General features: G+C 44.4%; 1 protein-coding gene and 1 pseudogene across 3 annotated transcripts; one reads left to right on the top strand and one right to left on the bottom strand.

Annotated features, from left to right (window-relative positions):
• The first annotated feature begins 15,741 nt into the window (after window positions 1-15,741).
• LOC308421109 (AP-1 complex subunit sigma-3-like) lies at window positions 15,742-16,199 on the top strand (annotated as a pseudogene). Its single transcript has one exon. The product of its transcript is annotated as an AP-1 complex subunit sigma-3-like (transcript).
• A 25,659-nt stretch (window positions 16,200-41,858) lies between these two features.
• Window positions 41,859-194,427, bottom strand: MBNL2 (muscleblind like splicing regulator 2). 2 transcript variants are annotated; one of them, XM_080917209.1, is made up of 8 exons: window positions 194,242-194,427; window positions 146,370-146,978; window positions 94,565-94,729; window positions 85,448-85,648; window positions 81,672-81,935; window positions 74,287-74,440; window positions 66,207-66,301; window positions 41,859-44,657 (listed from the first exon to the last, which is right to left on the bottom strand). In XM_080917209.1, exons 2-8 carry the CDS (start codon window positions 146,541-146,543, stop codon window positions 44,643-44,645), a joined length of 1,068 nt encoding a protein of 355 aa, XP_080773335.1. In that variant the 5' UTR covers window positions 146,544-146,978; window positions 194,242-194,427; the 3' UTR covers window positions 41,859-44,642. The 2 variants fall into 2 exon arrangements, with proteins under 2 accessions (XP_080773335.1, XP_080773334.1); XM_080917208.1 differs by lacking the exon at window positions 66,207-66,301.
• Between the last annotated feature and the right edge of the window lie 59,865 nt (window positions 194,428-254,292).

The following is a 254,292-nucleotide window of genomic DNA, read 5'->3' as shown; positions in this document are numbered from 1 at the left end:
TGTGGTTCAGTTCCCACAGCAGAGGGCGGCCATTGCTGCCAGCACTCGCACCCTTTCCCTCTATCATGGCTGGAGAAGCTGGGCTGAATCACACTGCCCGTGGTAATCCAGAACTGGATAACGTGGTCTTCTTCTCATGCTGATGGCGTCTCGGATTCAGGTCCAAGCTCGCAGACTCCTCATGTTTGACCCCGAAGAATGATGCTTAGAAAGCAGCAAGTACCTGAGGACATTTTCATCCTGTAAACATACTCAGTGCAGCGCAAAGGCATTACATTCATAGGAAATTTGCTCTGCTTTCTGCATCCTAGGGATACAGTAGTAAACAGTTGTCCAAAAGAGCTTTATTCTAGCCAGAGAGATAAATATACTATTGATTGCCTCTAGAGTAACTTTAATTAATGCAGATAAGACAACATCAGATTTAAAAGGGTGTGTAATACAATATAAGCGATGAAATATCATACAATATATAAAGAATTAAAAATACAGAAATAGTTTCCCAGAACCTGATAATGTTATGTATAATCCATACAAACATGTATAGAGGTCAAGAAGAACAGAGACCCTGGAGAGGGTTAGGCAGAGGTTATCTAAGGTGAGCTAGCATAAAGCCCAGTTCTGAAGGAAGTGGCCAAAGGACTGCTTTGCTGGGTGGAAGCAGAGGAGAAAGGGGGGTCTAATTGTTTATCTTTATCAATAAGTAAAGCACACTAAAGCAATTGTTCCTTAAAATTGCCAGTTTGCTCCAGATTATATGATCGAGGACAGTTTCCCATATGCTTCCTTCCTCTGTTATGTCCCATGTCTAATCCTAGGATTTCCAATGCAAAAATGGTCAAAATTTCAGGCTTGCCTAGTGTGTCACAGGGGATGGGCTTTGGGGTTCAGATGTAGAATGTTCATCAACCTTTCCAGCACTGAGTCTGCCTGCACACTGCCATGATGATAATGGATCATGAACTAAACCTCTGGACTGTAAGCTAAATGCTTTCTTTTATAAGAGTTACCATGGTCATGGTGTCTCTTCACAGCAACAGGGACCCTAAGAGATGTTCAATCCCCAGTACAAGAATGAAATAAAGTTGAAGATTCTGGTGAAATATTCGTGTCTGTGTGTATGTACGCCCTGTTCCAACAGTGATTCCAAAAGCTTATGTTTCTTTCATGTGTTTATGGGGAAGACAAAAGAAAACATGGTAAGAAATTCAGTTTTTCCTCAGACATGTACACCATAGGACAGTGGAGACCTATCACTGAACACTGTCACCACCAGCACCTTTTCAGAAGTGTGTTGCTGGGAGAAAGGGGGGAAAGGAAAAGCTAAACTCTCTTCTCCCCACTGGATCTGAAGGGAGATCTCTCACCTATATCCCGATATCCTCAACTGTCACACGTGTTGCTTTAAGAAGTTGTAGGAATACACAGGCATAGGTCTAAAGCCCAGCCTCACCTCCAGGCTTGTGATGAGAGATTCATTTTTTTATGGGTCTTACCTGGTTCTTTTGTTGAATGTAGAAATTACCTTCTTCAGATGTTCTATAGGGAAAAGTCAGAGACCAGAAGTCTCAAAGCAAGATTTGGAAATCTATAGAACACATATGAGAAAAGCGTACACACAAAAGGACTTTGAGCCCTGAAATCCATGCAAAAGTGCCAGGGACTATTACACACTCTTGAACCCAGTTCTGGAGAGGCAGAACTCCCTAGCCCCAGAGCCTGTGCCACTTGATGACTTCTAGTCTAGGGAACAATTCTGCCAGGAAAAATAAGTGGGAGAAAGGTGAAACTGACGAACATCATTCAATGTTGTCCTGTGGCCTCCACAGGCTTTCACGTGCACATGAACTTTCAGACACATGCGCCCACATGCAAACATGCACATGCAAACACAAATATACACAGAATGCAAAGCAAAGTGCAGGGCTGCATTTGAGACGAAGGCAGTGCTCAGGAGGAGTGATGTGTGCCGTGGGCATCATGAAAGAATCCCCATGATGAATGTAGGGGCATCGAAAAGAGAGAACTCAAGACTTTTACAAAATAGGAATGGAAGAGTAGACCAGCTGGCGACAGGCAAGGAAAGGTTTCTATGTAGTTATTATTCCAAGTAGCTGTCCTGACACGCATTATGTAAAACCGAAAGGCCTTTGATTGAGAAGAAGCACTTCAATAAACTAGGGAATATAAAGATAATCTCTTTTCATAAATAATGTCGTTTAAAATGATTCCTTCTGAATGCCTCTTAGTACCATGTTATAGAAAAAAAATTTCTTCAACAGAAATGAAACAAAACTGTAAGGAATGGCACGTTGTAAATAAATGAGGTGTTTTATGAAAAAGAAGCTGATACAATCAAATTGTGTAATAAGAACCACAGCTTTGTTTCCTGTTGTGTATTATCTGTTAAACGAGGTTGTAATGACTTTTCTAATGTTATTTTCTATACCTAACAAGAGTACTTTAAAATCTAAGCTACAGTGGACATATGAACACATCCTTTATCATCAGAGGTACAATTTCCTATCACCTTTTGTGACCCCAAGAGTAACCTTGAAGTGGTTCCTTCTTTGCAGCAGTTGTGTGTGGGAACCGCATATGCACCAGGCTCTGTTCCATACTCGTCCCACATCTACATCAACACTTGTTGCCCAAGACATTGTGGAAATTCAGAAAGAGTCAATAAATGAATGATTAAGTGGACTATAATTTTGCTTTTTTAAAGTCTAGGACTTTTGTATTTAAAAAAAAAGGATGAAAAGAAAGAAAAAATGGTGATTTAGAAATCAAGGATGTGGGCAAGTGGCTAAGTCTGTGTGTCTGTCCTCTACTAGGAGCTCCTTCTCTCGGGGCAGCTGAGAGCTGGTAAAGGCAGGATAGGGCAGCTCAGAGGAAGGAAGCAAGGCAAGGGGACTGCAGCAGGAAGAGCCAGATGATGGGGGGGAGGGGGGCACAGGATGCAGCCTCCATGTGAGTCCACAGTGGCTGCCTGGCTGGGGCTCCCGGCATGATCCTCATAGATTATACAATGTGATCTGCCTCAGTACAGAAGTTTTTAGAGGCACAGTTGAGCGTGCTAAAATGGCATTTCTACCTACTCAGAACATGATGCTTCTGCGTGCCCATATGCCCAAGTTATTTTCAAATGTATTTGGGAAAAAGTAGGGGGGAAAAAGATTCTTGGTACTGGAGCCCTGGAGTAAAATGCACACGATCACTCATCTCTCTTTCTGGCACACTTAGATGTATTTTTATAATGGGCTTCAGAGAACCCATGTCTGTAACTCATGGATTTCTTGGTACAGAGAATGTCATGGTCCATCTTCCCAAGCTCATGGGACAGCTGCCTGGCATGTTTGCTTTTAGCAGCCGTAGAACTGGATATTTGAACTAGGGAATGGAGAAGTCTTTCTGGGGGAAGCCTTTTGGACTTGAGTGCAGATACATCTTTAGAGATGATAATGCAGAGAAATGTCAGAGACATCGATTCTCAAGCAAAGCAGGGGGTGGGGGTGGGGCTCACCTAGCCACAGAGGTGGCATTTCTCTTCTGGAGAGCTTTCCTCATAGGGGGATCCCTCCCCCAGGCCAGCCTTATACTAGATGTCAATACCAGAGGCCCTTGTGTCATCTGACAGGAACGGTTATTCTGTTCTGCTGCCCTGCTCTCCCAGCTTTCTGTAGTGGTCTCATTAGAAATAAATGACTCCCTACTGTTATATGGTCGGCACTAATTATATATAAGGACCAACTATCACTCAGAATCTAGATGCATCTGATGACAATGGCTTTTGGCATCTTCACAAGTCAGTGTTCAAGGTCCTGCCAGATGCCCAAGGGAGAGAGTGTCAGTTCTGAGATAATGGAATACATTCTCACTTGCAGGTTCAATATCCAAGCTTGGACAGCAGCTGCAGGCAACAGCCGGGTCATGCAAAGCAAGGCCCAGGCTTCAGCTTATCTCCAGCTCCGCCTGGTGCTAGCCCTCCGGGAGGTGTGAGTATTTCCTGCAGCTATTCCACAAATACAAAAGGAGCATCTTGTTAGACTCCAGAATGTACTGCTGTCCCTATGCAGCATTCACTTCCTGACTGTCTTCAAGATCAAAAGCAAAATGAACCCGTCTGGTCCCACCTTCAGTCAATATCTAGCTTGCCCGGAAAACAGGTGGCCTTCCCCTGTGACTATGGGAGTTCCATACTGTCAAAACCCACAATGAAGAGGCTCGGGGATTTTCAAATGGAAACCTATGGCACATTAGGAAACTTGTCTCCAAAATAGCTTTATATTTATAATCAGTTTGAAAATAAAACTCTTAAGCCATATGATTAATAATGCAAAATTGGACAGCTCTGAAGGCAAACCATGATGCTATTAAGTTAGCCTGTGATGACAATCATCGAAACAGACTTGGGCTAGCTGCGGCCCTACTGCTGGTTTCAGTTATGGACAGTTTTATGCACCTTGATTGAGATGCCAAGTGTGGCTTCAGGCATGGCCTGGGACTCACACTGGGGTCCTGTGGCCCAGAGGCCAGCCTCCACCCTGATTCCTCCTTTGTATTTCAGGTCTGAGTTTCTTCTGTTTCTATATGCAGGTATTTTTCTTTCTGGTTTCCATTCTTTACTCTCATTTTATGTGTGTGTGTGTGTGTGTGTGTGTGTGTGTGTGTGCACGCACGCGTGTTTGTGCACATGCCAGTGCATGCACATGCCACAGTGATAGAAAACAACTTGAGAGAGTCAATTCTCCCTTCCCACCGTGTGGTTCTTGAGAGTTGAGTAAGCTTGGCAGCCAGCCTCTGAGCCGTCTTGCCAGCCCTGACTTTGCTTATAATTATATTTGATATAGCTAACATTTTGAAAGTGTTTGGAATAGGACCAAGGGTTTTTTTTTTTTTTTTTTTTTCTCTTCATAAGTTTAGACTCCAGAATTCAGCAAAATAAAGATTTAGCTTCTGATGGGTCCTGTGACACAGCGGCTAATGTCTGTCGGGAGCAGAATGGACACAAGGAAATGGGAGGCAGTACTAAAACTCCAGGCACCCAGAGGTTCATTTGGGACAACGGAAAAGCAGTCTCGCTCTGAAATATCTATGTCCCGAATTCAATCTGAGGCTATGGTGATTGTGAGATCTCAAGCTCTACACTCAGGGAAGGAGCTAGAGTTGTAACTTTACCATATCTGTGAGCTTTCTGTCACTGTGCAGAACACCAGAGGTGGCTAACTGGAAAAGAAGAAACGTCTGCTCTACTTCACAGCCACCATTAGCTGGCTCTCTTTTGTTCATGCTGAGGCAGAGCAGAACATCTTGCCGCAGGATTCATAGTGGGACAGGGCTGCTGTCTGCACGGTGGCCAGGAAGCAGTAGGAGGGGGACTCCCCCTCCCAATCCCTCTCAAGTATACACCCGAGGACCCAACTTCCTCCCAGCAGGCCCACCTCCTGAAGATTCTTTCCCTTCCTGTGGAGTCCCAGACTACAGACCAGGCCTTCAGCTTATTGCCTTTGGGGTCATGTAAGAGTCAAATCACAATTCTGGAACTATCCACAGAGGTGGGCTGTTGTTTATGATGTCTCCCCCCCCCATTAGTAGAAATGTGGAAGTCTTATTGGATCAGCTCAACATTCCTGCATCATAGAACATGTCAGGATGTGTGTTGCATGCTTGCCCCTGTCATGTCAGAGTTCCCATCACCAAATGCACTATTCCAAAACCCTGAGACTCCACAGTCTCATAATCTCAGTGAAGGACTTGATGCCCTAACAACGTCTTCTACCAATACGCACAGCAGTGGTAGAAACCCCATCATAGTCGCCTGCAGGGTTCAGGTTTTTATTTGCTTACAGGTTCGGTTGGCTGGTTCTCTGAGGCTCAGTGACAGTCCTGACAGTCCACACAGGCTGCACTCTGGCGAGGACTGATGAGACCTGGGGAGCAGGGACACACACAGTCTCTCAATGTTGCTTTCTCTTTCCTTTTGTCACTTAAAATAGCAGATTGTGCTGTGGATAGACCCATGCTAGGTTATTGAATTTCCTAGGTACCAGCCTGCCAGCCTTATGGAATGCCTGTTTCTGGCAACCTAAAGGAAAAGGAGCTTCAGGTGTGCCACACGCCAGGACCAAGGTTTCCATGTCCAGCAGCCATTAGTAGATCTAAGACAGGAGTAGAGAAGCAAACCAAGGTAAGACATCCATGTGCCCACTCCATATCTCACACACTCACACTCATTATCTCACAAGCCCACTCCATATCACATACATATGCACTCCATATGACACACACACTTCATGTCTCACATGCACACCCCATATCACTCACATACACATGCACTCCAAATATAGATCCTACACATACTCCATATCTCTCACACACACATATTCCATGTGTCACATGCACAATCCATATCACATACACATGCACTCCATATCTCTCTCTCTCTCTCTCTCTCTCTCTCTCTCTCTCTCTCTCTCTCTCTCTCACACACACACACACACACACACACACACACACACACACTCCATATCTCTCACACACATTCCATGGCTCACATGCACACTTCATATTTCTCACACACATTCCATGGCTCACATGCACACTTCATATCTCTCATACACACACACTCCATATCACATACACATGCACACATACTCCATATCTCACACACAGACTACATATATCTCACTCACACAGCATGTCTCACGTGCACACTGCATATCTTACACACACACTCCCCCCTCACCATACTTGCATTACTACCCCGTGAAAAGACAAGTTAGGAAAAAATCCAAATGCCCAAGGGCTGGGAACCAAATATCCAGAATGTGTACTGTATCTGTACACCCGTGTAAAGTGAATATTATCCAACCACTGAGAAGAGGGAGGTTCTCATGTTTGCTGTGATGAGTATATTGATAGAGAAGAGGAAAACATTGAGTGGCCTTCCTTTCAGGCCCCAATGACAGACCCCAGTGCCATTCCAACAGAGTTTCTTGTGGGAAACCAAAACAGTTATTGGGCATATTTACAGATCGTGAATGGGGGACTGCTTACAGAATTGTAGGGGAATTCCCCAAAGCAGATGCACCAGAAAGTCTTTATCCAACATGATGTCTTTCCCATTGCTGCACAGGGATTGCCCCCACCCCCATAAACCTTTCCAGCCCAAATCCTAGTGCCTCCAAGGTCCCAAGGCCATGAACAAGTAGAGCAGAGTTGTATACAGATGATAAAGGGAAGCCCATGGCCCTTCCTGGCACCTCCATGCTTGTGGAGGCATCAACATGCCTGTAACCAGGCACAGCAGAAAGGATGACGGGTGTAACTGATCAACAGGTGAACCTTGAAGACATTGTGTAAAGTACAATTAGCCAATCACAGACACGGAAGTGCACAAGTCCAAGAAACACCTATAAGACCATGTAGGCTAGGGGCTGGGGAGGAGAGAGTGAAAATGAGCGTTCTCTCCGGGCTACGGAAGGAGTCCTGGGGATGCTGGGGATGGAGCATTGTGCATGTGCTCAGCCAGGAAACGTTCACATGTAGGTTTATACAAATAGAAATGTATATAATCCGTACTTACCAAGAGCAGTAAGGAAGAAAACACAGGAGCACTGCCATCCTGGGGAAATTACAGAGATACACTTTCCTTGTGACTCTAAACTCTGGTTGTGGTCCATGAAATGCAATTCAAAGACTGACACAGTGGAGATTTACCTGGGGTTTCTCTTTCATAATATTTTCCAGGGTGGTTCCTGGACATTTTGTCAGTTTTAGAAACACAGATCTTTCTGGGAAAGAAAAAAAGAGGAAAGGAAGGAGGGGGAGGAAGGAAAAGAAAGAGAAGGGTACTGAGGAGCAATGGAAGGTTGACAGGATAGGAAAGACAGATGAATAGAAGAAGCAAGCAGGCAGTCAGGCCCCCATAAAGTACCAGACACTGAAGATGCAGGATTCAGATAAGATGGGAGAAGGGGGATTCTGGAGGTACAATGGGGTGACTCCACAGGTCTCTTGATACAAGAGCCTTACACCAAATTTTGGGGGTCTCAGACCTGCTTGCATGGACTCAAAGGTATCCAGCAACCCTGTGGGTTGATGTTAAGGTGATACATGATTGGACAGTGGAGAGGTAGGCGGGGAAAAGGCTAGGAAAATGGAAGAGGAGCATAGAGAGGGAGATTCAAGATGGAGCTGGAGGAGGATCTAGATCCGGGTGGTCTTCATTGGTGATAGGTAGATATGAATATTTTAAGGGTTTCTATACATCCTTTTAATCTGGTATAGAAGGGCAGTTTGTATCTTTTCCATTGGATGTAAGCTTATTGTGTAGAGGGTTTGTGGATTGAGAATTTAATACATAAACCTGTTGGATAAACTACTGAGCTTTGGAGTCGTGTTTGTACTGGGCAGTAGAGAAAGGAAGACGATGGGGTAGTTGTATCCACCCGGGACAGAAACAACAGGGCAGGTGGAATGAATCCCCTGGGAAAGGAACCATGTGGAGAGGGCAGCTTGTGGACTGTGTGACAGAGTCAGTGGGCTCAGCTCTGCACTAGAGCAGCGTCCACAGAGTGAGACCACAGGGGCTGATAAAAAGTTAAGATATCCTTTTAATATTTACTGCAACACAACCTCATCAAAAGGCCCCTATACAACGTCATTGTTTTGGTCTAAATGTTATTTATTCATCCCCAACCTCAAGACACTTGTCATGCTGACCTGGTTCTGGATTTGATGGTGGTGTCTTAGGTCATGTGGCTCGTAGCCTGGAAATCTCCTGCTATCAGACAAGTCACTGTTTCCATATTTGATGTCTGGAAGTATTGCTGTTCCAACACTTTAACAAAGAGCAGGGGCACAGTCATCATCCCTGATAAAGAGAAGTTAACCTTTAATTCTCTAAGAACAAACAGCACCAAAGAGAGCCCAAGTGTTAGGTCTATGTTTTGTTATACATGGCGGGATAAGGAGAGTGCTGGGGGCTCTAGGCTGTATCAAGAGTCTCCTTGACTGTAAAACAGAAACTGTGGTGATGATTGTTATCTAATGATAAAAAACTATTTACAACTGCCATGAGGCATAAATCTTGTAAAGCATCTTTAGAACATTCCAGAAAAACCTAGCTTGCCTCCATACAGATACTGAGGCAGAACATAACTGACCAAAGCATTGTGCTCCCCTCTGAGAGCTCAGTACTGATAATCAAGTATGCAAGTACCCCGTGAGCTCTCAGGGTCATAGGCGATCCTATCTTTGTGGGTCTGCATCAGAGGTCTGTACCACTTGGCCGTGGGGGTCTATTCCTAATTAGAAATTCATTTCTCTCTCATCCATAACCAGGGCGATAGGTGAGGTCTTCGCCGGGAACTCTGAGAAGCATTTACTCTGCCTCCTGTCTTCACTCTCAGTTGTACCCTGGCTTTGCCTGGTCTAAACAAGACGCCTGGCTGGAGGGGAAGTGGCTGAGATCCACTCAGTAGGAAATGGAAATCTTTCACCCGGGGCCTTCAGCCTCATCCCCTCCTTAATTTAATTATAGAGGGACTTTAAACTCCTAAACTAAAGATCACTTTCATTTTGTGTATCAAAAGCATAGGCATTGCTTTTTTTAGGGGACTGGATGTTTGTTTAGTTTTTTGATATTTTATTTTTTTAAGATTCTAGGGTCTGGGTAGAAGGTGAACTGCACACCTTACAAGCATTAGAACATACATCCAATCCCCTAGAATTGGGAATAAATGAGGTATTATGAGTCACAATGGTAATTCCAGTACCGCCGGTAGGGAGACAAGAAGATCTCTGGAGCTTGCTGGCCAGACAGTCCACCTGAATTACTGCACTTCAACCTTAATGACAAACCCTGTCTCAAAACACTAGGTGAACAGTAACCAGAGGCAACATCAGATGTCAGTTTTTAAGCATCCATAGGCATGCATACACATGTGTACATGATCTGTGCGTGCATACACATGTATACACACACATACAAACACACATGTACAACATGTACATACACACAGACACACACGTACATACACACGGACACACACACACCTCCCAAGTATCTAGTTAAAATCAGATAGTCTTCTTAACGAATACCACACTCTCGGGTTATAATTAGAAATGCACTAACAGGATTCCCTAAGTCAAGAATTCGCCAAGTTTGTCATTTATTCCACAGATTTTACTCCCGGGTGTCTGTGCTTGCTTATTTGCATGAATTATTTATCTCATGTCTGGAATTTAATATATGTCCCAGAGCTACAGATTACATGATCCATCTTAAGTTCTGTGCTTTGCTGTCTCAAGGGATAATCAATCTCAGCCATCCATTTTATTTATTAAGCCCAGCTTGAGAAGGAACATTTTGGCCCTTCTTACATTATGCCAAAAATATAGATGTGGTTTGTCCAGAATGTCGGAGGCAGTGCAGATGAAGGAAAACCAATCTGAGTAATAAAGGTGAGTTAATAGGTTCTGTGCCGGTCCTGCCCCACGGATGATGGAGGTGGGCAGGTATTTCTTGGGATGACTGTGTGGCCGCTGCCGAGGCAGAAACCAGAACACACTGGCAAGTAGGCAAGAACAGAATTCAACAGTTCCAAACTCACTCTGAGCTACACACTGACTTTGTAACTTTTTAAAAATTAGTTGTCTAATGCACAAAACGTGCCAGGACCCTCTTTTTTAATTTTTCTTTTGAAATATTTGTGCGTGTGTGTGTGTGTGTGTGTGTGTGTTTGTGTGTGTGTGTTTGTGTGTGTGTGTTTGTGTGTGTGTATGTGTGTGTGTGTGTGTGTGTGTGTTTTGCCTGAATGTATGTCTATGCACCTTGTATATGCCTGGGGCTGCTGAGCCAGGGAGTACTGGATCCTTTGAGACTTTCGTAGTGAACAACTGTGAGCCGGCCTGTGGGAGCTGGGAACTGAATGCTGGTCCTTTGAAAGAGCAGCCGGTGTTCTGAATCACTGAGCCATCTTCTTCCCACCTCAGGTCCTTAAAACAGTCCTGACTTTCAAGCTTTCCGAACAGCTAAACAGACCTTATGAACTTAAATGTTGCATGGACGCTCAGGACCCAGGCCAGTGGACAACATTGCAGATAAAGAGGGTGGTATACCGAGGTCACAGTGATGAGCATTTCAAGCTCTCCCTGTCATCTTCCCCTGTCACTGATGTTTCAGATAGTGTCCTGCTATAGGACTGCATAAGACTGTGCGTCCTTGCCTTGCTTTCCTCATAGCTAGGCAAGACTGAGGAGATGCTGCAAGGGGGAAATGTGGGCTGTGAGGGCTATGTGCCACAACTATTTGTGGCCTTTACTCCAACTGTTAAAGAGTCAAAGCCATCTTTACCCTCCAGCAGCCTCAACTACCCACCTAGGAGAGAGACTGCTCCTTGCTGTGTGCACTCACAAATGCAGTCCCCTCATGCTTTCCCTGTCTGTCTGTCTCTCCCCCTCTCCTCCCGCTCTCTCCCCTCTTCCTCTCCCTCTCTTTGCTTCCTGTTTCATTTTCTCTGCCTCAAAAATCTAACATATGGTACTGAAACCCAAGAAGCGACGACCCAAGCCCTCCTCCACAAGGATCATCTCCTTGACCCTTGTCTGCTCCCTGGGCCCAGGCCTGATTTGGTCTGGCAGGTCTGTCCATCTCTCTCAGAAAGATATCTTTCTCTCTGTGTCTCCATCCTCCTCTCCATTCATTTTTCTCTGTCTCTCTGACACAATCTGACCTCCAGACAGGAGGCCATGCTCAGACAAAACCATGCAACAGAGCCAAACATCTGGATAAGGTAACCCACAGGACCTAACTCAGAGGCACCTAGTGAGGTCTCGGAGGCTTATAGGAGCCCCCCCCCCATTCATCTTGTCTTTAGACTTCCCCTGTTGAAGGTTCCAGGTTCATTGGCTAAGAGAATTACTTGGTCCAGAGTTTTGGAAATTCTTTACTGGTTGACAGGACTAAATCTGCTGAAAGTTCTGACAGCCTTCCATTATCCCTGTCTCTTGACCCTGGAACAGAAACCTCCCCCGCCCCCGGAGCTGTAGGATTTGGGGGAAGGCCTTCCCTACTTTCCAGGCTTAACTAATTAACCTGAAATCCAAGGAAAGCCTCTGGGTGGCTGGACTTGACCCCTGTTTTTACCTTGGTCCTGACCCCACTGTGCATTCCAAAGTGTCCTCCAAGGGGAGACCTCAGACTGGATTCACTTGTTCAGCCAAACTCTATGAAGCTGTCTAAGTCAGTTTAGATATTAAAGTCAAAGTTCCAAATTTGGGCCAGCAGTGGCCAGTTTCCAATGTATATTGATTCCAGACTTGGACCCAGGGGTCTACACATAAGCAGCTTGTGTCAGCAGATGACTGTGGGCTGTACTGGGTGTAGCTTGAGTGTATGAGACCTCAAAGCCCTGCCTCCACAGTGACACACTTCATCCAAGGCCACACCCCCACAAGCCACTCCTCCAACAAGGCCACACCCCCACAAGGCCACTCCTCCAACAAGGCCACACCCCCACAAGGCCACTCCTCCAACAAGGCCACACCCCCACAAGCCACTCCTCCAACAAGGCCACACCCCACAAGGCCACTCCTCCAACAAGGCCACACCCCCACAAGGCAACTCCTCCAACAAGGCCACACCTCCAACAAGGCCATTACCCCAAGAAGGCCACGCCTCCTAATAGTGCCCCTGCTTATGAAGCATTCACACACTTGAGACTAGGGGGCTACTGGTTTTCAAAACAGCACAGACAGTATCGAAAAGCTGCCTCTGGAGGTGGGATTTGTCCTGTCTACTTTAGATACAAGCAAGTTTGTCTGGAAAGTTTCCTCCAAAGCCTCTGTCATGATTCTGTGACAGGGAAAAGGAGAACAACAGAAGAGCTCAGGAGCAGGATGTATTCAAGAAGAGCTAAGAGTAAACTATTTCCATTCAGGTTACTGCCATTTAATCTCTTGGTATTTAAGGGTTTTACTCAAGAGAAATGCATATAAATTAAAATGGCTCACAGAGTCACAGACACTTAGCTCTCCGAGTGCCTGCCCCCTCTTCTTATGTTTACTTACTAAACATTTCCCCCTTCAAGGTCATGGATATTTTTGAAGCTTTAGCTGAAACCTAAGCTTTATTTCAGGATCTGTATGACCACCAGGGTATGGTTTTTAAAGGCTGTAAAATCCCAAGCAGAAAAGGAATAACTCAGAACTTGTAACCAGAAACGGAGTAATAGTTCACACTCTATGTATAAATAATCTTAATTTGCTACAGCACCTCACACATGTAACTTGGATTTGACTCTTGTTTGGGGGAAATCAATGTTTTTACAACCTATGAAAAGGTTGTTCTGACTGAAGAAGCTGAAAGGGTCTGCAACCCCATGGGAAGAACAAAATGATCAACTAACCAAACCCACCACAGCTCCCAGGGACTAAAACACCAACCAATGAGTTTGCATGAAGAGACCCATGGCCTCAGGTGCATATGCAGCGGAGGATAGCATTCTCTGGCATCAATGGGAGGAGAGGCCTTTGGTCCAGTGTAGGGGAATGCCAAGGAGCTGAGGTGAGAGAGGGTGGTTGGGAGAGGGTGGTTGGGAGAGGGTGGTTGGGAGAGGTAGCACCTTAATGGAGATAATGGGAGGGGGAGGGGAATGGGATTGGGGAAAGGGGATAACATTTGGAATGTAAATACAGAGAATATCCAATAAAAATAAAAGAAAAGAGCAAAGGTTGTTCCTGGTAGGTTCACTGTATCAGGAAGCTGGGCTTCCCATGAACAAATAGCAACCATATGGCTTGCCACCATCTTGGCTAATGACTTCATCAGGGTGGAAGCAGCCGTGTAACTTGGCTGCCATCTTTGCTGATGTTATAAAGGCAGCCAATGCCATGTGGCTTCACCACTGCCATCTTGGTTAGTGTAACCACACAGCATAAACCAGCTAGGCAGCACCCATAAACACTCTAGCCCTATTGAGCCCTCTGCTTAGAATCACCTGTTTTTATTAGACAAACGTGGATGGAAGGGAAAGTGGAAGGGGCTGCCCAGATAAAACATAGAGCAGAAGGTGTTGAGCTAGGAGTACTACAGGGAAAGGTATGCTATCCAGGGGAGGATTAGGACTGCCCAGCCTTTGAGCTAGGCAAGGCATATTAAAATTAGCTGGAGAGAGAGAGAGAGAGAGAGAGAGAGAGAGAGAGAGAGGGAGGGAGGGAGGGAGGGAGGGAGGGAGGGAGGGAGGGAGGGAGGGAGGGAGGGAATCCAGAGGGCTGTTTCAGGTGGCTTATGGCGGGTGGCTGGGAGCACGACCTTCCAGGAACACAAATTGGTTTAGCTAAACTCGCTGCTATAGAATCTGATGTAACAAAGAGCTAATTACAGTTACGTTTTCATTCTACGGAAATCTGGCATATGGTCTGGCCAGTTGTACAACTGCATTTAACCTTATTTTAACCTTATATTGACTTACAGAAATATTGACATAAAAATTTGTTCTTTATCGACTTTAATATTCCCCATAAAGCTATACTTTCTGGCTTATGTCTGGATATTTGCCATCCATTAAGTTTTTATCAGGGCCCCATTGGGTCCTGAGGCTCTCTGTCTACTGCCCCATGCACGGACTGAATCTTGAGGCCCTCTGTCTGCTGACCCTTCTATATTTCCACTTTTATCATTTAAAGAAGTTACAAAGAGATCTTTGTGTCCCTATCTCCCCAATTTACATACCCCTTTTGGATTTAGAAGATAGTATCCTACTAAAAGACTACAATTCCCATCTTCCCTTATACCCAGGCAAACCTACAGACAACATGGGCTATATGCTGTAAATGGCTGTAGCCATCTTTTTCATCTGGCAGGCTCAACCATGTGTAGGACAGAGGCTGCTACTCTGTGTGTGCAAACACCGTCCTATACTGAGAGGGCAAGTCTTGTCTCTTACTGCCTCCTGTCACCTATAAGCTGCCTCAGAAATCTAACAATTTCCACAAGGGTACCTTTGATAACTGGAAAATCCACGTCTGTCCCTGGAACTACATTACTGACTATCTCTCTCAAAGGAAAGTAAGCACCTGAGGTCAGGGGCCAGGCCTGCATTCCTGAGCATCCTCTATCCATCAGCCCAGCATCTGGAGTTCAGCAAGGCACCCATCAATGTTTGCCAAATGTTTAGCTGAAAAACAAGGGCGTTTCTGGATTTGGTGAGGAAAGGAAACCATTCTGGGGCTGGCATTCCTAAGAGTTAAAGACAAGTATTGCAAGCCAAGCACTGACTGAATGTTTGGTAACCTCCCCCTGAGATCTGGCTAAGCTGGACTCCTGTAGCCATGCTGTGAACGGCCGACTCACTATTGAACAAAGCAAACCACCGCTGGCTTTCATATAGAGGCGTTAGCAAAAAAAAAAAAAAAAAAAAAAAAAAAAAAAATGACAGTTTGTACCTTTCAGTTGGAAGAGAGGAAACTTAAGGCTGAACGTTACACTACACAATCTTAATTTCTACACTATTTCAGCACCTCCCAAGACCTGTTTTATTTTCTATTTTCATTTTAAAATGATTTATTTAGTGTGTGTGTGTGTGTGTGTGTGTGTGTGTGTGTATACAATTGTGGGAAGTAGCCATGGTCTGAGGCTAGCACCTCACCTGTCACCCGCTTGGGCTGCTACAGTCTCTTCTGGCCCTCGAGTCCCGGGCCATCGTTGCTGTCGGGACCCGGGCAGCTGTGGCCACCATGATACATTTCATCTTGCTCTTCAGTTGAAGCTGTGGCTGCAGAAATGGTACACCACGCTCCTTGACAAAGAGAGAAAGAAGATCACTGGGGAGATCACCAGACCATCCTGTCTCGTGGGCACAGGATCAGCAGCTTCACTGACTGGAAGGAGCTGAAACGCGTCTATAAGAGGTACACCAGTTTATATGTTTGCTGTGCAATAGAAAATCAAGACAATGAGCTCTTGACACTAGAGATTGTTCATCATTATGTGGAGTTGCTGGATAAATACTTTGGAAATGTCTGTGAGCTGGATATTAACTTCAGTTTTGAAAAGGCATATTTTGTCCTTGATGAGTTTTATAATAGGTGGAGAAATTCAGGAAACATCCAAGAAGACGGCAGTCAAGGCCACTGAAGACTCTGATATGTTACAAGAGACAATGGAAGAATACATAAACAAGCCCACGCTTTAAGTGTACAGTCTGCTTGAAGATTCTGAGGGCTCCATGCTGTGAACCAACAAACAAGCAAGTCCTTGCAGTCAGCCTCCACACGGCTTCTGGCACCACACCAAAAATGACGTAGTTCATATAATGTTATTTGTATGTATGGTTTTAGAGCTGACCATTCAGTATCCAGTTGGTGTGCTCCTCCCCGGGGAGGACTCTGTCTGCTCCTCTCAGCATTCCTCGGTTGCCTTTTGCTCTTTGACGATGTTGCCACACCAGCATAATATCTAACTACATTCTAGATGTTTATCCTTATGCCCACAGATAAGTATGGTTCTCAATTCTCATCGAGAAAACCTTGCAGGAAACAGCAAATGATCAAACGCAGAGTTGTGGAGCCAAGTCTTAGCTGACGTCTCTGCAACACAACTCTGTACCTACAGCTCAGGGTGCATTGCAAAAGGGAGCCCAGAAAGAACACAGCAACAGGGACTTTCCTGTGAGACTGTGTTTCCTAGCTACAGGAGGCTAAGACTCATGTCTAAGGATAGACCCACGAAGTCTCACCAACATGGCTGCCTAAAGAAGTCCCAAGTAAAGGCAATACCAGTAGACATGTCAACATGGAAGGGGAAGCTCAGAAGGCTCTGACCCTAGACCAAGAACCGTAGGCAGTTGTGGTAGGCAGACTTTCCCTGGGCCACTCTGAAGAGCTATAGGCAGAGTAATTGGTCCCTTAATGGGACACTGTGCTTTCTGTTCACAGAATTCCTGCCCCGTTGTATAGATGTATAGAGTCCCTACAAGCCACCTCGGGGGTTGTTACAGGGTTTGCCAGATCCACCCACCCTTTTCACTCAGAAAGGTGCATGTTGTTTTTCCTTTGTGTCTCTTGCATCTTTCTTTAATATTCTAATATCCTTTCCCTGATGTTTTGCACCTCCTTTCTATTTCTCTGAAGCTCTCTCCTTCCCATGTTGCTACCTACTCCAAAGTGGCTACCCTCCTACCAGTTTAACTCAAAAAGAATGTCTTCTTTCTCCTTTCACCCCTACATGACCCCTAGTGATCTGTTGAGATTTACAGCTTTCTTTATATCTGATAAAATTGCTCTCACATCTCTGAGTCTTTTTAAGAAATTCTTTATTAATGAGACTAAGAAGTTGTGCCTCTCCCTTTCCTTCCCTCTCCCTGTCCCTCTCTCCATCTCTCTCTCCTTCTCTCCCTCCTTCTCCCTCTCTCCCCTTTCTCTGTGTCCCCACAAGCAGATGTCTGATTTCCTTTGTATCATATGCCACCTAGGAAGAGATTTCCCTACACCCCCAGTAACAATGTTTGGTGGTAAACCTTTACTAGGTGAGCCATAGTCCATGCCATGTTTTACGGCTTTAACTTAATAGATCAGCCCCTACACCTACTCTTGGATATTAGGAAATAGGATTTCCTCTTTTCTCCCTTGACCCCACCCTTGTGGATTTAGTTCCTCTTTCAGGATGATGTCATTTACAACTTTCCTCTTCAGCTACAAAAAGGAAACTCAAAATTTAATTATTTTTCTACCTAAGGCTTGGCTTAGTGACAAAACCTAGTTATTGTTTTAAAGATCAATGTAAAATGGAAAGGTAAAAATTAGAGTCTGAGGGAGATAAAGTGTAGTTATTTACACACAGTTTCTTAGACAAATGTTGGTTGTACCTTTGATATAGAAGACATTGTGCTTTGCTTTAGATCATAAAATATAGACAGACATAAACTGTAGGTAGCAATGTGAGACAGAAGATTTTAATTATAAGACAGCAATTATAAAACTTCTTGATCCTAACCAACTGTGTTTATTATTGAAATCTCCTTTTAGACTTAACTGTGTTTATTATTAAATCTTTCTTTAGACTAAGAAAGCAGCACAACTTTTATTTCAAATTAATATGGCCTTTTATATGATAAAAATTCAAAGTTATATTTCTACAGCATGATATGTATACAATTCAGCTGTGGTTTATATGATGATAAAATTTCAGAATCATAGTGGGTCTCTTCACACTAACAAAAGCTAATTTAAAACATGTGTTTAATCATCTGTCTCTTTGTTAGCACATAGTCAATGCATGCTTGTATAAATAAATGCTGTTATCTCAGACATTATTTAAATATGTATAAACTTAAAAATTATTTCATGTTTTTCTATTGCTATTTCATGGTATTTTAAAATATGTTATAATCTTCAACTCAAAATCATAATTTTAAGGCTTAGACCTAACAGGTTTTAGTCTCAAACGTCATTATAACAGTTCTACACTCATCAAAGCTACTATAATTAAAAGTAAAAGCAGGCAGTCAGTATCTTATAAATAATCATATCCTCTAATGTGTTCAGAAATATATTGAAAGCCATGCTTAGAACTGATGCAGCTAATCACAATAGGAAAAGATATGGCCTTTGATAGCTGTCTTCGTTAGAGTTTCCATTGCTGTGAAGAGATACCATGACCAAGGTAACTCTTATAAAGAACAAACATTTAATCTGTCTTTCCTCCAGATGGATAGAATCAGACACCAAACAGGACAAGACACAGGAAGGGCACCTGAATCTAGGCTAACATTCCAGTTAACATTTCCCAACCTCACCAGAACAGAATTCCAGGTTGGCTTACAGTTTCTGAGGTTCAGTCCATTATCATCATGGTAGGTAGCATGTCAGTGTCCAGGCAGACATGGTGCTGGAGAAGAAGCTGAGATTTCTGTATCTTATTCAGAAGGTAATCAGAAGACTGTCTTCCAGACAGCTAGGAGGAGGATCTCAAAGGCCACCCCAAAGTGACACACTCCCTCCAACAAGGTCATAACTCCTAGTAGTGCCGTTCCCTAAGCCACACATATTCAAACCACCACATTATACTATAGGCTTGTTCAAACACATGAGTCTATGGGGGCCACAACTAGACATAGTATAATAAAAAAAATACATTAAGTCCAACTTCAAAAGTTCCCAAAAGTCTATAGCAGTCTCAAAATGTTAAAGGTTTAGAATCTCTTTTGAAAACACTTAACTGTAACCCCCTATAAAAACCAATAATAATAATAATAATAATAATGATGATGATGATGATGATGATGATGATAAACAAATCACATACCTAAAACATCACAGGATACACATTACCATTTCAAAATGTCACATTGAGAAAATACTGAACCAAAGCAAGACCAAAAGCCAGCTGGATAAATTCCAAACTCTGCCTCTGCATGTCTGATATCAAAGTGGTCTTCAGATCTCCAACAAACTTTTTTCTCTTGGTGTGGTTCTGCTCCCCAGTAGCAGCTTTTCTTACCAAGTATCCCACAGCTCTGATATCTCTAACATTTTAGGGTATATAGAACAACTTAAAATTTAGAGCTTCTTTTTTTTTTTTTAAACTTTATTTTAAAAAACAAAGATAAAAGAAAAAAATTTTAAACATTTTTGCATAAATGTATACAAATGCAATTGTGTCAGTGCTTGGCTTTTTTTTTTTTTCTTCTTTTTTTTAAGGTTTGATACTCTGCATTAAGGTCTTACTATTTACAATGAGCAAAAAGTACATGTAAAACAGGGTGTAACCCAGAATTAGTCAACATGTTCTTGGTGTGTAAGGATTGAGCATGACGGGGTTCTTTTTCTTTTTTTTTTTTTCTTTTTTTCTTGAACTTCACATAGTCTGTGAGTTGTTTCTGCGGCAGTCCGAGCCTCTGGGGTTAGCATCCCACTATCAGTGACTGCATATTATGTTTGTTCTTTTGTGACTGGGTTATCTCACTCAGGATGATATTCTCTAGATGCAGCCATTTTCTTAAGAATTTCGTTAAGTCATTGTTTCTGATAGCTGAGTAGTACTCCTTTGTGTAAATGTACCACAATTTTTGTATCCATTCATCTACTGAAGGACATTCTGGGATCCTCTAAAGGGTGTGGGTTACTTCTCCAGCACTGCTCTCTGTAGCACTCTAGGCTCTGGTTGACTTCACACTACTGCTGCTGCTGTTCTTGGTGATCATCCCATGGTACAGGCATCTGCAATACACTGGGGCCTTTTGCTGCAACTAGGCTTCACCAATAGCCTCTCATAGACTCTCTTCATGGTGCCAAACCTCAACTCCTTTGCATGACCCCATCAGTCCTAAGATATCAACTGCAACTGAGGCTGCACCTTCACCAATAGCCTTTTTGGGCCTCTCACAGTGCCAAGTTTCAGTTACTATTTGTGACCCCTTCATGCCCTCAAAATTAGTACCACCTGGGTGACTTACACATTACCAAGACCAGTTGCAGTACAAGGTGAGGCCTTGGCTCTCTCTGCAACACAGCTTCTTTGTGCCCTCAGAAAATACCTCCTTGAAGATTTCCTCTCAGTGATGCTGGTCTCTTCCTAATCACTGCCAATTTCTTAGCTCCAGCTAATCAGCATCAATTATCTCAGTGGTCCCTTTTATCCTTGATTCTAAAGCCAGAGCCACATGGCTGAAGCTTTTAAGTTCTGTTCCTTGCTGGGACTGGAACATTTCCCCTTGTCTATTATATCATCACCAGCTTTCCCCTTCGCCCCCAACTGTTTCTCTGCCTAAGCTTGGGTATCCTGGGACTTGCTCTGTATACTGATCTTGAACTCGAGATCTGCATGCCTCTGTCTCCTGCATGTTGGGATTGAAGGTATTTACCATCACTCCTGGACCTAAGCTGTTCTTTACCTGGAACTTGCTCTATACCTGGCTGGCCTTGAACTCAGAGATATTTCTCCATCTGTCTCCTGGAATTAAAGGCATGTACCTGGACCTAAGCTTTTCATGGCCACTATTTCTCAAGATCTGGATCAAAAGCCTGTGTCTTCCAGCAACAAGATCTGGATCACAGGTGTGCTCTTAATTTCTGGACTATGGTTCATTTCAGACTAAAATTCCAAATGAAAACAATAACCAGGCAATAATGCCTAACGTGATATAACTATCCCTTGTTCAACTGCAAACACAAACAATAAGTTTAGCTGGGTGGGATCTTGTCCTGAGACAACCACTCCATTAATTCCATTTAATATCCTTGAACACAGGATTTAGCTCCATTGCTCTTCCTGGTGCCCCCTTAATACTTGAACCATATTTTGTATTTTTTATTTCTAAGCTCACTACACTTGGTCAAAATGTTTTTCATGAGAGTAAACCAGAGGAAAAAATCTATGCTGGGCTTTCCTCAGGCTTCCTTTGTCAATGCAATTAATTGAAATCTTTTTACCTTAGCCTCATGTAAACTCTCAGAAGAGGAAAAAAAGCAGCCACATTCTTCACCAAAATATTACACGATGTTTTTAGGCCACATACTAAAAGTCCTCTATGAACCCTCTTGAGCTAAGTCCTCACAGTTCAAAACACACTTAGGAACACTGTCTTCCATGATTCTACCAGTATCGCCGATTTGGTGATGCTTAAAGCTTTACAAAGTCCCCAAATCCCTATTCCTCCAGACACATGGTCAGGCCTATCATAGCAATACCCAACTCCTGGTACCAACTTCTGTCTTAGGTTTTCTATTGTTGTGAAGAGATACCATGACCAAGGCAACTCTTATATAGGACAACACTTAACTGGAGCTGACTTACAGATTCTGAGGTTCAGTCCATTATCATCATGGCAGGAAACATGGCAGTGTTCAGCCAGACATGGCTCTGGAGGAGCTGAGAGTTCTACATCTTCATCCAAAGGCAGACAGGACAAGACTGGTTTCCAGGCAGCTAGGAAGAGGGCCTTAAAGCCCATACCCATATTGACACACTTCTTCCAACAAGGCCGCACCTACTTCAACAAGGTCATATGACCTAATAATGCCACTCCCTGGGCTAATCATGTTCAAACCACTACAGAAGCCTACTTGGGTTTGAGTAAAGTCTGCAATTCTCATATCTGGTGAATACCTAGGAGCCAGCAAAGCAGCTCAGGAAATCTGTTCATGGACTAAGAAGGTAGGGCAGTGGTAAACCACTTGCCCAGTATGCTGGAAGCTCTCTGGTTCAATCCCCAGCACTGCCTCCACAGGGGCAGGACGTCCTGAAAACACCACTTACTTGCCTCATAAAGGAGTAGCAATTGCTCCATGTGGATGAGACTTGGGAAGAATCTCTGGGATGCAGAAGACAAAGCTGTAGCTGTTATGGGCCACTCAGAAGAAAGGACCCCCTAAGTGCTTGTTGGCTTATTGGCAGGAGAGACACTTTAGGCTAAGAAAGGGGTCCCATAGAGACCTGCCTAAAACTTATGAGGCCCAGAGTCCAATATATAATAATATACAGTCCACTGTATAAACTGAATGTGGTGGCCCATGCCCTCAATGCAAACAGAATACATGGTGAGTTCAAGACATCCTGGGCAACATACAACCGGGTCTCAAAAGTCAAATAAAATGCAGCCATGCATAAAGTGCCTAAAATGCTCCTGAGACTAAGAGAAAGGGCAGGGTTTCTACTTCTACGCGTTGACATTGGGAGGGAGAAGGACACACAGATTTAAACACAGCCAAAAGCAGAGGTTATTTTGGTTTTTTTGTTTTGTTTTGTTTTTAAACAAACGATAAAGTCCTCAAGATGGGAATGAGTAAATGATAGAAAGGGTGCCAGGAGAAGGAGATCGGCAAAGGGGAAACTGGATTGGGGAGTGATAAGGAGTGTGTTGCAGAGACAAAGAGACAGGAAATGTGAAGGAACGGAAGTGACTTGAGGGCCCGTGGGAGTTCCAGGAGGAAGGAGCGGGTCAGGGGGAAAAACAGACTAATAGGGAATTACAATATGTTTTTAGAGTTAAAAATAAATCTTAAAATTGAAAGGGCAGGGGCCTGGAGAGATGGCTCAGTGGTTAAGAGCACTGACTGCTCTTCCAGTGGTCCTGAGTACAATTACCAGCAACCACATGGTGGCTCACAACCATCTGTAATGGGATCCGATGCCCTCTTCTGATGTGTCTGAAGATAGCTAGTGTACTCATATGCATAAAATAAACAAATAATTCTTTAAAGAAATTGAAAAGGCATACAGAAACCCAAGCAACATAGACACATTTGTACTTAGGAACTTTATATTAAACTCACACCATCAAAGATAAACATGGAAAACTATAAAATTTCAGGAGATAAGATCATGAATAAAGGGAGACTTGACTTTTGCCTCCTGGCTGACTTTTCAAGAATGCAGCTGACTGCAGAGCTCAGAAGGCAATAAATTACCTTCTAAATGTTGAAGGGAGTGAATTGCACGTTTGCTTCATTATTAGTCAAAACAGGCATGCATTTTCCCACACTTGTAAGGAAGATCGCTATTCACTTTTTTTTCCCCAGCCATGACCACTAAGGGGTCCATTTTAATGGAAAGAAACGTACTTATTCCAGAAGGAGAGAACCAGAAGCCACACATTACATATAGAAAATTGATTTGTGTCTGTGTAGGTGGGCAGACCTGTGGGAGAAAGATACACTATTCAATAAATAGTGACAGGCATTTCTGTGCCCTCAAGGGAAAAGCAAAATGAAATTGGCTTCCTGCTTCACTCTCCACATAAAGACAAATTCTCAGTGGGCTTACTTGAAAGGTAGAATTACCAGAGATGAAAATATAGGAAGATTTCTCTATGACCTTAGGGTAAGGAAGAACTTATTAAACTATAAAGAAAAAGCTTGATTAATTTGACAAGTGTTCAGAGTGAAGAAAAGAGAAACCTAGAGGAGAAGAGAAGAAAGGAGAGGAGAAAGTACCAAAGAGTGAAAGAAAAAGAAGAGAGTTCCCAAATGGGTAGGAATTAGAAAGATGGGTTTAACAACTGAGCAAAGAATTAAGTTACAAACTTGGAAGAATGTGAACATCTCACGTGTTCAGGTAAAACTGACACCTGTAAGCAGATTGAGTGCTGGCCGTGTTCCACCTAGTGAAGGCAATCTACTGTTGCACAGAAGGGAATTAAGACGAGAGAAAGTACTCACAGATTCATATGTACTCTTTAATCTCTTTTGAAGGAATCAGTTGCGTACATATAGATGGGGATCGGGAAGATGGCTCTGTGAATGAAGACATTTGTCACCACACTTGGCCACAGGAGTTTGATGATCCCCAGGACGGACAGAGAAAAAGAAAACTACTCCCACAGCTTGTCCTCTGATCACAACAGAAGTGGTGTTCTGTATCCTCTCCTGTCTCTCTCCCTCTCTCGCACACAAATGAGTAAAGGAATAAATGAATATAAAGTCCTGTTAAAAATGGAAACTACTGAGTCATGGAAATGTATTTATGAGGAAAGTTTAAATATTAAAGTTGATAATTGATGACAGGGCAATGTCTTAAATTTCATCATAGACCAGTATAGATGCTGAGGTCAAATGCTTTCATTATCTTCAGTTTTACACATCCGACACACACACACACACACACACACACACACACACAAACAATACACACACAAACACATGCACACACATATACACATGCACACACACACAAATACACACAGAGCATGGACCCACACACACACACACAAGTCCACTCACACAAAGACCCACTCATACACACACTCACACACACAAATACACAATGCAGTACAGACACATACAAACACATGCACTTACATGCATGCAGGCATACACACACACATGTACTCGCACATCCCATTTTTTAATGATCTCTTTTCATCAAAGCTCACAAATGACCCTTGCTCTTTAATGATGTGATGTAGATACTTTAAATGGGCTCAGCACTTATATACTTTCATTATTATAAACATTGATAAAATTATATCAATCATTTTCTGTTTGGTGTACAGTGCGTACTGTTCCAGAGGGCAAAAGCCCTTCTTAGAACCAAAGTGCTGCTGAACAGTTCTGCCAAAGACCTTATTTCACTAGAGACAGAAACCTGAGAGTGTGTTACTAGCAATTAGCTTTTAAAATAGCAGTGACTTCATTTTTTCATTTATACTTGGAAGCTGCACACAGGATTTATAAAATTTCTTTTCTAACTTAGGTGAAATTGTTAAGAACACTGTTGTATTTACACAAAATCTCAAATGTTTGATTTTACCAACAAAGACTCAGGAGCCAGATGCTGTGGTAAAAGCCCGATAGCTCAGAGAGGCAGAAAAAGCACCCAGCCGACCTTCCTCCTCAGCGGATGTGATGTCCCAAAAGGAAGTTCTTCTCCACTCCATCTCAAAAATCATTCAAACTGGATGTCCCTCCCTTCTACTTCCTGTGCATCTCTCTATCTGTCCTCCTGACTTCCTCTTGTTTTCTGTTTTCCCCCCTTTGATCACTCCCTATCAACTGTTTGCTTGCTCTCCCTCTTGACCTATGGTTGACTTGATTTAATCCTGTTGACAATAAACAAAAGCTCTTAGATTAAAGATGTGTGCTAGGGCTGAGCCACAACAATACTAGAAACAGGTTTTTCCAATAAACAACAAATCTCAGGGTTCACATTGTGATCAATATCTGTGATCAACAATATCCTGCAACAGAACACACCATGTTCTAGCCAAGAAAAGTAGATATGCCAAGTCTGGCCTTCCCCTGGGACAATCCTGAGAGAACAGTTGGGAAGGTTTGTACATGCTTTGCCCAGGAAGTGGCACTATTAGAAGGTGTGGCCATGTTGGAGTAGGTGTGGCCTTGTTGGAGTAGGCATGTCACTATGAGCATGGCCATATTATTCCTAGCTGTCTGCCAGTCTTTCATTAGCAGCCTTCAGATAAAGATATAGAACTTTCAGCTCCTCCTGCACCATGCCTGCCTAGATGCTGCCATGTTCCTGACTCTATAATGGACTGAACTTCTGAAACTGTAAGCCAACCCCATTTAAATGGTGTTCTTTATAAGACTTGCATTGGTCATGGTGTCTGTTCACAGCAATAAAACCCTAACTAAAACCAAAGTTGGTACCAGAGACTGGGGTGTTGCTGTGATAGGCCTGACCATGTTTTTGTTTGGAAGAATGTGGATTTGGGGACTTTGGATTTGGAAAGCCATGGAAAGCTTTAAATGCAGCTTTAAATGAGCTATCTTAGTAGGAATATAGAAGACTTTGTTGCTGTATGTGATTTGAACTGTGCAGATCTGGCCCAAGAGGTTTCATTAGAAAAGAACTTCAGTATGTGGCTAAGAGACTTTTTTTGTAGTATTTTGGTAAAGAACATAGCTGCTTTTTGCCCTTGTCTGAAGAGTCTGCCTGAGGCTAAGGAGAAGAGGATCAGATTAATTGCACTGACAAAGGAAATATCAGAAATGCTCATCATAGATTTTGTGCTCTGGTTAAGTTTCATGAAGAATATTTTAAACAAGCATAGCAAGCTAAGGAAGAAAAAAAAATAAAACATATGGTTGGTGTATTAAAGGAACTTCAGAAAGTGAAATGGAGCTGAATCCTGTATTCAAAGATATTACATTGAATTAAGGAAATGATGACCTTGGGGGCAAGGTCTCATCCAGCAAAATTTAGGTCTAGGTTTGGCAGAACAAACCTTTAATCCCAGGAGGCAAAGGCAAGCAGATCTCTAAATCCAAAGCCAGCCTTGAACAGAGCAGGTTCTAGGTGAAGAAAAGCTTAAGTCCTTGTATGGTGGTCAACACCTTTAATCTAGGAGACAGAGCCATGCAGATCTCTGAGTTCAAAGTCAGTTGACAGAACAAGTTCCAGGACAGCCAAGCTTAGGCAGTGAAGGAGTTGGACAACAGAAAGCTGGTGATAATGTAATAGAACAAGGGGGCCATGTTCCAGCCTCAACATGAACTTGGCAGCTTCAACCATGTGGCTCTGGCTTTAGAGTCAAGAGGAGAAGAAGACACTGGACAGTTGATGCTGGTTAGCCGGAGCTAAAAAATTAGCAGTGATTAGGACGAGACCAGCATCACTGAGAGAAAATCTTCTGGGAAGTATTTCCTGAGAGCACAAAGAAGCTGTGTTCCAGAGATACTCAAAGCTGTACCTTATGCTGCAGATGAACTTGGTAACATGTAAGAATCACCCCAGGTGGTACTGATTTTGAAAGCATGAAGGGGTCATGAACAGGCTTGGCACTATGAGAGGCCATGGAAGGCCATTGGTGAAGGAGGAGCCTCAGTTGCAGTTGACTGCCCAGAACTGAAGAGGTCATGCAAAGGTGTTGAGGCTTGGCACCATGAAGAGAGCCTATGAGAGGCTATTGGTGAAGCCAAGTTGCAGCAGAATACCTCAGTGTATTGGAGATGCCAGTACCCTGGGATGATTACCAAGAATACCAGTAGCAGTTGAGTGGATCAACCTGAGCTTACAGTGCTACAGAGAGAAGAGCTTGAGGAGTGAAGCCAGCCCCAACTGAATGTCCTCCTTATAAGACTTGCCAGTCATGATGTCTGTTCACAGTGGTAAAACCTTAACTAAGACATCTGTAAAAGCAGATCATATGTGAATTCTCAGTATGCTGAGACCATTCCAGGTTGGGCCACTCTGGCCTGCCTTTGTTTTCATCACTACTACTATTTGCATTGAATTAATAACCATAAAGACAATGACATTCACTAAATAATTATCCTCACAGTTCCCATTTATTGGTGAAATGGAGACCCTGAGAGGTTGCCTTGTGCAGGAATGACAGTTACTAAGTGACCAGAGACAGGATTGGAGCCCAGAAAATTTGATTTCCAAGCCAGTTGTCCACCCACCCTACATCCCTCCATGTCCAATGATGTCAGTGACTTCTAGTGACTACAAGTGGCTCCGTTGTGTGCTTATTAATCTTGGCCATTGGTAGTACTTGTTAAGTTGGGCTTAGTTTTCGACCCCAGGCCTTTACTATCACACATACTCTGCATTACTAGATAATGCCTCAATGTTTTTTAAAGTAGCAGTAGCAACTTAAACTCCCACATTACTGATGGTCTGATTAATCTGAACTGGTGCTCAGGCCGAAACTAGTACCTTGTACATGTTAGACAGTGCAGCACTGGGTGGGGGGACACCCCCAGTCTCTGCTTGAGTGACTAACTGGTTAGTATTTTTTGAGACAGGGTATTGCTATGTAGCTCAGGCTGCCCCGGAGTTCACTATGGAGCCCAGGCTAGTTTCAAGTTCCCACTCTCACTGCTTGTGCCTCCTGAGTGCTGGAATGATACGTGAGAATCATTGTTCACAATGGTAATCACACCAGCTGACTATGATTCTAATGTGAGTTTCTCCAGCTATTAATGAAGTGGCGATTTTTGGTTTTGTTTTGTTTTTTTACTTTTTTTTTTTCTCTTCTAGGTATGCCTATTCAACTCTTCACTCATTTTTATATTGCATTATCTCTCTTCTTACACCGATGAACAGGTATCCTTCACATTTGCACATGCTAGGGTTTTATCTCTAGTAAATAAAGTGTCTTTTTTTTTTTTGGCTTGTGGTGTCTCACGTCCTTTGGTACCTCTGAACAAATGGAAGGTCTCAATTTTGTAAATTTTTATTTCATATAATATTTGTGTGTGAGAGAGGGAGAGAGGGAGAGGGGAGGGAGAGGGGAGGGAGGAGAGAGGGAGGAAGAAAGAGAGAGGTTCATGTACATGTGTCCCATGGTACATGTGTGTATGGAGGTCAGAGGACAACATACAGCAGTCAGTTCAACTTCTCTGTCTTCCGTGGGACTCAGGGTTTCAGGCAAGTGCCCTCACCCACTGAGACACCTCCCTGGGACTCCGAAAGTCTTACTTCTAAAGGAATTGAATTTGCCAGTCTTCATTCTTAATAGTCTGAGTTTCACTTTAAGTATTTAAAACAGTGTTTTTCACCCTGTGAGTTGAGATCTCTTTGGGGGAGGCCAACAACCCTTTCACAGGGGTTTTCTAGCACCACTAGAAAACACTAATCTTTACATTAGTATTTATAACAGTAGCAAAATTACAGTTATGAGGTAATGATGGGTGTGGCCCATGATCCTTACACAGGTGTGGTCCACGTGATTGACTTCCGAGGAGCAGGTACAATGTGATCTCTTGGCTGTTTACCCCCCTGGGCTCCAGCTAAAGCCCCCTGCTTTCTGTTTCTGCTGTGCTGTGAGATGCTCATGCCCAGACATGTTTGGAAGTCACATGCTATGCAAGGGGCATCTCTTGGCACTTGAGTTCCCAGGAGCCTGTGAGGACCAGGGCCCCTCTTGTACTTGCTCTCTGTTAGTCAGCCTTATCCTGTGAGAAAATAATTCTCCTTTCATGAAGCCACTGAGATGTGTATACGGTAACGGAGGGGGTTAACTTGGTTAGTTTCTGTTGATTTGAATCCTGCCTATTTGAGCTGCATAAACATCTAAATACCTGTTGATTCTTTGTCAACCGTCTAAAACAATGAGCTTTGCCCTTTTTTTTTCCATTTTTACACATTTCACTTCTTATATCTCATTATAGCCAAGAGTTCCTGTACAGTGTGAAACAAGTCAGCTATAGTCCGAAGTTGCCTTGCTCCAGACTGTAAAGGGAACTTTTTGATCGCAGATTACTCATTGTTCTGCTTGGTGTAGGGCTTTTGTTCAAATAAATCCCTTTGAGGGGGCTCTAGTTTATCAGGAGACTTTTTTTTATAAACAGATGCCATCTTATCCAGTGATGCAATTGTATCCTGGAGAAGTTAACGTAGTTTTCTTCATTGCACCGATAATGTATGTCTTCTCCCATTAATAAATATATCCACCTATGGCTTTACTGTCTTTGAGTTGTAAATCAAATGGGTAGTACTGGCTTATCTTTGTTTTCAAACGTATGGCTTTGCATAGAACTTAGTTGTGTCTATGTTTGTGTCTGTATGTGTCCCTGTTCATGTAGGCAAGGGTGAATGCATGCATGTGTGTGTGTGTGTGTGTATGTGTGTGTGCATATGCAAGTGGGTCCAAAGGTCAACCAGAAGTGTAATGTAATTGCATAAACATCTAAGTAGCTGCAGACTCTTCAGTGTTTTCTCTATTACACTCCACAGTCTGTAGTAACAAGCTTTGCCTCGTTTCTTCACTATTTTTCCCCACATTTCACTTTCTGTATCTGATTACTAACCACAAGTTTCTGTACAGTGTGGAGATAAAGCAACTATGTAATGACACCTTAGGGGCTGTCCACCTTGTTTTTTTTTTTTAAAAAAACATAGTCTCTCAACGTCTCAAGACTCCATGATTAGATTAGGCTGGCTCCCCACTTCTGGGATTGCAATCATGCACCCCGACATCAGGCATATGAGTTTTGGGGACTAAACCCAGGTCCCTATGCTTACAAGGCAGGCACTAAGCTAAGAGAGCTATCTCTTCAGCACCAATAATTTAGATTTTTAAAAACCATCTTCTTAAAGTTATTTTTTGATTCTTAGGGGGTTTGGCTCTCCCTTAAATTTGGGGCTGAGGCTAGTGACCACTGGGCCAGCCCTCAGATTACCCACTAGTTCTTCTGTCAGCCCCTCTGCCCAAAACAATCAGGGTCTTCCAGGTGAGCCAGTATTTTAGGAGCTAGAGATTTATCCCCTGTTCTTCCTTCCTTCAGAACTCCCGGATACTTAAAGAGTTGGTGTCTGTATTTTATCTGGTCATCTCTGCTATTCTCCAGGGACTCATCTGGTGTGTTCATTCCATTATGCCCAAGAAATGGTGTTCTGAAATGTCCATTACACTAAAATATAAGTCGCCGAGTGTCTGCCTAGCTAAACCAGCGGCTGATAATTGGCCCCTGGTTTACTAACTAATTCCTTTGCAAGGGAATTCCACGGAGTATCCATCCTGGTGAACCTCCCCAAGCAGGGCTGAGAGCCCTGTTTGCCTCTGGGGCAACACCCACAGAGAACCTCACTGTAAGCAGTAGACACTAATCATTGGAGATGTTTATCAAGGATGATTTTATTCTTTTTTAAATTATTCCAGCTGCAGTCCTGAGGCAGTCGCCCAAATCTGTCTGACTTAATTCTCATAGCCATCTCATGAGATCAAACCTCCTCACGGAGCAGGGAGTCACACAGGTAGAAAGTGGATAGCCAGGCCTTGAGCTCCGCTTGCCTGCCAGGACAAAGCTCGGTGCCCTTCTGCAGTGTGGAGTGAGGTTGGTAAACGCCAGTCTGAACCAACGATCAACAGAGGGCACTCTTGCTCACCATCGGCCTGGGCTCCTGCAGTGGCTGCCATGGGTGGAATATGGAAGAGTTATTTATATCCCCAGCTAGTCGTTGGGTATGCTCTAAGTGTGTTGATTGATCTATGTAAAGATTCTGACCAGAGCACAACAACCTAATATGTGGTTTGCATTCAAAGCACACTGATGCCTCTTTGAGTACTTGGAAAAATCTACACATTGACCAGGTGGTCATGTTGTTTTTTTAATAACCCCTTGCTGTCTTAATGGAAGTTGTTATCAATAGTGCATTATTGCCAGACCTGTTGATTCCCAAGGGATACCCATTTAAACTGGCAAACCGTACGTAACAACGTAGAGAAAACTCCTCTGTTAGCTTTAAAATGACTTTGGTGGGGTATGTGAATGACATTCTGGAGTTCCAGAAAACTTATTTTTTTCTACCTTAGATTTGACAAATGTTAACAGTATATTTTGTTTGAACTTTATACAAAGACACTTGGCTTTTTATAAGAACTAATTTGATTGTTTGTTTTTGGTTTTTTTTTGTTTTTTGTTTTGTTTTGTTTTTGTTTTTGTTTTTGTTTTCTTTTAAAGGACATATTGATACAGGGATTAGTGATGTAAACCACTGTGGCTAAAAATTAAGACTTTAAAAAAGTTGGATTTCCTCTTAAGATATGTGGAAATTTGCCATATTTTCCCCCACCATTCTCCCTTTTGTGCTGGAGTGAACTTAGCACCATCTTTGGCAACACATTTACCGTCAATTTCCTTTGTTTAAAAAATATTTAAATATATTTTTCCTTTCCGTTTACAATGATATCAAGTGCTTGGGTAATGTGGTTTGAAAATGATTGATTACTACTCAGACTCCTGGGAGGCAGAAGACCATCATGCACAGAATTGATTAAGGAACTCTGAGGACCAGGCCGTGAGGAGGCGAAGGGAGGAAGCATTGTTGGATGGAGGCTGTGAAGCAGAGTCAAGCGGGCTCTGCTTGTCAAGAGGTCCGGGGATAACTACAGAATTGTTCCAGCTGGGGCAAGGCTTCAGTTTTATATTCATCTCTCATCCACTTGGACAAGGGCCATACTGAAGGAGTGGGGAGACTTTGCACATTTCTCTTCAGTTTATATGATTCTAAAGGAAGGCTGAGAGCCGCAGCCTGGCTGCTGTAGTGCTCTTGGATCTCAGGGAGGCAATGCTTCACCACCATACCCATGATAAAGTCTTTGTGGCAGATGAACTTGCTTTTATGATAATCTTGCTTTTACGGTAGTCTGTCTTATAAAAGCTGACATTAGTTCCTATTTGTTTCGGCCTTGTTGAGATAAAGTCTCATGTATTACAGGTTGGCTGGCCTTGAACTCTTGGTTCTCCTGCCTCTGTGTGCCAAGCAATGGGCTGACAGGCACCAGCCACCAATAGGTGGCTCCTTCCAAGATTTGGAGTACCCTTCATTTCTTTGCATGGAGAAACCTCTCAATCCATTCTATCTATCTATCTATCTATCTATCTATCTATCTATCTATCTATCTATCTTATCTATCTATCTATCTATCTACCCACCTATCTAATCTATCTATCCAATCTTTCTAATCTCTCGATCAATTTATGTGTGTGTGTGTGCATGTGTGTGCGTGTGGTTCTAGTGTCACAGTGCATGTATGCATCAGAGGACAGCACTGTGGAGCTGATCCTTTTTGATCGTTTCCCAGTATTGGACTCAAGTCCTCCTGCTCGTGTGGCAGGTGCTTTATACTGGCTCTCCCTCAACCATCCTACCCACTCATGCCTACATTGTTATCCCTGTTATTGCTTGTGTAACAGAAGTTCTCGCCTAGTCAGACACTATTCCCTGCTCCTGCGGTCCCTTCTCTAGCACAAGCTGCCTGCGACATTTCCAGCTCTCACTACTTGTGGTGCCTGTGTGGTGATTTGGAAAGCATTAGGGAACACCTACAGTGTACAGCTTGTATTTTGTTGGCATCTACATCTTCTTCCCTAAATGGATTGTAACTAGATTATGGATGCCTCAGGCTGTTTCATAGTGTAATAAGGAAGTAAAGTGTGTGTGTGTGTGTGTGTGTGTGTGTGTTTTCTGACATTTTGGAACACATAAATTAAAGGCTCAAAATTTATTATTAAGAGATTAGTTTTGTAGTTAGCTCCGTAGATAGGAATGTGATTTGTTGTTGGCAAAGATAATTGTTATTTCCTGTTTTAGATTTATTTTTGTCTCTTCCAATACCACCAATGATTCATTGATCAGACATTTATTGAATTCCACTATGTTCCAGACCTCCTCTGAAACCCCTCCCTTTCTCCACTTCTTTCTTCTTTTGACAGGGTCTTATACTATAGCCCAGAATGGCGTGGAACTCATGGTGCTTCACCCAAGCAAGCCTACTGAATCCTAGGACCATAGGCTTGTGCCATCAGATTCAGAGCTGGGTACCATTTTAAGCAAGGAAGATACTGGTGGTAAACCCCATCGTCTCGTCCCATGTGAGAGATGACTCCTGCATCTGCAGCAGAATGGGGAAATGTCAGATAGATACTGTGGTTGTTGCTATGTGGGCAATGTATAGAGATGTCAGGAAGAAGCCACTTAGAGCCAGGGAGGGGTGATATTGTCTTTAGAAGAAACTGGCTCAGCACGATGTGGAAAAAGAACAAAGAGGTAGAACGTGAGCCTTAAAAGTGGATGCCAGAGGGATTGAACCATAGTTGTTTGCTTGGGATGGGGGCTTTGGTGATTTGAATGAGAATGGCTCATATAGGCTTATCTATTTGCATGCTTTGTCTCCAGATGGTAGGTGTCTGGGAAGGATTAGGTGGTGTGCCACTAAAAATGTGCTTTGAGATTCCAAAGCCCACACAGGTTCATGGTCTCTCTCTGCCTTCTACTTACAGATCAGGATGTAAAGCTCTCGGCCACTGCTCTATCACTGAGGCTGCCTTGCTTCTCACCAGCAGGTTAAGGGACTAATCTTCTGAGACTGGAAGCCAGTTCCCAAAGGCTTTCTTGATGCCTCCTTGGAGGCTCTGCCAGAGTCATGCAAATACAGCTGGGCATGAGTACAACCAACCATCGGACTGAACACTCGGACCCCAATGAAGGAGTTGGAGAAAGAACTGAAGGAGCTGAAAGGGTTGCAACCCCATGGGAAGAACAACATTATCAACTAACCAAACCCACCACAGCTCCCAAGGACTAAAACACCAACCAATGAGTTCACATGGAGAGACCCATGGCTCCAGTTGCATATGCAGCAGAGGATAGCATTTGCTGGCAACAGTGGGAGGAGAGGCCTTTGGTCCAGTGAAGGTGCATTCGTCCAGTGTAGGGGAATGCCAAGGCACTGAGGTGGAGAGGGTGGTTGGGAGAGGGAGCATCTTCATGAAGCAAGTGGGGGGTATGGGGGGAAATGGGGCTAACATTTGAAATATTAATACAGAGAATATCCAATAAAAACAAACACAGAAGAAAAGCCCCCTGGTAATGGTGTTTCTTTGCTGTAATAGAACAATGGCTAAAACAGGCATAAAGAGCAGGATTCGGATGCTGAGGCTGCTCGTGACCGAAACGAGTCTCAGGAAACCAGGAGACGGTGAAAACTTGCTGTCGTCATTTGCTGGTTTGTTTAAAACAGAATAACAGCAGACTTGCCTTGCTAGATTGTGAATAGCCTAATGTCTAGTTAAGATCTAGTTGGGAAACCTAAGAGGACCTTCCCACTTGCTTTCTTCCTTTAAAGATGTCGGGGGAGCTCCAGAAGTTCATTTGGCTGGGGTGAGGCTTGGGATGCCACCTCCCCAGCAAGGCCACAGGACCCTGTGATGGTCTGATATGTTCACTTGGAACATCAAGTTGGAAAGTCCTGGATATCACTAGCCAGGCTGCATGGGTTTGAATTCTCAATTGTAGACCAGTGGTTCTCAACTTTCCCAATACTATGACACTTGAATGCATATCCTCATATTGTGGTGACCCCCAACCATAAAATTATTTTGTTGCAACTTTATAAATATAATTTCTTTTCTTTCATGAGAATGTAAACATCTGATATGCCGGATGTCTGATGTACAACTCCCAAAAGGGTCACTACCTAAGGTTGGGAACTATTGGTGTAGACTTTTGTGATTTTTGGCTAAGTTGTTTAATGCATTATCCCCAATCTTTCATCTATTGATGAGGGTACTCATAAAGGATTCAATGAGGCATGCTGGGTTAAGAAGTTATTGTAGAGCGCAGCCAGAAATATGTTAATGTTTGTTCTTGTTGCAAGCATAAAGACAAGTTGACTTTCTACGTCAAGGTCCTAGACAACTTGTCAATGACTACTGGGACGTATCATGTGCATTAAAAGGGAAAAATAAAGGGCTTCCCCATGACATGGACTGAATAAACTAGGTCCTGTCAAGGAAAATTTATAAAGAATTAAATGTATTTATGAATAAAAACTGCCAGGCAAAGTGACTGTCAAATCATTTCAAGAACGTGCTAGATGCTGAGCAGTCAGAAACTTGCCAGCAGAGGGGAGTTGTAGATCCTATAGCGTAATCACTCTGCCATATAGACAAAGGAAAAATACACAAAGGCTTACCCAGAAGGCCTTCCCAGGATTGTGCCTTTGGCCTCCATATTGAATGTGTGGCTGTCTCCTGGCAGACAAAAGCTGCAGAAAGTTTTGGCACTGACATGATGTCACCACCTCCACATGTGTTGGATTACATTCATAGCTATTCTGGAACACATGAGGCCCAGGACACACTCGCCTTTTCACAAAGCCATACCTGCTGTTTGTATTCAAGATCCCTTATTACTTGTTATCAAACTGTGCTTCCCAAAATTCCACGTGTAATTTCTGACCCCTAGGAATACGTCCTTATGGGGAAATAGAGCCCCCCATAGGTTATCAAGTTGATGTGATGTCGTCAGGGTGGGCTGGCGTCTTCATAAGATGACGTGAAGCTGATAACATGCCCAGTGAAGGCCAGCTCACAGCAGTGGCAGAGACTGAAAGTGGTGGCCCTGCAAGCTGAGGAGGCATGGATTGGTAGTGCCCATCAGAAGCTGAAAGAGTTCAAGAAGGCTTCTGGCCAGAGTCTAGAGAAGAGCACGGTCCTGCAGACACCTTCAGAACTGTTAGAGAATAAATGACAGCCATCAGAGTCTGTGGGCTCTCGTCATGGCCACCCTCGGGGTGGAACATGAGTCTTTTCATCTCTGTGGTATAGTTGAGAAGGCCCCTCCCCTTTCTCCTCCTACTGTGTTATTTATTTTCCTTGATGCTGTGACTGAGGACCTGGCAGCATGAGGGGTTTATTTCTGCTTTCAGCTTAAGGGGACACCATGAGAGAAGGCAAGTTGACAGCTGGTCACATGGCATCTGCAGTCGTGGAGCAGGGCCGTGCTAGGAAACACCAAGGCCTTGCGAGCCATGCCCTTCATCCAGCCCTCACGTCAAGGCACACTTCTGGCTGAAAAACTGTTTAAACCTGAGAGCCTTTGGGGAATATTCTACCTTTGGACCGTGAAAGGCACCCTGGTTCCTGGTTGAGCTAAAAGGCACCCTGGTTCCCGGTTGAGCTAAGTCTTGAAACGCCGGTGACCCTGAAGGAACAGTAGGTGTTTTGTCTGATTCCCAGGTCCCCGCCACTAGCTACAGCCTTCCATAGATTTGTAGCTATCAGTCACATAAGAACAATGCCCCAAGCCCCTCCACAGGTAGAGGACATGACCACAGGTCACACAGGCTCAAGACAGTTCTCCATTTTAATGAGGCACCTAAAGGTCTAGCCAATTGCCTTTCTTCCTAGACACTCCTCCCTGTAAAAGGTATTTAATCTCAGGCCCACCCTGAGAAGCAGAGTAGGGTTTACTCATCCATTTTCCTCTATGACAATAAATGCCTTAAGACCATGGACGTCTATTCTCCAGTAGAAGGTCTCTCTGCATTCTCAGATGTGGGCCACCGCCACCACAAAGATATCCCTGTGGGACCTCTTTTCCCCCTTGGCCCCGGGCTAGATCCAGCCTATGGGACCTCAATCCGTTCTCAGCTTTTCCACATCATCAGCGACACCTGGGTGCTTGAGAGCCTAAGAACAAGATGGCCCTGCCATTGCAGGACCAGGGTCCCCAGAGCCAGCCCCTTCTGTCCCGTACCTTAGACAGAGCTTCACCACCCCCGGAACAGCCAAGCTCAAGGCTTCCCTACAGCCCAACACTGCCCACCCAGCTCACCTCCTGCCTCCCGGAGCTGCCAAGCCCTGTGGTGGAGCAGATGTGAGACCCTACACCCACATACACTTGATCAGGGTCAAAATGTATTCTCCCAAAATGCACCTTGAAATCCTCACTCCCTTGACTACACCTATACTTGAAAACAGCCTTGCAGGTGTCACCAAGTTAATATGAGGTCCTTGGTATGGTCCTTCATTCAGTGAAGCTTAGGGATAGCAGAAATTGGGACTTGGCTTATGCCCCTTGTCCCTTGAACTGCTAAGACATGCTGAGTCTGGCTTGATGAATATTTGTTGAATTGAAGTAATTGGAGGATTCCACATAAAGAATGAGACTCATTATTGTCCTTATAAATCTATAATTTGCCCGTCGGCTTCTGGCATTAATCGTCATTGAGGAAGTGGAAGAGGCATCATTGTCAATAGATGTTTAGCTAGAGCCAGGAGACAGGCAGTCACCGTGTGACCCAAGCACTCACTGGATACCATCTTAGGGGTATCTTAGGATACCATCTTAGGCCTAAGAAAGCAGTTGTTCAGCATCAAGACCTTAGGGTCAGTGCACAGCCTCATCTTTAGATCTTGTGTCTCTGAAATCGACTGAATTGTGAGGTTCAGATTATGGATGAAGAAAGCTGACGATGCTCAGAAGCCATTCAAACGAAGACTTGAGAGTTAAACTTGGGTAGGATTTCAGCTCTCGGCCACTAAACTGCCGTGACAGGCACACACCGAGTTTCCCTTTCTGTGGATTCAAAGAGCTTATTGTTACAGATGGTTAATGTTTAGATCGTACTCCATATAAATATGTCAGAGTCCTATATAAGCATTTATTAGGTGCTTCGTTTGGTACATCTGCATAAACCTAATCAATTTATCCAGACTCGGCTAGAGCTCCTGGGCCAGTGTTCTTTAAACTGGCAAGCGACTTTGGATACATTGTCTACCCGTGTGAGAGTCCATGCACCTCATTTGAGGGTTCAGTGGAGGCCAGCGAAGGGAAAGAAAGCCCTGGCAAGCCCAGCACTTGGCTGGTGTGCTTGTAAGAGTTTTCCTTTACTTACAAAAGCTCTTCTAGAAGAAGAGGAGGACTGACCCCATTTAGATTGTTTTGGTGTGCAGACAACTGAACTGAGTGGTTTTTTTTTTTTGCTTACATAAGCCAAAGTCCTGGGAAGACCCACAGTGAAGTCAGAACACAGAGGCAAACGGGAGACATCCAACTTTTTCAGCCTCTCTGGACAGAACTGGATTTTAGTGGAATGCCTTCCATGTGTGACCTTTTGTGACCTCTATACAGAAATTCATTCTCTCTGGCTATTTTTCCCAGACTTTCAAATTCTTCTCAGGGACCATATATGAGTCCGGCTACTCGATGACTTCATGAAACATCATTATTGGGCTAAATTCAATGAATTCCATTCTGTTTTATTTTAGCAGAACCATATGGAACTTGACAAAAGCTAAACAAAACTGGGATACCCTGGAGAGAAGGCACTTCTGGTCCTAATAAAAAGTTATGCTCTGTCCCGAGTCTCTAATAGTACTTTGTAGCCTATAACTACAAAGTGTTTCTTACAGGGTATTATTATGACAGGGAAGAAAACCCATTTATTTGAAGTAATTTTTAAATTAACATTTCACTTTGAAACTACATAAATTTTGACTTAGAATAAGAGAGTGTAGCTTGAAGAATGGCACGAAGCAAGTTCCTTCCAACATGGCTGTGGAGTTGAGATGAGCCAAGACTTGAAGTTCCAATTCATAAAAGGGTTGCCTGACTTTTATGAGGTTTTACTTTCCCCCTACAGGTAAGCACCAGGGATCCTTCATGAAGCTAGAGACAGCGTAAAATGTATGTGACCCAAACCAGTCACCTTTCTACCCTATTTCATGAAGGAGTTGAGAGTGAGGGGTTATCTGAAATGACCTTAAGCCAACCAACACACGTGAAAGTCACGTGGAACATCCCGAGAAGACACCCCAGTGGGCAGGCGATCAGTTCTTAAAAGAACTAAAACAGAAGAAGACATGGAAATTGTGTGCCAGCCATGTAAGATGTGCCAGGCAAAGGTGCTGGGTGGAGCTAGGAATGTCCTTACCTGGAAGGGCAGACGCGGGGACGCACCGAACAGCGCGTGTCTGCAGAGCTCTGAGAGAGGGCTCTGCAGCAGCGGGAATCGCTTACTCTCTCCATCGACGCAGAGTGGACTCGTTGGAAATTCACAGACTATTTAACAGGAACTTTGGGGCTGGACCTCCTGCCCTACCTCCCTGCCACCTCCACCAAGGAACAGAGGGAATCCATTACTGATTCACTCTCTCTCGGTGAATCATACTTGTCTGCAATGACTCAGTTATTTTTATGGAGTGGGAAGGGCTCAACAGCAACAGTGACTCAATTTCTCAGACATTTGGATACTTGAAGTGGGGCGATTATTCTTTAGGGAGTCAGCGTATTGAATATTTCTGACATTTTAAAAAACATCGGTATGTTGAATATTATTTCAGTTTTTATGGCTGTCTCTAATTCTATAGTGTTGAAAAAACTTGAATTAAAGGACAAAGAACGCGTTACTGGATCTAAAATATCATTTTGAGATTACATTGACAGAGAACTATGTAAGACAGTTGATACTGTATACCTAAGTCACTTTGTACTAAGAGGAATTAAAGCTGGCTGTTTTCATATCCTCTTGCGTTTGAGGTGCAAGGTGTTTTTTTTTTTTTTTTTTTTTTTTTTTTTTTTTTTCCCTTAACCTTAATTTTTATTATTGATATGTCTGGGTGATTTACTTACATGTATTTTCTGTACACCATAAGCACGCAGTGCATGTGGTGGCCAGAAGAGGGTGTCAGACACCCCAGAACTGAATTTACAAAGTTGTGAATGGCCTTGTAGGACCTGAGCCACCATATAGGGCCTGGGAATTGAACCCTGGCCTCCAAGCAGCCAGTTTAACTGCAGAGCCAACTCTCCAGCCCTTGAGATGCAGTCTTAAGAGCACACTCTTGCAAAGAGTTACAAATTCCCTTCCAACCTGTCCTGTTCTAGGTCTAGACAGCCAGGCCTTTCGCATACAACAGATTCACTGTTCTGTCCCCCTCAGCAGCTACACATCACACTGACCACTTAAGCTCTGTACTGGCTGTTCTTTTGTATCAACTTGACACAAGCTGGAGAAAGGAACCTCAGTTGAGGAAATGCCTCCATGAGATCTAGCTGTAAGGCATTTTCTCAACTAGTGATCAAGGGGGGAGGGCCCAGCACATTGTGGGTGGTACCATCCCTGGGCTGGTAGACCTGGGTTCTATAAGAAAGCAGGCTGAGCAAGCCAGGGGAAGCAAGCCAGTAAGTGACATTCCTCCATGGCCTCTGCTTCATCTCCTGCTTCCTGACCTGCTTGAGTTCCAGTCCTGACTTCCTTTGGTGATGAACAGCAGTGTGGAAGTGTAAGCTGAATAAACCCTTTCCTCCCTAACTTGCTTCTTGGTCATGATGTTTGTGCAGGAATAGAAACCTTTACTGAGACAAGCTCCTTCTAGAAAGAAGTCTATGTCAAAGGCTAATGCCCCCTCCCTTTCTTTTCATTCATTCATACATGAAACACTCTTGACGATGGCCCCCACTTGCTCACTGACTTGCATGCTTCCCCATGATTTGTCAGAATCACAGCAAATGGACCTGGATGGTGGGATGCACTGTTGCGAATTTTAAAGAATGCTGAACGCATTTGCCAAGTGGTCACTCTAAATTATCATTTCTGCTAGTTAAAGCCAAAGCCTGGGGCTGGAAAGATGGCTCCGTGGATGCACATGCTTGTTGCCAAACCTGATGACATGGGTTCAATCCCTAGGGCCTATATGCTAGGATAGAATCAAGTCTCTCAAGCTGTTCTTCTGCCTCCAAATGTAAGCAGTAACATGTGCCACACCCGAACAATGATGTAAAAGAAACAGCCAAATCCAAAGCTAAATCAAATCAAGTCAGTCAGTCTGTCTGTCTATCTATTTATCTGTCATCTATCCACCCACCATCCATCTATTAATCTATCATCTTTCTACTCATCCACCAATATATCATCTATCTATCATCCATCACTATCTATCCATCTATCTATCTATCTATCTGCCTGTCTGTCTGTCTGTCTGTCTGCCTGTCTGTCTGTCTGTCTGTCTATCTATCTACCTTTGCATCTCTCTGTCCCATTTGAAGGCCACTGTTTGTTCTTTGATGTCACTGAGTGGCATCTCTACCAAGATTAAAAACATTTCTGTCCGGCTAATTATCTGTCTAAACAAGAAGGGAGAGTACAACACAAGCCTTTTAAATGCTTCTTTTATTTCATTGGTTGTACATTGGGTGAGTGAACTGAATATTACAACCAAAACATAGAATTGATACAAATTAGAGTCCTGTTTACACCGTGAGATAGCGAATGAGGGAATTCTTTAAGAAGTGTTACAGAAAGATTTAGTAGAAATGTGACCAGTGGCATATGGTTGAAAGAATATTTTTGTGAAGTGCTGTTATATCCTGAAAACCAAGAATGAAATGGAGTTCCCGTACAAGTGGAGTTAGTTTCCTAACCACAGTAGCTGTTGAACTGGTGTCTTCCTGTCTTGAATATTGGTGATTTTGTTTTTTGTAATTAAACAAAGCATTTAAGATTTATCCATCATAGTCAGACTTCTGAATATAAACAAACTTTTGGCAAATAATATTTATACAGAAAAATAGTTTTAGATCCTCTCAAATCCCAGAATTATTCTATAAAATTACATTATAAATAAATAAAAAGCAAAATCTGTTGTACATATATTTGTACATCTATGCATTTGCCTTGCCTCCTCCTTATTGTAAATGGCATATTTGACTCTGCATATTATAATCACAATTCTGGAAAATGGATATCATAGTAAAAAATACAGTCATCTATATTTGCTGGGGAATACAGGTAATGTTTTGATGCTCAATTATTAAAGGGCTGAAAATAGCTATGTGCTAGTAATTTTTAAAATAAAAAAATCATGAAATGAAAGAAAAAAGACAGTTACAACAATTAGTCTACAAAAATATTTCAGTGATCCCCATAATTTACCTTTTAGTCTACTATCTTCTCAATGAATTTAAATGAGTAAGTAAAGAAAAAAAAAAGTATGAGTGATTTAGGCAAGTTGTAGCATAACTACATTGTTCTAGCTGAGAAAGTTACAAGTTTCAATAATACATGAAGATGAGTGCTATCGAGGTGATGCAAGTTAGATACAATACCTTCCCACAAATTAAAACAAACACGATACAAGCACTACTAAAGATTACACTCAGAATGGGATTTCTCTTTTTGATACAGTTATCAGATCTATGATGTAAGATAAATAGATAGTAATTAGACTTTGACCAACATGAATTAAATGCAGATTTTTTTCTCAATCAAAAAAAAAAAAATGATATGGTTGGATGCCTCTAGTTTTCAGAACAGGCGATGATACCAAAAATTTAAAATATTTTACATTCAATCTCAAAAGTCAAAATACTTCAATCACTAAAATGTTCACAAAGAAAATGGATGTTTTAAACAATTACACATAATATCCATTTATAACAGCTGTTTCATTTCTTAAACAATAATTTAAAAACTATGTAGGTACTGTGTAGGCTATGTGCAACATATAAAATGTGAAATATGAAATATTTGGTACGATAGTGCTTAAAATAAACTTTAAAACAAACTTTCTGAACAAAATTTAATTGTATCGCTATTACCTTGAAGATCAACCAAGTATTTAAAAAAAGTAAACAACATTAAAATATGTTTCATCCATATATAGTATATATATGTATGTGTATATATAATATGTATGTACTTGTATTAAAGTTTTTTTATACTTTTGAGACATAAAATATGCTTTAAGGTGAAAGAATTAAAAGAACTATTTTTTTCCATGCTGTAGTTAGTTACAACCCTTTAATCCAACTTTTAAAATGCAAAAACAGTAATGGATTTTTTTAAAAAGTGAAACTATCTACTTCTGTTTTTTTTTTTTTGTTTGTTTGTTTACATAGTAATTTAGATTAAAGTCACAGTTTGCATCTGTAGTGACTAAACTCAGACATACTTAAACTGGAATATTATACAGACCTCCTCCCCTACAGCTTCCCTGTTTGACTAGGTTTTAGTTTAGAAGAGTTACTCTCTCGGTAACAGGCAACCGGAGGGCGAGTTGGAAAGACCAATCCCTTAGATTCGACTGTCGGCATGAGCCTTTCATTCTTGTCAAGCTGGGTGAAGTCTGGCAAAATCTAGGCACTTCTACAAAGTCTCTCTTATAAAACAACTTTAAAAATATACTTGTAAAATAATACCTTCAAGACTTTGTTGGGTTGGGTATGAAGCTCATACCGTGCAAAGTTTTTTTTTTTTTTTTTCGATCTATGCAATGTTATTCTAGAATCCCATGATTCAGTGCGGCATCTCCTGGCAAAGCGAACCCCACACTCTGATGTGTCCCCGGGCAACTGTGCTTGAACTGCCACTCAGATTTTAGACCTGCGAGGCAGGTGCGTCTTTTACTTCACTTCTTGTCTCTGCTGCGAGTGTCCGTCTCCTCAAGAAGTGAATCGTATACCCTTTGATCCAGTCAGGAAATGAAATGGCGGTGATTGAAGTTAGGATCGAACCTGCCCTTGGAATAGGTACTTAAAGTAAAGCTAACTGTTTATTGCTAAATTTGAAATATTCTGAGTCGAAATGAGTATACTGGGCTGGGCTGTCTGCATTAGCTTATGTTATGGATATAAGACAATATTTCTGGGGTGGAGACTACGCTCAGAACCCTGTGAAAGAAAACTTCATCCTGTATGTCTTTGAACATTGCAGTTGGTCTCAGGTAGTTAACTATCTTAGGCTGGAATATACTAAGCATACCATATTTAATACTCATATATGACATAGCAGAACTAGCCTTAGGGTTGTGGTCTGTCCGGAAGAACTAAATTTAGCATGCAGTTTGTGACAATTCTATTGAGGAGGAAACGGGATAGTATGTACAGTAACAATGTTTAGTTATTCTCAATGCAGATTCTTGGCATTCCATTCCATTTCTGTTGATTATTTCAGAATTATCTGTCAAAGAAAAAGACAAGTGTGATTTAGACCTTCTGCAGGGACAACAAAGTTCAAGTCTTATTCTTTTGCCGACAGATATTTGAAAGCAGTATGCTCTCCAATGTCTCATAATTCTGATGCAATCATTAACTTTGTAACACCTGTACCCTTCATGCTGAGGATTTTCGCACTGAGCAATTTCTTCTGTGAGGCACACAGTTTTCTGTGAGACCACGACAGCACGTACGTGGGTAGGCAGTCTGTCCCAACCTCAATCTCTTTAAGTGATCTTACTTTATATTTCTTTGGTCTGTGCTCATATCACTCTCAAACTGACATTTGATCCACTGACCAGAAAAATCTAATCAGAGAATTTATCTTCAAAAGTTGTTTATGACCTTAACTATAAATCAACTAAGAGTTAATCAGACAGGTAGTTTAACTGTGCACTTATAACTCAAAGATGCAGTTCCCAAGTTAGAACGGCAACCAGTTTCAAATCCAGGAAACACCTAAATGCCACGCTGAGAGGGGAGAGCCATCTAATTAAGCTGTTAAAAATATTTGGAATAAACACAGAAGCTCAGATAAAGCTCAAGCAAGGCTACAGCTAAATCCAAGCTGTGGCTCCTCAGATTAACCATCAAGTTCCCCGCTCTACTTCTGCGTCGCTGGACTGTGACTCCCTAGGCCAGCACCCTGCCGTTGAGCTAAATCCCGGCCCAATGGTGTCCCTATCCAGTCCAATGCTCTTGGGCCTATGTGCTCTAGACCATTAGACATCTGGCCTCAATATAAAGTTTTATCAAAAGTATTTGTCCTTTGCAACACTTTGATTCACCCCTGTGTAACTAATGGACAAGACTTGTTAAATAGCCAAAAAAGAAATAAGAAGTAACTGGTGGAACCCCTTATGGTGAATATTAGCTAACACTGGTATGCATCAGGCTTCAATTCCCAGTAAAAGGGTTATTTCTACAAATGTAATTTATTATCCTATTATATCAGAGTTTCTGCATATAGATGTTTTTCTCTGATCACTCCAATAGTTCATATGTAATGTTTGAGTTTGTTCAAATAACAAGCATGTCCATCCTTTACTTCACTGGGCACACAGAGATATAAAACTGGCAAAAAAAAAAAAAAAAAAAAAAATGGAGGTGACTTACAGAAATATTTACGTGAAATGAAGGTTTGAAACTTCAGACGCTGCGGCTATTCATTTAAGATTTATTTACACATCTTTACCTATATGGTTGCATGAGTGTCTGGGAGTGAGGATGCTACACTGGGGTGGGTGCCTAGAAGGGAGTGTTCAGAGTTCTGAGCAGCTCAGTGTGAGTGCTGAGAACCAAACGTTGGTCCTACAGCGCCTCCAGTTACCCACTGAACTGTCGCTCTAGCCATGACCCCATTTCTTGTTCTTAGAACAGTTCCTTGGGATTTGAAGCTAATCTGGAAGATGTGTTCCTTGTTTCATATGCTGGTAGATGTGGGTAAGAGCAACACATAGTTTTTATATGTAGATACTGTCTCAGGATTTAGTGTTTGACTGCATTTACCGTATTGTCTCTGAATGACATGACAGTGAGGTAACACCTAGAATCTCCAAATAGCCAGTTGATGCTTTTAGATTTAGATAGTCAACTATTCAATAAGGCTTTCTTGTATTTTGTTCCCAAACTTTCAGGCCACCCAGACAACAGAACTGCTTGCTAATAATGTCTTCATCGAATCATGCTCCATTTATTTTTTAGCAACAGACCCTGAAAGATACAGGGGATACCACTGGTTCCTCAGACAAACATAATGATGTGCATTTTGGAACATACACAATCCTGCTTATTGGATGAAGTTAAGGAGCTAAAAACACCTGATGGGCGCCCTACAGAAAACCTAATAATGAAAATGGTGGTGGTGGAGGAGGGGGTGGGAGTGTTGAATTATGGGAACTTACAAGGATGCTTTTAACTTGCGCCTGACAGAGAGAGACTACTGGAAAATAGCTGGCCTGGAACTCATGCAGCCAGCCTTTCCCTCTGCTGATACATGGAGTCAAACAGGTAAAGGTGGTTTCTGGTGTTGTCAAACAAAGTCACGACAAATCTAGATTAGAAAGCTGTTTGTCTGTCTGTGACGTGACACGTGTGTGTAGGATAAAAAACACGGGGCACACTCGTAGCAGCTGTGGGCTTCACGAAGTTCTGGGATTTGACCTTAGGGCTGAGTATAGCCTTCAGTTTTTCTCCTTAGAAGTCCCATTTGTGGACGGTAACGGTTTCCCTGAAAGCATTGTTTATTGGTTCTGTTTTTTTGTTGTTTTTCCCTGAGAACACCCACTAAGACTATCTGAATGAAGTACACTCTTGGGTGAAGTGTTCCTTGGAGACAGAGCATAAAGACAATGAACAGCAGCCAACCAATGCCCCCCATTTCAAACATGTCCTTTTGATCTCCGTTCTCACGTTAGGGGGCATGAGACACTCAGATCTGTGCGGCCCCCAGGGGGGCGTGCTGGACGAGCTAAGTAGGAGGAAGAGAGGCCCGTGTGTGTTTGAGGGAGATGACATTGGGAGCTTCACTTTGGGCTTTGACCTCCTGCCCTTTAGTCGGATTATCTTTAACCAGTGCTAAAGCTATATGACGTAAAGAACAAACAGGAACATTCTGCACGCTCCTCTACAGGCTTGCTGCAGAGACCTTTCTCTGCACCCTCTCCATATCTCTCAGCACACCTCTTCACCTCTTTTTTTTTTTTTTTTTTTTTTTTTTTTTTTTTTTTTTTTTTCTTTTTGAGCTGAGACCCAACCCCAGGGCCTTGTGCTTGCTGGGCAGGTGCTCTACCACTGAGCTAAATCCCCAACCCCCTGCCTCTACCATTCCTTTTGACAGGTTTTTCTATGCACATGGACTGAGTGTTTCAGAAGGTGACTGAACATTAAATGTCGGCAGAAATCGTATTATGAAAATGTTAGGCTTATAGTTGTTATAGGTGATGTGGTAATGCACTACACATCTGACGGATGTTGAAAAAAGCCTAATTAAAATATCAGAGCTGAAGGGATGGCTCAGAGGTGAACAGTGCTTACAGCTCTCTAGTTCAGGTCTCGGCACCCGTGGCTTACATCCTGCTTGGACCTCCTGCTCCACGAGACTTGATGCGCTGGCGTCAGCTCTATAAGTACTTATTTTCGAGCATGCACACACCGACACACACACACACACACACACACACACCACAGCAAACATATTAATAAAAAAAAACTTTGAAAACCGTACATCAAAATAAGCACAGCAGGCTAACCACCAGTGCTTTTTTTTCTGTCTTGCCTTTAGTCAAAACTGAAGCGGCTACCCAACGTTCCTTTCCCAAGGTACCATAGCCCACACATCCTTGGAGGAGATAACCAAAAACTTTCGTTAGGTCTGCAAAAGTCTGCATGTAAGTTAAATGGCGAGCTAATTTATCAAGTCTCTTAAGGGCCTCTATTTTTGCTTGACTTCTGGTACCTACTCTCTTGACTCGGGCTCTGAGTGAGTCTGTCACACACAAGCCTAGTGTGTGCTGTAGGTATGTTCTGCAGACATGGATGCCTTCGGAGCGTTAGCTGGCTTGCATTGGTAGATACGTATGTGCTCACTTGGATCCTGAAAATTCTCTTCAGGGAATGAAATTGGTGGCTCTTCTTGGGACCATGCCAGGGACTAGGGGAAGCTGAGGCTCTAAAGCCTTTTCTATACCTCTTACCACACTAGCTGAGCAGGATGCCCTTGAACCTATGAATCCCAGAAAAGGATGCTATAGGACTGGTCTGAAGGAACCAGCCTGATGCTTGAAGTGGGAGACAGTGTTAGAAGACCTTTCCCATGCTCTGGGGGAGCTAGTGCCCCAGCTTGTCGCTGAATCCCAGTGAATGTACCCTACCCCTGCCAGAGAGGTCAGTTACAGTCACCCCAGCCCACCAAGAGTGTCACTGTTTCAGCTTCTGAGAAACCTCTGGAAGCTACAATAGGAATGAAATCAAATATTGTAAAGGAGATACATTCCCCTGTATCTCCCTTAAGTAAGTAATATCTACTAGGAGAGAGCGGTGATTGGAGAATTCTTAAGGACTATTATGGTCTGCCCTGTACGGTTACTCAAAACGTTGAACTGAAACTACTGTTTCCAAATCCCTTTCCCACCTAAAAGAGAACACACAGGAATGAAGACAGCTGATACCCACCAAGTCTACAATTCTAGATAGAAAGCACAGACACGCTTGGTCTCCTAGCAAGACTGCCTTCACCAATCAGGTGTGGCCTTTCTAGTTATAGCAATATGTGATACAAAAAAAAAAGTTGGATGGCTGCAATAGAATCTACTTATTAATAAGGAAAGAAAATCATATGAGTTAAGTAAACTGTAACCCTTAAATTGCTGTACTTAAGTCTGATGTATCTCCTCAGTGTGTAGGTACCCCTGTGTGAACATGGTCTGTAAGTGGTGTGATATATTTTTTGAGGACAGAGCATGAATGACTCACAAGGACATCAAATAGGTCTTCCCATCATGCACTCGGCAACCGCTGACTGTATCTGCTGAGGTGTGAGGTGACAAGTGGCAAGAGATGTTATGAAGAAGTGCTCTTGGCTAGGTTCGTTTAAGGACATCCTAAGCCCTTTAGCAGAAAATTCTGTGACTGATCCACACTGCAGAAAAGGATCTTGTGTGGCCCTGATCCATCTCTGAGCTGGATTCAGCCACAGACTGTTGGTTTGCGCATGCGTAAAACTCACTTCCCTAGGGGAGAGACCCAACTAAGTCTAGACCGCTGCTTCCGGAGTTGAGCAATGGTTGTAGCAAGTCAGGGCAGACAGTGGCAGGGTAGTTGGTGGGACTGGGAGAAAATGTGCACTGGGGAATTAATCCTGCAACTTCCAGACATCTCGTGCTCACTTCCAGGATTAGGCCACTAGACCAGAAGAAGTGGGATCACTAAAAAAAAAAAAAAAAAAAAAAAAAAAAAAATCCGGCCATCCTGCTCCTGACTCAATCACCCACTATGAAATATTCATGTTTCCTTAATGACGATGGATTTAAGATGAGCTATCTATCCATCACTTGGAAGAGGTCTGACCAGGATGAGAAATGCACTTGGTTGAAATCAAAACCGTTTGTGCAGAAACGGAACCACTGAATTTGAACTCATCAGCGCCAGGATGTCAACCACTGACTCAGCCAGTTTTCCTGCAGGAGGGTGCAAAGAATCATGGGATTGCTTTCGTGTTTCAAAGACCAATGCTTCTGAGTTTACTACTGTGGGTGATCTTTAGGAACTGAATGTATACTCTCAAAGGGGTTAGTTTATGTGGCTTCTAGAAAAATGTATGCTCCCTACATAGAACACCTAATGCCAAGATTCAAAAATGTATCTCCGGAGATGGTTGCTCTCGCATATTATACTCATTCAAAACAGTGTTGCTTAGTTGATGTGGAAGACATCTCAGTGGATAAATTCATGGACCCGAACCCCACAACAACGTAGGAAGAGCAAGGGATGGCTCTCTTAAATTCCCCTCGTGACTAGCTATCAAATGCTGTCTTTATATTGTTGACTTTGGAGAGGTAGATAAAATATAACTTATAAGATGTTTGTGTGTCCCTGGTGTCTAGGATGAGGGCTGGGTACACAGGGATCCCCAGAATCTGGTTGAGTGGATGGATACAGAGGAAGTAACAGAAGACAGTGCCCCCATTCACAGATGACCATCAGCTGAATTAGGGACAACAGGAGAGGCAGGCAAGAGGAGAGACCCTAAGACTGCAAAAGACACTGTAGCCTTTTGTAACGTGAAATATCGTGGAAAAATACAATATTGCTCCAAACTGTAGTCTTATCATATATAGATAAAATATCTATGTTATACACATATATATCATATATAGATAAAAAGACAGTTCTCCAGGCTGGGGCCAGAACCACACAGAAAATATGGACAGCAAACCAAGATTCCACCAGAGGAAAATGTCTAAACATGACAAATATATTAGGAGACCTTTCCCATGGTCACATGGCTCCAGGGCATTTCCCTATTTTCTGAAACAAAACTCACTATTTCCTTTAAAGTATAATATCTACCTTTCTGATATTTATTTACTTGTTTCTGGGATAGGGACTGAACCCATGTTCTTGCACATGCTAAAATGTGCTCTGTTGATGAGGTATTTCCCAATCCCTCTCTTCTCCGTGTTCTTTTTACTACGCCCTGTTCACACCTACCACTGTTCATTTTCTCCTCTGCACTATATCCATGCACCTCCAGAACATGGCTGCCATACTGGTGCCAAAAATGGTGTTCATTTCTGATGCTGCCAGAGAGGCAGAACCCATAGAGCATTCTGATTGCAGCACGTGGAATGATATGTAACTTCTTTGCCTTCACTCATGCTGATTTCTGGTGGCTCGTTTTTAAAAAACGCCCCCACCCCATTCTGTTGTTAATAAATGGAAGCCTTTGGGGATATGTTTTAATATTTTAAAAAAAACTGTCATGTAAAATATTAGTAACTGGGTTCTGTATATAAAAAATGTTAACACCACCCTCATTAAAGATTATGGACCAAGGTGGAAGCTCCTGACTTGGGATCAAGCATTCACGTGTCATATAAAACATGTTTCCTGTGTGGAAACGTCTAGGCTCCCAGGTGTATTGCAGTGTGACTTTGATCATGGCCTCTGAGATCCAGGGCCTCTGAAGCTTAGCTCTGGTGTGTTATCACACCAAGGCAGGACTGGTTCTTACATGTGTGTTCTGAAACACTAAGGATGTCCCAGGGTGACAGTTTCAGCTACAAAGTGTCTTTCCAAGCCACGTATCACAAACTCATCACGAACAACTCCTCAATTTTCCAAAATGCCATATAAATAAAATCACTAGATGGCTTAAAATAACAGTGTCCACAACTACAGTGTGGCTGGAATATAATAATATAATTAATATGTAATATAGGTAAGTAAGGGGCGTAGGTATACTTGATATTGCTAACCTATTGTCACTTTCCCTTACAGATGGCTCACCACCTATGTGTGCTCTGTCCTTAGAGGAGTGAGCTTTCCTGTCACTGTGAGTCCCTCTAACAGGATTGGAATTCTATTCCCACACCATGCAGGGCTAGCCTGTCCACTGGCGTAAGAATCCAGAAGTGGGGCTTTCTTCATGCACCTTATCTTTGCCAGGCTATTCCCAGTTTCTGTGTTCCACCTGTGAGGGAATCCCAAGGGTCATTTCTTCCATTTACTCTGAGATAGAAGGGCTATCCTCAGCTCACCTTCCACTAACATATCACACTCTGTTGTAGTTGGAAAGAATATGAAATTCTAAAGTATGTCCCCTAAAGATGACTGGCTCTTACATACATTGAGGAGGAAGGTAAAAAAGAATGGCAGGTTCCTCCCACCCCATTTCTTTTCTTCATCTTTTCCCCTGCTATTATCAAAAATATTGATAAAGCTCCACCTTAGACTGGACGGTCAAGTGAGAGCCATGAAGAAAGCAATCAGGCAGGGCAAACCCTTGCTGCCCAGAAACTAGTCTACGTGTGTGTGTGTGTGTGTGTGTGTGTGTGTGTGTGTGTGTGTGTGAATGCATGAGTGTGCACTCATGTGTAAGTGTATGTGTGTGATTATGTGTATGCATGTGTGTGTACATGCAAGCACATGTATGTGTGTGTATACATGTGTCTGTGTATGCTATGAATAAAAGCATGTATGTGTGCATGAATGTAGTGTGAATGCATTTGTGTGTGCATGCATGCATGTGTATGTGGTGTGAATGCATGTGTGTGCATACTTGCATGTGTCTGATGTGCGTGTGTGCACACATGCTCATTAGTGTGAAGGCTAGAGGTTCAATACAGGCAGGGTTTTTCCTCGATTGCTCATCACCATACTTGGGGGACAGGGTCTCTCACTGATTAAGCTAGCCTGGCTGGCCTTTGGGTCCAGAATCTCCATCAGGTTCCCCCGCACTGGGCTCATAGATCCACACCCCTATGCGCAGCTTTATTTGTGGATGTTGCAAATTCAGGCTACTGTCTTCAAACTCACATGACAAGCTCTTTACTGACTGAGCCATCTCTCCACACCCTAGGCTTGCACCACACTGCCCTTCCCAATATTCCACAGGCTCTCCCAAGCCATGAGCTTGAACAAAACTTTAAAGGGCACGGGGTGGGGGTGGGGGGACTACTGTGGTTAAGGGTTCTGCAGAAAGCACTTTGAGGACTGAACTCACCTAAGGAGGCTGTTGGTCCAAAAAAAAAACCACGGAGAACCTGCCTTTGAAAGATCATGTCTTATCCACGGGAAGCTCCCTTTTCAAAGCATCTCTGGGTTAACACGGAGCCATAACCACCAGGGCCACCGCTGTTTCTGTAGGAAAACCATGTACCCCAGTCGCTGGCCAAAGAACTTTAAAAATATACTTTACAAATGCAGACTGTATATGTTAAAGATGGCTATATTTTCCTGTTGTATCAAAATATATAAAACTGGGGCCATATTACTAAAAGCAAATATTCTAAAATATTTAGGATATTTACAATGTTATGTGTAGGAAGTGAGGCTGAGGTTAAGTAGGCAGTCCACTCCTGAGTGGTTTCACTAATGCTGACCTCTAGGTGCAGATGCTGAATCTAAGAAAACAATTTACCTGTAAAAGCTAATGTAGGTAACATTAAGATTTTCTTTGTTATATAAATGGACAACAATCAATATGTCTATATTTTTTATTTAATTTTGACATCAGATTTATCTTAATACTTTCACAGGTCACAAGTTAACAACTCAAGAGAGAAAAATGCATAAAAATATGTCAGAGTCCAAAAGAAAAAAAATTAAAAAGGACCCGAACTATTTTATTTTTTAAACGGTTAATTAGCTTGTACGACATTTGCAAAGAAATTTCAGAAAGATTTGCTCCTGCAACCTAGAATCTATTTTTTTTCTTTTTTATAGTTGAATGATTTTCCTCACAGTAATAAAGACCCAGGGGGAGGGGAAGAGGGAGGAGGAGGGGTAGGAGGAGGAAAAAAAAATCCGTAAAAGTGAGTTCCTGTTGTACTTAGTACAAGTCCCCAACTCTGCTCCCTACCCTGCTTCTGTGTTAACTACTGCAGTGTCAGGCCTGGGAGCCAGGCACATTCTGGCTGCAGTATCTGTACACAGGAGGGCGGAATGTGTAACTTGGACCGTTAGGAACTGGCTTTTAAAGCACCAAGGGCAGAAACACCACCAAATTCAGCGGGACAGTCGGTCAACAGCTTCCGGTCAACAGCTTCCTCTGGCACAGTGAAGATCCCGAAACCCCCTTTTAGCTCTTTGCCTGTGGGGAGTGTGTGTGTGTGTGTGTGTATGTGTGTGTATGTGTGTGTATATGTGTGTGCATATGTGTGTATGTATGTGTGTGTATGTGTGTATGTGTGTGTATGTATGTGTGTGTATGTGTGTATGTATGTGTATATGTGTGTATGTGTATGTGTATGTGTGTATGTGTGTGTGTGTGTGTGTGTATGTGTGTGTCTGAAAGAGTTTAATTTAGCCACTCAGTTGTGTATAAACCTCGAGTATAAAGGAAAACAAATCAGAGTGTAGATGTGAGAGAGACCCGGAGTCTCTGCACCCCCAGCTGCGCTTGTGAGCTGTCTGAGCTTCTGTGCTCACTGTGCTTGCTTGCGGCAGGCACACTATTACCTCCGCAGTGTGGTGGACATTTAGACAAGGTCACAACCAGCTCTTCCAACAACTCCCCAGGAAGTCCAGAAACACTCTTCTGTAAGCCATGGCAAGATGAAGCCAGAGGAGGGTGCTTTATCAAGGACAGCAGTCACACCTCTTGGTTTCCTTATTACTAAACGTCCCCACCAATGGTCGGTTCTCTCTGAGGTGATCTGCATCCCATAATTACTTTGACTATAATTACTTGCACACTTCTGCGTTGCCTGTACCCTTTATTATGTAAGGCCCCCGAGAAGACAGGCTGTTTTTCCACTGCCTCATTCCCAGGGCCCCAGCTGTATCCAGCTAATACACTGCTGAGAGGAAGCAAAAAGATGAACTGTCACTGAATAAATAGTGAACATTTTAATAATGTCGCTGTCCCAGAATAAACCTCACTTGACAAGATTCAGTCCACTGAGGAAAAACCCCACAGCCACACATAGTCACTGTCCTTGTGAAACAGAACTCTTAAAGCGGGGGAATGGGGACAAGGAATTTTTATCAGGAGAAGCATCACCTTACAATATAAGATTAACAGCAGCCAAACTCTGGCATCTTTCTTAATTCCCGCCCCCTCCCACCCTTTGTTAGGAGAAGTGTTCAGGTAGACCTGTCTAAAAACATGCAGTAAAGTACACATAAAACAAATTCTACGTTAAGCATTTCTGATGAGTAGCTCACTGCAACTCTCGGCACAGCCCTATCTCCAGAACTTTTCTTCTTAATTGAAACCCGAACCAGTTAGACACCACCCCTGGATTCTTCTTCCTTGACCCACATGTTTCCAGGGGTCTGTGCACACACAACAGGAGCAGTCTTTAGCCCTGAGCTACACTGCCAGCCCTGGTTTTATTAAGACGGTCTCACTCAGCACACAGTGGCTTCTGACCCGAGACCCTTGCTGTGGGATTTTTTTCCACACTGTGTCCACAGACAGTGAGTTTCACATTGTGTCTGGCTCTGGCTCTGTGAACCCTGTCCACCTCCCACTCTTCCCGAGCTTTCACCCTGGTTCTGCACCCGACCTGCCCCATCCACTCAGCTGACGTTCTTAGTTTATTTAGGAATGAATGAAACCTGCAGGCTGCCCAGAGCATCCTTTCTTAACTAGCAACACTCAGTCTACCTGAGGTTGTGGACAAGAAAGTACTATAAAGACAATAGACATGCATTTGGGGCAAAGGGTGACCTGCTTAACTCTATTCTCCTGAGTATGACTGGCAAAGTTTCCTAGTAGCCAATCCCTACACTGACAGCAAGCCCCAGCCCCTCCCACTGTGGTTTGCAGAACACCATGCCTGGGGTGTGAACATGTCTAGCCGCTTACTTGCTTGAGTGGTGAGCCATTTATTCTGTGTGATTTGTTCTCATCTAGAAAATGCTTGAAGTACTTCACAGAGCAATGGAGTATTAAATAAGAATGATTCGTATAAGGAGTCTGATAGAGGTTTTGATAAAAGGTGGGTTTCTAAATCAAATTTGGTTTCAGTTCCTATTTAAATAGTTATTTAAATAATCCCATTGCACATTTAAATATAGGTTTGGATGGTTCCTCACTTGTTGGAAATATGCTTGGGTTTTTTTTTTAAATGAGATTAAGATATTTTAGAATATCAAATGCATTTGCTCCCCTTTCTACAACACATGCTGACTGTCACTGAATGCAGCCAGATTGGATTTCTCTAGTTTTTTTCCATCGAAGTTTTGCCTGTCAGCTCATAACAATCATTTTTGCAAAATGAAACCTTGCAGTGTAAGAATGCAGTGCTTATGGACCAGTGATATGTGAACAGTATTCACCATCATGGGGATCTGACATCCCTCAATGGAAGGCAGGTTTGGTCGACGCCCACTATGAGCAAGACATCCATCCTCTTTGGTTCTTAGTACTCCTCCTCTCTTTGATGGAGATCCAAAGTTATTCCACTCCTAGGACAGTATTATATGACAACGCCAAACTATCTTTTTATTCTTGAACCTAGGACCCCAAACATGTGAGGCAAGTGTTCTTCCACTGAGCCACAGCCCGGGCCTTTGATACTATTTTAATTTCCCAGTCAAAGCCACAAAATGCAAATATTTCCACAAGCTTTGTTATTCATTAATTGCTCCTAGATTCCTCTGCTTAGAGAAAAGGGGCTATTTGTGGATACTTCTGGTGAATCAATCTTGTTTAACAAATAAATGTCTGCAGCTCAACTTTGAGGACACTTCTCACGTGGCTCCTGAAAATGTTTCAGAAGCAGGAACTTTCTAGATCATACTTAACAAACTGAGATAAACTTTCAACAAGCGACTCAAAATTCCCCGTCTAGGGGCAGGGCACATAATGGACTTCTTCTATGCCTTCTTAGGTCTCCCTTTCCAAACCTCTGTCCCATGTTTCAGAAGAGCCCAGAAAAGCACACAAGTAATAGAGATTTCTTCAAGTAACACCCCCTGTCCTGAACCCACGGAACTAAGCTGTTTTGGTGGGACTGATGGAACAGGCATGGCCTAACACCAGAAGAACACGTGTAGGAAAACAAAAGGTCAAGTTCAACTTCTCGGGTATCTTTTCTTACTCACAAACCCTCCCGAGCTCCCAGGAGGAAGCAAAGTTCCATATTTCAAAGCAGCTTATAGCTAGCAACTCGGTGCAAACCATGTTTGCTGGAGCAAATGAGGCCTAACTAAATGCAGTGTTAGGAGACTGAGTTCCTCATTCATGTATAACCGGTGCAAGTCAGTCCAATACTCCTGGGTTTTATTATAAAATGGAGGTTTAGAAGTTTAGAGAAGTTTGAAATCTGGCTTTGCCTCTTAGCAGTATAACCTTGGGCATGTTCCCCAACATCTCTAATGGTCTCTCCACGGATGTTTCTGTTTTCAGAGAGATAATTCACATCAAACGCTGTGCATGATGTTTGGCACACGAGAAGTGCTTCAAGCTGGTGGGTGGCTTGAGCGAGATCTGTGCTGTCCCTGTGCTCTATCATCCTCGGGGTCCTTCCGAGGTCGTTAAATGCACTTTCTCGGGGAAGGCAGCTGGCAAAATGGAGAAAAGACCACTCTGATCAGGATCTAGGCTTGCATACTTGGCTAATTTATGGGAGCAGGCAGGGCAAGGTGCTAAGCTGAGAGGTTCCAGCTCCTGTTACAATTTATGATTTAACTTGTATCACACAAATATGCTATTCTAGAGTTGGGGAGAGAGCTCAGTGGGAAAAGTGCTTGCCGCATGAACAAGGGGACTCCAGTTTGGATTCCAGCATGCATGTAAAAGAACCGGCTTTGATTACAGCCCCAGTGCTGGGAAGGGGAGGGTAAGGACGAGGGGGGTAAGGAGGACTCCTGGTGCTTGCTGACCAGCCAGTCTAATTAAAAGTGAGCTCCGGGTTCAATGGCAGGCATAGTATTTAAAAAAAGAATAAAGTTTAGAAGAGTGATTTGGATAGGTATATATCCAGGTTTGACCTCTGGCCTAAACATGCATGTGTACCTATATACACACATACAGACATGAACACGAGAGTGCGTGCGCATGCCTCCCCCCACCCTTTGTTTTCTACAGGCGTGGCACGATTGTGGTAATTTGCTCTTTGGACTTACTGACTTACATCTGAATGATTTAACTGTAACTGTTCTTCACCTGACGCACCAATGAGTGGAGGGTACCGAGTGACATCCTACAGTGATAAATTTAATGATACCGCTTTTAGAAATACCCCAAGGAGAGCAGGGGCGAGCAGCCATACTTGATACAGCCATCTTACCCACATGCGCTCTGCAGGTCCGAGTACTACGGAGCGAAGACTAACAGACCGGGAGTCACAGAGCATCGGACACGATGCTTAAGCGTGACGGGTGCAACGGCTGCGGCAGCTTCTAGTTCTTCATAAACCCTTGTCAGAAAATACCAGTCATCTAATGTGCTCTATCGCAATTCAAAGTAAAAGTGCGAAGGTGGACACCGGGGCAGACGGCCTCTCGAATCCTGTCGGTAATTACTCATCACCCGGGCCCAGGGTTTCTTCTTCCCCTCAGTCCTTATCCTAGGGCCTTACTGATAGAGACACCACGTGATGGCTCAGCCCCTCGCGGCTCCCATGTAATCTCCATGGACACAGTTTCCTGCTTCCTGGGACTTCAGTATTCCACTTCCTTTTCCATGAGTGACCACAGCATTTCCTGTTTCATGCTTCTACCCTGTCACCCAACAGGACCAAACCAAGCTTTTTAAAGCTTACCTGAGATAAACTGTTGTTACCCTATTTAGACCTGTAACTGTAGCATCTTTTAAACAGTGTATTCCGTGTGTGCGCGTGTGCGTGTGTGGTGTGTGCGCACGCGCACGTGTGCATGTCTCTCTCTGTGTGCGTGTGCGCGTGCATGTGTGTTTGTGTGTGTGTGTCTCTCTGTGTCTCTGGGTGTGTGTGTGTGTGTATGTGAATACACATGTGGGGCCCAAATGTTGCTATCTGGTGTCTTTCTTAACCATTCTCCGCCTTATTTCTCTGAGGTAAACTCTCACAGGGCTTGGAGTTCAAAGGTTCTATTAGACCAGAGAAGCAGTGAGATCCAAGATTACACCTGTCTCTGTGGGGGTTCCAGATCTGTGCTGCCACACCCAGCTTTTTACACAGGATGCTGGAAATCTAAAGCCAGGTTTTAGTATTTGTGTAACAAGCAGTTTCTTGAGTGAGCCCGTCCGTAGTCCCTTCACCCTGGGCTTTGAGTTGTTGCCTCGCTAAGGTTGGAGCTTGCTTGAGTATCTGACTAGCCCAGCTGACAGTGAGTCCCTGAGATCTCCCTGCCCCCGCCTGTCCAGGGCTGGGACTACAGAGTTCTGCATCTACCTTTTCCCTGAGCTCTGGAAGAAGGAGTTCAGGTGCTTGGACAGCAAATGTCCTGTTGACGAAGCCACCTCCGGAGCCCCTTGCCTTAACCCTTTGCATATTTTCCAGGTTGACCTGCACCTTGCCATCTCCCAGCCCCCCACCTCCACCCCCCATCCTCCGATCCTGCAGAGATATGTCCCCGGCTACTTTAGGTCTAGAATCTTACCTTGGACCTTATTTCCCATGCAGTGATATTTACATGGGGGGGGGGATCGTGTTCTTAGGATGTGTTCTGATGATTTCATATCTCCTAACTGAGCCACTGACCCCTAATTACCTCTAGCCTCCCTCCCACCTGTAACTGGAATAGACTGAAACTTATGTGATCCTGGAAGTTACTGCCTCTTCTATTTTGAGAAAAAGCAGCTGCAGTTTCTTGGGACCAGCTCCTCCCACAGCGCACACGCACTGGCTACTTCTCCAGCACTCGGTCCAAGAAGGCATCCAGATTTGGGTGCAGAAAGGAGTATAAACATTTACTCTGTTTGGAGTAGCTGCTATGAAGCCCTTCCCATCACTGAGCCCCTGGCTGAGTTCAGGCATGGCGGCTAGTCTGCCCTGCCTCGAAAACCTCTGGGTGGGAATAACACACAAGATGAACTACACACCCATGCAACTCCGAGCCAGCAGCCTGGAATTAGAGCGGCGGAGATCGGCTTTACTAACACCTACGAAAGCTAAAGTACTCTGGGGAATACGACTTTTTCAATTCAGAAACAATCCCCACCCAAAGTCTTGTCTATACTCAAGAGTGTGTGGGATTTGAAGCTCTAAGTAGGACAGTGTACCAGGCACCTCAGGACTCTCCTCACAGGCTAGCTGCTCAGAACCAGACCTGCTAGGTGCTATGAACAAAAAGTGAGTCCAAGACTCTCATTATGAGGTGTGAATTATCTGAGAAAAATGAAACTTAACTGGATCACAGTGCTTACATAACTTACTTCCCCTAAAGAGTCTGTAGGTACTCCCGTTAATCAAGTCTTGCTTCGCTGCAGGTGCCCTGACAGCAGCTACCTCTGGGGCCAGGGAAGGAAAGGCCTGTTCTCTCTGGATTTTCTGAGAGATCTCTTATGCATACATGCGTGTGTGTGTACAGGCGTACAATGTGCATGTGTTAATGCTAGCGTGTGTATGTCCTGATGCACGTATGTGGCAATCACGACTTTTGGGAATCAATCCTCCCCTTCCCTGAGTTCTGGGATTCAGACTCAGGTATTCAGGCTTGGGTAGCAAATGATGTCGACCTGTTGAGTCATCTCACCAGCTGATTTCCTGATCTCTTAAAGAAAAAAAAAAAAAAAAAAAAAACAAAACAAACACATACACACAAACTAACAAACCGACCAATCACAATTCGGTCCGTCTCCCTGGCTCCTCGTTCATCCAATTCAACCTAAGCCCCGCAGTTTACGTTCACCCTTGAAAACATTTCCCTAGACTCCTCCACTCTGGCAGTGAGATTCGGTCACCAAGGGCCTCAAACTAAGTGTACAAGCAAAATACTTAGTAGCTTAACCAGTGAAAGCTGGAAACGGGGGTGGGGTGGGAGGTGTGTGGGGAGCTCTACCCAGAATGCACTGGGTACTGATGATTCTGTACCCAGCATGCAATGCAATGGTTTGTGGTCTTAGCCTTTTTTTTTTTTTTTTTTTTTTTTTTTGGAGAACATTACTCTGGGACCCAGAGCTTTTTTGTCCTCAGCTCTCAGGGATGGGCGAAAGAACTGTTGTTTGGCAGTTTGCCCCTCTGCATGGGGGCTGGTCACTCTGCTGCGTAATTCAGGAGTGAGAACGGACAAAAGACTACCCCTCCCACGCCGGGCCCTGCAGAACCGAGCTTCTTTCTTGTGAGACAAACACCGGCCCTAAAATGGGTCAAGTGATACATAGTGGAAATACTGAAGGCCTCCTACATTTGTCTGAATATAGTCCCAGCAGATGGCACTGAATCATAGAAATGCTTCAAGGCTGCGCTGTGATAGGGGTGGAGCAAACACCCTTCCCTCGGTGGCTTTGGGTTATGTCCACAGTGGCAACGGCCGTGAGTAAGGTGAGATGGGGTTTCCTTAAAAGTAGCTCTCAGAGAGGCCGGATAAAACACAATAGGTGATTCTGGTTATAGGCAATTATTGCTGTTTTTCTGGTAGGATATTACTAAGGTTCAGAATGTCAGATGTTGATGCACCTATATCTGGCGTGTCTGAAAAATGAAATTCTCTAGCTTATCAGATATTTCAATAAAAAAGATGGGGGTGGTGAGATGGTTTGGAGGGTAAAGGCACTGGGTGCAGAGACTGATGTCCTGGGTTCAACCCCTAGATCCTAGATAGTAGAAGGAGAGAACCAACTCCTGCAATTTGTCTTTTGGGCTCCACATACATGCTCATGGGAATGCTCACATGCCCTAAATAAATACATGTAACCAGAAAATATAATATATACATGACATACATATTATCAACTAATTTTCAGCAAACTTTTCTTAAGGCCAAATATCTGTTAAGCGGGCTTCATCTCAGGAGGAGTCACAGAGGTGTGATGAAGTGTGAAGGCCATGACCATGCATTGGCATGTTTTGGAGACATGATTAAGTGTGCACACTGTGATGGAAACATCACGTGACTTGGGTTTCCCAGAGATTCCTAATATTTAGACTAATTGTTTTTTCTCCCAGACATCCCTCAAACCAGAATGAACTGGATTATCCTTTTCTATCCTCAGAACTACAATGCAGAGACAGTGGAATCTCTTCACAGTTGAGGGGAGTCTGTGCACCCCCGTGAGGCTCTAGGCTTCGGTAATTCTCTGTAACAACATCCTGGGGTAGGCACACTGTATGCATATGACCACTGAAGTGACCTAACCACTGCTCTGGAAGGAACTCAGAGCCTAAGAAATTACTTCCTGTGGTCACCTTTCATGCCTTCCCACATTTCTTCTGTCATAGCGTGAAGGTGTGTCTCTGGCTTTAGGTCACTCTCCTATGTAACATGCGAAGGCGAGGCTAAGCAGGCTCTGGCTAGCTGCCGCTCTGGTTCAGGATCTTGTTAAAATGTTTCAAGTCTCTGCAGACTCTGCCACCTCAAATCCAACTGTCTAGCCTTCTTAGCTTCTGTTCCCAAGAGGGTTGTGCCTGAGATCCCTAAAGTGGACAGCAGGGGGCAGACATTAAGGCTAATACCGGACTGCAGCCAGATATACTGAGGTCACACTGACCAATCAGATCACTGGTTCTTGTCCAATTTAAGCTCTGCGTCTCTCCTCTCCCCTCCCCCTCTGCAGGACCTGTGTGCGAACGTGTAAAATACATTTGATTTTGAAAATCTAAAACCCTAAAAAAAAAAAAAAGGTAGCACAGTTCTGTAACCATTTAGGGTTCAGGACTTTTAACCCACATCTTTTATTGGATAAAATGTCTATGAGGAAAGAACTAGGTAACCCCCACACCGAGATTTTCATCCTGCATCCCACAGTTCCACACGTTCTAGTCCTGTGCCTAGGCCGGAACCGAGTCACTTGCCTATCATTTCACTTTTTATAATTTTTTTTTCTGAAGATGCAGGCCTTCAAGCCCACACAAGAAAAGTGCCCTCACACCCAGCTTACTCAGACTGCTAGCTAATTCTTAGATTTATTCTTTAGAAATTATAGCTAATGCTCTCAGGTTATAGCGTTACCTAACCCTAGTGAGGTCTACAGTATAATTTCTAAACAATAGCTTCCTCTTCCCTAAAGGACTTGAGTTTACGGCCACCCCTGCCTAATAGTTACGTTGTGAGATATGACTTTTGGATATTCATTATTATATTGAGGGCAGTGAACCACAGACAGAAAAGCAAGAGCTCTGCAGCCAAACTGCCTGCCGCAGACCCCACCAGGCCATTTCTGAGCCCTGCCCTTCAGTTAACGCAGGTGTTGTTTCAGTTTACTATCTATAAAATGAGAAAGATGAACATTTACCAATCTCATAAAACCACAGTGAGGATCCAAAAGCCCCTCTCTCTCCCTCCCTCTCTCTCTCTCTCTCTCTCTCTCTCTCTCTCTCTCTCTCTCTCATACACACACACTATGTGATAGAGTCAAGCTATGTAAAATGAGAAAACATTTACAATCATACATGCTACAGAGTAAGTGGTTTATATTATTATTATTATGTATAATTTAATATGTTGGGATTAAAAGCTATTAATTGAATCAGAAAATTGCTCAATAAATTTGCTTGTTATATTTTTGTTTACTATGTATTTTTAGAACTAAGCAGGTATTTCTTTAAAAAAATAAATAAAAATACAAGAATGTATTTACATTGTCTTTCTCAAACTGCTAGTCTAAGGTTGAGAGACTTTTCCCGGGCATCTAGGCTGAAGCTATCTATGGTTACTGGCGGTGTCTTCCCTGGGCTGGTGTAAACAGCTCAGGGTGGTGGCTGGCCCTGAGAGTTCCGGTGTGCCCTCTTTCTCCTTCGAATCTCTTGCATCTGACTAGGAGTGCCTATGAAGTTTTCGGTATTCCAAGCGGCAATCTGAATTGGCCTAAACATGGCTGAAACACACCTGCGTTTTGTGCCAAGTATGCAGATGGCTCTTGAAGGACAAGAGCAGGCTGCCTGTCACTCAGTGAGCTCCGCCCTCCGCGGCCCCGCCTCCACTTCCTCCTTCCTAAGCTTCACATCCGCAAAGCTCTCCCAAACCTCCAGGCTCCTGAGTTTTTATGGACGATAACCTATCTTTTCACAGTCATTAGCCACCTCTGAGTTTCCTGTTCTTAGGTGCTTAGAGCTCTTTGGTAGTCACTTGGCTCTTCAGAGTTCACTGAGACAGGTATCAAATATCAGATCCGAAAGCTTGCACTGCAGTGATCCGCTTTTCCGTGCCGTCTCCCCACGCGTAAGCAGACCTTCACGGGAACTGACACCCCATTTCTCTTCACCATCAGTGTGCCACACCGGGGCAACAACTGTCTTAACAAATCACAAAACTCAGAAGGAATCTAGGATTGGGGCAGACGTTCATGTACCCCTCTAGTTTCCCTCTAGTTAGAGTAAATCGAAGTCAAACTTGTTAGTTCACACCCTGAAGGGGCGCGGCTAGGCTTCTGGCTGGTCAGTATGCTCCCTTGCACACCTAGGTGAGCCTCTCTATGCTTTTACGCGTCAGTGCTTTCTACAAACAGCACCTTAGGGTCACTAGGCACTTATTACTTGTGGCTGCATGCCCAAGTGGACACACACACAGGGACTACCCGTTAGTTCCAAAGCATTTCTTTATCTTGCCCCTCTCCCTTTTTAGGAAAGAAGTCTGCGGATCAGAGACGCCCAGTCTGTCACAAATGTGGAATTTTACAGTCGCAGGCACTCCTATAGGATAACGGAAACACGTTTCCCTAGGAAGGGGATTTTTCCTAACAAAATGGATCAACCTCACAGAAACCTGGTTTTGAGAGGCAGGGCTTAGACTCACAAAGCAGGCATCCAGATGCTCTACACCAGTTGAGTGGAAAAGGCTTTGAACTTACTTAGAATGGTGCAGAATCTCTTTCCTGTCTTCCATCCCTGTTTAAAAGCACGGAATGTATCAACCAACTAACTAACAAACATTATCAGGTCTTCCCAGGTGAGGAGTTTATTTTCTGCTCTTTGTGATACTGGTTTGGAAGTCAAACTGGTGTTCCTTGGAGGCCAAGCTGGCACTTGTGAAGAATTGTGTCTGTAGTCCACTAGCCTTGAGCTCCACTTCCCACAAGTCTGCTTTACCAGGACACAGTAGGGGGTGGCATTTAGTCCTGCCCTCCAGTGTAGCCACAGCTCTCCTTTAGAGCAATCCCAGAGCCCTGGGGTCACTGACACTCACAGGTTCACACTGGGGGGTGAGCCTGTCCCTCAGGCTAGCAGGCTGAAGCATCTGGCAACACCCAGGCACAACCTCCCCCAGTGCTTAACTTACCATTTCACCTATTCAGCCCCGCCCCCCAGTCTCAGCCCATGCTTTTTTTTTTTTTTTTTTTTTTTTTTTTTTTTTTTTTTTTTTTTTTTAAAATCCTCTCGTTTAACACTTTGTCAGCATGGGGTTGAGTTTAATTAAAACAAAACACAAAATGAAAAAAAAAAGAAACGAACAAACAATCCCCCCCAAATTACTCTACAAAGGGAGGGCCTCCATGTGGAGGTGTTTTCCTCAGTGAGATGAGACAATAGCCCATTGTCTTACACTTGTCCCTCATGGCCAGCAAGCAGGGGTGTAAACTGGCTAGGCTGGGTCAGGGACACAGTCAGCTTGTGAACACAGTGCAGAAAATAGCCCACTGGCTCTCCCCTATGAGAGGTATCCCAGGCCCATTGGCACATGCATTAAGCCAACATAGTAACCGTTCAAGCCAGCTGTGGGGAGCTCAGCACACGGGTAGCACACTGCTGTCTTAGGGCGGCGTGGCTCTTACACTGGGTCTGAGCAGATCTTCAGGGCATACTGAGTCAACACCTGTGACTAAGGTCCGCATGCGTGAGAATTATTTGGACCTCAAATTTGACATTTAGGCTATGGAGAATCCCCGTTTTTTTTTTTTTTTTTCTCCCGCCACAGAATGAGCCAAATCAAAGCGGAACTGGTTTGGGGAGCGTCCACAGGCATAGTTCTACGTTCAACCCTGTACTAGAGGGGACTTCAGCCTGTCAGGTTAATCACACAATATTAGGTACGGAAACAAACAATGCAACACAAAACATGGCTACATCATTATTTGCAGTAAATGTTAACTCTAAATAAGTGCAACCTGTCCGCAAATGCTGGCTACAAACTAATTAAAAAATAAAATTTGATGGATAAACACGAAAAAAAAAATTCTCACCGAGAATTTTTTTTTTTTTTTTTAATTATCGGCACTCATTTAGAGTTCGGGATTTGTGAAAGAAAAGCTTTAAAAGGAGCAAACCTGATTGGCTGTGGCTGTTGCTGCGAAGGGGACACTTGTTGCAGGAGTTGTTGCTGCAGAGACAGTGGCGGACGTAGCGCTGTGCATCATGGGTACTTTCAGGAGGGGAACCATGGGAGCAATGAACAGGAGGGTGCAGCATTATGGTAATAGAAGTGTATTTGGCATGGTGAATATCAGAGCAGCAAGCCATCACGGGTTAACCAGCAGATGGCATGCGATCACAGAGCAAAGCAAGAAAGCATGGGAGAGAAATAAAAAGGGAAAATAGCTTATTACAAATACAATTAAAGGAAGTCTTCAAACACAATCAGTGATTCCCAGAAAGGCCAAAGCGCATCGCTTTGATCGATGTATTTACGATTTTTTTTTTCCAACAACAGAGCCATTCCCAATTCAGAGGATGACATCGTGACTATGACTGCTTCCCCAAACATGATAGTTAATATCCAATCAAAACATTATAGGCAATATCCAATGAACCAAGTAGACTAATCATAAATTCCAAAACACCACAGGCTCTGCAGGCCTTATTTAGAATAAGATGAACTTTGGAATCATAAAAAATATTTTTTTCTCTTAAATTTGGAAGCACATCTATAAAGTGGAATTTTGGTGGACCCATGTTTTACTTCGGTCACTCTACAGTGGAGCAAAAGAAATGGCCTTGGTGTGAACTCTAGAGCAGTTACTGTGAAGTAACCAGATCCATTCTGCCAATGTTTACTTTCTGAACTCGAAAGTGAAATGGATCAGCTGTCCTGAACACAGACTTGTGTGCCAAGGCCCTGAATGCGAGAGAAGACTCCACTGTTGAAATTTCCCATCTAAGGGAATGTGGAGGCACAAAAATAGACAAAACAAAACAAAACCAAAGCCATCACCAATACGTCTGCCCTCTAAAATGATAAGCAAGCAGGGTAGTTCAGACACTTGGTTTCAAAATACAAACAAGTATAATTTTTTTAAAAAATAAATAAATACTTCTGGGAAACTCTGATAACTCTAACACACAGCAAAGAGGAGATAAAGGCACACCACTATGAAACTTTAAAACATTGATGAAATTAGCCTTTGCTTGCCTCATGCTAAACCAGATAAAACTATAAAGAGAAACAGCACAAATCATTTAAAAAAAAAACAAACAAACAAAAAAAAAAAAAAGCACACTTGCACTTGTGGCCTTACATCTCGGTTGTGATCATTCTAGCATTAAGAGGTCACATTAAAAACCATCACTCTCTTAAATACACAAGCATAGCTTTACACGTTAACTCTAAAGCCATTAAACCTTCAGATCTACTTCCTAAAGCATTCTCTACTGTCTCTGAAATAAATGTCAAACGGTGAAGGCATTGCACATCATATAAAAGACAAATAAAAAAAGGTTGAAACCTACCAATACTGGTAGCGGGTGTCATGCACAAAACTGACCCTGAAGTCATGCAATGGGGGAGGGGAAGGTGAATAAAAGGGAGAGAAACAGGTTAGCGGTTTAGAGTTAACATTCAGAGTGACATTGAAGCACAGGGTGGTTAGTTTACACAGTCCTTAGGGCCGTTCACATTGTCAGTACAGCAGATAGATCCAACTTACTTAAAAGCCAGTAAGATTCCAAGCCCCACTCTCTGAGCACTCTCTCCTCTCTACTCTAGGTAGACATGATCCTAAGGAGGACGGCATGTGGTGATACATCCGTGTCCTTCTCTGAAGACCTCAAAGGATTTTACACACATTGATCAAGTTAACCCAGTCAGGTGGAGAGCAGGCATTTTACAGATGAAAAAATCTGAGGCACAGTAACTCCTCCAAGGTTGTGTTTGCAGTGTGAGCCAAGGGCAAGGCCAGAGATAAGAGTTCCATGCTAAATCCAGGCCAGAGCTGAGGTCCGCTAGAGTGAGGTACACTCTGCAGTGAGCTCTGTGCATGGCATTGAGTCTGTTTAGTGATGAGATGTGTGTTGTGTTGATAGCATTGTGAAAAGAAGGACAGTGAATTGAGATTTCACATCCTCTAAATCAAAGCCCTGACAGGTAGGGTAGGGGACTCTTAAGCAACAACTTGGGTACTAAGAATTGGAATGGAAGCTTTTGAACAGAATTGCTACATAGGTCTGGAATCTATTGTGGCTAGAGACTATGTGACAAAGGTCAGAGTGAAGGCTAAGGACCATATAAGCAATCGTGGACATCCGGGACCACAGTAGGACCCTGGTGAGATATTTTGATCATGCCTTGTTCAAGAAGGCTTTGAGGGGATGGAAGAGTTAGGGAGTCTTGGATTGGTGTTGGGGTTAGTGGGTGGAAGAGGGACGGCCAACTTCTGTGCTTCTTCAGGAAGAACTGTGTTATCTGTGGATGGTCTTGATGATGTACATTTGTCACGGAATTCTGACTGAGCAGCGATGCAAGTCAGAAGGGCGGGAAGGATGTGTTGGAAGCTCTCAGGGGTTGTCTGCCACTGGCTGTGTTCCTCAGAATGTAAACGAAGGCAATATAAGGGTTCCTGGAAACTCGGGGTCATGAAGGTATCAGAGTGGTCATTTTAACCAAATGTGTGTGCATCTGCTGAAGGTTTCAGGACTACGTGCTGAGATGTTAGACATGAATCTGGAAACGAAATATCTTTAGTCACGTTCATAAGGACTTCTTGTCTGACTACATTTTGACCAGGCTGACATCACTGATTTAGGAAAAGGCTATCCAAGCGGGCTACTGCTGGCTTTTCTTTCTTTCTTTTAAACTGGAGATGTGGCAGTACATCCAACTCCGCACACACATCGAGACACACATACACACATATGTTCACATGTAGCTTGCATGATCCCTTCCTCCATCCCCATCTTTATTCTCACAAACATCTAGAAAGTTCCCTACACCACACTTTGATTTCCTGGCTCCCATCTGTCCCTCAGTCCTTCAATCCTCTTCTAACTGGTTTATTCTTGCTCTATTATAACTTCTTCCAGTCTCCAGGACATTCTGCACTTGCCTACACTTTGCATTCTGCACTAAGCCACTTTTTGTGAATTCGTTGATGTGTGCGCGCGTGCGCTCGTGCACTCGCAGACACACACACATACACACACACACACACACACACACACACACACACACAGGCACGCATGCACACACTTCCATAAAAGTTTGTGCTGAATTCTCTCTATATGTGTGCTGGAGTTTTTAGAGCCTGTCCTGGGTCCTTTTTGTTTGTTTATTTAGTTTTTCTCTTCTGCTCTGTGGATCTTTTATGAGTGTTTCAACTCAAACCTCGCAATGGGACTTCCACGTTTTGTGCCCTGCCAGGAAGTCTCTACCTAACCGTTCTTCAGGCCTCCCCAGCTGGGTTCCACAAGGGTCTCCAATGAAATACGCTAAGCTGTGCTCTTCTTTCCTGCTTTGTCTCCTGGAAAAACGTGACGGATATCATCACCCGTTAGATGCTCCAGCTTCAACTGTTTCGTGATGCCACTGTTTCCTCAGGCTAGTCCGAGGTCCACCCCCGCCCCTACCGCTGAGCCAGCACTGGCCTTTTTCTGAGCAGCCCAGGACCTGTCTGTCTGACCTTCCTGCTCCTCTCTACTCCAGGATCCACTCTGCTGGCAGTGTCACTCCCCTTCTGGGAAGGTTTTGCTGCGTTGAGGATGGAGGTTCTTCTAGCCCAGGCCCTGACTACCTCCTCACCGCATCCGTCCTCCCTGATACCAAGGTCCATCTGGACAGGCCTTCGCTGCTTTCAAGTGAATACATCATATTTTCAATTGAATTTTGGGCTCCCCCGTCCCTGATCTAGAATACTCCTTAGCCACTTCTCTCTTCTCTCAGGTGTCAAAGTATGAGTCATTTCTTCAGAAAATCGTCTTGTCTTAATTTCCCCCATCTTCCTCCCCCTGTCCCCGCCCCTGGTCACCTAAGTCAGTTCCTGTTTACATTTCTTTTTGATTATTTGAGCTCTTTGCCTTTTCATTCACACTACTCTAAATTTCAATAACCTACTTATGTGAGTTTTTAGCATCTTTCTCATTCTGCTGTGGAATCAAAGAGGCAGAGATCCCATTTTATTAGGGCACCTCAGAGTACCCCTGTGTGGGAGTCAGTGTTCTGGCCCACTGTAAAAAGCACTGGGGGAAATGTATTTTCTGAAAGTTACTAAAGGGTCTAGTTTGTAAAATATTCCACCTTAGAATTAACTGTGTCAGGCTTCAAAGCCACTTCGGGGAAAAAAACATCCCCTTTTATTCTTCCTGTGCTCTGTAGTGAAGAGGCTTACACTTGGGAATATACAAGGGGTGTGAACCGTCAGAAACTGCAGCCACAGAGGGCAGCGTGTCACTCTGGCTTGCGTCCTGGAGTGGGAAGTACCCGACTATGCTATTTCATTGGCCCCTTTCTCTGCCGGCTAAGAGAGATTTGAACATGGGACATATGCATCTCTGGACACGTGGATGGCTCTCTTAATGCCAGATCCTGGCTCTGCTCTCTGCATTGAAAGCCTTGTCTGTCCCCACTTTTACCTTGTTCTGTCCTCGGCTCTTCACACAGATCCTGTGAGTAATGGGAATCCTGTTAGTACAGGGAATGGTGCTCTCTTCCCCAGACCTAGTCTCCTCATACCTGTCCAGGATGTTCTTCCCCTACCGCTAAAATCTTGCCTACCCTTAAAGTCATTAGCAAGTTCCCTGGCTTTGGAAAATCTCCCTGCTCTGTATGGTTTGTGCTAGCATCTGCATCTGCTGAAGAGGAACACCTAGCCTCTCACCCCTCCAACCTCAGTTCAACCCTCTGCCTCGTCCTTCATACCATGGACTCTGGTTTTTACCCAGCTCTGGGCCCCCTTTACAGTTTTATTGTGTGTCTGCAACCCAGACTATATAACGCATGCTCAAGGAATGCTTGTGGAACTGAACAGAGCCCATACGCTTTGAATTTAGGCAGGTCGTTTCCACTGAAGGTGAACAAACCTTTCACAAGTGTGTGAGAAACTTTATGTAACATGTATGGTTTCTCATTACTCAGAAATGTCTGGCCTAGAACCTTCCACATGCACTTCTAATGTCATGAAAGGTCTTACGGAAGAACTCCGTGCTGTGATTCTGACCAGCAGGCCTTTCACCAGGATACCGATGCCTCAGCATCTCAAACACGGACTTCCTTCCTCCACTGCACAGATACTTCATCTCAAGCTCCTGTGAGCCAGAACTATCTGGGTAATCCTTAGTTGTGCATGCCGTCCTGTAGTGTAAACACAGCCTCAGCTTTTCCATCTGCAAAAGGCAAATAACTTTTCGCCACTGACAAAGCTGTGACGCCTCGAAGAACAATGGCAGTGTGTGCAGGAACACTTAGAGTGATTCAGAGCAAACTTGTCACAGAGATGCCCAAAGATGTTTATCACACGGCTGTTTCTGAGAACACGTGTGATTTCCCAACTTCCTACCTTAGCAAGGGAGATGGATAAAGTTCTTTATTAAAACAATTCCTATAATTTTTTTAAAGGAAAAAAGAAACAAAAGAGGAAAAATCTTACCCACAGTGGTTGTGGAGAACAACTCCATACCCTGTGTCTTACATTGAAATTTTAAAGCCTAGAGGCAGATTTCCTAAGGTCCAAATTCACACTGTGTCAATGGGAGGATTTTAAATCATATGTAAGTTTTGCTATGCATGGCCTTCCACTGTAAGTAACCATCCAAGAAGACACATACCGAAAAAAATGCTTTTGATCCGCATGTACAAAAACTGCTTATGTAAAACATAACAGAAAGATTTAAAAAATGTTCATTGAAAATAATGGGTTGAACCATCTGCTAAACATCACCACAAGGTGATCAGCAGAGTTTGAAAACAACCAGAGCAAATGATAATTATTGCTGTCAATTTTTAATATAAAGTTGGAAATATGGTTTATAAGAGCAAACAAACAAGAGAGCATACCACAGTAGTGGAGATCTTCCTGTGTATTAAATTGTGAGGGCTTATGCTGAATTTACATTAATATTATTTTCTATCACTTCAGAGAAGTGTAGTGGCTTTCTTTCAAGTTCAAATACCACTCCAGTACACAAAATCCACATGGTTACCCACTGTGATCTTTATAGCATAGAGCAAATATGCTATAAACACTGGTAATTCATAAAACTAGCCAGGCTATAGTCCACCTTTTGGCTTCCAAAGGCTACAGAAAGTTGCCAGTACACTTGAGCTGTTCCTCGGGAATCCACCAGAGGGAGAAAGACACAGCCCAGGTCAAAGGGACTATCTATTATTCCCATCCACAGCAGAGGCCTATTGCTTAAGCTAGGCTATTCACCCTTGCTTAGCAAATACTGAAGGCATCTTTACAGAATCTTAAAGTGGGGACGCTTCTGATGGATTTTCCAGCCAGTGCATTCTAGAGTGAGGTATTCCACGTGCTGTAAAGGGCCTCCCTGGGGGCTCCCAGGAGACAGTAAAGTCTGTCTTACACGCTCTTCAGAAACAGGCCTGTCTTTCATAGTTCTCATTCCATAATTTTCTCTCTCTCTCTCTCTTAAAGTATATAATGGTCACAAGGTCTACAATGAGACACTTGTAGTAACTGCACAAGATTCTCAGGGTGAGCTGACCCTCTGGTAACTGTCATTTCAGGTGCATTATAATCACAGACACGGCTAAGCCAGGGCAGTGAGGAATTACGCCGTTAATTAAGGTTGCAATGGTGTAAGATATGAAAGTGTTTTAATACAGATTCGGAACTCCCATACTTTCTGACAGTGCATTTTTTTATTAATATAAACATAGTTTATGGATTACTAATTCATTTAAAATACTAATTCGCATAGGTCATCATCCGTTTGTAGTTTGTATACAAAGACTGTTACTGGATTGAACACTAGCTAACTTCAACCCTAATGCTCACAGGCTATGGGCTCTTAGGTTCATATCTATCTGATCACACAGATTAATGACAGTATCTCCTTTCTGAGTTGGGACAAAGACTGTGGGCTTGGAAAAAAACCCAGGGAATATTCTTTCCAACAAGGTTTAAGTCACCTGTTTCTAACAGAGACTAAAAGATAAAGTTGGTCAAATGAAGAAGACCATGTTTGTGAAGGTGTGTGTGTGTGTGGGGGGGGTGGTGAGTGTGCATGTGGCTGTGTCTGCAGAAATATGGTGGTGGGGGTGGGTGGGGGGGAGCTAGAACCGGACAGTGTTACATTGTTTTTCTTCACCTGAAATGGATTGCTCGCCAGTTCAGAAACAAAGAAGCCCACTTTAGTTTGCAGTCTGTAGACTCCACGTGGGGGCCGGTGGGGGTGGTGTAATGTTCTGTAAATGGCCTGCCGCTCCTGTCGGCTCTGCCACCTTGGAAAGTCACTTTCTCACTATCGTGGGGGCCTCAGTTTTCTCATTTGTAAAACAGTCCTCTGGATGAGGAATTCATGAAGACCCCTTTGCCCCATGAGACCCTGTGGTTAACAGATGGTCTCCAGTGAGTGGTAGGCTGAGGGATGCTAGCCCCTCCACTTGTCACTCATTGGCTCAGAGACGGAGGGCAAGCACCCCAGATAGCTGTGAACTTGGTGAGAGCAGAGAAGGGTGAAGAGAGAGATAGAATGCATATAAAATTACGAGTAGAAGATCGCTTTCATATGAGTAGCTTTAGACTTTTTAGTGCTCTGAATAGAAGCAGGGGAAAAAACGGTTAGTATTTACTGGAATTTATATTTTTAGGTCATTGAGTGTTAAGGACAAATTTCAATTTATTTCATAAATAAATAAATAAATAAATAAATATATATATATAAAATCTTGCTTACATAAACTGTTTCTCAGGGCTTTCGTAAACAGAAGAGACCCAAAGCTCTAACTTGCTCCCTGTCTCTCAAACTAAATCCCACCAAACACCTGGCTTTAGAATGCTAGCTTCCTTTAGCTATCAGTGGTCAACAGGCCTAGGTAGCCAGGGCTGTGGTGGGCCAGGCTGTATTTGCACCTTCTAAATGCAAACTAGATGCCACCAAACAGCTTAAAGAAATGAGAAGAAAGCACATGACCGGAAGGACACAGGACATACAGACGTGGAGAGTAAAGGCACGTACCTGTGGGAATGAACGCCGTGTGCTGCTGCAGCTGGGTACTGCTCAGAGCCTGCTGGTAGTGCAAGACGCTGGGGTTGAAGACCGTACTGGCTCCGTTGCTTTTTTCAAGTGCTTGTCTCTTTGGTAAAGGGTGGAGAGCACCAGGAGGGAAGGCCTGCAAGGGAAGAATTCGATAAGATGTATCCAACTTAAAGCGAGCCAGCCTTCCATGACCACAGAGTCATCAATTGCAACATTCTTTTTTTTCCTTTGCTTTCTTTCTTTAAAAAAATGACAGCTAAGGAGATGCCTCTGCCATGCACCGTAATTTAAACAGCGGCAATGTTGAATGAGTGCGAATCTGTTAATCGGGAGCGGAAGCATGAATTCTGTAACCCAAAAAACAGTAGCATCTCAACTAAGGAAAAGAAAAACTATCAAGCAACAACAATGGAAAAAAATGGCTTCAGCTTTTTTTTTTCTTTTATGTTTTAAACAGGTTAAACTATACTAAAGGGGAGAAAGTAGCATTTGCGTTATTATTAATATCTATTCTTTAACTGAATGGCAGTTTCTTGAGTTCAAAGGTTGATAAGAACCACAATGAGCATTTTTTTTTTTTTCTGAGCCACATAATTTAGATTTGCTTTACTCTTTTGGAAAAGGTATTACAATTTTGTTAGATTTAATATTTATCTCCCAGATTACATATGCAAATGAGATGACTAAACACCTTATCGAATCCCTCCACTTTAAAACTAATAGTAATGATTGGCTGCAACCAGTATTTTACATACAAATCTCAGCTGGTTCTCTGAAAAGCTACATGCAAAGCGAAAGGTGAAAGGTCAAAGTACCAGGTCTACAGTTGCTTCGAGAGGTCGCTTCAGTGCTTTGGCAGTCGACTGAGTCTTTTAATAACAGGCAGCGAGCACATGATGGCAGTGGGCCAATGGGATTCAAGCGAATTAACATACAGGTAAACAGCAAGCAGAGGTGCATCATGGGAACGGCATTGCATTGTGGATAGGTGAGAAGGAAAAAAATATTCTGAATGCAATATACAACGTACAAAACACTAGGCATGCACAACAACAAAAATGTTCTCTAAAGAAATGAATATTACACCTTAAATTAGTATCGAAGCAAAAAATGCATCTACTATACCTTAGTTAAAAGCACATAAGAGAGTAAAATATAGATGTTTGAAATTCAGGAAAGTTAATTAAAACAGCAGCTTGCATACACACCATAAGCACTTTTTTTTTTATATTGCTTCGGGGGAAGGGGGGATGCAAAACTTTTAAGGACCGTAGGGCTAAAGAACATCTGATAAGTTAGTTCCGATATAAAGTAATGAAATCAAGAACATCCCAATTTGAAAAAAAAAAAAAAAAGTCCAATCGGCTGTTTTGATTCAGATTAACCTAACAAAATGAAGTGGCAAACTGAGACAAAAAAAAAAAAAAAAAAAAAAAATTCAGGCAAAAAATATTCAAACACAAGGTTATTTACGCAAAACGGTTTGGGTCGTTATTTTTTGGCTGAATCACACGGGAAATTGCCTCAGTTTCTGTCTTCATCCTGCTAGGGTGGGTCTCAGCATGTGGGCAAACGTCCCAGACCTCGGACAGTGTGAATTTAAACAGGAATTTCCCCAATGTTTCCCGTTTATTCTACTTCATTTCTAAACACTAACTTATCATCCGTTCGGTGTCTACTACATTTGAAATGATAATTTATTTCAAACAACTTACCGGATTATGCTAAGAAAAATACCCTTTAAAAAAGGCATTTCACATCCTTCGGTACTAAAATAAATTCTCTTTAGTCATACTATCTGCACTCTTTGCTATGATCAGGGGTTAACCTGTTGGTGACGAGTGGGACTTCTGTTAGAACAAGCAGCTAACATAGCAGGGACCGGCTTTCAGACTAGCGGGGCGCTGCCTTCAACTTACAACCGTACTTCTGGGAAGATGGCTTCATTTAAACAACCAAGGGAGTATTGGATATAGATTGATTTAGACCTCAATGGGGGAAAAAAAAAACCTCTTCTTTCTGGCTGTTAAAAGGTGGAGAAATTTTATGATAGGATTCTGTGAAAGTAAAGTAGGCCAGGAAGCAGTTTCAATGCAAATGGGAAACAATGACCATCCCCCCACTTTTATGGTTAGCACAATAGGTAAATCCCCAAGGTTTGTCTGATAGAATTCACACTTTTAAGTTCTGTGGGACAATGATAGTATCTGAAACAAACAGGGATGACTCGCCTTCGAGATGGGGAACAATTTATGATATTTTCCTCAGCAAATGTAGGGTTGCTCCTGAATCATTCCATGATTCAGGATTAAAAAAAAAAATGTGAGAGAAGATAGCTTAGGATCCATGGAACTTGGAGAAAGAGGCGAGAAATAAGGTGGAAAGGACTGTAGGCAGAGAATCTCCAACAGGGAATAGAAGGTTCTAGAAGGCAGTTTGGATAAAGGCCATTGAATAATAGATTGATTTAAAAACTCAATTTTAAAAAATGGAACACTGAAAATAAAAACTGCACCAACTCCTTTGTTCTAATTTTTTGAAACAAAAGTCTCACTTTTCAGTCCAGACTGTCCTTGAGCTCACAGCAATTCTCCAGCACCAGCTCTCCAGAATGCTACCGTTACAAGCATGGACCACAGAGCCAAGCAACTCCTGGATATTATTAAATGTCAGTTCCATAAATGGCCACGACTCCATTCTGGTTAAAATCTTCCCTCCCTATGGGTTCACAATGGTAGCTAATGCCCGGCTGGCTTTGCTTCATTAATATAGGTGTACACACCTACAAGCCGGCACACGTGGGGCTGTCAGGGTGACCTGTGAAGACAGTCCTCCTCCTACTAGGTGGGTCCCAGGGATTGACCTCGAGTCTTCAGGCAGTAAATGGCCGCTCACTGGGCCTTCTCGTTGGCCCTCACAGGCTTGCGGTGGGTTTTGAGCCTCAACTAATCCTGGTTCAGGAAAAAGGGCTCCATGGCTGCGCTCAAAGGTCACTGGGAGTGCTCATCAGTCCTCAGAGTTTAGAACCATTCTGTCCTTCACTTTAGTCTCAAGTTTCCCACTGCCCCTGCCCTTGGGATTTAGGAAGCAAATTTTCCTAGTGTTGGGGTCTTTTTTGTCTAGCCTTTTAGAAGAGTCTCCAAAGGCCGGTACACAGGTACACAGCAACTCAATCTGGAGTTCTCCGAGCGGGAATAAGTAATGTTAAGTGTTTCTTTTTATGGCAGATCTGCAATGTCTAATGGTCAGGTTTTGGGGTGGTTTTTGTTTTGCTTCTTTGTTTCTTTTAGGTTATCAAAACCTAATTTTGACACACTGGAGTAACTCAGGAGTTAGTGTAGAGTGAGAACAGTAATATTTCTCCCTTTTCTAAGGCACAGTAAATTTCTATTATCAGATGCAATTTTCTTCTAAGATATATGAAGGGTTTTATAGATATCAAGGCTTTATATACATTTTAATTACATACAGCACACAGATCGACTGTTTTTAAGAAGTCTGTGTAGGTAAATGATCATGTTACCACAGGCTTGCTGGCACACCATTACTCCCCACCCCCAGGGTGAGAATGTGCTGAATGTTGACCTGCAGTGAGTGATCAACTTTGAGGCTCAGCCCTCAGCTTAGGCAAGAAGCAGCCCCATGTGTGTTGGTAGCCTGTTTGGCACCAGTGCAGGAAAGGCCAAATTAACCATAATTCTACTATGTGCCAGGTGCTTGGCCTCTTTTCTTGCTGGCCTGGTCTCTTATTACTGATCCTCTATGGCCTAGGTCTCAATGGATGGGCATAAGTGTCGAGATTTCTTTTTAGAGTCAAGGTACCGTCACACTGCAGGTCCAGGTAAACCAACCGTGCAGCATCAGAGGTCAGGAGAGCCAGGGGAAACAATCAGGTACTGGCTTACTGCTCATGAAGTGGGGCAGACAGAAGCATGGGCCTGGAGTTCCGGAGAGTGTTCTCCGGAACAACCGAAACTTATCTGGCAGACAGCAGCTTGCCCGTTTCCTTTTACAAAACCGGTTCTCTCCACTGCCATCCATCTTGGCTTATATGAACAAAGACTGCATGTGAAGCTCAAATACTCTTTGTGTAAAAACTACCAAAGGGCACCTCCAACAAGCTGATTCTCAGGTCTGAAAAATTCTCGTGAGAGAGGCGCTCATGTTTTAAAGAGGTATTATGAAAGAAGAAGGCTGGGATGGAGATAAATGCCTCTTCTTTTCAAGAGTCGGAGCTTTAAATTCCTTCTTAATGCCTGACTATTTAAAATGGGGGTGGAGGGAATCCCTGGACAACAATAACTTACTCCGTGGAAGTGTGCCGTCTTCAGCTAAGGAAGTCGGCTGGATGGAGTGCTAACGGGTTCAGCTGCACCCACTTCTCCATTTGTCCCTCTAAATAAGGAAATGGAATCATCGTCTCTCTGCCGTGTTCGGGATGATCTCGCATGTAAGGTTCGTCAAACTACACCTAGGCTGGTTTCCAATGAACCCCTCACATTTGCTAGAAAGATGTGACAGATTCAGCAATCTTCCCGTCACTGTCAAACAAAGGTGCTGGCATTGTTCTGAAACTACATCGCATTCGGTTGCCCCCCCCCCCCCCCAGGAAGATGCTTAGGAACCCTCTGGCTGCTCAGCACTCCAAATTTGGGCACAGTGTAACAATCCAAGAAACTATGGTAACTGACTCTCCCAGCCTCTACTGCAGCAACCTTCCTGCATTCTGATGAGCTTACGTGTGAGTGTGGAGGAGGGCCTGGGACAGAGCTCAGCTGTGGCTTTACACGGTAAGGCTTTTGGGTAATCAGACACTCCTGGTCGTATCTCCAGCACCCTGAGTCGCCTACCATCGACACTGATTCCAGTCCCTGCAGGACTGACTTAGGTATTGATTGTGTGTACCGGAACTCCGGCTGGACATATAACCACAGGGTGACAGCGAGGGCCGAGCATGACAGTCACCGTGACTACCGTGTTTTTAACCTTCACAGGTATTTGAGTGAGAGGGACAAACGTTTCCTTATTCATCTCCAGTGCTCATTCTGCCTCAAGCTGAAAGACAGCCATGGTGACCCAGTGTAATGGGCTCTTACCATTTTTACCTCAGAGATATAGCCACAAGAGGAGGCAAATGGCAACCATTTTCTTCCTTAATTAGAGCCTTCGTTGAAAACATTGTTTTCTCTCTTGTCAGACATAAGAATGTATCCCTACAGATCATTGTGTCATGGGGAGACATTGGCCTCTGAGAATAAAAATGACATGCCAAAGGGGATGGAAGGGAGAAAGGAGATAGACCTGGTAGCTGTTCCCAACATTCCCAAGCCCTGCCTTTCTGTCTTCCTGGAAGGTGTTACTTGATGCAGAAAAGTCAGCTTGGCCAGTTAAGCTATTGTCACAATAGCAGAGTCCTGGTTGGGCCAGGGAGTGCCTAAGTCCCTAGTGTGGTTTATAAAATGAATTTCATGCAAAAACCTGAGAATTCCCTTTCATACAGGTCGGATTACATGCGTTTCTATCGTTGCATTCCTCCCCTTTGTTCCCAAGCACACTGAATTTTAGGGTTCTCACTTCCACAGAACCCTTAATGAGAGCATTTCCCTCTCACGTGGGTGTGCATTTGGTTCCACGTGTACAGGAACAGAGAGACTTGTGGCACTGTCTGAAAACTTAGGACACAAGACACTAGTGAGATGAAGTCTCAACCACTTGCAGTGCCCGCAGAGACCAGAAGAGGATGCTGGGTGCACAGAGTCGGAGATGGTTGTGAACCATGTGGGTGCTTGGAATAGAACTTGGGTCCTCTGGAAGAGCAGACAGTGCTCTTAACCATGGAGCCATCTCTCGGGCACCTAGACTATGCTCTTAGGTCCCTTTCATCTCTGAAGTTCTATCTCTTCTTTCTCAAGGAAGATTGGACCCTGTGTCCTTCCTTCTCCCTGGAGCCCTCCATGCCTCCCATTCTGTGGCTGACAAGCAGGGTTGCTCATACTCCACATGCCCAGCTCCTGGAGGGCAAAGCAACCAGCCTCATTCATTCACTGAGCTCAGCAGGTGCCCGAGGGCTGGCAGGCTCTAAATGGGTTCTATGAATGGATGTGGTGTGCCCACTGTACATTTAAAGACTTCCAAGGAGCCGGATGTCTGCAGCCCAGCACCCTGGTTCTCAGCTGTGGATGTGCACTGGAGTTGAGCCGCCCAGAAGATTCAGAGGGCTGGGCCTGGTCCCTGCCCAAACCATAGCACATAACCAAGCTGCTCTGGGGTTGGGTATCAATGGCAGATTCTTTCCAAATCATTTAATTGATTCCTAAATAGAGCCATGCTCCAGGAGAGGTCTAGGCATGTGATTCTCAAATGTCAACATGCATGTAAAACATTTAGGAGGTTTTAAATGTTGTGTGCATGTGTGCATGCATGTGTTTGCATGTGTGTGTGTGTGTGTGTGTGTGTGTGTGTGTGTGCATTTGCTAGGAGTCAAATGCCCTGGAGCTGGAGTTATAGCTGTTCTGAGCCACTGGATGTGGGTTCTGGAAGCCAACTCCTGTCCTTCCAAAGACTGTCCACACTTAACCACTGAGCTATGTTTTCAGGCCCTAACTGGGAATTTATTTTTTTATTTAAATTAAACTTCTGATCCTGAGAGTCTAGGTGATTCTGGAGTCTTCATAGGCTGAGGTGGTCAAAATGACAATCCTCCCTGTGGCCAAGGGGCAGCTGGAGGCTGTGAGATTCAGGAGCTCTAGCAGCATTAGTTCCTGAGGGACAGCGAGGAGAATGAAAGGGCTAGCCTGGGTTACATGTCTTTTAGTGCTCTCGTTTTTAGTGCCAGCTAGCTCAATTTCCATCCTTTCCTGAGCTGCTGTTGCGCTTGAAATCTCTGAGTTGTTGGCACAGCCAGAGGAAAATGGGAGGAGAAGCTAGTGACTGACAGGGTCACTAGTTGCTGGTCATCTCTGGGGGTCACCCCTTTCTCCGCCCCTCCCCGCAATGACTTCAGCAATAGGCTGTACCACTTGCTTTGTCTGTTCTCCTGAGTTTCTGCCTGTCTTCTGGTTCCCTGCAAGGCCCTAGGCCCATGATTCCAGTAAGGATGGAGGAGACTCGGAGACCAGATTGCAAAGGAAACAGACCTCACAGCCTCGGTTCCCTGCACCTTGGGGATTTAGTTATTGCGAAGGGAAGGAAGGGCAAAACAGAACAAAACAAGAAGGGCTGGGGATGACAACAGAGCTTAGGCAGCGGAGCAGCGGGAATGGCAGCCTTGTCTCCCAGCTGTCCGAGGTACAGCTCCTTCCCACCCGCAAGCACCACCCGTGGCCTGGGAGGCGCAGCGGTGCGGGCGCGGCCGGCGCACTTACCATGACTGTGGCCGCGGCCGCGGCTGCCTGGGCGGCCACCGCGGCCTGGTTGGCTTGGTGCTGCGCCGCTTTGATTTTGGCCTGCAAGTGTGCAGGAGGGTGAAAATATTTGCATTTCTCCCTCATGCAACGCCCCTTTATGTAATCCATACAAACGGTTACGGTGTTGTCATTTGTGTCGATCATGGTGCTGTCTGCCGGGTGTGCAAAGCGGCAGTCTGTCTCTCCCCGGGCACAGTTTCCTCGCTGGAACTCCCTGCATACCTGAGACAACGGGAAAGAGCAGAGCGCTGCAGAAAAAAAGCCTGGTGGCCACCGCTCCAACGGAGGGGGAGGTGGGGAGAGGATCAGGAGCAAGGAGAGGAGGAGGAGGATGGAGGAAGAGGAGGAGGGGATGGGAAGGAGGAGAGGAAGAAGGCTAAGGAGACTTCCCTTCATGGTGTCTTTAGGTTCAGAGGGCAAAACTGTTATGATCTAGAACCCAGGTTACCGGGACTGCTAAAGAATTAAATTTGGGTTTTTTTATTTTGCCCCGTTTTTTAGGGTGAATACTGGAATGGAGGAATTATTCTGAAATCTGTTCTTCCACTAAAAAGTAAAGGAAAAATTATCCAACAAAGCTCCCACTGTTTCTGCAAAGTGTAGCATATTTGTTTCCATTTCCTACTAACCTCTTTGTTGAGCTATTCAACACGTGCATATATGTACCTATCTTATAGCACACACATCTATGTGTGTGTGTGTGTGTGTGTCTGTCAATCAATCAATCAATCAATCAATCAATCATCTATTTATTGTCACCCCGCTCTTTTCATTATGCTTATGTGGCCACAGTTATGTAATTCACACACACTTTCTTTTTATTTTTTTCCTCCTCTCCCCTTTCTTCCCTTCGGGTTTTCCGTTGTCACTCTATCCACCCATGTCTTACAGTGCTTGAGTGCTGTTACCCCTCCCTTCTTGGTTGGTAACCTACTCTGATAGCACCTCTGGGCTGCTCTATGTTCCTGGTTCGATGACTAGCCTTTGCCAAACTACCACAGTGTATAGACAGTTCTGGGGAAACAGTCCACGTGTTCACCTCCCTGAGGATGGGGGCAAAGCCTCTGACTATGAAGACCCCTGGCTCCCCTTCTGCCCTCCCCATGTTCTACAAAGGTATCCCAGGCGAAACCACTGTAGCACTGGCAACATCAAAACTTTCTCATTTTAAACTCACTGTAGTATTTTCGATCACTCCCAAAGAGGACAGATAGAGAGAGAGAGAGAGAGAGAGAGAGAGAGAGAGAGAGAGAGAGAGATACAGTGTGAGAATAAGTGGAAGGAACAGAGAAGTTAAAAAAAAAAAACGATCTCAAACAACTGAACATCCTCTATCCTCCGAAACCCACAGTGAGCCAAGGTTTTACTTCACAGATGCATTCTGTAGATATCAAGAGTTCTCTTTATTCTAGATGGTATGAAATTAAAAAAAAAAACCTACTTATATTACTTATGTAATTCATCCCTGCTATAAATATCAACAGGAAAGAGCTCGGAGAATTGTGAGGTTGCTTCTCCTGGGCTCCAGTCCCATGGCCAGTGAATGTGAGCATTGGTTTGTTTTCTGGTCACCAGTGATGCTGCTAAAGGGACAGGGATGTGAGGCTCAAGTATGTGAAAGTCAGTCATTTCTGAGAAAGTATTTCACTGAGCTGTGGCCATGCCAGGCTGACGGGTAAGTAGAGGTTGAATCTCAGAGTTGTTCTCAGTTTCCTTCTGTTTGAGTTCTGGCCAATGTCTTACCCTCGGTTATAAGCATTTCTTCTTTCCTTCCTTCCTTCCTTCCTTCCTTCCTTCCTTCCTTCCTTCCTTCCTTCCTTCCTTCTTTCCTTTCTGCCTACCCTCCTTCCTTCCTTCCTTCCTTCCTTTCTATATGTATGTATGTATGCATACACTGTCTCTGTCTTCAGACACACCAGAAGAGGGCATCAGATCCCATTACAGATGGTTCTGAGCCACAATGTGGTTGCTGAGATTTGAACTCGGGACCTCTGGAAGAGCAGTCAGTGCTCTTAACCACTGAGCCATCTCTCTAGCCCTCCAAACATTTCTCAACTAAAATCTAGTAAGATAGTCACTTAGATTCTAGGTTTGCTCATTCTGTTTTTCAACAGAACCTCATGGAGCCAAGGCTAGCTTTGGAGTAACCATGTAGCAGAGGCTGGCCTTGAACTGCCAAATCCACAGGCCTCTTCCTCCAAAGTGCTGGATTACCACATGTAGGGTTATCAAAGCTCTGAGTCCGGCCTATCTGAGTCTTTTGGGTGTAGCTGGAGTTCATAGATGTTCTGTGTGCAGCCGATGTCCTTCCTTATATGAAATGGACAATGACTGATTTGTTAGGAACAACTGAGAGTCGCAGGTACCTTGTCTACCAATCCTGTAGAAAAGACATTTAGTTCCCAAACTTTCTTATTTTATTTGTTAGTTAGTTTGTTTTTTACTGTCATACCCTGAGCACCTAAACTCCCTCAGCCCCAGCAGATGGAGGCTAAAATACTTCTATTCCCAGAACAGATCTCAGTAGCCCTAGACTAGCTTAAAGTTTCTCCAAACATTAGTGATGAGTTTATGTTCTCATCTAAAGAACCATATATTCTGGATAAACTAAGTGAAAAGATATAGTTTTGAAAATATTTGTAGTTCAGCATCCCTAATTCTAAAACATTTACCAGAGGTTAGGCAGTAAACATTTCTTGTCCCCAAGATATATTTGGTTGGTTTTTAAATGAATGCTCACTGGAAAGCCATTTCTTAACAAGTCTGCATTCTAAGCATACAGAAATCACCTAACAATTCTAATCAATGCTGGAATTAAAGGCAGCCTTTCGGAAATCTATCAGAATCTTTACATAACCATATGAAATGCCCCATTGTCTATCACAGGGGTAGTGAAGCAAGACTAATAGGGAAACCCCTCGCTCTGATTAAAGAAAAATGTAACCAACAAAGTCTGGGAGGATTTTCCTGATCCAAATGTAAAAGTGGCTGTGTAAAAATACATGCAACTAATCTTTTTGAATAGCATAGAACATTCAGATTTACTTTAAAGACAGCTTATCAATAACCCAATTGCCTCGGGTTACACTTTCTCCTATTTTGTAATAAAGCCATGAAGAGATATGGCAGCATCCGTACCTGACTCATAGAACTGTTGGGGGCCCAATTCCTCCTCACTTTGGCTGAGTGCTCCCATTTCCCTGACCTGCTGAGCTTCTGACCATTTCCAGAACTTGTGAAGTCCACTAAAAGCTATTGATGTTGTAAACAGTACTTAGGACCAAGAGCCAACTCTCTGGCTGACATCCTGATGATGTCCATACTCTACTGGTGGATATTTATCTAGTGTTTTGAGACAGGGTCTCACTCTGCAGCATGTAGTGATCAGAAACTTCTCTGTAGCCTTCTTTGACCTTGAACTTGTGGCAGAATTCTCACACTAGCTCCCTGGTCTTGTGGTTACAGACACAAGCCACCACATCTAGCTTAATATTTTATTCTCATACATAAAACCCAAGCAGCTGTCTTTTGCTTATGTGAAAGTTGTTCTTTGCCTCTGGGTTAATTTCTTTTATACGGGACATTAATTTTATAGCACAGAATTTCAGATACACAGTGTGTGCAGGAACATGGATTTTCTTCAGCATAAAATTGTTTCCTAAGCATTTATCCGCTCTCACAGACACACACTTCTAGCACCAACACATCTCCAAGCACAAGCAGAATTGAAATACCTCCAGTTTATCAGTCCTGAGAAGTTTCTGAGTTGCAGTTGAGCCCGGGACAGTGACCGGTGGACTTCCGGGAACAATGACAGGTGTAGTGGGTAGAACCTCTGTTGGGACTAAGCCAACTCCAGGGGTAACAGGCGCTAAGTAAGGAGCAAAGCTAATAGCCGCATTTGTTCCTATGGTGGGACCTACAGGAAAAGTGGGCTGTCAAAGGAAAACAACACAGGAAAAAAACTCTTTTAGCACAGAACTTACAGCAAGAGTCATTTGAACAAGAATTCACACAGTCATTAGGAGATGCTGCCTGAGAGAAACTTATCCACTGCCTAGAATGCCTTTGGGGTCAGTATTGCTGTTGAACTGAGAATTGCAAATGCCACTAATCACCCCCTCATCTGTTTTTCTTTTACTTTTCAAAAATAAGACATCAGAGATTCCCCTCTTTGCCCAAACCTTACAAACATTTTGGGGGAGCACCAGAATAACCCAATGCCAAGGAACGGGTTAAACAGATCCTTCCTGTGAAAATGTTCTCAACAATTGAAAATACTAACTTCTGCCCAAATTACCCACCATTCTAAACTACCAGGTGCTCTTACCCAGAGGCTAGGCCTACAGAACATAGACTGGTCATCTATACATTCTCCTGTTGGTCTCTACAAGGCACATGAAGAAAACACCCTTTGATTATAGCTGATATTCAAGTTGACCAAATTCATACGTTTTTTAAGCACTGGCGTGTCCTTGGGACTTATTTTGTTCAGATATTCCAACATGTTTCAGTCTCTTATCACTAGCATGTGCACCCCCAACTCATCGGCAGACTTCATGTAGATCTACTATATTCTGCTCTCTGCCCTACTATGTGTCAATCTATCCTTTTATCTTTTTTGAAAGGTTGGATGGGAGCACTTGCAATTTCAACTAATTAGTTGCACACACAATCGATGAGATCCGGTTTTATTTCCTGGCCACATGACCGGAAAAGCCATGAAAAGCACGCTTGATCCCCAGTTAAATGTGTTTTCCATCACTACAGTCCTGGCTAAGAATACTCATGGGTTGATAGGATGATTATTTTTAGGATTTTCATCTAGTAGATATCTAAATAAGATTGCCTTTCAGAAAAGATGTTATGCACTCTTAGACAACAAACCTTGTTTCACATGTATTTATTTAAACAAAGTCTCAATAGATAGCCCAGGATAGACAGTAGCTATCCAGCTCATGCTGGTCACAAACTCAGCAGTCCTCCTGCCTCAGCCTCTGGAGTGCTGAGATCATGGGTGTGTGTTACCCTGCAAGCTCTGCATTTTTACCATTGTTAACATGGTTTCCAAAGATTTTTTTCCTGAGAATAAACTGTACACTGAACGGGTCTTAACAGCTCCTATTCATTTACTTGGTTTTAATTTATGGATTGTTTCCCCTCTTTCTTTCTTTTTTTTTCTTCTTTTTTTGAAGGCTTGAACCTAAGGTCTCATACAAGACAGGCAAGTGCTCTTCCACTGAGCTCTATTCCCAGGTTTACAAACAATTTTTAACCTATTTGTTTTCAGGACAAGTTTTCAAATATTTCCAGTCACATCTTCTTGTGACTTTCTAGTGCTGAGCTATGTGTTGCCACGTGTCACAATATTTCTGTTTTTACATTGCGGGTAATGTTCTTGTTGTCTGTTTAGACTCCAGATGAGCTGTTTAACACGTGGGGAAGATAACAGTCTGCATTAGTGATGCACTTTCCTTTAGGACAACGAAGCAATGTCTCTTATGAATGACCAGGCTGGGAAACAGCAAATCTTGGGGAGTCTGTGCAGAGATTTTGAGAGCAGCTGCAAGATCTGCACAGAAGTGTTTGAGGGCTGAATGGGGGCAGTTCTAATGGGCTGGGAGGAAAGCTGGGTGGTTCTCCCATGAGGACCCTTACATCTTTACAGTTCAGAAATAATGTTTGCTTTGGGAGAAACCTGCAAAGCAAATGCCGTGCACTGGGAAGGGACAGCAGTTTGGTATGTTTTCTTCCCTGACTTTTTGCAAATTTTTCCATGGATGTGACAGATGTGATGATCTGTTACCCGCTGGAGCCCTAATTTATAGAAAGCTGTGGCTTTTTTAGTAACCGTCACTTTGGTAATTCAGTACAACTGGAAAAAAATGAAGTAACTTAATAGTATAAGGGCCACGTTATGCTAAGATTAAAAAAAAAACACACACACACCTTGAAAGGCCCACATACACCAGCCATTCAATGGCCCCATTATATCTGAATTGCCTTTGGTTGGGGTGGATTTTTAAAGAAAATGCTGGTGCAATAAATAAGACTTGGCAGGAACCTTGAGATTCTCCTTTAAAAGACTTACTATGTGAGGAGTGTGTGGCTAAATTTGGGGACCACCCTCATAAATGAGGAAGGAAAATGATGTTATATTTGTACCCCACAGCTCTATTCAGAGAGGAATTCACAAAGCAAGTATTTAGAAAAGGGAACATCCCCGGGGCATCTCCGATTTGACTTTATGGATGTAAAGATTTCTTACTTTTGTATCTTACCTACTTCTTTATTTATTTACACTCATGTGAGCATGTGCCTGTGCCTGTGTGTGCCATGTGTGTTTAAAGGCGCCCGTGAAGCCAGCGAGGAAATCAGATCCCCCTGGGACTCCAGTACCCGCAGTTGCGAGCTGCCCAACATGGATGCTGAGAAACCAGCTTGGGTTCTTTGGGAAAACAGCAAGCACTTTTAACTGCTGATCATCTCTCTAGTCCTCTCTTCCTTCCTTTTGTCGTGCATGCAGATTTCCAACCCTCTCTTTGCAGATGGACATGGTGATTGAAGTCCACGTTGACCCTTGACTAATCTGTGAGGCTCTCAAGATGTATTTTCCCAAAGTCCCTTTTGATATCAACAAATCGATGGCAATAAAGTGCTAAGTTGGGCCTCTAAACCATGGTAATTGCTCATCCTATGAACTATACTCAGAACTCATTACAGATGTCAGCAGTAGTGTTTCACTAAGACACTGTGTGGCTTAGAACAACTACAGCAACATACAGGTGTCAGATCTAGAGAGAACTACGTCCAACCCAGTCCTTTCCCACATAGTTTTGTTTCCTGAAGAGGAAATTAACCTCCTTTGGGTTTTAAGTTTTCTCAACTGCAACGGACAAGTAAAATCACTTAAAAGATACGCTAAACAAATGTCTCTTTCTCTTCTATTCCCCACTGTCCAAACTCAACCAATAGCTGCCTTCAGCAGCAGCCTAAACACTCACTTGTTATAGTCTTTGCCTCAAGTTGATGTGTTTCCCTAGCATGAGTGTAATCAGCAACAGCCACTCACTCAACAAATGTACAAAAAAAAAAAAATGGAATTTAACTGCAGCAAATATCTTGTCTGCAGTCTTTAAAAATGTATGCTAGAAAAATAAATAAATAGATTCCCCCATAGGATACAGTGTTTAGAGTCCATAGGCCTCATGACAGACTCAGTCAGACATTAGCCAGTCCTCCATCTTTTTTTTTTTTACACGAGAGTTTTTCACTGAAGCAGACAAGTGAGATCGCTCTTGAGAGGTGCATTCTTTACTACCAGTGTGACAGACCATAATACCCAGCACCTGTGAATGATGAAGGCATGGAATAAACATGCCTTATCCACATGTCTTTGGAGCATAGACAGAACACTGTACGTCTTCCCACTGGTTCAAGTCTTTCTTCTGTAGATAGGAAATGTCCACCTGCCCCGACCAGTTGTACCAGTTCCTGCTACCTAGGAAGAGGAGCTCAGAGGTTCTGGATTAACAGGAAACACCCCAGTTAGACTCTCCATCATTCACGGTTCATGGTGTCTGAGATCAGTTTTCCGGGGGCAGCTGGGACAAGGTGATCGGGACCACGCCGGAGGACTCCAGCCTGGAGGACAAGCTTCTGGTTTGTGCATGGCGCTGCCACCAAGAGGTCCGAGACACAGTGCGTTTGGTGCCTGTCATCTCTCCGTGCTAACAGGCCGCTGAGGAAGCCCGAGGGCAAGACCCACAGAATGCTTTCTTGAAGAGAATCTCTTCCGAAGGGCTCGTCTGATTTTCTCCCTCTGTCCTCCCTCCATATTCCTGCTTTCCTCCCCATTATTTGCCTAGCACACCACACCAGAAGGTCTGAGGAAAAACAGAGCTGGTGGAAGGGGAATTAACGGGAATTTGTGGGGCACAGTGACATGGGGGACATTTGAGGTTCTTCCTTAGGTATGGGGGTGAGCCGAAAGGGAACACCAAGAGAAAGAGTGGGGAAAAGAAGGGTGACATAGGAGTAAAGGGTGGAGGGGAATCAGCTGAAATGAAATGCAAATGAAACATTTGCTTTCTAAGCTAAAAATAAAAATAAAAGCAAGATCCTGTCTATGCTTTAAAAGACCACATCCCACCATGTTTACACAGGAGACCCTGGGGGACAGCAAGAGGAGGAATCAAGACTTGGATGAAGGTGATTGGAAGGTAGAGAAGTGGGCAGTGTTGAAGGCAGACAGGACGGGATCTTTGATGACCTACAGGGCAGAGGGGGAGACACTCCGCTGGGCGCTGCTTGACCCTGTTGGTTCCATGTACCCAGATGAGAATGCAGTGAAATCAAGACTTCAGTCTTGAATGTTTTCTTGCAAGAGAAGTTGAGGTGAGGTTAGGGAGATGCATGCACTAGAAACACGCATCTGGGTTCTTAGTTTGCAAAAAAAAAAAAAAAAAAAAGTGTGATAGTGGCATGGGTTGGGTTCCCGAATAGAGGGTAAATAGAAATATTCATTCTGGAAAGTTGAACGTGGAGCTGAGAAGCATGAACTAGGTGCAGAAAGGCAGACAAGGCATCGGAGGAAGAGGGGTGTTCAAAGGAAAGAGATTGTTCAACTCGCTGAGACCTGCTAGGATGTCCTACATGGTCTCATTCAGAAGCTCGGTCTGTGTGAGCACAGGGCCATACATCGGGTGGTTTCTGCAGACCTGGGATTCATTTACAATAGATCTGGAGGCAGGGATATTTAAAGTGATGTCACCAGCATATTAAATATATAGTGAGGGTTCACCTGGTGGCTCATATTATGCTTTAAAGTCAATCTGTCTGCCTGTCTCTCTCTTTCCCCAACCCCTTACCCCGTGTGTACATGTATGTAGGTTAGAGGGTAACTTGTGTGAATTAGGTCTCCCTTTCCACCATGTGGGTGCTGGGAATCCAAGATCAAAGTCAGGCCCGGCCTGATGGCAAACATCCCCACTGAGCCATCTGGCTTATTTGTTAGTTGGGAGATGGTTGCCACCGGTGAATCTCCAATGCCATCCATTGGAGCTCCAACTTCCTCTTTGGTGGTCAGCCTTAGTTATCAGTTTCATGAAGTGATATCTTGATAATAAAACACACCTGAGAGTCTGTAGCGTGTTTCCAGAAAGGACTGTTATATGGGGCAGTCACTAGGCATGGGTGAGGCACCGTCAGAGCTGGGTGACACCTAACAGCGTGTTCTCCAGATAAAGAGAATTCTGAAGCAAAGCTAAGCAGTGTGTGTCCCTGCAGCCCCTGACTTTCTGGGGATGTGTATCACCGCTGCTGTAATTCTCCTTTACACCACACTCTGGTGTCTTCTTCCAACATGAATCAATGCTCACGGTTTGAGAGTGATCTAGGCATTCACTGCCAGAGGGGACCTGCTCACCCTCTTGGACTCGGTGGTTACATGGTTGTTTGCTTCTCCAGGTCACTGTTGGAGTACCAACCCGATGGCGGAAGCTAGTCTAATGGTTCCTTCTGTTCTTACCCAGAGTTTTGCTTAATACAACTCCCAAATCAGGTCACTCGGAGGGGTTGGGGCTTCGACATAGGGGGCTTGAGTAATCCAGCATTCAGACTAAGCAGGAGAAAAGTGGCCAATGGCTTAGAAATAGAGAAAATACTGTGGAGAAACTCCAATGGAAGGAATTTGGGGATGAGTGGAAGACAGGAAGAAGAATCCTTTATCACTTTAAAGAAACGGAGGCTGGCAGGAGGGAGCATGGAGTCATTCTTGCTCCTTCGGTATTCAGTTTCCTTGTTGCTGAGCCGACTGTAGCCGCTGCACCACACAACAACACTGATTTATCCTGTCAGAATCCAGGAGACCAGGCGTCCAAAATCAATTAAGTTGGGCTGTGATCTCTGGGACTATGGAAATGCTGGGGAGAATCCATTCCTTGTCTGTTCCATCTTCCGGTGGCTGCTGGTCTTCTTGGCTTGTGATCACATGAAGAGTCTGCCTCTATGGACATGTGGCCTTTCTGTCCATGCTGACACTCCCTTTGCCCTTTGCCCTTTGCCCTCTGCCATTTGCCAAACTCTTCTAAGAACACTTGTGGCTACATTTACTCTGAGAGACTCTTATAACTGCCAAGACCTTGTATGTATGTGTGTGTGTTGTGTGGTGTATGTGTGTGTATGTGTGTTGTGTGGTGTATGTGTGTGTATGTGTGTTGTGTGGTGTATGTGTGTGGTGTATGTGTATGTGTGTGTGGTGTACGTGTATGTGTGTGTGGTATGTGTGTGCTGTATGTGTGTGTGTGTATATGTGTGGTGTGTGTGGTATATGTATATGTGGTGTGTGTGTGGTGTATGTGTGTGGTGTATGTGTATGTGTGTGTGGTGTGTGTGTGGTGTACGTGTATGTGTGTGTGGTATGTGTGTGCTGTATGTGTGTGTGTGTATATGTGTGGTGTGTGTGGTATATGTATATGTGGTGTGTGTGTGGTGTATGTGTGTGGTGTATGTGTGTGGTGTGTGTGTGTGTGTGTATGTATGTGTGTGCACTTGTGTGTGCTCAAGTGTGTGTTTATTTGTGCACATATGTAGGCACACATAGAAGGAAGAAAGAACTCTTAGGACCATTAGTCAGTCAACTGACTGGGACACAAATTTCTAAAATTTTGAAGAAATGTGTCAGTAGAGCAGTTGAATATTGGACAGCACATTCTGCACTTTAATAGATCCTGAGATTTAAAAAACCATCTTGTTTTTGTAATATTTGTAATATTTAATAGTAAATGTATTAAATTTGTAAAAAATGTTTAAAAATACATAAAATGTAATATTTAAATGGGCCCTTCCTTTTTTATAGCAGAATGGTAACTAGTATTAACTTCTAACTAGTATTTGAGGCAAAGACATAAACATTACTTTCAAAAATAGTTCAACTAATATTTAATGACATGGATATATTTTTCATATTAAAATGGACAGGACCTAGTACCAGGGTCAATTCTTATTAGTTGCAAATAAACAGGAAGTGCTCAGTTTGAATGATGGCAGATACATAACACTGCACTCATATTGACCTGGCTCATATTAAATTTATTACCATAGATGTTATTTAATATGTATAAGTACATTATATTAACATTTAGGTAATTTAATAAAATAATGTATATGGGCACATCACAGTGAATTATAAATTATGTATGTGTGCAGTTGTAGATTGAGCCCCTGAGATGGCTGGTGTCTGGATTAAAGTGTACTGTGATGCCTGTCTGTCTAGAATGTACTGTTGTTGTCTGTCCATCTGGGACATACCATTGTCTGTCAGTCTGGGATGTACTGTTGTCTGTCTGTCTGGGATGTACTGTTGTCTGCATGTCTGGGATGTACTGTTGTCTGTCTGTCTGGGATGTACTGTTGTCTGCATGTCTGGGATGTACTGTTGTCTGTCTGTCTGGGATGTACTGTTGTCTGCATGTCTGGGATGTACTGTTGTCTGTCTGTCTGGGATATATTGTTGTCTGTCTGTCTGGGATGTACTGTTGTCTGTCTGTCTGGGATACATTGTTGTCTGTCTGTCTGGGATGTACTGTTGTCTGTCTATCTGGGATACATTGTTGTCTGTCTGTCTGTCTGGGATGTACTGTTGTCTGTCAGTCTGGAATGGCCTTTTCTGGCCATGTGATGATTCCTTTGACACCCTCTTTCCTTCAGGCACCCTTTTCCTGTGTAATATCCGCCTGTCTCTGTCTGACTTCCTCAGCCCCTTTCACGCATCTGTCTATCTGCAAAGCCTCTGTCTGTCTTACCTCGAAATCGTCTGAATCTTTTTCTACTGTGGGAAAAGCTGGATCTTGAAGTCAGTTTCTACCTGGAGGACATCAGAACTTCTAAAAACTGTTTGGAGGCTCTCCACTCCTCCTGCCCACCCCCAGCTCTCGGGGGCACAGCAGGGAAAACGGAGCTCACTGGTCTCTATCCCTCTTCACTTAGCAGTGTTCGCTCACACAGACTTTTATTACAATGCAGGCTGATTTTTATAGAATAGCCTTTTGTGAAAATTCACCCATTTGGCTCTTTCAAAAATTAGCTTGTTTTTGACAAATAATTCACATTGTAAATGAAACCCACCAGAGTCAAATGCACTCCTTTCTCCCCTAGGGCCTCAGTTCTAAAGCAATTTCTAGACCTTTAAGAGGTAGTCTCAAACACTGACATCAGGGAGAAAAATATTACACAATACATATTCATACACTCAAGTCCCTGGGGCGTTGACTCTCCGGTTCCTGCGGTAGCAGCTACCACACCCTTTGCAGGCTTGGGAGAGACAGGAGATGAAGCAACGAGGCCATTTCCTGATGTACTGCTTGCTTGTGACATCCGTCCTTCCGTGGCTGTTGTCTGCTTCCAGCTGGAGCACACTGTGCAGAGCACCCTGGCTAATGATCTAGCTCAAGTTCAACTCATTAGCTACATGATATCGGAGAGCTCATTTGTCTCCATGTTTCTTTCTTTCCTCATCTTTAAAATGGTGCTGGTGAGCTACATGAAGCACCCACCACATGGATAAACATTTCAGGTATCACAGTCTCTCTGACACATACGCATCCCAAACTCTAAATAAAACGTGGACCAACTCCCACATGAAGGTGACTTAGAACACAGAGTTTGCTGATGAGAAAGTGCTATTGTGGTTTACACTTCCGAGGTTGCCCTGGCCCCATTGTACACACATACCTTTCCATTTAAATGTGAATAGATGGTAGAGTAAGTGGAGGTCATTTTCTTGGTCACCATGGCTCTGGCCGTACCAACCCTGCCACCCCCCAGCCCACCCTTAGAAAAGGCACACTCACCACAGGATGGAGCGGCGTTCCTGGAAACATAAATTGCATCTGCTGGGCAAGCATTGCTGCTGCAGTTTTTTGCTGGATCAAATTGTTCCTCCCATTAATTTCTAGCTGAGTTTTTAAGTGTGTTGGAGGATGAAGATATTTACAGTTCTCTCTTGAACAGCGGCCCTGCAAAATGAACAATCTGGGGTTAGGATTGCACTAGGACTGTTACAGTCATTACTTTTATTTCTTATGTTCCAAGGTAAGAGCAGTATGTTTGCCTGTGTGCCTGTGTGCATGTGCATACACGTATGCATGTGTGTGCATATATGCATGTGTGTATGTATGCATGAATGTATGTGCATGCATGTATGCATGTGTACCTTTATGTTTGTGCACATGCATATGTGTGTTTTAACAGAGAAGAAATCAAATATTACATGATTATCCAGGCCCCTCCCCTTTTCTTTCTCCTCCCTCTGTTCCTCCCTTCCTTTCATCTTCCCTTCTGCTAAACCTAGACAACTCATTTCAAAGAGATCCGAGAGTCCTTCAACTTGTGGCACAGTGCTTTGCACGGGCATGAAATGCGGATGGGGGTAAGAGTTTTAAGTGTGTAATCCAGACTGGCCAGAGACATGTTTTCAGCTGCTGAGGGTGGGTGACCGGGACAGAACTCCTGGAACTGCTTATGATACCCCCAGGCGATCGCTCCCGTGAGCTGGATAAGCACCTGCTTATCCTGTCCCTTACCCTTCCCATGACAGGAGACTCTGACTTAAAACCAGAGATGACAGAAGTAAGGCTCATAGCCGTGTCATCTTCCGGACACGGAAATGGGTGGCCTGGGCAAAACCATTAGGTGATGAGTATGTACAAACAGACCCGAATAGTCACTGTGTCTGGAACTGTGAAACTCTAAAGTTTGCAAGACTGCCAGTCATGTGAGAATCGTACTTATGTGCGAGTTAAGCAGTTTTCGGGGAAAGAACAGCAAACTGTGGGAGTCAGTGGGAATATCGACGTTCCCTAAAGAATTAGTATCTGCAATCTGGCAAAAAGAATATGAGTTTGTTTATCGGGTTTTTTTTTTAAATGAAAGCAGTCATGGTGGAGCTGGAGGGATGAGCTTGTGTATAGCTGTTCTGATGAATAACATCTGGAGTTCCCTCTCCGTCTCCACTAGCTCCAGCTGCACTTTTGGCGTCTCCAGCTTCTCCTCTAGTGAGAATTTCCCCTTGAAGCCATGGTGATGAGCAGACCCAAGTACCAGGCTCAGTCCTGGTGGTCTTTGCTATCAAGCTGAGCCATCCTAGAGCACAACATCCAGGGTGGGCAACTGCCTCACTGTCTTGGGACAGACATGAAAAGGGATTTCTTATGAATCCTTAGCATCAGCCATATCCATTTCTCAGTCTCTAGTTCTGTGGCTCTCCTATTCAGCTTTCTGGATGCAAACAGACATCCTAAGGCTCTGCCAACTGTACAGACATCAGGGTAGCTGGAGATGCCACCACCCCTACCCCTTCTGATGGTCTACAAATCTGCGTTTGATTATTTATTTTGTCTTCACTTCTGAATCTTAGCTCTTCTCGTCGCTTTTGACTTCTCAGGGTCCCCAATTTCTATGAATTTATGTCAGTCATTTTTTTTTTTTACTTTACACCTCTGTTCTTTTTCTCTCTTGATAATCCCCCCCCCCCCCGCCTCCTAGTTTGTTAAAATGTAATCTCCAGGAGAGCATTCAGATGGGTCCAGCTCCTTCCTCTCAGCATGTGCCCAGTCAGTGAGTCAGCTGCCTTGATGTCGGATGTCCAGATGAATTCTGTCATCCGTGAAGGAAGGCAGTGACAGGGTCGGAAACAGAGCTACCTCCCATCAGCCTGGGTGTGGAGGAATTAAACAACAAATACAGTTTGTGTATAAAAACCAAGACAGCTTCGGTGATCTTAGTCCCAAGGCCCCAGTCATATACGCTATACCGGGGACCTGACACCCAAGAAACCGAGCAGACGGTGCACGAGAGTCTGTGGACAAAGGCAAGGGGGCGGGCTGGATGTAGGGCTGGGAGAGGCAGGATTCTAAGAGGGGCAATGAAACCAGCAAAATGTCTTGTATGAGGATGGTAGATGGCTCGGGGTATAATTATCAATTTGATCAGCAATCTAATCCTACACTTTGTTGCTACTCATTTAGATTTCAATTGGCTGGAAAATATGGTTTTCTGGTTAACCTTCTATTCCTTCTTCTAACCCTCGGAGAACCGCATTAGCCATTTTCCTGGTGACAGAACGTGGTTTATAACATTAGACCCATTATTTATCACCAGACTCTCTCCCTTTTCACGAGAATTAATTCAATTTCCTACTGTCCTCTCTCATACACTCTGAGTGCAGAATATTATTGATCATCAATGTGCCAGGCAATTTATACGTGTTTATCTCGTTTTCTCCTTACGACAGCGGTGATGATTCGGTCCTTCAGAGAAGATGGGATCTGAGGAATGAGATAACACTTCCCAGACCATCTGTGCTCAGGAGTGGGCTGTAGTGTACACCCATGCCTCTCAAGTCATTTCTACCCCTTCTAGGAGATATTTATCAGCAACGGCTAAAACCCAGGACAGATAAAAATCTGGTGCTATCTTTCAGAGCAATAGGATACAGAACAAAAGTTGAATACATGGGTATACGCATAATGTGAGGATGTGGGGCTGAGAAACAATTATTCGCTTGGGCAGTGCACAGGGCTCAGTGAACTCAAATGTTCTGGGCTCGTAGTTTAGCTCCGCCCTTCCCCACCTGTACAGACCAGATTGACTGACATCTTTCTTAATTTAAACAATGAAAACAATGACCATGTCTTCCTCTGAGCACTGTCAGGCAATTATGTAAATTGAGACGCAGATAAAATTCACAGAGCTGCCAGGTATACCGGAAGTTCTGAGAAATGTAAGGAGTATAGAGAAAAAGCATGCGCATATGTATTTTTGTTTAGAGTAACTGTAAGACCACAGAGTCCATACAGTTCTCATTAGCTCTCTGCTTTCCCATCAAAGCACAAAAAAAGACCAATTAATTGTTATTAGTCATATATCGAGTCTGGAGTTCTTTTCGTTCAATAGGATGCTTTTGCATCTGCTCCCTAGATAAATGGCGTAGACCCCTGATCAGTTCCAAATCGGGGTCTTAAGACATGTTGTCCGTGGATGTCTCAGACTTTCTAATCCCAGCCTGGTGAGACTCCAGAAAACAGAATCTTAGTAAGAGACCCTATGAGATTCCAAAACCCTAAAGAAAAAGCTACTGTCAAAATATAATGAGCTATCTGACACAGTAAACAATTTGTAGAAAAATTCTTAAGAAGGCCCAAGATTTCTCATGACATGCATCCTTGCACAAACAAACTGGGTACTATCAAAGCAGGTTGTCATCACCGACTGAGATGGGTAGCATCAAGATTCGAAAGCATCTCCATGGACCACCGAGGCCACAGACAATGTCTCCTGAGGTTAGCCCAAGAAACAGACGCAAAAATGTAGTGCTAATTTTTCCCTGTGGCTGCTGGGGGGTTATTTATTGTTTTTCTTTATTTCAGTGTCTCTTTTGTGTTTTTGTTAGAGACGTTTCTCAGGGGAAGTAGGAAGCAAGGCCCAGACCTGGGAAGGCGGCGTGGGACGGAGCACACCACTCAGGGCTCTTAGAGGGCCTTGTAGTAACTGGAAGCTGGGGCCGGGTCTGAGGACCGTGAAGCAGGCAGGCTCGAACTGAGGACTAATTTAGAGCCAGTAATTCTTTTACTTCTTGCGAGGGGGACCTGGCAGGTGCTGAGAAGGGAGATGGTTGCCAGGTTCTAGGCCAATCATGGATTCCCCCCAACTGATATCTACTCCCAAATATTATGCCTAGTGCATGCCAAATGTGAGCACAAACTCCGAACACTGTCTTCCTTCATGAGGCTCGTGGGCATGTGGTAAAGATGATGCTGCCCAAAGTTTGTGTATTACACATTATGAGATGTGTTCTAGAGGGGATGCTAAGGAACAGTTGGAGGGTGGGCCAGAAATGACATGTGTTACTAAACCCTGATCTGAAAGGCCAAAGTGTGTGTGTTTGATGTGCCGTATGAACTACCCATGTATGTTGACTGTACGGTCAGTGCACATGGCTCGTGTTTATATGTGTTGTGTTTGGAATGCTTACGTGTATTGAGTATGTGTGTGCTGTGTTGCTGCGTGTGTTGGGGGAGGAATAAGACATAAGGACACCAGAGGAAGAGACTATGCCATGGGAAAGAAGCACGGCCCATCTGGGAACTTGTATTCGGCTTCCCAAGCTGAAGCCAAGTGTGGGCGTGAGTGGGAGTCTGGGAGGTGAGAAAAGATGAGGCAGGAAGCAGTGGGCAGAAGGCAGATACGGAGAACAGCGAGACTGCAGTTAGGGGACACGGTCTTCGCCATCACTGACGGTCTTCCGGTAAGAGACTGACATGCCCGCTTCATGCTTGACAATCCGTTAGGTGCCCCCACCTCACCTTCCAGTGGCACGTAATGGATTTTACTGTTGTCTGTAGGGCTTGCTCAAAAGTCCTAGCAGAATTCTGATTAGGTCTGTGTGGTTTAGTCTACGTGCCCAAGCAATCTCTACTCCAGGAAGGTTCGGATTAGGGCTGGTGGTGAGGATGAAGTCTGAATCTCAGGCAGAGCCACAGGGAAAACCATAGTGGGTTTCAATATGGAGAACCCACGTGTTAGGGATAGATTTCTTGGCTCTCTGTCTGGACAAACCACACCAAACCAGCATGGTTCCACGTGGAGGTGTTTAATAGACAGGGATCGAGAGAGGAGGGGGGGAGGAGGGAGAGAGGAGGGGGGGGCTAGGCCTTTTATGGGGTAGTGACATCATTTGCTCCCAGGTGTAGGTGGGTGTCTGAACAGGTGTATCCTGGGAATGCTTGGCTGTTCCCATGGCAATGGATGCTCCAGGTCCCTGTCACCTGTGTGTGGCGCCATCGCTGGGGGGAGAACCCATGTCAGTTCCAGCACCATGGCCATCTGCAACAGATGATACCAAGTGAGTGCACCGTGTCTTTGCAGAACAACAGACCTGAGCTATCAGGACCGAATGGTTGTTGAGTTACATGGCAAGGGATGGAAAAAATTTAGCATTGGCAAAGAAAAGTCCACAGGATCGGGTTAGGGTAAGAGAAAGCGCGACAGAAAGGGGTTGTTTTTCTTTTAACTGCCTCTTTAAAAAAAAAAAAAGAAAGAAAGAAAAAGAAAAACAAGTAATTTCTAGAATCTTTTCCAAGGATGCTAATTGAGAAAGTCAACTGGAAGCAAGAAGGAAGAACCTTAACTGAGAAGGAGTGGATTGCCTCTGAACTTGGGCACTCTGTCTGTACAAACTAGGAGACTCTCCATCCCGGTGCTGGCGGACCTAGAGTCTGAACGAATGTATCAGAAACAGCGACTTGATGAAGAAGTCTCTTTGTGTGTTTGCCTTGGCAGCCACAAGATGGGTCATGGATCCTGAGAAGGTCCTCTGCCCGAGACAGACTCCTGGTGGGCTCTGGTCGATGCCACTCTGCTGAGCTCTACCCCATCCAGCTTTGCCTAGTCCCTGAACTCTCAACTGGTAAGGATGAGGCTAGGGGCAGGGAGTCCATAAGGCAGCCATGGGGTGGACGGTTTGTGCTCTCAGAACAGCGGCTGTTGGAGACATTCTTGCATCTAGAGCCCACTGTGGGTCATGGAAAGTGTTTCCTGGGGAAGCTGAATGTCCTGAGGAAGCTGTATGGGGAAGTCAGGACTCTACTGAAGGGCAAGGAATAGCCAAGGGAGCCTCTCAGATTCCTGGCATTCCACAAGCTTCCTGAGACCAGCAGTCAGGAAGTTTGCCCCACCCAGGGCTACATTCCTAAGTTCCCTACCCAGCCTGGAGAAGTAGTTTAAATTAAGGAGTAAGAAACAAACCCAGACCGGGAACCAGACCACCAGGCTTTCCAGTCCAAATCCCCTCTTGTTGCTGGGGGCACTTAGGAAGTGAGAAGAGCACAGCTTCCACCGGTCCCATTGGCAAATGCTGATACTGGTGCTAAACTTCATGGCTTCTCAATAAAAGTTCAGAACTGATTCATGTGAAATGCTTGAGAAGTGCCTATCTAACTAAGCGTCACTATAATAATTACCCTCATCATCCCCATTAACCCCTTCTTTACTCAATGGGGAGTGATGCACATTTTAAAACGGCACCCTACCACATGCGTGGTTTCTCTGCAGCTGTGATTCCTGCTGGGCTGTGCACCAAGCTCTTTAACCCTTCCTTCCTCCTGTTCTCACACCTGGTGCCAGCTTTGGATGTTTATCTTTACAAAGGGCCTTAGATCCGTTTCTCTTTAATATCTGGCTCCTCTGCTGAGACTTGCCCAGGCTGGTCCACACAGCGTGGCTCACCCAGAGTTAAAGCAGTGAATGTTACAGTTGGAAAGTCCTGACTGTGCCTTTCTCCCCAGATGGCCGTGGGAACTTTTACTCGTGCCTTATAAAGCCGGTGTCTTGGTTTTCTCATCTATGAAATGAGAGCAATCCCATTCTTCTGTGTCAATGTCTTCTAACAGTTGTTAGAGCCCGAGGGGCAGCAGAAGCTGCTCCAAAAATATACATAAAGGGCTGAGTAGTTTTTCTAAATCTCTGTTCTCGAATCCTCCTGCTCTGGTGAGAACAAATAGCCACAGAAACCAACAGCTACAGTAGAAGGTGACTCTGGGGACGTCTGCTGGCCATGTTCCACAAATGTGCTGAGGATTATAAGAAGTCGGTCTAGCCAGGTGTGAGGAACATCGACAAAGACCTGAGTTCAAATTGATTACAACCAGGAGGGTTAATTAAGTGCCGATACTGCACACGGCTCAGAACAAAGAAAACCCTTAACTGGCACACACCATCTTGATCCTTGTACAGGAAGTAGCTCAGCGGGTATTTTCAAAGATGCTAGACTGGCTGGGCAGGCTGGATGTTTGCAGCCCCAATTTCCCCGTAGTTTCAAATCTGTCAAGGTTTGTGAATCGGGGTATCGTGGGGTGGGAAACTGGCTGTGACTTTAAAGGGAAGCTACATTTTACAGGTTCATGATTCTTAGGGGTCAGAGTCAGGTGGGCCAAAGTTAACATTTGACTGGAACTCTTGCTAGTAGAAGTCTGAGGAAGGGCTTGGCTATTTACAGCAGAACTTAATTTATAACGTAACTATGGGCCCCAAACAGCTCTGTTCAAGGCAACTGACTCATAAGGCTTTTTAGTCTTGTTTTGAATGAAATAAACTTATTGAGCCACATGAGCTCTTGTGCATTATTAGCTCCAACCACACAATACAGCAGATAAAATACAAGCGCACAGGGGGCTGGGGCCAGAAGGACGATGGAGGCCTGGGAGTAAAGGACAACCAGATCTTCCATCGAAAGGGAGAATGCCCCATGTCGCTGGCATTGTGCACAGATGTGAAGCAGGTCCTTTCTGCTCAGTACTTGGATTAATTCACAAGGCCATTCATATTTGTAGACCTCATATGCACTAATTTCCAGGTAAATAGCAAAACTGTCATACTTGTTAAAGATACTGACGTGGGATGTTTGCAGGTTCCTCTCTTCTGGGCACGTTCCTCTTCTTCTGTCTCTTCTCAGGTGTGGCATAAAACAGCTAGAAGCTCTGAGGAAGATTCGAAACGGAGGCTGATGTGTAAAAGGAGAAACCACAAATTCTCGGAGGGGTCATTAGCAACTCCAGCTAGTTCCAATGACAGCACGGTTTCTTCAACAGCAGAGCGGAAGAGTGGAACTGGGGACACATAGGTGTGTGCACCTGCTGCCCTTGGGGACACATAGGTGTGTGCACCTGCTGCCCTTGGGGACACATAAATGTGTGCACCTGCTGCCCTTGGGGACACACAGATGTGTTCGCTGTGCTGCCTTTTCTTCCCAGAAAGACGAACTGGTATCCTTCTGTTCTTATCCTTATCCTATTCCAACTGTGGCCTAAAGCCAGGGTGCTCCGCAGGGCGGGGGCAATAACCTGGCACTGGCTGATGTTGCAGCTTCCCTCTGCAGCTGCATTTAGGGAAGATGTCTGCAGAGCTGGAGCTCTGCATGTCACAGGCACGCTCTTCAGGCCCGCAGTGGCTGATTCACTGAAAGCCAAGGAATTGCCCGCCTCTTTGGAGACCAGTGATGTTGGCACATGCCTTTAGTTTTGCGATAACGTTAAGTAAATGAATGGAAATAATAAATGGAGAAGAAAGGCAAGAGTCAGACTCTGCGTGTTTGCATCTCAGATGTGAGCACAGGTTCTTGTGACTGCCTGGCAGCCTTGGCTTCCCACACTGCAGTGCCCCGTGGCGGGGAAGAGTGTTCACTGTTGTCTTGACTGTTGAGCTTGTTTCTCCTCCTCCTCCTTTTATATGTTAGAACTGGAAACCTGCCAGTCTGGAGAGATCAGCGAAACCAAAAATAACGCCCGAGTTCTCCGGAGATTCGGGGAAACAAATTTCTGGGCAACGACCGCCTCGTTTGAAAATTCTTCCACTTCTATTTTTTTTTCTCTCCAATAAAATAGTGTCTTCTGAGTCATACGGGGTGTTTGTTAGTGCAGATCACGACCGCATATCAACCTAGCAAGAAACGCGCCTAGTAGCGACCTGCCTCGTGGTGATGTGTGGCTTCTTCTGATGGAGTGTTCATGACTGTGCAGTGCCAGGGGTGAAGGGGGGGTTCCACGAGATAGTCTCAGCATGGCCCCAGGGGATCTTGCTGTGGGGAAGGGGAGGCCTCTTTTGCTCCTTCATATGCGGAGCCCACAGTGCTGACCTTCCCCCTCCCCACAAGAGTGTGCTAACCCTCTCACATGCCACACTCCATGCTATGAAATGGTAATGAAGATTTAGTGTTAAAAAGCCAGGCATAGCGGCACACACTTGTCATCCCAGTGCTGGGGACACGGAGACAGATGAGTAGGTCCTTGGGGCACTATGGCTAGCCAGCCTAGACTACTTGGAAAGTTCCTGACCCACAAGACACGCTATATCGAAACACAAGGTAGGTGTTTGTCCTCTGGACTCTACATGTGTACACACACATGAACACACATGAGCATTTGTATACACACAAACACACAATCACACGCACACACAAAAGGTTCGAGATGGCGAATGTCATGATGGGTTAAAAGCCGGGCGCCATTCAAACACACTGACAGGAGCTTACCAGCCTTGTGGAAGGGGCCTGGACAGTCTTAGATTATCTAGTTAAGGTCACAGGGTCCTGATAGGAAATGCAGAGTTACTGTTTGGAGAATAAGTGTTTCGTTAATGCAGGTGGCCATTTTGTCACCAATTATTATCCACTCCAGAGGGTGGTCAGTCTACACAGAGGGACACAACCTTACTGCCCAACCCCTGCTACTGCAGTGCCTTTCAGACTGAAGTCCTGTCTGGTGAATCGCCCGCCTCAGGGCGAGGGGAAGGGTATTTCTAGAACTCATCAGCAGACAGACAGACAGCCTTAAAGGCTGACATTTAGCAAATACGCAGTGGTGTGCCTGTGCCATTTATTACAACACAGGAAATACAGTTCTAGATGAAAAATAGCCACGTCCCCAAGCCTGGTGTGGGTAAGTCTCTTTGCCACTTTTCTGTCCACACCTATGCTATCCCCACATTTTGGCACAGACCAGTGCAGGATTCCGGCCATCAAAGAGTTAAACTCAACCTAGGATGGAGTCTCCAATAAGAGCTTCCATGCATTCTGGTTGGCTGGTGTTCAATAGATAGGTACTTAAGATAAACTGAACATCACATATGTGAGATAGAGTCACAGGGCACGGCTGTTCCTTGTACTAGAGATGGGAACGCTTTCAGGAAGGGGAAGGAAGAGGCTTGGGTGTCATATAGATAGTCCTATGGGAAAACATGGTCTAAGGGCAGAGGGCGAGAAAGATGTGGGGAGAAGGGAGAAATACTGGAAAAAAAGAAAGCAGGGAGACCTTTCAACAGTGCATTCATGCTGAATCACAGAAGAAAGAAACATTCTTCTCAGGTTGCTTTGGAGCAGTCAGTGATCAGGGTAGAAGGAGCCTGCACTTTGTTTTGAAAAGCTCTGCTGGGTTGGTGCAGGACCAGGGCTTGCACAGGCTGGCGTACTGTCTGGAGAAGAGGCATAGCAGTTACAGGGGAGAGGGGGTTGGGGGCCAGTGGTGTCTCAGTCCCTTTACCCATCCCTCAGATGGTTTCTGAGCATCTGTTTTACACCAGAAGCTGAGGTGGAACGGCACACAGGACGGGACACTGTGGCCTTGTCCTTGACGGGAATAGCAAGGCGTTATGTAATACTGCACCTATCACGGAGCAGGCTGTTTCTAAGCACTTTTCAAAGATCATTCCTACTTAATTTTTACTACAGGGTCTTAAAGAGGTACTGTTAATAGCCCTGTTTTATGGGATGGAACAGAGGCACGGGGAGGTTGGTGGGAGGGGGGTAACGGCTTCCCAAGGCCATGCAGTTCCTAAGCCCCAGACCTGGGCTTCCATCCAGGCAGACTGACCTCATGCTGTCATCCCCTCTGCAGAGCTTCTTTAAGAGACTCACGGTGAAACAATCACATCACACCTTGCAGAGCAGTCTTCGAATGCAATCACACCATTATTACAGCTTTACGGCACTCCTGTGACTGTTACCCCAACTGAAGGGGAAGGAAGGATTTCAGAGAAATTTCAGGGGCTTTCCAAGGTCACGTCAAAGTCAAGCAAGGACGTGCTTTGATCCGTTATTACTAAATGACGAACCCTCTCCACTGCCTCTTGGGGTCAGCGGAAGAGGTTTCCGAGGAACAGAGTTTTGGCTCCACATGTGAAAGTTAGCTTAGGCAAAAGAGATGACCTGGTTTTGTGCATAGTACCGGGTGAGCAGCGGGTGGGCATAATACTGGGTGGGCAAGGTTGTACACTGAACTGTCTATTTACGAAAAAGATATGCTGAAGTCCTAATACTTCCCACCTTTAAATGACAGTGACCTTAACTGGAGCTCACCTAAGGACTAAATGAACACCAGGTCCTTAGGTGAGCTGAGCTACCGTGACTGCCTACTGCGTGAGCTCCTTTATTTCTTTACTTTTATCTGATATCTTCTTTATTTACATTTCAAGTGGTATCCCCTTTCCCAGTTTCCCCTCTGCAAATCCCCTATCCCACACTTTTTCCCCCTGCTTCAATGAGGTGCTACTCCACCCACACACCCCCACCTCCCTGCCCTGGCATTTCCCTACACTGGGGCATCATCAGATCTTCCCAGGACTAAGGGCTTCTCCTCCTATTGATGCCCAATAAGGCCATCCTCTGCTACATGCGTCTGGAGCCATGGGTCCCTCCATGTGTACTCTTTGGTTGGTGGTTTAGTCCCTGGGAGCTATGGGGGGGTCTGATTGGTTGATATTGTTGTTCTTCCTATGGGTTGCAAACCCCCTCAGCTCCTTCAGTCCTTTTTCTAACTCCTCTATTGGGGTCCCTGTGCTCAGTCCAATGGTTGACTTTGAGCATCTGCCTCTGTATTTGTCAGACTCTGACATAGCCTCTCAGGTGACAGCTATATCAGGCTCCTTTCAGCAAGCACTTCTTGGCATCTGCAATAGTGTCTGGGTTTGGTGTCTGTATGTGGGATGAATCCCCAGGTGGGGCAGTCTCTGGATGACCTTTCCTTCAGTCTCTGTTCCAGACTTTGTCTCCATATTTTCTCCCATGAGTATGTTGTTCCCACTTCTAAGAAGGACTGAGGCAGCCACTCTTTGGTCTTCCTTCTTCTTGAGCTTCATGTGGTCTGTGGATTGTATCTTCGGTATTCTGAGTTTTTGGGTTAATGTCCACTTATCAGTGAGTGCATACCATGGGTGTTCTTTTGTGACTGGGTTACCTCACTCAGGATGAATTTTCTAATTTCATCCACTTGCCTAAGAAGATTCCACCTCACACCAGTCAGAATGGCTAAGATAAAAAACTCAGGTGACAGCAGATGCAGGTGAGGATTTGGAGAAAGAGGAACACTTCATTGTTGGTGGGATTGTAAGCTGGTACAACTGCTGTGGAAATCAGTCTAGCAGTTCCTCAGAGAATTGAACACAGTACTACCTGAGGACCCAGCTATACCACTCCTGGGCATATACCCAAAGGACGCTCCAACATACAATAAGGACACATGCTCCACTACGTTCACAGCAGTCTTATTTATAATAGCCAGAAGCTGGAAAGAACCCAGATGTCCTTCGATGGAGGATGGATACAGAAAATGTGGTACATTTACGCAATGGAGTACTACTCAGCTATTAAAAACAATGACTCCATAAAATTCTATTTCCTAATTTATGTTTTTTTGCACTAGTAAGAATTGTGCTTGCATATACTAGGAAGTCTAGTGTTTCACACTCAGGCTACATCCTTCCTCACCTCACCTGAACTTTATAAAACAAAACAAAACAAGCATGAGAAAAGAGCTTGCCAAGTTGTCTTTGCCCAGTGGGCATTGAATTTGTGATCCTCCTGCCTCAGCTTCCAGAGTAACTGGGAGTACTGGCCCATGCCTTCCCATCCAGCTACTTGTCAAATGGGAGATCCTTACAGAGGGAACATGATGAAGGACAGGAAGGAGATGGCAACTCTAAGGCAGGGGACATCTGAGGTCCCTCATAGGCCAGAGGCAGGCAAGTGATTCTTCCTGGAGGCGTTACAGCAACCATGGTCTTGCTGACCCTTGACTGTGGACTTCCATTGCTCTAAGCCATCCTGTCTCCAGCCCTTGTTACAGCAGCCTGAGAATCTAACAACCTCTAAGAAACATAAACTTTTTTTTTTCTTTCTGGGAATGGAGATCCCATCATGACTGTGGCTCTGCAGACAGGCTCGTTTCTTTAATTAACTTGGGTAACAAGATCACCTTGCTTGTTTAGAAATAAATGACCACTGTTTGTAAATCTTTATCGAGCCCAGTGGTTTTTCTACCAACGAGACTAGTCGGTCTAAACGCTACCTAGCTCTTCAAATGGAAAATCTAATAGGAGAGATTTATTTTAGGAAGAGACAGAAATGTTTCACTGGGGAGCTCATTAGTAATTCAGAAAGGCCTACTGAGTCTCTGAAGATCTACTCTCCAAGAGAAATGTTGGGATAATTCTTAAATTCTGATTACAGACAGTGACTTGATAAAAAATGGTCCTTGGTATTAAAATTGAATGAGGGAAGGGAGCCTTCCAGTGAAAAGGAAAGGAAAGGGAATAAATTTGGGCAACATTCTGCAGTTGCTGGGCACGGGGAGTCAGGCATTTGAACAATCTCATCTTTGAGGCGAGGCCAACTTCAAGGGAAGCTTGAAACTGAGTCATGGCAGAAGGAAGGGAAGACATGTGGCTGCTTAGGTACCATCTACTGCTGCGGTCACCTAACTCATCGATTTTTCCTTTTCTGGACCTCAAGTATGTCAAGTTCCTAGGACAGCATGATCCAGAAGTGACCCCACATCTCTGTATTGGAGGTGCCACTTTGGCACCCCACTGTTGAAAAACCACAGGGCTGTTTTCTTAGCCTCACTTTCCTACCTCCCAGTAGCCATGTTTATCCACTGGAGAGCAGACACCTCACATCTGAATATTCCACGTGGCTTCTTCTGTTTTTCCCATCAGGTGTGGGTCACTTGCTTGCTGCATAAGGCGCTGGTTACATACTAGGTTTTCTTTCTCAAAGTCCATTTAAACTCCTCTAGCTGTGGCCCATCTGGACACAGCACCTACGACTGTTTCTCAGACTTCTTGCTTTTGAGTATTTGTCTGAGTTAGACCCCGATATCTGAGTTCCCCACCAGCAGCTGACTCATCTTTGGTCCAGGACAAACTCCTGATGGAATCCGGAATCCAAACAAACACCAAGCAACACACCACTTCCACCCCCCCTTCAGACTTGTGGGTAAACTGGGATCAATCTTCCTAGCAAGTTCTAAATGTGACCCATCCATTGTTAACAGTTTGATGTTTGATTGAGAACAGTCCAGAAATTGCCTGTCAAGCCAGCTTATTTGCAAACTGAACTCATCCATTATGAAAGAGAATCATATTGAAAAAGAGCATTATACATTCGTAATACATACGAACACATGTATATGGTAGTAATACTTGATAACATATTATTGACTGAATATACACCATTTTGTTACTCATCATTAAATGGTTCTCTTCAGCGGCATGCAAGAAATTCTGCTAAATGTTTTGCTTAGTAGTAAGAGATGGAGACACCTCCACTTGACTGATGGTAGAACAAGGTCCTGCACAGATTATGGCTCAAACCCTAGAGGCAAAGTCAACATGTGAGCACAGCACAGTGACCCCCCACCCAGAGCCCCTGCTCTGGCCTTTCCTATGTCCCTATTATCATTACATTCAAACCTTGCAATGCACCAAGCACAGTGCTAAGTGCTTTACAGAAATTATCTTAGGTTCACAATTAGCCTGTATGGTCAGGCTTATTTTTCAGTTTCAAGTACAAGAGCCAAAATGCATGGCGGTTAACTCATCCAACGTCACACGCTGGTGTGTGTGTGTGTGTGTGTGTGTGTGTGTGTGTGTAAGGGAAAGGTCCCAGATCTTATCCCACTCACCTAACTTGAGCATCTGCTTTGAACACCCATCACTGGCTTCTGCCATGTGTCTGGGACTATGCTAGACTCAAGGGCAGACCATAGCAAGAAGCCGAGATGCTCTACCTACCAGGAACTCTAGATGCACAGACCTGTACTCTATAGACATGAGGACAGAAAAGAAGGATGGAGTGACAGTAAGTTATATGTGAGTCTAATGTTAGCCAGAAGAGCCCATGTAACTTCTCATAGATCATGCATCTTTCCAAATTCAATTAAAGTGATGGAGTAAATGTTATGAGTCTGGTTGGGTTTTAATACATCAAACTAATAATCATCAGAGAGAACGACTCTAACAGGCCGTTCTGCCTTATTTATTTATTTATTTACTGGAGCTGAAGGTGCTGGTAACAGGCTCTGGCCTGGCCTGTAAGGGCAAAACTGAGGCCCTAGATCTAAGGTCTGCAAAGCTGGAGTGATTCCCTAAAATACTAGTTATTCTTACACTTGGACCTTTTAGACATCCATAGGTGTTTTCTTTACTAATGACCAACATTTAGGAGGAGGTGTCTCCTCATGAGTGCAGGGTGACAGTCTCCTCTCCTTTCTCCCCTTTTTTTTTTTTTTTTGTATTTTATTGGACATGTTTCATTTACATTTCAATTGTTATCCCCTTTCCCAATTTCCCCTTCATAAACTCCCAGCCCATCCCCCATTCCCCAGCTTCTATGAGGGTACCCCCACTCTGGTCTCCATGCCCTGACATTCCCCTACACTGCAACATTTAGCCTTGGCAGGACCAAGGGCTTCTCTTTCCACTGATGCCCAACAAGGCCATCCTCTGTTACATGTGCAGCTGGAGCCATGGGTCCATCCGTGTGTACTCTTTGGATAGTGGCTTAATCCCTGGGAGCTCTGGTTGGTTGGAATTGTTGTTCTTATGGAGTTGTAAACCCCTTCAGCTCATTCAATCCTTTCTCTAACTCCTCCATTGGGGGCTCCATTCTCAGTTCAATGGTTGGCTGTGAGCATCCTTCTGCCTTTGTATTTGTCAAGATCTGGCATTGTCTGCCAAAGTCTAGCTCAGCTCACCTGTCTACACATGACTGACTCCCAACCCATTCCCTGGGGTTCTTGAGAAGAGTACTTGTGTTTCTGTGCACTTTTCACTCTGCCTGTGCGGATGGCACTTGCCCTAATGATGCCTGGTGTTGAGGTACCATCAGTGGCGATGCTGGAGTCCATCTTGGACGTACTCTCCAAGCTCCATGCAAGTGGAAACTCACTCAAACTTCCGAGAACAGCCAATAGCAAGGAACACACAGCCCCAAGGAGTCCTGATTCTGTGTTTGTTAAACAGATGAGCTTTGAAAGACAGATTTCCCCAGGTAAGAACTCTGGGGGATGAATGAGACCAACAAATGAACCAAGAGACTGTCTAAATGACCTGAAGGCTATGTCTGCACTTAGCAGTCCTTGGGTTGTGTACAGGAATATCTGTCCTCCATTAAACCAAAGATACTATTGCCAAAAGATTAAGTTTTTTAAAAAATAGATTCAATGTATTCTGCCAAGTGAAACTTTCAACAAGGATAGAGTTTTCCACTTTATCAACAATGCAACCATCTACATATTAATGCAATGGCTTTTAAACAGGGGCATGGGCTTCACTTTAATAAAGGCTTCCCCCATGCCCAGTGTCTTACATATGCTGCTTCTGTTTCTTACAACAACCCTAGGACCCTCTCTTTTCATCTCTGTTCTGCATGTGGAGTGAGCCAAAATTGGGAGGGAACTGGCCTAAGGTGATTATTAGTGATTCCAGAGCTGTGGGCGATAGTAAAGACTCTGATTCAGCTCTCTACAAAGCCAGGGGCAAAAACTAACTTCCTCAGGCCCTGACTCCATTCCCCATCTTCCTTCCTCCTATCCAGAAGCCCCTAGATACTAGAGCTTGAGCCCTGGTGTTCACACTGCTGATAGTTTCCTGTGAAGAATTCCAACAGTAGTACCCTTGCAGTGAATATGCTACTAGTCCATCTGTTCATCTATCCATCTATCCACTCATTCATCCACTCACCAATCTATCCACCCATTCATTCTCTGTCCGTCCGTCCATCCATCCATCCATCCATCCACTCATCCATCCATCCATCCACTCATCCATCCATCCATCCATCCACTCATCCACCATCCACCTACCAAGCCATCTACTCAACCACTCATCCATCCATCCATCCATCCATCCACTCACCCACTATCCATCCACCCATCCATCCATTTATTCATTCATCTATCCATCCATCAATCCCACTCATCCATCCATCCACACACTCACCCATCCACCCACCCACCCAGCCATCCACCCACTCACCCATCCACCAACCCACTCACCCACCCACCCATCCATCCATCCACCCACTCACCCACCCACCCACCCATCCATCCATCCATCCACTCACCCACCCACCCATACATCCATCCACTCATCCATCCTTTCATTCTTTGCATGTTTGGTTGTGTTCTATGGTGGGTACTGTTCTCAGCATCAGAGACGAGGCAGTATTGAAACAATGCAAGAGTCTTGTCTTTGTGGAACTTGCATTTTGAAATAGGATGATAGACAGTGAACAAGATCAATTAGTGAAGTAAACAATGAGGGGCCAGTGAGACATCTCATGGCAGCAAAATGCCTTCCGCACAAACTTGAGGGTCTGAATTCAGATCCTAGCACCCATATACAATGTTGGGTGTGACAGTGCATGCCTCTTATCCTAGTTCTGGGGAGGCAGAAGCAGGAGGGTCCCTGAGGCTCACAGGCTACTCAGTCTAGTAGGATTTGTAAGCTCCATCTCTGAGAAATATCCTGTCCCAACAAATAAGGTAGAAAATTATTAAGGAAGGCATCCCATGCTCTTCTCTGGTCTCTGCACACAAGTGGATGTTCACCTGCACAACACACACGGACACGCACACATGTCAAGTATGAAGGCAGTGAATACTCAGGAGGAGATGCAGTGTGAGAGGCTTAAAAGGTGTAAATGGAGATTGTTTCGATTTATGACGCTGTGACCTAGGAAGATCTCAATGTGAAGAGGCCTTGTGAGAGGCTCAGGAGGCAGGGCCCCAGTGTTCCTGGAATGGCCGCCAGGGTGTGTCACTGGGCTGATGGGTGAGGAGTGTTCTGCGAAGAGTCAGGTACACAGAGGGTGTGGCTCACCCATCATCGGGAGGTCTTGGCTTTCACTCTGGTGAGATGCAAAAATCAATGGAGGGTTAATGCACTGCACCGAATGACAGAGAGGCTTCCTTGTCTCTCACATATTTTTTTTTAAAGTGTATTAGCAACTTTAATAAATTATGAGGAAGTGCATTATGTCAAACTTGCAATCGCTAAATACTGCTGATCTCATACAGAACTCCACTTAGCACTGCCCTTGTGATGGGAGAGCGGGTCAGAGCCGAGAGAGTCTACAGGGCTTAAATACAAGGAGCTCAGAGGCAGTGGGCTTCCTGTTTCCAGGATGCTAGCCCTCAGGCCCCTCTGTGTCCCTTCTTGGAGAGGAACAGCCTTCCCAGAAGCCTCATCTAAGCCTTAAGATACAGGCATCTGGGAAATGGCCGGGTCACTGCTGCAGCCACTGCTGGAAGCTGCATGGTGGAGAATAAACCATCCACTCCGGTGGTGGCCTAAACTTCTCTATGACAGAGCAGAGACACCATCCTGGTTTGAAACTCACTCACAGGAGAGAGTAGCCCCACGGTGTCCACCACTCAAGCTCATCGTTCCCCCAAACATTCGGTTCTGTTCTCTTCCACGCCCTATTCGGCTGAAGGTGACCTTGAACCTCTGACCCTCCAGCCTCTACCCACTTCCCCAAGCAAGGATAAACAATCATGTAGGCCACACCCTGGTTGTACGTGGCTCTGGGGATGGAACTCAGGGCTCTGTGTGTGCGAGGCGAACAATGCGGAACTGCGCAACACCCCAACCCTCCTGAGTTCCTTTGTCTTTTCAGTTGAGGCAGGCCCCGTGATCTGATTCTCTTTTCAGTTTTTTTTTCTTCTGTTCTGTCCCCCGGGGGAAGGAAAATGAGCCCCAAGGAGACAAAAATGGGTAGAAATGTAAAGCAGGGCCACTGAACTGATGCAGACTGATCATCCGCTTCTGTTTTTAAACTTTAAGCTAATGCATGGGATGAGCCTTTAGCCTGGCAGGCGCTCTGCTGAGAAAGAGCCATTGCACTTGAAAAGTAGGCAGGACTAGGGAGTCCTGAGGCACGGGCACTTACATCATTTTGCCCTGTGTGCATGTGATTCCTCTTGGGAATTTCTAGAAATCACTTCTCTCTGAGCTTTGGCTCCATTGGATGGTGGTTTTTCCACCAGATCTATGTGGTCACCTGTGCCACCAAGGATCAACTGTCAACAAAAACCTATTTGGAAAGACCCCATGGGACAGAGTCCAGGGTTATAAATCCTATTGTGAGACACAGAACGCACACACCAGTGTGATCACTGTGGTATGAACAGGTATGGTCCCTATAGACTCGTGTGTCTGAATGCTTGGCTGTGGGGGTGGAACCATGAGGAGGTGTGGTCTTCTTGGACGCTCCACATGCTCGACAGCTCCAGTGACCTCAAAAACAAACACTAGGCCCCCCAGTGTGATTACCATTCATCCCCATGATTCCTGTTGTAGAAAGGCTAAAACCCAAAGCTACTTCAAAAAATTCAATAACAGCTCTTTGCAGGTAATACAAGTTCGGCTTGCTTCCTTTGTTCTTTAATTAAAGACAGGATTCCGTAAAGCACCACTTAAACGGAAAGCTTAAGTATGTGAGTAGGCTCGACTCATTTTCTTGAACGGTTTCGTTTTCTTGCATTTAACTGTAAACATTACAAAAATGGCGAAGGAAGGTATGTGGAGAGAAGCTCAGCCTGAACAGCACAGTTCTGTCTGTCACAGTCGCTACCACGATCCAGGATGCTTCTCTGATACGACTCATACTTTTAGACAGTGATAATCTTGATAAGTGGTCAACACACACTTGTATTTCCTGACTGGTGACATGTGCATGTGTGAGTGTGTGAGCATGTGTGTGTATCAGTGTGTGAATGTGTGTGTGTGTGTGTGAGCATGTGAGTGTATCAGTGTGTGAGTGTGTGAGCATGTGTGTATAGTGTGTGTGTGTGAGCATGTGTGTGTATCAGTGTCTACATGTGTATCAGTGTGTGTGAGCATGTGTGTGTATCAGTGTGTGTGTGAGCATGTGTGTGTATAGTGTGTGAGTGTGTGAGCATGTGTGTGTATCAGTGTCTACATGTGTATCAGTGTGAGCATGTGTGTATCAGTGTGTGTGAGCATGTGAGTGTATCAGTGTGTGAGTGTGTGAGCATGTGTGTATAGTGTGTGTGCATGTGTGTATAGTGTGTGTGTGTGTGAGCATGTGAGTGTATCAGTGTGTGAGTGTGTGAGCATGTGTGTATAGTGTGTGTGTGTGAGCATGTGTGTGTATCAGTGTCTACATGTGTATCAGTGTGTGTGAGCATGTGTATGTATCAGTGTGTGTGTGAGTAAGTGTGTGAGCATGTGTATGTATCAGTGTGTGAGTGTGTGAGCATGTATGTGTATCAGTGTGTGTATATGTGTTAATATGTGTGTGTGCTCACTGGAGTACATGTACAAGTGCCCCCTAACTGCAAAGGCCAGAGGCTGAGACAGGAGACTTCCTTATTACTCTCCCCCCATGCCTTTTGAGACAGACTTTCTGAACCCGGAACTCACCATCTGGGCAAGACCAACTGGCCACTAAGCTCAAACCCCAGGTATCCTTCCATCTAGGCCTCTCCGGATTTGGATTATAGTCATAAGACAGCATGCTCAGCTTCTTGTGTGGGGGATGGGAATTGAACTCCCACCCTCGGGTTTGTGCAGCAGGCACTTTAATGGGCAAGCCATCTCCCTCCACCCAGACCTCTTCAGAAGGGGCCTCCATACACTTTGTCTCTGTTGCTACAATGTCTGCCTTGCCTACAATGTTTCCATTACGTGTGCTTAAGCAAATGTGCAGGGGTTGGGTGACTGTTTTCCCTTTTCTGTCTCTTTCCGTTCAGAGCTTCCACAAACGATTTTTTCCTCTCATATAGTCCACCCCACCTCCTTTTCAAGTCCCCTCCGTGTAAGTAGAATTACTGGATCAGAGTATGGATTTTGCATGGCTCTTAATGCGTTTTGAATTGGTAGATTCTTAAGTGTAACCTCATCTGAGCCCTCAGCCTACCTCTGTGTTTTCCTCAAAAGCTAATCATATTGTACTGATTTTTATCAGACAATAAGCACATGTTTTTCTTTTTGCCTTCACTGCCAGGAGACTCAGAGCTAGAGTTCAAATCCAATAATGAGTTCATCTCAGGTGGCCTGTAATATGTCCCCCCACTACCTTTGGGTCAATTGAACTACTCAGTTAAAAAAAAAAAAAAAAAAAAAAAAAAAAGATGCTGAACTTTAAAAGTTTCCTTAAATCTCTTTTAGGAACAGGTGGGCTGACTCTTCTTCAAATTCAGAGGTACCATGGGCACACCTTAGTTCTAGGGAATGCAGAACCCTGTGTAATTAAAACTGTTCTTGGTTCTGAAGTGTAAGATGGGTCAGGGTTATACAATCCTTTCTCCATGGAGAGACTGGAGAGGCACAGCTGGGGTGATGGAAGAATCTGGAGTTTCTGACCAAAGTGATCAGAACCCAGCCCTTCCCGAGTTTGATCCAGAAGTGTGAGCACAGTTCGAGCCCCTCAGCATCTCTCCTTGTCCTGCTATTGCGTTGTCACGGAGGGAAGCATCTCTCTAGGGTTCCATCCCCTCCCCCTTGTTCCTCACTGCCACCATCTGAGGGCCCACTTGACTCCATCCTTGTCCACTTTAGCTCACTATACACTGGCACTGTCTCTGGGATGCCCAAAGGAACACACCCTGAGTAGCTTGAGTCACAGAAATGGAAAGATTGACATTTCTAGGGGCCAAGATAGACTGACATTTCTAGGGGTCAAAAAGTCCAAAATCAGGAAATGGGCAGGTTTGTCCTTCCAGGGCTCTCGGAGAGAGGTCTGTTCCAGGCTTCTCTCCTTGGCTTGTAGGTAGGTGGCTGCCTTCCTCTATGTCTTTCGTATCAGACTCTCCTCTGTCCGAAAGTCTCTTTAGTGACGGACTGAATTAGAACTCACATCAGAAACCCTATCGCACGTGATTATTACTATAAAGATGCCACCCCTGCTTACTTCAGGACACTGGTAAGGAGACTATGCTCCTGGAAACACCTACCACGCATGTTCCAGAAGCGTGGAGCTCACTGGGCACCCTCCCTAAAAACACAGAACAAAGTGGGAGGGAGCCAGCGGGAAGGAGACTCTGAAACTCCTGAATGGGTTCAGGACAAGGTATTGCAGAATGGAAGAATGTTACCAAAAAGCAGAAAAGAAAAAATGTGTGAAGATGTCATAATGAAATCCACCATGACATATAGTTAGTGTATGCTAATAGAGAAAACAAAGCCAAAATCCCTGTCTCCCAGGACACCAAACCCTTGCAAAGTCCAAGAGTTTGCATTTCATCCTCTGGGATCACAAAAGTATTTCAATTTCTTAACTTCCCTCTTCAAAATGTTCCTTGTTGCAAACATATTCATGTCCACATTCACCTCTTTGGAATTCTTGGTCTTTCCCAGCCCTATTTTAAGGTTATGAACAGGAATTCTCGGGAAGAGGCAGTGTCTGCTTAGAGCCACAGTGGATATGGCGGGGGAGGGGGAGATATTGCAGGTCTAGCATCTAATTATATTTTACTTTAGGCCTGCTCAATGTCCCCTAAGAAAACATTTCTGTGCCCACCTGACATCCTGTGACAAAAAGATAAAAACCAACTAACAAAACCTGTTGCAATATACTAGATTAGTTGACCAGTGGCTCCCACTACCCATAGGCTAAGAAAGTCTTCAGACAGCATGTGAGGCCTACAGGAGAGATTCTCCCGTGCTGCTGTCCCCACCGTGTGCTTTTCAAACTCCTTCATTTCACTCTCTTTGCTCTGTTCCGATAGAACTCCATGAACCTTGGGGTAACCTAGCCCAGGCTCTCTCAAATTTGGATCCAGATAAACTTTCTTTCACATTAAGGTGAGAACTTTTGCTTTTCTTTCTTTCCTTTTTTTTTTCTCTCCACCATCAAAATTCTCCACCACATTCTTCTTGCCTGCTGAAGACTACATTGCTCTCCAAGTCTAAGTGCACTGAGTGCTTCCCCCTCCTCACACTGGAGTAGCTTCCCGCTCCCATGACCCTCTTACTCACCCACCTCCTCAGGTCCTCCTCCCATCTCTTCTCCAGCCTTTGCCCAGCTTTCCCTGTCAGTAGCCAAGAGCCACGTCCATTGTCTTCGAATCACTTTGGTGTTTTCATTTGCTAAAAGGTATGATCCCAGAGCCTGGGGACCTGCCCATGCTCGGGTCCCTCAGTGCCCTGCTCTATTAGTTTCCCCCTAAGTGATAACCTGTGCCCTTCAGAAACACATAAAACGTCATGTGTGGTTGTTTAAGTTATGATGGTATCCACGTTAACAATGCAATAAAAGGCAACAAAGGTTAATACCAGGTCTAAGATCCTGATGTGTGGGCCCGGGCAGCGTTGAGTGAGGAACAGCGTCAGTTTTACTAGAAAATTCCCTTTGTCCTCAGCGTTCACCCACCCACCCAAAGAAAATTCCATGAAGCTCATTTCTAAAGAAAAGTAAATATCCAGAAGGCCAGAGGGATGACCTTTCTCTAACAGAGGAGATGGATTTGTTATCCAGCCAAATGTCTGAAATTCTTCCACCAGCATGCATAATTGAGAGAAATGTGTTAATTACCCGTACATGACAGCTGCTAGACCTTCCTGTACCAACGCTGAGCAGAGCATTGATCTCGAACTGCAAGCGTAAGTCACCGTACTGTGTTCACAGGAAGACGAGGCTCCCACAGCACGTTCTGGACCGGTGGGTCAACGTGCAGGGTCCTCATGAACTTGGGCAGCTGGCCAACGCTCGGTGTAGTGCTTTGTGTGACATGTTAGAGAAAGAGGAGGGAAATCCCAAGGAAAGAATCATTGCAACCGTTGTGTGGTTCCAGAGTGGGTTTTATCAAAGTGAAGCCCAATTCCAAAGGGCAAGGATTTCTCTCTTACCCTCCCCCGCAGCTCTCTACCTCCAGAGTCACAACAGGGCCTGTTATCTCAGGTAACTGACACGGCTTCTGGCTCTCCACTGTGAACAGGAAGCAGAAATTATGACCCTTGCCTACAGGACTCAGTAGCTTGGCATTGAGTAGAAAATAATCTAATTCTCCAAGTTTCCAGACCCAAGATTCTATGATTCCATGATAAAGGGGAACTATTTTATCTCTAGACAGAAAAATGTCATGAATATTCTTTTGTTTTAAAAAGCAATTTATATCCACTGACTAATAGAATTTGCTACACTGCTTCTGCACAGAATTGTTCAGTTTTTCTTTTTTTAATCACGAGTCTATACGGGAGAGCTCTCGAATTTATTCTTTCTTCTCCGATTGCTGACTAAAGATTTTCTCTCTCACCTGGAGCCACACAAGCACAAGCTCACTTAACTTTTCTGAAATCCAATATATTCGCATGCTAGCTTCCAAAGTAACCACTTTGTTGTCCATTTAATTCATTTCTGGAAAAAGAATCTGGTTTTGGTTTAGTCTAGGGAAAATACATTAAATATTTTCCCCTTAAAATGTGCAGAGGAAAAATATACATTTCTCTTAAACAACTGGAATCAATTTATGTCTCTGGCACAGAGAGGGGGGTGGGGTTAAAAAAAAAAAAAATCAATGTAAGTTAAATGTTGAAAGGCAGCAGGCAACGTCTTTGCAGGTGACCTTGAACTTGTGTCCTCTGACAACCAGGTAGGATGGCAGGGCAGATAAACAGGCAGTCAATAAATATTGGGTGTGTGTGTGTGTGTGTGTGTGTGTGTGAGAGAGAGAGAGAGAGAGAGAGAGAGAGAGAGAGAGAGAGAGAGAAATACAGAGAGACAGAGACAGACAGAGACAAAGAGAAAGAGCCAGAGACACAGAAAGACAGAGACAAAGACACACACACACACACACACACACACACACACACACAGAGAGAGAGAGAGAGAGAGAGAGAAAGAGAGAGAGAGAGAGAGAGAGAGGATATAGGCCAGGGACTGACACCAGGTGTCTTCCTTAATTTCCTTCTACCATATTTTTTCTGAGACAGGGTCTCTCATTGAGCCTGGAGTGTGCTAACCTGGTTAGATTAGCTGGCCTGCGCTGAGATTATAGTGCACAATACCTTATCTGACCATTTTAATGTGGGTGCTGGAGACTGAGCTCAGCTTGCACTCTGAGGCAAGCACTTTACTGATTAAGACATCTCAGCCTCAGATCAATGTGCTTTTGTGGCATATTGTGGCATATATATACATTCAATATATATCATGCATTGAATGCCGAGAAACACAGTCTATAAGATTACACTTCTTGCTGTCTTTTAAGACAGTTATGAATCTAGGTAGGAAGCTCCTAGGAACACTAAAGTTCTCTACTGATGAGAACTGAGGGTCTAAAGAGCAGGCAGGGAGACCTCACAAACACTTCGAGATGTACAGTTTTGAACCTTCATAAGTTTTCGAGAGTCCTATGGAGACTCGGTTCACAGCTAGACAGGGACCTGCACTTAGTTACTTGGCAACCAATGTCAGGCACTATTGAGTACCAAGGGACCAGTGTCCGAAGACGAGCTTAGTATGTCCTTCTTCCCTTTGCTGAGGTTTGGGATCTTTCAGACTTCAGTGGAAATAGTTCCTGCTCTTTTCCCCCCTTAAATAGTGCAACAAAGACTACCAAGGAGTAAAACTGGCACTGGGGCCCAGAAACAGCCTCTCATTTTGTCTACAAATCCCTGCAACCTAAGCACGGTACACCCTACTCCAGGTACAGCCCTGGCAAGACAATGCTGCTGTCAGTTTGTCCTGGGTGACACTGGAAGGCTTCAGAATGTGTACCAGGAGAAGAGAAAGCCAGACTTTACTAACAGGAAGAACGCCAAGAGTCCTTGGTGCCATTAAACAATTCGGAGCTCGAGGAAAATGGAGGTTTCAGAAAAGGAGGACCACATGCTGTAACGATCAAGTCCATAGTGGAGATCAGATCAAAGGCAATATGGGGTGGGTTGGCAAGCAGAAGGAAATGAGGTTGAATGGTTTGCTCCTCTGAAATTTTCTATTAAATCATTTTCTTCTAGCCAGGGAGGTTGGAGGATGGAAAAAGAAATGGAGTTTAATACTATAGAGAAAAATCTCCATTTTTTGGCCTTTCCTGTATGTGACACACAGGACAGCTACAGAGGCTGCTCTGGCCAAGATCACCACCTTTCTCCAAATTCCTTCAATCGGCCTGCCCACTTGGGTGTGTGCACACACGGGTGTGCCTACACAGGTGTGTGCATGCACACAAATGGACAACAGCTGACTTCCATTTACTATGTATCTTTTTTTCCAAACCCCTTTCCCCCTTCCCTCCTGTCAGGTCTCATTAGAAATACGTATCTCACGAGTCAAATGCGTTGCATTTTTCATGTGAGAGCCACCAGAAGACTACACAAGAAGTGGAGAACTTGGATCTTAAAGTAATGAGCTCGGCTTTCAAGCAGTTGGTCTAAATTTATACCAACACACTGGCTGAGTGCTGGGGATACATTCATCTGCTGATTTCTCTTATATTTACGTACATTGTAGAATCCAATCTTACTCCCAAGCATTAGACTGCACTTAGTTAAGGAGAAAATTCTCCTATTAGAGCAATTTCTTAATTACACATAAGAATAGAGGGAGAATTTGAGAAGAGTAGTAATTCATGCAAAAATACGCTTTAACTAGTGGTATTAAATCCAACAGAAGAATGTAGCCAGCACTCCAGATAAATGAAGGCAGGAAGCTCAACAGAATGTTATCTTTCCTACTGACCTGCAAAGGTCGTAATGAGCATTTCCTTGCTTTCAGGGAGAGGAACGGTAATTTAAAGGAAGAATATGGGTAGGAAAGCCCAACAAGGACAGAAGAGCAAATTTCCCCTGGTGCCTCAGGTGCATGATCAACATGCAGGTTACACAGAAGGCATAAAACTATAGCCAAATTAAGCAGAATTAATTTCTTTCCAAAGCCCTCTGCTCAAGAGCAGTGCTCAGAACACATTAATGTAATGCTATACACTGATGCATCGTGTTTGTGGGCATTTCTAGAGCATCAATTCATCTTACAACATGACTGAAGTGTGTCATGATGTCATTTACCTCATGAAAGGTAAAATCTATGGGTTATGACTTGGGACCCAAGAAACAACTAACTCCCACTGGCTGTCCTGTAACCTAATGACACACAAGCATGCATGTACACATTCATACACACACACACACACACACACACACACACACACACGAATGCACACATACACACTCAATAAAATATTTTTTTACTTAAATAACTTTAAAGGTGTTTAAAAGGTAGGGTTAGAACTCAGAACCAACCATTTAGAAAGCTAATATCAGAGGATACAGGTTGAGTTATAATTTACCTGAAATTCTTGGGAACAGAATTATTTTTTACTTCAGATGCTTTTAGACTCTAGATTACCTGGACTTAGGACCCAAATGTAAAGGTGAAATTCACTCATATTTTATATGTACCTTATATACATAGCCTGAAGGTAGCTTTGGTAATTTTGTGTATGAAACTAAGTTTCATGTTGTGGGGTTATCTCCTGGTCTCTTTATGTGCTCCTTGGAAGGCTTTAGTTTTTTTGTTTGTTTGATTCAAACTTTGTAGATTTGGGATTTAGGATTAGGGAAACTTACCTAAGGCTATCGAATCTTCCACCTCTCTGATCATTATAAATGCGTACTAAAGCAGGCAGAAAGCAGAGTATTAGCAAATGTTAAATGAAAAGTTAGCAGAGTAATAAATTTTCCTACATTGTTGAGTTTCAGATTCAGCTATGTTTTAGATATAAATGTTAATTCAGACAAACAAGCACCATAGGCCAGAAAGGACAGCTACACTGCTTAGTCCCACTGAGTGGCTCAATTCATAAAAAGTTTAAGGGGAGAAAATATATGATGAATCTCCCGCCCCTAAACCACTTTTCAATCAAACTAACTAGAGAAGCTTGAAAAACACAAACTCTTATACAAACTCTTGCTCAATCAACAGAATAAACCAACCAAAAGCTCTGGAATCTCAGAGTGCACCAACCAACAGTCAGGAATCTCACAGAGTACACCAATCAACAGCTCTGGAATCTCACAGAGTACACCAATCAACAGCTCTGGAATCTCACAGAGAACACCAGTCAACAATTCTGGAATCTCAGAGTGCACCAATCAGCAGCTCTGGATTCTCACAGAGTGCACCAATCAATAGCTCCGGATTCTCACAGAGTACACCAATCTCACAGATTCTGGAATCTCACAGAGTACACTAAACAACAGCTCTGGAATCTGAGTGTACACAATCTGGAATCTCATTGAACACACCAAATCAACAGCTCAGAAATCACAGTGATTCTTTGAATGTGGGCCTCACTGTAAGAGATACTATCATAACAGTCGGACAAGGGTCCCAACTTCCCCTGCCACCTCCTGAGAGAGGGCTTTTCAGGCCACAACAGTAACATTTATTCAATTATGGCATTAAATTATATCCCTGTGACCTGAAGGAGCTGGTGCATATCCAATTATGCCTAATTTGTACCCTGGGATGTGCTGATTTTGTCTCCATGTAAAACCCTGGTAGAATTGCAATTTAACAAGCTTGACAGGATATCAAAATTGCTATGTTGTCTCCAAACCTCATCAAATGGAAGTTTGTGCTTTCCTATAACGTTCAGTGGGAGTATAAACTATTATTATTTTTTCTGTTTGTTTATGTAAGGCAAATGTGCAGTAACAGTTTATTAGAAAACAATAACCAATTAAAAGAAGCCACTGTGAGGCAGAGCATTCTGTATCTGCAGCAGTAATGCCCTGGAGAGTAGATACTTCATTGCCCTTCATGGTCCCAACATTTACTGGATCATAATATATTCCTAATAAGTTTGACATAATCCAAGGCATCATGGCAGTATCCTAAGCAGGCTGAAACGAGCTGGCAGCTGGCTGGCTGTGATGTGCTTGGTTCCAAGAATTGTTTATGTGTCCTCTACCTTGAGTGTCTTTGACCTTGGCTCCCTCTTAGTTCCCCCATGATGTCAACAGCTCATCCCCCATTGTCTTCCTTTCTGCTGGAGTCTGTGGTTTCTTCTGGCCTCTATTTATGGGCACACCTTGGTTTGCCCAGCTTTTGGTGCCCTCTACTTGTACTTTTCCTTGGGGAGCTGGGACCTGTCTCAGGATGTTTGTCACCCAAATGTGCTAAGTTTTGTCCACACGAACTTAGAAAATTTCTACATCTCAGCCCCAGGACTCTCAATGCTCCATGCTTACTACCCAGTATGGTTTTCTTGTTCTGGACCCAAGCTTGGAGCTACATTCAGCGCAGTGCAGCGAGGTCACCCGGTTCTCTAGACTTGGGGACTAAAGCATCTAGTTCAGATGCCTTCTCGGCCACCCAGGAGCTGTGGTTGTTTGTAGTCTCTGAACCTGTCTGCTCAACTCTAAGAGGAACATTTATAAATAGGAGCTTTTTCATGGAAGTTCTGTGCATGTTAATGTCACTTAGACCCGGTCTGGAGCTTGGCGAGCGTCCTCTGAAGCTCAGTCTTTCCCTGGAGCACCCCATCCTTCCCCTCAGCTCTGTCCCTGAAGCCAACAGAGTCTGGGATGGGGAAGTAGGCGAACTCCACAACAGCTCTGTGTGAGAACTGCCCTATGTGTGTCTGTTTTATCCAACTGCAGTGGGAAACAGGTATTTGCCTGTGCCATAATGGGGATGGAGTTCTGTGGGTCAAACTGCTCTTGCTCTCTGGATTTCAGATGCCTAAAAATGGGAATGATCTCAGTGTTGGCTATAAAGATGGCATGCAACGGTGCTTTTGAGGAGCCTGGCATGCGACGGGCCATATGCCAGTACTCCATAAACAGTCGTTAGGAGACTTTCCACCCGAAGCCAGTTCTCTGGTAAGGCCATCGCCCTACAAAGCAAAGCTCTTCTTGTCTCTGGACACTCTGCTTAAAGGCCTCTGAGGTCTCTGCCACCCCACTTCAATCAAATCCTTCAGGGCAATCATAGAAATCAGTCCCTCCATATAACAGGAAGCTTTGAGTGTTTGTCTGCAACTCTTTCCCTTCCTCATGTGACTGGAAAAAGTCCTTACAAAAAAGAATTGCTTATGGTTTGGATGGGAACAAACAGAACAGCAGACACACCAGGAAACCTCTCGTTCCGGCTTTCCACAGGAGAGGGGTTTCATGGGAAAGAGACAGGGAAGAAGGCTGATGAGCAAGGAAAGAACGGTGACTCCGAGTGTGTGTGAGGGCATGCGAAAGCAGCCCTGGGGGGAAATCATGAGGACATTACTGGCAGTGACTGCTAGAGAGAGTGACCTCGGGGAGGGGAAGACAAATGGAGCCCAACCAGAAGAAATCTGAGAGGTTCAAAGTTTGCTGCTTGGAGACCAGGTAGCTCTGGAAACAGGAAGAGTGAAATTGGGCCAGGGAGCGGGGCTGACTTATAGGGTTTCTTTTCCCTGGGGCTGAGGGAGAACACAGTACCAGCTGCAGTCTGATCTAGCACTTCCCGTGGGTAACTCAATCTTCATGTACCACAGAACCCAGGACAGCAGGGTCACCTTATCCTAAAAGCCCTCGGTGACACCCGGCCATGGATTCTCTTCTGCTCACTCTCTATAATCCGTAAATTCTCTGTCGGTTGTCTAGGCTGAACAGCTTCAAGGCACAAGGAGGTAGCTGGAAACCACACAGCTCCAAAAGTGTCCATTTTGATCTGGATTCTTACTTATGTGATGCTGAATCATTAACGTCAGCCATTCCAGCTAATTAATGTTTTGAGTCACATTCGATTTGACGTCATCCACATGGGTGTTTTGCCTGCATTTGTGTCTGTGCACCAACCGCATGCAGTGTCCACAGAGGCCAGAAGAGGGTGTTAGGTCCCCGTGGCACTGGAGTTGCAGATGCTGTGGAGCCCACATGTAAGGGCTGGGACTTGAACCTGAGTCCTCTGGAGGAGCAGCCAGTGCTTTTAACTATTGAACCAGCTCTAGCCCTGTTGCTTAATTTTCTCCATCTATAAAATTAGGCTATCAATTCTAGTGATGTAGTGAATTAGATATTAATATATGTATATGTATATATACACATTACTGTCATTATGAATGAACAATTCCAGTCTCCTCTCACTAAGGAACCTTCAACTGATGCCTTCTGGTCCTCATCATCACCTCCACTCTGAAGTCCCCTGTAGCATGACAGGTTGAGTCTTGACTTGGGCACATCAGCTGCTGCCGTTATCCACTCGTTCTGACATGGATGTCTTGCATATTTTATTAGGTAGGTGATAATTCCAGCGTCTCACTCTATCATCGTTATGAATGACCAGTACATTTGTGGGAACTAAGAAGTGAACAGGAAGGCTTAAGTGAGAGTAAGAGATTGGTGGAAACCAGCTTCTTAGTGGTTATAATCGGGTAATGTTGAACAGCCAGGGGTGGGAGCATCTCAGTGGTGGTTAACATGGAAACATGGGATAAAAATATTGTGAAGATAAATGGAAGGGAAAGATGGTGTTAGGAGAACCAGCTGGAGGTTCAAATGAGCTGCACAAAGCTGCCACACTGCATCAGACAGGAACAGAGACAGGCGGCGAAGGCGGGGGACCCAGCCATAACCACCCCCATCACAAGAAGTGATTTAAAGAAGACAGATAAATCCAAGTCCTCGTTATCACCTCAGAATACAATCCCATGTTCCCCTCTGTTTTCTCTCTGTGGCTGTGGGAGAAGGGAAAAGTACTGATTTATCAAAAACATAAGTTTTGTCCCTTTGACAATTCAGGAGTGGTCATTTTGTACACATGATCATTATACTAGGATTCACAACCAAAGCACATTGGTTTGTGCTTTTTTCTTTGTACATTTTAAATATTAGGCTAATTGTAGCCTTGTAAAAGAAGTAGACAATGTTCCTTCAGTTACCATTTTGAAAAATAATTTGAGGAGTATTGGCATTAATTCTTTGAAAGTCTGGTAGAATTATGGTCTGAAGAACGTCAGAGCAAGGGTATGGAAGGAACCTGGGCCTTTAGTGGTGTAACAGCTATCATACATCCTGTGATGAGAGCGGAAGGCCTTCTGGCTTGTTCATGTAAGTTATATGATTAAAAGCTATATAATCATTGGGTCCTCAACTATTGACACATAATAGATATTGTAACTAATACATGCATCCATAGCTACATATTCTTTTGTATTTTAAATACAAACAGATAATGGATACAACACTACAGCAAACTTTTCATTCTCCCTAAATAATAAATTGGGGCAAAAATTGTTTTCTGGCCATGTAAGTATGTGTTTGTTGCCATGGTGAGACCATTCAGTCTATCTGGCCTCCTTCTGGACAACAGGAAGAGTAACACATACCTAACACACTCCCCCACTGTAACAGGCACATGGTGAATGGACACACTACTGTTCTCTGAACAGAACCTTGTTTCTGAGTTACAGAGAGACAAAAGAAATCTGGATATGAGAGTGGCCTGGGAAACTTAGACAGCAGTTCTGAAAAGAAGAAGCCGGCTAAGCTGGAGTTTTGCAGACAGAAAGAGAGCACAGGTTGACTTATCATCAAGTCAGGATCATCCTGGTTCTTGGGCGATTTTGCATTAGGTACTGAATCTTGTTAAACTTCCACGTTGTCGTCTTTTAGGCATGATAGTACCATTAAGTACTGATCTTATGACAGCCTTCATGTTACTTATCTACCTTTGAGAGACTTCTATTTCAGGGGAGGGGGAGTAGGGGAAGATATACTTCGAAATATAGATTCATTAATTACCTCAACAAATTATTACTGAGTTCAGCCCCAGTCTTAGTGTGAAGAGACACCATCAACATGGCAACTCTTACAAAAGAAATAACATTTAACTGGTCTGCCTTACCCGTCAGAGGTTCAGTCCATTGTCATCATGGCAGGAAGCATGGCAGTGTTCAGGCAGACGTGGTGCTGGAGGCGCTGAGAGACACTGGCCTGGGTTGAGATTTTGAAACTCCAAAGCTCACCTCTTCTTCCAACAAGGGCACTTCCCGATGATTACGCACTCAAACATATGTATCTCTGGGGACCATTCTTATTCTAACCAACACACCCCGCCAATTTACAACTACTATCCATAAAGCCGATCATTGTAATTTGGGTTTGATCTAATTCACCATATTGATTTTGAAGAATTACATGCAATATACCAAAAAGATCCCCCACCCAGCCCACTGGGTCTGGCATTGTCTCAGGGGATGGCATATGTACTTATCTCTCCATTCCTTTCCTGTTCCTCCTGTCAAAGTGACTTTGTTTATGTACCTGCATATTTACTTATGTGTTGGACTATCTATTCATTCATTTCTTCTTGAGAGTCTATAGTCAGTTCAGCATTTTGTTTTCATGTGGTTCTAAGCTCTACGGCTTCTTGGGAGTAACCTACAGAGCCACAGTTTCTTAGAAACGGGAAGCAAACCACAGCAGGACAATGGCTGCTCTGCCTCCTCTAGAACCACAGCTCATCCAGAAGCAGTGTCCCATTCGTACTGCTGTGTGATGGTCCAAGTAAGGTCCTCACTAGCGTTACTCTCTAAGTGAACAACAGACCAGGGGGACATGCAAGATACAGGAGACAAAAGGTGGGGTGGCTCAGGGCAAGTAACCTCTTAAGATTTCTACATCACCCTTGAATTTATTTCCACCCTATTCTCCCAGTCAAGGTCAGTGAGACATTTCTCCTGATTTCTCTGACCTCAGGCTGGTCAGAGTTCTCCATCCCCATCCATGGGCCTCAACAGCATATACTTTCAATCTCACTGATAACCCTCCCAATAGCCATCACTCCGCCTGTCAGCTACCAGATACTCATCTTGATCTCTTGTCAGACTGTCCGAAACGGTGGTATTGTCCCTGTCGTGCCTTTTATCCAGGACTTGGCATGCATCGAGCACCTAATAAATTCTCACTAGATCATGAAGACACAGGTAAGGACTAGGAAGTCCTCATGGCAAAGGCCCGGAGATAAGGCACAGCAGGAAATGAATCTGGGGAGGATATAAAAATGTACCCGTGACATTAAAATAACTCGTGTTCAAGGGAGCAGGAGCACAGAGACAGACAGAGCTCAGAATGGGATTCCCTTTCCCATCAGAGAAAATGAAATTGGACCCTTGTCCTCTGAAATCCACTTATCTGTCCCTTCATCCACTTGATGTCTAACCAATTAAAGGGACCCACTGTTTAAAGGACAGTGAGTTTACTTCACGTCACAGTTCATCAAGTTAACCTTTTCAGCTCTGTGCCTGCATGCACTGTTTCAGACCACAGTTCTAGAGCTTGTTGGTAGATTCAGCTTTCTTCTTTTTTCCAATATGGGGATGAAGATCCCCAAATATAGACCATCTCAACTAAAAATAGCCTGTGTTCTTCTTAACAGAATCCTCTGCAACTCTCTGCAAATTTAAGCGGAAAAAGAAAACACCTTTTGACGGCATCACTTCTGCCGTGCTACTCAACCATAATTCTATTAATGATGAGTCAGAGAATAGATTCCTGCAACCTTCTACAGCAAGTTAATATATTAAGCACCACGCCACTAAGCTCCTAAGGTAAAAATGTCTCCTCTGGGTGGGAGGCGGGACAGTTTCATTAGATTCTTTTTATAAAAAGCACCTTGAAAAAAACCTCCCGATCCTCAGACACCAATCTTGCTCTGTTGTTCCCCTGTGTATATCTGATTTAAAGGTTAATAAGTAATTAGGAAAAAACTCTCATCCCCAAATTACCAATTAATGTGCCATCATTTTCATTTTTTTAAAAAAAAAAGATTAATTATATTGTTGCACCAATGTCTCGGACTGGCTAATCAAAAGTTACCTAGAGCAGTTGCAAATCTTTCAGGGAAAGAGAAAAATTACCCAAAAGAAAAAAAATCAATCACTTTCTAAAACTACAATTTGGATCTGAGAGATCACACAAAGGAACGGAAATGAGCGTGACAGTTACTTAGTGTGGACAGGCTCTGAAAGGGTTCCATGGTTTATCTTAGGTTCTGAGTCATTATTCCTAAGAAAACCTAATAAAATACCTTGGCAGATGTCTCATGTGCAAGTATGGCAAATCATAGTTCTTGGACTCCTGTAGCATAAAGCAGCTGTTTATAAATGAGATCAAACTCTTAAATGGTCCAGATATGGTTTATAGGTTTCCTAGGAGACCCTGAATGGAAAGTTATGTCTACAGTGGATCGTGCATTGGAACTCTGTTCTGTACCTTAAACCCTGGTGTGAGTCATGTATTAAGTATTCACAGGATTCCAAAGTTGAACAGTTCGTGATTCAGCTTGTACCACAAATCCCAGAGCTCGTTTAGAAAGGACAGTTTTGTACACTCTATTGTTGCGTTCTCGACACTGCCTGCTTGGATCAAACATACTTCTAAGAGGTGCTCGGTGGCTGAGCTGAGAAACATTAGGGCTCTACCAGTCACAGCTCAACATCATTTTGACACATAGTAACATGGGAATCTTTGTCAGGATTGACATGAACCAATGTGGAGTCAGGAACCACACAACTGAAATAATCATTTTCTGATGCATGGCAGATATTTACTAGTTGCCGGGCAACCAAATATTTCGACGCTGACGCCAGAGGAAATATGTACTGCCAAGCTAGGATCAGTTGCTTTAGCAATTAGCTCTGCATTGGAGTGTCTCTTCGGATCCCTGCTGGAGAAGTACCTTAAAAAGACACTTAATCCAGAAATCAATCCCAGGAGTTGACTTGAGCAGTGTCTGAGACCAGAGCGCTCAGCCCTTGAGGCACGCTTACACACTTCCTTCTCATAGTGAGCAAAGATCTGTGTTCCTACAGGTCTCCTCCCTTGGCCTGTTCTTCATAGAGACCAAGCCTCCTTCCTTCACGACATGCCAACCTAAACATTTTGAGAGAGCCATTATGTTTTTGGAGTCTTTCTTTCTTGGAAGTAAGCACATGGAGTATACCCTTTCAATATCACATTTGTGTTTTTCTCACAGTGACTGCTCCCCCCTCAGGATCACACAACTGTTACTTCAAACTAGTCACGGCTAGGATTGGATGTTGCTGTTCATAGTTTCAGCAAGTGAGTTATGGGCCGTGATTGAAGTTGACCCAGAAATAAGTTAAGGGGCTTGGTGCTTGGGCTATTATTATTATTATTATTATTATTATTATTATTATTATTATTATTATTATGTTGACTTGGAAAATGCTGTACTTAAGGTAGTTATGTGTCTTATATGAACCTTGTAAGACAGGTAGAAACAACCAGCAAGACACACATATACAATAAATTTATACCTGATAAATGCAATTCCAGAGTCTGTGATGAGAACATACACTTGCCAAATGACCATGCATTGAAATCACTGGGAGGGGTGGGGGTGGGGGTTGACTACATGTAAACAGAGCCCTAGAATCCACTCCTGAACCTGACCAATAGGCAAGTCCAGAGCAATGGCATTGGAAGGCTATTGACATGGGGTCAGTGAGGTCATGGGGTCAGCATGGAGATCCTCAGCTAAAATCTGTCTAGTCCATAAAGCTTTCTTCCAAGTCAGTCTGTGTGGACTGCTGCAATGCATGTATCTATCTCTTTCCTTGAACACCAGCTCCAAAGGATGCATATCCAAAAGTCCCACAAACAACCACAGATGGTAGGCATGCTTCCTAGCTTTATCTAAAGCACCAGAGGCCAATGAACTCCATCTCTCTGGGTGCAATTCTCTCATCTGATACGATGTGGCAATGTCTCACCCTGTAGGTTCTCGAAAAGTGTCCAAGTAAGAACACAGGGGATGTCTCAGATTGTTCTGTCCCCTAACATCACAATTACAGAGAACTTAAGACAAATGACCGTGTGTTGATTCAGGATCAGTCCCAATTTTAAATGTCAGATTCAAAGAAAGGGTGCTCACATGAGCTAAAAGTCAACCCAGTCAAGTAGGAAATATAAAAATGGAACAAGATTCATCAGGAAAGCATGACTTTTTTTTTTTTTTTTTTTTTTTTTTTTTTTTTTTTTTTTTAAGGCAGCAGCTGTAATCTCTTGTCAGTAAGCAAAGATCATGTAGATGTAAGGGAGAAGCTGAAAAACACCGTGGGGACAGGATAGCATGTTGCCTGTTGCCCCATGGAAAGTTAATGTTAGATAGAAGAAAACATGCATACAGGAGACAGTAAAGCATATTTTAATACTGTACCTCTCTGGCTGGTCTCACACACAAGGACAAATGCTCATGAACATAAAGTACGAGAATTACTTAGTGATTGCCGAAGTGGCGTAGATAGCCTTACATCTTCAGAGCAGGAAGCGCACCTCCTCCGGCTATCATGTGTCATCTACAAACACCAATTTTAATCTGCACGGAAACCACTTGAGTGTGTTTCTCCAGTAAAAGGTGTAGGCTTCTCATCTTAATGATAAAGTGTTAGCAATGAATAGTGCAACTTCAAAGGAAAAACATCCCAAACGGCTTGCATATTTGAGAAAAGCCAGCCTGCGTAAGGACTGAGCTACACAAAAAAGCACATCACTAACTAGAGAATGTTATTTGGCCAAATTCTGTGAGGCATGGCCAAAGCTGTTTTATGTTGTATTTGTGTTTTAAATAAGAGTGGACAAGAGTACACAATCTACTCAGAATGGGGCAACAGACGAGAGAGAGAGAGAGAGAGAGAGAGAGAGAGAGAGAGAGAGAGAGAGAGAGAGAGTGGGAGGGAGGGAGGGAGGGAGGGAGGGAGGGAGGGAGGGAGAGAGAGAGAGAGAGAACAAGTGTAGAATTATTTTAAAACAAAAACTTAAGAAGTAATAAATTTATCCTTTCTAAAATTGATAATTTAAGACCAATCACAAAATCTTCGTATAAACAAACAAATTTGAAAACTACAACCTCACGTATGAAAGGTGTCTGATTTAATTACACACGGAAGATGAAGACTATGTCAGTTGTCAGGAACAGACACAGCAGAAATGGCAATACCACATGTTAGGGCTGAGATTACTTCATTACTGGTGATCAGTGGAGATTGGCAAAGAGCTTGTGACAACTATTTAGGAAAAGTCAGCAACAAATATCCTAAAAGCAAGTGACTTCAGTTTATAAAAAGAACTAATTGGATTGTCCTGCAGATAGTAAAAGAAACACCGGTTCCTGAAGTGCTTACATTTTATACTGATGCAAATGAGTCAGCAATGGCTGGTTATAAGTAAGAAAAAGGAAGGGAAGTAATTCAAAGCCCATATGTTTCAGTTAAAAAAAATCAAAGTTGTATGCAACTCTTAGGGTATTATTAGATTTTCCTGAATCTCTTAATATAATTACTGACTCTCAATATGCAGAGAGAGAGAGAGAGAGAGAGAGAGAGAGAGAGAGAGAGAGAGAGTTGTTTCGCATATAGGAACTGCTGAATGTATCCCTGAATTAACTTTAATTCAAAATTAACTCATACAGGCTTGCCAGGTCATTAGCACAAGGAAATGAAGAAACTGACTAAACATTAATTGGAACGGTGTTGGAAGCTTCAAATTTTCATTAAAACAAAACAAAACAAAACAAAACACCACGTTAAAAGGCTTAAAGAAAAAAAATTTCTATCACCTAAAGCAAGGCAAGAGAATCGTAAGAAAACATTCTACCTGTTCTTTATATCAAACTCTATCACCTGCCGGAAGTAACCCTATCACACCAAAAAACCTGAAACCAGGCAGGTGGACGTGCTTCACTTCGCAGACTTTGGAATACTAATTAATGTTCATATTTGGAATACTAATTAATGTTCATACAGCATACCATGGATACACACGCAGGCCTGGGCAGAGAGCTTAAGGGGCTCCAGGGAGCTGATGTCCACAGTGGGGCAGTGATTGCCACCAGTTCTGTGTGTTTGTTTCTTTGTACAGTCAGCAACGTTTTACCCCCAACACCTTCTGCAACTTCCCCAGGCAGATTGGCCATCGGCAGGCTCAATCAGGACCCAACCACTGCACACAAATCCTAGTGTCAAACTGAACATGTTAACTCCAGGATGGACTCACACCTTCTCATCTAGGTTCTCACATGTAGGCAAATAATTCCATCCCATGTTGGCCATCTCCTTTTCTCTGCATTTGTAAAGACCCTTGTGACAGGACATCTTCCTCCTTCTTCTTCTCCCCCTCCTCTTCCCCTTCCTTCTCTTCTTTCTTCTCCTCTTCCCCTCCTCCCTTTTCTTCCTCTTCCTAATCCTCTCCCTCCTTCCTCTTTCCCCTCTTCTTCCCCTTCCTCCTCTTCCCCTTCCTCCTCTTCACCCTCTTCCTCTTCCTCCTCTTCTTCCTACTTTCCCCCTCCTTCCTCCTCCCCCTCCTCTTCTTCCTCTTCCTCTTTGCCTTCTTCCTCCTCTTCCTACTTCTCCCCTTCTTCCTCCTCCCCTTCTCTTCCCCTTCCTCCTCTTCCTCCTCCTCCTCTTTGCCTTCTTTCTCCTCTTCCTACTCTCCCCCTTCTTCCACTTCCTCCTGCTCTCCCCCTCTTCCTCAAGGTCTCAGCCCTGAAAGCAACACCTCAAGGGAAGCAGTCCTCATGCCTTTCTACCACTGTCCCTGATGACATCATTTCCATTGGAATCCCTTGCTTCTTTTCCACTGCAACAGAAGACAGGAAACGGAAAAACATCTCTTTGGAAGAGGAAGAAACCTAAAATCTGGTTGAGTTGCATGTTGCCCCCAGTAGAATGACAGCCCAGGAGGTCAAAAACTAATTTCTCAGCCCAGCTCAAGGGCACCCACACTGTGGACACTCCGAGGTTCATGAATGAATAGCACCTTTGATAAGTTATGGTCATTTTCTTTTGTTAAAAAGTAAACCGAGGAGGGACAATAAAAGCTAAGAGAGTTTATTTGGACAAAGAGCAATTCAGCTGCTGGGGGGCTCGGGATTGGCTGCTCTTGGGCTCCCTTTTGTTTTAGTGGATGCACTTAGAAGGAACAGTGAGTGCTAAGGTTTGCTTATGTTTGCAAATCAAACAAAGCCAAGGTCACGGGGAGGGTGGATGGTGTGTCTGCTCAGCAGCAATCCTCACCAGTGTCTATTTCAACCTGTTCTAATCTTGTGTTGGGCTGAGCTGTCATTGTTTCTCCAGAACAGTAGCAAACTCTGTGAGAATAAGGCCCCCAGGAACCCAATACGGTGCTTGGCTCTTCACGGGGACTAAATGGTTGTATGGCGAACACTTAAATGAATACAGGTGTCTTGAAGTTCTCCGGGAAGTGGAGTTTCTTTGTTCCTGGCCTCACATTCCAGTTAGAACACACTGGTTTGACAGGAATTCCTCAGTAAGACGGCTGTTTATTATCCAGCATGTTCCAGATGTTGAAGCTTCTGTGAAAAGCCGGATGCCCAGTGGGAATGAAAACAGGGCTCCATGAATTAGCAGTCTCCAATGAAGCCTGTGGATGATTAATTTTAGATTCCAAGCATCTGGGTCAGAGCTGAGTTTTGAGGCAGGTATGGAAACGATCTCTTTGGTATCGATAATGATTTTCCTAAGGGCTAGGAACGCCTGAAATATGCCTTCATATGAGATTTGAGCCTGAACTGAAGTGAATATTTAATAACAACTTACATACATTGCATTCACCACAGGAGAGCTCTCTATTTTTAAAATGATGATAAATGTATCTTTTGGGTAGGATGGAGGGGCATTCAAGGCCTGAGGTTAACACAAAGTAACATTTCTCACTGTTTGGCTTTTTTCATAAATTTAACTTAATTTATTTGTTTAGTTTGAGAGGGGACTTCATAGTCAGTCTAGTGAGCAGTGAGCGCCTGTCCAAAAATAAATAAACAATATTAAATATTTCTGTTTCCACCACCCCAGTGTTAGGGTTATACACATTTCTCACCTGACTTTTACATGGTTGCTGGGAACAACTCAGACCCTCCTTCTTGTTCAGGAAGCTGTTCCCCCACAGGGCTGGCTTCCCAGCACTAGGTTATTCATGCGTCTTAAGTAGCTAATAACACTTTTAGTCAAAAAAACAAAAAAACCAAACAAACAAACAACAACAACAGCAGCAGCAACAACAACAACAACAAAAAACAGATTCACTATTCTGGTTTTTAAAAGAAATGTCCTGGGATGAAAATACTTTAAACAAGATGAAAACAATTGGAAAGTTGACTCTGTGGCTTTAGCAAGGTTGAGGTCTTGGAAGCATTTTCTTATCCTCCCCGACCCCAGAGACACTTCATCCGATATAAGGCTTAATCCTCCGTGTGGGTATTCAGTCTGGTTGTGAGAAAATGGTCAGTCACATCACTAAAATTCAAGTTGGTGGGGCAGGGTGGCTACTCTAAGTGTGATTACAAAGAAATAGGCTGATACCTCCTCACTCCACGCTTAGGAATCGGAAAGGTCAGCTCCCTTAGGGGAAGGAGCTGTCCTCAGAGTATCGCATTGTTCTTGGTCATGACAATGCTGAAAAGTGACACATCTGCACCGGACGTAATCTTTGAGCCGGAAGACACTGAATCCATCCGAGTGGAAAGAACGTGCTATTTAGCATTAGTAGGGTCAGTTATGGGGAAACTGCAGAACAGGTGAAGTTCATTGTTGACAGGGCCCCTGCTGAGTAAGCCTGGTCTCCGAAGCTGTGCCCCTTGGCCTGGTACACAGTTGGCATTGTCTCACAGCTGCCTTAGGTTTCTTGGGTATTTGTTCCAGTATTCAGGGACAAACACATTCCATGTTTCAGGGTCTCTGTAGTGAAGGGGGGGCAGGGGTGCCTGCCTTTCTAAAATGGAAATTTACTGGTTTGATGGATCAAACTGTTCTTATTTACTAACAGAAAACTTCCCAAGGGACTTCTAAAGTCCTCTCAGGTAACATGAAGTTTAACAATAATTTTTCTGCTGTTTTTAAAGATCAGAACACTTCTGGCAGTTGTGACACATAGAAGAGAGACTGTGGTGTAGACATTTCTTGCCAGGCTGAAAGCACAGAGTCTCGCCTGTGAATTCACCAGGCAGTGTTCTTTAATAAGAGCTGGGCATGGCTTCTGCCCCGGTAGGGAGCTAAAGAAAAGGAGCAACATCATTATGGACATAATGACTCCATAGAAGAAAAGAGGATTATAGTAATCAGAAGAAGGAGGAGGAGGAGGAGGAGGAGGAGGAGGAGGAGGAAAAAGAAGAAGAAGAAGAAGAAGAAGAAGAAGAAGAAGAAGAAGAAGAAGAAGAAGAAGAAGAAGAAGAAGAAGAAGACCTCAGAATTTAAAAAATTGTAACTTTTGAATGGAATGAATTTAGCTTCACAGAAAAAACATAGGTCAGTGTTCTAGGTTTAGAATGATTGGTTAAAAAAAAAAGAGAGAGAGAAACATCAACAAAAACTGTGATTAAATGCCAGCCTCAGTCTGTAACGTTTAGTTTGGAGAACTGTACAAATGCCCCACGGTGACCCAAAAAAACTACTCCCTGCCTCCTCCCTACCCGTGTGTGTGTGTGTGTGTGTGTGTGTGTGTGTGTGTGTGTGTGTGTGTGTATGTGTGTGTGTATGTATGTGTGTTGCTGAGAATCAAACCCAGCCCACTCCATTCACTTTACCAGTTTTTAAATGACACTTGAGGAAAGTCTCCATGTATCCTTCCTGTTGGAACAGCTACAACCATGGAACAGGACATACAAGTGTCTTGTGGGATGTAAACCAAAGAGTCTCGACTGTGCGGAGACTGTGGTGCTGATATTTCTTATAGAGTACGGGGAAGTTGAGAAATGAGTGGTCAGAAAAGGTGGTGTGTATTCTATCAGAACGGCTATAAGTTTAAAGCTCGGGGATATATTTCTTTATGTTCTTTTGCACCTGATAGCTGCCAGGTGTCGGGAAAGACGGATTAATCCTGCCTCATGGCTCCTCATCCTTGGGGAGAAAAAGCAGGTAACAGACAAACAGAAAGCACCACTTAGGGAGAGGGGCTGTGTCTCTGTGGGTGGGGCTTTGTTTCTGTGGGCGGGGCTTTGTTTCTGTGGGCGGAGCTGTGACAGTCAAGTTGATGCCAGACTGAAGTGAAGGACCAGGCTACAGTTGCTGGATGAAGGACCACCCCAGGAGAAGAGATGAGTTGATGGAAAGGTCTTGCAGAGCAAACACACTCTTGTGATTGCCGAGTCCAGTGGGCCAGATATACAGCAGGGTCCAGATCACCAGATACCAAGGGGCTTCAGACTTCATGAATGAAATGAAAAATGAACGGAAACAGGATATGCCCTGAGCCTGTTGCAGTAAATGGGTGCCGGAGGCAGACTCGAGACGGACCGGACATGCGGGGTCAGCCTTAGTGCTCTGATGCTCTGAAGAGACGCCAGGAGCACAGTGACTCCCACAAAGGAGAGCATTTAACTGGGCTCACCATCAAGATGGCAGCACACAGACAGATCTGCCACCCAAGAGGGAACTGAGACTTCTACATCTAGATCTCAAGGCGGGCAGGAAGAGAGACACGCCGGGCCTGGCTTTGGCCCTTGAAACCTCAAAGCTAGTGACACACTTTCTTCAGACAAGGACACTTCATGGTAGTCCCACTTCCCAATGACTAAATATCCGAATCTGTGTTCCTATATGGGGGTCATTCTTAACAACAGATTCAGGTTGGGTTTAAATGAAGGTCCTTAATTAGTCAACTGAATGAATGGTATCATCTGCTGAGAAGGAGAAAACTTGCTGGGAACAGACATACACTTGGGGCTGAGACACAGCTTATTCAACACTGAGCTGCATGTGTGGGGTGCTAAGTTCAATCCCCAGTACCACAAAAGGGGGGGGGGTGTCCAGGAAACAAGGATGTTGTAAGGGGACAATGATATGACGTCACACAGATATCTATGTGGAGAGTCAGGTAGGCAGTGGACACCAGGTATAAATTAGGGCTAACGATAGCATGTAAGAGATGCCCGGCTCTATCTCTGGGCATTGTATGTAACACGGGCTTGATTTGAACGAGTTCTATATCCCAGGCTGGCTTTAGCTTTGCAACAATCTTCCTACCTCAGGCTCCCAAATTCTGGAAGCACAAGAATTTCAAACAGGCGCCGCGATGCCCAGCTGGGTTTTCTGTGTCGTTTTTAGTTATGCTATGCTCTCCAAAAGTATGTATTAAAGTCATAATATCCAGTCCCTCAGAATGCAACATTATCTGGAAAGAGTAATTCCTGATTTGGTGCATTTCGACGAATCTATACTAGAGAAAGTAGAGCCCCTTGTCTGATATAAGGGAGGGCGAGAGACACTGGGGAAGATACCATCACAAAAAAGTTAGGCAGAAAGCCAGCCATGTGCCTGGTAAAGGTCTGGACTTCTATGTGCAGAAATGAAGGTGACAATGGGCCACTCCAATGGGGACCTTTAGAGTAACACGGGACCCACAGAGGGGGCTGGCAAAGTTTTCACCTGGAAGAAGTGAGAAGTGAACCCTTAGGTGTGGACAACCTAAGAGCCAATGCCTGAGTCTGAAACAGGAAGCAGCAGGCAAGCACATTGGCATGAACCCTCATGGGCAGATGAGGTGGCACCAGCAAGAAAAGAAAAAGCAGGGGTCTGAGGGAAGAGAGTCAGGAGAACAGGGTGGCAGAAAAAACTCTAGCATGACCAAGGCTGAGCCATGGTCAACACTAAAGGCAACGGTGATGTCGGGAATGTCAACAGTGACACCGAGGTCACCCGTGGACATCAGGGACCCACCTCGCATGCAGAGAGTTCCCTTTGTCACTGCATGCGTCCTCTAGCAGCTGTTACGGCAGGCTGCTCCTCACCTGACAGAAACCACACCAGGAGCTGAGCACAGGAAGAAGGAAATGCGCTCTTGTGGTTTGAGAACTTCAGGCTCGTGAAACCCTAACTTCCAGCGCAGAGATTACTGACGGGGTGTGCACAGGGTAGGTATTATATTACACAGGGGTTCTCAACTAATGCAGAAGGCAGGTGATGAGCAGACCTTTTATATAGGAAGTCTAGTGACACCTGGAGCCCATAAAGCACGACATGAAGGGACCCCCATGACAGTAACAGCTGGCCTCATTTCTAATAGAATCATATAGGTTATGTATACAATGCCACCCTGAGAAAAAAACATTTTTGTGACAGCAATCTAGTGACTGATAATATAGAAATTGCATAACATGAAGAAAAACTACCAGGTGTGGTGGTGCACGCCTTTGATTTCAGCACCCAGGAAGCAGAGGCAGGCAGATCTCTGTGAGTACTAGGCCAGCCAGGGCTACATAGTCAGACCCTGTAGTAGTAGTAGTAGTAGTAGTAGTAGTAGTAGTAGTAGTAGTAGTAGTAGTAGTAGTAGTAGTGGTAGTAATGTCAAACAAAACAAAGATCAACAAACAATGTGTGTAGCTTACCTTTCCCTTTTAATTCCTCTTTTTCAACTTTCTAGTATATAAACATGTTTACTCCTGGGGGCAGACATGTTAAATTTTTTTTCACTTCAATGTACTAAACTCACTAAATATGAATACAGTTAAGGTAGTGGGGATTCTAAGATTAATGACACCAAATTCCACAAGCAGAGCAAAGGATTGAGTGGATAAATATCAACTTCAGAGTCACTTCGCCTGCATTTAGAAGTTTGGTGGTCACAACTGTATTTCACGTCTGTATCTGTGCCCACACGCACCACACTGACTTAGCATATTTGTCTAGCAGGGCGATTAGAAGGTACCGAAGGCCTGTAGCCGGCACCACGTGACTAGAAAGATTACTACCGTAAAGTTTAGAATGTCTGAAATGGTATTTGTAACTCAGGTCATAACGAGGCACATGCGTTGCAGGAGACCTAAGTCATTACTGCAAATAGCCTCTGCCTAAGAGTGCAGCTGTGAGCCCACACACACGCTTCAGGCCAAAGTCAATCATGTATCCTGACACGTTGTAAGAGAATTCTCACCTTTCACACTGCAATCCTTACCCATGTCTGAACGCGTGCTAGCGGTCAGTAGACTGTTACCGGTCATCTCTTATACATAGGACCCTATTCTAGGCTTGGGGACCCCGCGGTGTCTCAGCAGACAAGATCCCATGGAGGAACCCGGTGGGTGAGATGACAAAAAGCAGCAGGCCAGGGGAGGGGTAGTGGGAGCTCAGACACTGGGAAGGACAGAAAGCTTCACAAATAAACTGGCATGCTTTCCAGAAGCTTCTAACGAGCGTGGGAGGACAAAGTGCTCACAGACTTTGAGGCAAAAGAGCTCAAAGCCGAGCAAAGGTCAAAACCAGTCCAGAAGCAAAGCCTGCTGAGCACTGAGGGAGAGCTCAGACTCAGGCAGCTACGGGGAGAGCAGGAAGTCAGGTGGCTGGAGGCCGATGACCTCACTCTCTCACTGCAAGCACACTGGGATGTGGGCTCATGGCAGGATGTGTGTCATTTTATCTTCTGTGTGAGGTGAGAAGCCACTGAGAGATCTGGAGCAGAGGTGTCATCCGACCGAGGCACCAAAAGAATCACACCTTCTTTCTTGGAACTAGCGCCTCTGTACATGTGCTGTGTGGTGTATGTGTTTGGGTGTGTGTGCCCAAGGGATGCAAATATGCGTGTGCACACACGACTATTTCAGCTAGGCTAGCTGGTGAGTGAGCCCCAGGAATCCATTGTCTCTGCCTCTCTAGCGGGGGGGTGGGGTGGGGGGTCACCCAGGAGGTCATACTTGGGCTTGGTTTTCAAGAACTGAAGTCCTCCCATCCCCCATCCCCTCTTATGTGGTGCTCACTTCCCAGCCCACCAACTAATTTTTATTTAGAAAGGTAATATCTAAGTTTCTAAAATTTGTGTAAACAGTTGTCCCAAGTACTCCGGAATATTTTCACCCAAAATTAGCAACATGATTTTATTAGTTGGTTTCCCATTCAAAAGCTCAATTCAACTGTTTAAGAAAACTGAAACCCTTAGTCTCAATAGCATTTAAATTTTTCTTTCCAGATGTTCCTCTCTGCAAAGTGGCCCAGATTGATTTCTGACAGTTGCAAGGAAAAGAACCTGAATAGAAAATTGTCTATTTTCTGAAGCCCTGGGGGAAGCAGCTGAAGGGTCACCAAGTTGACTGGGTCAAGGCCAGAGCCTGTCAGTAGATGAGCTCTTTGACCATAAATCAATTTGTGTGTGTGTGTGTGTGTGTGTGTGTGTGTGTGTATCTATGTGTATGTTTGAGTATGTATGTATGTGTGTGTATGTATGTGTATATGCATGTATATGTGTGTATGTATATGTGTGTATATGAATATATGCGTATATGTATATATGCATATACGTACATATGCACGCACGCGCACACACACGCACACGCGCACACACACACACACACACACACGTGTGATGTTGGTTCAGAGCTGAACTGGTCCTTTCAGAATGAAGGAAGCCACAGCTGCTGGTTTATTCTCACATCGGCAGCAGCCGTACAATATAGAAACACCACTGTCAGAACTACGATGTATTTTTCCAAAACAACTTTTGTTAAAGCATCTTTTTATACTTATGGCTTTCCTTCCAAATACCTCAGCACACGTTTGCCCACACATTTGTTTTTAGCGTGTACTTACGGAAAGTTTAAGCATATGTACAAATATGACAAGGAAAAAGAATGTGTGGTCCCTTAACTGACACAGCAACAGAGGTTCCTGTCATGGTTACAGACACTCCAAGGTGCTTATAAACACATCTTCTAGCAAATGGCATCAAAATCTTAAGTATTATTATTGTTGTCTTTTAGTGCCGTGGCTGATAAGTTAGATAGCACCGAGGACTATCCCTCAGTCAGGTGATCCTGACTCCAGACACAGCTTCCCTTTGAGCTGGTCATCAACGCCAGGGGCAAGACTGGGAAACTTCTGGAAAGCAGAGGAACAGCATTACTACCTTCTGACATGCTCTAGCCTGGGTTAGGGTGTGGGGACGTGGAGAGTCAATCAGGGGGAACACATTACCTCTCGAAGTAGGAATGGCACCAACTCTCAGCGAGAGGAAACTGAGTCAAGGAGCTAGAATAATGTTCTTAAAGAGAAGCGCAAAGACAGGGCGGGGCCTTGTGAGGACAGGGAAGGGCCTCTTGGGGACAGGGCGGGGCCACCCGATGGCATCTCTGAAGAAAGCCATCCTGTTTAACACAGATATTGAATACTCTGTACCTCAAATGCTTTGGGCTACAAGCACACTTGTCCTGATTCTAAATCATTTCTCTTAAGCTACATTTTGGCTGCACCTCGTCCCATGAGGTCAGACGTAGAATTTTCTACTGACGGAATTATGTCAGCGATTAAAACGCTTCGTACTTTGAAGGTCTGGATAAGGGAGGATCAACCGGTGCTAAATGAAGGAAAGATAGGCAGCTTCAGGGGGATTAGCCTCCTCGCTCTTTGAGGTACGATTTTCTGCATCTGTAAGATGTGTGTCCTGTTGTAGGGACTCCTAGTTTTAAAAATACAAACAAACAAACAAACAGAAAAAACCGACGCTTCGATACGAACGCACCAGTGTGCTAGGGGCTGTGCGGGTCTCAGACATTTTCACCATTCCGTAGTCTCACTACTGCCAAGGAAAGTTATTAAGTCATAAATAACCCAAGGAAGGCAGTGGGGACAGTGAGCAGGTGTTTAGAAAGAGGCCTATCTTATACTTGTGCCTGGAGGGCTCCTGATACATTCTTTACAGTTGGGTAACTCTAAATGTATATGACCTGATACATTCTTTACAGTTGGGTAACTCTAAATGTATATGACATCAGATGCAAATGAAGCCGCATGCAAGTTCACGGTTCTCAAACAGGACGGACCTTCTGAAGCAGTATCCTGGGATGCTCCCACACTTGAAAGAGGGTGCACCGGTCATTTCAGAAAATGAATCTGAAGGTCTCCTTTCACTTGACTAGTGCTCAACAGACTCATGGCTTCTTCCTTGAGTTCTGTGCTAAACCCAATGTCATTCAGGATTCCAGACCCCACTGTAGTTCGGATGAACTTTCGGTAATGTGGTGGATTGTAAGGGTTAGAGATATGGCTGGGAGTATTTACTCAGAGGGAGTCAAGACACACTGACCTTGGTAATCCGGAATATTTCCCCTACATTTCTCTAACTTGAAGAAACTGAAAACAAAGAACCAATGATATTTAGTGTTAGCTGCTCAGCTAGAGAAGGCGAGATTAACTAAAGGAATTGGAGGTGACCTTGGCAGTTATATGTTCAGTTCTGACCCGTTTCTATATTCCATTTCCTCCTTCAATGGGCATTTTTAGTAGTAATATTAAAACAAACTAGCATACCTTGACCTAAACAAGTAAAGAAAGAAAAACTAACAAAACTCCAAAAAAGATGTCAAGAGGGTAAAAGCAACTATGTCATCCAAGTTAAAAAAAAAAAAAAGAAATGATGTCAGGAAGACAAAAATAACTATATCATCCAAGTTGAAAAATGATGTCAGGAAGGCATAAGCAATTACATCATCCAAGTAGAAATGATGTCAGGAGGGCATGAGCAATTACGTCATGTAAGTCAGAAGTTTTCTAGATGCAAAAGCCCAAGATGTAGCTCTCTTCTGCCACTGCTAAGTTGGGTGACCTTGGATGACTCACTGGCTGGGGTCCTTAGCAATACCTCGAGAGTGACAGGTGACTCGTGCCTTCGTTAGAACCCTTCTGAGTATGCATCTGATATGACAGATTTTATATGCATAACGTCATCAGCGGGTATGTGGGTGGTGGCATCTCCGCTGGGTACTTGAGGGATGCTGTCTTGGGGCCAGCTTTAGTCTCCACTGCTTCTTACAGGGAACATTTCCATTGGTAAAAAATGAAAAGGTAAGTTCAGACTGCCTTCCCTTTTCAGTGAAGGAAAAAATAAATAAATACAAATACAGACATGGACTTAAATTACTGCAGTTCAAATCAAATATGATTATCTCTTCAGCTTTAGCTTAATCTAGGCAGATGAGCCTTTTCTGACGAAAGGGTCTAAAACAGTAGTAGCTTATTATATGGAGTTTCCCTCAGATTTCTCAAGCTTTTCTTCTGTTGGGCTAAGAATGGGTTCTTCTGCTTTTAATATGGAGACAGAGTTTCATTTTTTAAGATATGTGAATATGAACATTGGTTTGAAGACATATTTACAAGAGTGATAAGGTAGAATTATAAGTCTTTTAAGACATAATTTGTATGTGTGTTCCCATATATGTGTGTGTGTGTGTGTGTGTGTGTGTGTGTCCATGTTTGTGTGTGTATGAACGTGTGTATGAGCATGTGTAAGTGTGTGTATGTGGTATGTGTACATGTGTAAGTGTATAGTATGTGTGTATGAGTATATGTGTGGTGTGTGTATGGTGTGTGTGTGAGTGTGTGTATCTGTATGAGTGTATGTATGGTATACATGTGTTCATGTCTGTGTGTGTATATAGTATGGGTGTATGTGTATAGTATGTGTGTGTGAGTGTTTGTGTAGTGTGTGTATGGTATGTGTGTGAGTGTGCATGTGTCTGGGAGGTGTGTGTGTGTGTCTACATCTGTGGTGTGCTTGTGGGTCCAGAGGAAAATCATGAGGAGTCCTGTTCCTTGGATGCAATCTACTGTCCATTGAAGCAGCATCTATCATGGTCTGTGCTGGAACCTGCTATCTAGTGTGTGCTGGCCACAGTCATCCTCCTCCTCTGCCTCCCAAACACTGATCAGGATTAGAAGTACTTCATTTTACTTTCCTCATGTGAGTTCTACATATAAACCCAGGTCCTCACAAGGCTTTACAAACTGAACTATTTCCCTGCTTCAGACATACTTTTTGACATATGACTTAATCACCCTAAGCACCCAGTCTCTTCAATGCCTAAGAATGGGGTCGAGTCTCTTCCATAAACTCATAGCGCCATGGTTTCTCAGGCAGGACATCAAGAGCACTGGTAATACGGTTTTAAATTGGTAAGCATATCGGGGTTTTTCACAGGCAGAAACACCGAGCTACGTGTCTTAACCATCTCTATTATCGACAATGTCACCATGCCCTACGACTACCTCAGCCGGTCTGGAATTCAAAACAGCACAATTTCAGGGTTACAGTAAACCTCAGAGAGCTCTCAGCCAAATCATCCCACTTTGTCCAAGTACAGTTTTTCATTGAATTCTCCCATTTTCCCAACCCAAATTCTATTCAACCCAATGTACCACACTGGGGCAGGCCAGCTTCCCAAGCGTCTCTAGTCAGGTGGAAGCCAGCTCTCCTCTGAGGTTGGCCATGGGTGTGTTTCGTCTCTCTCCTGCACCACAGTTATCAGCCACGTTGCCCTACTTTCCCTCCAGACATGAGCTCATCAAGTGGCCATCTATCTGAATCCCACTGGGCTCGTCCATGATGTTCCTTACAGACAGTAGTAACTGGTCCTCCAAGAACCTAGCTTTGAGTGTACGCTTCGTGATTTCTGCTGGCCACAAAACAGTTTTTAAGACAGAATGAACACCCTCTCAGGAAGCATGTCAGGAAGGCTCTGGTTGAGAAAGGAAGCCACACGAGGAGAAACAGAGGTATCAGAGTGACTGTCGAATGAGAGTGACAGCATTGGCATCTTCGTCTTCATGGAACCCGGAGAAGGTCAAGTGTTAATAAAACATTTATTGCCATTGTCCGTGGCCTGACTTTGATTTGAAACTCTTGGACCAGAAATACACCACTATGCATTTTTAATTTAAGCACAGATATGAAAAATAAATTTGTATGCCTGGTATAATTAAGTTTGGGTGAAAACACAACACAACCCCACCCCCAACAGCCATCTCAGAGAAGATAGAAGCAAGCAGAATGGTAAACTCTGCAGAATGTACAGAATGGTTGTCTTACCTTGAGGGAATCAAAGCAGGCAATTACTCTTCCATTTTCCACCTGGCAACTTTTGGGGGGGTGAGCAAATTTGCATTCTTCATCTGAGCGTGAGCACGTTCCTCTCTGGTACTGTCTGCAGACTTCCAGAGTCAGCCACTTTGTGTCTCTCACGGGGGCAACGTTCAAGGCCATGATGAAAACAACTTTGGGCTCTGTTCCTTTCTGTTAAATGGTGAAATCAATCCAAGTCCAATGATCTCAAAACTGCTGTGAAAACTCCAACATGTAAGTCTGAATGTCCTCAATGAATTCCTTGATGCAGTCCAATCCAGGACACGGGGAGGGGATGTATCAGCAAGCAGGAAGTCAGTCACCGATCGATAGGCCCCACTGGAAGACAGTGAACCACAAGCAGCACGTGCTCACTGTCATCTCTGGCTTCCAGGGTTCTAGTTCTTGACTGCTTTGCAGATACACCCCTTCTTAATAAAGTGACTTCAATACAATGGCACTCTTTGGGAAATATCAGTTCTGATGCTCACGCTTTGGAGGATGTGGGGAAACAACCCTCTTAGATCTGTGTATTTGAGCAGGATGGCGGTTTCCTTCCTTCGTCCTTTTTAAATTCTGAAATTAAGTGATTAACAAAATCAGATCACTTCATTCACTCAAAGGGTCAGGATAAAGTCCATTCAACAAAAACCGACCAGACCAACCAAACAACCAAACAAAAACCCCAAGAGCTGAACACAGAAAGAACTCCCTGAGGGCTTCTGCCAGCAAGAGTGATCTCCAAGGCAATTTTAAACCATGAACCTGCAAAACAATATGACATCAACTTGTGTCCAAGCTCAGAGGAATCAAACACTTGACCTATCCACTAAGCTCAGATCTAGAGTTTGTGGAAGTTTAGATCCCAAAGTTTTCAGTATCGCAGGGAAAGTGATACAAAGAGGAAAAGGAGGAAGAGAAAGGAGAGGAGAAAGAGAAGAGAGAGGAAGAAGAAAAGGGAGAGGAAGGAGAGAAGGAGAAGCAGAAGGAAAAGGAGGAAAAGGAGAAACGGGGGAGGAAAAGGAGGGGGAGGGAAACGGGGGAGGAGGAAGGAGATAGAAGGAGAGAATGAGGAGGAGGAGGAAGAGGAAGAGAAGGAGGAGGAGAAGGAGGGAGAAGAGGAGGGAGAGGAGGAGGGCAGGGAGGAAAAAGAAGTAAAGAGGAGGAGGGGGTAGAGAGGAGAAGGGGATAGAAAGAAGGAGGGGATAGAAAAAAGGAGGGGGAGGAGGGGAAGAAGAGGAGGGAGAGATGAGGAGGACAGAGAGAGGAGGAGTGGGAGGAGGAAGAGGAGGAGGAGGAAGAAGAAGGAGCAACTGAAATTCTACTCAGGCTGATCTAGGCAACACTCCAGAGTTAGGAATGACTCAGAGAGATGAGTGTGGCAGACACAGTAATTAGGCCCTTTGAAACAATTCCATCTAATGTGCTTAATCACCAAACAGTGTATTGGAAATGTGGTTCCCAATTAATGTCACATTTAGGTCATTGATTTTATTGTTGGGAAGGCTATAAACAACTGTAAGGATGTGTCTCTCCTACTAAATGAAGTAATATTATTTAGGATGAAGCATGGGTTCCCTATTTCTTCAGCTGAATTTACAAAGATTTGATGCTGGGGTAGACAGACCCGGTCTCCTGATATCTGCTCTCTGAACTCTGAATACTTTTTTGCTTCTGCAGTTTTCTTGGTACCTGTCTTCCCAGCAACATGCTATTAGGTAAAAACAAGTCTTTGAAGTTTCTGTCTCCTAGATGCCTGAGTTATTAGTATCTATTAGGACCACAAGAGCTTCTCAATGACCAATTGAACTGAGGATGCAAGTTAACTTCAATCAGGTTCAACTTAGCTTTAATTGAGTCACAACCCAATATTACCCTCTCCAGGCTGGGAGATGGATCCGTGGATAATTACATTTGCTGCCAAGCCTTACAACTGGAGTTTGATCTCTGGGACCCACACTGTACAAGGGGAGAACCACTTGAGAAGTTGCTCTCTGACCTGTGGGCATCCCTCACACAGAAGTTTAAAAATGTCATGAACTTTCAAAAACCTGCTCTTGTGTATTTAGAATTCGAAGATTAAAAAGCATGCCTGTAACAACACCGTAAGTTAAGGCTCAGATGTCTAAGATCAGCAGATTCATCTGTTTCCATTCATCAAAGATCATGAAATTAGTAACGTTAAAATTGAACATTATCAAGATAAACACAAATAAAAGTAAATTGGCCGTGTGCAGCCATTGTAACATAAGCCTTGACGTCCTTCTAAAAAATTATAGCCAAGGGTACTTCATAAAGACTGAAAGTAGATTAGTCATGATAAACCCATAAGGTTTCTATCAGTGACGGGCTACATATAAGACATTGTCATAAAATTTGAATGGGGCTTAAGGTTTCTGTGTCTGGATGAGGTCTTGGTCACATTGAACTTCCAAGCACAACTTCACAGTATGATTGGTGTTTCTCATGGGTTTGCATGATCCTAGACATACAAGCCCAGTACCCTGCTGTCACATGGAAGTACATGGGTTTGTATGATCCTGAATATATAAGACCAGTACCCTGATTGTCACATGGAAGTACATGGGTTTGTATGATCCTGGACATACAAGCCCAGAATCCTGATTGTCACATGGAAGTACAACATTAACCCTTGATGGTTGGGAGAGAGTCTGCCACTGGGTTTTGTATTCAGTGTGGCTCAGGTCACTTTGGAATGTGCCCTTTGTACACAGCATGCCATGTTTCCCAGCTGGCAGCCTCACACATCTGTGCTTAACACAGCTCTCGGCGGCATCCAGAGGTCACATCAAGTGAATGATCTACCTCATCTGGGCTCTCTTGCAAGAGCACCTCTGGTGACGTTTGCTCCCAAGGATGCACTTATCAGAGTGTATCCCGTTTCAGTGACACTGACTTGTATTCCAAAACAGCGCGTACCAAGTAAGTTCAGAGGGCAGACATCCCTAAGTGCTTCACAACTGTTCCCAGAAAAAGTGAGTCTCTGCATTGGCAAAAATCAGTTAACCTGAGCAGATCAAGCCAAGATCTTTACAGTTGGGCTTCTCCATCCTGGAGAGAGCTGGTATGTCTCTCATTGGGGATGGAAGGGACCACCATGGTGTCTGTAGGTTTATTTGATCATTTCTCCCAGGATGGTGAGAATGGCTTTGTCATGTGTATCATTCTGTGATTTGTTTGTGACAGTGCTAGTGTAAAGTGTGTATACACGTGTGTGAGTGTGAGTGTAAATGTGTGTGTATGTGTGTGTGTGTGAGAGAGAGAGAGAGAGAGATCAGGGGAATTGGCAATAATGAAAACTACCCACATTGCTGACTTCAATTATCAGATATTTGAGGGGGGCAGACAGGCTCCCGCTTGTCTGTTTGCCAGCGTGTGTTCACAGCAGCAACATCAAGTAGCTTAGGCTAGCGAGCTTAAGAAGATGAGTCTAATAACCAGATTTACTCTGTATCAGGTTTCACCAACCGGCCTGGACCTGCAGCTTCATTGCCTCCAGCCACCTCCAAACCTGGTACAGAACAAAGGACCGGGGAAGCAAAAGCCAAGAAATGTTTCTGTTCGTGAGGGAAGATGGGGCATCGGTGAGAGAGGGGCCTCAGACGATGTTCTGGATTCATTCAGTTCATATTAGGAAAACATCACTCAAAGCCTGGAGTTGGGAAGTTTTCAGAATGACATGAATGAGGTACACACCATCCCCAAGGGCAACAGAGTTGCAACCCCATTTGCCAGTCTGCAAAGGTCGGACAGAAATAGGTAAACCGAGGCATTTCTGCATAGATGGCAAGAAGATTCCATGGTCTTCATCCACAGAAGCCACACACAGGGACGCTCTCAGCCCAGGGAAGAGACTCCTACTTACATTTTGATAAGAACGCAACCAGAATTTGTGTTTACAGACGATCATGACAAAGCGGCCTCTGAACATACTTATTTTCATTGGCCAATGAAACAATTCTATTTATGGAGCGTTATAACCAAGAACACACTCCAAATCATCTACCTCAGGTGGCACTTCATGCACATCTCTGGTTCTCTGGTGAGGACACTTGACTGCCTGCCATTCTCAAGGGCCCCACATGTTGTTATTAACCATGGCTACTGCAGTACTGAACTTACTACCCCTTACCAAATCTCCCGGTGTCCCATTCTACAGTTCCCCGGTTAACACAATCTACTTCCGGCTCCTAGAAGTTCTTTTTGCAGGGGAGGGGGTTAAGAATCCGCATATACATTTTTTTTTCTTAAGATCCCACATGTAAATATTTAACATGAACTTGCTTTCAAGAAGGCAGCAAACTTTTCGATGACAGTTACTTTATGCCAAAGAGAAAAGGGTGTGCACCCTGTAACGGGAACACACTGCTGTTTTAAGTCTGTTGCTGTGTATCTTCAGCTTTTCACTCTTCCTCGTGTGCTCTCTGTCCCTGTCCTAGAAGTCATGTCGCCGGTTATAAAAGGCCTGATCTCCTTGTGGTGTCACAAGTAGATATGAGCAAGCAAAGATGGAAAAGACTAAGTTTTACCTTGTTACCAAGGACCAGGCTGGCTGTGCCTACACAGATCCAGTCCAACACTGGCTCTGCTAGGCTGCATGTAGTTGGAAGAACAGATATGTGTTGGGCTATGCCATCCAGGATGGGAGTCCCTTCCAAGTGGCTCTGTGACCACATTTAAAATCTTTATCCTTCCATTTACATTCAGTGTTAAATAGACCCCCTCAATACAGCTATTGGAAGATGTTCAAGTACGACCCGGCCGAGTTGAGTATATGAGCCTCTCCCCCCCCCCCCCCATCAATCTGTATAAAATCTAAATACATGTCACACATGTACAGTGAAAATTCGCCATTCACGCTTTTACGGGGTGTGTCATCAGTGTTCCTGATCTTCTATTCCCAGGAAGTCAACTACTTTCTTCGGTTTCTTGTACATTTTCATGGGACCTACCACAGCATGGGTCATAGAAATACCCAATACCCTTGGAACCATCATGCTGTTCCAATGCAAGGTGATGAAAAAAGAAAAGTTTTTCCCTAGACATCCATGGATGGAACCCCCTTTCAAGTCTCTTCCTCCACACAGAGCTCCATATAGAAGCCATGGTTGTACCTGGCTGCCATCATCTGCCCCAGCACTGGTTTGGGGAGCAAAACACAATCTAATAGATAATGCATGACTACGAGGAGGCAGAGGGCCATAGCTACCACAGCCCTCACGCTGAGGCCTTTCATTTTTTAACAAATGTTGCTACTTCTTAACGCAGAAGAACTGTAAATGCTGCCAAGACCGCAGATACTAACTTATCCACCTCACTCCAGTGAAAACTCTTACGGAATCTGCTTTCTGTGTATAATGCATCTCGGCTCTTATTTCTGAATCCCCTCGGATTCAGAACAGCACCCTGGTCTGTAGGAAACACCCCACAAACGTTTGTTGAAGTCCTGATGCCCCTTCGGTGAACATCTGCATTTTAATACAGACCAAACTCAAAAGTTTACAGGAATCGGGTTTTGACGGGGTCGTTTGGCTATGACCTAAAGGAACAGTGCAGTGGGCATACCCTGATTCATTCTGCTGTGGTCGAGCAGAGGGTGGGCAGCTGCCCCAGGAATGAACAACTCAATCTCAAGGCCTGTTCGGAGCCCAGTGAGTGTCAAAGAACAGGACCTGAGTCAGCGGCCCTGCAGCCTCATGAAGCTTACAGAGAAATGCAGACCGGAGGGTTCTCCTGGAGATCGGACACTGGGGAGCTCAGAACAGGCTGGCCACTGTGTTTAATAAACCTCCTGGAGTGGCCAGTGCTAGCTGGCCATCATCCCTTGCCGCTTTTCAGTATGCTCTGTGCTTCTCTGGGACGCTGAAGGAACAAAGATGGCCGCTTCAGGTTCCCAAAGGATCTCTGTGTTCACAGAATCCCACACAAGCAGCTACAGGAGGGCAGACACAGGACTCCCCCTCCCCCCATGGTGGCTTCATGTCTGATCCATTAAAACAAAGCAAACCCAGAGGAGCAGAAGCGCCCAGGAGCTCTGTTTCAGGTGAGATTTCTGGGGGTTGGGGTTTGGGTTCAGACCAGCACACTTACCTGGGGGGGGGGGAGTGTTTAAAAACGTAGGTGTTGGGGGTGGGAGGGGGTGTTACTTTGTAAAGGACCTCCACCGGATGACACAGCTGTCAAAGAGGAGAAAGGGCTATTTTGTAAAGCACTTGCCACCATCGCCCATGTTTCCAAGCCCAACACCCAGGCTCCCTACCTTCAGAGGGAAGACTCGCTCGAAGTTCAAAGAAATATGGCTTTCTGTGGTATTCCTTGAGACCTTTCCCATTCAACTCTACACAGTAATGTCAAGTCATCTAAAACTCTCTAGGTGTTAGCTTTTTTTTTTTTTTTTTTTTTTTTTTGGAGAGCTGTGACTCTGGACTGTGTAAAAGGATTTGCTGCTCCAAGTCTTATGACAATTGCTAGATGATGCAGCCAGTCAGCTCGGGATGCCCGGCCCTTCCCTGTGGGAGAGGAGGAGCAGGTGGCATCACAACCTTCCACACCCGCAGACAAGCCCAGGCTGAGGACCCCCCAGGTGTCCCCATTTTGTGGATAATTTACACATTTCTGAAGGCAAAAACGTCCATCATGTTGGATCTTGAGGCAGAGACCGATCAAAATTTAAGATCGCCTTAAGGGAAGCAGAGGACTCTTCAAAACAGTACAGCCTTCCTGGTTCACTCCTGGTCACCTGGGCCTGTGTGGCTGCCAGATGAGGCCTCCTGCAGCACTGATTAAAGGGTCCTTGCAAAACAAACCGGTTTCTGAGTCAGACAGTCAAGGACTCATTAGCCCTTGAGTAACACGCAGGAGAGGATGCCTTTAATGTTATTTCGCATACATGTAATTACAGTGAAGAGCTCTTGTCCCTTCGACTTCCTAGCCCTTGTTTTTTGCAGTCTTTGGCTCTCAACATTCAAAACTTGAAAAACGCACATTTGTTTCTTGGTTTGAGATGGTGTCTCTCTATTCACTGTGCAGTACTGGGGAATGCAAGAGCTCAACTGACTTTCCTGCCTCTGCCTCAGCACTGGGGCATGTGACACTATATTGGGTTTTTCATGTGGGAAGCGGGAATAGTCTTTTAGATAAGCTCTTGCTCTGTAGCCTTGGCTAGCCCGGCATACACTATATAGCCCAAACATAGTTTGAACTTTGGCAATTCTCCTGTCTCAGTCTGCCAGGACTAGAATTACAGGCTATGTCATTGCACATGACTTACATTAAAAGAAAGTGATCTTTCCTTGCTGGCAGTAGCTTGCTATCTGAGCCTCTCCTCCTCTTATGTCTAGCGACTGCTCTCTCCACTGATGAGTGAATTAGCCACATCCCTGGCCTATCAGGTGCAGACAGAGCAATGATATGGGAGGAGAATCTGGAGGAACCACCAGCTGAAGTGCCAGGGCTGAGAGCCACTTGACTCTGAGGAGTGGGGGTAATACTGCCCAGTAATCACTGCCTTCGAGAGGAGGCGTCAAACTGGGCTTTCCCGAGACAGCTCAGTGGGCCCAGAGACAGAGATGGTCAAAGGAAAGAGAGAAAGAACCCAACAGGCTTTCCACAGAAACCAGAAAATGGCGAGCACAGTTACCTCCTAAGTGCCTTGAATTCAGTTTCTTCTTGACTTATTAAAGATTATCTAATAAATGGGGCTTTTAAAGTCAAGGGATGAGAACCAACTTTGCTAGCCTGGCTTCTAGTCTTCCCCACAAATAACTGTGTGAACCTCTCTGAGCCCCACAAGCGAGGGGATGATAAATGTCTCCTGTAAATCAACAGAACCAGTCATACACTGCGAGGTCTCTCTTTATGGTAGCTGATCTATATTCGTTTAGATGCTTAGAGATGTTTGCGTTAACTTCTAAGGTTTTAATTTCTAAGCTGTCTTAGCATCGGTAATGATTTTAAGAAGGAGGCAGTTACATAAAGTGGGACAAGGGTTTTTCATTAGCTTGTTGGAATTTCACCAAAAAGCATTGGGGGCTTTGAGACACCATGTTATTGGGTGTAATTGTGTTAGTAAATACATGTGCAGAGACACACAAAGACAGGTGGAGAGATCCTGTATCTTTAACAGTCTTAAAGGCCCATGAAATATACATTTAAATGAATATGTATATATGTGTGTATGTATACACACATAGATAGATAGATAGATAGATAGATAGATAGATAGATAGATAGGTAGGTAGGTAGGTAGGTAGATAGATAGATATAAAGAATTCTCTCTATGATGAGGCACGTGAGCCATGGAGTCCCTCTATAATGTGAGTTTCAGAAACCTCTGACAGATCCTCCTCTGAACTCCAAACCATCATTCTGAGTGGGGACAGAGTTCTGACTGTCAATGGCATCTCCATTTCAGATGCTACTCAATTCTTTTGAACACACTTGCTTATACTCTGCTGAAGGAAATGAGGCAGACACGCACACACACACACACACCAAGGTCACACCATAGGTCACCATTATCTATGACAAAGGCAATAAAAGAAAAGACTCTCAGCTAATTTTTTTCCTGTGTGTGGTATGTCTTAAAAGTATAAGAGAAAAAAAGTCATAAAAACCCAGGGTTCATTTTAATATTTGAACATTTCCAACCTGCTTGCATAGCCAATTCCAGGAACACACGGAGACAGAAATCTCATCTTTAATTAGAAGAAAGAAAGATTCTAAATATACTCCTAAACCCACAGCCAGAGAGAATATATTCAGCACATATTGTATTCAAATAAAAAAAAAGTATTTTTCCCATTGTGTTTTCTATACAAATACAATTCAGCTAGGAGAAGCTGTGATGGGAGGGAAAGAAGCGACATTTGACAACACTCGGAACAGTGCTTGTCTCCCGTGGCCCATGGCTGCATCTCGACAGGGTGACAGAGACTCACATTTCCCTTCAGAATGCCCCTTTCCTTCCCTGGCCACAGTCTACAGTGACCACAACACCTATCCAGCTGTCCCTTGTCCCTTTCTCCCTGTCTTGACGCCAGCCCAATGGCCACCCTTTCTGCCTGCTCTTGGCTTGGATATGGCTTGGCTCCGCATATCTCTTACATACTCCTGATCTGAGCAGACTCTGTCACACACTCCTGCCTCCCCTAACGGAGAGATACACCATGATCTCCCCCACCAAGATGTATTGATTGAAAGGCCTCTGGAACCATGAGCCGACATAACCGTCTCCTTCCTTAACCTGTTTCTGTCACATAGTGTAGGCACAGAAAGGCAAGAGAGATAAACACGAAGGCGAGGGCTCCCCTTTGACGTAATACAAATGGAAGAGATGCCTCATGTAGCCAACGGACATACATTTAAAACAATCAGTGCATTGCTATAGCTGTAGGTAATTAAGCTATGAAGGCACATATGTATTAGAGTCAAAAACTCACGTCTCTATGGATATGGCACATGTACACATAGAAAGAGGTTGTCACAAGCCTAGCCAGTGGCACAGTTTTTCAAAGATTTGCTGATGTCAGATGGGACTTGGCGGCTCTCCTTCTAGAAGCTTGGGGTTGCCCACAGTAGTAAAAGGAAGAACTGGGAGAGAACCAGGAGGTGTGTGTGTGTGTGTGTGTGTGTGTGTGTGTGTGTGCAGCACCTGCCTGAATCATATCCCCAAGTAGTTTGCACAGTTGCTGTGGTATTTAGCAACTCACAACACTGAGACACCCCAGAATTAAAGCTCAGCATGGACAGAGCAGAGTTGAGGTCTTGGCTTCTATCACTTTGATGAAACTTCTTATGAAACTATCTGCCAGGACACTTAGTGGCCGTGAAAGATGGTGGCTGTTCTTTACAAAGTCAAGCAAGACATCAAAGGTTGTCCACTAGCATCTGTTAAGTTCCAGGGTTGTGCTCGGGGAGGGGTGGTCCTCATGGAGAAGAGTGAAAGGGGCCTCTGGATATTCAAGCATTCTTGGATGCGGTGAGCCAGCATAGTGAGCAACAAGGACCTCAACAGTATAGTAAAAAGATGTCGCTGAGCGAAGACTCCCTAGGGAAGCACACCTCTCAACGCTTACCCCGGAAGAGCTCGTAAGAAGTAGGGAATTGTCCAAAGGCTAGAGCGATGGTTGAACAGGAAAGAAAAAACCCAGGGGAAAACTCTGCCATAGTAATGGCGGGCAAAGAAACATCGTGTACAGATCATGGGTGGTCGTCAGCAAGCAGTCATCTTTGGAGATCCTTGGGAACAGGAAAGAGATGAAGCAAAGAGAATTTCCAAGTATGTGTTGTGTGTGGATGGAAAAACCTGATGCTGTGCTCCAGATGAAGGGCACCCATCAAGAAGCCAGGGGCCATTTGGAAATGGGGAGTGAGGTGACATCCACATCCAAGTTACTCAAAATGTCAGCTCAGGCCACGGGATGGCTGAGAGACATAAACACTCCCCGAGCGGGAGCAAGGGCAAACCAGACTTGCGTGTGTCTCTGGGAGACGACCTGAACAGGACTGGGCACAGTTCACTTAGCTTCTCAGATGTGACAGAGAAGAGCAGTGCTGGCCACAGAAGAAGACATAAGCACAGACACAGCCATGGAGGACTTGCTGGCACAGAGACAGCAGGACAGCAGGACAGACATCAGGACTGCAGGGGGGGACGTCCATGCTTCTGCACCGATGCTGGATGGGACCTTGGGGTAGCTTTGCTTCAGGAACCTCAGCTCCTCAGAGTGAACAGAGGACGGGGAGAGCACACAGAGGAGGGGGTAGCTTCCCCAACTCTCCTTCCTAGGCTCCCTTCTTCTGGGGTTGGAAGGACGGAAACCGGAAGGAGCTTGGGAAGATGGTAGGTGAGAGAGGGAGGTGGTGAGCTACAGATGACCTGTGGAGGAAGGAGGGAGGAAGACTTCGGCTCCTGGGAAGAGAAGACAAGCTGCTGACTCTCCCTCGGGGGTAGAGAGAGTGTGGCTTCAGGCCACACGACCGGAAAAATCAACTCTGGGTAAGCTAGCTGTCTCGGTCAGCTGTCCACCCACAGTATGGGAGGGGTGGGGCTGGGTGGGACGAACGCCACTGAAGTCGAGGAGGAGGATTTGGGGTAGTAGTGCTTGTCGGGAGGAAAGTGGAGGCAGAAATATGAACTGTGGTAGACAGTGAGGCTTCCATGGAGAGGCAGGACCTGGCCCAGGTCTGGTCTTGTGTTTTTCTCTACCCGTTCCTGGCTGACTTAGGAGAAAGGAGATGCACTCGTAGGTTAAGGATTTCGAGATGCAGTGCACACTACCAGGAAGTCCGGAGGTGGAGGGAGATTATTGTACAGGAGGCCGTAGCCGAGGTGGGGAGCAAGGCTATTGTCCCCCCAGTAGAAACTGCACGGCATCATGGGAGTCCGTAAATATCTCCCCCTGTGTCTAAGTGTGGCTGCGTACATGCCAAGCCACAGCAGCGGGTGACGTCAGAACTGGGCGTGGCTGATACTCCTCACCAAGAATGGTTAGACAAGGGCTCAGCACACCACAATCCCACGTGCTCAGAAAACAGAAGAGTCAGCAGCTTCCCTTCCACCCCACGGAGTGGCTGCTCAAAACGTGCGATAAGAAACACACACAGGTGTCACCTAGAGAGAGGCAAGAGCCAGGTGGCTTTGGAGGAAGCACAGCGTAGAACCAACTGGCAGATAACAGCTCACACCCTGGGGTTAGCATATTTAATGGTGAGATAAGACCCGGGTAGAGCTCAGAACAAACATTTACCCAGAATTGTTTGCGATAAGGCTTTTCAGGTGGAAGGTAATACGGATGAGAACTATGACAGAGGTCGTGCCTGGTGCCCTGTGCTCACTGGAGGAGGCGGTGGGAGCAGGAAGGGCTGGAACACACTGCAATACCTCAAGCGCTCCTCTGCCAGTTTTATGGCTTTAAACCCAGGCAATTTTTATAGCTTTAGACATGGGTGTCTCCCAGAGACCCATTCTCTCTGCTCCTCTCCTTTGTCCTTCTCTTCCTCCCCCAGATACCCTGCGTATGATACACAGATGGACAACATGGACGGACCTTCCTAAGAGGTTCAGGATCTGGTGGCTATTCATCTTCTTTGCCTCTCCACCACCCAAACCACCTTCATTTCTCTGTTTATTCACAGTATAGGCCTCCCAAACCACCTACCCATGTTGCCTTCCACCTCGCTCCTACCTTCCACCTCACCCCTACTTCCCACCTCACCCCTACTTTCCACTTCACCCCTACTTCCCACCTCACCCTACTTCCCACCCTCACCCTACTTCCCACCTCATTCCTACCTCCCATCTTCACCCCTACTTCCCACCCTCACCCTACTTCCCATCCTCACCCTTACCTCCCACCTCACCCCTATTTCCCACCACACCCCTACTTTCCACCCTCACCCTTAAGTCCCACCTCACGCCTACTTTCCACCTCCCTCCTACCTCCCATCCTCACTCCTACCTCCCATCCTCACCCCTACCTCCCATCCTCATCCCTACTTCCCATCCTCACCCCTACCTCCCATCCTCACCCCTACCTCCCATCCTCATCCCTACTTCCCATCCTCACCCCTACCTCCCATCCTCACCCCTACTTCCCTTCAAAGGAATCGAGTCAGAAATATAAGCAGATCAGCTCTCTGCCCACCTACACGTGGCGGTGAAGAGTTTTACAATAGTCAACAATGGTCTTCATGATTGGTCTCCTTCCTTCTCTGACCAGAACTCTGCAACAACCTTTGTGATTGGTCCCACAGTCTCTCTGGTAATCTCTATCCCTCGTTCCTTCCTCCTGGCCATTCTGGACATCATCTGGGTCCTTGAGTAAGCAGCACATCCTGCCTCCTTGCTTAAACCTCCTGGATCCTTCTGCTGGGAGTGCTTCCCTGGTCCCACACTGGAGGTCACCCCACAGGGAAGCCTTTTTTGATGTAATATTGCATCAGTGCTCCCTGCTCACACTGGCTCACCCTTCTGCATTTCCCTCCAAAGCCCTTGCCAGGATTCGGTACTCACACACTTACTTTACAGCCAGAATGGGACAACTGTAAGAGAGGGGCCTGTTGTATATCCCCCGGCATCTAGCAAAACATCTAACTTCGGGACATAGCAAACTCTGGACAACTCCTCGCTGAATGAGGAGTGAGCACATGAATGGGGAACGCGTGGCTGGACAGGCTCCAGAACTCACTGCCTGCGCCTGCGCCTACAGGGCGCTTTGTTCCATCTTCAAGATGGGACTTGAAGTAGCCCTCAGCCATAGTTGTTCTTGCTATTATTTCTGCTCCCCGGGGATTCAGTTTCTGAGCTTTAAGAGGGAGGGGGCTTGGCAGCTTCTAAAGCCGCTCTGTTCTTCAAGTTCTGTGACTGTTCAATGACTGAAGGCTGATTTAAGGGGGAAAAAAAGTATTTTTAGGGACTCTTGTGAAAATCTTATCAACTCGACTGCATTTGACCTAGATTTGTTAACAGGCCCTTTGAGCCATGGGATCTAATGGGAGCATGTGTCATGGGAAGGGGAACATTTGAAGAGTGCAGACTCGGGGTTCTGGAGGGAGTCTCTGGTGCTCTGGTAAGGAGGGTCAGGAAGGAAGTGAGCCAAGAGGACTGAGCAGAAGGCATAAGCCTCAGCTGCCTGATGGACATGACACCTCAATGGCTGAATTCTTCCTGTTTTGTCTCCCACCGACACAGAATGTGACCCGTTTCTGCAAGCCAAGTCTGAGCAGCAGTCACCTCAGACTCCCTTGTGGAAAAGAAGAAGCTGTTGACGATGCAGACCTGCCGGAGGGTGGTGTTGCTGGTGCCTTGCGCTGTCTGGGGGAACAGGCTGTTGAGCAGGAGAGGCTATGACCCAAGTCCATGAAAGATAGTGCTCCACTGGCCTCCCTCTTTGGCTTGTCTTTTTCTAGCCAGCCAAACCGCGGCTCAGAATAACTAAAGCCCCAGTACTGGCACATCCCCGAGGATACCTCAGACAGAGGCCTCCTGTGAGGCGGGGCCAAAAGTGTGCTTTCTAAGGCAAGGACATCAAGACACAGCATGCCGAGAACATTCCAGCTTTTGGCCTCTCTCCATTTCTGACCAACCTTCATGATTTGTGCAGGGTACAATCGTGAAACAGAACCAGACCTGACACATGGGGAAAAGAAGTTCTATGGGCTTCTGACACCTTAGAGAGACAGAAACCTGCTTCCTTGCTGGAACCCTGTGGGTGTCCGCATAGATAGACCCGTGGCCTGCCTACACATGGTGCTACTCCATTAATGTTGAGCAAAGCAAGTCTCTCCCACGCCAGACTGTTTGAACACAAAGAGCAGAACCCGGGAGTTCGGGAGATACTGACAACAGCTCAAAACACAGAGTTTGCTTTCCAGAGATTTTTCTTAACTCTAGAAGAAGAAGGGGGTCCCTGGGAGGGTGCGGTTTCCAGCCACACTTCTTATGGGTTTGAGTCAACAATTTGTCTCATCTTAAAGGACACCGAGCTGCTAGATACTGAAATCAACAACCGATGTTACTGTGTTTAAAGTCTGAACTCCGAGGAATAAAATGACCCAGGCAATTACGTATAATCTATAACAGAGCAGCCTGGGTACACATGGGCGCTACAAGATGACGTCAGTGCTCACGGTGGGGTGGCGGCGGGCTCCTTACAGTGGGCACCTCTGTCTCCTTTACTTGGGCTCAGCTCCTTTTGTCATTTCTCCTTGGAGTCTAATAGCCACCCAGCTCCTCCGCTCTCCTGCTGTTGCTGCTTGTCACCATTTCTAAGCAGCTTCACCCTGTGCTGTGTCACCATGGTAACCGTGGGCCAACAGTTTGCCACTGAGAACCAGAGAGAAAGGAAGCAGCTACCAAGCTGTTCTGGCCCTGGTCACCAGTCACATCTGGGTACCAAACAGGCTTCTTCCCATTTTATGGAAGGGGAAACTGAGGAATGGGTCCAGGGTCTCCTAAATCTTGCCCATGGAGGATGAGAGTACAAGGGCTGAGTGCGTCCCCACAACGAAGCTCTCCATGTCATTCACATTTACTTCTGTTGCAACAGCCATCTAGTTCTGAGCACTGGGGTTATGTCTGAGAACCAGGAACCCTGTAGACTCCACTCAACTGCTCTTGGCACAACTGTGTGCACGCCCCATGAGTGGTAGCCAGGTGCAAGCAATTTCTTTTTCCGGGCCTACAGGCCAGGGGACTCCATTTGGCCCTGGTACTCCCTCTACCGGGAGCACAGCTTTTCTTTAAAAAAACAAAAAACAAAACAAAGGTATCTATTTCCTTTTTTTTTTTTTTTTAACCCCTTAAAGAAACACACTGTTGAGCTGGGAAATTAATAACTCGGCATAACCTGTGCTACCACCCTCCAGACAAACTCTCAAGTCTCTTGTTCATTATCTTCTGAAATGATTTTATCACCCACGTTCCCATGTGCATATTTCAATTGCTCTTCTAAGCCTGCTCGCTACTCAAACTGGTCTGACCTCTTTCTCAAGAGAACCAATGGCTTAGAATCAAACCAAACCTGACAGAGGGAGGGACTGAGAGAGGAAGAGAGGGATAGAGAGAATGAGAGAGGCAGGAGAGGGAGGGAAAGAGGGTAAAGAGAGAATATGAGTAATACTTTTCTGTGATATCTAGATTATTATATACCTACTTAGTGAAGTACTTTCGGATATGTGCCTGGCATATTCCCAAAACCAAAACGGTTTACTTCCGTCCTGTTTTAGTCATTAGCACATGTATAAAGGGTAACTTGAACATGCTTTATTCTTTTGTTTTAAAAGTGTGACTTTGCTGATACTTATTTTTCAACCAGCTGTGGAATGTGAAGCAATAGTTATGATTACAGTAGGGCTCTCCTGTGTGTGAGTGCATGTTTGTGTGTGTGTGTGTGCACATGTGTGTGTGCACGTGTGTCTCTGTGTGTCTGTGTGCACATCTTTGTGCATGTGTGTATGTGTGAGTCCATGTGTGTATGTGTGTATGTGTTTGCATGTGTGTGTGTGTGTGTGTACATGTGTGTGTGTGTACATGTGTGTGTGTGTGTGTGTGTGTGTGTGTGTGTGTATATAATGGCATTTCACTTACTAAAAAGTGTCTTCTTGGTTGGGATCAATGCCTCTGATAAGAAAGGTACTGAGAGCCACAGACACAACCACAAGCCCTAGACATCGATCTACCTGGAGACGTCATGAGCTGAGACCTGAGCATTACACTCCCATGGAAGCAAGTATCTAGAAGACCTACAGAACATTAAAACAACACCGCTGATGGGAATGGTCTTTAGGTCACTGGTCGGCCCTGCAGCAGCAGGCAGGGACGGGAGTCTCTGCCTGTTTCCACGGTTCCAGTAAGAGTGACTCATCAGTTACAGATACTCCGTAAGCCTATCTACCAGACAGCCCATCTCCATGCCAGCGGCTGTCACTAGGCCTCCTCACTCAGCTAGCAAGCATTCCAAACGTTTGCATTTAAACCAATGAGATAAGGCGCATCTGTGACCCCAGGCTAGACCACCGTAAGGATTCACTGCTCTCTGTCCTAACCAATGGCTTAGTTCTCTCTTCCCTAACAAGGAGTCCTTGGAATGTGTGTCTGTGTGGACGGCGGATGCCAGAGAACTCTGACTCAGCCACCGGCTCCCTCCACCCCAAGCACAGCTCATCAGGTAAAAGGCTCGTTAGTTCCAGAGAGAAAAGGCAGCCAGCATTTCTTCCTTGCTTGCTTATAGATCGCTCCCTCTGGGAGTACTTTGTCTGTTTTTCAGAAAATGGACAGAGCCGAGAGTTCAAAGAATGAAGTCTTAACTTCTGTACTCTACACGCCACTAGAGAGATCTGGAGCAAGTCACAATTGCCCGTTCAGCCTCAGTTTACCCACACACAAATGATCAGACAAAGCAGCGGTTGCTAGGCCCAGATCAGGCAGCAACAAAGCCAAATGTAAACACTACAGCCCCTTAGGAGCATCCCCTGTACCTCAAGTTGTTGGTAGCCCAAGAGAAAGTGAAATACTTAAGTGGCGAATCAAGTAACTTAAAATGTATCTTCGAGTAACTTACAATGTATTTTTGATAACCTCACAGACAAGAATGTAGCAGAAAGTAGATCTAGGAGCCTTTGAACATAAACAAGGGGGCTTGTTAACCAACCCTTCTAACCCGGAAGAGTGCAGAGCCTCTATCTGCTGTTATGTGGATGCTTAGAGGAGACACATGAGAAAGACTGATCAGCAAGCTATGTCAGGCTCCTTCGACCTGGGACGTGCTAGCAACTCTGTTTCTTGCCTCTTAGAGAGGGGCAGATCTCCAGGGAGATGCCAGTGACTCCTGGGGATCTGCTTTGCTAACCTGGAGCAGAAGCCAGGGTTCATTATAGCTAATAATCCGTCTGACTCCCTAGCCCTAGGAGGTAATGATGCTGTTTCTGAGCCCAGAGCCAGCAAGACGCAGGAGAACACTCTGACATCACTACCACCACCTCGGCTGGGAAATCCATGCACTAATTTATTTACTGAAAAATAAGGAAATCGGCTGTGTATGCCACAGCAGAGCGGTGCACTGTGGCTTTCGGCTCTAATTGCTCATCTCAGAAAGAGGCATGATTGTTTCCAAAACACCCATGACAGATTTATCCCTTTTTAAGACTTACACTGTCTGAACACAATACAGTAAATTAAAAGGAGATTGAGAATTGTAGAGGACCATGTAATCCTACAACCTTAAGAGTCAAAAATGAAGGAGAGGGCACAGGGAAAGAAAAACGTCAAAAGGGAAGTTCAAATGAAGTGTTTAGATTTTTTTAAAGGTGTTCTGGAAACACGTTTCAAAACTCTAGCAACTAGAACTGATTTTGTTTCACTGAAACTTTCACAAGCAAAATCTTTTTGGTCTAACTTCAGAATGCTGTTAAACGCCGTTCCTCCTTCCGGTCACTACAACTAAACCCTTCCATCTGTACCTAAGAGTCGGTGGATTACAGTTTATTTTCCCAAAGGAAAGCCGTAATTATTATCATATTTGAAAATGGAAATTTCTATTGCTGTGATAAACACTGTGACTATAAGCAGTTCAGAGAAGGTGGACTTGGTTAGACTTACGTGTTACAGTCCGGCATCGGGGGAATCCAGGGCAGGAGACCGGGGCAGGAGCCTGGAGACAGGAACTGATGCAGGAGCCATGGAGGAATGCTGCTTACAGGCCTGCTTTCTTATACAGCCCAGGCCCGCCCACCTAGGGACGGTACCGCCCACAGTGGGCTGGGTCCTTTCACTCCGACCCAACAACCAAAAGGAAAAAAAAATGTCTCACAGACACGTCCACAGGCCAATTCTGCAGCTGAGACTCCGGCTGCTTCTCAGAGAAGTGGATGTCTGTGTTAAACCGAGGAAAACTAACCAGCACGCGGCTCAATTTTATGAAAGCTGTATCCAACTATCTAGATGCTTTTTAGCAGCATTAAATAATTAAAATTGGGCATGTCTAGAAGAAAACTGAATTCCCAAGGAAAAAAATCTAACACATCTCTCTAACTGTAACTTTCCAGAAAATATCTGACAATCATTTCTGTGAACCAGGATACATGTTAAGGTTATCTCTAAAGAGAATGTTGTATGTCACTAATCTATAAGGTAAAAGGTTTTAGTAAGGAAATTATGAAACTTGAAACCTGCTTAAATTCTCTCTATGAATAATGCCAAGCTTTCTTCAAATGAGACACTCCGAGGCCTCACAAGCCAGGCCTTCAGCAATTGACGGGCAGCCATGAATAAGATCACTTTAATTTTAACTCACTGGCATCCCTAACATATTAGTGTCAACTATAAGAGTTTCAGGGGAATGTATGTGTTTTCCTTGGAAACATTTTTTAACTATGAGCAATTCGAGACAAAAAGTTTGCAAGTCCAACTACACATCTCTAACAAGGGTAGACTAAGGAGTTGTAGGATGTAAGATGAATGGAAAGATAGGTGGGCAGATGGGCAAATAAAGAAATTAATCACAGCAAAAAAAGGATTATTCATCTTTAGTTTAAATGTATATCACAATCAAATTTTCTTTAAAACACAGACTTTACATGTAACCGATCTTACGTGTACAACTAGGAATTTCATTTATAACATATAAAATAACTAATAAAAATATAGTATTTAAGTAGATTTTAGTTACCAAGATGAAAAAAAGTCTGATGCTGGTCTGTATAATTCATTAAAAGTCTCCTGAAGACACTTGTAGCCATTATACGATGTATAAAATACAAGCTGCTCACAAAGTTCCACAAGCCAAAAGAAGTGGCATTAGTATGTAATGGGAATGAATGACACAGTTATTGGACAAAAAGGGACAAGTCGTCATCTGAACATGATCTGGTTATAGACCCAGAAAACTCAAGAGAATTTAATTTAATCCTCACGTGGAAAACGTGGGCTCAGTCAGATTGCTGGAAATGAGATTACTGAATAAAGTTCAAAGGCAAGAAGAGGTTTCCATCAGGGATCAGGTAGAATTTATAATAAAATATTTAACATATGTAACTTCATAAACATAAAAGAGCTAGGAATAGTTCTAGCTGAACAATGTACTGGACAAGCATGCGCATGAATGAGTCTCACTACAGGACGTCAAGTGACATTTGAATACCTTCCACAGGTGTCCATTAGCTCTCTTCCCCCTTCTGCACTTTTTCTATATTCCCTTGTAGCTGAGGGACTCAAACCCAATGCCAATGAAGGGTTTGCTGATTTCTAATGTCTCTGTGCTAGGGGCTCGAATATAGTAGGCAAATTCTTTTCCCCTGACCTCTTTCCCCAACTTTATCATTTTTTATTTAAAATCGAGAATTGGCTTGGCAGTTTTGCTTCTGTAGCCGAGGACCTGATTTGGGTTCCCAGCACCTAATCTGGGAGCCTCACAACTCTAATTCTAGAGTATCCAAGGTCCCTTTGGCCTTTGCTGGTATTCAAACACATGTGGGTGGCATATTCTTACACAGACATACCAACATGCACATCAATAAAAAATAATTAAGGTTTTAGTTATTAATCCAGATTGTAGATTCAGTACACTTTTATTAAAATCTCAGAGGTTGTTTCGGTGTTAGGGGAGGTTGGTGTCAGTGTGCTTATTTTGGTATTTTTCTGAAAGAAGAAAGGAGAACGGAAGTGATCACAGCACATGGGGAAGGTCTTGACTTGATTACTGCTGAAGGAACACACACAGAAGTTAATAGGATCAATTAGAAATTTCTTAAAAATTTAAAATGTATTATGTGTGGAGTCAGGTGTATTATGTATTCTTAAAATGTATCAGGTGTGGACACAGGTGTATTATGTATTCTTAAAATGTATCAGGTGTGGACACAGGTGTACATGACTGCACCTGTGCCGTATACACATGAGGTCACAGCACAACTCCAGGGGGTACATTCCTGCTTTCACCGTGGGTGCAGGCATTGAATTCAGGTCATTAAGCTTGCAAACCTTTAGCCACTGAGCCCTCTCACCCGGACCCTCAACTTGAAGTGTCCTGAACAAGACCTTATAAGGTATCTACAAGAACTTAGAATGCAAAATAACAGAACTCTGTGTGTAGAAACAATGTTCGATTCAACAAGTATTAATTACTTTGGATGCTAGGAAACACAAAGAGTAAATTAACTTGTTAAGGAAACATATAACTCGCCCTAATAAGTTATCACCTGATTTGACTACAAATAAAATCAAAAAGGAGGGAATCAGACACTCTTGTTGAAAATGGGCAGAGATGTCCCATGGGGAATCAAAATTATTGCAAGCAAATAAAAGTGATACAAAAGCCAACGTTTAACGTTGGAACTCTAGGCTTTCCATCACAGCTGAAGTCTGCTTGAATGCTAAGTAGACCTAACTTGCCCCACAGAGTTTCCAGTTCAAAGAAAACTTTTAAGTTTCATTAGGAACTGGGAACAGCACAAGTCTTGAAGTCTCCTGGTCACAACGGAGGCAAATCCCTCAGCTGTGTCCAGCAGTAAAGGCAAATCAGAGCTGACAGCCTAAGGGCATTCCCTCCAAGTGGAAGGAGGTCTGGCCAGTGAAGGAAGTTACCCCTGACAACGTGAAACTCGGCAAGGAAGACACATGTGCCTGCTGGAGACACCCACAGTGCTGTCTGAGGCTGCTGCATCAGTGAACTGAATCAAATCACATCAGAGGCTCTCCTTACTGCTTATGGGGAGATCTAAGAGGTGGTGCCTTGGCTTGAATCCAGGGAAGGCAGGCCTGGGCAGGTCTCTTTGCATTCAGCAGGAGTGAATAAACAGAAACAAACAGCTAGGAAGCCCTGGAAGGGGAGCAGGTCTTGCCACAAATCCAAAGGAGGATTGAGAGGCACGAACAGACCATTTAAGAAACCATTGTGGTGCTACATAGTTCTCATTTTTCAGTGAAGATCAAGAAATCGGAGAGACATAAAAGGAAGAGGAGAGACGGAAAAGGAGAGACCTTGCAAAGGAAACAAAGGGCAGACAATCTCGGCAGCCCTTGACATACAGTAAGAAGGGAAAGCCACTGACATTTTAACTGGAAAATTAAAGTGAACTTGATAAAATGTGCTACCAATGTTCAAGGTAGAATCCTTGAGTTGGAGATATATGAATTTATGGACTACAGAGGGGGTGGGGGTGGGGTGAAGAGGAAGAGATTAAAGTAACCCAAGAGCTACAGACTGATATGGAAGTCCCAAGACAAAGACCCCATCAGGAACTATTAAATATTCCTGGGTGGAAAATAATGAACTAAAAGAACAAATCAAATCCAAGCAGTAGTTAGAGGGAGATTGGAGAATGGGGTTACCAAGAGGCACAAGAAATGCATATGTCTTGGTGACTCCCACATACAGTTTAAGAGATCTGCACTCACCCACAAACCATGAGGAAAGACAATGGGAGATCTATAAATCATTGAACCCCTCTGTCCCAAAGTTAACCACAAATGAACAGTTTCCAGTTTCTCTCTGACAACACAAAACAGTAGAAGCCAATAACAAAATGTCTAGGCTTTAGGGGAGAAATGTAATCACCTTTACTAAATACCCAGTCACATCATAGTTCTAATATGTAAACAAAATTATCCCAGGATATGTAAAGGGTTAAAGACAGAGCATTCCCTCAAAACCCATTCTGAAAGAAAAAGTCAAAAATTAGAAAATTAGGTATTTATGTGTTCAGATTAAAACCACAGCATAGTGTATAAAAATGAACAATTTGAGCCAACTGAATATTAAGTCACAAGAACTGTTGAGACAAATATGATCTCAATATATTGGAATTATAAGACCAGTATTATTAAAAGTTTTAAAGTGGATTTTCTAACAATGAAAACTGGCAGGTCCAAAGACTTACTACATGATTTTAAATACCTTTTTCTGGAGGAAAGGGGGATTTACTCTCAGAAAATAAACTGAAATATAAAGAATATAAACTTAAAATAATCCTAAAAATTCCCCTAGGGCCTTTAAGCTTTCAAACATGTTATTTTCCCATTTAGAAGTGAACAGTAGGTCAAATGTTACTAGACCAGGGGATGGTCATTTTTGCAATGTGGATGGATACACCTTCTGGAACTTCTCACTTCAGAACATTCTCAAATGAAAGAAGGTGGAGATTAGTGAAAATAAAATCTCACTAATCCTGGATTCAGCTCTATTGTTAAGAGCCATGCTCACTTAGACGTCGCGAGAGGCATATTAAATATCACGGTCTGTTGTCCAAACTGTGTATCAGAAATTATGTGCTGCCGAAGGAAAAAGTCATGAGGTAAAATACAGTTTGGTATTTAAACAACGTGATGATAATGTGGATAATTCAGACTCACAGTCAGTGGGTTGCGGTGGGGGGCGGTCAGTGTTTAAGAGATCAAATAAAAGAAGCCAATGGCTTGCAAATTGTAGCTTTCTAATAATAGTGAAATTCGCATAACACTTTTCATAGGCTTGGCATAAAATGTTAAATTATAACTGCTTATTATGGTTTTTAATATATAAAAAAACATAACTAATATAAAATTAACCAGGAAGACACCGTAAGTTGCAGTCAGAACATCCCACGAAGCGTCCTGCCCTGAAAGCTTTTTACTCCCTTGATTCCCTAAGAGTCCAGACAGGAAAAAGGGGTTCTAAGAAGGGTGTTACCTTGATTCTATTATTTTCTCAGCAATGTCTAGTATTTGATCTTTCATGGTTTACGCAGAGATACTGTGGCATGGTGGGGTTTCTTTAGGGACCAGGAACCCATGGTTTGAAGATGGGCGGTCAAAACGTGTGGTGAATCCTGAATCACCTATAACGCTGTCTGGTGTTTCCAGTCAACTCAGCTGTTCAGCCAAGCACAAGAACCTCAACCACAACTACAAAATATTATGAAGAATAAACTGTTAGGGGGAAAAATGAACAATTGCATGATAAACTGGGGGGTCATAAAAACCAGAAGGAGCTTCCGCCAAGAGATATTATTTCCCATGGCACATAAAAACGCTAGACAAGAACAAAGGCCACCCCAAGGCGAAGACAGAGGTTCAGCCTGTGGTGGAAGGGTTGCCAACACTTTTGCTCTTTTAAATTTTGACTCAGAATTTTCTAGATTTAGGTAAACATACTTAGGAGGATGAAATTTACAGGGAGATCGATCGGTCGACTAGTCTATAGATTCAAACGTTAGCTATCTATAAAAGGATCTGAAATAAAAATATTGCTAGTAAACCAAAATGTGGTTGAAAGTATGAAGTGAGTGACATGGTTAATCAATTCACTCTGTCTGTTTTCTTTCTTAAAGCTGTTTAATAAATGAACTAAGCAAAGCATCACACTCCCAAGTTACTTTAAGGGCAACACTACCACTGTTCTGACCATGACCCTTTAGGCTGTAAGACATGCACTTATGTATCTGCTATATTGGTATTGGTATCCTCAATCAAGAAGCAGGAGGTCAGAGTATAGAGGGGGCACCATCCCACAAAACCCCAGCCATTCTGGTCTGCAGTGTCTACCCTTGGCACAGACAGCACAGTAGGATCAAATGACAAAACAGAATTCTTATTATCAGAGTAGCATACCCGTGAAGGGGAACAGTTTTCCAAGGAACAGACATCTTCCAGAGGACAGACATCTCTCAGCATTCTAATACTGTGAATCCTGACGTTTATCCCTCCGTGACGTCTTAAACAGAAAGAAACAAGCACACTACCTTGTTTTTTTTGTTTTTTGTTTTTTTTTAAACAAATCACCTCCTCAAAGAAACATACTGGACATCCTGGGGGCTCTCCACACACGTTTACATAGATTTTTTTTCATATAATCATTACCATGGATATTATCAGCTGATGTTTACCCAGAGCTTTGCCCAGCGAATAAGGAAGCTTCTAGCATGCCTATCTGCTTAAATTCCACAGGCAGACAATAGGCGTTCAACAGATGGGCGGGGCCGTGACACCGTCCCAAAGAATTCCAACTGCTAGCTTAATTCTTGAGATTTAACAACACTTTCTCCCCAGGATTACCAGCACTGGTGGGTCCCACCGTGACCCTATACGTGATTCAGATTTATGATCCACCCATCCCCCCGTGCTATTTTTGGAACAGCACTAAGTGTATTAGGACAATCTCCTGGCTCTGTGCTAAAAACGGACTGTTAGCAAAGCCTCTAAAGCCAAGGTCTGTGTCCTTCGTCAGGAAGGACAACGACATTTGGGAGGCCGGTCTTCAAGTGTCTGCACAGTGGGTCTTTCATTGCACAGGGTCAAAAATTCAGCAAGAAAAATTAATAAAAAGGAGGGAGGGAGGAAGGGAGGCAGAGAGAGAGAGAGAGAGAGAGAGAGAGAGAGAGAGAGAGAGAGAAAGAGAGAGAGCAGTAGCTAACACCTCACATGCTTAGCCTCCCAGTTCTGTTACTCAATGCAGAAAATGTCCTTCTGCAAGAGTCCTGTTTAATAATTGGGACAGATGACATCTACTTAAATCTAAGACTTCCATTAGATGGGTTTTAATTTCAGTTTCAAATGGGTGAATAGTTTTAGAGACCTTGTCTTCCTAATCCATACACTGGGACAATAATATCCATCTCTTGGGCTGCTGATAGCATTACACTTAAAAAAAAAAAATGTTTTAGAAAGCAAACGCTGAAGTCCTAGACCATAGCAGACACCTTAAGGGTTGTTCCCGATTTTTTTGTCTTACGTGTTATCTGTCATTAAACTTCAAGATGGAAGAGCTTGGTGGCGCTCTGCGGGCTGGGTCTGACCTCCAAATTTATTTTAGTGGAGGGAAATAAGTGTTTCCTCACTTTACTTCAAAACACTAAAATAACAATTACACTGGAATCTAAGGTGAAACACTAAACATGGCGTCACAGGACACCTCAGAGTAACGTCTTCTCCTACCTTAAAAACAAACAAACCCAAAGAACAGAACACATTCAAAAGAGACTTACAAAATAATTTGGTTCCTCAAAGGAAGTAAAAATAGAAATGTATTCTATATAGCCAAACTCAGCTCAAATGTTCTTCTCCAAGGAAGACATAAATTAAGATACTTAAATAGCTACCACTCCTGTAGGAAAAAAAAAAAAATCGCTATTTGTTGGGTCTTGAAAACACCCAGAACGTGTTAACGGTAACACAGAAGTCACTGTCATTCCCTGGTAATGAAGAAGACTCCTGAGAACATCTTTGATGAGCCTTTGCCAAGGTCAGCAAATGAATGCCACCTGGTCCTTCCATGCCCCCTTCCCGGCAGGCATCACTAAGTGATCCCAGCTTCTTTTCCCCTTTGAACTTAGGCTTGGCATTAAAGAACAGCTCATAACATATTTCCAGGCAGACAGCCACGATAAAGTGATCAGAATTCCCCTGTGAGTCGAAACTGCCCCCAGACTTGGCCAAAGTTTACCTATGAACATTTATGAAATGAAAACATGTAAGGAGCTTGCTCAATGAGCAAATCAAGTCTTAAATTGATGTAATTCGGATGCGAATATTTACCCCACTTACAAGACCAAACTTCTTCCCATCTCATTGACATTCATTAAATTATTCATTTAGATATAAATATCTTAACACCACTTATAAATCATACTTATCTCTTCATTAATAAGAGCTTCTTAAGGGTCATTCTTAGATAAGATACCCTTGGCTAACTGCATGCCATCACAACTAATCAAACTGTCCATCTTTATGAACGGAGTATGGTTCAGGTTCTTCAGTAATTAGATTGAAATAAAGTTTTACCATCTTTTACTTTCCTTTACAAACATAATCCTCCTCCAGTCTGCACGGTACCGATTGCCCGGTACGCCTCTATTTTTATGAGCAGTGTGAAGATGTACCCAGAACTGATTTCTTCAAAACAAGCACCATGAAACAAATGTCTAATTCTTTGGCCAGTGTGCACCAGCCTCAAAACAAACAGGCCATTATATGAGGGGCAGAGAATTGAGATTACAAAGCCAATGAGAAACAAGGCACATTATCAGCTGGTCTTCACCGCAGAACAAAAGTCACAAAAGCACCCTGAATATATGAAGAAGTCGAAATTTCATAGTTTCCAGGAACCTTCCATGGCTCAGGGCAGTCACCCCAAACACACCTTTTCCTCAGACGCTCCCCTACTCCCCTAGGTTCTCTCAGTTTGATTCATTCAACCATGTTACTAGGTTCTGGTCTATTTCTGTCTCGTGCCCTTCATTTTGCTGTTTTCAGACTTACAGCCTGCATCTACTGAGAACTGCTACAAAAGTCATGGTGTTTGGAATGCAAGAACACACGAACTGGGAATACTTTATGAGACGGCTTTTAAACTTTTTGACGTCCAGTACTGTGTGAATAAACTAAATCAAAAAAAAAAAAAAAAAATCACGTTGGAATTTTCCAGGCAGTCCTATGACCTCACCCTGTAAATTAGACTTAAGCCAGGAGGAGTTTTGAAGCCAGCATTATTCAATGTCATGTGAGCCTTGTGTGTGTGTGTGTGTGTGTGTGTGTGTGTGTGTGTGTGTTGTAGTTGTTGTTGTTGTTGCTGCTGCTGTTGTCTTTTTTTCCCTCAGGCATTTCTAGCTTGAGGGGATTGTAAAATCCTGTCCGCAGCTTGACCACGAGAAAGGATGGGGTTGCTGTGCAAGTTTTTGTACTGCTGTGGAAGACACAGTGCGAGCCAAACAAGCAAGAATCCAGGCCTGAGTTCCCAGTGCTCTTTCCCCCACAGTCTGAGCAGGAATGAGAGCAGAGACACGTGACAGAAGGCAAACGTGGCCACTCCCAGCCCTGTCCACACCGAATAAAGTAGTCTTGCTTCTCCACATCATCACCTTACCTTATCTGCTGGCAAATTTAATTCTTAATTCGTGCGCCTTTCCCCCTGAAAGAAGCAAGCAAGCAAGCCGGAGTAAGCAGAGCTATGGCTTAATGCTCAATTGCCCGTTAGTTCTAGTTTTTAGAAGAGACTTGATATGTCCCAGAAGCGAGTAATTAGAAGGAATTTGTTAATTAGAAGGACGGTAAGATTGTGATGCCCTTCTTTCCTTTTCTTTGCTTGCTGTCCTTCAGCACAGTTGCCAAACCTCACTTCTCAGAAAAAGCAACCTGCCCTTTGATCTGCTGCCCAGAAGAGCAACCGTGGCCACCCACCCTGAGCCTGGTCCCCTCTAAGCTCGCCTTCATCGCCTTGAGGGCGGACCTGGAGGCCAGGCAAGGGCATCTCTGCGGCCCAGCACCCTGAACAGCATCTGGCACCAGCGTCTGCTCACCTCCAGGTTGTTTGCTGAGAACCATCAAAGGGAATTTTATAAGAAAATAAGTCCCAAGACTCTTTGACCCTTGGGGGGCAAACTGAAAATCACTAACTTCAACTGCACTGGGACTTGGTGCATCCAGGAAGTAGTGACTGAATCAATTTTTCACCCCTATACAGAGTGCCCGTGGATTTCATGGGCACCAGCTGCAGACGGTCCCTTGGGAAACTCAGGGGAGGGGACCTGACTGAGTCAGTAACACTGAGCTTCTGCCAAGCCCGGGGTGGGGGTGGGGTGGGGGGGGTGGAGGTGGAGCCAACAGGCAACATGGCGGGTTCTCCACAGAAGGCCCTTGGCTGCCTTTCTCCTCGGCTCTCTCTCTCTCTCAGGAGCTCTCGGAGGGTGATGTCATTGGGAAATGACTCCACCATGCACGCTCCTTATAGTAGCATCCCCACAGATCCGAGCTCAACTGTCCTCAAACTGTCAATCAGGCCACATAAAGGAGAAAAGACTGCTCAATCCAAGCTCTTTTAAAAACCTATTAGGTGTCTCCGAGCCCTACCCTGAGGGTCCCAGAGACTGAGGTAATTCATGTGTTATAGTCATGTTAACTAGAACACGCGGTCCTCCATAATACTCCTGTGTCCTCCGGGACTGAAAACAGCTAGTCTCTGGTTCCAGACAAGTGCCAGGCATCACACTGTGCCCTACAGTATCAAATGCCCACGTCAGGTGGCAGGAACGCTGGTGCCATTACTGCCGTCTAAGAGACCTGAACGTGAGGCCTCCCTGAGCCAATCACAGGGCCTCGCCTCTGAGGGTCTGACCCTCACTGTTGAGCTCAGGCTCCTGCAGAGGTGCTGCTGGCTGGTGACAACCACATGGAAATGGCTGAAGGACCCAAAGCAATGACCAAAGTCTGTAGAGAGAGCAGTCCAAGTACCAGCTCTTCACGACACGCCAACGGCCTAGGGAACAACACAGGAAAAAACCTTAGTAATTGTGCCTGGTGTTTCCAAGGTCCAGTCTATAACTGATGGTTCTGGAAGCCCGGGAATGTGGGTTTGCTCGAAAACTCCTACCTACTTCTTTGCAGCTAAGCCCAGGCTGAGACTCCGTCTCTGGTCTGTGAGTACCGGCCCAGCTGATAATGGCAGCTTTGGGAGGTGCCGGAAGTTTCCTCAGCGTGTGTACACAATGGGAGCTCATTTCCTCCCATAGGCGTTTGTCGGAGCAGCTTCCTCTGACTTAGGATGTAGTCGGCTCTCCCACACCGCTGGCTCTTCCAGGTACACAACCCAAACAAGGCCTACTCTACAGTCAGACCCAACTTGCCCACCTGAGCTTGGGCTTCCCGCCTTTTCTGCTTTCTGTGAAGTGTCACGTATCTGGGGTCAGTACAAATGGAGTCAGTCAGGTGTCTCCCTGTCTTTGCATGTGTGCACACGTATGTATGTGTGCATGTGTGTGTATGTGCACACACACGAGTTTTGTGTGTTGATCCTTAGCTGTTATTTCTGACTTCCTGATTGAACGACAATCATTTCTTCCTTTCCATAGCAACAGGACATGAAACAAACAGATTTTAATCCGTACTCTCCAAAGGGAGGGACTGGGCTTTGTGAAGGTGATTCAGAATGCATTTGAAGAGCTCTCAGTTATATTTTGATCGGGACATTTTTGAAAACCTTTCTCAAGTAAAAGCTGAAAAGACTTTAGGTCCCAGGGTAGTATACATTTCTATCTTCACTCCCTTCTCTGTTTTTTAATTTCCTTTTCGCTACTCTGTTCCAGTTTCTCCCTGCGTGCCGATCAAATGGGTGCTAGCACACACTTTGTTCTTCGTACATGATCCGAACTGCATGACCCAGAGCTCCAGCAAACACGTAACTTTCCAAAGCCTCTCTGCTATTGGTGGGCTCTCAGTATTGGGGGCAGGGGATGACTTCTAACTCGGCCAACTGGGTCGCCACATTCAGGAAGGACGTGGGGTCTGGTTCCAGGAAGCACATGGAAGCATCCCCGTTTCTTCTTTCTCTGGGAGACAAAGCTGCTGACCTTCCTCGAAGACCAGAGCACCATCATGACAGGCAGATGCCACGGGAGCATTTCTTAGCCCCAGCGAAAGTCAGTAACTCATTTGGTCAACTCACTCACTCATTCCCAAAGTTTAAAATCAGGAGTTGGGTCCTAACATGCTCAGGTTACCATCTGCTTAAACAACCTAAAAACAGGCTGAGTGGAGACAGAATTAATTTTATCAGTGCCCAAACAATTCAGGGCACGGCCTGCCATAGAGACTGTTCAGGTGGTCCATTTCACACGTGGACTATGAGAAACCCTTCAGATGTAGGCCCTCCTGTTTCCAGAAGCAACTGCGTTTCAACTGTGCCAGAAATACAATGATCCCTTTAGTCTGAGATGACATGTTCCAGGGTCTCACCATCTCTACCAAATGTAAACATACCCCAAAGCCCAGCACAAAATTCTTTTTGCAGCATGTAAGGCCTTCTGCGTTTTGCCGAAAGAACAAACGACGCCTTTGTGAGGGGAAAACAAGAGTTGGATTTGCAAAAGAGTGCTTGAGTTGAAATCGCTGATCTTTGTAGAACTGCTCAGAGGGCTGGAGGTGTATACTTACCCTAGAAAACATATCTTAACTATTACACATGTAATTTTTAAGTGTGGGTGTGCCTTTTATATATGTGATCACATTTAATCCTCATCTGAGGAGTAGATAACACACTCTAGTCGAAAAATGGGAAAACTGAAGTCCAAGATTAGCAAAGTTACCTAAAGTTGTGCATCTGGCCTGCAGCAAGGCCAGTGTTTGAAGGTGGAACTTGAATGGCCCCTAAGAACCAGTGCTAGGAAGTCTGTGAGTAATGTGTCTAAACCAATGGATTCTTCCAATAAATGTAGATTTCCAGGCCCCAGACATCTCAATTCAGAGCACAGGCCAAAAAATCTGCTTTTGTTGTTTCTTGTTTGTTTGTTTGTTTACCCAAGCTTCCAAAGAGTTTGGGGCTGCCAGCAAAACCAAGCTGGAGAGCAATGTGATGGGTTTTTGAAACAGGAATGGCAAAAGGGTTTTTCTTCTCCGGGGATCATGGCCGGGGGAAGTGGGTGTGTTAGAGATACCTGGCCTTGTCACCGCTCCTCCAACCTCACTCTGGCCTTGACCATGGCGTGCCTGCCTTTCATTTGGTTTTTAAGGCTAGGCGCTCAAAGGGGGGTGGGGTGAGCAACCGGTCAATCCATTTTGTGAGTTATGTTGGCCATCCTCTGCAGAGGGACACAGCCCAAAGTCTTACTCCCTCGGAGATGAAGCAACTAGAACTTGCTTTTAAAAACCACTTCAGACTCTCTAGACAGCTCCCGGTTCGACATTTTAGCCCTAGCCTTTCTCTGACCATCTCCTCGACCCATCAACATTCCCCAATTTCCTCTGTAAAGTTTGAATACGTGAATAAAAAGATCATAATGACGATCCCTGGCTGAAGGCACTAGGGCCAAGCCATGAAGCACTGCTTCATAGAACCATGTGCTCTCCGAGGGTGGTAACGCGGTCGGTTCACACCGCAGTGGAAAGTTCCGCGTCTGTTTGGACGGACGATGAGGCACGGGCTTGTGTGAGTCTGACTCCCCAACTCATCCTCATCTACAGAAAAGCCTGCCTCGGTAACGAAATACTTCACTCGCTCCATCTTATTCTGAAAGGGTGTGGTGAGGCTATGCTAGCTGTCAGACAACAGCTAAAACACACCATACGCGAGGATCGCCAACTGAACACACTTAGCAGAGTTCACACACACACCTACCGTGTACACTCATATTAAGGGAGAGTACAAAACGGGGCCCCGAGTCATCCTTGGCCAAAGCCCAGGGAACGAGCAACAACACAAATAACAGAAGAAGAAAAATCGGCACGTGGCGCCACCATTTTGAAAGCAGCCACATTTCCAAGTCGTGGCTAAGCCTAAGCTCATCTTCAGTTAGAAACGAGGATCAGCTGGCCTCTCCTCAATACACTCATTCTGATGAGAACAACTCACTTCCGACAAAAGCCTGGACGCTTTGCGGAGAAGCATCTAGACCTCGATTTACCTGATCCTTTTCACTTTTCCCACCATGGAAGAACCAAACCTATTCCTAAAACTGCTCTCAAACTCTTCCTTCCCTGTGGCTCCCGGCACTCCATTCCCAGAAGCTGCTTCTGGCTCAGAGGGAAGCAGTGTCCTCTGTCTGCCTCCCTCGTGACAAGCCCCACCAGCCACTGTTGCCTCTCCCCTGTCCACTGCACCCCTTTTGACTGTCATAAGCATCACATGCTTTTTCAACAGTTAACATTCCACACGTGCAGGGACTTGTAGTCCAGTGTTCCACTCAAAATTCTTCCTCAAGTGTTCCCAAGGGCCAGGTGTGTCTTCTTCACCCCCACACGCCAGGACTACATGCCCAGCCCCCATCTTTCCTAAACGTCAGACTCTGCCATTATTTCTCACAAACCCTGGGTTATATAAAGCCCTAATGCAGGGCAAAGTGAATAGTATCCTCTATCATATAGACTCCCAGGCACCGATAGATGTCACAAGGGCCCACACGCCTGTGCCGAGGTACACTCTTCGAAATCCCATCTGCCGGGTATGTGTGTGTCCACAAAGAGCCTAGGATAGCCCCTTAAATATGCATCCTCCGGGGCTGTGCTGTCAGCTTTTTTCTAGATGACTTGTGTCCTTAAGAAACTCCTGTTTTCATCTCAGATATCAGCCTTCTGCAGATAAAATACCAAATTCACACCACGGCCTGCGCTCCACAAAGCCCTACACCCACACTTCTCAGAACCCCTGGAACCCACCGGCTGTTCCGGGTATCTCTGTCTGTGCCTCCAGGACCTTTCTGTACTATGACCCTTACCCTCCAGTAAGTCCCACCCAAGCCCCTGGTGCCTGGCCCCACATCGCCACCTTACTTCCTGGTTCTTCTCCGTTCTACTCCCTGAGCCTCCAGGACTCACCCAAGCACTTGTTATCTGGGTCTAAATCAGCTTCAGCTATGACTGATCCTGTCTCACCTCTGGAAACACCTGGTGGCCGCTGCACTCTAATGAAGACTGAGGCCCAAGCTGTCGCATTCAGGGACACCTGCAACTTAGCCCATGCCAAGTGTTCCCTGGCAGGCCCAGAGAGGAGTGCCTGGGTGCCGCCAGAGTGCATGGAACACCACGGCACTTCTCTGCGGCCACTGGCTTCTCTGGAGGGCCCCGTCTCCTCCAGGAAGCGTTCCTGCCTTGTTTGGATGGCTGAAATCTACTCACAGCGGGGCTCGGTGACACACGTAACCTTTAGCACGGTGACTTGACCACAGTGGCTGTAACACGGTGGCTTATCCACTGCCTCACCTCCTCCATCACACGGTGTAAATACCACAAGAAAAAAGGAAAAGGGAAGATTGGAGAAGCACCTTTCTTCTTATTCCTCCCTTGGAGTATATTGTTCCCGTAGAGCTTTTCACAGTCAACCGGAACTTCAAGAAGTAGAGATCAAAGATATCACAGGCCAAGGCTCAGCGACAATGCCATCGGCCCCTGCACACACCGAGGGCCCTCTCTGTGGTTGTCAGCCCTGTCTTCTCACATCTCATGATTCCAGAGAGATAAGTGTGATCATTCTGCCTTTTAAAAAATCTTGTGTGTGTGTATGTGCGCATGTGAATGGGGAGGAGTGGGTGTGCATGTGTATGTATGTGCATGTGAGTGTGTGGATATGAGTGGATGTATGTGTGGATGTATGCAAGTGTGTATGTGTGTGTCTGTGGGTGTGCATGTGTGTGTATGTCAGTGTGTGTGTCTGTGGGTGTATGTGCATGTGAATGTGTATATGTGAGTAGAAAGGGATGTGTGTGTATGCTCATGTATATGCATGTGTTCATATGTATATACTTTGTTGTATGTGATATTGTGTATGTGCTCACACACACACATACACACACACACACACACACACACAGAAACTAGAGGTCAACCTCAGGCACTGCCCACTATTCTACTGAGACCTGGAGCTCACTAGAGTGGCCGGCTGGTATGGCCCAGGGGTCCGCCTGTGTCTGCATCCTCAGTGCTGGGATTATGAGCACACATTATCTTGCCACGTTGTGTTTTATGCGGGTCCTGAGGACCAAATGAAGCCGTACTCTTTCTGAAAACCCAGATAGGAAAAAAAAAAATTCTAAAAACTAAAGGTTCACGTATTTGAATGAAACAAAAATGGAAAAGAGGGAGATGCTTTGTGTAAAATAAAAGGGGGGCAAGAATAATTATTATTGCAATCCTTATCATAATTGAAAGACTTTTTTCCTTTTCAAGTTCGAAACATTCATTTCCTCAGGGCCCAGGGACGCGTGTCCAGTCCAGTTCGGGTTTCTGGTGAGGTCGGTGCCGTTTTGAGAGCGTGAACCACCCACTTGCAGGAGCTCAAAGCCCAAAGCGTAAGAAGAGATGCAGACGAGGCAGAAGAGGCCGGGGTAGGAGCAGAGGTGGCCAGGGCCCTTCTGCACGAGCTGTCTTAGTATTTTATATTAGCCAGCAACTAGAAGCCTTTTCTCAAAGACAGAAATGACCACATCCTAAGTGTTTAGCCCACATAATCTCCACAGAGCCAACATGCACCCAGTCTGTGAAATCAGGCACCGGCAAGGTTCCAGGGAGCATCTCCCTGTCTGTTTGGTCCTATCATTGGAGAGGGTGACCATGCCTCAGGTGAGGCTGGCTTGCTACATTTCAAGCTCTATCCTTGCACCAGGGCGGTTCTCTTTCTCCAGCAGCCTGTTCTGGCAGCAACTGCCTTTTGAAAGCAGGAGGGAGAAAATGTGTGTGAGGGAGTAATTTTGTGTGTAGGAGAAAAGTGTTTCTAATTTTCGGTCCTGCGAATGTGAGGGGAAGACGGAAAAACGTGAGGGAGGGAGACGGCTCGGTCAAAGCCTTCCTGGCTCCGCTGCCCTGGCAGACACTGGAAGGAGTTCAGAGCCAGGCCATTTTGAAGACTGGATGCTGTGGTCCTTCCGTGTGTCTGCATAGGTGAATAGGGATCAGTCAACAGCAGCATGCTCTCCCAGGAACCTGCTATTACACTGAACAGAAGGTTTATCGCCTTCTGAAAGTTACCAACCTAACTCCAGAATTTTCTAAGTTATGCCAAACCAGAACATGAAGCTTACTTTCGCCTTAACACCCTTGGAAGTCAGGGAGGAGGAGGCAAAAAGGGCCACTGGCTGCAATACACTCAGGCCCTCAGAATAGCTCCACAGTGTTGTCCTGACAACATGCTCAGGACACGTTGTTGCCTTATCTTGCCTCTTAATTTCTCAAAATGGGAGCTGCAGACAAAAATAGCAAGCGAAGTTTTACAGACATTTGCACACACCTGTGAGGAAACAGGTATCAATCTGCAGGGTGTCGAACAGTGACATTTCCTAAGTCTGCGCACTGGGCTCTCCAGGCCCTCGATGGCCTTTTCTCAACAGTGATTTCATCTGGTCTGGGTTATGCAACACATCTTTTAACCTGATATGGGGGCTGGGGTGGATTCGTGCTACTTAGTGGTCAGTGAGCAAATTGGCAGTTTTCATTGAAAAGGCAAAATTCCACTGTGGTGGAATGTGGGTGGGGTCTGTTATATATCTAAAACAGCAGTGGAGTAGGGGAGTGGGAGAGGAAGTGAGGGAGGGAAAGAGAGGAAGAGGGTGGAGCACTGGCAGAGGAGAGGAAAGGAGACCAGAGACTAGGGGGAGGGAGAAAGCAAAAGAGGTAGAGAGGAAAGAGCAGGGGAGGGGCAGGGGCGAGGCAGGGGTGAGGCAGGGGGGCGAGGCAGGGGATGGGAGAAAAGAAAAGGAGGTGGGGAAGAGGGAGAGGTTAAGAAAGGGGGAGGGAGAGGAGGGAAGGTGGGACGGAGCAGAGGAGGAGGGAAGAAGTAAAAGTACAGGGAGGGGAAGGGAGGGAAGAAAAGGGAGAGGGAACAGAGGGGGAGGGGAGGGAGGAAAGAAAAAAGTAGGCCCAGTGTTTTCTAGAATAGAGGCCTAGTTATCTTTAGGTTAAACATCAACCTAAGGGTTTTCCTTACAAGAGTCTGCCTCAGAGCTAGTCCAAGGGCTTGCAGCACACCCTGGTTTTCTTCACATTAACACCTGGCCTAGGGCAGGGAGCCTGCTGGGCACTCTCCTCTCCCTCACACAACTGAGGGAGAAAACCAGAAAGCCCTTCCTGTTCCTCCCTCAGGAGGGGAGGGAAGGTGGGCACAGCCTGCTGCCACCAACTGGAGCTGAGATTAATTAGTTCCTTCAGTGACCTTGGCACCTACTGATGGTGCAGGGGTCTCTGGGAGTCTGAGGAAGAGGGCCACAGAGGAGGACAAAAATAATCACCATGTGGGTGGAGGGGCGGGGGAAATGCAAAAAGTCAAAGGCAACCGGAAATCTGCAATTCAGTGTTCTCCCCATGGTGTGACAGCCTGTTTTCTGCATACACATCCACATCTGCTGGTCCAGCTATCCTTTTAAAGCTGGTGTCCAGCATGCTAGCAGATGTTCCCAGGGGGAACAGCAGTATACTATTATTGGGCAGAGCCAATAAAATTGCTCACCCCTTTCTCTATCCTTGAGGGCTCGGGATTCCTGAGGATCCCAGGTTGCATAAGTTTAAGTTCCATATCCTGAGTAAGGAAAGCGCCAGACTGAGCCTTTCAGAAACTTCCAACCACTACTGTGCGAAGTCCAGGGGGGTGGGGGGGGAGGCTCTTCCATTTCGGGGCGGCATCTAAGCAAACACTGTAGCTTGTGTGCATCTGGCTTCTGTCTATCCACTGGCTGCAGTCCTTAGAAACTGCTCGTGAGAGTTCGAGGAGAAGGTGACTCTGACCTCTACCAGATCAGAAACTTTTCCTCTTGGAGGTCTCCTCTGATTTTCAACTGTAGGGCAGGCAAAGGGCTTCCTGTGTCTGTGTTTGAGTGTGTCTCCCCAAAGCCCTTTCTTCTCGTGTAATACATGAGACCCCGAACAAGCTGGCAGCAGCTGGAGTAGAAATCCTGGGAAGTAAAGAGTTAAAAAGAAAAAAAAAAGCTGTTCTTTGGCCCTTGCAGCCCCAGAGGCGGCAGGTCTCTTTGATCCTGCCTCCTAATTGCAGCCTGGTAGTACAGAACTCTAAAGAAAATGAACAGAGAGACTTAAGAGATAGGGCTTGTTTTGTTTCCGGAGGGGATGGTCTTCCCTGTGGCTGCCAGGAAGCTGGTACTCCAGGGCTCAAGTGATGGGTTTTCTAAGCAGGACTGCATCCTGTCTCCCAGGCATGCCTCTGATCTGAAGAGATCTCCAGGGATACTATACCTATGGAGGCCACTTGGTAGGGATGCTAGGGGCAGACGTGGGTGGGAGATGGAACAGAAGAAAGATGGAACAGGAGAAAGGAGACCCGAGCTTAGCATAGCAACAGACAGAAAAGACCCGCACACATCCCTGAAACAGTGAACACCCTCGGAGGGGGACAGAACTCCCGGTAGGAAACACAAGGCACAGGAAGGGAAGCTGAAGATAAAAAGTGTCCTAGCCAGGCCCAGGGCAAAGGCCTGTGATCTTAAATGCTAGGAAGGCCGAGGCAGAAATACCAAAATCAAGGTTTCCATGGGCTACAGAGTTTAAGACCAGACTAGCTACTAGCAAGACCTTGCCTCAAAACTAAAAGTAGAGGAAGAGCAAAAGGTACAGCTCAATGGGCTTGTCTCTGGTGGGAGAGGCCCTGTGCTCCATCTTCAATAATTCCACAATGCAACCAGATATATTTCTAGTCTCTCAAATAGCAACATCAAAACAGCACAAAACTCCTCAGACTTGAATAGGCCTCTCTCCCTCCCACTCTCCCTCCCTCCCTTTTTCCTTCCCTCTGTCTCTGTCTCTCTCTGTCTGTCTCTGACACACACACACACACACACAAACACACACGGGCATGCACACACGCATGCACGCACGGCTGAAAAGTAACAAAATCGCCAAACAGTGAGGACAATCCTCTGATCCTGAGCCAGTTCTACACCAAGTTCCTTGTGAAAAATGTATTCCTGTGCACAGAGTGCACACCAAAGACAGCTCCTGTCTGCTCTGTAACTCCCCAGGGAATCCTGTGACAAGGCATTCTCATAAGCAAAGCCCCTTTCCCAGCCCCCAAGGAGGCACTCTCGCCAGAGGCACCACACTCAGTCCTACCAAGGTGTGTCTGGCCCTTGTTTTGCTCCTGATCAGCTTGTGACCTTGGGCGATCCCTTTCTCTGTGCCCCACTCCCATCATCAAACATTTCAATGGAATTGATGAGCCTAATTCTCATCAGAAGGCTGGCTCAATAAACTCGATAAACCTTTTTTCGGTTTCACTCTTAAAAGGGTCTCAGTCAGTTCAAAAGCACATCCACCCAACCCCGACTCATCCCTGCATGGACTAAGAGGCATCCGGCAGAAAAGACTTCCCCTAAATCAGTTTAGCTCCCATGCCTGGCTCCAGGAGAGAGGGAGAGAAAAGGAGTCTCATTGGTGACAGCCCCGGAGGAGAGAGGAAGATGTGAGATCTCTACTCAAGCCTGGACTTCTGCTCCTCTCCTATGATGTCTTTGTTTATGGATGGCAACTTAAATGTAGCCAGGTTACAAAACCAATGACATGGCGAGGGCTGAGGGCACATCACACATACCCGTGCCATGCTAAAGGCACATAACACATCCGTTTACTCCTTCCTCATGCCCCTTTCAAGAGAACGAGGAAGCTGTTATCTGCATCCTAAGGAACGAACATGACTGGTAGAATCACCCCAAACTCATTCATTGGGTGTTTAAGGTCTAAGATAGACACATTAGACTTCTTTAATTCCACCCACCACCTAACAAATAAGTAAGTAGACAAATAAATAAAGCAGAGGGGTATTCAAAGCTGAGTATCTGAACATATGTTTCTTAGGAAAGAAAAGAAAATCTCTGAAGCCAATACCTACACCCAGAGGCCTTACTTGGGGGTGGATACCAAACTTCTTGTGAAAGTTTGTGAGACTGTGTCCATGACAACCACAGACATCTTAGGCATAGGAGATGTCCAACCCTGCCAGCACCTATCTGGACTCCTGTAGACTGGGAGTCGACATCAACATAGTCTGACCGCTCAGCCAGACTGGCATCTGCAGAAGCTGCCTGGGCCAGTGAGTACTGGCCTCTGCCGCTGCGTGGGCTCTTCGGGTGAGCTACTACAGACCTGTCACCCTCTGGCACTCCTATTTCTGCAAAGCCTGCCCCAGCGTTCCAGATCCTCCCCAGTGAGCCGGATGAGTGGTAAGATCATCCTCATCCTCCGGGAGCTTGTTAGGAAAGCAGACTGCTCGCCCCACCCCAGACCTACTGAATCAGAATCTACATCCCTAATAAGATCCCCAGGTGACCTGCAGGTACATGCAAGTTGCAGCAGCACTGTTCTGGCTTAGTCCTGGGAGGAGTCAGCAGGAGCACATCAACTATCTTCAACCACACCATCATCTTGAGAATTGCTTCCCAAGCAATCCCTATGGCTGGGTTCAAGAGTAGTTGATAGACCCAGGAAAAAAATGGGACACAGGGTCTGGTGACATTCCACTCTGTAATTGCCACCCCAACTAGTCCTGCACATAGATATCTTAAAAGGCAAAAGTCTTGACCATTTTGCTTTTAAATGTTCTACCTCTGAAAAATCCACCTCTAAGTCACCTGTACATATGAAAGACGCGGCGTTGACTGTTCCCTTACACGCCCTTTATTCTGTGCCTTCAAACATGACTATGAACAAATGTTTGCCTCCAACAGGATCACTGCCAGACACTGGTGCTAAGGAGGGTAAAATACGTGTAGGAGGCTGTGATCGTTCATTTTGATTGTCAACTGGATGGGATGTAGAATTACCATGGCAACAAACCTCTGGGCATGGCTGTGAGGATGTTTTAAGACTGGATGAACTGAGCTGAGAAGGAAGACCCACCCTACATGTGGACATTCTAAGGATGAAGGGGTCCTGGGTGAATGAAAGAAAGGCCCCAGGCCCCAGCTTTTCTTTTCTGTCCCTCATCATGGATGTAAGCCAGCCGTGGACCTCAAGACCTGCCGCCATGACGGATGGGACCCTCAAACCATGAGCCAAAATAAGCCTTTATCCCAGTTAGATTCTTTCCTCCAGTATTTTGCCCGGCTATAGGAAAAGTAAACAGATGGTTCTTACGGATTCACGCAGACTGGGATATGGTCCTCAATAGTTTTGCTTACTTATGCCTTTAAAAAAAAAACTATTTTCTTCTTCTGTGTATATTTAGTTTCCCGATTCTTTGCCGCCTCCTACTTTCTTCTGGGCCGGTGTCTTGAATTCTTTTCGAGACTCACCATTGGTCAACTGCCTGTTTCTCTTTCCATACCCGCTCTCTCCCCGTGGTAGTGAGCATACACGACATCAGCCGTTGTCTCAAGCTTAGACGTTGGTAACCTGGGAACTGGGCTGTCCGCTGCCTCCCCTCTCTTTGTGAAGTACAGATATCTAAGGTAGCTCCACAGATCGATTCCATCCCTGGCTAAACTTCCATGTTGAAAGCCCATGGCTCCATCACCTCCCCTCCTCCCCCAAACCTCTTCCCACTGGCTGCTCTCCCTTTCTTTCTGTGTCCATTTTCAGACACGGCACTGAGTGTCTCTTATGAGAGACGCTATAAGGGAGGCCTGACACTTCTGAGCTCCTGACTTTCCACGACAGTGTCTTTCGGATCCCATTCTCTTCCACCTCTTACCTACCTTATGGCTGGATTCTGTCCAGTGACATCACTCATCATAAATGGTCTAACCTCTAACCCTATCTTGGAGAACCCAATATGTGTATTGTAGGCCATAAAGTTAAGCTCTGTGGCACGGTGCTTCGGCTCCTCCCTACCTTTTCGATTCCAACTGCTCCCACGTAGCCTGATTCCTCACTGTCCCCTAACACTGGCTCCCTAGTCTGTCTTCAACTCTCCTGGTGGTTCCTTAACCTCACTGTCTCTCTTCCCTGACCCTTGGGCTTTCCACTCTTTTTGGTCACACACTCCTATTATAAAATATTTTCTAAATAAGAAACAACTGTCATTTATAAAAGCAACCTTATTTACCAAGAGTATAATTATACAACAATGCCAATATGATCTATACATCATCAAACGCACACGAGAATTGACAGCCCAAAGAGATACACTATGTAAGTTGAGGTCCCTTCTTACTAATAAATAATCTTCTTCCTGGCCTGGGGTATAGACTTTTCACATTAGAAAGGTTGATTTAGACAAATGTTTGCATTTAGACCCAAAGAAGGCGGTTTTCCCTCCATGAAGTCCTGTCTACCATCTGACCCAGACACAGCTTTTCTTTCCCAAATTCACAGAACTTTAAAGCCATAAGCACTAAATCATCCCTATCATATAAACTTCCCTAATGCTCTTAGTTTGATTAATTGAAACTTGTGTTCAGGATGCCAGAAGTTTATAGATTTTTTTAGGATAATTCAATCTCTTAATTAAAAGCAATACCGCCCTTCCCAAATTGCTAGGGTTGGACTCTGTCTGCTCATACATTATGTGTATGTTATATGTTATATACTATATACTATATATTATATAGTATACATTATATATTATATATATTAATGTGTAACATACAGTATATGAAAGTTTCAAGTTAGACCACAATGCGAATCATTTAGCTCAATAAGTATCATATGCATAACTTCCTATTGATTGAGAAGTAACTTCTCCACTTTGGGGTTGCTAAAACTTGTAGCATATTAGTTAACCTCACTCAAACCTTGTTGTCATTTAATTTGTTAAGCAAGAAGTGGGGGTTCTGATCATTGGAGAAACAATAAACAAAAAAACTTAAAATAGCATATGTATTTAAGATGTCACTGTGACTATTATACTCAGAGTTTAATACAATGGAGACTCCATACATCCGAAGCTTCTAACACAACTGATGTTTCCATCTTGAAACTTCAGTTGTTTTTTATAAGTTACTTTCGTTTCTCTTATTTATTCAGCTCTAAAGCCTACAATGCTAGCTACCTGTAGACTTTAGAGTCTCAGAGGCCGGAGTTTGCGCGGTAGCCAGGCTGGCTTTTGCTGAGACGTGGCTGTTACCAAGTCTCTGGAGAGCTCTTTCCTTCCACCCCAACCTAAGAGAGCTGTTGGCTGGGTGGGGCTCTAGGGACCTTCTAAAGTTTCAACTGTGCAAGCTGTGTACGAAGCAGCTTACTTATAACGAACTCCCCTAAAATAGTCATTTCCAGTCTTCACATTCATCTTTCTACCAGTTTAAGAGTCGGTGAGATGCTCTCAGGGGAGCAGAAGGCCGTGGATGTCACTGTCTTTGCTGGCTCTTCTCCGTCCATGAAACACCTCATGGCTATGCGGCTGGGATGGGGTATGGGATCAGCCTTGGCTTTATCCTGAAGCAATCCGTGCTCAGATTCTACCTCTCTGAGGACTCTACCTTTGTGCTGCCTAGGTCTAAATGGAATGTTCTCTAAGAAAGTACTTAGGTGGTGACAGGACTCTGTGTCCTCACATCTGGGACATGGGATATTTACAAGTTTTTTTTGTGCTTTCAAAATCCAAGTCAGTTACTCAAGGGGGTGGGAGAGTACAGGCACGAACGCACGCATGGTAGCTCAGGCTGGTCTAGAACTCACTATGTTACACAGCATGACTCTCAACTTCCTGTCCTCCTGCCTGTACTTCTTGGGTGCTAGCATTCCAGATGTGATCCACTATGCCTGGTTTTGTGTGGTGGGAGGACTGACAGGAAGTCTCAAGCTACCCCTCTACCAACTGGGGTATCCCCCAGTCTCTTAGCACATAAAACCTTTAAAATCTAACAATTCATTTTCTGTAGTTTTAGCCTTCAACAATGCTCCTCCCATCCTGTAACTCTCAGTTTAAGCTGTTCATGGAGATGATGCCAGCAAAAGACCTTGTCAGGTGCAAGGAGCCCACATCTGTTCATTGTTCTTCTGGAGGCAAGTTGCCCTTTGCTCTGATCTTGTTTGTAAGAATCGTCTCTCCTAGCTTTCGTGCACTGCAGACAGCAGGAAGACATGCTTGGGGTTCCAGGGCATTTCCCACTCTCTTCTGCTTCCACAAAGGTGACTTACACCTTCTTCAGCAACCAGCTTACCATGGATGCTTTTAACCCTAACCGGGGCCCAGTTCCTCTGTCGATGGAGACATGGGGCTGCTTTTTGAAAAAAGAGAGGCTGCATTTTCAGCCTCCTCTCTCATCTCTCAGGTCTGCCCCTAACTATATACTTTGGCCTCACACAGTTTGTACTTGTCCAGAGAAGGAATGTTCTAGCAGGGGCCAAAAAAACAATCCCCCAAATCACTACCGTCAAAACAACTTAAAGTACAGAAGGGAAATCAACTAAAACAAAACAAAACCCCCCCTGCATTTATGAAAGAATGTGAGGAAGTGTAATCCTCAAGAGGCAGCATCAGGTTTCCTCATAATTGCATCATGGGCTGTTGGGGGCAGGCTGAAGCTCAGAAGTGTGAGCAGGTCTAAGATTTCCTTTTGTTCACCGGCTGGCATTTAAGGCTTTATAAATGATGTGCCACAGCCTTACTACTTCAGGCTGAAGCTATGGTGGCTGAGACTCTGAGTGCTCCCAAAAGGCATCTAATCTGCATGTTTCAGGCACTCTGACACCCCAAGGCTCACCTCTCTTTATGTTAATTAAACAACAGGAGGAGTAAGACATATATAGTAGGGGTGAAAAGATAGATATCTAAAATCTGAGGGGTTTTTTTTGTTTTTTTTGTTTTTTTTTTTTTGTTTATGTGTTTTGTTCAGCCTCAGAACAGCAGAATCACACATCTAGATTAAACCAACATCTGATGCTGGCTTAATATTATTAGCCAATAGCAATGTTTTAACGCCTTTGAAATTCAGGCTTTTATGACAAGTGTGCTAGTAGGTCCCTGAAGTCCTAAGCAAGCCCAGGACCCTGCCCAAAGGGCGCCTAACAAACACTTGTTGACTGATGTTGGAGAGCTGACCCAAGAGACCTTAGACAATGTGTGTCAAAACACTAAAGCACATTGTCAGGTCCAAGACGGTTTGTTGTTTGTTTGTTTCTGGGTTTCTTTTTTGTCATATTACGGGGGGGGGGGGGGGGGGGGGGGGGGGGGGGGGTGTAGGAGAAGTTCCGCTGAAAACTCCCCCCCACCATGGAGCTCAGGCTTAGCACACAAAGCTGGGGCCTTACCGAACATACCTGTTTTGGCTCAGGGCTGCAATGGAGGCTGGGCCTAGGGCTGACAGAGCCCAGGGCCTGGAGTAAACCCTGACTCCTCCCTGAGATACTACTCTCACTGCAAGGGACACTTTGTACACATATTTAAAAAGAAAAACAAACCTGAACTAGATGATGGAGCAAAACAAAACATACAAAAACAGCAGCAACGCCTATCCACCAACGCCAGGCAAGGCCCACTTCATCCTCCAAAGAGGGACATAACGCATCCCCAGCCCCATGAAGCCGCACGGATGTCTCTAATCCAGTGGTTCTTTCCAGAGAGGAAGCTTGGGCTCCCGACTCTATTAGAAGTAGCATTTCCTGCAGCCTCTTCTAGTTCACTAGGCTTCAGGCTGAGCCTCCACAGCCTTCGTGAAAAGGAAGAAGTGTTCTGTTCTCTGTGGGGTCGTGACCTTGGAGTTCTCCTGTGCACACCTGGTGGACTTTTGACCTGCTGATCTGTCATGACTCAGGCTCCTGCCTGCTTCCCTTCCCTTTCTCTGACACATCTCACCCCCAAATGCCCACCTGCTTCCTCTCTGCCAGGGCTCTTGCCTGACAGGCCAGCAGTAGCTGTTAACCTCCCAAGGGCCTCTCAGGCGTAGCTCTCTGAGGAGGTGCTCAGGGCACCCAAACTGTTGTCCACGACTCCTCCCTCTCGTCCCTGTACCATTTCTTCATTAACTAAAATCCTTCACCCCCTGCAATGCCCCTACCTGCTTCTGCACTGCTACTGTTTGGTTATTTTGGAAAATGCAAATGAGTCAGCTTGCCTTTCTTCCCACATTTTGTTTTTCTTGCCGATAAGAGAATGCAAGAAGGAAGAGATAAATGTGTGTCAGACTGACCCAACTCCTTCTCCAGGAGGAATTTGCCTGAGCTCAATATCTCTAAGTCCCCTGCTCCCCAATTCCTGCTTGAAATCGAGAATACCTGCTCTTGGATCTCTATGGCGCTCCCAGAGCTTGGGACTGGCTGGGAGCCATGTGATATTGATTTGTTTTCACCATGGCAACAGCAAATTAAAACAACGAGCAGAGGGAAGGCAGGCTGTTAGGCAGTAAAGCTGCATGGCCAGTATGTTTCACAAGCACCCCTTCCTCCCTTCCGCCGGGCTTTCACAGATTTCATACAAGAGGCAAAGTAAGAACAGCGCCTAGAACTTCGGCCACCATAGCTCTGCTAAGCCCACGGCTGGCAGTGGCTGGCTCACCCAGCAGCTTCTAGAACATTAGGACGGAGGAAACGCTAACAGCCATGCCCTGACTTCCTTGGAAATCTCATTTGTTGGTTTCGGCATCTTTAGAAAACTGGTAAGAAGATGACAGAGACTGGAGGGTTTTGTATTCTGTAGCCTTATGTCTAAACACCCCAGGACACTGCCTATGATGTTTCCAAGCAGAGGCCCCCTTAGCTTTGGACTTCACACAGCCGTTGTCCCAGGAGACAAGCAACTTTTGTGACTGTTTGTACAAAACGGGTCCCTAGAATTCGAGGAGAAAAAGTGCTACAAGTATTACATTCGCCGAAGAAGGAGAGAGAGAAACTGAGGTAGGCACTTGCTCAAGGCCACACTAAGTGATGCAGGAGGCCCGCTGGTAGTAGGAACTCCTGGGAACTGCAGTATGCTCTAACCCAAATTCTTTCTTTAAAAGGAAACTCCATAAACACTAACCTTTTTTTTTTTTTTTTTTCTGATCTGTACAATCAAGGGTATTACAAGAGTGCCACCTGTGACATAGGGTTAACAGCAGGTACTATTGTATTTTATCCCCTTTGAGCCATCTGCCTTAGGACACGGTGCTGTATCTAGGAAAGCAGCTGTCACTCACCATCCAATCAACCTTGAACTTGGTAGCATAACCTGGGCCTTAAATAAGGGTTCCAGGGGAGCTGGGAATGGGCACCCTGGGATGACCCCCTCCCCTGGGATTACCCCCTCCCTTGAGGTGGACCCCCCTGGGAGGGACCCCCCCTGGGATGGACCACACAGGTAGCCTTACAGAGGCAACACTAAGAGAGGCCAGAAAGAAAGTGAAATACGCCCCCCCCCCAAAGCTTTTCACTAGCCAAGCCAGAAGCCTGCAGAAAACCTGGGCTGACCAGCAGGTAAGAAGTTGCCCTCTTTGGCCTGCAAAGGGGAATGGATGGGCTGTGGGTTCAAATGGGAAGACATAACTCAAGCCCTGCCAACTGGGAGTTCGAATGTTCCTGGCCTGGACATAGAGAAATATTCCTCTCCACAAGCTGAATAAAAGAACACACAGCAGAAATAGTTGGAGGATGACGTCAGGAGTTCTGGGCTAGTGCCCTGCACTTCTCCTTGGAAGTGAAAACCTTGGATCTAGAAGAATCTACGTGGCATTACCCTTATTTAAGTGAACGTTGCCGTCCCTCAGAATGGAGCAAAGGAGAGAAAGGAACTTCCTCTTATATAGATGGCAAAAAAAAAGTCTCTTGTTTAATTTTTGTTTCTCATTGCTTGCCTAAATATACATATGCCCTAATAGAGATTTTCCTACTTAATCTTTGTCTTTTAAAGAGACAGTAAGGTTTTGTGAAGAACATTGGAACATTCACGGAGGTGGCAGCTAGGCAAGCTTTTTTCTTCCCCCTTCGCTTCAGTGCTTGCTAACTATTCTAAAAATGTTACACATTTATTGTAAACACATGCTTCCAAGGCCTAACAAAAAAGGACGGTTTCCTCATGCCTGGCAGAAATTTTAAACGGAAAAGGGCAGAAAGAAGTCTTTAACAGAGAGAGCCTTTCCTTCTCCTGAGCCAAGCGTGTTAAAAATAAATCTGCTTCAACCTTTCTAAGGCGCTGCTTCTCGGCAAGAAAGTTGATCTGGCTGAGCATAGTGAGAGCCCAGCTTTAAAAGCTGGCCTGCTCTCATTAAAGTACTCTGCTGGCTGTGTGTTCTCATTAAAAATGCATACAGATCAGATAATTGCAGTAAGCATTATTAACCCAGCTTTACTTTTGGATATAATGGTTTCACTTTTAAACTGGAAACAAAGACAGAGGCTACCAGGAAAAGCAATGTAAACATTGAACTACAGTGTCTAAGACTAGCCAGGAAGCTGCCTCTTCTGCCTTGGTTCTTAAAATGTGCTTTTTGAAACTCGATTAAAGCCATCGCCCTGCCCTGTAGCACCAGGGTGGCCCCCAGTTTCCAAGAAACAGACAGACATATTTTGGTTCCAAGCGTTCAACCGATGATTATTCACCATGATTTAAAAAAAAAAAATGTCTTAATTTCGAGTGTGTTTTCAAGAACAGGAAACATGTAAACTTTATTCTGTAGCCCACTCTGGTTTTAAAAATCTTGATTATCTTAAAAACAAAAACAAACAAACAAAAAAAAAAAACCCCACTGGCCTGGATCAGATAATTAAAATAATAGTAATAATAATAGTAATAATAATGATAATAAGTGAATCTGCCTTTTAAATAAATAAATAAATAAATAAAAACCTCGGTTTTTATGCCTCACCCCAAACGGGCGGCGTAGATTCCAAGCTTTGCTATTTCTTGTTCTCTAATCTGAATGTTACGTAAAACTCCAGGGTTTCCTGCGAGTATTCCGTTCGAATTAGTGGAATCGGTCTCCCTGGCTTCCCTAAGCACACACATGGAATGCAGCATACTGCAGCAAACTCTTTAAACATTAAAAAAAAGGGGGGGTGGGGGGTTGTTTCTCCTACCTTGTTTAGCTCTGCTCGGCTTCCCCAAGTACAGTAACCCCAAGAACATCTGGCAGGACCGAGTGGCCGCGGCTTCTCCACCGCATCATGAGGAAGGGGGGTCCATGCAAATAGTTCTCTGTCCCTGTTTATTGTACTCTGCGAGCCGCCGGCCGTGGCTGGAAAATTTTACCTTCAGATGATGAAGCAAAGACAGTCTAAACTCTGTTGCTGTGAGCTGCAGCCCTTCCTTCCCCCTGGCTCCGCCCAGGCTCAGCCAGCCAATCCCCAGCCAGCTCGTCAGCCCTCCTCGTCTGAAACTGGTCCTCATAGGATGACTGACACAGCAACACGGCGCTGGCAGGCTCTGAAAACAGTGCGTCCATACTGATGGAAGAGGGATCTCCCTCTCCGAGGAAAGCAGTCATAGCTCCGAGACAAAGTGGCACATAATTGGCAGAGCACAGAGAGGGGTAGCTCAGACAGATTCGCTTCGAGACGCCCAGCCTGGAGCTGGGAGTTGCATCATAAACGCTCCGGGAATCACGAAACTCCTAAGATGGCCAAGAAATCCAGTTGGATCCCAAACTAAAAGTCTTACGGCGTTTGAGAAAGCATTCGGATATAGGTGTTCATGTACATATGCGAGACAATCATTCAGTGTTTGTCATGGAAAGTGATACCTTAAGGAAACATTTGCATACAATCAGCATGACTAAGGGTGCCTAAAACCAAGTTGGAGTAGAGGCTGAAGACCATGCTTGACGCCCCAGCACACAGCTTGTCTGGAGACTTGTCATTGCAGTGGCTACTTACTGGAACCCATATATTTTCCATCTAAGTTCCCAGAGCACTAGAGACTGCAATTAGGGGACGCTGAACGGCAGATTTGATATCTCCACATTAAACTTTGAGCATCTTGGCTGGCATCCACTGGGAGATTAACTGTGTCTTAACCTTCTTAGATGCCATTTGATAAATACTCATAGGTTGGCCGTCCTCTCTTTAGCGTCGCAATGACTGCGGGAGGGCGTTTTGCTGCTGAATACACATGGCGCTGACCTAAGGGACATCTTCCATTTTCAATTTACAGAGGCTAACCCACAGATGTCCAGAGAGTCCCCAAGACACAGCAAGGAAAGAAAGAACGGAAAGGGTTATTTTTTTCCTCCTCAGTCAACAGCATTCTTGCATGCTTTGAAAACAAAAACATATGGCATTTAGAAAACACAATAAGCACACATTTTCCTTCCACAAAACACAACATTTTGGATCTTAAAAATTAAGTATGATGGTTCCGTGACTAACTCCAGGCAAGAACAAAGATCCTATTCATCTGAAAGATTGAGCCTAACTCTCCATTTTTTTTTAAAGCAACTGTTTAATGAATGCATCTGGAACGGAGCAACTGAGCAGAATGTAATGATTTGGGTGGTTTTGAATTTTAGGTTTTTGTTCTTAAAACACAGCATTTCTTATGACCTGTGGACTAATTTTCTTCAATAGAATATCTAGTTTTATTCCTATTGATCTTAATCCTTAATCCTTATTTTTGTTTCTAGTCAATTTTATCATTTGTAGCCTTTGGTTGAGTTTTTTTTTTTTTTTTTTTTTTTTTTTCTTTCAGAAAAGTTAATTTAGCTACATTCAAACAGGTGAAAATCTTTTTACAATATCAGTACGTCTTGGGTAATCTCGAAGTTGCAGTTTTCTTCTTCCCCATTTCCTCCTGCTTTTAGTATGAAATGCCCATTTTTTTAAAAACAATCTCATCACTTAAACTTTAGTCCCTGTAAAGTCCCATTCTCACACAAAGACATTAAGCCTCCTAGATTTTTTTCCTCCAAGCTAGGCCAGAGTCCTGACCTATTCCCTGTACGATACAAAAGCTAATTGGTAGCCTCTGGGATTCAAGGCTTTTCGGCTCCGGTCTTCCCTGTTGCCAGACAGGTTTTTCTGAATCATGTAAAGTCATGTTCCTTTTACACTCAAACCTGTCCCTCCATAAAATCCAAATCACAGACTTTCAAGGTCCTGCAAAATGTGGCCTCTACCTTTGTAGTCTACTTTCCGTCTGCCGTTTTCCTAAATGAAGCTCCCTGTGCTCTACCCCGTGTTTACTTCCTCCTCAAGCACTGTGTAGACCTCAGATCACCTGTCATTTCTCCAGTTATATCGGCCTCACCCACATCAGCTTCTCTGATGTTCAAAGGGCTTCTGTACTGGTCGTTGTACCAGACTATTTTAAGCCCCTAACAATGCAGCCTTGTGTAGTGAGCTTGCCTGAGCTGATCTTGCCATTTCAGAAGGCAAGGTCTGTGTCCTACATTAGTTAAGAGAATGTGCATGAACGTCTCTACAAAGGCCTGTGTGACTGAGGTGCACTAGAGGATATCTGTCCTTAGAGTAACTTCTGTGTTGGACAAGAGGCCACACACAAACATGTTGATTATTTTGTATCACAATAACTGACATGACACTACTCATTTGTAAAAGCCAAAAAACCTGACGCTTTTCTTCACTTCCCTCCCCAAGCAGAACTTGAAATCCGTTGTCAGAGTCTGTTTGAGTTTAACACCTAAATATTTAGAACATTTTACTTAGTTTCTTCTTTGCCAGTGCCCCTCTGTTCACTGACATTCTCGACCTTAACTCTTGGAATAGTTGTTGCTCGCTGTGGTGACTTGTCCTTTTCCCCCTTTTTCTCCTCTTTCCACTGCTTTCATCTTGTCTCCTCTTTTCTCCCCATTCCTCCATTTCTTCTCCCTCCTCTTCCTCTCTTTGTCCCTCCCATACCACTGTCTTACACAGGTAGAGCCTTGCATATAGTGTGCGGATTCTCCACCGAGGAGTTATGCAGCCCAGTCTTTTGTTGCCTTTTAAAACACTTTGACAAATGATACTAAGTTTCCAAGCTGTGGGCGCCACACTCTGTGGCCGAATCAGGCCTTTCAGCCTGTGCTCCTCCACCCTCTACCTCCTGGTTTGCTGCGATTCCAGGCCTGTGCCCTCAGCCCTGCCTGTGAATAAGTCCTTGACCCCTTTCAGATCCTTTGGAATACTTCTTACAGAGTAATACTGCTTTAAAAGAAATCTTACTTTTCATATTTCTTACCTTAAAACTTTATTAGGAACTGAAGTGTTCACATTCCCTACCCAGACTTCAGGTGCTGAAGGGATGAGATTTGGAAATGGGCACTTTGGTAATTAGGTTCAGATGACATCCCAGGGAAGGGATCTTCCTGCGTACATTTCTGTTTTTATAAACAGATACCAGAGAAAGGGCTTTTTCTTTTCTTCTAATTTGGGAAGACACAGTGAGAAGGTGTCAGTCTTCAAGCCAAGAGGAGAGCCCTCTACAAATGCAGACCATGCTTGGACCCTCACCCCAGCACTGCAGCCTGCAGTTATGAGAAAAATAGATTTCTGTTACATAACCATTTCGTTTTGTGGAATTTTGCTACGGCAGCAGTCCTAAGTTCAGATACTCAGAGCCTACATGAAAACCAGCGTGGTACTGATGTCCTCAGCCTTAACATGCACACTCCAGCATCCACATACTGTACTCACACACTCACACAGATTCACACACCCATGTCCATACCATACACACGACACAATACACACATACACACACTCACCATACACACATACACACATATATGCCCATATCTTTCTCTCTCTTTCTCTCTGTCTCTCTATCTATCTCTCTCTCACACATATACCACACATACACACCATACATATATACACACATACATACATGTATTATACACACATACATACATGTATACACACCTCTCTGACACACACATACTGCATAATACAAAAACATATCTATATCTTTGATATATATATATATATATACACAGAATATGTATACATATATATGTATATGAACTGCTCTTAAGAAAAATGTATAAGTTCTCCCTGCCATCAGGAACTCCATGGAGCTCTGCCTTTCTAGCCTAACCAGAGGCCATCTTTGCAGGGGACTGTTCCTTGACCCACAGGTCGAACTTAAGTCCACCTGTTGTTTGCTCTCCCAGCCTGTGAACTGAAGAACTGTGCTTCTCAAGATTCTGTGGTGTACGCACATCCCCAAGGGATCTTGTTAAGATGCAGATCCAGTCCCAGGGGTTCCTGGGTGGATACTGAGACTGTTCTTCTAACGAGCTCCCAGGTGAGCATGCTGCTGCCTGCCCAAGACTTCTCTTCAAACAGCGAGATTTTATGGACGCTTCTTGCTCTGTCTCTCTTACTATGGAGTGTGGTTATACATTAATTCGCTTAATTATTTATTTCAGGTTTGCCTTCCCTGTCAGCTTGTGAGCACCAGAAGGCAGCAAGCTCCCTCATGCATCTAATCTTTATGTCCCTGGCACATGGGAGGAGGCCGTCAGAGAGGATGTGTATTAACAGGACAAGCTGACTGCTGTACCTACCACCAACCCCAGCTGGGTTTTCCCATCATCTGTTTCCTTCTGAACCCTTCCACTGCACCACTCCACTGCACCCTTCCACTGCACCCCTCCGCTGCACCCCTCCGCTGCACTCCTCTGCTGCACCCTTCCTCTGCACCCCTCCGCTGCACCCCTCTGCTGCACCCTTCCTCTGCACCCCTCCGCTGCACCCCTCTGCTGCACCCCTCCGCTGCACCTTTCCACTGCACCCTTCCGCTGCACCCCTCCGCTGCACCCCTCCGCTGCACCCCTCCGCCGCACCCCTCCGCTGCACCCCTCCGCTGCACCTTTCTGCTGCACCCTTCCTCTGCTTCTTTTACCTTCTTCCCCCCTTATTACGACCCAATATTACTTTCTTAAAAGTGTGTGAGGAAACCAGATTGATATGTAAAAATCTGTAGTCTTTATTGACGTAATAAATTAAGAAGAAAGGAGAATGAGCAAGAAAACAAACACGAGACATCAGTCCCTGGCACCGGCCTATAATCCAAGCACTCGGAAGGCAGATGCAGGGTGTTATCAGTTCAAGGCCAGCCTGGACTAACTGGAGAGTTCAAGGACAGCCTGGGCTACATAGGAAGATTCTATCACAGAACAGAAAAACAGGAGCTGACTATATACCTCATCAGTAGAGAGCTTGCCTTGCACACATCAGGTTTCCTGTCCAACTCTAAGGAAAGATTGTGTCCAAAATCAGAAGAGGCAGCACAACTGAAATAAAAGCTACCTTTGGTCTGTCCAATAGCATCTCTCAACAGCCATGAGTTACAGATGGGCATGCCCATGTCAAACACAAGAATGGTCGAGAAACAAACCAAACATAGAACAAATATCAAAATGATTATTAGACCCATGGCACCTATCTGGGATCTTTTGACACCTAGACCCCACCCCTACTTACATGTCCCAGAGGTCACCTATCCTCGACTTGTCTCTTGCTACAATTGTTTTGATAATGTTTTTATTGAATTAATTCTCCTTTTATTGAAGGACATTTCTCCTATGCATTTCATTCCTCTCAGAGAGAAGTGTGAGGGGTCAGGGGAGACATGGGTGAGCACTTGGTTTCTCTGTTGATGGCACTGTTTGGGGGAGGTTAAGGAGCATTCAGGAAGTGGCACCGTGCAGGGAGAAGTATGTCACTGTGAAACAGGTTTTGAGGGTTTGTAACCTGAGCATACTTCCTGTCCTCCCTCTCTCTGCTTCCTGTGTGTCAAGGGTCTTGTGATCAGCCAGCTTCCTGTTCCTGCTGCCCTGTCTTCTTGGCTACAAACAATGGACTTTATCCCCTTGGAACTGCAACTGAAAATAAACCCCTTTCTCCTCTATATTACTTTTGACCTTAGTGTTTTATCCCAGCCACAGACAACTAAAGAATGAGTTTCTTTTCAATAGTTTATCCCTACTGAGCATGTGTGGTTGTTGGATAAGCACCAGTGAGAAAACAAAGGATTGATGGAGATGCCTTGGAGGAGATGGCTCTAATGTGTGTGTAGACAGGCAGACTCATTGTATAGGTTTTCTTTAAGTATCAATACATTTACATAGTACTGTATCCATAAATTTTATATATATGATACAAGATTTATCCGGGGCACTTTTTATAAATGAAACATATAAGTGTGTATATAACATATATGTATATATGTGCCTATATGTGTGCATATATCTACTGTGCATGTTTTATAAAGTTTGGGTAGAAGAAGGAAAACAGATGTGATATTAAAGCTAAGAGGCATAGTATGACATAAATGCACCTCCTTGGACAGTCAGAACAAAGTCAAGCAAGTTTTGAAGCAAGGAGAACATGAATTTTTGATGATGTTTTGAATGGTGGTGGATTCCAGACTGTCCTGTTCGTTCTTTGTCAACTTGACACAAGATAGAGTCATCTGAGAAGAAAAAAACCTCAACTGGAAAACAAATTGTCTCTGTAAGATGGACTCGTAACCAAGGCTGTGGACAATTTTTCTGGATCAGTGATTGAAATAGGAGAGACAGGTCCATTGTGGGCAGGTGGTCCTGGGCTGTATGACAGAAAGAAGACTCCTTCACGGTGCTGGCTTCAGTTCCTCCCTCCAGGTTGCTGTCTTAGTTTCTCCCCTAATAAGCTGCAGTGAAGTGTGTAAGCCTACAGGTGAGTGTGTAAGCCTGTGGGTGAGTGTGTAAGCCTGTAGGTGAGGTGTGTAAGCCTGTAGGTGAGGTGTGTAAGCCTGTGGGTGAGTGTGTAAGCTTCGGTGTGTAAGCCTGTAGCTCTTCCTTCCTCAGGTCGCTTTTGGACATGATATTTTATTACAGCGGCAGAGACCCTCACTAGGACAGAGAAAAAGATCAAGGTTTTCTGTGAGTGCAAAATGTCAGAAATGTTAGGACATATAGAAATATTTGTTTGCCAGACCAAAAAAGAAGCCAGGAAAGAAGTGATGGTCATTGTCTTAGTTAAGGTTTTACTGCTGTGAACAGACACCATGACCAAGGCGACTCTTATAAGGACAGCATTTAATTGAGGCTGGCTTACCGGTTCAGAGGTTCAGTCCATTATCATCAAGGCAGGAATATGGCAGCATCCAGGCAGGCATGGTGCAGGAGGAGCTGGGAGTCCTACACCTTTATCTGAAGGCTGCTAGTGGAAGACTGACTTCCAGGCAGTTAGGACGAGTTTCTTAAAGCCCACACCCACAGTGACACACCTACTCCAATAGGGCCACACCTTCTAATAGTGCTTCTCCCTGGACCAAGCAGATACAAAGCATCATAGTTGTTCTCAGTAAACGTAAGACAGGAAGACTGTGATGAGTGTAGCTGCTCTGTGACTATTCAGTGTGAAGCTCTTTCCTCTTTCAGTGTGAACACTCTAGCCTGTCCCTCCCCATTTTATCTTTTATCATATGGTTGCTTTTACATTTATTTTTCTTTGCAGTAAGCCCACTGAGAGGGGGGAAAAGCATGCAGTAGTAACTTATAGCCTTACAGTATGTGTAGTATGGGCATATCACTGAATAAATTTTGGTTGCTAAATTTCTTTTTTAAAATATGAAGAAAGTTTACATTCTGTAGAAGGTTCAGTGTTTTTTTTTTTTAAATGTGTGTATTTTTGAAAGTGTGCATGCAGACATACACACACAACACTGGAAAATCGAAATTGAGGGGCTGGAGAGATGGCTCAGTGGTTAAGAGCACTGGCTGCTCTTCCAAAGGTCCTGAGTTCAATTCCCATCAACCACATGATCGCTCATATTCATCTGTAGTCGGACCTGATGCGCTCTTCTGGTGTGTCTGAAGATAGCAAGAGTGTACTCACATACATACAATAAATAAATAAATCTTTAAAATGAAAAGAAAAATCTAAATCAGAAACCATACTATACGAGCAAACAAAAATAAATAACTAAACATATCTCCCCAAATACCTCGGTTACAACTTTCTGTGTTGGTCATCTCCTACGCATGGATCCTGCCTGTAAGGGTGATTTGTATCCCCAGTGGGAGTCCTTTGGTGAATCTAATTTTTCCTTTTCAAGCTGTTGTTAATGGGAGCAAAGTTCCTTGTTGGGGATAGGAGCTGTGTTCCCGTCCACATCTCAGACCAGGACCCGGGAGGCCCAGTGCATGGTCTGTGACTTCAAATCCACTCTACACTGTTGTGCCTGGAAAATTCTTCTTTTTTGGTGCCTTCCACACCCTATGGCCCTTACCAACTTTCTGCCTCCTCTTCTGCATCATTCCTTTGCACCAGAGAGGAGGAGTTTGATGAAAACATCCCCTTTAGGACTGAGTGTTCCGAGGTCTTTTGCTCTCTGCGCATTGTCCAGCTGTGGGTCTGTCTCTAACTTGGTCTCTTCTGCAGGAGGAAGTGTCTCTGAGGATGGCTGAGACATGATCTGTGGGCACAGCAGGATGACATCGAGGATCCTTTGACCTTCCCTTTTAGAAGAACAATAGTATTTGGGTCTTCCCCAAGTCTGTGACCTATAGTTTCACACTCTTGTCATCTGAGCAATCAGGTAGTGGTTGGCTATTCCTACAACTTTGGTGCTACTGTTGTATCGTGCAGATAGGTCGCTGTCATACACCAAAGGGTTGGTGTTCACTTTTCCCCTCTGGTAGTATGCAGAGTACCTTCAAGTGTTCTGAACACTTGGCAGGGTACATGCAGGCCCTTGATGGGTACATTTACTAAATACGGACAGTCTATACTTTCTGTTTTAACAGCTCAGTAGTTAGAAGGTCAACGCAAAATAGCTGAAAGAAATCATTCTTTAACCCCAATTAGTTATTACTGGATTGTGCTTTTCTTGTTTATAATTAATTCATTGGCTTTACATCCTGACTGTCATTTCTTCTCCATCCTCTCCTCCTGGTCCTCCCCACACCTCTCTCCCTGCATCCCGCCCTCCTTTCGTTCTCTTCAGAAATGGGGAGGCCTCTTGTGGATGTCAACTTGCCTTAGCATATTAAATTGTAATAAACCTAGACATATCTCCTACTGAGGCTAGACAGGGCAGCTCAGTAGGGAAAAGGGCCCCAAAGGCAAGCAACAGAGACAGTACCTGCGCCCACTGGCAGGAGTACCACATGGGCCATGTTATGCAACTATTACATATGGGCAGATGGCTTAGGGAAGGTCCGAAGTTTGTCAGTTCTGTTTCTCTGAGCCCCTAGGGCCCAAGTTAGCTGATTCTGTTGGTTTTTTTTTTTTTTTTTTTGTGGTGTCCTTGACTTCATGCTCCATCAATCCTTCCTCCCCCTCTTCCAAAGGATTCCCCAATATCCATTTAACGTTTGGCTAGGGGTCTCTGCATCGGTTTCTGTCACTTGCCAGGGCCACTCCTGCGAGCATTGCTCAATGTTAACCCCTGTATGGATTGTGATTTTTCTACTGGGCATATGCTGCATATAATTCTCAAAGCTTGAGATCTAGTTGAAACCAGTACTCCTATTTCTGTTCCATGTTTATTTATTCTGTTCTTGCTTATTTATTTATTTATTATTTATTTATTGCACATTAGATGTTTGCTTTTTTGTCTTAGAAGCTGTTGAGGATTCCACTCTGCAAAGACAAAGTATTGTTGGAAATAAGGTAATATAATTCTAACTCAGAAACTGCAAATCACCATGGCCTAACAGTTGGCAGTGCTCAACATATGTCACATCCTCTCTTGACTCTGGAAGCAGAAAGCAGTCACAGATCCCTGTGAATTCCCAGTGTACCTGGGACCACAGCCTGGGAAACAAGAGTCAAGCAAGAACTCTAACAGACCGGCAGATGCCAATTGTCCCACTGTCCCCTTAAAAAAAAGTTTTGTTTTTGTTTTTTTTTTTTTTTTAAGTTTTAGAGAAAAGACCAGGCCAGAGGTTATTGAGCATGTCCAGCCCTCAACCTAAAAGAATTTATGAGTTTTGAAATACATGTGAAACTATGGTTTTCTTTTTGTGAATATAGATGTTTTTATTGGATATTTTCTGTATTTACATTTCAGATGTTATCTTCTTTCCACCAATCTCCTTCCCTCTGCCCCTCCCATTGCCTCCATGAAGGTCCTCCCTCTCCCAACCACCCTCTCCTACCACAGTGCCTTGGCATTCCCCTACAATGGGAAAATGAGCCTTCCCTGGACCAAAGGCCTCTCCTCCCATTGAAGTCAAAGAATGCTATCATCTGTTACATATGTACCTGGAGCCATGGGTCTCTCCATGGTAACTTATTGGTTGGTGTTTTAGTCTCTGGGAACTGTGGTGGGTTTGGATAGTTGATAATTTTGTTCTTCCCATGAGTTTGCAGACCCTTTCAGCTGCTTTAGTCCTTTCTCTACCTCCTTCATTAGGATCCCCGAGTTCAGTCCGATGGTTAGCTGCAAGCATCCTCCTCTGTATCAGTATGGCTCAGGTAGAGCTTCTGAGAAACTATGGTTTTCTAAAATCGCAGATGCTTGTGACCCAAAGGGAGTACTAGGTAAGGCAAAGACAGCTGGGTCCTGCCAGCTCATGTGGCTTGGGGAACTTGAAATAACCTCTACCTCCTTACCTGGAGAGTCGTGATGATTATTACAAAGAATCTGTGGCAGAGAGAATGCTCCCGACTGGCCCTCTTTGGAGAGAGACCTTGTCCATCTTGTGGCTAGTTAGGGAGCAAGAAGCACCCCTCACTTTTCATTGGCATGACCCTTGACTTGCAATATGGACTGAAGGCTTCTACCCATAGCCCTTCCTTCATGTTCCTGAAGAGTCCTCCAGGTCTGAATATTATGTTTCAACATCGTGATTTTTTTTTTTTTTTTTTTTTTGTCCCTCGGGAGGAACTGACTGGAATTATGTCTTAATCTATAACCTTTTGCTCACTTTTGACGTGAGCAGAAATGGGTGGGACTCCCTCTCTGCTCTTCTGTGGCATTCAATGCCATTTGCTGCAACCTAAAATCTGTTTGGTATTTGTTGGTAACTGTCTTTCTTCTTCCGGGGAAGGTCAGTACCTGACAATCAGGGTCTTCATGTATTCTTTTTTTTTTTTTCTCCTTACCGCTTTATTTAAATTAAAAAAGAGGGATATATTTACAGATTTTTAAAGGCATTTTGGCATAACATTATATGAATAATTTTGTCAGTACTTAATTCTTTTAGAGGTTTGATAGCATTCATAGAAAACGCACTAGTTACAATAAGCATGAAGTACATGTAGGACAGAACTTAACATGGAAACAGATGTCTTGTTGGGTATAGATTAAACAATGATCTGTGAATACCAAAAATTGCCACAAGGCTATTATCTTAGCTCTTGGATTATTAATGATTTGAGGTCCAGGTGTACCACAGTCGGAGAGGGTGCTATACATTTATTTTTTTTCCCTAAGAAGGACTGAGGCTTTTTTTTTTTTGGTCTTTGTTTTTCTTGAGCTTCATATAGTCTATGAGTTGTTTCTGGGGTGTTCAGAGCTTTCTGGGGTTAGTATCCAATTATCAATGACTGCATATTATGACTGTTCTTTTGTGACTGGGTTATCATACTCAGGATGATATTCTCTAGATGCATCCATTTTCTTAGGAATTTCATAAAGTCATTGTTTCTGATAGCTGAGTAGTACTCCATTTTACACAATTTCTGTATCCATTCATCTACTGAAGGACATCTGGGTTCTTTCCAGCTTCTGGCTATTATAAATAGGGCTGCTATGAACATTGTGGTACATGTGTCTTTGTTGTATGTTGGAGCTTCTCTGGAGTATATGCCTGGAAGTGAAATAACTGGGTCTTCAGGTAGTACTACGTCCAATTTTCTGAAAAACCACCAGGCTGATTTCCAGAGTGGTTGTACCAGTTTGCAACCCCACCAACAGTGGAGAAGTGTTCCTCTTTCTCCTTATCCTCGCCAGCATCTGCTGTCATCTAAATTTCTGATCTTGGCCATTCTGACTGGTGTAAGGTGGAATCTAAGGGTTGTTTTGATGTGCATTTCTCTGATGACTAAGGATGTCGAGCACTACCTTAGATGCTTCTCAGCCATTTGATATTCCTCAATTGAGAACTTTTTGTTTAGCTCTGTACCTCATTTTTAATAGAGTTGTTTAATTCTCTGGTGTCTAACTTCTTGAGTTCTTTGTATAACTTGAATATTAGGCCTCTATCAGATGTGGGGCTGGTAAAAATCTTTTTCCACTCTGTTGGCTGACATTATGTTTTCTTGACAGTGTCCTTAGCCTTACAGAAACTTTGCAATCTCATTAAGTCCCATTTGTCGATCTTTGATCTTAGAGCACGAGCCATTGGTGTTCTGTTCAGGAAGTTTTCTCCTGTGCCTATGTGTTCTAAGGTTTACCCTACTTTCTCATCTAAGTTTCAGTGTACCTGGTTTAATGTGGAGATCTTTAATCCACTTACACTTGAGCTTTGTACAAGGAGATAAGAAAGGGTCTATTTTCATTGTTCTGTATGCTGAGTCCCAGTTGAACCAACACCATTTGTTGAAGAGGCTGTGCTTTTTCCATTGAATGTTTATAGCTCCTTTGTCAAAAGTCAAGTGACCATATGTTGATTTCTGGATCTTCTGTTCTTTTCCACTGATTCACGTGCCTATCTATGTACCAGTACCGTGCAGTTTTTAACACAATTGCCTTGTAATATAGCTTGAGATCAGGGTTGTTGATTACCGCAGATGTTTCCTTGTTGTTGAGGATAGATTTCACAATTCTAGGTTTTTTGTTATTCCAGATGAAATTGCACATTGCTCTTTCCAATTCTATTGGGTTGAAATTTTAATCAGGATTGCATGGAATCTGTAGATTGCTTTTGGTAAGATGGCCATTTTTACAATGTTGATCCTTCCAATCCATGAGCATTGGAGAGCTTTTCATCTTCTGAGGTCTTCCTCAATTTTCTTCTTCAGAGATTTGAAGTTCTTGTCATACAGGTCCTTCACTCGTTAGTTAGAGTCACAAGAAGGTATTTCATATTGTTTGTGACTATTGTGAAGGGTATCTTTCCCCTAATTTCTTTCTCTGCATGTTTGTCCTTTGAGTAGAGGAAGGCTACTGATTTGTTTGAGTTAATTTTATATCCAGCCACTTTGCTGAACTTGTTTATCAGCTGTAGAAGTTCTCTGGTGCAATTTTTGGGGTCACTTACGTATACTATTATGTTATCTGCAAATAGTGATATTTTTACTTCTTCCTTTCCAATTTGTATTCCTTTGATTTCCTTTTGCTGTCTAATTGCTCCAGCCAGGACTTCCAGTACTATGTTGAATAGGTAAGGGGAGAGTGGGCAGCCTTGTCTAGTTCCTGATTTTAGTGGGATTGCTTCAAGTTTCTCACCGTTAAGTTTGATGTTGGCTGTTAGTTTGTTGTATATTGTTTTTATTATGTTTAGGTATGGGCCTTGGATTCCTGTTCTTTCCAAGACTTTTAACATGAAGGGGTGTTGAATTTTGCCAAATGCTTTCTCAGCATCTAGTGAGATGACCATGTAGCTTTTTTCTTTGAGTTTGTTTATATGGTGGATTACATTGATGGATTTTTATATATTAAACCATGCCTGTATCCCAGGGATGAAGCCTACTTGATCATGGTGAATGATCATTTTGATGTGTTCTTGGATTCGGTTTGCAAGGATTTTGTTGAGTGTTTTTGCATCAATGTTCATAAGTGAGATTGGTCTGAAGTTCTCTTTCCTTGTAGAGTTTTTGTGTGGTTTAGGGATGAGGGTTATTGTGGCCTCGAAGAATGAGTTAGGTAGTGTTCCATCTGACTCTATCTTGTGGAATAGTTTGGAGAGTATTGGTATTAGGTCATCAATAAATGTCTAGTAGAATCCTGCACTGAACCCATCTGGACCTGGGTTTTTTTTTTGGGGGGGGGGGGGAAGCTTTTGATGACTTCTTCTATTTAGGTGTTATGGGATTATTTAGATGGTTCACCTGGTCCTGGTTTAACTTTAGTATCTGGTATCTGTCTAGGAATTCATCCATTTCCTCCAGATTTTCCAGCTTTGTTGAGTATAGGCTTTTGTAGTAGGATCTGATGATTTCTTGAATTTCCTCAATGTCAGTTGTTATTTCTCCACTTTCCTTTCTGATTTTGTTAATTTGTATACTCTCTCTTTGCCCTCTAGTTAGTCTGGCTAGGGGTTTATCAATCTTGTTGATTTTCTCAAAGAACCAGCTCTTGGTTTTGTTGATTCTTTGAATAGTTCTTTTTGTTTCTATTTGGTCAATTTATGCTCTGAGTTTGATTATTTCTTGCTGTCTACTTCTCTTGGGTGTATCTGCTCCCTTTTGTTCTAGAGCTTTCAACTGTGCTGTCAAGTTGCTAGGGTATGCTCTCTCCTGTTTCTTTTTGTAAGCACTCAGAGCTATGAGTTTTCCTCTCAGTGCTGCTTTCATTGTATCCCATAGGTCTCTCCATCTATGGTGACTGAGAATTTTGCTGGGTATAGCAGCTTGAGCTGACACTTGTGTTCTCTTAGGGTCAGCATGATGTCTCTCTAGGATCTTCTAGCTTTCATAGTCTCTGTTGAGAAGTCGGGTGTGATTCTGAGTGATCTGCCTTTATATGTTACATGACCTTTTTCCCTTATTGCTTTTAGTACTCTTTCTTTGCTTTGGATACTTGGCGTTTTGACTATTATGTGTCGGGAGGAATTTCTTTCCTGGTCCATTTAGATTTCTCTAGGATCCTTTTATGCTCATGGTCATCTCATTCTTAAGGGTAGGGAAGTTTTCTTCGACGATTTTGTTGAAGATATTTACTGTGCCTCTTAGTTGGTATTTTTCGCCCTCTTCTATTCCTATTATCCTTAGGTTTGGTCTTCTCATTGTGACCTGGATCTCCTGGACATTTTGGTTTAGGAGCTTTTCGGCTTTTGCATCTTCTCTGACTGTTTTGTCTATGTTTTCAATGTTGTCTTTGGCCCCTGAGATTCTCTTTCATCTCTTGTAGTCTGTTGGAGATGCTTGCATCTGTGACTCTTGATTTCTTGTTTGGTTTTCCACCTCCAGGACTGTCTCTTTTAGTGTTTTCTTTATTTTTTCCCATTTCCATTTGCAATTCCTTCTTAAATTCCTTCATCTCTTTGGTTCTGTTTTCCTCTAGGTCTTTGATTTCTTTGAATGTTTTTCATGTTTCCTCTTTAAAAGCTTCTATTTGTTTATGGTTTTCCTCCCATTCTTGTTTAAGTGAATTATTCACGCTCGTCTTAAAGAACTCCATCATCATCTTGAGGTATGATTTCATGTCTGAGTCTTCTTTTGCTGGAGTGTTTGGCATTCTGCTGCTTGCTGTGACAGGAGAGCTGGGTTCTGATGTTGCCATGTTGTCTTTGTTTCCACCGGGTAAGTTCTTTCGCTTTCTTTTTGCCATCTTGTTGTTTGTGATTATATGTGGTCTTGTTGTCAGTGATTGGTTCCTGTCTCTCCTGTGTACCTGGCCTGTGTCCCTGGATCTTCGCTGTTCCCAGTGGTGGATACCAAGTCCCTATTCCAGGGTTCCTGCTTTCCTGAACCAAAGGGGGGTGTGAGGGGGAGAGGTGTGCTTTTGGAGCACTTGGCCCAGACATGTCTGCACTCTGGCCACTCACGATGCAGTCTCTTCAGGCATTCGTCTCTGGATCTCCACTGTTCTAGGTGGCAAATGACTTGAGTGTTTGGTCTGCACACAAGGGCCTTCCGGGTGGACACCGAGTCCTTATGGCAGAGTTCCTGCTCCCCTGGACCAACCACAGGGCCTCGCCTACCACGCTCTAGGCCTAGCCCTCTCTGTGCCCCGGCTACTCACAGCGCAGTCCCGCCAGGCCTGTGTCCCTGGATCTCCCCTGTTCCTGGTGGCAAATGGCCTGAGCTTTTGGTCCTTACGCGATTGTTTTCATGCATTCTTGTTGACATATTTACATATCTGATGCCTGGGGTAGACAATACAATTTGTTAAGGTAACAAAATTTGAGAAATTAAAATGTAGGGTAGGACTGATAAGCAACTGTGTTTGGTGTATAAGTCCAGCCTCAAAGCTAGACATGCCCTTCCAAAGGCGACTTGGAGAATTACTAGAGATGAGTGTTTGAAACCAGGGATCAGGGGCAAAGTCACGAGTTCAAACTCCAGGAAAGTCTATGCCACTGGAGACTTGGGTCTTCAAATATCTTTGACTTTGGATGAACAGTCCAGGCCCCTAGAAAGAATCTTTCATGCAACAAGTATAGCCTATTCTTTGGAAGGCTTGGAATTAAGTGTCTTTTAAAAAGGGAGATTTTTTTGTGTGATTATGGCTGAGCCCCTGGGACATGAGGCAACAGGGGCATGGATAGATAAAGTGTCACATCCCTGACCTCATAGCTTTGACACTCAAATCACACATTCAAAACAGCTGACTCAGATTTAGTCTAATATGGTATCTCTTCTGAAAGACTGCAGGATGTATTTCTTCCTGTCTCCGTCTCTTTCTACCAGAATCACTACTTGGTCTCCCAGCTGCTTGGGTTCTGTGACCTATTCATAATACTCAAACCCCATCTGAGACCACAAGATAAAAAAAGACACGTGACACAAAGACTGACCTCAAGAGCTTCTAGCATTCCGCAGTGGTACTCGAAGAGAAATGGATGGATGGGCATGTGTCTCTCAGTGTTCTCACTGGATGGGATCTCTGTGTCTCTCAATGTTCTCACTGGATGGGATCTCTGTGTCTCTCAATGTTCTCACTGGATGGGATCTCTGTGTCTCTCAGTGTTCTCACTGGATGGGATCTCTGTGTCTCTCAGTGTTCTCACTGGATGGGATCTCTGTGTCTCTCAGTGTTCTCACTGGATGGGATCTCTGTGTCTCTCAATGTTCTCACTGGATGGGATCTCTGTGTCTCTCAATGTTCTCACTGGATGGGATCTCTGTGTCTCTCAATGTTCTCACTGGATGGGATCTCTGGTGAGTTGAAGAGTTTGAAGTAATCAGTTTTACCAAATTTCTTGGAGCTTTGATTTTGGGGAAGTGTGTTGTAAATCTCCAGGAGTGTGTAAGCCACTGTGCTTGAGAATTTATTTCACCGTAGACTTTGTTATTCATAACACATCTAATTACTATTATCTAGGTGATGCCTTTGGGGCCTTTTTAAATATATATATTTTTGCATTGCTGCAGATGGTTTCTTTAGCTCTTCTGCTTGGTCCTCAGTGTGGTCAATGACTTGCAAAGTTTACAATAGCTCAGGCGTACATTGTCCCCATTGGGAGACCCACAGTTAAGCTAGGGCTAGATCCTACTTTGTCCACCAGTTGTCTCAGTCCTGAGGGCCAATTTGGAGATTAATTGCCCAGATTGTCTGACGAGCAAAGGGCCCCCTGGTGGCTGGATAGTCAACTACACACCTAGCTGCCTTTGCAAATCATAATTCTATCTACAATCTGGTCTTCTAATGAAAACTCCAACTTCTGAAAAGCATGCCACATGGTTTTTTCCTCTGTTCAATACAACACATTCTGATCTCCTCTGGGATGCTCCTACAGAGTGGGCACGGGGATAGGTCATCTATTAAATATTTACATACCGATTATTGTGTGTCTGGCACACCTTCAAACACATGACCCTATTTTTGTCCTGACTTTATGCAATAGGCAATAAACCCAAGAAACTAGAAATTCCCAGTAACATATCACTAGCAAAAAGAGGAAACTGCTTGCCCTAGCAGGTGCCCATTGAGTTCATGCAGTTGACTGAGAATTGTGCAATATAATATGAGAATCGTGTGGCACATTAGAAAGGATGGTGCTAAGAGAAATAGTAGGTCGTGGTACACAGTACGCAAGATGGCACATCTGAGGGGGAGTTGGGAGAAAGAGTTGCTGTGTATGTGGAGAGTCTGGTTTTGAGTCATAATTCTGTGTCATTTTGATGATGACACTCAACAGAAACGTCTTAAAACAGGGAGTATTTATTTGCCTCATGATTTCAGTCCCTCATAGGAAAGCTCCGTTTCTGGCTGCAGGAACGCACCATTGAGGAAGTTGGTATCTGTGCAATAGGGACAGAAAACAAGGTAGGGAACTGTTCAGGGATGATGTCTTCCAAGACCCTTGGTGGCAGAGCAGGAGGTGATGCCGCTCATATGTTATCCCCTCAGCAAGGAAGTAGAGAGAAGGAAGGAGAAGGGAGGCCACCCTACGGAACCCCAAGACCTGCCCCTAGGTGGCCTACTGTCACCAACCAGGGTCTACCTACCCCTCAAAAATTTCAGAACTTTCACAAATAGTGTCACCAACTGCACCAGGTGCTCAAACACATCTAACTAAGAAGAACAATCACATTCCAGCCATGGTGGGAAGTGACTTCATCCTTGAACTCTTTGGCTTCCAGCTCGCCTCTAACCCCCCTATGTGTTTTAATCTATATGGTGGGCTGTCACGACAGTGCAGATAGAGCCCTTGCAGAATCTCCACGTGAGGACTCCTTCTTTCCACTGCTGTGTCCCTTTGCTGTCTTTCCTGTCAATGACCACACATTCTCGGTACATTATTATCACCCATCCAGTAATTCAGTAAAGAACCTTGGCAGCTATTGGCACGTTTGTGGTATGTATATGGATATGTGTGTATGTATGTATATGGTGTGTGTATGTGTGTATGTGTGTGTGTGTGTGTGTGTGTGTGTGGAGAAAGAGAGACACATACACAGACTTTTCTAAAATGCTCGGATTTTATTTTTGTTGATTTTTTCTTTTATAAGATGCCCCACTGTGTAACAAAAGCTGGTTTTAAACTTGAGTTTCCTTTTTTGGTGGGTGGGGGTTTCCCCGAGAATGCTGGAATCACAGGCATATACCACTATACACAGTTTGATATACGTTTTTTGAAGAATATAAAGTCTTAAATCAACATGAAGCATTCTAACAATATTCTCTAGGGCACTTGTTACTTTAAAATAAAAAACTTTATCTTTACCTTAAAAATGATTTCTGCAACGATACAACATCTGGCTTTATTTCATTCGCTATGCAGCAGAGATCATGCCATGGATATATTCTTTACCAGGAAGAGGCAATTATTCTAGTAAGATCAGAGAGAAAAACAAGTTCACCCTAGCAACGGCACCCAGTGTGCACAGATGCTGTTGCTTCGTCTTGCTCTGGCCCCATGTCTGCATCCTTCCACCGAGATCCCACACCACAGATTCAAGACCTCTCTGCCTTGAAGGCTTAAGGAGGAAGAAGGATTCCCTGCATTTGGCCATTCCTGAGTCATTTCCTTATGAGTGGGTCTCCTTGGCAGCAAAGCACTTGAAGCATGTTTTCATGTTACTTCCTGCACATCCTACAGGGGTTTGACTGCCTGCATCACGTCTCTTTCATGCTGGTATACAGACACCCCTGTGATTGCCAGTCCCACCAACAAACCTAACCGCTTGCTAATGGGATCGTTTTATTCTGCATGGTCCAGTCCTGAGACTTGTGGAGACTATAGGCCGGCGGAGTTGGAAGATTATACTCTCCGTGGGGTTTCCAGCCCCTGTTTTTGAGGGCTGAGAAACAGCAACAAATTCTTTGGGTTCCCTTTAAAGAAGAGATTTTGGCTACCTGAATGTTTGTGGTTACTTAAAACCTCTGTATGGAATCTCACAGTGTGTCACATCATGGGTTCAATGTCAAAGTCTCCTTAGGCCTATCCCACTCCCTCTTCTTTTCTCTTGTCCTCCATAACAGAAAACTCTCATTACCCAAATGACTGCATCTTAACGTCCAAGCATACATCATGGCCCTGGAACATGATGCCCTCTGTGAGTCCTTTATGAAGAAATTCCAAGACTGGCTTTGATCTCAAAGTAAGTAGTACATTTTTGTAGAACCAGTTAAATTGTTCTGTGTCCACCCATTGCCATGTTTCTATCGACCGACAGCTATTCACGGGAGTGTGTTGCACTGTGGAAAAATCAGAGCGACCCTTCAAAGTTGATGCTGGGCTGGAGTGATGGGGTTCTACCTGTGCTGGGCACACGTTAATGTCAGGCTCTGAAAGGAATTCACGAAGTTCTTACTTTGCTGGATTCTTGACTGAGAAACACAGATGATATTTTTCATCTATTTAAATCTTAAGAGTTATTTTTAACACAATTAAGCATTTATAACTTCACTTTAAAGATACACACTTTTGAGTTACGTAACTCACCGAACTATTATTTTGGACTGCACTTCGAAAAATTCTCTCACCTCAGGATTTCACACTTAGATATAATGAGAACATTTTCTCTGGGTTAGAAACCAATGTCTTTTTTTTTTTTTTAAAAAAGGACTTTGAAATTTCTCCCCCCACCCATCCATTTAGTTCCTTATTTTCTGTATGTAAATCGGGTAAATACTTACTCCACACAGCATGCTTATGGAGGTCCCAGGACACATTGTGAGAATTGGTTCTCTCCTTTGCCATGTGAATTCCTGGAGTCATTGTGTTTGACAGCAAGAACCTTTAAGCAAAGACTATCTCTCTAACCCTTAAAAGAAGTTTTGATGTTGAAAACAACTACGTAGAGGGTTACTAAACTTGTAGGAATGTGTGCAATTTTACCAAGTGGGTGGTGAGCACATGTTTTTCATCATGAATCAAGTAACAAGTACTTATTGCTTTAATTGGATGATCTGACACCCCAATAAGGAACGTGTCTCTGCTTTTAAAGGGACAAAAGAGCTAGCTGATTTATCTTCAGAACTGCAATCCTGGGAAGATTATTAAGCATTCATCACACACTCATGAGATGCACTTTATTTTATTTATTAATTTATTGCTTCCTAGTGGATCTGGGAAGTGCTTTCTTTCAGATATGGAAAGAGATACAAGACAGATAATCCTAGGTATCCGGAGCAGTGTGGACACTGCCTTAGTAGCCCTTTAGCAAACTTCAGCTAATTCTCAGGTACAGTCTAGCTCCAAAACTTAAACACAGATTCACTACCTCTCCCTCTCCCTTGCCAGTCTGATAATGCTGGGCTAGGACTTGGCGAGTGAAACTTTGATGCATTATCTTGTTTATACAGAGGAGAATAAGGGTAAGATTGCCTGGGGGGGGGGATAGAAAACAGAGATTTAACTAAATTTCAATGGATTATTCCAAATTATATTTTCATGGGAATTTTTATCACTTCTGTATCTTGTTAGCTGGTGATGTGACCAGCTTGAGCATTTGATCCCACCTTTAAGAAAATGTTTAATGGAAGACAGAGCTATCACTCAGCCAAAAGAGTGCTATGTAAGAATCCACTCTTGATCCATTTGGTTGCTGGATGAATATCCAAGTTTATTTTTGTAACCATGGGTTACCTAGTCTTGTATCCATGAGTAGCACACCTTTGTAACCATGGGTAACACACTTTAGTAACCATGGGTACACAGTCTTTTATCCATGGCTATGCAGTCTTGTAACCATGGTAACAAGCCTTGTAACCATGGGTAACACAGTCCTGTAACTATGGTAACATAGCCTTGTAACCATGGGTTGCACACTCTTGTAACCATAGGGTACATACTTTTGTAACTATGAGTACACAGTCTTGTAACCATGGGTACATAATCTTGTAACCATGTGTAATACAGTTTTGTAACCATGGTAATGCAACCTTGTAACCATGGGTTGCACACTCTTGCAACCATGGGGTACACATTCTTGTAACCATGGGTATACATTCTTGTATCATGGGTACACAGTCTTGTAACCATGGGTATACATTCTTGTATCATGGGTACACAGTCTTGTAACCATGGGTAACATACTCTTGTAACCATGGTATCACATACTTAAATATCCAGAACATAATTCATGTATCAGTCTTCCTTACAAGGTCAATGTTCTTGAAGTGTGTGCACACTCAAGAGCTGGATAATTTACAATGTATACAGCCTGTACTCTTTCCTAGCAACAGCATTTGGGGAAGGTTAAACCTGGTGGATTCTCTTAGGGGCTGAGTATCTTTGGATCTATTCTGTTTCTTCTCTGATTGTTTTAAATTTTCTTATGATTCTCTCAAATTCTTCCCACATGTGTCTTCCACTGAGATTTCTTCTCACTTCTAACAGTATAGGAACTAACGACCAGGATCCCATATCTCAGGAGGCTAGGGAGATAAACAATGAATTAGCCTTCTAGAATTCAAGCAGCAGACCTGCTGTATTGTACTATCTGAGCAAGGCTGCAGGTCTCTCAAAAGACCCCAGTTTCTGCTTTGCAAATGAGCATGTGACCAAAGCACAGGTATGAATGAGTCAGGCTGTGAGGCCACCTCATCCTCTAGGTCAGAGTGGAGACACACCCTTTGAGCCCTACATTTATTAACCAGTACCTTCCAACCCCACGACAGTACCAGAATTTTTTCTTGCTAAAACTTCACCTTGCAAGATGGTTTAAGACGGGGAAAAAAAAAACATAGTTGGATAAGGGATTTATTTGGGGGAATATTGCATATCTGGAGATGCTCAAAGCACACTAGAATAATACAGGCTCTGAGAAGTTCTGCAGGAAAGAAATGTGCAGTATAATTGCACCCCACATGGGTAACTTCTACCGATAGAATAGTTATGCCTTGGGAAACACAAGTCTTCAGAGAAACGAGCTCAGTGAATAAGAATTCTCTGTCTGAGCTGAAGCAACTTTGAACACACCTTGAGTGAGTAACTAGTATTCTCAAGTCCGTTTTTGTAAACACAATGAAACTAGCCACTGGTGGTTTTCCACAAGCTGGTGGAAGTTTACAGCTGCCATGTGGGGGGGGGGGGGGCAGAGTGGGGATGGAGGAGAAAACAGTGAGTAGAGGAAAAGGAGACAGAGAGAGACCCAGGGCACCCAGAAAAGCCCAGTCTGTTGCTTGGCCTAGACTCCTGAAATTCCTTGTTCGAGGCCCACTCCAGCATGTACGGTCAATGTAAACTCATGTTGCTGACCCCAGACCCCACTGTTTGCCCAAGTTCATTTCTGCTTTGATACTTGTGGTGATAGTACATTGTTATTCACATTATCAAAGGTAATCAAAGAGGCATTGGGAATAACAGGAGAATCTAGGCACCAATCAGCCTGGTTTAGGTTCATCTATCCTAGTATTAGTCTGAGAGCCTTGGGCCCTGGGAGGCCTCATCGCTATGATGGGGAAGAGCACATCAGAGGACTCCTCAGAGGGCTAAGGGCATTAGTGCTCAGGAGATAATAAACACTGCCTGGTGTTCTCAGTGTGGGTCACAGCCTAGTTCTAATATTGGGCAGATTTTATAGCCTGGGCTAGACTGTCACTGTCAGTAACAAAAGGTAGAACTCCCCTTTCCTTCCCACTCCCATCAGCTGAAGGAAGGCTGAGAAATCAGAATATATACAAATGGACCAGAGGCTCATGGATTAGCCTTGGTGCTGTCCCCAGCAGCCCTGTGGGAGTGAGGTGGACAAAGCTGGAACAGAGATAGAAAACAACCCTGCTCCCTTCCTTTCTCTCCAAGGGCTCAGCAGCAAATTCATCACAGGTCGATTTTGCTGGGTCAGGTGATTTCTTGCTGAGTCATGACGATGGATACAACTGAGAGAGACAAAGGGATGTTTACGGAGAGCTGACGCCATCTCTGGCTACTTATTTGCTTTCTATCGATTGATTTAATAGCTTTGATCTTTGATCTCAGAAATAGCCGCATGTGTTACATAAGAGGAAAGTCGCTTGCTGTCCCAGTGAGAGAGAATGAACACCTGGGTTAGAAAACAAACAACCAACAACAAACGAGTAAAGCATCAGATTCACCAGTATTTTGCCCCTAGCTCTCTGGGTTTTTGTCTTAACATATTTGATTAAATTTAAAATTAAAATTTAACATCAGTTGTGCGTTTAACTCACGGATCCATTTTGATGACACATCACTGCGGAGCAGGGCTGAATTTTGTGTTCTATCTGGGTCAGCTGAGTAAATCAACAGCATTAATGAGCTTTATTAAATCATCTTAGTAAAAGCCCGACTGTCGTAACTGTTTACTTAACTCTACATCCAACAAAAACAGCTGCCACCCACCCCCTGACAGATCCTGTTCTGAACGGGAGTTCTTTTCTCAGGAGGGAAGATAGGAGAGGGGCTGTAATCCAAAGGCAATCTGCCGAGAGTCCATTAAAGGACACTCTGTGACAAAGTACTCTCCAGATAGACCCCAACTTCCTATCAAGAAAGAATATAGTTCAAGGAGTGTGGTCAAGGGAAACATTTTGCTCTTGTCTTTTACTTCATTTACTCGAGTGTGTGTGTGTGTGTGTGTGTGTGTGTGTGTGTGTGTGTGTTACACTTGAGTGCTTGTGCATGCTCAGGGACCTGCATACACATGTAGAGGCCAGAAGAGGAGGATGTCAGACATTTTCCTTTATCATCTCTTTCTGCCTTATTCCCTTGACACAAGGTCTCTCTCTCACTAGTAGCCTACGCCTGGCTTTTATGTGGGTGCTGAGGATTTGGACTCAGATCCTCATGTTTACCCAGCGAGTGCTCTTAACAGCTGAGCCGAATCCAAACCTCTTGTATTATTTGACTTTGCATTGCCTTGGCTCCTGGGACAGGACCAGCTTGTGGTGGTTCTCCACCTTTGGAGTATATCGCCACCCCTGACTTCTACCCTCTGTTTTATATGCAGAACTCTGCGAAGGACATCCAATGACTACAGCCAGCCGCATTGACTCAGAAACCAGTGACTGCAGAGATCTGGAGCCATGCTGGTGGAAGATGGGCAACTGTCCTTCCTACTCCTTAGGAAGCATGTCCACAAGGAAGTCCACCAATTATTTAAGTATTTTTAAACATATGTGTATATGTGTGCATTTCTGCACAAGTATCAGCTCCTGAGCACAGTTTTAGCTGTGACCAATAAAGGGCACTGGATCCCTAGTAGCTGGAGTGAGAGAGGGTCGTGAGCCACTCATCCTGATGGGAACTTGTCTCCGGTCTTCTGTGAAAGCAGCAGCACCTCCTAACCACTGAGCCATCTCACCAAACCTTCCCATCTGTCATTTAACTGCTATACTATTAACAGAAATTTTTAGTGTTCTTAAGATAGTGTGTCTCTTTTATCCCTTAAACTGCAAATTTAACCTGCAGATGGAAGTAAATTCCCCAATTGAAACAACTGAATTCTGTTTCAGAAACCAAGGTAGAATTCTTCAATTGAGTTGCATGTCACTAACAGCTTGGTATATGCCCATGGCTGGATAAAAGCGTCTTCTGTTGAATAGATGTTGGAAATGCTTAATGTGCAGAGAAATGCTCCTGGATGCACAAACAGACCTTGCATGACCTGCGGTGCCCCTTGGGAAAGTGAGACTTGCTCCACGGAGATCTTACATGTGGCCTGCAGGAGAAGGTCACATGGCTGCCGTCTCCTAGGAAGAAGGCCTGTCACCGTGGCCAATGTTTCAGGTTGACACTTGACCTCCAGAGACAGATGAAGGTGGTCAGCAGAGTCACCCACTCTTGCTGCTTTGGTTCCTATTGCAGTGTGTGTGTATGTATGTATGTATGCATGTATGTATGTATGCATGTATGTATGTATGCTGTGTGTATGCGTGCAGCCAGGCATTGCAAGGACACTGGCTTTGTCACCTCTGCTCAGTATTGCTTTGGCTATTTGTGCTTCTATATGAGTTCTGTGATTGGTTTCTATTTATGTGAGGATTATCATCAGACGTTTATGGGAACATGCTATGCAGGCCACTTTGAGTAATATGGATGCTTTAACATCCACTCTTCCGATTCATGTACAAGATATGCCTTTTCATTTATTGGTGTCATCATCAATATCTTCCTTGAGTGTCTTATAATTTTCATTGTAGGTATCTTTTATCTGCTTGGTGAATTTATTCATAGTTCCTCTGGTAGAATTGGAAATGGGATTGCTTTCTTGATTTTCTTTTTAGCTGGCGGACTACTGATCACAGGGACGCGGCGGGCTTTTGCATGTTGATTTTGTGTTCTGCAGCTACCGGGTTTACCGGGTCAAATGGTTTTCTTGGTGGAGAACTTAGGTTTTTCAGTGTATAAGATGGTGTTGTCTGCAATCGGGGCTAATTTGTCTTCTTCCTTTCCAATTTGGATGTTGTTTGTTTCTCTCTCTTGCCTAATTGCTCTGGCTAAGATTTCTAGTCTGTTGAACAAAAGTGACGAAACAAGAGATCCTTTCTCCTGTTCCAGATTTTAGAGAAAATGCTTTTCGCACTCCTGGGTTCAGTGTAATGTTGTCTGTGGGTTTGAAACACCCTGCGTCATTACATGGAAGTATGTTCTCTCTGCACCTCCTTTATCGATCATTTTTATCATGAAAGGCTGTAGAATACAATGAGCAAATGGATGAACTACTATATATAGTTCCAAATTTTACATCTTGTACTCATTTTCCTTGTGGGCTTCCTTTGCTCATTCACTGTCTATTTTGTTAAATTCCTATATTTTCCAGGCTTTCTATTTGCCATCTTGGATTTTAGAAACAGGGAGCTACTAAGAGCTAAGGCTAGAGAGATAGAAGGCCCAGTGGTCAGGAGGAGCACTTGCTGCTCGTGCGGAGGATCTGAGTTCATTTCCCAGTGTGTGCTGGCTCATAAGCAGTTATAACTCCCATTCCAGGGGAATCATATGTTCTCTTTTGATTTCTACAGGCATTGCAGTTAGATGGAGCACATACATTCATGCAAACTGCATACATGCGTGCAACAAAATAATTTTAAAAAATGTAAAGGTATAAAGCATACATAAGTACAGACCTTTATAGAGAAAAGAAAGTTGGTTTAGTTACTAAGTGGAACACCATGTATCTGCATAGTAAATGTGATACATTTGCCTGTGAGAGAAAGGAGTAGAGAATTCCGGATCAGGCAGGTGTCTCTAACATCAATTAGCTGTGGGAGGCAACCCCATCAAGAGACTGGTATTTGATCAAACACTAAGAGGAAGCAGGTGAGCAAGTGTGGAGACACCCGAGAAGAGGGTGTTTCTGAGACTGAGGAACTTGCATCTTGCAGATCTCCAGGTGAACCTAAGCTCCCCCGGAGCACAGAGGGGCAGCGATGGAAGTGCTCTGAAAATAAAGCAGTAATGGGAGGATGGCTGAGGTGTTCTACCCTGGGCATGGGCTGAGATCGTGTTCTGAAGGTTTGGGCCTCGTTCTTAGGGTTGTTTATCGATGAAATTAGCCAAATTCTGTACATGAATTACAGTGCCAGGGTTTGTTTGCACATCCATCCATACACTAAAATGAGCTTTGGCAAAATCCTGAGGCTCTTCCTTACCTCAGTGCCTAAAGGTCTCTTGTAAAGCAATTCACCTTGATGTTTCACTCAACAAATATCGAGAGTAAAGTTCTAAAAGGTGAATTCTGAAGAGGGATATTTTGTTACAATTTCCCTGTTTCTGGCAGAGCACCTGGAGGCTTGGTTTCTGAACAGCTGGAGGTTTTCTTTACTCTAGCAACATTGTTTTATTTTTCAAAATGAGAATCGGAGGACCAGGATGAAAAGGGAAATACAGATCAGAAAGAGAAGACAATAGTCCAACATTGGGATGATTTCTTTGGAAAAGAGCAAAACCTTCCAGTTGTGCTGTCGTCAGGTCCCTGGCCAAATGTGGCAGTGAAGAGAGTCACGTCACAAATGAGAGTGGGGTTCCACACTGTTTTGATCTGGGTAGGAGTTTGTCTTCATAGTGAGGAACATTTCCTGTCTCCTCTTTCCGTCCGCCAGCACAGCCTGTTCACATCACTGCCACAAGGTGTCTGAGACCCTCTGCAAGCAGCATTCCTTCTAGCTCAGACCCTTCAGAGGTCATTGGCTCCTTTTATTTGCCTGATTCTTACACCACACTGCAGCAGATGAGATGAGGTTGCCACAGAGAAAAGGGCTTCCCCCAAATAACCATGGCGACAGCGGTGACATGTGTCAGATGACGGTGAGTGATTACAAATGCACTTGGGACATCTGAAGATGCTTTGCTGATTCCTCATGGAAGCCTCACACATCATTTTGTCTTGGAGAGCATTTTGACTCTGACCTGTCTGCAATTGCTCACTTTGACCCTAGGGCCCCTTCTCATCACTTCTGTACTCCAGAACTGGGGTATGTCTGTCTGTCGGTCTGTCTGTCTGCCTGTCTTCTAAGTGTTTGCCATGGAGAATCCCGAACATGGACTGAAGCAGTGGGATGAACATAATGAGCTCGCATGCATATTGCCCGACCTCAGCAATCACCCCAGACAGCCAGTCCTGCTCTCCTGTTTCTTTTCTCCAGCAAAATATTATTTTGAATTAAATCCAAGACACCAGAGCAGTTCATGTGTAAATATCCCAGCATGTGTTTCTAAATGAGAACTTAAAAAAATATATTAATGTATATAATCACTGTACCATTATCACATCTAAAAATATTCATGAGCTGTGTCTCGTTTCAGATTTCTCCCTGTAATATGTGGTTTAACTACAAGGCGGTGATCTAGTAGACATTGTACAGTATTATACAGCAGAAAACCCCAAATCTACCACACACATCCATCACTACATCTGTACTTAGGCACTGAACATGAAATATTTGATCAAATGAGACTATTTTCCATACACGTTGCTTGTACCGTGTATTTGTCTATGTGGCAACAGCAATGTGATTTAAAAAGTCAGCATTAAGATTTTTAGTTCTTGTATGCCTTACACGAAAGTCCCCCCTCCATGGGAAAAAAAATCTATGAAGATTTGTAAAAGGAGAAATGTTAGTACTTAAAATTAATTGTAAGTAAATAATCTCAAGTGGTTCTTCTTTGCCATACCTGTGATTGTGACTACACACCCACCATCCACCGATGCACTCACCTACCTATTGGCCTGTATGCTTACCTGCACACTTAGCAAGCAACATGTCAAAATGTAGTTTTTATATGTTTAATTATGTTTTGTCATAGGGTCTTCGTGTGTATGCCAGGCCGGCCTCAAACTCCCGGTCTTCTTGGCCTTTCATGTTGTTGGGATTGTACGTGTAATCTCACCATGCTCAACTAAAAAGGCTTTAAAAATAATATCTGAAAAGAAACTCTCATTTCTCAGAGTCTAACACCTGAAGAGCGCAGTAAATATCATTGATTTATTATGTGTTGTGAGGAGAGAAAAAGGACTAATTGGAAGCTTTGATGCAACCCAGAAAGAAGGCTCTGTGTGCCTGTGAGGGAAGCCAGTGGCTTGGAGCTCTCCTTCTGCACATGAGATGACTCTGACCCAACCTCACTTCACCCAGAAGAACATGAGAGGTCATTAAATGCTCACCACTCACGGTCTGCAAGGAAGAAGTGGCTTTCAAGGAAAGTTTATTTTCTTCTTCCTTTCCAGAGTCCATGAGTTTGACAAGGGAAAGAGGGAGTCATCTCAAGGAGAGAAGAGAGTCCCAGGTGGGAGAAGGAGTGGAGCGGGAAAAGAACATTGAAGTCTCCTAAGAAGTGTCAAGGTGGGGCGATGGAGAGATGGGTCAGTAAGTAAGCACAAGAATATGAGTTCGATTCCTCAGCCCCCACGTAAAACAGGCAAGCAGGACTGTTCTTGTCTCTAGAACTCAAGCATGGGGGTAGGGTGGACAGTCGGATCCTGAGACAGCTGATGAGAGATTCTGCTTCAGGTAGTAGGTGGAGAAAGTCTGGCATCTGTGTGTACATACATACATATACCACATACACCACACACATAGCACATGCATGTGATCCATATACCACAATGCATATACTCACACACACACACACACACACATGCACAGAGAAAGGGGGAGGGGCAAAGGGAGGGGAGGGGGAGGGGCAAAGGGAGAGGAGGGGAGGGGGATGAGAGGAGGGGGCAGCAGGAACGCCAATGAAAGCTTATGCAGCCTAGTTTCCCGAGGAGCTATCTCATCCTCTTCTCCAATGCCAGGAGAATTTGCTCCAGGAATGAAGGGTGGATCAGTGAGCTTCCTCACAGTTCAACAATAGTCTACTTTGGTCTATTGGTTTAAAAGACACCACAGTGACTCTGTTCATCTCTCAGAGTGGGATGTGTAGGTGCTAGGATATTAAATTAAATACCCAAACGCAAGGCCTGCAGGAGACATGCAGAGCGCCAGGTATTTTTACATAGATGTATCTAGAATTTCTTTTAAGGGGCTGGTTAAATGGCCCAGAGAGCAAGGATGCTTGCTGCTCTTTCAGATACCTAGGTTTGAGTTCAAGCACCAACATGTCAGTTTACAAACGTTTATAATTCTAGTTCCAAGGAATTCCGTGCCCTCTTTTGGCCTTTGTGGCCACCAGGCATGCATGTGGTCCACAGACATACTTCAGGGAAGACACTTATACACACAAAATAAAATAATATATCTTCCAAAAATGTTTGTAAGCCAGGTGGAATGACGTGTGCATTTAATCCTAATATTGGAGGGTAGCCTTGTCATATATCGTTAGTTCTAGGACAGCTACACAGGAAGACTCTGTTTTGTTCTGGTTTTTCTTTTTAAATTTTGTATTGTAGTCAGTTCATGACAAATGTGATTTGTAAAGAATGTAACCCAGGGTTTCTTGTTCAATGTGGATTAATATTCCATAAAGTCAGATGAGTTATACAATGTAAACATTATGAGTAGATATTCTAACAACTGTGGTGGGTCAGTTTAGCTAAGTGGGGGTGGGGAATCTACATTTCCTCAGATTCCTTTCCATGTAAGGTTCTGGGTTAGTTTGAGCCCTAAGAGGCAGATGACATTTGAAACTGTGTCAACCGGGAGCCATCTTTTTTTGCTAGCTGGACCGGATTTCACGTCTCAGAATCTGACCTCACTGTTGCTCCAGTTTTCAGAAAACCAGCTCCTTAGAGGCCACGAAAACCTGGAGGATGTGGACATGCAACTTCACACTGAAGGCAGTGCATGTCTCCAGCAGGTCTCACAGACCTGAGCGCTAGAGGTCATGAGACACAGATGTAGACTCTAAAGGTTCCCAAACGACCTTTAGGAGCTCTGGTTCATCAAGGTAAGGTCTTATTTGTCCTTCTCTTGGTCACATCCAGATTTCTTCTGTACTTATTGGTCTATCAGACCCAATGGATTCCACAGTGTAGGCTCTGAGATACACTCCAAGCTCAAAGTCTGCAGCTCTAATTGCTTCTGTCTCCAGCTTCCATGAAGACAGAAAGGCTGAGAACCTCCTTAGCATTGTATTGGACAGTCATCTCTTGACCAATTCTTGACAGATACAACCATCTGCAGACAGAAAAATCATGCAAAACTGAAAATAATTGAGAGCAGGAGGGGAAAAAAATCCTCTCAAATCTATGTAAGAAGCTCCCAAACTGGCAATTTTTTTAAAAAAATAACAAGTCTAGTCTAAAAGTTTTCCCAACTTTTCCCTCAGTGCATCAGCATAATTATTAATATTATGTCCATTAAGACTGACATCTTAGGAAATTAAAGACTCCAGAGGTTCTCAATTTATTCGACTTGATTTTTGCTAATAAGATATATTTATTGCTTAGCAAAGTCAAGCTAGACTTTTGAGCCTCATCTTTTAATTTCACTTTGCCAGTTACACATATGTTCGTGACATTGAAAAGCACTATAGAGAACAAATGTACATCAACTACTCTTAAGGATTTAGCAAGCTACTGCTTGCCGTCACATGCATCAGTCTTCCTCTTTGTAGGATGTCCCCAGTGAGTCACCTCTGGTTCCAGATGTCTGCCTGGCATACCCCACTGATAGTCCTCTGGAATCAAAACCCCAAAGTCAACTTTGCAAAGTGTCCTAAGTTCCTAGTCAATACTCTGTCACCCTGGCTGCGTAACGTCTGTGAGCAGCAGACACTGTTACTTGTGTGGTCTCTGGGAACACCCGAAATGCCCTTCTTCCATGTCTGGGGACCTGCCCTCATCCTGGGTCTTAGCTGAGGAAGATGGTTTTTTGCCATCTTTGTTGACAGGTCTAGTGTGATTTGGTGTTTGATGAACCTACACTTAGAGAGTGACCCTAGACTCTAGAAGATTCTGCTTAGAATTGCAGAAAGCATCGGTTGGACACTTTCAGCTTTCCACGAAGTAAACAAGGAAGAGGAGGTGCTGCCTTCTAAGCTCCGCCCACCCAGCACACAGGTGTGAATTGCTTGTGTTCCCATGGTAATGGCAGAGTCTGCAGCTTGTCCTGTGTGCTGTTCCTCTGAAAACAGCCTTCAAACCTGTCCTTGTGTATTCTGAAGACCTATGCCCGTAGTTGGTAGGATTAGTACCTCCATGCAGTTAGGGTAGGCGTTCTTAATTGTAATTAAAGACACGGAGTGATGGAGAGACGCAAAGCAGGTTGTTTCTTTTGCTCTGGTTGGAAGATCCAAGTCTAGTGGCCTATGTGTATGGAAACATTCTAAGAATGTGTTCTCATCTATCCCAGTGTTACTTACTACCTTAGCTCCAGACATTCTGAAAATAGTCGAGAAGTAGAGGTCCTATCTCAGAATACCACATCCCTCTCTGAACTTTATTGTATTTATTAAATTTCCTTTTATTTTTCTGAGATTATAGTATTGTTTCCCCTTTCCAGTCTCTCTTCTGAGCCCTCTAACATACTTCTTGCATTCTTTCAAGTTCGTGTCCACATTTTTTCATGAATTGTTGTCATATGTTTAGAAGTACATAAATGCAGCGGTTCGGTCTGTATAATATTATTGGTACATATATATTTCCACGATGGACCATTTAGTACTGAATTGAATTGGCGTGGTCTGCCTCAGGAAGACTGTTTCTCTGATTGTCAACTTTACTTATTCGCCTGTAGCTCTTTTTGTAGGGTTGAAGTTTCCTGAGTTCTGCACCCCCTCTGCCCACCCCACCCCACCCCTGTCCACATTAGGTCTAGTGTGACTGTCATTGTATAGCTCATTCTTAGTCACATCTGCGAGGGTTTCTGAGTATAGTTTCTGCTATTTTTAGGGGACACAACATCACAGTGAAATTTGTTTCTCTGGCCCTTCCATTCTCTTCAGCTCTTCTTCTGCAGTGATTCTTGAGTCCCAGGTGTAGACAGTCTAGTGTAGGTGTGTCTGTCCACTGGGACTGATCTTCAAAAGTGCACTTTGATTGGTGGTAGTTTTCTGAAATGACTTCCAAGTCTTGGGAAGAGAGTGCCCTTGTCCGTGGCAAAAGGAGAAACGTTTGCAGTGTCCTTAGGACTATGTTGATCTAGTAAAGTGGGCAGGCATAGGTTGCCGTTCATAGATGTTATAGCTGGGTGGGACTGTTAGTTGCCTTCCTCCTTTGGAAGCTGGCTTCTGATCTGAAAGCTAACCCTCATGAAAAAGGTGTCAAAGGTGCCCCTCAAGTCAGTTCAGGGACCTCTGGGGCCTGAGTCCAATGTTCACAGTGTTTTCAGTAGTACTAAGTGTTACTGTGTTAAAATGTCTTAATCCTGTTTCTATACAGCAGCACGTTTAATCTTTATAACAGAAAGTGAAGGAGAGGGCGTTGCTAGACTATTGCAGGGCTGAAGTTAGCCGCCAGGCTTGTCTAGTAACTTCCATGTTACAATGTAGCAATGTGCTCGCCTGTCTTTCTCCTCCTTCACACAGACAAGCAGGAGTGAATGCCCATCCTGTTGCCGTCGCCCTTTTACCCCAAATCCACTCAATGCCATCTACGGCGGGCTGGCACTTTTGGATGAAGATCTTACTGCTGGCACAAGGCCTCTGAGGATGTCCATTTCTTTGTCTTCGGCTGGAAGACCACCATTCTTTGTTCATCTAAAAACAAGTTACTATGCTCCAAGCTTTCCTGTCTGCCAGACTCTAGCCAGACCACACCACCGGTCAACCTTAGGAAACGGGCATTTCTGTGCGTACTTCTAGAGAACGCAGTGTCTAGCCAGAGGGCTCTCACCTTGTAAGCCAACAGCAGGGTCAGGCCCAGGATGTGACCCCAGGACTGCCTAACCAGAAGCTCACATGACAGTTACAGTGCTCTGAGCTTCCTGCTTTGTTTCTATCACTTCTCATTATGTTCTCCATGGAGAACTGTTCACAGAAGATTAGAGCTTCCTTCTTAGGCCCTGCTACTTAAGGTCGAAGGCTACCATTGTCCAGATAGCCTTCCCAGCTCCACACAAAAGTTGTGGAACTCCCTTCATCAGCGGGGCTTCTTCTCTGACCCTGCCTGGGGACCTGGAAACCCCATACCCTCTACCCTTGGAAGTTCCCGGAACCTTGGTGAGATTGCAGCTTCAGCTTCCTTTTTCCAGATAAGAAACCGGTTCAGCGAGCATCTGAGACTCCAGAATGCTTCCCCATGCTAACGAGGCATCTCAGTGCCTTAGCCTCCAGCCAACGACCTTTGGTCATCCTTGATAGTCCTTCCCCCTTCTTGATTCTCCAAAGATCTGGAGTGTCATTTTTCCATTCATATTTGCAGATCTCCCCAAAAACCCTGTTCATCGACTCTGTCCCTTCATCCCGAGGGTCAGTGGGGAGAAGGGAGGAACCACACTTTCTGGAGGGATGATTCTTCCTTTCCATTTCTTTTCCCACATCCACAGCATGGTGTTCAAAAATGTGCGATTATCCCTTTCTGTGTATTCAGTGGTCAGCAGCACATGTTTGTTAATCCAGCCAACAGACATTTTCTTTGTCTCTGTTTGGTTCCAGGCAAGATCTTGATGCCAGAGAATCAACAGGGAACACATCCCACAGCGACTTTTTACCATCATGGGGTTTATATATACCAGTGCAGGAGACAAGAGGTCAGAACACCCGGTTCTGTGTGAGCAGTGATCAGCTCAGTCGAGAACGTAAGGCAGGTGAAACGGCCGCAGGAAGGGAGGAGCGCTGTTTCCCAAGGGATGGTTAGGCTTTCCGACAGAGGGGTGCCGGCATGAGAGAAATGTGAGAGCCAGTATCTGGTCTCTGGAGGGCAAGAACCCAGGGAAACAAAACAGTATTTGTGCAAAAGTCTGAGACAATGTGTCTGGTGCCACTGGAGGCAGCAAGAAGACCAATATGGTGGCCAGATATGTTTGGGAAAGACCAGGGGTGGAAGAAGACAGAGAGGCAGCTGGGGCAAGTCATGCTGGATCTTCTCTGAGCAGTTTGAAAGGCCTGTTGCTGTTGTGAAGGTCTGGTGGGCTCCACTGGATGTTGCTAAGCAGAGAGTGGCTGATCTGATTTGTGTTTCCAGTAGACAGTTGGAAGCACAGCGGCCAATGGGGAGGCAGTTGACAACCGTAGACCTCAGGACAAAGGTGGCCTGTGTCAGAAGGGACAGAGGAGGTGACAAACAGGACAGGGAGCATCTGCCTATGTTTTGGAGACAGATCCAATAGGGTTCTTTGAAGAATTGCTGCAGCATGCACTAGAACAGTAGGTGCCAAGGATGATCACAAAAATCTTGTCCCCAGAACCTGAAAGGGTGGAATCGCCATTTATTGAAACCAGGAGACTGCTAGAGAAGATTGGCAGATGGAAAGAAAATTCTGTTAAAGGTGGGTGGAATCTGACGTGACAGATTGGTTGGTCAGAATTTTCCAGGGAGTCAGAATAAAACAGGAGAATTATTTCTAGTTCAGGGGTATAGCTCTTCTTCTATCCAGCCTGTCGGCTGCATAGACAAGGCTCACTGACTTAAGGAGAAGAGTCTGTTTGTTCAACCCATTGATTTAAATGTCAACCCAACAAGGGAAATGCCAGGGTGGTGAGGCGGGAGTGGGTAGGTGGGAGGGGGGAGCATCCTCATAGAATGAGGGGGAGGGGGAATGGGAGAGAGGGGAACAGGGAAAGGGGATAATATTTGAAATGTAAATGCATAAAATAGCCAATAAAAAAGGAAAACAAGAAGGAAGGAAGGGAAGAAAGGAAAGAAGGAAGGAAGGAAGAAGGAAAGGAAAGGAAGGAAGGAAGGAAGGGAGGAAGAAAGAAAGAAAGAAAGAAAGAAAGAAAGAAAGAAAGAAAGAAAAATTCACAGAGAAACAGCCCACATTGTGTTGGCCCAAATATCTGGGCAGTTCACGTCCCAGTCAAGTTGATACATAAAGCTAAACATGACAGATGCCTCCTGAAGGCGCAAAGGAGAATGTCCAAGTGAGCCTGAAGCTGAGGATCTCACAACTATGCTAAAGTCTCCCTGATACCAGGATCTGACCTTGCTAATGTTTACATCTAATCAAGTGGCACAAGCACCCAACACCGTGGAGGTGGCAAGAAAATGAGGGGGAAAACTAGACAAATATTTAAGAAGTTAATTCCCTTAACTAGTCTAATTGGATCCTGATACAATCTAAATACCAATAATACTACTCTCTAGAGAAACACGACACCGCTAAAATTGAAATTAGGAGAAGTAGAACTATTTCAGATAAAGTAGTAGTGCATTTGCAGATCAAAGAACATGGAGACTGAGTCCGCATGGTTTCTAATGAGAGATTTAGATACCAGAAAGAAAGCAGAGAAAGTGAGTGCAAAACTGGCTGGAAAAACAAAAAACAAACCAAAACCCCAAACCCAAAAAACTTAGCTCATCAAAAAAAAAAAAAAAAAAAAAAAAAAAATATATATATATATATATATATATATATATATATATAGGCAGATAAAAACTATCTCTCCCAAGATGAAAAGAAACCCAGTTGTATTGGCAAACTTATGAAAAATTATCAACAAGGTTCTGGGGAAACGAATGAACGTGAGGCAGATCATGACACATGAATGGATGGACACAGAAACTTAACAACCAGGGGTCAGAAACCGCATCTGAGCCGGATGTAGGATGGAAGTATCACTTCAAAATGTCCATCCAGCATAGAGATTATGGATTCATGCTTCTGTTTGTTCTGATTTAATGAAAAGAGTAGGTTAAATGACAGGATAATTATGCACATACAGAGCAATAATTTTCCAAGTAGGAGCAGAGGAATCGTGATCTCAAAACAATGTATCTACTCCCAAAATAAAGGGTATTTGTTTTTATTAAAACTAGAGAAAAATGCTCAGCCAAGTTTACAGATAGGAGAGCTAAGGTGGGAGGCAGCTGACCTCCCTCTCAAGGAAGCAGGCCGGATAATCAGTGTCTTTGGAGGTTCTGTGACTCTGCTTTTTAATTTGCAGTGTCACTGAAAGCAATTTCCTGGCATTCCACAATCCAGCTTTGGGGGCAAAGTAATTGGTGACCCTTGGTCTTTGTAAACAATCTGAATAACAAAGATCACAGGAGAGACTTTAGAGAGACCTTCAGTTTAAATTTCATCTTTCTAGGCTGCTGGTTCTCAAAGACGAAACTGCAGAACATGGGATGGCAAAGGACATCTTGGAAATGGGAAAGGTTCTGGAGAAAGTGTGTGTGTGTGGGGGGGGGTGTGCAGAATAACTAGTTATTGTCCATTGTGTCTCCCCATTCCCACCCGGCCCATGGTCTGTGGACTAGATCCTAGAAGTATATCTATCCTGCTTCTCAGCCTCATTTCTGGAAGCCACTTGGAAGCTCAGTAGCTTCAGCAGCTGCTGTGGTTTCTCCTCTTTGGCTCCTTCTTCTCCCCTTTCATGTAGGAGGGTGCTGTCTTCTCCTTGTTACTAATCTCTAGGTGCCTCAGTATCTCCTATAGGTATCTTTCCCAAGACAATCCATCTATACATATAAATCCTGGCTTAAAATCTCACAAGCCATTTAAAATAGAGTTCACTTCCCTACCATACGAGTACTAAGCAATTTTTAAGAGGGGAAGAAATATTGAAGTGTAATCTTATTAATCTACAAAGTGGCTACTATACTTTAAATTTTGTGCAATCTTAGTTATTCATGTATAGAAGCTATTAGTGAGCTGTAGGCTATACGTAAAAGGTTTTTATTTTTGTTTATTTGTTTACCATTTGGATCTATCTTACACTTAGAATGCTGGTTTCTGTTTCGTTGTTTTGTTCATGTGCAACAATAATAATGGGGCCTCTGTCATTTCGTAACCCACACCAAGAGGATTAAGTTAGAGTCAATCTCCTCCACTTAGTCTGACCATTGTGTACAGCCAGAAGCCCTCATTCACTGCCGTTCATTACAAAAGAAGCTTCTCTGGTGAAGAGTAAGAATAACTTTAATATATGGTGTCTTAGTCAGGGTTTCTATTGCTGCACAAAACATCATCACCAAGAAGCAAGTTGGGGAGGAAAGGGTTTATTCAGCTTACACTTCCACATTGCTGTTCATCACCAAAGGAAGTCAGGACTGGAACTCAAGCAGGTCAGGAAGCAGGAGCTGATGCAGAGGCCATGGATGGGTGTTGCTTACTGGCTTGCTTCCCCTGGCTTGCTCAGCCTGCTTTCTTATAGAACCCAGGTCTACCAGCCCAGGGATGGCTCCACCCATCAACAAGTTCTCCATCTATAGCAGCACAGATGGCCGTGGTTAAAAATCCCTGGGTCATGAAATAAGAAGAAATTAATGTGATAAAAGACTTTTAAGGGAAGCCGAGGACAAAGGGGTGGGAGAGAGAGAGAAAGGAGTGTGTGGCAGACAGCCACAAGAACACAATATAAATAAATAAAACACCCAACTTAAAAAATGAGTGTAATATACTTGTATGGAATTGTTAAAGAAACATTTTCCAAAATACTTAAAAACTAGCATTTTCTGGGATAAAAGGAATGCAGTCATCTGTACGTGTTCATCTTCCCAGGGTCCTGGGAGTCCTTGGAGATTGTCCTCTAGTTACAGTTTCCTGGTGCTGTTCTGGGTAATTAACATATAGAGCTACACACATGATGCCCTTTGAGACAAAACAATAGTCTGCAGAAATGAGGCTCTCATAAGGGAAATGGATCGCCACCAAGTTACACATCAATCGACAGTATTAAAATGTCCAAGATTAGCAAGAATCAATCACTAGCAAAGATGCACCTAAAACCTTTTAAAGTCACTTGTCACATCTACTTATCTGATACCAGCTATAATTACACTATTATGTATATTTTTAGCACTTCATCTTACATCATTCTAACTCACTCTGTGTGCCATATTGAATTTCTGGCCTAAAATTATGAGTGCATTGATTGTATTAAACCTAAAAACAAGTATCCTGAAGCAGTTACTCTAAGAACCCTGCTGAGAGATGCATGCTCATTCATTCATTCATTCATTCAAATCTGATACATTTTCTTGAGAACCACTTATTGATAAGGTCATCAGATCCGATGATACAGTAATGAATAGTATGTCCTTGTGACCAGCACAACACAAAGGAGAAGATGGTTTCAGAAAGACAAGACAGTTGGGCCATATTTCATGATGGTGTCTGACGTATGAGCTGGCACCCTTGGTGAGCTGCAGAATTATAGAACTCTAAAAACAGACAATTCCCAGATGAGATACCGTCTCATCAGGGGGAGGCTGCCATGAGCTATATATACAGAATGTCTTCAGGGCTCATCGAAGGAGCTCCAGGAAGATCTTAGCAGGCACTGAACAGTAAGAGGGTTCAACCCGGGCTGTTATGTAGTCAGGATTCCATCCAGTCAGGAACGGAAGCACCGTGAGAAGGAAGACTGCCCCACTGCATGGTGACCACAGAGATGGCAGGCAGTGAGCGCACTCTCTGAGTACCACTGACCTATCCTCTGAAACTTTGACATGGACTGTGGGGGGAAACTTATCGTTAGCCAGTTCTGAGTATTTTTGACACGGAAGACGCTGTCAGTGGTAAAACCACTCGGGTGCAGTCATCCAGGGATGGTGCTCAGACTGGAAGCGTAATAAACCAACATATTAGGCATGACAGCTTGTTTGGGATTTAATAGATTTACTAAGCTTTGAGGAGTGTGGGGACAATGGAGAGACAGACTTCCAGACAGGGAAGGTTCCTTGCTGACGCTAAGGAGGCTGTCATAGCCAACACACCAGGGACAGGCTCCAGGGGAGCCAAGCGTGGAGAGAAATGAGAAGCCTGAAGTGACAATTCATGGCAGGGGCCATTGAGAAAGCACAAGGCATATTGGCAAAGTCTTGTTTGCTTACTGAGAAGAAAGCAGGTGAGTCTGTGGGGTGGGTAGGAAGGAGGGGGAGAGAAGTGAGCAGTAGGTGAACCCTGAGCATGACAGAATCCTCCATGAAACATGAGACCCACTTGCACATGCCTACAGGTTAGGTAAGATGTTACAGATCCATTCAGAAGCCTTGTAGGGCACAGGGTGATGAAGAGGCAGAGTCAGAGGAGGAAAGGGCAGCGTGGAGATGAGAGACAAGTGAAGTTGGCCGAAGTGTGAGAACTCAGGCTGATCCCGAGTGTCACACGCTGAGGGACAAGTCAATAGTCTGAGAGCTCTTGAGAAGGAGGGTGATTAATAAAGACCAGGTTGAGAGGGCAGAGAAGAAACTCCTTAATGGAGCAGATCTATCTCAGCTATAATCTACCTAACAACTGCCAGCCACTGTACTTACGATGTTTAATCCCCACAGAGTGCCAAGAGGTGGGCACTATGATTGCTTACATGCGGCTGACAAAGCATTTGAGATTTAAGTATTTTCGCCTATGGTTGCTCAAGCCAGACAGTGAGAACACGGGGCAAATCCAGCTCCAGGGCCTACTCTCATCACCACTGTGTGAAAATGTATCCTACTTGCTCAGCATGTTTTTCTGTCTCGAGACAGTGCAGTGTCTCATGAAGCTCAGGCTGGTCTCAGATTCAATATGTAGCCCCAAATGACCCTGTACTCGATGCTCCCATTTCTACACACTGAGAGCCCTGATTGCAGCCGTGCACTGTTCTATCTGTGTTATACAGTGCTGGGGCCCATAGTCAGAACTTCGTGTGTGCTAGGCAGTTATGCACCCTAGCCCCACTGACTCAGCTTTACTCCCTGTGGAGTTGACAAGTCTTCATACAGGTCCCTTACCTGCCTGATGTCCAGCAAGCGTACCTTCCCAAGTCTGGCCTTCCTGCTGCCGCACATGCTCTCCAGCCCCCTTGGTGGCACAGAACCCAGTGCCATCCAAAGGTGGAGACCCTAAGGATGGCATATTTCAGGGAGAATGTATCTCACAGAAAGCCTCAGTCCCGGGGAAGCAATGTTGTTCCCGCTTCCTTGTCTGCTGGACTTCCCTCCACTTTTCCTCCTGATAATCTATGTCCAGTCTGACCCTGCTTGCTACTCCTTGATTGCCACCTTCTCTGAAAAAAAAAAAAACCTCCTGTCCTCTGTGCAATTGCTTTTTCACATGTGGCCCACCTTCCAGTTCCTAAGCTTAGCACCAAGTAATGGAATCAGAATCTACAGGTGAGTTCCACTTTAAAATTATCTTTGTTTATTCATGCATCTGATGTATTTTGACAATACTCAATTTCTGTTTCCCTCTCTTATCCCTCTGGCCCTTCTTTTCAATACATGTGCTCCTACGTACATAATTTCCCCCTTAAAATGACTCACGGACTGTAACTGGGGTTGCCCGCATAAGCAAAGATGTGGGCTAATTACTGGAGCACGGGGAACTCACTAGTGGCTACACCACTAAATAAAATGACTCTTCCTGCCCCAGAGTCCATTTCCTGCCAATAGCTCCTCACTTAGGGATGAGGCCTCGTGAAACCCTCCCCCACCCATCTTGCACAGGTAACCACAGCAGCCGAGTGGTTATGAATGTTACAGCCAATCACGTTCGAAATACAACACCCCCCTGAAACTCTCACTGTGACTTTCCCCGCCTCTTTCATGATGCTCTCTGTACCTTTGGGAGTCATTGTGTGTCTTAGGTTTACTACTGGTGTGATGAAACACTGTGACCTAAGGAACTCAAGGAGGAAAGGGCTTATATTTCCATATCACTGAAGCAAGTCAGGACAAGAACCCAAACAGGGCAGGATCCTGGAGGCAGGACTTGGTGCAGAAACCATGGAGAGGTATTGCTAGTTTGCTCCCATGGCTTGCTCAACATGCTTTTATATAGAACCATGACCACCAGTTCAGAGACAACATTTATTAATCACTAATTTAAAAAACTATTCCCTACAGGCTTGATTTCCTATAGCCTGATCTCATGAAGGCATTTTCTTAATTGAGGTCCCCTCCTCTCAAATGACTTTAGTTTATGTCAAGTTGACATAAAAATGTCCAGCACTGTGTGCATGATAAATGATGTTCTGTTTATAGCTGAATGTATACTTGCCTATTCTTAGTGCTTGGAGCAACAAGGAGTTTCTGTGTTAGCTGCCTCCTACTCACCAAAGTTGAGAGTAGCACTCATATTTGGCTATAAACATAAATATTTGGGAGGTAGTTTAATATCCTGCTCACTTAGCAAAGGGCTATTGGCCAGGTCAACAGTATCAGGCATTAATTTCCTTTTGTGGTGTGGACCTCAACTCCAACCCTAAAGCAGTAGGTTACCCCTGTAACATTCACACCACGATGGCACTCACCAGCACAGACTGCTTGGTAGTTTAGTGTTCTGCCCTGCAGGCTTCACCACTGTATGAGATGCTTGGCCACTTCTCCCCAGTACAGCACCTTCTGCTACTGTGGAAGTAAACTAGCAGGGAGGGAGTTTCCAGGTCAGATCCGGCTTGATTTCTCTATGTGCTACAAATGAAGCATGTCTGTCTTTGGCAATAGGGTCTTCTCATCTACTTTTGATGGGCAGCCAAGAGGAACGATAGCTAGTAATACCCTGAAGGGGGGTGTCTTTGTATGCTGTCTGTATGGTGGCTCGTAGAGATGTATCCCACATACTGGTGACTGTTTCTTCTTCTTCTTCTTCTTCTTCTTCTTCTTCTTCTTCTTCTTCTTCTTCTTCTTCTTCTTCTTCTTCTTCTTCTTCTTCTTCTTCTTCTTCTTCTTCCTCTTCCTTTTCCCCCTCTTCCTCCTCCTTCTCCCTCTGCCTCCTCCTCCTCCTCTTCTTCTTCTTCCTCTTCCTCTTCCCCCTCTTCCTCGTCCTCCTCCCTCCTCCTCCTCTTCTTTTTCTTCCTCTTCCTCTTCCACTTCCTCCTCCTCCTCCTCCTCCTCTTCTTCTTCTTCCCTTTCTTCAAGTAAAACCCTTAGGTATATTTTAAAAAGCATTTCTTTATTATTATGTAAGTACATTGTAGCTGTCTTCAGACACACCAGAAGCAGGCATCAGATCTCATTACAGATGGTTGTGAGCCATCATGTGGTTACTGGGAATTGAACTCAGGACCTCTGGAAGAGCAGTCAGTGCTCTTGTCCACTGAGCTGTCTCTTTAGCCCTACTGGTGACTATTGAGCAAATTTATCCCTCGGTGTACAGTCTTGAAGTTCTTCTGGTGCTTCCCTGGATCTGTGGCACTGGAGGGCGGCTCACTTGGAGATCTCCTAGGCTGGACCCAGAAGCCCCTCAGTTCTCTTCTCATTCCGAATGGCAGCATCCTTGGGTTAATCACTGTTTTTTCTAAGATCTGGCATTAGCTCAGCCTTCAATTTCAAATGATTAGGTCTCCTTCCAGCCTCTGCTTGTTTACTTCTGATAGCTGCCAGGTGGCCTCTGCTTGTGTGTCCTCCAGCAAAGGATCCATTCCCACCCAAACATGTCTCCACCCTGGTTGCAAATGTGAGCGATTACCTTAGAGTGAAGGTAAGTAAAAGACCTGCTACTTGTTTGCTGTGAAAGAATGGGTGATGAATATTTTTCTTTCTCTTTAATCCCCCATTTTTATTGAATAGATACCCTTTAAAATAGGTTGTGCTTCAATTTCTAAAGATAACCCTTGCTTTCACCATTTCTTCCTAGTTAAGAATTCACATGGTAACCTATAAAGACCAGCTAAGCTGCCATAGTAACAGGACTGACCGTCCGGGGTCAGGTTATTTCTGTGTTTTAGATCTCACAGCTAACAAGCGTCTGTCTCTATACCAAGGAGTACCAAGGGATAAAGGTTAGAAAATGCAGCACAGTCTCCGTAGCCCATAAACACATAAACTGAGCACGCTATATATAGTAACGTTCTTCTTCTCTGGGCCCCAGTGTGTGCCTGGAACATGCTTTTCTTCTTTGAGAGGCCATGGCAGATGCAGGGTGGGTGATCCCTTCTGGCCCTGTGCCAAATGCTTGGCGCAGCTGCAGAGGGAATCTCCCTTCCTGGGCCTCTCTTTATTGGCAGGGTGGCATCATTCCTCACTGTTGTGAAAACGGCAGTGTCACCGCGGCATCTTCTGTCACCCTTTGCAAGCATGCCTGCCCATTGAGAGAGTGAGTTAACAACCTGGCCCGATGTGGATTTCCCTCTAAGTCAAAGCACAGGAGAAACGGTGTGCCTGTATTCTACCCATGCTGTGGAAGTATCCTCATGAGAAGGCTGGCAAGACCCAGATAAGCTGGTGTTTAAACGCCAAGCAAACCACTCAGAAGGGAACATATGGAACATGATGTGCTGTGAGCTGCTTTGACGAGGGTGGGCCTCCGGTGGTAACCCCTGTCAGGACCAATCCTGCTCCGCTGCATACCTGAGAGGAGAATGGTAACAGGGAAACTCTGTGTGTGTGGGTGGGTGTGTGTGTGTGCACATATGTCTGTGTGTGTGCACATATGTCTGTGTGTGCACATGTATGTCTATGTGTGGGTGCACATGTGTTTGTGTGTGTGCACCTGTGTGTATGTGTATATGTGTGGGTGCACATGCATGTGTGTATGTTTTTGGGTGCATGTGTGTGTGTTTGTGAGTCCATGTGTGTTTGTATGTGTGGGTGCACATGTATATATGTGTGGGTGCACATGTGTCTGTGTGTGTGTATGTGTGGGTACACTGTGTGTGTATGTTTGTGGGTGAATGTGTATGTATACATGTGTGTGTGTATGGGTATGAGTACACATGTTTGTGTGTGTGTGCTCATGGAGGTCAGAGGCTGATGTCAGGTGTCTTTCTCAGTCACTAACCACCTTATTTTAGCATTTTTATTTATTATTATTTATTTGTGTGTAGGGGTAGGTAGGTATGTATGAGGCTGCACAGATAACACAGTGTTTGGGAAAATACCTTCATCTCCAGAGCCTTCATGCTGGCCCGATCCTCAAGGTTATTTCTGAGGCACATACACATAAGCACACATGCACACACATTCTGGCTGTGTCCATGGTCTCAGCCGGTTCGCAGAGTGATGGTATCTGATACCGACTCACAGAGTTTTGCTAAGACAGACCCATGTGGTGAGATAAGGCCCACGGGAGGACATCAGATGCACGGCACAGAACTCCTGGTGTCCCTGCTGGCCCTGGTCCCTCCTACTGAGTCGCACCAATCTGGTGGAAGCCTGGCTGTTTCTGCTGCGTCGTGCCACCAGTGCTGAGGGCTGGTGGGGTAGAAGGGAAGATAAAACATTTAAGGACCCATTTTAAAACTAGGTCTTGAAAAAATCAAAGCCTACACATTTCTTATTAAAACCTGAATTTAAGGTGATTGTTGCACACGCCTGCTTTACCTGAGGTCCATCCCCTGAACCCACACAAATGGAAGCAGAGAAGTAATTACACAAAGTTGTTTTTCAGGCCTCCATATGCGTGGGTGCCTTGCCACGAACCTCAAGAACACTTACACACACACACACACACACACACACACACACTCATACATCCACATTCATTTTCTGTATGGGTGCCTCTTCATGAACCTCAAGTACACACACATACACACATTCACACACACATTCACACACTCACAAACTCATACTTCCATATACATTCCCTGCATGGGTGCCTCTCCATGAACCTCAAGTACACACACATACACACATTCACACACACATTCACACACTCACAAACTCATACTTCCATATACATTCCCTGCATGGGTGCCTCTCCATGAACCTCAATTACACACACACATACCTCCACATGCATTCTCTGAAGGTTGCCTTTCCATAAACCACAAACACACACACACATACACACACACACACTCACTCACAACATGCCTGCCACAGAAGTTTGTGTTATTATCTGCATTCAAGACTACAGGGGACTATGCTTGTTAATAGGTAATAAATTAAAATAAATAGAAGGAAAGAGAAATTCTTCCTTTACTCTTGTATTCTGTCCACATATTCCATGTCCATTCTTTTCAAATGTGGAGGCTGGTCTTTGCATAGATTTTCTAAGGAGCTGATTCTGGATACGGTAAGGCCAGCCCAGGTGGGAAGATACCATGGTGGGTGGGGAGGAGTGTGCAGTGGTCCTCCCTTACTGTAATTACTGAACGTTTGGTGCTCCTCCTGGGACAGTATCTTCCCCGTGAAAACGGAAGATGTTTCCATTTTAACAGTGAGCTCCTCAGGTCCAGATGAAGTAAATGAGTAGCCCCAGGTCCCAGAGCAGCATCACACAAAGTTAGGATTGTTCCCCCCACGTCTGTCTTTTTTTTTTTTTTTTTTTTTTTGGGGGTATGAGAAGGCACTTCGGTTTTAAAATAAAACTCTGATCTAAAATAAACCTGACCCCTCACATCCTATAGTGGACAATCCTAGGAAATTAACTCTTACCACACTGGCCTCATTTTCTTTAGTTCTTATGAAGACAAACACAAAATAACCCCGTCTCTCTTCCATCCCTGTAAGAGAAGGTCAAGGCAAACTGTGAAGCGCCAGCCAATGGGAGGGGTGGATCCATGCTGGCCTCTCCGAGTGCTTTGTATCAGGATGATTGCTATTACTCTTTATAAACTTATTTACAAGGAGAAAAGCGGATCTGAAAATTTTGTTCAGAACATTATCAGTGTCATTGAGGACATGGGTTCTTTCAGGAAGGGCTGGATGCTAGCTAGCTCTTGTCACCCACTGTGGCCAGTTGGAGTTTGTTTCCTGCCACGCTGACAGAACACATGGACACTGTGCCAAGGAGCCACTGTGGCAGGTGCCAGAGCCACATGCATCCTATGCACAGCTGACATTCCTGGTTTGAACGTCTTTGTCCAACTCACACTGACAATCATATCAATATGCACTGTGTGGCTTCTGTAGCTGGCCCGAGAGATGAGCCAGGAGGACTAAGAATCTGTGTTAGTGTTCCTTTGAAAATATACATGTAGATATACACACATACATATGTATGCAGACATAAAATATGTAGGATGCATGCATATCCATATGCATATTTGTGTATTTATGTACATATATGCAAATATGTATACAAGTAATGTAGGTACACACATACTTGTGATATCTGTATGTATATTCATGCACCTATACATATAAATATGATACACATATATAACTTTCTCCATAGAGACAAGACAAGAAATTATTTTGGTTCCTCTATCAGATATCAGTTTTAACTTTAGCAAAGCTAAAAGCATTAACTCCATCTTTAGTTTCCCTATCCCCTCCCTGACTTTCTAACTTCTTTTCCCACGTTGTCTTCCTCCTTCCTTCTTTGCCACAGGCATCTGCTGCTTCCTGCCGCACACAGGTCCCTCCCTAAAGATTGAAGTGGAAAGTCTTCTCTCTAATTAGTGGAAATCTAATGAAGCAAGACAGTTAAAGCGACCACTAGAATGGAGCAGATCTGTGTTCTGATGGCCTAGTGTAAGTAGTAAGTAGCTTGGAGCATGGAGCCCTCTTTAGGCTAGGTCAAGGTACCTGTGCGCTGTTTAGCTTGCTGATGTTGTGGAGAGAGAGAGAGTGGGGGGGGGGGAGAGAGAGAGAGAGAGACAGACAGACAGACAGACAGAGACAGAGAGACATAGAGACAGAGACAGACAGGAAGAGAGGCAGACACAGAGAGACAAAGAGACAGAGACAGAGGCAGACACAGAGAGACAGACAAAGAGACAGAGAGACAGAGACAGACAGGAAGAGAGGCAGACACAAGAGAGAGACAAACAGCCAGAGGCAGACAGAGAGACAGAGAGCTGTATGGGTGAAGGTCTGGAGGGAACAAAGGAGGAGGAGCTGTAAATGAGAGAGCTGAAACCCTGGGCCGATGAGGGATGGGCTACAGGACACCGCAGGACTGGGAAGTGAAGACTGGATTTAAGATTAGATTGCTGCTTGACGAAGCATTGGCGCCTTGCCAGAAGGAAATCGGTGTGGGCTTAGAGAAGCTCCTAAGATGGGCCTTCTTCTCCGCGATGGCTCTGCTTTCTCTTTGGCTTAGTGTGCATGTGGCTGGTTTTTCTGGGAAAAATTATTTACACATTAGTTGCAGGTAGATGTTTGGTTCAATCTGACAGTCGATTCAGGAAGTTGTAAGATGCAAGAGGTCAGGTTATGGTCATTTCAGTAAGTGTGGCAGATGTGGGTTCTGTGATCTGAACAGTGACATGAGTCAGAGTGTGTGTGTGTGTATGAGTGTGTGCATGTACATGTGTGTACATGTCTGTATGCATGTGTGTTGCATGTGTCTGAGTGTATGCATGTGCATGCGTGTGCATGTGTGTGTATGCCTGAGTGTGTACATGTGCATGGGTGTGTGTGTGTGTGTGTCCAGCAGCTCCCAGCATTCTGAGATGACTGTATGATCACGGCTGTAGGTGAGGTAATATTTTCTGATGCCTCTGAGTGATAGCACTCTCCTGGGAGTATCCACGCCTCCACTAGAGTGCTATCATTCGCATCTGTGAGGTGTCCTGCCCACAGCTGACTAGTGCCACCACACAGAGAAAGGAGCTGAGCCTTGATGAGGGGTTAGAAGCTTTCTGACGATGGCCGTAGCTGGGCCATCCGTCACCCTACAAGCTTCCTAAGAAGCATTCACCATTTTTAACTCCATTTGAGGGACAATTACTCTATGCGTGAATTTAGGGAAATCATTCCCTCTGAAACTCTAACCAGAGCATGAGTCTGTCAGCAATGCCAGAGAGAAACACAGTGTCCCCTGGCAGAGTCCCCCAGTAAATCAAGTGCTCGTCAGTTTCCCGTGGGTTGAAGTCTAATATCTCAGCCCCTGGTGCATTGTGGGTGAGATGCTGAGCTGCTTCCATTTTTTTTTTTCCTATTGCATAGTTTGAAGTTCCTTCTGGCAGAGGGAATAGATGGGCTTGGCTTCCTAATTACATTAGGGAGTATTATATGTGGCTCTGGGCTCTGATTCCTTCTGCTTGCTGCCACGGCACAGATACGAGATTGCTTTTCCTATTTTTGAACCTTTTAGCTTCTCTGGTTCATTTCTTCCCCCTCAGAAACAGACAGAAAACCTTGAGTTACTTGTTAACTAGACGTACATATGATGCCCTGAGCCAAATGCAAACATTGGCACATCCCAGCGGTAAATTGGTTACAAGGTGGTGGTAATTTGATGGCTCCATTTATTAGTTGGTTCTTCACTATAAGTATTTTATTCTTTTGATATTGAGAGGTAGACTTTTTAAAAAGCCTAAATGTGTGTGAGCTCATTCAAGTGTGTGGAGTTCAGTGGATGGCTGTGGGTATCCATCCCTAAATTCTGTCTTGTTTGAGTCATGGTTTCTTTGGTTTTCTAGTCTGAGTATCTCAGACTAACTGACCCCTGAGCTTCCAGAAATCCCTTGCCTCTGCCTCCTGCCTCCCCACAGAAGCACTGTGATTACAACATCTTTGCATCGGGCTTGTACAGGACTTCTTGAGATTTGAACTCAGGGCCTCCGGCTTGCCTGAAAGCATTTTAATCACCATGCCGTCTCCTCACCCCTGGGAAGCTGACTTTTTTTTAAAATGAGAACTGGATGACTAAAATGAATCTGGAGAAAGAGAAGTTTCATACTCTCTCATCTCTGCTGCAGAAGACCATGGTTGTACATTTCCATTGTGTCGAATTTTGAACACTGTCATTGGATCTCAGGGAAAATCTGGGATTGTGTCTTAGTCTAGGTGACAAAGATGCAATGTGCAGGAATCCTGTGGAGGTGAGATTCTCACTATTGTAGTTGAGGGTGGAAAGGACTCAGCAGCAACCACTGGGTCCCTACAACAAAGAGGCCATTGAGTCCTTACTTGGGGGAACCCATGGGGTCCAATTCCAGTCTGTTGCCTTATTGTGGAACTATTTTTGGGGCACAGGAGGTGACAAGAGTGTAATATTTCTTTTCTGGAATGATGATATTAATGAAGTGTTCATTTTTAATGTTCATTGGAGTAACATGAGGACAGGAATAACCTCTCCCTGCAGTGTTGGGCTGATTCCCACAAGTGGGGACAGAATAGCCTGTGATTAGGCCAGTGATGGCTCAGGCAATGTCCCAGTAAAGAACAGTATGTCTAACATATGTCATACGCTATTTAGGCCCCATGGGTTATCAGTGTTGTGCAAGACTGTGACATTTTTTTAAACTTCCTACATACATTTTTGTTATTGTTTTGCTTATTTTGAAGCAGGATATTGCTATGTAGCCCACACTGGCCTAGAATTTACTATGCAGCCCAGGTCCTCAGCTTTACAGACGTGCACCCCCTTCGATCGGTGAGAGTTTTCCATTCATTCTGCTTTCACTAATTGATGAACATTATATAAAACTATAAAAGATATGTTATTTTTAACAATGCCCAATAGCTTAATTCTAGTAAAAACGATAGTGCAAGTCTACTTTAATCAGAAACGTAGATAGTTCAAAGTAAACAACTGGGTGCCTTTCTGTATTGGAGACTGGGAATGGAAGATGGGAAGTTCCGAATTAATTTGGTTTGAGGTAGAGGCAACCGGCTTGCTAATAACTCAGCTGGAGTTACTGAGGAAGGGAAAGGTTTGTGGGAATCATTACTTCTGTGTTAAGTATGTCTTTAAGCATATATAGAACGAGCTAAGTGGATGTACCCAGTATAAAACTGGACACATGATTCTGAATCTTGGAAAATGTTGGTGTCATGATAAATGTGTATGGCTTATGGATCTAGAAGCCTTTGTGTAATGCCCTTTGGACAAACGTGGAGCTCAGAGAGCTATTGATTATTGGCTGGGAGTCCAGGTGTTACTGCTGTCTGACAAACAGCAGTGTTTTACTAGACAGTGAGTCTGTGCTAAAGGCTGCCTGGTTCAGTCATCTAAATCAAAAGTAGCCTAGCATAGAGGAGACTCTGGAACGAGCTTTACACAGTGAAGTAGGACATTGCAATGGGAGGAGTTCCTCAGTGAGTTCCCACAGGAGTCTGCAGCCTCTGAAGCAAAGCCATGGAAGTGGATGGCCCTCTTGCCCCTTTGATGGCTGTGGGGAGAAGGGTGGGGTTTCATGTGGCTGTTGGCACAAACTTCCAGAGAGTTAGTGGTTCAGAGCACGTGGGTGTGTTATTCCACACTTCTGGGGGGGGGGGTGTGGCAGTCAGCATTCCCTCTCCAGGCTCTAGGGGAAACCTTCCCCCTTGTCCTTTGCAGTTTCCAGAGGCAGCTTGGGCTCTTTGGTTGATGGTCTCGATTTCCACATCACATCCAATTTCAGTTTTCACAGTAATATCCCCATCCAGGATCTTCCCTCCTCTTAAAAGGATGCTTTTGGGTCTTCTGAGGGTAGTGTGGACCATTTAAGGCAGTCTCTTTATCTCATGCCTCAAATCTCTCTGCTGAACTTCTGTCACCATGTAAAGGGACATAACCGTGGGCTCCATGTATCAGGATACAGGCTCCAGGCTTTTTCAGACCCCGGAGAGGGCTTAGAGGAACCTGAACAACTAGATTCCCATTCGGAGTTATTCAAGCTTTAAGAAATCAGGTTCTCCCTCACTAACGGCAGGAGCGTGTCCTGTTAAACTCACAGTAACTTGAAAATAATGTAAGTTGACAGTAAACATCCTGGCTTACTGCTCACTGTTGTGGGAAGATGCCTGGGACCTTCAGCTAATTGCTGCCTCATATCATGAGAGTATCATGTTACATATTGATAGCATGGGAAACAGCCCAAATGAAACTGTGACCTATGGATTTTACCAGTCAATGTCATCTGTGTACCCTCATGGAGTCAAATGAAATCATATATCAAATCATTACAAGTTGGGCACCATCTGCATTTTCTATTTATATTTACATCATTTATATTTATATTTATTTAGTAACTGAAATAAACTTATTAGGCCAGTTTCAGACCACTGTATTTTGGACTTTACTCTCGGTTTGAGGATCTTCCTAGAATAGATTTGGGGAATCATTATTTAAACTTTGTATATGCGGAGTCTAAACATTTTAAAGAGAATCCAGGAAGACATGCCCAATAAGTCTGGGCATATGGGCCTATATTTCACTAGAGTCTAGTACTGTGATAAATTATGCATACTTTATGGATCTAGAAGCAATTGTCTCATGTTCTTTAGACATGAAGTTTGTTCTTTATTCTGACTAGCATGTGTCATTGTAAATGGATATATAACAGTGTTGTTGAATATGGTGCAATAATTAAATGAATGGATCAAATCCCTGCATTTCCTTATGGCAAACATGGTAACAGACCCAAAGGAAGTATGTTCAACTAACGACTGTTATGTCATTAAAGATATGTAGGTACATGCCATAATTTCATTCTAGCCTGTATTTCTGGAGAATTCTATGACACTTTACAGCATTTTAAACGCGTAGGATGCCAAAGAATATGTACTTGGTTCAGGGAAGAGATGGGGAAATAAGTCATTAGTACTAAGTGCAGACAGAGGCAAAAAGTAGTGAGCGCAGAGGAAGCCTGTGGTTTGAAAGGCGTCTGGTCACCAGTTATTGGAATGGTTTTGGGGCTGAGATGGGTAAGGGTGGGGACAAGGTGCAGACCACGGAACAGCAGCTGGGGATTTCTGCTACAGAAGGGAAATGACAATTGGATATCACTGTAGCCCATGAGAGAGAATACTGCTGAGGCTGGTGATTTGATTCTCTCCTTACTAAAGAATTTTGGTGTGTGTGTGTGTGTGTGTGTGTGTGTGTGTGTGTGTATGTGTGTGTGTGTGCACATTGGATGGGTGTGCTATGGCGTGGTCTATGAATGGAAGTCAGAGGACGGCTTGTAAGCTTGTAGGAATCAGTTCTCTCCTATCTTGTGAGTCCTAGGGATGGAACATAGGTTGTCCATGTTGAAGCAGGAGCCCGGCTCACTAGCCCTTAGTTTCATCTTTGTTGTTGTTTAGAAGAAAAATCACCATCAGCTCTTCTCAAGAACTTTAGACAAATCTTTGGAAGGAGAATACAGAGCATTGGAAACACACATGTATCTGCTTTTCCTAAGATGATACTTTGTATCTTCTAAGAAGCCTTGTCTGGCTGTGGATGAAGATGCGATTAATCCTTTCTAATTAGCTGCAGGATAGACACTTCTGGCTGATGAGCCTCGGTTTCCTCATTTTTGAAATGGGCATTTGGATCAGATGGCTTCTGATGATTATGTAAGCTGTGATATTTTATATCCTTCTTTGAAACCACCAGCTCCATTTAAAAACACAGTTTCATGCTCTCATCGGAACGATTCGGCCAAAGCATAATGGGGAAGAAAAGCGACCGGGGATTTGGTTTCATTGTCAAATGCATCATTCCTGTGCGAGCTGGAAAATCAGCCTGCTTGGCTGCAGGCATGTTCTTGCAAGCCATTTAACTTCCAAAAAATCGGTTAAAAAATGGTAATGACAGAAGAGTTGGGTGGTATTTCTCTCTTACTGATATGGGAGGGCAGATAAACACATGTTATCCACTCGTGGAAAGAAAATTGCCAGGAAGGGAAGAAAAAAAAGAATAAAGGGGAATTGGAAGCATGGTGTGAGATGCCCATCTTACCCTCTGGTCAGAACTGGCCAGTGTCCATTCTGAGGTGAACCCAACTGTGAGTGTGCAATTATCTAACAGTAAAAGAGCAGGTGAGCTTAGAGGCCACACAGTGGCTATGCAGGCAGACGAAGGAGTCTGCGGTCTGCAGGACATTTGGCAGGGCCGCTGGGTCTCCTCCACCCTTCCATGTTGGTGTGGAAGGAGCTTTTTATGCCTTGGAGTCTAGGTTAACTACACCAGTTGAGACAGTAAGTCCATTTTGTGATCTTTTCTGGATTCCAAGGGGCTTGAGCTAACCAGATTGTGAAAAACTGTTGCTCCATCCACGCAATTCTGTATCCCCAGTGCAGTCCAAGACCACAGAGCCCCAAGCCGTCTCAGCCAGCGCATCTAAGAGTCATGGAGGCAGGAGATAAAACCTCCACAAACAACTTGTTGGATGTAACCTCGGTGCATAGCAACACTAGACGTCCAGTGTTTCTTTAGACTCATGTTACTTCCTGATCCTTCTGAGACCTTTTGGTCAGACTAGGAGAAAAGGACATCTCATTTCAAATGTCTCACTCCTTTCCAGAAGTCACCCATTTAAGGAACACGAACAGACCTCTGCACCTATGTGTGCACACAATGACAGTTCCCTCAGAGGCACTCACAGTCTAACCAGGAAAGCTGTGGCTACACTGCCTGACACAGCAAGAGGCGCCTGCAAATATGGCTAAGTGAAGCCTCCCAGTGTATCTTGTGTATCTTGCATTGTCTAGGCAGGATATATGAAAACACCGTGATGCTTATATAAAGAAAACACTAGTGTGGTGGCCTAGATGAGGAAGGGACGGGCACTAGTGCCATCAGGGACAGCGTTCCCACTTTGCCCAGGTGAGAGGCAGATTGACTCACCTGTGCCCAAGCCATGGGGGCCAGGTCTCCCGCATTCATGGCCCAGGGGTGGGCGCTCCAGCACTGCCCTGGTGAGGAGAGAGACAAGCTCTTCTGCTCTCATGCCCATGGGGTGTGCTCCTCCATGCTGTTCAGTCTCGGGATGGAGCTGGATCAGAGGTGGGTCTATCACTGTAAAGCCCTAGGACATCAACATGGCCCCAGGTGGCAGCTCAGACCACGCACATCTGCATGGCCTTTGATGGTGATGTGGACCATCAACATCAACACAGACCTCTGTTTGGATCTGGGGCCACAGATCCAGTCATGGCCCTAAGCAGCAGCACAGGCCAGGACAGTACAATGGCCTCACATCAGACCTTTCCTCTCCCAACCCCCATGTCTCTAGGTCCTCCTCTCTTCATAGTGCACAAACCAGCCTGCTTTGCTTTCTCTCCCTTCTCCCCACCACAATCTTGTTCCGAGTTGTGGCACCTGACCTCTGTGGTCATTGGTGGAACCCAGGCCTCTCCCTTTATTGTCCAGGCATGGTGGTACATTCCTTTAATCTGGGACACACCTTCTGTTGGAGACCTACATAAGGACATTGGAAGAGGGAAGGCTGGCTCTCTCTTCACCTGCTTGCCTTGTGGGACTGAGCATCTGCTAGATCCTTGGACTTCACAGCTGCTGCTGACCATTGTTAGGGCGTTGGGCTATAGACTGTAAGCCACCAACAAATTCCTTACTATATAGAGACTACCCACAAGATCTGTGACTCTAGAACCCTGACTGATACATTCAGTAAAGTCCACATATATTTAAGCTTCTTTAAACTGTGACTGCGACGCAAAGCCTTGTACCTTGAACACAGATTTACTCTTGTGTTACAAAATAATAGTCACCAAGTGAATATATTGTTACATGTCTGTCTTTACATTTGGTCCTTTGATAAGATCACCCTCTCCACCCAAAAGATGCCTGCTAAATCATCTTTCTGCTTCTTCAGTGAGTAATCATTTGTCTTTATTGGGACTAAGCCCTTTCTGATCCTCTGACTGTACTGGGGTTTATCATGAGTCATGTGACTGCAGGTGGAAGAGGAGGGGCTTGCAGAGGAAACAATGTTTTCAGAATTAATGGGAAGAGCAGGTCAGAATGTTCCTAGGGAGCAGGGACTTGTGCAGAGCTAACGGCTTTGAGGGAATTGTCCATATCTTTCAGAGTTTAGGATTCTGGAGTTAAGACCCCAGCTATGTTGGTGATGTTCCTCATCACTGTGGTAAAATATTGAATGGAAACAACTTAAGGAATTATGGGGTGATTTAGGCTCACAGTTCAAGGGTGGAAGGTGTGGTGGCAGGGCCATGAGGTAACTGTTCCGACTGTACCATCCGTCAGTCAAGAGCAGAAAGAGGTGAATGCTGGCCCTCCGTCTGTTTTTATTTCCTGAGTCAATCTTGCATCCTGGCCCTTGGAAGGTGCTCTCCATATTAGGATAGATATTGTCTGCTCTGTTCTTATTCTCTGGAAACACCCTCACAGACATACCCAGAAGCACATGTGTCTGTGACTGTAAATCCAGCTACTTTGACCATGAAGATGATGGTCAAAGGTAATTAACCTTCCTTGACTTTGTACTTAGATCTATCTAGCGTCTACAGCAGCTCTATCTGGTCCAAGGTCTGCTCCTTGATGGTTTTCATTCTTCGTCAACAGCAAGAGTTCCTCTGGCTTTCACAAGCATCCTTTCATTGTGCGTTTGTTTCTCTGGGCTTCCCTGTATCCCTTTGCAGTTTGTCAGTACAAATTAGCATTCACTAGCCAACTCCTCAGTGGGGGTGGGCATTGTCCTCCTAGCTTGTAAATGCCTGGTTATTTGGAATCATTATACAAGCACGGGGTATTCACAAGCCTGGTTCCTGGAACATTTGGTCACCACCCATGAACCCAGCAGTACTCTGGCTATTGCCTCAGCCAGAAATTACCCTTACTCAGGCTCCACACAAAGAAGGCTCTAAAGTGGGGGAGGGGTCCTTGTTATCCACTTAGAGAATGAGCCGGGCTCCAAACTCCATCATAACACCTCTTTCCTCAGAAGACTCTTTCAACCACTGCATTGGTTCAAATCCTCTAAGTAGAAGACTCAAAAGTCCAGAGTGTACTGGCTGGTTTTGTGTCAACTTGCTCTCCTTATCACAGAGAAAGGAGTCTCAGTTGAGGAAATGCCTCCATGAGATCCAGCTGTAAGGCATTTTCTCAACTAGTGATCATGGAGGGAGGGCCCAGCCCATTGTGGGTGGTGCCATCCCTGGACTCATAGACCTGGGTTCTATAAGAAAGCAAGCTGAGCAAGCCAGGGGAAGCAAGCCAGTAAGTGACATCCCTCCATGGCCTCTGCATCAGCTCCTGCTTCCTGACCTGCTTGGGTTTCAGTCCTGACTTCCTTTGGTGATGAACAGTGATATGGAAGTGTAAGCTGAATAAACCCTTTCCTCCCCAACTTGCTTCTTGGTCGTGATGTTTTTGTAGGAATAGATACCCTGACTAGGACACAGATTGACAGAATAGTCAGTGGCGATGGTAATGAAGGGTGAAGGGAGGGAAGAGCCTTCAGATGGTACTGCAGGCTTGGCTTCTGTGGCTGGACAGGGAGAAGGGGGATCAAGTATGAGGACCCAGGATTGTAGAGACGTTTGCTTTGGAAATATTTTGACAAGACTGTTGAGGAGGTCCCATTGGAAGAGCCTCCTGTTAGGCTCAGATCTCTGAGGAATTTGGCCATTAGTTTAAAAAATGTGTGCTCAGAATAACTCTTTTTTCTGCAGATATCCTCCTCCAGGAATTCTAAGCCACACATTCATGTTCATGACTGTTGCTAGATAGATATTGTTAAACAGAGTGTCTGATGTTGGTTGGGAGGGGGTTGTTAGTCCTGTGGTAAAGTGTTTGCTGATTGGCCAAATCTCCAGAATTGCCAAAAGGACAGGGGTCTGGTTACCAGAAACCTGTGGGCTGAGGGGAGGAAGGAACAAAGGGACTGAGGATGCCATGGCCAGTGTGTGCCTTTCCTTGGACGGCCTTGTTCCAGGTCAGTGACTCAGCACCTCTGTTTTATGGACACAGTTTTTCTCAGGCTGGGGGCTCTGCAGAAATGAAGCCTCTGATTCTGACTCACTGGCTGGGATTGAGGGTGAGATATAAAAGCTGCCCCCTTTATAGCTAATCTTGCTCTTACTCCCCACTCCAAGCCTGCCTTCCAAGGCACCCATGCCTCCAGCCTGTCCACTTCCGCTGGGCTATACAGCATGGGTCAGTTTGTTTCTTGTTAGCAGTTCTGCATGCAGACACAGAGCTTGCAGCTCTTCCTTTGGCTAACTCAACAGTCATTTGTCCTCTGTTTCCTTCCTAAATGGTGACCCATTCTCTTCCACTGTAGGCTTTTCCTGTCTGTCCTTGCCCTTCACATTAGGTTGGGGGAAGGGAGTGGGACAGACTTAATGAGAAGGACCAGTTCTGTGTGCGGTCAGGAGCGTGGAGGGGAGAACTTAGCACAGAGACCACCACACACGTGTCTTTGGAGGGGGAAGCTGAGGCTCTTCCCTCCCAAGGGTTCTTGTACTTTTCCTTTTGTTAGCATGTCTTCCATCCCACCCACTGGCATCATTAAAGATGATCCTATTCATGGGTAACATTGTTTTACTCTAAAAAGCCCCCTTTCTTTATGATTCTCTTAGATTAAGAAAGTACAGCTTTCAAGAAGTGCAGTTCATGAGTCAAGCATGCTCATGAATTCCTGTAAGTCCCAGAACTCCAAAGACTGAGGAGCAGTAAGGACAAGATGAGCCAGGAGCTACACAGTGAGTTCCAATCCAGCCTGGGCTCCAGAGGGTGAGACCTATTTCTCTCTCTCACATGTATAAGTCGGCAGTGACAGGAACCATGTGGTGTTTGGTTCTGACCTTTAAAGGACCCATAATCCGGTGAGATAGACTGCTTTAGCATAGTGTGGCAAATGTTTATACAAAAATAGGGAGTCCCATAGAAACACAGAAGAGGGCAACGGGCTCTACTTGGGAATGAGGATGGGCCTCGTGGGGGAAGGCAGGAGGCCATGAGCCATTCTGAATGTGGGAGACAGGGGCAAGAGGCAGAGCGTGAAACCCTTTGCTAACATTTCAAGGAATTCAAAAAAGAAGTCCAACATGTTGGATGCTGATATTAGAAGCTTCTCTCAAGCTACTGGCTTTGCAGAGAGTGCAGGGCACACTAACAAGTGATAATGGGGTGCCTGCACCAAGAGGGTGATCTCAGGAATTGAGTAAGGCCACTGATGTCAAAAGCCTATGCTGGGAACACTCTGTCAGCCATCTTGACTTAACGATCTACACCTACTCAAAACAGTGATCACCATGACCTCTGTCCTTTCCCTAGTTCAATGTATCAGGAAGGGTGGTCACCTAGCCCAGTTGTCCCCAGCACCTCCCAGGGTACAGAACTGTGGTTTCATTCCCTTCGTGTTCCTTATAACTTGAAGCTCCCTTGAGTCTTACCTTCGGTCATTGTTTTGGGAGTGCTGGAGTGATAATTCAGGTGTGGGTTCTCTTCCTTTAGACCAGGGTACACTAGTCATATATCTATCGTCACACTGCTTCCATGGATGCTACAAATGACTCCTCTCAACTACACAGCTGTTCCCTTCACCTGTCAATCAACCGCCCATTCCCCGATGTTCTCCATCTCTCTCAAGTTCCTCTGCAGAGACCGGAAACCTGAGATCAAATCAGGTGCTATGAAAATATTATAATCACGCAGCTTAATACATTGTAAGTATTTTTGTGATAAGCACACATTTAAACAAAGTGAAAAGTACTCAAACAAACAAACAAACAAACAAACAAAACTTCTCTGTCCTGCTCTGAAGAGGTGGAGGAGATGACTCTAGGCTCACACCAAGCTCTTCCGTCATTTGGAGAACTCATGATCGTTGCCTTTAAGTGATAGTGATCAGCAGGCATGTCTGATATGCTTTTATTAACGCCAAAGAGTGGCGTGATGCTTTCACTGCTGAAGTTCTACATTCAGACTAGTTGACAACAAGTTCTCATTGGCCAGTTGTGTCTTAAGATATCTAAAGTTCTTGATACCAGTTGTCCTAGGCACTGTTCCATTGCTATGGCCAAGTAACCTGGGGGTTGGCTTACAGTTTCACAAGTTTGTCCGTTATCACCATGGTGGGGAACAGGGCACTGAGAGTTTTACATGATGATCTGCAGTCAGTCAGTCAGACAGACAGACAGACAGACAGACAGACATGCACTCCTCACAACAACATCCCCACCCTCCCCATATATTACACACACACACACACACACACACACACACACACATGCAGAGAGAGAGAGAGAGAGAGAGAGAGAGAGAGAGAGAGAGAAAGAGAGAGAGAGAGAGAGAGAAAGAGAGAGAGAGAGAAAGAGAGAGAGAAGAAAGAAGAGAGAGAGAGAGAGAGAGAAGAAAGAAGAGAGAAGAGAGTGAGAGAGAGAGAGACCTATGGGGCCATTCTTATTCAAAACACAACAACAGAAGACCGAGAGTTCTAGTTCCTGCACTGAAAAGAAGGAAAAAGAAGAGAAAAACAAGCCAGGAAG

Source organism: Micromys minutus, assembly GCF_963924665.1.
Source record: "Micromys minutus genome assembly, chromosome: 5".
Classification (NCBI taxonomy): domain Eukaryota; kingdom Metazoa; phylum Chordata; class Mammalia; order Rodentia; family Muridae; genus Micromys; species Micromys minutus.
The sequence above is the reverse complement of the archived record's forward strand: the minus strand, read 5'-3'. Positions and strand labels throughout refer to the sequence as shown.

Bases quoted from the DNA above. Each gene is read 5' to 3' on its own strand.
- MBNL2 (XM_080917208.1), bottom strand. From the start codon at position 146,543: ATGGCCTTGAACGTTGCCCCCGTGAGAGACACAAAGTGGCTGACTCTG. The intron at 94,730-146,369 runs GTAAGACAACCA...TTCATTTTGCAG, and splicing joins CCTGCTTTGATTCCCTCAAG to GGCCGCTGTTCAAGAGAGAA. The intron at 74,441-81,671 runs GTAAGTGCGCCG...CTTCCCTTGCAG, and splicing joins CGGCCGCGGCCACAGTCATG to GCCTTCCCTCCTGGTGCTCT.